We start from the raw sequence: 243,793 nt of genomic DNA, 5'->3' as shown, positions 1-243,793 counted from the left end.
CCTAACTTCTGAAACTGCCTATTTAAATAAAAAAAAACTATATTGAAAACAGTAATTGTGGAATCCTTGGTACCATGGATAGGGATTAAAGTAGTGTAGTTACTAAGGAAGTTCCTTAAAAATAAGTAAAAACAGAATCACCACATGAAGTTGGCCTGATGGAATATGCCTATAACCCCAGTGCTTACGAGATGAGGGCAGGAGGAGGATGAGGTCAGGACCAATTTGGGTTACATGGTGAGTCCCACACCAGTCTGGGGCTACAGAGCTAGACCATATCTCAAAACAACAATAACAATATTAACTATTGGGGCTGGAGGTGTAGCTTGGTAGCAGAGCACTTGCCTAACATGTGTGGGGCTCTGGAGTCCATTTCCACATTGAACAGACAAGCAAGCAGAACCACTGTATGGTCCGGCAGTCCCAGCTCTGGATTTGAGATGAAGAATTAAGTTATGGGCTGGTTTAGAAGGTAAAAGCAGCTGCCACCAAGCAACTCCTGCAGCTTGTCCTCTGACCTCCACATACACGCCATGGCACACTTGTACACACACCCCCACACTATAATAATTTATTTTTATTGTTTTAAAAGAAGTCACAAGCCTACAGAATTGTCTAGTTTTTAAAAGATTCTACTCTGGTTTTCTAGAAAAGGCATACTTTGGGTGCTTGACAGGTTGTGCTAAGAAATGATATTTGTGGATCTGGTGGAATCTTGGAGAAGTCATTTGGATTTGCCCTGACAGGAGACCATGAAGGGAAAATTAGTAATAATCATTTACTTTGTTCCAGGCATATCGCTATCTCAGTGAATCTTTAAAACACCAGTGCATGGTGGGTAGTATTTTTGCTTGATTTAAACATTGGGAAACTAAAACAGAAGCATCCCCTCTCAGATGGCACAGCTAGGATACAAGGGATCAGTTCAATTCTAGAGCACACATCTTCAGCTACAGGATGTTGTCACTTACTGGTGGTGGGAGAAAATTTCCTTGTTTCCACATAGAAGGATACCAGTATATATTAGCACACATATAATTGAACTCACTTTTTAATTTATTTAAATTAATTAATTAATTAATTAATTATTTTTTTTTTTTGAGACATGGTTTCTCTGTATTGCTTTGGAGCCTGTCCTGGAACTCACTCTGTAGACCAGGCTGGCCTCAAACTCACAGAGATCCACCTGTCTCTGCCTCTCAAGTGCTAGGATTAAAGGCATGTGCCACCAATGCCTGGTTAAACTCACATTATTTTGCAATGGGAGAACATGTAATTTCATGGCAATGAATTATAAAGTGTTGTGAGTTTGTTAAATAGCACTACTGTCCTGGTAGCTACAAACATCACCACAAAAGTGTTACCACACAAATAGAATTTAGAGAGATAACATTTACACTGACCTCAGCAACAGGGTATGGCTGAGTCATTGCTAAGCTGGTGTTTGCTTGCTTCTCCTAGAGTCTACTTATTAGAAAATGAAGGGACAGAAAGCTATTGGTGCAAATGTGCCACAGCAGGTTCTGTAAAATATAATAAACTGAAACAAAAAGAGAAGCCAATCCAACAGTAACTAAAAATCAAACAAGAAGAATACTATCAAGTTAAAGTCATAACGAAAGCTGGGCATGTTAGCTCACACAGATCATCTCAACACTCAGAGGCAGAGACAGGAAGGATCTATATAGTGACCAACTGGGCTACATAGTGAGACTCTGTCTCAAAGGAAAAAAAAGTAAAATCACAATAAACCAAGACAATAGTCAGGATTGAGTTTGCTCCCCAACTAAAGCCATCCCTTCTCTGCATCTAAGCAGCAAGAGGTAACTGGGGGTTGCCAGGATTGTCCTGGCCTGGAGGCTTCTTAGTGGAATCACTGAAATTGACATTTATAAACAAAGTCCAGTGATATCTCATTCTTCATTTGTAAATGCCACATTCCAGTAGTGATCACATTCATTATTTGATAGCTAGTGGAAATGAAAGTTTAAAAAATTATGAACTTTCTGATTGGTGTAAGATTGAGACTCTTCCATAGATGTGCATTCATTGAACATAATTTGTTTTTGATAGGGTCTCTCATATATGTCTAGCTGGTCTTGAACTTGCTATGAAGCCAACAATGACCTTCAACACTTAATCTTTCTTCCTAAATCTCTCCAGGTCTAGGGGTATAGACATGCACCATCATGCCCAGTTTATGTTGTGCTGAGGTTTGAACCTAGGGCTTCCTGCATACTAGGTAACTGAGCTACATCCCTAGCCTGCACACTTACTCATAAAGAACTATTTTGCCTTGTGTCTTCATCAATGTTTTATTGCTGTGAAGAGATACCATGACCCGGTAACTTTTATAAAAGAAATCATTTAATTAGGGCTGGCTTACAGTTCAAAGGTTTAGTCCGTTATCATGGCAGGAAGCATGTCACCAGTCAGGCAGATATGGTGATGGAGAAGGAGCTGAGAGTTCTTAATTTAAAAAAATTATGTGACATGGGGTATGCATGTGTATGTACACATAATTGCAGGCACACATAATTGCAGGTACTCCTGAGAGCCAGAAGAGAGTATCAGATCACCTAGAGCTGGAGTTACAGGCAGTTGTGAGCAGCTGGCCCATGGTCCTGGGAACCAAACTCAGGTCCTCTACAAGAGCAGTAGAAAGCCTGCTCTTGATGGTTGAGCCACCTCTTCCGGCCTCATCATAGCACTTTCCATATTTCTTATCACTGCTTATTTCAAGTATGGAATGCTCCTGTCAACAGATGAATGGATAGACAAAACAGGAATAGGCATATAGCAAGTTCCACCCTGAAATGAAAGGGAATTGTATCACATGCTACCACACAAATGATACTTGAACAGAAACAGCACAGTTGCAGAAGCACAGTTGCAGACTACCAAGAGAACCTTAATGCAATTGGAAAGCGCATTTAAAAACAGTTACTGATGTGTGCTGTACCACAGTAACAAGTTGGTAACCCAACCAATAGGGAGACTGAGACAGGAAGGCTGCAAGGAAAACTCTTCTCACAACAACACCAACACCAACACCAACACCAACACCAACAAATCAACCAAACAATACAGTCTAACCCTCTACCCTTGTCAAGTTTTAATAAAGTGTTAAAAGAATATTCACACTTGTCTGCAAAGGCAGTTAAAATACCCCTTCCTTTTCCAGCTATAGACAAAAGGATACATTTTCTTTTTCATTAGACTTGCAACAGGACAAGTGTGGAGGCAGATGTAAGGTTGTAGCTACAAGTTCACAGTCCAGACAGAGAAAAAAATCTCAGAACACAAGCAAGTCTACTGGCTATTTTTCTTTTTGGTTTAGAAAATACAGTAAATACACATACAAGATTAGCTTCATATTATTAATTACAAAGGATATAGTAGATTTTTTTTTTTAGAAAATAACTATGTAAAAGCTTTTTTGGCTTTAACTTTTAATATGGGGACTCTTAAATGCTAGCAGCCACATGAACACTTTGGGATTTGTAGTGTAGAGGAGTTGGGGGGGTCAAAGAGTCTGAGAATTGCTTCCCTGCCTTCTGGATGAATCACCACAGTCCCTTCCAGGACAGAGGGACTCCAGTGTGCACCATGACACTTCTGAGATGGAGTGGTCACTCCTGGAGCAGCTGGGTTATCTTTGGTCCACTATGTCTGCTGAGAAATTCTGGCCAAGGGTCAACAATATGTCTCTTGGACAGTGGTCCCCAGCAATTGGTCTTAGGGCCCACTTTTGGGATTGGAAGACAACATTCATTGCCCTCACTAGTGTCCTTAGAGGGAGTCAATAATCCTCTCTTTCAGTGACTCAGTAGCAAATTCATTCTGAGTCAGCCAGGAATTTGTAGGCAGTATTGCAGAGCCAGAGAAATCACAGCTGCTTCCAGGAACCAGCTAATCCCTGCCTCTCACCAAATCTAAGAAACCTGTGTCATTGTTTTTCCCAGTAAGTTAATGTTTTCTGTTATAAATTGTACAGGCTCATTAAAGAGTTAAAGGACTTTTTTTTTTTTTAAGTGCTTTGAAAAGGAAACTTGGTCATGATTAGTCCTGACTTTCTTATCTTGGCAGCTCTCCCTTTTAAAGTGGCCCTGCATACCCTCTTTCCAGAAAGTTCCAGCAAGCACTCTGCTCTGGTCTTAGGGATCAGAGCAAGGCAGCTGTTGGTCAGTCTAAAGGCATGTTAGGGAAGCCAAGGAGGGACACTGGGAAGAAACAGGAGGATATATGGTTCGGCTCTCAGAATATGTGTGAAGCCTCTCCCAGCTGCTGTCCAAAGGGTCAGAGAAGAAACGCAGGCTTCTGAGGTATGGGTGATACATTTCTTACTGTATTTTCTTAATGGTAAAATCTTAATGGTAAAATGGTAAAAAAAAAAAAATCCAATTAACGGCCCTAAGGAAATGATGAGATGTTTAGACAGCATGATGTGTCTACTATTATTCATGAGCCTTGGAAACAAACTAAGTGTTCATGATAAAAGGTTCATTTCAAAACTCTGTGGTTGTATATTCTATGCCGGCTAAGAAGAATAGGCACTCCCTTTAATGGCCCAGGGAAATTCTTGATGTAGAGTATTGGTAATAACCTATAAACTTGGCATAAATATTTGTTGGTTGAAATCTAAAAACATAAGGATAAGAATTTGTACCTACATATACCACATTCTCTATTAGGTAAATATTTTGTGACAAAGCAAAGAAAACTTAATCTTTAAAATGTTTTTCATTTATTCTTATTTTATGTGTATGTGTGTTTTACTTGCATATATGTCTATGTACTTGGTTCTTGGTTTGTACCCTCAGAGGACAGAAGAGAGGGCACTGTATCCTCAGGAACTGGAGTTAGGGATAGTTGTGAGCCATCATGTGGGCACTGGGAATTGAACCCAGGTCGTCTGAAAGAGCAGCCAGCACTCTTAACCACTGAACCATCTCTGCATCCCTGAAAACTTTATCTTAGATGTTGCCACTAATGTATGTCACCAGGAGAATGCTGTTTTTGTGAAGACACTGAGAAATGACCAGACAGCTATACACCCAAAGGGCTGGAAACTGCTTTGTGTGAAGCAAAGACAGGAATTTGGTTTAGTGCTTCTGAAAGGAGTGTGTGTGTGTGTGTGTGTGTGTGTGTGTGTGTGTGTGTGTGTGTGTGTGTGTGTACCTCGTGACTCTAGGCTCTCTCAAAATTGTCAGTTTCAAAGAAGTTTAATCCAATCTGGAAAACCAAAGAAGAGCTAGGTATCTTGTTAGACATACTTGGATCCAAATACATTGGCATCTGTATTTGAACTCTGCCCTTCTCTTCCCTCCCCCTTTTGTCTCTTCTCTCTTTCTCTCTTCTTTTTAAGATAGGGTCTTCTCACTTAACAGTGTGGCAAAAGAACAATTAATTTTTAAAACTTTATTTAGCTTTTTTTGTGTGAATGTGTGTGCAAGCATTCTTGAATGTCATGGTGCGAGTTTGGAGGTTAGAGGACAACTTTTAGTAGGGTGTTCTCTCTTAGCATGTGGGTCCTGGGGATCAAACTCAGGTTGAACTTGGGAGCAGGCACCTTTATCCACTGAGCTGTATTGATGGTCCAGGGCATGTTGGAAACCTGCTCTACCACTGAGCTCTGTTTCCAGATGTCCAGGATGGCATTGAACTCCTGGACTCAGGTGAACCCCAGTCTCTGCTCCAGCAGCTGAAGTTCTGGGTCTACAGAGCACAGGACAGTGCTGGTTCTCTTCCCATTTCTTGACTTCTTTTTCCTTTATTGTACTTCATTTAAAAAAATCTGCCAATCTGACTAGTGGTAGTGGTGCACACCTTTAATACTAGCACTTGGGAGGAAGAGGCAGGCAGATCTCAGCGAGTTCAAGGCCAGCCTGGCCTATAAATCAAGTTCCAAGATAGCCAAGACTGTTAAATAGAGAGAAACCCTGTCTCAAAAAACAAAAAATAACAACAAAAAAATCAACCAATCATGGAGCTGGAGTGATGGCTCAGCACTTAAGAGCACTTGACTGCTCTTCCAGGTACCCAAATTCAAATCCCAGAACCCACATGGCATCTCACAACCATTTGTAACTCCAGAGGATCCCACACTCTCATACAGACATACATGCAGGCAAAACAGCAATGCACATGAAATAAAAATAAATGAATCATTTAAAAATTAAAAAAAACTCTCTCAGGGTGTGTGTGTGTGTGTGTGTGTGTGTGTGTGTGTGTGTGTGTGTGTGTGTATGTGTGTGTGTGTGTGTGTGTGTGAGCAACACATGCCAACTCAGTGTTTCAAAGAGCAGTATGGGCCCAGGATTCACAGCAACTAATTGAAACTTGTTCTTGTTCCTGTCACATATGTAAATGTTATTCCTGCTCAAAGACAGCAAGAAAAAAATGAAAGCACTTGACATGGTAACATATCTGTCATCCCAGTACTTGGGAGCTGAGACAGAAACAGCTAGAATTTAAGGCTAGCCTAGGCTACATAGTGAGACTTTGTCTTAAAACCCAACCAGACAAAATACTCTTCTTGGCATTGTGCAGATTTATACTGTGGTGGAGAACCAGAGTACTCATACTATATCAGAAAGTCTAACATAATGTGTGACATCGGACTAACAGGAACCCAGGATGGAGCAAGTGGAGAGTCCTGTTGCTCTCCCAGTACTAATGTACTGATCAGCTTTGCCCTTTATAGTGGACCAGAGCTCACTCCCTATGTACTAATGAGCAGAATTCTTGGCTCCAGCTGCTGAACTGGACACATCACAGGGTAAAAATGCCTCACAAGGTCCCAAAGCCTCTGATCCAGCTGCTATTATCTTCCCAGTTCCTCTCCTAGGCCCAACTGTGGCTGCTGTTGGTAAAAGGCAGTTGGAAGAAGCACTTTAGAGAGTCACCATCTTCCTGGGTCTTGGTGTCCTCAAGTGTTGCCTGGTTCCCTCATAGAACCAGGTGGGAGAGGGAAAGTAGGGCTATATAGACAGCATACGAAGGATCAGTCCCAATTATCATTGTCATTATTGTGCTGTGGGTTGTCTGCTACCTATTTCTGTACCTCTATTCCAGCCCAGATTCAGTTCCATGGGGAGTGAAGACCTGGTACCCACCAGCCTGCCTGGTGAAGAGGCTCCTCAGAGGCTAAAGAATCAGGTTCTGGGTTCAAAGGACCCATATCAGTGTTTATTTTTAATTTTAGAGTGTATGTTAAACTTAAAATTAATGTTTTTACTTTCCAAGGGGTTTCTCTGTGGCTTTGGAGGCTGTCCTGGAACTAGCTCTTGTAGACCAGGCTGGTCTCAAACTCACAGAGATCCGCCTGCCTCTGCCTCCTGAGTGCTGGCATTAAAGGTGTGCGCCACCATTGCTATTTTCCATTCTTGCAAAAGCCATCTAGCTTGTTTATTTAGCATGTGATATGTGCATGTGGGCACATATATGTGCAGATGCATACACCTGTATGTGTACATATGGAGATGTACCTAAGGTATTCCCTTCAAGTGATTCACTGGCCAACAAGCCCACCAGGATCTCTTGTTCCATCTCACTAACTCTAAGGTTACAAATGTGCTAGGGCTGGAAAATGACTCATAGGTTAAAAGTGCACACTGCTCTTGCAGAGGACCTGAGTTTGGTTCCCAGAACCCATGTCAGGCAGCTCATTAACAGCTTGTAACTCCAGCTCCAGGAGATGTCAACATGTCTGGCTTTAATAAACACCCGCATTCATGTGCATTGTGATGGTTTGAGTGAGAATGGCCCTCCATAGGCTCCTATGTTTGAATACTTGGTTCCTAGTTGGTGGACTGTATAGTGAGCCGACCCATAGTCCATTAGTTTAAGATATCTTTATTCAGATAAACACCAGCCAAATGCAAGCCAGAGTGTGCCAGTGGCAGCACGGCAGACAGGTCAGAGAGAAGGGGCCCCCATGTGCCTTGCAGCTCCTTAAAAACCTATCGCTCATCATTCTGACCTCCCCTTGACCATGCCCTGACAGGTGTGGTCGGGCACACCTGTAGCCAGCCCTTAGGAGGCGTGGTTACGGTGTCTCCCTACAGGACTGTTTGGGAAGGATTAGGAGGTGTGGCCTTGTTGGAGGAGATGTGTCACTGGGGGTGCCTTTGAGGTTTCAAAGCCTAGACCATTCCCAGTGTTCTCTCTCTACCTTGTACTTGTTTACTGAGATGTGAGCTTTCATTTATTTCTGCCCCCATGAACTGTGACCTTCTGAAACAGTAAGCTCAGGCCAACACTTTCTTTAATGAGTTGAGTTGGTTGTGGTGCTTTGTCACAGCAATAGAAAAGTCACTGAGACACGCAATACCCCTCATACACACAATTTTAAATAAATAAATAAATAAATAGTAAAACACATGAATGTATACTACTACCCTTCACTTTTATGTGGATGCTGGAGATTTGAACCCAGACCTTCATGCTTATGCAGCAAGCCATTTTATTGAGCCATTGCCCCAGCCCCAGTCTAGTGTATTTTAACCACTCTTTTTATCAAAATTATTTCTAGTTCAAAAATAGATATTAACTTTTAAAAAAGTTTAAGGACTTGAAAGATGGCTCAGAGGTTAAGACTAAGTGTTGCTCTTGCAGGGGACCCGAATTCAGTTGCCAGTATCCACAGTGGCTCACAGCCCTCTGTAACTTCAGCTGCAGGGGACCCCACACCTTCTTCTAGATGCTGCAGGCACTTGTACTCACATTTGCATATTCACACATAGACAAACACAAGCATAGATAACTTTAAAATATAAAATACTTTTTGAAGTTTAAAAGACACAAATACTATCTGGGCCTGGTAGTCCATGCCTTTACATTCTAGTACTCAGTAGGATCTCTGTGAGTTTGAGGCTAGCCTGGTGTACATAGAGAGTTTCAGGACAGCAGGGCCACATAGAGAGGCCCTTTCTCACAAAACACAAAACAAAACAAGAAAATAAACAAACAAAAAATAAAAAGAAAGAAAAAAGAGAAAGAAAGAAAGAAAGGAAGAAAGAAAGAAAGGAAGGAAGGAAGGAAGGAAGGAAGGAGAAAAAACAACAAAAACCAAGATGTTGGCTGGGCAGTAGTGGCGTACACTTTTAATCCTAGCACTGGAGAGGCAGAGGCAGAGGGAGGTGGATCTCTGTGAGTTCGAGGCCAGCCTGGTCTATAGAGTGAGTTCCAGAACAGCCAAGGCTACACAGAGAAACTCTGTCTTGAAAAACAAAACCAACCAACCAACCAAACACCCCCAAGATGTTGGGCTAGGAAGATGGCTCAGTGTAAGAGTGCTTGCTTAGCATGAAGCTGTGGTTTTGGTTCTCAGCAATGAAAAAAAAAAAAAAGCAATAGACACTTCGACCCACCCTTATTTGTCCCTGGGACCTGTTTCCCAGCTGTTGAGGTTCCAGGACTGCCTGAGAGGGATATCATGTATGGGCCAGGTGCCTCAGCTCCTGCGCTGACTTTACTTCTTTTCCAGTCTGCTGCCCTGGCAGGAGGATAGTACCTTGGTGCAGTCACTTATCCTGCCTTCTCTAAAAACCCTGTTCTCAGAAAAGACTTATAGACTCATTCACTCTCAAAATAGACAGCAACAACAACTGGAGTAAAACACAAGGAGCCCTCAGCTCTGTAATACCAAGTACATCCATATTGAAACAGTCACACTACTTACCTGTGGAGGTTATATTACCTTCAACATTGAAACTGCGTGTCCATTAAGGCTCCCTATCTCCTTCCTCATGGCAACCACCATTCTCCTGTCTGTCTCTAGGAATCTGACTACTTTCCCTTGCATCAGTGAAATCATACAGAATTTATCTTTTTTGGCTGTCTTATTTCACATAATATAGTATTGCCAAGGTCCATCCATACTGTAGCATATGTCAGGATTTCCTTCCTTTAAAAACTATTAATTTTTTATTACATTTATTTATTTGTTTTGCTTGTATGTGTGTATGGGTGGGCACTGCGCATGCCGCAGCACACATGTAGAAGTCATAGGACAACTTTTGGAAGTCAAGATTTTCTGTTTCTACCATGTGGGTTCTGGGGCTCAAACTCAGTTTGCCCAGCCTGATGACAAGCACTTTTACCCACAAAGCTATCTTGCCACCCTTCCTTTTTAAGGCCGAGAAACAAATATTCTAGAGTGTGTCTATGGTGCACAATGCTTCTCCCGTCATCCTTTGATAGATACTTTGAATAGATATTTTGGATGAATACTGTCTTAGTTACTGTTCTACTGCTGTGAAGAGACACCATAACCAAGGCAACTTATAAAAGAAAGCATTTAATTGGGAGGGGGGCTTGCTTATAGTTTCAGAGGGTGAGTCTATTACCATACAGTGGGTAGGATGGCAGCAGGCAAGCAGGCATGGTGCTGGAGCTTACATCTTATCCACAAGTTAGAGGCAGAAAGAGAGACTGGAACTGGCCTGGGTTTGGAGTTTTCAAAGTGACACACCTCCCAAACAGTTCTACTAATTGGGGACCACCAATTCAAACAGAAGCCTATGGGAGCCATTCTTATTCAAGCCACTATAGATATCTTTGAGTTACTGTGAGTGGAGCTGCTATGAACATGAATATACAGATGTTGCCCTGAGATTCTGCTTGCAGCTCCCAGAAGTAGAATGCCTGGGTCATGTGGTAATCTTATTTAAAAATTTTGTTTAAAGACAGTGTCTAATATTGTAGCCAACACTAGCCTAGAACATGCTATTTAAAAGCTCAGACTGACCTCAAACTCAAATTGATCCTGCTGCCCCAGTCTCCTAATTAATAGGATTTAAAGTAGAGGGCCACCACATTCCATAATTTTAAGTTTTTTTGGTATGCATGTATGTGTGGTGTATTTGTGTGTGTGTGTGTGTGTGTGTGTGTGTGTGTGTGTGTGTGTGTGTTTGTGTTTGTGTTTGTGTGTACATGTTTATGTGGAAGCCTGGGGTTGACACTAGGTATCTTTGAGTATTGTTCTTTACCTTATATTTTGAGGCAGAGTCTCTTGCTGACTCCAGAGCATGAGGTTTTGGCTTTAGTGTCGCTAACCTGCTTACTCCGAGGATTCCCTGGACTCCAGTCCTCTTGTAAGAGCAGCATGTGCTGTTTACTACCCCTGAGCCATCTCTCCAACACTAATCCAGCCTCATTAAAACAAATTGTTTTTTAAAGACAGGGTTTCTCTGTGTAGCCCTAGCTGACCTGGAACTACCTCTGTAAACCAGGCTGGCCTCACAGAAACCGAACTCACAGAAATCCACCTGCCTCTGCTTCCTGAGTGCTGGGATTAAAGGTGTGTGCCACCACTGTTCAACTTCATTTTTAATTTTTGAAGAAAACATTTCTGTAGTTTTCCACAGTGGTGACACCATGTCGTAGTTCTGTGACTTTTCTGGGGGAGAAGTAAAAGAAACAACCATCTACCCTAAATAGGGAATGAGCCAAGAGACCAAAACAAGTCCAGCCTGGCAAACAATTGAGCTGCTTGGGGTTGGATGAAGCCTTAGTGCCTCTCAGGCAAGCCCTGCTCAGTTTTCTCCCCCATATACTCTAGCAAGTCTAAGAATAAGTGCAGCTGGGGCCAGAGGGTGTGGTGATTGGAATCCTGGGGGAGGGGCATGTGAATTTCTTGTGATCATCTTACTCCATCTCCTAGAGTGAATATTAACAATCCCATGACGGTAGATGTAGCATAGTGCTGGCCACATTCAAGGAGCAGCAGTGAACAAAGCTGTCAAAATGGAACAAAGTGAAGCCCACATTGGAAACTCCCGGAACACACTGTACCTCTGAAGAACAGCACCTGACTACAAGTTAAAGGGTCCCGAGAAAACACAGCTCACAAACACCAAAAGCAAACCAACCTGCTTCTCTTTCCCTTCACAGGACAGCTGGAGACAGGAGGTGCTGGCCTAGGGTTGATGACTCAAAAGCATTCAGTTGAAGATCTTTGTGATTTTCTTGGCCCTTTCCTCATAGTTTCAGGATGGTGGCGTCAGCTCCAGATCCCACATCTGCCTCTATGGAAAGAGGAAGAAGGAAGAAAAGACTCTATTAGGAAGCAGAATTTATTCCCAGAGTTCTTCCCTCCCTGCTGTCCTGTGTAGCTTCTATTTATTAGTTACAAACACAGCTTGAGACCGGTTTGTTTATTCGTATGGTTTCTGTGGGTCAGGTCTTGGGTGATGGCTTCAATAGATTCCTTTGCATGAGTCTGGCAAGTGGCACTGTCTTCAAAGGTTTCCAAGCTCCCTTAGGTTGTTGCAGAGATCATTTCCTTAAGCCTCAGAACTCACAGACGCATGCATCTTTTTTTGTTGTTGTTGTTTTGTTTTTTCCAGACAGGGTTTCTCTGTGGCTTTGGAGGCTGTCCTGGAACTAGCTCCTGTAGACCAGGCTGATCTCGAACTCACAGAGATTGGCTTGCCTGTGCCTCCCAAGTGCTGGGATTAAAGGTGTGTGCCACCAACGCCGGCGCATGCATCTTAAAGGCCTGAGTAATGGAGGTCAGGGAACAACTTTCAGGAGTTGAGTCTCTCCTTTTCCCAGGTGGGTTTGAGAATTGAACTCAGGTTGTCATGCTTACCAGCTGAGCCATCCAGCTGGACCATGTGTGTTCCACAGAGAAGATCCAGGAGCAGCTATATCCTTTATAATGAACTCACCTAGGATTTGATAAGTAAGTGCCATTCTTCACTGAAAGGTATCCAAGCCTTTTTGAGAAATGGCAATTTAAGTACTGGGTCAAAGAAAGTAGATGAGAGCCTAGGACGTCTCAGACCAGAAAGCAAGGAAGTGCTCAAAGAATAACAGGCATCTACCAAAAGCACACTAAATTCTACAACTATTTTGAAAAATAGTGTGGCTTATGAAGTTAAGTAGGTGCTTATCCTACAACACATCTATACTATTTTTTAGGTGTTTGTCCAATAAAATATAAGACATATGTACTTGAAGAATAATTATAGCTTTTATGTAGCTAAATATTTGAAATGTCTATTGATAGTTAAGTGGATAAACAGATTGTGATAAATATGTAGAACAGAAATACTATTCAGCAGTATAAATGGAAGCATAACTGGCAAGACGTGAATAATCTCAAAACATGAAGGCTAGTCATGTAGTTCATGGTAGAGTGCTTGCCTATAAAGCACAAGGTCCTGTGTTCAAGCCCCAACGTGGCAAAAATATTATGAAAGAACTGGTCACAAAGAAGTATTTACAGAATAAAATTTTAGAGCAAGCACAACTAACTCATAGTAACAGTAAACAGGTCATTGATTGCAGGGATGGGGATAGGGGGTTAGGAGATTGACTGCAAAGGGGCAAAGGGAGCTTTCTGGATCAGATGGGCTTTGTTGGTGTTTATGAAGATAAACATTTGTCACTTATGAGGCAAATATTTAAAATGCATGCCCTTTGTTTTACACAAGTTCTATCTCAATATTGATAGTTTAAAAAACCTGAACAAAAGATTCTTTCCTAAGGAGTGTACCCAAGCTGGACACAGTGGAAGCAGGAATATTAGTTCAATGTTGGCTTCAACTACATAGTAAGTCTGAGGACAGCCTGGGCTTCATGAAACTCAGTTTGAAAAAACAGTCAGGTATGGTAGTGCACATCTTTGATTCTGGCACTTGAGATGCAGAGGCAGGTGGATCTCTGTGAGTTCAAGGCCAGCTGATCTAGACAGCCAATTCCAGGCCAGCCAGATCTGTATAGTCAGACCCTATCTCAAATCGAATCGGCCAAACAATCAATCAAGCAACCCAAAAAGCTATAAACATATGCACAGGTGTTCAGCTACCTTAGCAATCAAAAGAATGTAAATTAAAGCAAGAACACACTATCACACAATGAACTGCCTGTAATAAATAAAGACTGCTAATCCCGAATTGTTGAGGTTGTGGAGTAATTAAAAGTCACACACCTTCCAGATAGGATCGTAAACAAGGTAGGTATTATCTACTAAACTTGGCTTATAAAATGAACCTCTAAATGAAACCTAAGAAGTCTGAGACAGACTCTGATTTCAGCCGAAGCCTTGGAGAGTTCCAACTCTCTGTACACTGTGACATTGACCTAATGTCCACCACAAACCTTCCTCACTCTCCTGCAGGGACTTCTCTGATATCAGATTGTAAGATGAACTTGCAAAGAAAGCCATTAAGTCTAGGGGCACCAACAGCCTAGGGGACAGCCCTCAGGTGATGAGGAATTCCTGCAGTAGATTTCAGGTTGTCTCTTCCAGGAAGCCCTCTTCATGTTTCTCTAAGGTTCCCACATAGTCCCCATTGGCTTTCCCTCTTTTCTACACCTCTTCTGTTTTCTGGAATCACCTCCTAAGTGAATGAAATATTTCCAAGTATTTATTGAAGGCTCTGATTTTTTTTTTTTGGTACCCAAAATGACTCTACTTTTAGATGAAGTCCTGGAACTTAGTAGTCACTGATCAGATGGCAAAAAGGGTCCCATTGTTGACAGCTGAGTAGTGATAAAGCCCCTGGCACACCTTATCAACCTAAAGGCTAAGGCTCTTTGCCTGATGCCAGTACTGGAAGCACAAGTGGAAGGAAGACATTAAATCATGTCATAGGTATTGACAAGATGGTATGATGGGTAAACATGCTTGCCACCAAGCCTGGAGATCTGAATTAATGTATGGAACCCCACATGATAGAAGGAGAGAAATGACTCCTGAAAGTTGTCCTTTGTCCTCCACACACTCACTATGACATGCTCCCCCACACATACACAACAAATAAATAAGTAAACGTTAAAAAGAATTAAGTCCTCTCATAGCCCTAGCCTAGCACAGGATTCTCAATCTTTTATTCATTTGTTCTTATAAGAAGAAGGAAGAATTAAAGTTGTCCTAGTTAGGATTTCTATTGCTGTGATGAAATACAAGGGGTAAAAGCAAGTTGGAGAGGAAAGAGTTTATTTGGCTTACACTTCCACATCATAGTCCATCACTGAAGGAAGTCAGGGCAGGAATTCACAGGTCAGGAACCTGGAGGCAAGAGCTGACGCAGAGGCCATAGAGGAACTCTGCTTTCTGGCTTGCTCTCCATGTCTTGCTCAGCCTGATTTTTTACAGAACTCAGGACCACCTGCCCAAGGGTGACCCAATCCTCGATGGGCTTATCCACCCCCACAATGGATCACTAATTAAGAAAATGCTCTACTGATAGCCAGATCTTCTGGAGGCAGTCTCTTAATTGATGTTCCCTCCTCTTAGATGATTCCAGCCACAAAAGCCTTCCTATTCAGATAAATTAAATATTAAATAATAGAATTTTTATCAAACAGTACCGAGCCACACCATTATAATATCTAAAATTTTCTGCCTGTGTGTGTACTAGATGGCCATAGAGAAATTTCAGCCCTGCTAAGAGAGTGCTCTAGCACTTGAGTGATATAGGGGCAGTGTCACAATCTCATGTAGTTGGTTGTGTTTTGCTAGCAATCTTGAGCGTCTTGAAGAAAATTCAGGCTCAGGTTGCTCACTCACCTATCAAATCAGGACATAATGTGAAATCCAGAAAATCTCCATGGAAGACTGAAAAATAACAAACTCCTCTTCTTTGGAAGCTGGGAGAACAGATGATGATGATGATGAAAGTGATGTCCTGAATGAGGAGCTGTGTGTGAAGTGCCATGTCTCTGTAGTCCCAGCACTCAGGGTGCTGAGGCAGGAGGATTTTGACTTTGGGGCTAGCTTTGACTGGGCTATATAGCAAGACCCTGCCTCAAAAACAAAGAAACATGATGTAATAGGGTGCTAGAGATGTCTTGATTATTTGCTTTGGCAGGGTTTTAGGGATTGCATAGCAAGCGGTATCTAACCACCGGGGTAGACACATTAGAGTGTGTCTACCTCTAGCAAGCACTCCTTCCACTTTATTAACATTAGTCCTGCTTTTGATTGGAGATTAATTTTTTTTTGACTGGGGTACAAGTTAGTACATGTGTAGTGGCCTAAAACAATATACTTTTGCTATTTTACAGTGATGTAGTTCAGAAGTGCAAAATGGATGTGTGTGGGTTGAAATCAAGGTGCCAGGAGGGCCGAGTTCCTTTCTGGAGGATGCAAAGGAGGACTTGTTTTCTTGCATCTTTTGAAATCTGGTCTGAGAAGCAGAGCAGTTCCTATCTCAAAATCCTTATTTAATCTTATCTACCAAGTGCTTTGTCATCGGGGGGAACCATACTTACTGTTCCCAGTGGTCAGAATATTAATAGTTTGGAAGAGCTCCTATTTGCCTGCTGTGGAGACAGTGCAAAGATAGTGTAGATTAAGGTAAATATCCTGAGTTCTGATTCTAGGATAAATTATGCTCTATGTGTATGCCTCAGTTTCCCCATCAAAGGGCAAGAGGAACAGTATGAAACCTCAAAGGGTTGTGAGAGGTTTGTTTAGGGAGATAGTTTTAATGAGGTGCCCAGAACAGTAGCACACAGTAAGCATTTATTAAATACATTTTTTGGATACACAGGCTCTGGATCTCAGCGATTTGCCTGACCCTGCCTCTTGAATGCTAGGATTAAAGTCCATGCCACCCCCAGGCTATGAAATATATTTTTAGTAGATCAATTGATGCTATGTAACAAGTACCAATCCGACTTTGGGAGTTACAGATAGGAATATGACTTGTGGGACTGATGGAGTCAGGTGTACAGTCACAGTTACTACACCTTGTACTGCTTGGTATAAAGGGTCAGGCGAGGTGGTGCACTTGGGAGGTTGAGGCAGGTGGACTGTTCCAAGTTCTAGGCCAGCTAGGCAAGAATCCTGAAAGAGAAAGAGATGGGGTGGGGAGGATATTGTTAAGTTCAGGGGACCTTAGAAATATTAGTCAAATTCTTAAATGAATGCAATATTAGCATTTCACTTTGTAGGATGAATAGCTGTCCTCCAGTCAGATAAGGAAGGACAGACTCCCTGATAGGAAGACAAGTGTTAAAAAATGTATGTCAGGTAGTGTTCTGATACAGTCGGAGCAAAGGTAGAATGTAAGATGAAGCCAGGAAGGCTGGTATAAGCAGCCGGCCTGTTCCTGCTGTGTTAAAGTTTGGACTTTATCCTAAAACAATAAAGTCTCTCAGACTGTTTAAACAGAAGAAGGAGATCATTAGTTTCGTAGCTTTATAAAAACTCCTCTGGAGATCAGAGAGCATACTTGGGTTAGATTTTGAGAGACTAAAGGTTGCTTCTGTTGCCCAGGTGATGGTGGTGAATAGAGACAAGGGCAAGGGCTTGACAACATTTTTGCTGCATTTACAAGCCAGAAGCCCAATTTGAAATGAATGCTGAGAATGAGGATGTGACTTAGAGGGCTGCTGGATGGTGGTTCATTAGCTGAGAACAGGAAGGGAAAAGGACACCAGAAATACCCATTATTTTCAATCACACTTCATGCTGAACTGCAGCTATTATTATTACTATTACTGTTAATTATTATTATTAATTGTTGTAAAGCTGAAGCTTAGAGAGGCCAAGTTAGAATAGCCAGGTGTTGTTTACTGTGAATAAATTATGGATTAGGAATTCGAAGGCTTAACTTGAACATCTGTGTGTGTGAAATAAGGCTCTGAGTTCCAGCTCAGTTACTGTCTCGGTTTTGGACTCACCGAAACTGAAGTACAGCAGGGCGTGCAAGTAACGAATGCTGTTTTACAAGTATTGAGAAATACAGAATCTGAGCTCAGGAGAGAAGTTTGCGTCAAAAGTGGGAGAAAAGCTGGGAAAAGAGCCTATTTCCTCCTCCCCACGTGAATTCAGTATAGTTTAAACGTCTCCGCTATTTCTTCCCGCACCCTTACCTTACCCAACCTATCTCTGCTCAGACTACCAACCCCAAGACAGACCTAAGAGTAGATGTCTGTGGCTCGGTGATATCCCGAGTTTTTACACATTCAGCTCTTGGACAGCTAGGGGATGCAGAGGTGCTTTGTAACCAAGGGGCTACCTGCGTTCTACTCTGACCACACTCTAACCATCTTACGTAGCACCCAAACTTTCAAGGAAAACCGCTGGTTCCAAGGGGGAGGCTGTTTGGGCTCACAGCAGAAACCCGGCCCCAATGACGTCACGTGGCAGCCAGGTGATCCTCGGCCTTTAGCGTCAAGCGCTGATGACGTCATCCCGGCGCTGGGCCTCTCCCTCTGGCCTTGTTGTCCTGGTTTGCCTGGGTCTGTCCGGCGCTCCCGCCCCCTCCCACCTGCGGGGGGCGGAGGCCCGACGGAGGGGGCGGGCCCGAGCCGAAGGAGGCGGGGCCGGGGCGGGGCTGCTGGGCGCGGCGGCAGCCAGCCCGGCTGCATACAATAGCAAGGTTGCGGCTGGGGCCGAAGGTGCGGCCGCACGGTGGGCGCCTCTCACCGCTTCCCCACACTTTCCCGTCCCATTTCACCCTTAGGCTGCACCGGGTCCCCTCCGCGATCACCAGCTCTTCGCAGTCGCTTCTGCCCCGTCGGAGCCCGCGCTCTCCACAGTCCCCTCAGAGAACGCTCCCCTCAGCGAGCGCACCCCGCCCCCTCGCAGTCCCAGCGCGCCTCCTGCTCCCCGCGGCCCGCAGCGGCCCGCCCTCCAGACCCCGGGCCTGAGGGAACCGGACGGGAGCTGTGTGAGGAGAACGCGGGGCGGCCCCCCGCGCACACTCCCGCGCTCTCTCCGGGCTCGGCCGCCGCCAGGAGGAGGAGGAGGAGGAGGAGGAGCGGAGCGAGCACCGAAGGTGAGAGCCGCCCCCCTCCCCGCTCGGTGCTCCCCGCATCGCGGCGTCCGGGCGAAGGCGCGGGGCTGGGGAAGGAGCTGGGGGGGGGGGGTGGCGGGCAGGGGCGCCAGGTGAGCTGAGGCAGGCGCCGCCCCGCGAGGCCGACCTCTCCCTTCGGGCCAACAAAGGCCCCCTGTGCCAGTTCCCGATGCGCAGCCGGGACACTGGGGGACCCCGAGGGCGGGCTCTGGCGTGGGAGGCCCACAGGTTTGTGTCCCGGACTGACTCCCTCCGGAACTTCGGGGTCCTGGGACGCTAAAACTGGTTCGCGACGCAGACGTTTAGGAAAGCAGTGCGGTTTTATTCACCGTGGTCCGTCTGGGTTTGGGAACCACTTTTCGGGTTCATCGTCTTGAAAAATAAAGACTGGTAGTAAATGACTTGTCCCTCCCCTCCTCCACTCCAGGAGTACCCAGTAACTTGGGAAGTTCCGCACAGACTTGGAAAGGAGAAGGAGAATCATAGTTTTTTCACTTCCATTATCATCCCATTTCAAAAAGGCAGAATTATTCCCAACTATCACTAGCTATCTTGGCTCTTTTAACGGTAAACAACAATACTGTGAGTGTTTTGGAAGAATACTGGACAATTATTGGGTGATCTTGTAACCTAAGTTCCTTATGTTAAACCCCTTGGATAATTATCTTACCCTTTACAATATTTCCAGAAAAGGTTAATAATCAAGTTACCACTTTTAAGAATCGTTCTTGAAAAAAACTTTTGTCCCTATGTTTAAGGGTGTCTCCTTCCTGTCAGGAAGAAAACAGCAGTATGGAGATGCCTCATTAGGCATCACCCCCTTCCTGTGTGACCTTGAACGGGTCACCTCCAGCCTTAAAGTTCCTGGAGTTTGCTATTGATCTTCAGAAATAAGCAACTAGCTAGCAATCATCTACTCATCTTTCAAGATTCCACTGAAGAATACTCCCCACTGTGAAGTCTTTGCTGGCATCCATTCTGTCTCCTTCCTGGTGAAACACACTTCTCTCTATTGGGGCTCCCAGAAGCCCACACAGATTTCTTCTGACTGCACTGGCCTAAACCATGCATGCTCGAACACACAACACACCTCATCTAGAAGCCACCTCTCAAAAGAGTTTTGGCAACTCGGACTCCTCAACACTTCCTGAAGCTTATTCATATTCTTACCTACTACATGAACTCATGGCTTGGCCTGATGAATTTGCTTATTTATTCACCTGTTTATCCAACATTAATACTAAAATCTGGAGTGCTGTAATGGGTCAAGCTGCCTGCTGAGGTCTATGTGGATTTGAAGTGTATCAATACAGTCAGTCTTTGCTCACAAGACCAAGAGCTCAAAGTTTAGTGGGTGAGGTAGACATGTAAACAATGAAAGCCCTCTGGGGGACTCCAGTTGTACAGGGAATAGTGTGCAGTAATTGAGGTTGCTGGACCTGTCTTACAAGTCTTGTCCTGGCCAAAGCAAGTCCTTAGGGAAAGTGACTGGCCCCTCATCTATAAGAGTGCATTTGATACAAAGCTTATCCAGTTCAATTCAGTATGTATTTTCTGAATACCTGTTTTGAGGCCTTGTGCTAGGTTTGCAGGAAGCTATGCACCTTGAGAGGGTCTTTGTAAAACAAAACTGGTCATATCAGTGCTTCCTACTCCCCACCCCTCTCTTTTCACAGTTGGAAGGATCATACTTTTTAGGACAAAATAAACTGGAGCCCAGACCATTACCTGCTTTTGTAGCCTTTAAGGTTATCCTCCACCTGCCTTTTCTCATCTCTTTTTTGTGTGCTGCTTTGCCTGGAGTGCTGCTTTCTACCTCTTGCTTGCCTGTGGAGAGTTCTTTGTTGGATCTCTGAGAAATAGTCCCTCTTTTCTCCTTTCTTCTCTAGGAATGAGCTGATCTTTAAAGTCCTCTTTTGGTAATCTAAGTTGCAGTTAGAGTTTGCACCTTCCTTTTCCCTTTAGCCTTTGCGTGCATCTTCCCTCTCTTCCTCCCTGCCTCCCTGTCTCCCTCCCTCCTTCCCTCCCTCCTCTTGTGACACTAGGGATCAAGTGTCCTACTGCTCAGCTCTGTCCCCAACCCCTTTCACACTGAACATTTTTAAATTCTGAGACAGGACCAACCTTAAACTCATTCTGTAGCTCAGGAAATGAACTTGTGTTTCTCCTTCATTAGCTTTCTAACTGGGAAGACCACTAGGTTCAGCTGCTTGTGAATCTTTTTTTTTTTTTTTTTTTGAGGATTGAACCTAGGGCTCCCCCTCTTTACATATTTATTTATTTATTTGTTGTGTTATGAGTGCATGCATGCAAGGTATAGTAGCTTGTATGAAGATCAGAGGACATGTTTTGGGATTTGTTTCTCTTCTTCCTGGGGATCAAACTCAAGTTATCAGGCTTGGAGGCAAGCACCCTTTCATGATGAATTGTCTTGCTGGCCCTCTATATTTTAAAATTTTATTTATTGTTATTGTGTGAGTGTTTGGGAGTTTTGTGGAGGTCAGAGGACAACTTTCATGAGTTGGTTCAGTCTCTTTTCACAGTGTTTCAGGGGTAGAACTTAAAACATCAGGCATAAAGCAAAGACTTCTTTGCCAGTTGACCTATCTCATTGTCTATTTTTTATTTTGAGGCAGGACCTACCTAAGTTGCTCAGGCTGGCCTTCAAACTTCATGTATAGCTCAGGCAGTCCTTGAACTTGGAATCTTTCTGCTTGTAACTTCTGAGTAGCTGGGGTTACAGGCCTGTACCACTAGGCCTGTCTGTCTGTGAATTATTTGAGGTCAGGATATATTTAGATTTAGTGTCTAGAAATATTCCTGTACTTTGAATAAGTGCTTGAATGATTAAATAATGTAAATAGATGAAAGAAACAAGTCCTGTAAGGCTTATGAGCTAGGTTACCTAATCTTTTAGATAGAACAATTAGTTGTCAAAAGTATAATCTTTGGACCAGTAGTAGTGTTAGCATAATCTGGGAATTTGTCAGTATATTAATGACTCTCATCCCAAGCCTACAAAATAAAAACCTGCAAATATTAAGGGCCTCCAAATGATCCTGATGTGTTAATAAGTTTGAGAATTCTCACTATAAAGTTTAAAGATCTGTTTTTTTTTTGTTGTTTTTTTTTTTTTTGGCAAAACTAACAGTGTCCTCATTTTCCCTTCTTTCCTCCCTCTCTCCTTCTCTTTCTTCCTTATAGTACTTAGACTCTGACATTCTGTTCTATGTATTCCTCCTCCTTCCAATCTATCTCTTTCCATTAGAATGAAAGCTTCTTGAGGGCTGGAAGTTTTTCTGTTCAAGTTCATTGCTTTAGCTCAGTGCCTGGAAGAGTGACTAACCACAACTAGCATAGACACTCAAATATTTGTTGGATGAATAATATGATTTAGTTGTATTTACTACCAGCTGCTACATTGGGGTTTTGTTGAAAAATAGTTTGAGTGAAGAGTAATCACATTCCAATTTGCAAATGGAGAAGAATCTTAGCATTTTGGGGCACTCATTTTAGCTTTAGCCATTCTTCTCTCCCTGTGTTTTGTTATTTTTAAATAACAAATATTTTTAAATAACAAACATTTCTTAGTATTATGTGAAACTAGGGTCTTGCTATGTAGCCTATGCTGGCTTGAAACTTGTGCCAACCTTCCTGTCTTAGCTTCTTGAGTGCTGAGATTATAGATGGGCATATTCTTGGCTTTTCTGTCTTTCTGCAGTAGAAAAAATCTACAGGGTTTTCCAACTTAGAATATTGTTTTAGCCACGACCTGAAAATTGCTGAAATATCCTAGGTCAGGATTCTTTCTTGAGAATTTTCAACTTGGTTTTGCAGGTCTAACATGAGTACTCCAACTTTTGAGTCTGAACTTGAAAATGTCTCTTCTAGATTGCCTGTGATTTTTGTCTTTTCTAATGATGTTTAAAATTGTATGAAAGTCTTACTTGATTTCACATAACAATTTCTCTTCTTATGAAGCACTAGAAGTGTTTTATTTGTTTCACTTTCTTTTTTTGTGTGTGTGTATGTATGCATTTTTTCTTGTGTGTTTGTAGGTTTGTGTGTGTATTTGTGGAGCCATAAGTCTGGTGAGTGTCTTTAATTGCTTCTCCATTGTATTTTTTGAGACTTGGATCTCTCACTGACGTGAAGCTTAAGAGTTCAGTTAGACTGGCTGGCCAGTAAACTCTAAGCATCCTCTTGACTGCCTCCCCAGTGCTGGGATTATAGGTATACTACTGCTCCCATTTGTTATATAGGTACTGGGGAACCGAATTCAAGTACTCCTGCTTGTGTGGAAAGCACTTCACTGAGTCATCTCTTCAGCCCAGTGTTTTTGTCACCTTTCTTATTAGCCTAACACAACATGCCCAGTTTTCCTCTTCCCCTCTGGGAAAAGTGGCTTCATTTATTCATTTGATACCTTATAAACAGTAATTGGGTTCATCTCTACCAAGTACCAGACCTTTTCTGGAATAGATATTCAGCTATATATAGGGTATAGCCCAAGCTCTTAAGGAAATTTTGAAATGGATAGATAAAAGAGGGATTTTGTTTTGTTTTGGGTTTTCAAGACAGGGTTTCACTGTATTGCTTTGGAGCCCGTCCTGGCTCTCTCTCTGTAGACCAGGCTGTCCTCAAACTCACAGAGATTCACCTGCCTCTGCCTCCCGAGTATTAAAGGCGTGCACCACCAACGCCCAATGCCCAGCTTTTTTTTGGGGGGGGGGAGAGGGATTTGATTGTAAAGGTGAGAGAAAGCTGCCTTTGTGTCTTCCCCTCCCAATTTATGGATAGGTTTTAAGCAAGTATTTTGATAAACATACTTCAAAAATCATTTTGAAGCTGGGAGTGGTGGCCAGTATTTTTAAATTACAGCAAGTGAGAGGTGGGTTTTTTTTCCTCAACCCTCAGAATAATTGCTGGTATCTCAGAGATAAAGAAGCAGAGGCTTGTAGTGGTAAATGGCAATGCCAATCCATATCCACCTGACCCCAGCAGCCATGGGCTATTTCCAGTTTCCAGGCTGCTTGAATTTTTATGCATGGGGGAATAGGAATATTTTACAAATAAATATACTGTTGTTGGAGTTAAAATAAAACAGTTTTCATTTAGCCTGTCCTTTTTTGTGCATTAGGAAGATTGATAAAGATAGATTTATTTCATGTACTGTTTGTCATTCATGTAGGGAAGAGATTTTCTTCAGTTTTCATAGTAGCCCTGTGAAGATGGAGGTTTCTGTCCCTCCTGGTCCCACAGCTGCTTTGCCCCAAATAAACATATAAACACTCTATTAATTATAAAACTGTTGGCCAATGGCTAGGGCTTCTTACTGGCTAGCTCTCTCTTAATTATCAACTCATAACTACTAATTTGTGTATTTCTGCATAGCCTTATCATACTGGAGAACATGCCTGGAGCATCCTATATATTCTCAGCCTCTGTCCCCAGCATTCTCCTTACCCCCTAGCCCCGCCTATCTTCCTGCCTCTACTGGCCAATCAATGTTTTATTTATCAACTAATAAGAGAAATGTATATACAGAAGAACATTTTCCATCAGCTCTGTATTCCCATTTTATGAGTTAGGAGACTGAGAATCATAGAAATGTTGGTTTGCTTAAAAAGCACATCAGCAAATGTCTGGATACTGATTGAAGCACATTCTGAAATTCTAGGCCTAGTACCCGACTTTTGCCACTAGCATATTGACTTAGAACTTTATCCATGTAGACTCTGTGACACTAGAAAGATCCTTTTAGATTGCTCCTAATCAAAGAACACAATTTGAGCTAGAGAAAAAATTTTATTATAGCATACATGTTATGAAATAGAAAAAAATTATAATAGCTTGAATATAGGATTTCTTGCCCCTGCCTCATGTTTATTAATGTTATATACTGCCCTCATCTTAAGCCTTTTCTCAGAAATAACTTTCTCTTCTTTCTTAGAACTCCTCTTTTTTTAAAATAATTTTTCATGTTTCTGGTTTTTGATGTCATACATGTTTTATGACCCTCTAGATTATCCTTTGTGGCTGGCACGGAGCTCAGTTGCTAGAGTGCTTGCCTAGCATATATGAAAAATCTGGGTTTGATCCCCAGAACCACATAAAGCCAGGTATGCTGGTGTATTCCTGTAATTCCAGTATTCCAGACTGGTAGAGGATCAGAAGTTCAGGGTCATCTTTAGCTACATATTGAGTTTGAGGTCAGCCTGGTGACCAGAGACCCTATTACAACCAACCAACCAACCAACCAACCAACCAAATTATTCCTTGTCAAGGATCTTGAAGTACTAAGTTTAGGAAGAACTAGAGGTTCTTTAGTTCCTCACTACTATGATTTATTATTTTTTAAAGGCAAATCATAGTGTTTTAAAATAGTTTTTCTTTGTTTTAAAAATATTTAGTTTTGGCTGGGCAGTGGTGACACACGTCTTTAATCCCAGCACTCAGGAGGCAGAGGTAGGTGGACCAGCCTGGTCTACAAGAGCTAGTTCCAGAACAGCCTCCAAAGCCACAGAGAAACCATGTTTCAAAAAACCAAATAAATAAATAAAAAAAAATTATTTTTATTTTACAGCTATAAATGTTCAGCCTGCGTGTGCACCACAGGTGTGTCTGGTGCCTGAAGAGGGATTTTGACTGATTCCTTAGAGGTAGAGTTATAGCTTACTGTGAGTTCCTGTGTGGGTGCTAGGAACCTTATCCAGGTTAAATTCTTCTACAAGTGCTCTTAACCTCTGATTTTATGTGGTATTGATTAATTCTCTAAAATTAATCCAAGTCTTAAGTTATAAAAGTCCATTATTTCTTGGCTCTTATTCAAGAGTCAGGGCTAAGTAATTTGCATATAGCCTTGGGAAACCATTCTTAATTATGGAGCTTTCTTCATTCTTTCCCTTTCTGGTTCCAGCTCTCTCAAGTTTCTCTTTCTCTTTCAGGCTGGGTAAATTCCAAGTAGGGGTGGCAAGAATGTTTGTTCTCTTTATAGAATCTGCCTTTTGAGTCTTTTGTTATGATAAATGGTAATGCCAATGTCTGTGTCGATTCCATGATGATCTTCTGTCTGTGCACACAGGGACTTCAGGCTCAACTTTCCTTACTCCCACCCTGGTTTCCACAAAGCTGATGTTTATAAGTTCCTGATTTAAACCTTTGTCTCCACAGTTCTTTGTGTGTTGCTGCAATATTTTATAGGAAGGAATTGGGTATAAAAAGGAGAGCACCAAATTTAAAGTTACACAAAAAGCAACTTAGATACTTCCTTAAATCTCTAGTTCTTCATTTAGAAAAGAGAAGAAACTCTTTTTTTAAAAAATTATTTATTTATTTATATTTTATTTACATTGATGCTTTGCCTGCATGTATGTCTGTGTTAGGGTGTCACATCCCCTAGAACAGGGGTTATAGACAGTTGTGAGCTGCCATGTGGGTCCTGGGAATTGAACCTGGGTCCTCTGGAAGAGAAGCCAGCTCTTAACCACTGGGCCATTTCTCCATCCCCAAGAAGAAACTCTTAACGAACATAGTTGTTGTGAAAGTTAAAATAATGTTTGTGTAAATGAATTGTAAGATTTTAATCTATAAGATGGTAAGATGTTAGAATAATGTAATTTATGTGTATGTCAAGGTTTTTAGTTTTGATAATATTTGAATTCTCAAGATTAATAAAAACAAGCTGTCTTAAGTTTAGTTTAACTCTCTTAGTGTGTGTTTGAAAGATAGGGTCTAATGTGGCCCCTGGTGGCCTTTAGCAATGTAGCAGAGATGGCTTTGAATTTCTGATCCTTTTGCCTCTACCTACTGATTGTGCTAATATACCTTATTTAGTTAGCTCTAATTTAAATGTTTATAGATGATTCTAATATGCAAACATGGTTGCAAATACAATATATGCTATAAATGTCTTATATACTTGTTACATAAAAATGAGTGATTTATTGCTATTTGAATTCACTCATTTGCTAATCACATTATATATTAGGCATATTGTCTAGGGGGAAACAGACACATTAAGATATGTGCAGGTACTATATGTCAGGGGAAGGGAATCAACTCCACTTGAAATGGTGAGGTGTGGCAAGCTGTGTTAAAGGAAGTATGCCATTGAGGATGAGGTCTGAAATATGAGAAAAGAGTAGTAGTATGGGAATTGTGGAAAGGGGAGAAGGACCTTTTTGGTAATTGAACCCAGGCTTTCAAGCACTTGCTGTACCACTGAGCTATAATCCCAGCTCTTCAGAATAGACTTTACTTAAATAACTGAAGATGTTACCTATACGGTGGTAACATAAAAGTAAATAAAAAGTCAGATAGACACAGTGGAAAAATCCATAATAATATACTTTTGAAAGTCCAAGTTTCTTCAGCAGTGCAGAGATTTTACTCACCACATGGACCTGTCAAGGCATACATATGTGTATATTCATGTATTATTATGTTCATGAGCTCCTGTTGTGTGACACAAATCTTTTTCTGGGAAACACAACATATGTCTCCTCACCCCAGATAGGGATCCCACAGACAGAACAAAGTATAGATACCACCAAAGTCCAACTTGATGAACCATTGAATTTCATTGGTGTTACTACTGTAGGGTAAAGGGCCAAGGAACACCCTGCCCCTGACTTGACCTCAAACACCTTGGCCAAGGAAAGAACACCTTCCTCCTAACTTGATCCCAAACACTATTCCCTTGCTTGACCCAGAGCTTCCTATTGTTCAATACTTCCCATCAAACTCAAGGCAAATGTTCCCAAAACCCTATAAAAGCTTTCCCCTCCATTCAGCCCTCAGCTGTCTCTGTTCCCAGTCAGAGGCAGCAGCCATTCTGGGGTTCTCCTCAATAAATCCCTTGTGTGAGGTTTGTTTCTTGTGATATGACTGTCATACTCCTTGGCTCTTGGCTTGACAAGATGCCCTTGTGTTGGAAAAACCCTTATAGTTTCTTAGGCGACTATGGGTGAGGGGTTATTTACAGGAGCAGAAAATGACTCAAAGACAGCAGCATTACCAAGGCCCACCCCAGCATGCGTGACAGCTCACAAAAGCTGGGAAACTTGGAGCACCCTGTACAGTCTGCAGGCAGCTCAACAAGTTGGAGAGTGTCCTTTTTCTAAGAGTCTCTGGTCTGAAACTCTTCCAGGCAGCTTGGCTGGTTTCTCCTTCTTACAGGCAGGTAGGTGGCCTGATCTCAGAGTCTTCTTTGCAGCTCAGCTTCCTTTTGCTGCTCAGCTTCCTTCTGTCTGAGGGGTCTCTCAGCTTTTATTGCTGACTCTGGCAGGGAGGGACCTAATGAATCTGGTCAATTTCAGGGACTTCCTGAATCCATTTTGAGTAGTTTACCCTCTGGTTTAAGGAGCTTCTTGCAGGATGGAATGTTTCAGTCTTAGAGGAAACTGTTACACACAGCTCCCATATACCTAACCTATTAAATTCTATGGTATTTCACTGTATTTGCTTATTGCATGCCTGTCCAGCTCTCAAACAATTCATATCCGTATTATTTTGAAGCTTTTCAAAGTAAGTTGTAAAAATTAGTATTTTACCAGTAGACACTTTTAGTATTCATATCGTTTGTTTTCACAGAACTGTACTCATTTGCTATTCTGTGGTTTTATTTGATTAATGGTCCTCTACCCTGCTGGAACCTAAGCTCCACAGAATTAGTTCCTTTAAAGTATGGCTACTTAAAAGAGAATGGGGTAGTTTGTTTTGTTTTTGTTTTTTTTTTTTGAGACAATCTTTTGTAGATTGGGCTATCTTGAACTAGCTGTGTTGCCAAAGATGACCTTGAACTCCTTGATCCTTCAGTCTCAACCTCTTAAATGCTGGAATTATTGCAGGTGCTTGACATTTCTTGAAAAAAAAAAAAAAGTAGGATTCCTTTCTGTTAATTGTTGTTGTACTTGAGCCTGACATATAGTAGGTATTTGATAACATTTTGTGTACTGAGTAAATGAAAGTGAAACCAGCATACACTGTAGTCCATGTGACTTCTTGAGTAAGAACATTAGTTTAATTTTTCTCCAGCTCACCAAACATAAAATAATTCTTATGTGTTTCTCCCTTGAAGCCCCTTCCATGCTTTCGAGTTCTTTCTTATTTCTGCATAATCTATGTTCACACTACTTAAAAAAAAGGTTATTTTAATATTTGTCTAAAAGATGATAGGGATTACTAAATAGATGACTCTTTAGTACAAATACCTGTGCCGTGAGTAAAAGTTGAAGACTTTCCTGATAACATCTAAGAGTAAAAATATTTCAAGGCCACCTCCAGCTATTTTGCTATTCTGGATGTTTCTTTACTTCATTTGAGTTGAGGAATTAACATATTATTGAGGCCTTTGTAGGCTTGATGACCTTCTAGTGGCAGTTTGTTTTGTTTTTGTTTGGTTGCACATGTGCTAGATAGGAACCTTACAGCTGCATTTATAGTTCTATTCTGAGGGCCCGGCTTTTATCCCAAGGCAGGGCTTCAAAATTGGAAGTTCTTTTATATTAGTTTTATATTAGTTTCTTTTAAAGGACTTTTTTTTTTCTTCTTCTTTTGGCAAGTTATCTGTGTATTTCAGTCTGGCCTTATAATCTAGATCCTCCTGCCTTAGCTTCCAGAATGCTGGGATTACAGCCAGGTACTACCACACCTGGCTTAATGTTACTAACTTTCTTCTGTTAAAAATAACAGATGGCTCAGCAGTTAAGAGCATTGGCTGGTCTTGCAGAGGATCAAGGTTCAATCCCTAGCATCTACATGGCAGCTCACAACTGTTTGTAATTCAAGCTCTGGTGGATCTAACTTCCTTATACAGACACACATGCACACCCAACACCAATGTTCATACAAAACAAAGCAAAATATTTGGGACTGGGGGCCTAGCATAAATAGAACACCAAGTTCAGTCCCCATCACCACAAAAAACAAACAAACAAAAAAAAACAAAACAAAAAAAACAAACCAAAACCAAACCAAAAGTCCCAAACAGAATACTATAAGCAGCACTATCAAAACAAAAACAAAAACCAGAGCTCTGTTTTCCAAACTATGTCTTGTTACTACTAGGATTTTAAATAGTTTGAATCAAAATCTAGAAAAGGAGATGGGTATGGCAATGGATGCCATTAACCCCAGCACTGGAGAGACAGAGGTCTGGCCTGTTTTACATAGTGGGACCCTGTCTTGACCTCCCCAATTCAGGTAAGATTTGCACAATGTTGTTTTTATTTTCTTGATGTATCATCATCATTTCTAAGTTTCCCTTTGTGTCAGTTACTTTTCTGTTGCTGTGATGAAATACCATGAATAGATAAATTATAGAAGAAAGTTTATTTGGGTTTATGGTTCCAGAGGGTTAGAGTCCACAAGTGGTGGGGTGGAGGTAGCAAGCATGGTAGCAGGAACAAGAAGCTGAGAACTCATATCTAGAACTGCAAGCTTGAAGCAGATAAAGTAAACTAGAAACCACAAGACTCTTTACTCTCAAAGCCGGCTTCAGTAACACACTTCCTCCAAAAAGGCCATGTTCCCAAACAGTAACACCCAGAGGGACCAAGCATTCAAATGGAGGGCATTTTTTATTCAAATCATCATATCTCTCAACCTCTTTAACCATCCTTTCAATTTATTTGTTGAAGAAACCACATTATTCTGTAAGGTTATTCACTTCAGATTTTTGTATCCTATTATTAAAACAACTTCCTTGGTCCTATATATTTATTTTAAAAGTATTTTAATTTAATTTTATGTATGTAGTTTTCTTGTATGTTTATGTCTATATACCCCCTGTGTGTCTGGTACCAGAGGTATCAGATCTCCTGGGACTGGAACTTTAGTTGATTATGAGCCTCCATGTGGTTGCTGGGAATTGAACCCAGGTCTTCTGGAAGAGTAAGAATAGCCAGTGCTCATAATTGTTGAGCCATCACTCTAGCACCTTCTTTTTATTTTTTACAAATCCATAGCTGGGTCTAGAAGCTCCAATTTGCCCTTTCCTCCCATTCCTTTTCCTTCTTACCCTGTTCCTCTTCTACCCTCTATTTTTTTCTCCCTTTTCCTTCTCCATCCCTCTTCTCTAACCAGGACCTCTCATATGTTAGACTAGAGCTGTAACACCAAGTCACATCCCCAGAAACTTGGTCTGATTCAAGTTTGTTTTGAATTAGTGCTACTTCATTGTTATTGGTGTGTTCTTTCATCAAGAGGCTCATGATTCCTGGATGTCTTTCTTTTCTGTGATGCTGATAGCTGTAGAATTCCCTTTTCATTCTTAGATTACTTACTGGACCTCTCAACCTTTGCCATTCTTGTTAAGCTACTTCTTTAAAAAAGTTTCCTGACTGCCAAATGACTCAGTACTTAAAGGTGCTTCTACCAAGCCTGAATACACACACATACACAAGTAAATAAAATATTTTAAATAGCCTTCCTTTGCTGGGTGTTATGGCATATATGCACTTAATAGTCCCACTTGAAAGAGGCAGGAGGATTTCTTGAGCCCAAAAGTTGGAGGTCTGTTTAGCATTATTGTTAGATATATAGAATAATTGTTTATTCTATTTAATTATAAATCGATTGTTTTAAAAAAAGATCAGCATCCATGCATTCCTTTCTGCTCACCATTAGGTCTTTTCTCACTCCTTTTGTCAGTAAGTGCTTTTTTTATGACAAAATATTAATATCTAACAACATGGCAGATTCTAAATAGAAATTGAAGAATTTTGAGAAGTTGAAATGTAGTAATTCTGGAAAATGACTTGAGCCACACACAGAAACAGGTGAGAATTAGGTAAGGTTAGACCACTTTAAAGTTGAAATACAACTAGAAGGCAGATTAATGTGGGTAATAAAACAACAGGAGATTCAGAAGATATCTATTTAAGTAACAGGACTAAGAGGAACCTTCAGGGGAAATGGTGAAGCTCTTGAATATTTTTACAAAATTGATCTTATCCACATATTTTGGAAACTAAATGTGAAATGACAGATGATCTTTAAGATTTTTGTTGGTGGTAATTGTAGCGTAAATTTTAGTAATGATGATGAAAAAGATTTTGATAGTTTACTAAAAGCCCTTTTCTTCCAGTTTCTTTTTCCTTTCTTTGACTTTTCTTTTTTTGTGGGGGGGGATGGGGAGGGAGGTTTACTAGAAATTCTGGTTAACTTTAAGTGATAATTTGGATACTAGTTATCCTTGGATAACAAGAATCCCTCTAGTGTTTGATGGTTCTGTTAGATATAGTTCTCTGAGACTGGATATTCTTTATTGGTTGCCTAATATGTGCATAATGATTAAGGAAGAAGTGAGAAATAAATGAAGGGATTTGGTACTATATGATCTAAGGCGTGTATGGCAGGAGTATGGTAGACTTTGTCTGTTAAACATTGTCAGGTCCAAATGGAAAACTTCTTATTCTTCCTTTTGTTCCTGCCTAGTATGTGCTTTAATATTCAGAATCTGTTCTCTGCCTCAGTAGCTCTTGGTCTCATTGTAATTCTTCCTGGAGATTGAGATGGAAATGAGAAAGTCTTTGGGCTGCTGCCTGGATATACACATTCATGAGAATTTAGAAATGCAAAGGGACCAAATGCCTTGACTGACCTAGCCAGTACCAGGTCAGCCAATCATTGCTTTCCTGCTCTCCCTTTGTTCTCTGTGCCTTTGGCCTTTTATCTGCTGGAGGATTGTGCTACAGCTGTTTCTAACAATTAATGTAATGCTAATATGCCCCTTAATGAAGCCGTGGACACACATGGTCCCAGTCTTCGGGTAAGAGCTCCATAGTAGCAGCCTTCACAATATTTTTCATTAATAGTTGGACTAGACACCTGAAAACCTTTGCATATTGTTTTTAAAACCATAAGTTGAACATGCTGTTTAGATCTGGGAATCTTAACTCTTCATTTTATTTAAGAAGAAAGACAAGAAAAAACAAAACAAAAAAACAAGAGGCTCATGCCAAATTTATTCCATTATCTCATACTTCAACAAAGATGTCTGATTTAAATTTTATCCTCTCTGTATTGTAAATCAGTTAAACTTCTGCCTCTTACCCAACTCTGAAGGCTGTGATGCTGCCATTTCCTGACTACATGTTAACTAGATAGTTTCAATTTCTTTACCCTTAAAATTGTACTGATAAAATAACCTGCTTATAGGTTTGCATTAGGATTACATGAAGTAGTAATTATATAACAATTAGCAGGTTTTGAGACATAAAAAATGTTCAACAAATGCTGGCCATCATTCCAGGTTAAAGAAACAGCTGTAATGATCTTAAACAGCACTTTAATTTATAACTATGTGTTTGAAACCTTTCTTTTTTAATTCTTCAGTTAGGATCCACGCCTTGTGAAATTCAGGACCTTGTCTGCCACCCTGAAGTATCCTTAGCAACTAGACAATTATATATATATATATTATATATATTATATATATATATATAATATATATATATATATATTCGAGACAATAGTTTTATATAGCCTGGCTGTCCTTGCACTCATTGTGTAGCATTTAACTTCAAGTGTTGAGATTACAGGAAAGTAACACCATGCTTAGGTGAACAATTGGTTATAAAAATCATTTGGATTCAACTTTAATTTTTTGAAGAACTAGTATATTCTATGGAATCATTCCAAACTCTAGGAAGTAAATTGTAGATGTAATCCTCAGTGGCATGTAGTGCCTTATTGCCTTTATGAAGGTTGTTCTTTATACCTGAGCTAACCCTTCCTGCCTCTCCTCTGCTCAATGATACTGGTCATTTCTTCAGTGCTGTCACTTTTGCCAAGTCTCTTTTCTTCTTTTCCTCTGTGATCAGTTCCAGCTTGGCTGATTATGAGGGAGGCCACTACACTAAAGAGTTGATGCAAAGATGGGCCAGATGTTATGGGAATTTGATACTAATTGTATGTTATTTTTGCTGTGGAGTTGTTTATCAGATCCTTACGAATTAATAGAGAGCAGTAACAGAGTCAATTTTTAGCAACTTCAAGCAGCGTGGATTCATTACAGGTTATGAAAGGAGGGTCTACAGATTCCTTGTGATGGCTAAGGATGCAGCTCAATGATAGAGCATGTTCCTGTTATATTCAAGGTCCTGGGTTTAATTGTCAGCACCAAAAAAAAAAAAAAAAAATCTGAAGAAAAGCGTCCAGGTTGAATTTATTTAAACAAACTCTTCAGATTGCATTAAAGAACTGAGCTTCCAAGGATGGCAGTTTTTGCTGGAAGCTTTTGCTATGACAGCTAGATCTAGAATTGTATTGTCTCTGCTTATAGTTTGTTCCCACAAAAGGATGTTGTGTCCAGTCTTACCCTTTATTTAATCTAGTTCCAAATTGGTATCTAGTTTGAGAGTATACACTTGGCAAAACCTAAATCATACTTATATGAGACTATAGAAAAATCTAATTTTATTTTCCGAACTATGTAGTACCTAGAAGAAGATTGAAATAGGTTTGAGAAAACTAGTTTACAGATTGGTTATAGAGATTATTCAGGTGCTAGTACATCTTTCTTATTTAAATTTTTTATAAATCATGTTAAAGTTTGTATCATGCTTATGTTACCTTTGTCCCTATGTTGGCGTAGTAAACTGGCTGATAGGAGCTATTGGGAAGATAACTTGTTTTGTTCACTAATGGGTGTGTGTGTGTGTGTGTGTGTGTGTATGTGTGTGAGAGAGGGGAGGGGAGACACAACTCCCCCCCCCCCAAACAGTAGAAATTATGAATACTTGCAATCTAGCCACCAATTTGGTCTGGTGCTGGGAATTCAAACAGGAGCCTCCATAAGAACAAGTGCTCTTAACTACTGAGCCATCTCTTCAACCTCATAAAGTGCCCCTCCCCTAATCTTCTACAGAGTCAAATTGTACTTGTCTATCTCTGAATTATAAATTTCCCGAGACATAGCACATGTCACTATTCAGGAACTAAGCCCTGGCAAGGAGAATGGGATTAATAAGCCTGGTTTAGTATATAACCAGCACCTATCTCTTAGTTGGAGATCAGATCACCTTCCCCTGAGGATAGTGTGGTTTTCAAAATGTGGTCACTTGGTTAATTTTTTTTTTTTTTGCTTGCTTTTGGTATTTTTGAGACATGGTCTCACATTGCTCGGTCTGGCCTTGAATTCTTGCTATGTAGCCAAGGATGACTCCACGTAATCCTGCTTCTAATTCCTTCTACCTCTGCCTCTGGAGTTTTAGATTATAAGTGTGAGCCATCATACCTGGCAAAATATAAATTTTGAACCACATCTGAAATGTTAAGTAATAAACTCCTAATGTGGGGCCTAAATTTGTTTTCATAAATTTTCCAAGTGATTCAGATTATATGCTCACTACCAATGAGGGATGATAAAACATGAGAACCCATTTAAGAAGGAGGAAGACAAGCTGGGCGTTGGTGGTACATGCCTTTAATCCCAGCACTCGGGAGGCAGAGGCAGGTGGATCTCTGTGAGTTAGAGGCCAGCCTGGTCTGCAGAGTGAGTGCCAGGATAGGTTCCAAAGCTACACAGAGAAACCCTGTCTCAAAAAACCAAACAAACAAAAAAAAGAAAGAAAGAAAGAAAGAAAGAAAGAAAGAAAGAAAAAGAAGGAGGAAAACAAGAGTAGATGCTAGGTAGTTTCAGTTCTGAAGGGACCAATTCATGAAGGATCATGAATGTGTTTTTTATGAAGTTGTAAAATACAAAGGGGATAGTGTATATCTGTGGACTTGTATGATGGAGACAGAATATAATAGGGGTAAGGTTAAACTAATGATTTTGGAGGTATGAGATTAGATTTTTCATCCTGGGTTCTTTCTATAAACAGAATATGGCCATTAGGATGTTGGGAGAATTGAATGAATAGCACACACTTCCTCCAGGGATCAAACTCACCTCATTAGGCTCATCAGTAATCATATTTCCCCACTGAGCCATCTTCATGGCCCCTTTCTTCTACTTCTTTTCCTTTTTTTTTCTTTTCTTTTTTTTTTTTTTTTTGAGGTAGGGTCTCACTCACTACATTGCCCAGTGTGACCTCAAACATGCCATCCTCTTGTCTTAGCCTTTTGGTGGTTAGGATCAAGCATCTTTCCTTTCAAGATCATTTCCTGATTTTCAGTGATTATTTCAGGACTTGGGTGCTTGATCCCATTCTCTAGTCAGCTCTGGTTTAGCTGTATGAATATGTGTTCTGCCTCTGCAATCGTATCCTTTGGTGTTATGTGAATTATTTAATTTAGTTGTCATAGGGATATATTTCTTTCTGCTCTTACAACTAATATGTGTTAGGGGTAATGTGACCATACATATTTTATGTTTCTGCCTTGGCATTGTATCTCTTTCCTTTTTAATTTGTACCACTACACCTTTTCCTCCAAATTCTTATCACTTACACATTTTGTAAGATAGAATATTTTCTAGGTTGCAAATGGGAAAGGTGTTTAGAATTGAATTCTTCCATACCTATATTTAATGAAACCTAAATAGAAGGAATTTACCCAAAATTTTAAGTATCTTGCTACTTTTCCTTCGAGTGTCTGTGATGATGAGAAAACACAGTGCTGAGATGCTGTCTCTTCCCTTCTACCTTCCCAAGATAGTCTCACATAAGCCATCAATTGAATAAATATGTATGTACTCTATATTATGGATCAGACTTTTGGGGGGTTATGTGTATGTGGTGGGAGATCAAGCATGGGGTCTTATACTTATTAGTTAGATCTCCAGCCTTTGGAGTTGACATCCTCATGGGTGATTTAAATATATTACTCCACGGTACTTACAAGTAACATTTTAAGTTAGATTGATGATACTGTCTTCAGTTTCACAGATGAGGAATCTGGAATTTAGATAAAAGCAATTATTTACTTTAGCTGGTAAAGGGTAGATCCTGGATTTGAATCTACTTTTTTTGTTGTTGTTTTGTTTGGTTTTTCGGGACAGGGTTTCTCTGTGTAGCTTTGGAGCCTTTCCTGGAATTCACTCTATAGACCAGGTTGGCCTCGTGCTCACAGAGATCCGCCTGCCTCTGCTTCCTGAGTGCTGGGGTTAAAGGCGCCCCATCACCACCTGGCTTGAATCTACTTTTTATAAGACTACTTTTTAAAAATTTGTGTATTTGCCTGTATGAATACATGCCTTGTGTGTATGGGTGCCAGAGATGGCCAGAAGAGGGCTATTGGATCCCCTGGACCTAGAATTACAGGCAGTTATGAGCCATTCCACGTGGACTTTTAACTACTGAGACTTCTTTCCATTTCCCGATTTCACTTTGTTATGACTGCTTGCCTATGAATGGTACCAGAATGGGCACTTGTGAAGTCAGGGATTTTGTCTGGTTCAAATCTGTGTTCCTTCTTCTCAGGATAGAGGTTGACACATAGTATTTTTTAATTGGATGATTGATACATTGAAGAGTCAAAGACTCAAAAGATGATGAGATGGATGAGAATATTGACAGTTGCCTAATTGTTCTAGTTTGATTTTTATTGCTGTGTAAACACCATGGCCAAAAACTACTTGGGAGAAAATGGTTTATTTCATTTTACAGTTTATAGTCCATCATGAAGGGGAAGTAAAAGCAGGAACTAAGGCAGGAGCTGAAGCAAAGGCCATCAAGGAATGCTTCTTACTGGCTTGCTCACAGTTTGCTTAGCTTCCTCTCCCCTCCTCTCCCCTCCCCTCCTCTCACCTCCTCTCCCCTCCCCTCCCTTTCCCCTCTTGGCATATGTACACACACACACACACACACACACACTTAATTAAGAAAAAAAATCTTATCTGGGAAAGGTGATGCATACTTATAGTCCCTAGTCAGGAGGCTGAGGCAAGAGGTTTGCTGGACCTCAGAACTTTCAAGCCAGTTTGAGCAGTTTAGTAAGATCAGTCTCAAGCTTCAGGGTTGTTTCCTTGGGTAGTAAGGCAAGTGCTTTATAGCTAGCACTACCACCATCACCACTACTCACAGAAAAAGTTTCATTAGAAAAAATACTTCCTTCATTGAGTAACCTTTCAAAAATTCAAGATGAAAAAGCCTACCTGAACTGTAAAGTGTCCTATTGTTTCAGGTCCAGCATCCCCGGCTCAGTGCCCTCTCTGGTTTTCATTCTTCTTATGTATATAAATGATGAACTGGTTGTTCTGTTTGGCCTTGAGAACTCAGATAATTAAATAATGCTCTTGCATACTTCCTCCATTACCATGGTAACAGAGATGTTCTACAGCTCCTTTACCTCTTTTTAGTTCACTGCTTAGTTTCTTTTCAAGTTCATTGCCTACTTTGTCTTTTTTTTTTTTAAGATTTTATTTATTATGTATACAACATTCTGCTTCCATGTATATCTGCGCACCAGAAGAGGGCACCAGATCTCATAATGCATGGTTGTGAGCCACCATGTGGTTGCTGGGAATTGAACTTCAGGACCCCTGGAAGAGCAGTCGGTGCTCTTAACCTCTGAGCCATCTCTCCAGCCCCATACTTTGTCTTTTTATGTACTTATTTTATTTACTTTTTAACTGTTTCTGTGTAGACGTGTGTTCCCTTTTTTTAGGTTGAGTTTTGTAAGGCCTCAGGAAGTGGTGGAAGCACCTTCCTCAAACCTGGTTGCACCAAAGCACATCAAGTCAAGTCTTGTCCCCAAAGAGGAAGAGAAAGCTGAAGTTCCTTATCATAGATAAGAGCTTCTCTTTTGAGCTCCCTGGGCTAATTTTTCCACTAACAGAAGGGACAGCATTTATTGTACTGTATGTTTTATACTCCATTCTCTTGTAATCATTCTCACATCCTGTCTGTCCCTAGACATTTTCTTTCAACCCTAAGTTCTTCTAAGTTAGAGTTACTACTGTGTACCAGGTGATCAATAATGAGGAAATACCATGTGCTGAGAGCCTTATTGCTGGTAAGATCCCAATAAATAATAAATGAATGTAATCTTCACAGTGGTCTCTGACATGGATATTATATCCATTTTACATATGATGTCATTGAATCCCAGAGAGATAAAGTGGCTTACAGTATCATAACTGTTAAGCTTGGTTTGCTTTACTCCGTGCTTGAACTGTAATTAGAACTCTCCTTGTGATTCTCAATCCAGCATTCTTCCCATGGATACCACAAATTCAGAAATTGAATGTATAGTTTTATTTAATGCAGTGATAGACAAGATTTCAAATGGTAGCAAGTTGGAATGGAGGGGCAAATAGGCATAGCACACACTTCATAGTTGATTAAGAAATTGCCCTGGAATCTTTTTAATGTCCTAATTGGAATTGTGGGCAAACCTATAATTTGGCATTTTAAAATGATTGTTTAGCTGATTGGCAGATGTAACACCAACAACCTTTGGGCATGTTCTGTTCTAAAAAGAGATGAAAAGCTGCTTCTTATTACCAAGGGTAAGGTAGATGAGCTCAATTTTGACTTGAAACAGTTTGTACTTCTATTTTGCCCTCAAGCCTTTTCATTTCCTTCCTTCCTTCCTTCCTTCCTTCCTTCCTTCCTTCCTTCCTTCCTTCCTTCCTTCCTTCTTTCTTTCTTTCTTTCTTTCTTTCTTTCTTTCTTTCTTTTAAAAGTCAATTGTCAGTAACCTACATTTTCAGTGCTGTAGAATCAGACAATTGGACCATGGGGCTCTTATCCCAGCAGCTTGAGTTCTCACCAAAGAGCTAGATATTAAGCAGCTTTGTGAAATTGGTTGCTAAAAGGTAGACCTTAGACACAGCTCTGCCTCCTTGTTTTGTGGCAGGGGTTATTGATGCAGTCTGCGGTTTCCTAAGAGGACTAAGTGATGTTGTGTAGAAAGGTAATAAAAATAACACCTGGGCTCAAGCTCTTGTTAACTCTATGAAGGTTTGAGCAAATGTTTTGTACTTTCTAGGCCTTTTCCTTCTGTTTTCTAGGCCTTTTTCTTCATGTATTTTAACATAGTGATTCTAGATGACACATTCTGTTATCTGTGCAGGAAGAGACTCTGCAGCACAGAGACCTGATAATATTCTAGACTATAGCTTCAGTTCTTGATTTGTAACTCCTCCACTTATTTTCTGTATTAAGTATACAGAAGTCTCTTACTGTCAGATGTCTTTATCACTGAAGTTTATACCTTATGTATATCTTTAACTGTCATTGTTTTTAGCCGGGCAGTGGTGGCACAGCCTTTAATCCCAGCACTCGGGAGGCAGAGGCAGGTGGATCTCTGTGAGTTTGAGACCAGCCTGGTCTACAAGAGCTAGTTCCAGTTCAGCCTCTAAAGCCACAGAGAAACCCTGTTTCAAAAAAACAAACAAACAAAAAACAAAACAAACCAAAACCCAAACTGTCATTTTAGCATGACTTGGGAGGGAACATGGATAAATTTTTTTAATCTGCCAACTTGAATTAGAAGCAAACTTCAAAAGAAGTTAAAGGAAAGATAAAATTGGATTTGTATTCAGAGTTGCAAAAGCTTCACCATGAGAATGAATGAGATGATAGTAAATGAAACTGGTTTCCCTAAAGAAGTGTTCTGAAAGAGAACAACCAAGACAGATGTCTTGTGCCTGTTATCACCTAGCTTTGGAAGTAACATGCCATTACTTCTGTTGTATTATTGTAGTTACCCAGGCCAGCCCTTCTGTGAGTGAATATTACTTTTGACTTTGAGACTCAGACTGTCTACATTTATAAAGTGAGTGAACCTTAATAAGCAAGCTCTGATTCTGTTCCATTTTCCAGGCTTGGTAGATATGGGGAAAATTCCCATATGTCTTCAAGCGATGGTTTCTGGGGATGCAAGGAGAAGGGTCTCCTTCAGAAGCCTCTTGGGTCTCATTTCTCTACTAAGGATCTTTCTTAGTTAATAAAACAGTTGTTCCTGTTTCTACAAACAACAGGACACTAGTGAGATTGGAGCACCAAGGATTTCTTTGCTGTTTGTTACTATCTGGTGAAATCATCCTCACTAGTCTGAGCACTTTAACTTTTTTTTTGACTGTAGAGAAAATTAGCTGTGGGAACTGTACTTTTCTTCAGTACTTGGTATTTTTAAACTGGTTTTATTCATCTTCTTCTGATCATCATAAATGAGAAGTGTGAGGAGATAGAGAGTGACTGGCCTTGAAATCAGTGTGGGTTTCATTGCAGTTTGGCGTTGATTCACAGTGTGATTCTAAGTCTAAACCATCAGGGCTTTGAAGTAGACTTTCACAGGTCATTGGGTAAATTTGGGAAGTGGTAAGAAGCGTAGGAAGTGGACTTACCCATCTCCATTTCAGACACAATAGTTCTACTTTTGTTTGTTTAAATGGTGAGGTTATTGTAAGATCCGATTGGAAAGAAACTTTGAGCCTTTTTAAAAAGCTTGGAAACAAATTGCTGTAGTGATTAAAAGTCTTGTTAAAGTTCTCAGAAGAAAGGGGTTGACTTTTTGATGCCACAGGAAGGAGCCTAAGGAATGTATTTCTGAAGATAACAGCAACAGAACAGTGCACCTAGATGACTCCCAAGAAACCTAGACTTTTTTTCCTGTCTTCTCTTGGAGAATTTTTATTTATTTATTTAAACAGTGTTTGCAGATATAGGTATTAGTTGCTAATGGATATATCTCCTGTCCCAAAAGTGGTATAAGTTTTTCAGGGAATCTAGGACTGGAGGAAGAAAGACCTTTCTTGGAAAGGCAGAGGGCATGGAACAGGCCTTACAGGTGGAGTAGGGAAGGCGAAGTCAAAAGAGGGAGGAATTCACTTGACACTTACTTTTAACTGTTTAGGAGATCTCTCTCTCTCTCTCTCTCTCTCTCTCTCTCTCTCTCTTTTAGGGGGGCAGGGATTTTGAGATAGGGTTTCTCTGTGAAGCCCTGACTGTCCTGGAATTCGATCTGTAGACCAGGCTAGCCTGGAATTCAGTCTCGCCAGTGCTGGGATTAATGGGATTAAAGGCATGCATACCACGCCTTACATTTTTATGGCTCCAATGCTTACTGTTTTTTCCCCCTACTGTATAGCAAACAGCTGAGTGAAATTTGGCTGTCATCCCTCCCCCTTTATGTTTTCTTACTTTCCAGGTAAACATTGTTTTGGAGTAGAAACCTAGAAAATAATGGTTCAGTGGAAGGATTGGAGCTAGGAGAAACTCATGTCTTCTGTTTATCTGCGTGACTTTGGGAAGGCTATACCTGTCTCAGTTTGTTCGGTTTGTAACCTAGGTATTGCTGTGAAGATTAAAGGTGAAAATGAGGTACTACACTGCACTTGCTCCCATATTAAGTGCTTACTAGGTGTAAAATATTTGCTATTTTCATTCATATGTCTTTGAGACTTTTAGATAGGTGCTAATTAAAAATTTAAAAGTAGTTTATGCTGTAGTAGCAAAATTAGTACTTGATAAAATTTAGTCTTGTCAGATACATTTATTTATAGTTTGAATTGGCAGTTTGTCTTTGGAATTTTTCAGGCTCTGAATGAAGCAATGAGTGGCTCATGGCCATCTAGTAGAGGCACATGGCAGCTCAGCTTATAATACGACATTCTCCAATGACTAGGGTAGTTTCTAGTAGTATAGGTGTATGGAGCTAGTAAATACCCTTACTAGGTTCCCAACTTCTGTTTTGAGGGTCATTCATCTATGTAGCTTGAGAAGCCAGTGGCTACCTACTGTTGGGTAGAGCAGTATCTTATATATTCTTATTCCCTTTAGATATTTTCTCTGGTGTGGATCTAGGTACTTAGCTGCAGATGTACCTGGTTCTTTTCCTTGACGATTTAACCCTCTTTTCCTATAATTTAAGAAAAAGAGCCCTGAAAAGAGTAAGACAAGTATAACCATGATGCCATGGGAGTACAAAGGACAGAGGAATGCAAAGGACCAGAAAACTCTGGGTCTTTCCCTATCCCCAGCATAGTCTATTAAAGGCTAGTACTTCAGTTATTGTGTGGAGAATTTTAAAACTCCCAAATAGGCATTTGGCACAACCTTTACTTTATTTTGGGATTCACACTGGAGGGTTCTTACCACATAGTTCTCAGCATCTGCTTACATTCTCCATAGTAGAGAACTGTATTATTATTGGTGGTCATCTTCATGATTGGGAATTTTGTCTCTGAAAATGAAAATTCATACCACTGTGGCTTCTAATTACTGGCCTCTCATATGAGAAAGCAGGTTCAGACAGATGAAACGATGCTTGGTAAACAGGCCATTGCTTGAGATTTTCCTATTCTGCCTCCAGCTGAAAGTATCATGCAATGTAGGGACTGAGTTTAGTTCTAGAACCTCAGATCATCCTTATCTTTGCACAGATTGTTTTATCTAAATTTATTTTTGCATGTTTTTTCTCAACTTAGTAATAAAGACACCTACTGATTATGTAGTCTTACAACTGTTTTGTAGTTGAATAAGCCAAGGCCAAAAAGAAATTCTCTGATATAACTGGTTTCAGTAGCAACTCTTGGATCTCTTTCCATGGACAGTTCTTCTAGAGAAGCTGTTAGTAATCTCTGAAACTATTTTTCAGCACCATGTGGCCTGTGAAACTTGAGACTTCTATTAGGAATAAATGGCACGTCCTATTAAAACACAGCAACAGGACCGGAAATATAGCTCAGAGCACTTATTTAGCATGTATAGGGTCCTGGGTTCAATTCCCAGTACTGCAAAACAGCAGAACAAAGCAAAACAATAAACACCACACCAAAACAAAACACCATTTAGGGTAGATTCGTCCTAAAAATATCACGCTGTTTTTCAACTTTAGAAGAGAAGGTTAAGAATTTCACCCACAAGCATTTATGGCTCACAATAGAGTTTATAGAGTGTTTTAGACGTAAACAAAATACTGTATTTTTTTTTTTCAAGACAGGGTTTCTCTGTATTGTTTTGGAGACTGTCCTGCAAAATACTGTATTCTAACTTCTACAAAAACATGGGAAATTCCAACTTCTAGACATGTGTCAGAAAGCTTTACTTTTCTCAGTCACTTGACTTCTTTCTCCCTTTGTTTCCTTACTTCCCCCATCTCCAATACAGGGTTTCTCCTTGTAGACCTGACTGTCCTGAAACCCATTTTGTAGACCAGGGTGTCCTCAAACTCAGAGATACACCTGCTTCTGCCTCCCATGTGCTGGTAGTAAAGGTGTATGCCACCACTGCCCGGCTTACCTTTTTCTCTTTTATGGAAGTGTGCCTCATTATGCATTGGCACTGTGCTGTGCTGAAAGAATTTTGACATTTGATCTGGGCAGCAGACCTGGGTTGCATCTTGGATTGGAGAAGAATACTAGACATACAGTTCTTGAAATGCTAGCTCCTGTCTTAATTATTTTTATTGTTGTTCATGCCTTTTCATCTCTTTTAATCTGAGTTTTTCAAGGTCAGTGTTGTTTCAAACTATTGTTATAACTATTAAATTTTAGATTTAAAATGCTATGTTGGTTTTAAGAACCATCAGGAAAAAAAGGTGTGTGTGTGTGTGTGTGTGTGTGTGTGTGTGTGTGCGCGCGCGCGCCTTAGTGCTGTAGTTTTAACACTCAAGAACCAGGAGCTTTACAGCTAGAGCTACAGACATCCTGTATGGATCCCCTACCCACAATGAGCAAAACTTGTTTTATGAAGCTCTGTTGCAGTTTTACATTTAGATTTGTGTGTGTTCATGTGCATACATAGGTGTGTACTAAGGATCAATATAAAATGTGTTCTTGCCGGGCAGTGGTGGTGCATGCGTTTAATTCCAGCACTCAGGAGGCAGAGGCAGGCGGATCTCTGTAAGTTCAAGACCAGCCTGGTCTACAAGAGCTAGTTCCAAGACAGCCTCGAAAGCCACAGAGAAACCCTATCTTGAAAGACCAAAAAAAAAAAAAAAAAAAAAAAAAGTGTTCTTACTGTAGGTTAGTGTCAAAACAGTTTAGGAAACTGGGAAAAGATTACCTAATTCCTTTGTTTTTCTCTTCTTCCCTCCATCCTTCCTTCCCCCTTTTTCTCTCTCTTGATTTTTTTTTTTCAGAGTTTCACTGTGTAGTCAGCCTATAACCTAGGTTGGCTTTTCTCTGTCCTCAGGTGCTGGGAAAACAAAATTGAGCCACTGTACTCAGTTTTGGTTCTTTTTTTTTTTTTGACCTGTCACAGAGTCTGGAACAAATCTTTGGATTTACACATTGCTAAGACAAGGCTTCCAGAATTTCTTGTTATGTAATACAGACAGCAAGCAGAATAAATGTTCAAAGAAGGCAGAAACAGTCTTTAAAAAGTTAAGTATTAGGCTATAAGATGGCTCAGCAGGTCAAGTTGCTTGTTGCCAAGCCTGATGACTTGAGTTGTCCTCTGACCTCCACATGCAGGCTGTATTTCCCTTCCCCCACTGTACTGATATCCTATCATCTTTATAAACACTAAAATTTCCCACACCAAGTTTACCCTGATGATCCCCAGGAGAAAGTGCTTTTTCCTTTTTCTCCAAGATGTTACAGATTCTCATTAAAAGTGGGAAGAGCTGGGGCCAGTAGCTCTTATATCTGTAACCTTGATCACATGGCAGACCTAAGTGAGTCAATGCGTAAGTAAGGTTAAGATTTTTGGTAACGAGCAAAAACAATTAAGAATTATATGTTAGATAGCCTTATATGAGAAAATATTAGAATGAAGCCTCAACATAAGCCTATGTAAGGCTAAATTGTTGCTTAAAACTATGCATTAAAAAGTAGTAGAAGTCAGGAGTGGTGGCACACACCTTTTTGTCTCAGTACCTGGGAAGAAGAGATAGGCAGATTTCTGAGTTTGAGGCCAGTCTGGTCTACATAGTGAGTTCCAGGACAGCCAGGACTACACAAAGAAACCCTGTTTCCAGAAACAATAACAAAAACTTCCCAGAGAAACCAAAATTTTTTTATTATAAGCAAATAAAAAACACTCCATTAGGTATGTATGCCTGTGGTCCCAAGCACTTAGGAAGTTGAGACAGGAGGATTTATTTTAGTGAGTTTGAGGTCGGCCTGAGCTACATAGTAAACTCCAGACCATCCTGGGTACAGAGTGAGACCTGCCTTAGAAAAAACAAAATACCCCTTTCAATAGTTCAGAAAAGTAGTTGAGAGCTATATTAGTGGAAGTTCTCTCTCAAATCTTTGTTATGAGGCTTTGTCTCTTACAGTTAGGGGGAGAATGTTACTTTCAAGCTAGAAACCTGGGAAAACCAGACATTTATCAGTCTGAGTCTAAAGGCCTATGAATTAAGGCAGCTGATGATGTAAATCCTTTTCTAAGGGCTGGAAGAAGAGAGGACACATCTTTCAGGCTGGCAGGCAGGAAACAAAAGGGGTGAATTCCCCCTTCATTCACCTTTTGTTCCATTCAGGTCCTAAAGGACTGGACAATGCCAGTCCACAGTGCAGAAGGCGCTCTGCTGAGTCCACTGATTGAAATGTTAATGTCATCTTGAAACACCCACATACACACCAACAATATAATGTTTAATCTGGCCAAACTGTGGCCAGTCAGGTTGGCACATGATATTAATCATCATAGCAGTTTACCTTTTTGGTGGCTAAAAAGTACAAAAAAAATTTCAGCAGTAGCTTATTGTATGAGTGACCTAAGGCAAGTTAACTACCTCTTTAACCTCGGCTTTCTTCATCTCTTAAATTAGGGTAAATAATACCTCAGAAACTGCTTGTAAATATTGAGTGAAGTAAGCTTATGACAGTGGCTGGCACATAATAAGCACTTGCTTCATATCTATTCCCCACCCCCACCCCTGTAGTGAAGCATTGTCCTTGAAATACTGGTAAGAACTAGATGTGAGAAATACCTGTATGTGTTGTTTGGTTACTCTCTAAAGCCCATTTTCCATGTTTCTCTCACTAAGATACCCATAGTCTTTTTTCTCTTTAAAGCCACTTCCTGGGGAGAAAGTCCAAAGTAAGCTGTTAGAACTTGCCTTTGGCCCCTCCCTGAGCCCAGTTCATTCCTGTAAGCTGGGAAAAGGAAATGAGTTCACATTGTCCAACCCAAGCTAAACTTTTCAAGCAAATATCTTGGAAGGAGTAGCAGTAGGTATAGCTCTGCATGAAAGGGACCCCTGGGCAAGGTAAGTAGGAAGCTTTTCTGGTCCAGTGCCCAGACTGGAGCTCAGAGGCGACTCTGAATATGTGGAAGAGAGGCCACCAGTGCCTGTCCTTTGATGAAGAAACTAGATACTGATTCTAAACCTGTGAAGTGGTGGAGAGAGGAAGAGGGGGAAGAGAAGAGAGAATAGTTGCAAGGTATCTGAGACATATTTTTGTGTTAGCTCCTGGAAAAAGCAATAGCCTGGGCACAGGAGAAAAGAATAGCTGTTCTCCCACTGATCTTTGTTCTTTTGTAAATTTCTTGCCCATTCTGAGTTTTAGTAAAGGCAGCTCTAAAATGTTTATCCCCATTTAATAAGGTGTAGAAGATAGACTTATGTTAAAACAGTTCAGAGATGTTTAGAAGTAGAACTTCTGTTTGACCTGTTGGACTTGTTTTATATATAGACCTTGAACTCATGATCCTTCTGTCTTCTGAGTTCTGGGTTTTACAGTTGTGTTTAATCTGTATTCATTTCTCAACCTCAGGATTTGTTATTTCAGGTAGTAGAATTCCCTGTTGGGTGGATGTGGAGTAGTCCTAATAGTAGAATGTTTATATAAAAGTTGTGTGTGTGTATGTATGTGTATGTCTCTGTATGTGTATGTGGTAGATTCATGTGTGTGCATAGATGTCTTTACTTGTGTGTGTAAATGTACATGGAGGTCAGTGGTCAATTTTGTGTGTCTTCCTCCATTGTTCTCCACTCTTTTTATTAAAACAAAACAACAAAAAATTTTACAGTGTTTTATCTGCTTGCATGTATGTTTACCAGGTGTGTGTGCCCCTGTTGGATCCCCTGGGTTGGGGTTATGAATGGTTGTAAGCCACCATGTGGATATTAGGAATTGAACCGGGATCCTCTGTAAGAGCAAAGAGTACTCATAATGGTTGAGCCGTCTCTCCAGCCTCACACATATTTTTGAGACAAGGTCTTTCACTGAACCTAGTGCTAGCCAGTAAACTACAGGGGTTTCTCTGTCTTGAATTACCCAGTTCTGGGGTTAATAAGTTTGTGTGGCTATATCTGGCCTTTACCTGGGTGCTAGGGATCTGAACTTAGGTCCTTGTACTTGTGTAGAAAGCTCTTTTCACAATGAGCCATCTCCCCAGCTCCATTATAAGATGTTTAGCAGTGCCCTTGTTATCTATCTAATAGAAGCTAATATAGCCCTTACCCCACAAAGTTGTGGTAATCAAAAATGTCTAGATGTCATTGTGGGGAAAAAAAAACCAACTATAATTGAGACTCAGTATTATTCATGTATATAAGTTATGGGTATAGATAGATGATAAAGCTAATATTAATATGATCTCCTATAGTATTCACTATGGGCCAGCCACTGTTCTAAGACATAAGTATAATTGCTTGTTTAATCCACTTAATGATTTTAAGTAGTATTATTGAAGTTTTATAGATCAGAAAGTAGAGGGAAAGAAGGGTTAAATGAATTAATACATGCTAATATTGTTACAATTATATGTTGTTAGGAACTGCCCTAAGTCCCTTACCTGCATATTATTTGATTTAATCCTTACACTCAATCTGTCAGGTGGTTCTGATATTGCTATGAGTTTATAACTCATAGCTATTAGTTATATAACTATTGCTAAGAATTGATAGCACACTGGGGTAAAGGCTTGATTTCTTTTTTTGTGTGTGTGTGTTTCTTTTTTTGTTGTTTTTGTTTTTGCTTTTTCGAGACAGGGTTTCTTTGTGTAGCTTTGGAGCCTATCCTGGCACTCTCTCTGGAGAACTGGCTGGCCTCGAACTCATAGAGATCTACCTGCCTCTGTCTCCCGAGTGCTGGGATTAAAGGCGTGCGTCACCAATGCCCGGCGAGGCTTGATTTCTTTCTTTTTAAGACTTTAGTCTGGTTTTCCTAATAAAACATTTTAGTTTTCAGAGTACTTTTCTCCATTTTTTTCTTACTCCAAACAATACCAGGAAGTACCAATATTATCTCCGTTTTTGTGGTTAGGAAACTGAGAAAGAAGTAGGAGGTGATGGCATATAGCTTTCAATTCCAGCACTCGGGATTAAAGTACTAATCACTGAGTTTGAGGCCAGCCTGGTGTATAGATTGAGTTCCAGGACAGCCAGGATTCTATAGAGAAACCCTGTCACAGAAAAACCAAACAGAAACAGAGAAAAGAGGCTTGTGTAGATACATGGTAACTACTCAAGCTGGCTTGCATTTGTTGTATGTCTTGACTATTAAGGATTGACCATAATGCTTTCAGCTGAACTGGGTAGTAAGGTAACAGAAATACCGAGCCCCTGTTTGTGTTAGAAGTGAGCTCAGAGAAGCTACTTCTGGTTTGTACTCTTGGATTTGTTGGTAAAATTTCTACATCTTACTGATTTGCATTGGCTGTGTGTTACACATACTCTTTCCCACCAGCCGCCTGGGTCCCGCTGCCACTTCAGCTCCCAAATAACACATGAGGTACTTTATTAATTACAAATCTGTTGGCTAGGGCTTCTTATTGGCTAGTTCTGTCTTAAGTATTAACCCATAATTACTAATACATGTATTTCTACATGGTCTTATCTTACCGAGAACTTCCAGACTCATGTGTCCTCTCCTCCCAGGATCACATGTCAAATTCTCTCCTACTGCACTTCCCAGAATCTTCCTTATCTCCTAGTCCCACCTGTCTTGCTTCCCTATTGGCCAACAGTGTTTTATTCATCAACCAATAAGAGAAACATATGTACAGAAGACTTCCCCCATCATCTCCTCTTTTTTGTCTAAATAAAAAGAAAGGTTTAACTTTAACATAGTCAAATTATATATAACAAAAAGTTATTAAGCAAGAACTGTAATTACAGTATTTAGTCCAATAACATTTAGCAATATTTAAATAAAATATCTATCCTATCTTTGTGAGTCTAAAGTCTTATTTGTAACTTATCTTTTATCATAACTAAGGAAAACTATATAACCATGACTGTGTGTCTTCAACTCCATCAAAGACCACAGAAGGATAATATATATAATATATAAAGAGACATCTTACTACCTGGTCAGTCACCCAAGGTTCTTCTGTAATGTTCCATCTTTGGCCCATAGGCCATAGTGTGTCTGGCAGACTCCTTAGCAAAGTAAGAAACTTTAAACTGTCCACCTGTATTGGCAGTTTGTCAGTCACTTTTCTCTCTATCCTGTAGGATGTTTGGCAGACTCTTTTATGACTCAGGAACCCTGTAGCAATGTCCATCTTGTTTCAGCAGTCACTTTCCTGTGGGTCCTTCATATCCAGTTCATACAGCAACAGTCAGACAGTCCAGAAAAGAGCAGTTTCTTGCCCAAATGGCTAGTCTTGCCATATTGGAAGTAAACTTCATAACGATTTTCTTCGATGCCCATCTTCCTCTCTGAAGTAACTGCCAGGAGCAGTTGTACCTCACTGTCAAGAAAAACCCCAAACCATTTTAAATGCCATATTCTGTAAGTCTTTGAAAGGTTTGAAGAATATCTATCCAATTGAAATATATCTCTATATATCTAGAAAACCTAACTAACCTAACTGTAAGTTTTGACTATTATAGGTAGCTATATATAATCTGTACTTAATTATACATTATATTTTTAAATGAGCTATACAAACACAATACCTAAACAAGAGGAGAAATATACATATCACAAAATTGGCCTTAAATTTGTATCACTAAATGAAAATCCATTCTAAAACAAAGTATTCATTTTTATACCACAATCCTCCTTTTACCTTTTAAAAGAGATTGGTTGTGATCATTAACCATTTATAACCAACCCCATTTAAATGAAAACAAAAATTTATAAACAATATTTGGGAATTTGGGCATTGTTCATTCCAAACTATTTTCTGTTGTTAGGGTATGCTGTCATGGGGATCATGAGAAAACAGAAACCTGGCCAAATCTTGGCTGTTGTAGTCTATAAAGCTGCATCATGTCAGCTGTTTTGGATGCTGGATCAGGTGGGCCACTGTTTCAGAGGGTCTTGCTTCATCAAACAATATTAGTCTGTAAGGAATCCACACCTTTTTATTTTCTGTGGAAACAAAAGAAGAAACTCTTTTCTCAAGTAACCTGTCCTTAAACTTAAATTTTGAAGTCAAAGCATTTTTAAAATAAATAAGTTGGATTAATTTAGCAGCATTTATAATTAAATGTCTTTTAGCAGTTGTTCCTTCCTCAGCAATTAAAAAAATTAAAGATAACATAATAACAAACAGTATCCAGACTCCCTGTGTATTTTCATCTTTATGTGGCTTATTTATTTGTTCATTATGTATCTATTTCTTCACTATTACTTTTTTCCTTTTATGAGACAGGGTTACTCTGTTTATTTTTGCCTGTCTTGAAATTTACTCTGTACACCAGGCTGGCCTTAAATTAAATCCACCTGCCTTTGCCTTTGGAGTGCTGGGATTAAAGGCATATGCCACCATTGCCCAGCCATTCTATTTCCATTTTTTCCCAAGCCTATGTATATTCTAACACATTGTAAACCCTTTAGAGGTTTACTTTGTCTGAATCTGTCTTTATTGTAAACCTCTATCATTTTCTGGCCACTTGAGTTTTAATCTGCTAAACAACATTGCTAAAAAGGGCTGTGTGCAAGTTTTTCCGTCACTTATGTAAGTTAGGAAACTGCTCTTAAAGGAGCCACATGAGTCTTTTCTTTTCTCCTGCAAAACAAAAGCCCACCCAAGAGAAATGATACTACCAAGAAGCCTTGCTTGACTCTGTTGTTTTGTATCTAAAATCCATTTTTTAAGGGGAAGTTCATGCCCCAAGTTCGGGTGCCGTTTCCATTATCAACTGTGGAACACAAGTTGCAATTATGTTAAAATTGAAGTTTTTTTTTTTAATACTCAGCTTGAGTATTCTGTGTTGTAAACTCCATGAGTGTAGAGATAGTTGTGTTAAACATAGACTTCTGCATGCAGTAGTTGTCTTATTTGTGGAAATACTGAATCATCAGTAAGCACATGGGAAGGAAAGAGATTGACAGAGGTTGATTTAGTCAAGATTATGTAGAATTTTGATAGTAACTTGGGACAAGTTCTGATTTTTCCTGTCCTCAAGCCCTGAATTCTTTATAAACAACATGGTGCTTGCTTTTTGTATGCTTGTCATGACTAGGGCTAAATGATTATGTGCTGTTGGCTTACCAAGTTCTTTAGTTTTTCTTTAACAAAAGTGATCAACAGCTGTTCTGTTCTCTTTCCCATTTTTGTTTGCTTATAAATAATGTCCTCCATTATAGTCTCTGACCCCTGAATACATGTCTCTGAAGGACCAGGGAGGCTGTGCTTTCTCTGCCAAACCAGAACTGGAAGTCATGTTTCAGCTACTATTCTTGACAACTGCTTCCTATTTCAGTGATGACATGGTCAAAGCATACCAGCTAAAATAGAAAGTTAGTTTATAGGGAAGAAGGCTTTTTAGAAAAAGATTTACTTTGTACCCTTGGCTGGTCTGGAACTTGCCATGTTGACCAGACTGGCCTATAACTCACAATGATCTGCCTGCCTCTACCTTCTGAATGCTGGGATTAAAGACACTCACCACTACACCTGGGTAACCTTTTTCGTTGGCAAGGGGATACACTTTAAAGCTTTCTTACCTTTCATAGTAAATTTGGAGAGCTGCTTATTTTTTCTAGCTTATGGGGAAAAGCAACAAAGCTACTTGAATAAAATAAGGAAAATGGAGCCAGGCATTGGAGGTGCACACCTTTAATCCCAGCACTCGGGAGACAGAGGCAGGCGGATCTCTGTGAGTTCGAGGCCAGCCTGGTCTTCAGAGTGAATGCCAGGATAGGCTCCAAAGCTACACAGAGAAACCCTGTCTCGAACCCCCTCCCCGCCCAAAAAAGGAAAATTATTTTTGTCTGTCAGTTTTAGTGGCTTTGGTTATTAATACTAGTGGCAAAGGATGCCTATCAAGAAAAATAAGTGTCTCAGATAATTTAGTTGTATGTAAAGTATTTTCTTTCTTTTTTTATCACACTTGTCTAGCTATTTTATAAAGCAGGGGTTCCTCTTGTATCCTTATTTTAAGATAAAGAAGCTAAGGTCCAATGAGAAATAATGATTATATAGGCAGTGGATGGTAGAGTCAGGATTTTAACTGAGGCCTACCTCTTAAGTCCAGTAGATGGTTTTTTGTTGTTGTTTGTTTGCTTCTTTACCATAGCTATGTCTGTGTTATGTTAAACAATTTTATTTTTGCTTATATTAGGTTTAAAGCTGCTTGGCCAATGACTAGCATTCTCATCTGTTAGCTCAGTCTTAATTATCATAAATCTATATATTTTATAAGACTTATCTTATCGGACGCCTTATTGGCGTCCCTCCTTGCCAGTGGCTCACATCCTGCTGCTGGAGGAGGAAGGGGAAAAGAGGGCCCTTCCTGTTTCTCTTTTGCTTAAATATGAGTCTCCTTGCTATGTCACTTCCTGCCTGGATCAGCACTTTTCTACTACATTTCCCAGAATCCTCTTTGACTCCTAGTCCCGTCTAACTGCTGTCTCATTGGCCAAACAGTATTTTATTTAACAATCAAAAAAGATAAACACACACAGTACATTCCCCATCAGAAGAAGATATCAGAAAATGGAAAAAAAAAAAAAAAACTCCCATGCTCTTGGATACGTAGGATCAACATAATAATAATGCATAATAACCAAAAGCAATCTACAGATTCAGTTCAATCCTCATCAGAATCCCAACACAATCCTTCACAGACCTGGAAAGAGTAATACTCACCCTCATATGGAAAAACAAAAAAACCCAGGATAGCTAAAACAATCCTGTACCATTTAGGAACTTCTGGAGCATCACCCTGACTTCAAGCTCTACTATAGAGCCGTAGTCAAAAAACAGCTTGGTTTTGCCATAAAAACAGACACATGGACCAATGAAGTCGAATTAAAGACCCTGACATTAGCCCACACACCTACGAATACCCGATTTTTGACAAAGAAGCCAAAACTGTTCAATGGAAAAAAGAAAGCATCTTCAGCAAATGGTGCTCTGATCTGGATGTCAACATGTAGAAGATTGCAAATAGATCCATATCTATCGCTAAACACAAAATTCGAGTCCAAATGTATCAAAGACTTCAACATAAAGCCAGATACACTGAACCTGATAGAAGTGAAAGTGGGAGGTAGCCTTGAACACATTGGCACAGGAGACCACTTCCTAAATATAACACCAACAGCACAGACACTGAGAGCAACAATCAACAAATGGGACCTCCTGAAACTGAAAAGTTTCTGTGACACAGTAAATAAGACAAAATGGCAGCCTGCATAATGGGAAAAGATCTGAAATAACTTCTAAAGAGAAAAGTTCATCTTGGCTTAGAGTTTTGAAGTTTTGTCCCTTTTGGGCCTGTGATGAGGTAGAAGAACATCATGTCAGGGAGTGCATTGTAGAGCAAAAGCTGTAGCACAAATAATAAAAACCTAGAAACAGATATTGGGGTTCAAGCTAAAGATCAGAAAAGCAAAGCAGCCAACCACTAGAGAGTTCTTACTTCTACAAAGGCTCAGACCAGAAGAATCCATCCTGTTCTCAATGTGATTGCAGACTGACTGACTCCTGTCTCCTTCTGCCTTACATTCCTCTCTAGTGCTGGTATTAAAGGCTTGCACTACTACCCCTGGGTCCCTATGGCTAACTAGGGTGGCTGCTGGGATTAAAGGTGTGTGCCACCACTGCCTGGCCTGTATGGTTCACTAGTATGGCTAGCTCTGCACTCTGATCTTCAGGCAAGCTTTATTTGTTAGATCATAAACAAAATATCACCACTTGAAGCCATTCAATTTATGGCTAAGAAGCATAAGTAAGGAAGAAGAGTAGGCTGGGGTCCTTCATGCACATTTCTCATGCCATTAAGAGCCCCCACTAGGTCCTACCTTTTCAGGGTCCCACCACTTCCTTACAGCACCAAACTGGGGACCAGGCCTCTTAACAAACTAACCTTTGGGTAAATTATAGATTCAAACTGATAAACAATCAGCTGAAACACTGCCTTTTCCAGGAGGCTTTCCCTCATTCTCCAGTTGTATTTTGTGTTTCCCCTCTCTTTTCTTCTTGGCTTTGTTGCAAGTATATTTTAATTTATGTGGCTTTGTGACTGGCTGTTGCCAATAGATTTTACTTTTTTGTTTCTTTTTCCTTGTTTTATTGATACAGTTTCTTGAACCTGAGGCTGATCCCAAACTTACTGTATAGCCAAGGCTGTCCTTGATGGTCCTCCTGTCTCCACTTTCCATGTGTTGGGGTGATGGTTGTGTGCCACAACCAGCCTCCTATTGCTGGCATTACAGGCATGTGCCACCATACACAGTTTTATAACACCATTTTAAAGCTGGATAGCATGATGCTTCCAGCTTGTTTGTTTTTTGGTCTTGTGCTTCCATACTACTTAAAGTATTTTGAAAGCTTTATTTATTTTATATTCTACCTCATTTCACAAAGTGTCCTTAGTAAGCTTGGCATCTAATTACTTCAGGAAAGAATGGCACATTGCTTGGTTATTTTATTCCCTAATTACCATTGTTGACTAACTTTCTAGTGCATTTAATTGTGCTACCAGCAGATTATAATTTCCATTCATCAAATATTTAAAATTGTTTGTGTTTGCAAAAGAAAACCAGTTCAGCCGGGCAGTGGTGGCACACGCCTTTAATCCCAGCACTTGGAAGGCAGAGGCAGGCAGATATCTGTGAGTTTGAAGCCAGCCTGGTCTACAAGAGCTAGTTCCAGGACAGCTTCCAAAGCCACAGAGAAACCCAGACTAGAAAAACCAAAAAAAAAAAAAAAAGAAAAGAAAAGAAAGAAAGAAAGAAAGAAAACCAATTCAAACCAAATAGCTAGGGTTAGTAGGGTCCAGTCATAGTAGGCACTAGTTAAATACATAAACAGGTAAATTGAAAGCTTTAGTTTTTAGACCAATTTTTTTCTAATTAATAATTGTCATTAGTTTTTATAATAGAGTTAGCAGGTGGTACATGCTCATGTGCCTACATAGGCCAGACCTAAAAGGGCCCAGTTATGTCTAAGAAGACTTCAGAGACAAAACATTGTTGTCCAAGGTCCACAGCTTATAACCTGTCAAATATTTACTTTGTAAATCAAAAGGTTGTATAATAAATACAAGGAAGTTACTACACAGAATTGCTAACTCATGTAGATTTCAATAAATCATATCTTATTTTGCTGATTTAATTTCTTTTTTCAAATATATAGTCTCATCTCTAAAGTCTCTTCTCAATCAGTTCTGCCTTTCTCCCTTCCTTTCTTATTGTTTTAGAGACAAGATGTCACTCTGTATCACTGACTGGCTTCAGTCTTGTAGTGATTTCCCTATCTGTGCATCCTGAGTGCTAGAATTGTAGCTGTGCACCACCACACCTGGCATTGCTTTTCATCTTTGATTATAAGCTGTTGTTAGTTTTCAATAATAAATAAAACTGCTGGATTCTCATCAGCATGCCTCAATTATACAAGTCTGTATGCCATCAGAGAGAGCCCAGTTTTTTTTTAAGGGTCAATAAATATTTTTTCTTAGTTTTAAAAATTAAAATGTACTTACATAATTTACCCTTTCCTCCTATCTTTTATGGAAAGGGAGCCAAATTTCTTATATCAGTACTGAAAATGAGAGGGGGCAAAGTGAAGGGGGGCAGTGATGACATTTGATTGCCTGTGTAGATATCTATAAAATAGTGTTTTTAATAGATAATTTTTCAGAATTGAAGGTTAAATAGAAGGTACCTGAATTTGATCTTTCTATACTACTCGATAGTTTTTTGTTTCTTCTACTTCATTCTACATATTTAGTTCTCTAGTATATCACTTTTTAGTTTGTTTATATGTTTGTAGGTGTTTTTGTTTTTGTAAGATCTCACTATGTAGCTGTATAGTCCTGACTGGCCTGAAGCTCACTATGTAGACCCAGAGATCCTCTTATTCTGCCTCCTGAGTGCTGGGATTAAAGTTGTATTTTACCACGCCTGACCATCTTGTATCTTTTTTTTTTTTTTTTTTTTTTTTTTTTTTTTAGATAGGATCTCATATAGCTCAGACTAGCCTAACTTGCTTTGTAGCTGAGGATAACTTGGAATTACAGATCCTCCTGTCTCTACTTCCAAAATGCAGGGATAACAGATGTGTTACTTTTAGGATATATAGGATAATTTTTAGTTATCCTATATATGTTGACCTCTGTTGGTGATTTCATATATATATATATGTAATTTCTTCATCATTTTTAATCTCTAAAATCTAGAACATGCAAAGCACTTGATGTACTTGGTGATGGTGCAGGCATGTAATCCTAGCTACTGGGGAGGTTGAGTAAGGAAAAACACAAGTTCAAGGCTTGCCTGGGCTACAGAGTGAGTTCAGAGATATCCTGGACAACTTAGTGTCATCCTGTTTCAAAAAGTAAGAAGACAAGAAAAAGGAAGAGAAGTAAAAAGAAAGGGATAGGGGTGTTTTTCGTTGGTAAAAGGCTTGTCTGGCATTGGGTCTGAAAGCCCTGAATTAATTTCTCAGTACTGCAGAGAGACAAAAAAAGTTTATGATAAATGTTTAATATTTAAAAAACTGCTTAATTAATATTTTTGTAGATTTGCAGATGGTAATGACTAGAAGGGAAAGCCAGTGTGCTATATTACAGACTGAATAGATGTCCTGAAGTTGACAAGATGAAGTTTAAGAGGAGGACTGTTAAATTCTGCATGTTAAGTCTCAAAAAAATGGCAATGTATGGACTGAAGGAGACTTAGCATGATGCTATTCTTATGAAAATGATAGTTTGGGCTGCCCAAGTTTACTGTCACCCAAAGGCACTGCAGAGGTTAACACTTTAGTTTTTGAATTATTAGAAGTATTAAGTATAGTTAAAGGAGATAATAGTAACACTATGAAGAGACAGATTGTATTTAAGAGTAATTCCTTGGGGTCATTGCAACCAGCTCTGTGTTTAGTGGAGGTTGCCCTAGAATACCACCAAAGTATAGTTTGTACTGTTCACAGTCTGTAGTGAGAAAGGCATAGAAATTGAGAGGTATTTAGATATCTACAGCAATTTGACAGTCATTTTATGTTTAATGAGTTTTGTTTAAAAGAAAGCACATCTTATTCTTGTCTGTGAGTTTTTTCTTTTTCATTCTTATTATTTATTTATTTAGGTAGTTAGTTTTTTCAAGACAGGGTTTCTCTGTGTAGCTTTAGAGCTTGTCCTGAAACTTGCTCTGTAGACCAGGCGGCCTCAAAATCACAGACATCCACCTGCCTCTGCCTCCTGAGTGCTGGGATTAAAGGTGTACACCACCACTACCTAGCTAAGTTTTTTTTCTTAATACTTTCTCTTTTATAATCATTTTCAGAACAGTAATAGATTTATGTGAAAATTGAGCAGAATATACATTGAGCCCTCTCCAGCTTTTAGTTTCCTCTGTTATCAGAATTGTAAGTACAATTGGTTGAACCAGTATTGAACACATTATTATTGACTGAAGTCTGTAGTTTGAATTAGTTTATTCTTTCTGTTGTGTGTGTAGTTTTGTAGGTGTAGAAAAATGTGTAATACCATGTATTTATTATTATAGTATTATAAGACTCTCTACTCTAAATGTCCCATGCTTTACCTGTTTATTTGTTAAGCTTTCTCTTCTTACGCTTTTACTGTTTTTGTAGTTTGCATTTTCTAGGGTATCATGTAGTTGGAATCATGTAGTGCTTTTTCCGAATGGCTTCTTTCACTAGCATCCTACATTTAAGGTTTTGCCATGACCCTTTCTTTGTAGTTTGATAGTTTCTTTTTTGCATATGCTACTGTATGAACTTATCATAGTTTATTCATTTACTAATTAAAGAATGTCTTGATTGCTTCCAGTTTGGAGCTGTTGTGTATACAAGGGAGACTTTTTTTGGGGTGGGCTATAATCAATTTTCATTTGGGTAAGCTTAGCTGTTCAATTGCTGAATTTCTTACTAAGCCTATTTTTAGCTTTGTAAGAAATTGCCAAGTTGTCTTCTAAAATGATTACCATTTTGTATTTCATCAGCAATGAGAGTTCCTGCTGTTTCACATCATCTTCAGCATTGTTGTTAATCAGTATTTGGGACTTTAGCATTTTCTTAGGTTAATTAGGAATTAATAGTAGTGTCACATCATTGTTTAAATTTGCAGTTCTCCAATGGCTTACTATGTTGAGTATCTTTTTGTATGATTATTGTCTTTGGCAAGTCTTTTGCCTCTACCTGCTTTTTTTTTCTTTTGATTTATTTAATGTGTATGAGTGCTCTATCTGCATGTATACCTTTATGGCAGAAGAGGTCATCAGATTTATTATAGATGGCTGTGAACCACCACGTGGTTGGTGTGAATTGAACTCAGGACCTCTGGAAGAGCAGCCAGTGTTCTTAACCACTGAGCTATCTCTACCTGCTTTTAAAGATAGGGTCTTATCATGTAGCCTAAGTTATGCTGGAACTCATGGTCTACCTGCTTCAGCTTTCTAAGTACTCTACCAGTATGCTAATAACCCCAGCCATTTTGTTCTTGTTTATTATTTATTTATTCATCTTCCTACCTGCCTGCCTGTTTGTTTGTTTTATTGGTGTGGTATGCACATGTAATGGCATGCATGTAAAAGTCAGAGGACAGTTTTGTGGAGTCAGTTCTCTTTTCCTTGTCAGATTTATGCAGCCCATGTTTTTACCCACTGAGCTATCTCATTGGTCCTAAAATATTGCCAGTGCAACTGCAGCTCTATAGTTGGTGGATCTCCACCTAACTCATCCCCCCCCCCCCCCCCCCCCCCCCCCCCCGAGATCGAACCTAGGACCTAGGATCTTGTGCATTTCAGTCAAGTGTTCTACTATGGAGCTACAGTCCCCAGCTGCTTCCCCCATTTTTAAAAAAACTGGGTTGTTCTCTCTCTCTCTCTCTCTCTCTCTCTCTCTCTCTCTCTCTCTCTCTTTTCTTTTTTCCTGAGACAGGGTTTCTTTGTATTGTTTTGGAGCCTGTCCTGGAATTCGATCTGTAGACCAGGTTGGCCTCGAATTCACAGAGATCCGCCTGCCTCTGCCTCCCGAGTGCTGGGATTAAAGGCGTGCACCATCAACTCCTGGCTGGGTTGTTTTCTTATTGCTAAATTTTAAGAATTCTTTGTGTATTTGGGGTACAAATCCTTTATGTACTTCACATATGTACATAAAGCACATTATGTACATACACTGTGTAAATATATGTATCTGCATCTTGTCTTTTCATTTTTTTTTTGTCTCTTGAAGAACAGTTTTATGTTTTAATCAAGTTCAGCTTACCTAGTTTTTCTTAAATGGATTGTGTCTTTAATAATGCATCTAAAAAGAACCATTGCTAAATCAAGATCATCAAGTGTTGTGGAATATTATTTTAAGATATGTTCCATTGTTTATGCTGTGAAATATTTGTTTAATGATACAAAGATGTGTTACATTCTTTTATGTTATATTTGTAACTTTATAAAACTGTGTTACTTTGTCTGCCTAAACCACCTGATTGGTCTAATAAAGAGTTTAATGGTCAATAGCTAGGCATTAGACAAATAGGTAGGGCTGGCAGGCAGAGAGAATAATAAATAGGAGGAGAAATCTAGGGAGGAGAGGAGGTCAGCCATCCAGACACACAACCAGCCACGGAGTAAGAAGGAAAGAAAGATATATAGAATATAGAAAGATAAAAAGCCCAGAGGCAAAATATAATTAAAGAGAAACAGAATAATTTAAGTTAGAAAAGCTGTCTAGAAACAAGCCAAGCTAAGACCAGGCATTCATAAATAAGAATAAGTCTCTGTGTATTTTATTTTGGGTGGTGGGCCCCCAAAGAGTTAAAAAACAACAACAAAACTACAATCAAGATTTTCTCCTGTATTATACTATAGACATTTTATAGTCTTGAATTTAGATCTATGACCCATTTTGAATTGTGTGTGAAAACTATAAAGACTGTGTCTAGATTCTTTCCTTCTTTTTCTCTCCTTTTCTGTCATTCATTTTGTAATTAGAATGGACAGAGTATGAAGGTAAATGACCATCTTAAAACCACTTTAAGCTTAAGTAGTGGTTACATTAATGTAATTCCAGCACTTAGGAGGCTGAGACAGAGTTATCAGTTCAGGGTCCTCCTAGGGTCCATAAATGAGTTCCAAACCAGCCTGGTTGATACATTATTTCACAAAAGTAAACCAAATTAAACAAACAAACAAAAAATGTAACAACAACAAAGAGATCATAAGTGGGGGTGGGGGTCAGATCTCCTGGAACTGGAGTTACAGATGATTGTGGGCCACCTTGTAGGTGCCAAGGACTGATCTCTATCAGAGCAACAAGTGCTCAACACTACTGAACCATTTCTACAGTACCTAAAAAGTTTTATTGCATTTATTTATTTGTGTATGTAGTGTATCATATGTCATGATATACATGTGGAGATCAGAGGAAAACATGGGAAAGAGATACTTGTGTTTAACCTGTGTCCCAAGGATTGAACTCTGTGAAAAGTTTCTGCACCCTGATAAGCCTCTCCACCAGTATAGCAATCCAGATTAGACCAAATCAAACCAAACTAGAAAAAGCCCAGATTTAATGGATACAATTCTCCTGGTTGGTTTTCCAGTCCCCCAGGGAGGAGACAGAAAAGAGAGACCGGGAAACAATGTTTTCTGGTGTACAGTGTAAATACCCTGTGGGAGTGGTCTTGAACATCTCTGGGGGAGGGGTCATCATTTGATGGGTTTTCTGAGATGGGGCAGTTTGGAGAGGTGGGGGAGGGGGTTTTCCACCAAAACATTCCAGATCCTTTGGGTATATGGATGCCAGGGACTGGGGTGAAGCTTCCATCAGAACACGCAGGTCATCAGTCTTGGCAGCAAGTGCCTTTACCCACTGATCCACTTTACTGGTCCCAATTGTTTATTTTATTTTAGGTTTTTGAGACAGGATTTCTTTGTAGCTTTGGAGCCTGTTCTGGAATCACTCTGTAGATCAGTCTGGCCTCGAACTTACAGAGATCTGCCTGTCTTTGTCTCCTGAGTGCTGGGATTAGAGGTATGCACCACCACTGCCCAGCCCCATTTTTTTTTTTTTTTTAATGTAGAAATTCCTATCTCCTCAAATACTGCACATACTCAAGATTTGGAAAGGGTGAATAATGGAAGAGCTGAATTTTTTCTGTTTACAGTTCTTTCTCTGCAATTAGATGAATTTGGGCACACTGAATGGAAGTGCAAACATTTGTCAGGGAAGATGGCTGAATATTTAGTGAGTTGGGTTTCATGCTGGTCTAGTGGATACTCTATGCTAGTCAGTAAAGACTGGGCTACTGGAGTTAGTATGAAGATGACCAACAATGATCTGTTATAAACAAAACAGATAAATGAGAGGACTAAAAAGAAACAGGCTTAGGAACCAGACCGTGGTATATAGATGATTGTGTTGTTTACTGGATGTGTGATGCTGGGGAAGTCACCGTATTTTCTTATCCATTGCTTCCTGTCTTATACCTGGTCTGCTGTGTTACTTTCAAGCAGTATCTTCAGAATGTGTTACTTCTTTTCATCTTAGATATTATAATAAATTAGTACTATCTTCTTCTTTCTGTTGCCTATAGCTCTAAGAGATTCTGTTAATGTGCTCTTGCCCTCACTCTCTCCCACTGACCAGGGGTCTTTTAAAAATGTCAGCTTTTGTCATTTTGTTTTTTCAGAGCACTTCCATTGCTGAAACTTGGAGCAAAATCTAAAGTTATGAGCAGGTGAGATGGCTCAGTGAGTAAAGGCACTTGCCACCAAGCCTGACAACCCAAGATTGATCCCTGGGACCCATATGGTAGAGGAGAAAACTGATTCCCATGAGTTATCCTCCAATCTTATTACAAGAGATGTAAATAATTTAAAACATCCAAACTCATTAATTGTGACCTGGAAGAGATAATCTGCATAACTTGACTCCAGTCATAAACCTCAAAGGCAAGGGATGAGTTGGATGAGTGGAGCCAGTGGTGAGAGATACTGTCTCCTGTGGAGCACTTGGAAATATGTGAAGGTACTTTTTTTTTTTTTTTTAAATCATTGTAGTCCTTTAGGGGTACCTTTTATTGGGAGGGGACAGTCCAGAGTTGGTTCTTTAATATGTTGTCCAGGTCTAGTTCTGTCATAGTGACTAGTATCTAGCAGGTCCTTAAGAAATTCGGAGATCATATTCTTCTAGGACCTCAATTCTGACACCTGTGAATTGATGTAGTGCTTACTCCATAAGGCTTGTAAAGTACTGGGACACATACAATAAATAGCTCTTAACAAATGGTAGCTATTGCTGAGCTTTGTTCAAAGGAGAGGATGGTATAAGGGAAACTTTTTGAGAGTCAATATTAAGAGATCTCCCCCTCTCCATCCTAGTGTGAAAGAACCTTCAATCTGATTTGAGGAGGTCTAGGAAAGACTCCTCAATACCAGGCTGCAGAACTAAGGCACAGAGGATCTCCGGTTTTCTTCTTGATCCTGGGGCTCAAGGGGACTTTGGTAGCTCTAGACAGCCTGCCTAGCACCTCTTGTTGGAGCCTGAGTTGGTAGAACAGCAGAGACAACCAGAATGGTGGGGATGTAGCTGCTTCCCGCCCCTCAGCGCCTCTTCAGAAAGGAGAGGGCGGGGAGAGCGCTCCCCGCCCCCTTCCCCTCCCTTTCTCTGTTCCTCCCTCCCTCCCCGCCCCTTCACTGAACCACTCTGTCTTTGCTGCCGCCCTGAGAGGGCCAGAGTGTGCTGCTCCTCTGGAGCTGTGTGGCTGTTCTGCTGTACCCAGCCGAATCCAGCCTGTCAGGCTGGTTCAGCCCTGGCTTTGTCGCAACTGCTGAGCAGGGAGAGGTGCGGCGCTGCGACAGATACACAAGATCATCAGAGATGCTGGGCCCCGCACTCCCTGCCAGGTAATGCCGGCCTTTCCTGGGCCTGGCACAGCTAGGCTGAGCTAGGGTAGGACGAGGGGGAGTCTTGCTGCTTTGTGGGGTAGAATGGAAGAGCATTACATTCCACTTACCTTAAGGGACTCTTAATGAGGGAAGGGCCTCAGGGTGGAACCTTGAAATAAGCCCACTCAGGGCTAGGCCTTTGCTGGAATTAGAGATCTGGCTAGAAAAGGTTAGAAGGGGAAGCTGGATTTTTGGGGAACTATGAGGCCCCCCCCCCTGCCCTCCTTTGTAAGCATGCTTCTGCTTAGTGGCCTGGGTGATGCCTTTCTGTGCCTTGGTTTAGCTGAAGGTTTACTAGGATCAAAGGTACTGCTCCCTGGTAGGAGATGCAGTGAAGAAGGAGACCCCTGGTGCTGTTCCTGTTTAGGCAGCCTCTGTGAGCCTCAGTTTCCTTATTTGTAGAGAAGGGTATACAATGTTTGTAACTGGGTTTCCTAGGCTGTCAGGTTACCTTGGAAAGGTGAGCTAGATACAGACTAGAGGAGCCAGCCTTCTGTGTGTATTTTGCTGGTCTGATTAGAACCAGTGACTTCAGGGCAAGACAGGTTGAAAATGCTGATTCTCTCTTAGGGGCCAGTGTAGGTATGTTGCTGTAGGGCAGTGGGGGTTGAGAAGAAACAGGTGAAAGTATGTTAATATTTTTCCCTGAACTGGCCAATTCTTTGATACTTAGGCCACTGCTATAAACTAGGCTGTCTTCTGAGGAGCACTGTTATTGATCTACTAAGTAAATTGCAGACCTTGAGATTGTATAATGCCTTAATCACTGTAATTCCTTCCTTTATTATTTGGCACCAAGAAATACAAATATTAATGTACCTTGATTATTTTGGGCTTGCTTTCTAATCTCAGTTTCAAAAAAGCTGTGTATTTCTTCTGACAAGCCTTCCTTTCCTTCCTCCTCCTCCTGGTCATTTTTTCCTTGCCTGCCCCCTCACCTGTTCTCCTACCTCACCATTTTTCTTCCTTCCTTTCCTTGTATTCATGCTTTCCACTTCTTGTCTCTTCCCCTCTATAACCAGTTGTTTTTGTTTTCTGTTTTTTCTTTTCTCCCCTGCATCCTCTCCCTCTTGGTTAGGCTTTCTTTTCTTTTTCTTTTAGAATTTTTGATTGTACTTTCTCAGTGGTAGTAGGTTGCTGGTTTGTAGGGACCTTTGTTGTGATGTTTGTAAGGTCCAAACATTCTAGCTCTCTTGTTTTCACTTAAACTCTATTTTCTTTAAATGCCAGGCTCTCTCCTGATTGCCCTCGGACTGTGTTTTGGTGCCTCCCAGTAAGCAATCATTCTTCCTGGTTTAATTCTCCATCTTTTTCCTTGCGCCAAGGCATAACATGGGCAGTAGGGAAAAGGCACAATAGAAAGTCAATAGTTTGAAGGCTGGAGCTGGAGAACAAGTACAAATACAGCTAGGTAAGAGAGTCTGTCATTTAGATGAGGAGCTGGGAGATAGCCAGTTATCAGTTGGCACCCCCGAGGTACTGCTGACTTGAAGGAAAGGTTGACCTGTGTGTGTGTGTGTGTGTGTGTGTGTGTGTGTGTGTGTGTGTGTGTGTGTGTAGGGGGGAGGCACAGAGACAGGATAGCAGAGTAGGAGGAAGAGGAGAAGGTGGAATCTTGGGGCAAGAGAGTGTTCTTTTGAAGGGGCTTTGAAATGGAGATAGGTATCATTTGGGGTTAAGGGTGATTGTGGAGGGAAGCATAGGATGTGTAACGGGACCATATAGGTTAATTCCTCTTCTGACTTAGGGCTCTTTGGAGTGGCTTATTTTGCTCTGTAATTGTTTTTCCTTGGGCAGTATCCTAAAGTACTAAAGTAAGAGGGGAAACAGAAATGAGAATGACAGGGTTATTGTTTCATTGACACCATCTAGAATATGCAGTGTGTGTGTGTGTGTGTGTGTGTGTACATATACAAAAGATTTCAGTGGGGCATCCATCCATTATTAATTGTTCTTTCTGGCTGGTGAGATGGTTCAGCAGGTAAGGGCACTTGCCACCAAGCATGATGACCTGAGTTCTATTCCCAGGTCTGGTATGGTGGAAGAAAAGACCAACTCCTACAAGTTACCTAGATACATGAACCATGGCATGCACTCGCCACTACCCTAGTACATACATGCATAAATAAATAGATGTAATTTAAAAAGAAATTTTTTTCAGTCATCAACATCATGTTAGTTATGGTGCTCATTGCTAGGTAAAAAAGTAGGAGTCAGATTCATTTGCTGCCTTCAGTTGCAGGTTAAAGGTGTGGGTGGATCCTCATGTGAGCAGTGTAGAGGGAAGCACAGGGAGCTATGATGATGCAGTGTCAGAGACTAAGGTTCAACAAATCAGTGGCAGGGCTGGATTATAAACTCGTCTTCTTTAATGGTGCTATGAGTTTGCTTTGACCATGTTATCCCCTGACAACATGTCCATGTTGTGAATAAAGAATTTTCTTGTTTTTTCTGTCTTTGGGACTAGAGTATAGATAGTACTGAGACAGAAACAAATTAACATGTGGAAGGAAACAGACTTTGTCCCTGTTCATTTCTGGCTCCAGGCCTTTAAGTGACTCACTGCTGTGCACCCTTTTTGAGTTATTTGATCCCGTTCTCCCCCTTTTCTTCCCTGCTTTCTTAAATTCAATTTCTGGCACAAGATAGAGTTCAAAGACCAGATAGGCTAGGTGTTTACGTCACTGACTTCTGTAAAAACAGAAGTATAACACCCTGTAGAGTTGATGAGGATCTAGTGAAGCAATGAATGTATGAAAACACTTTGTATAGTGATGTCCCCGTATTATTTTTATTGTTCTTAGATGCATTCTTAAAACACTGAGAAAATGCTCAGATGCTGTAGCCCAGAAGCCTAAGGATGACACTGAGTAATCTAAAGTTTGAGTCTTATTCTTGGTGAATACAAGAAAAGAAGGAATAGATAGAAAAGGTTTTCAGGATTGATAGTTGAACTCCATGCTCAAAGTGGAGGCCAACTTTTGTAATCAAGTGCTTTATTCAGGTCAGAGAGATGGTAGGAAGCCAGTATGAAAGATTATATTTTTAGTGACTCTTTATGATAAACAAAGTCTTTACTTTAGTAATTACTGGTTACTTGCTTGTTAATCTAAGTTTCATATATAAAATGAAAAAATAATTTATATTAACACTGAAGAGTTTATTATAAAGCTCAAAAGTAATTTTATAAAAAAATAAAAAATACAAGGCTGGAGAGATGGCTCAGTGTGATTAAGCACCTTAGCTGATCTTCCAGAGAATCAATTCCCAGCTCTCACATGGCAGCTCACAACTGTCTGTAACTCCAGTTCCAGGGGATCTGGCATCTTCATGCAGACATACATGCAGGCAAAACCATCAACGCACATAAAAATAAATAAAATTTTAAAAATAAAAATTACAGTTGGTAAGAGTTATTCTTACTCTGCAAAAATAAACTCTAAAGCCACCTCTTAAAGTCTTCCTTGACTGTTAGGGCCTCTCTTCTGGATTTATGCAGCACCTCTTTGCACTTGGTACTTGCTGTTATATGTGGATTTTGTATCCTCTCCTCCCACTAGGCTGTGCATTCTTTTGAGGGTAGAGTCAGAGTCTAGTGCATCTAAAATCAGCTAAGTGCCTGTGTAGTTACTGTGTATATGTTAGTTAGCATAACATATTTGTTACTACTGTTTATTAAGGAGGTACAATAAATGAATAATTAAAATTTGTGATAACTGTGATAACCAGAGTAACTTTTGGTCATGTTAAGTTTAATAGTCTGTGAGACAATTGTATCTGTAACTCTTAGCAGTACCTGCAACTTAACAGAAGTGTAGGTAGAATTGATTGCCAGATAAAGTTATTAATCTGAAAGAGAGCTGTTTGGTTAAATGCAAAACTTGGGTGTCATGAACAATAAAGGTGTTATGTAAGGCCTTTGGGCTGGGTGAGTTCATCTTTGGGAGAGTGTTTTGTAGTAAGGGTCTGAGTCTTGGATGTGTGTAAGATTAGAGGGGAGAAGAGAAGGCAGAAAGATAGAAGGGAAAGAGAATCTAAGAAATAGGGTATTTAAAAGAGAAGTGAGGTTAATATATTGATTGCTGATGAGGAATTCAACAAGGTAAGGACAGAAAAATGACCATTTGATTTTTCAAGATGGGAATGATTGGCAATCCTGACAAGAATACTTTTGGTGAAATAGGAAGAATGCCACTTGGCATAGAAGGGAAGGTAGTCCTTTACATATTAATAGATAATTCTCTTGAGAAGCTCTGCTTCTGAGGGCAAGCAAAGACATAAGTGGTATTTGGAAGAGGATGTTGGTGTCAGAAGAGAGTGTGTGCCCACATGTAGGATACTGTATAGTGTTTGTATATTATTCCAATATTTCTTGGATCAGATAAAAAGAATCATTTAGATGTGTTTTTTGAATTTCCTTCTTCTTTGCTATTTATTCTACACCCTTTGGCTCTACCTTTAAGATAAATTTACCTGGGCTGGAGAGATGCTCAGCAGTTAAGAGCATTGGCTGCTCTTCTAGAGGTCGAGGACCTGAATTCAATTCCCAGCAACCAAGTGGTGGCTCACAACCATCTGTAATGAGATCTGGTGCCCTCTTCTGGCCTGCAGGGATACATGCAGATAGAACACTGTATATATGATAAGTAAATAAATCTTAAAAACATAAAGATACATTTACCCATGAAATTCTGTCTACATGCTGCTAGTCTTCTATGTAGCTGTGAGTTCTTAACCTTGATTTTTGTAACTTCTTAAAGGTTTCTTCTTTATTTTCCCTTGTAGCCTGTTCTACTCTGGCTGGAGTGGTCTGTCTAAATTCTAAATCAGATCACCAGTGCTTTCCTCCAGGTGCTGTACAATCCAGAGTCTGATTGTGGCTTATAAGGTCCTGCACAATTTGACTATATTGCTAATTTCTGTCTCTGTTTCTCTGCCTCTGTCTCCTCCCTCTTTCTATCTGGTATTGAGGCTCAAGCCCAGGGCTGTGAACAAACCATCATTCTATCACAGAATTTGTAGCCTTAGTCACTTAATCTGAGTGTCTTGACATATTTTTCCTTGATTAATTAAACTTTAATCTTGTTGGTCTTTTTGCTGTTCTGGTGTCCTGTTTCATATCCTGTATTTTTATTTATGGTTCTATCTGCTTAGAATGGTCATCTTCTGGATGTTACTAAAATTTGTCATCTCATTTCTTTTTTTCTTTTCCTGTCTTCCCTCCCTCTCTGGGTAGCCCTGGTTGTCCTGGAACTACCCTATAGAACCACCTGCCTCTGCCTCCTGAGTGCTGGGTCATTTTAGGGAAGAAGTCAGGCAAATAAAAAAGTATATGGAAAAGAAAGACATTTTTGAGGGAAGGAATGACATCATGACTTCATCATAACTGGAAGCAAGAAGAATATAGTTGCATGCCTAAGGAGGCATGTAGTTTGGGGGGTGGAAAATAAAATTTTCCTAGAGATATTTCTGTTTTATTAAAAATAAGCTCTTCTACTTAGAGAGGAGTGGGGAATCATATAGTATCATACAGGGAAATAATTATAAATTTGAAATGAAAGCAGCTAACTAGATTTTTTTCATTTTTTTATTTGAATTAGAAACAAGATTGTTTTACATGTCAATCCCAGTTCCCTCTCCCTCCCCTCCTCTCCTACCACCCCCTCCCAACTAAAACCCTACCTATCTCATACTCTTTCTGCTCCCCAGGGAGGGTGAGGCCTTCCATAGGGGGTCTTTAGAGTCTGTCATATCCTTTGGGATAGGGTCTAGGCCCACCCTTGTGTGTCTTGGCTCAGGGAGTATCCCTCTATGTGGAATGGGCTCCCAAAGTCCACACCTATGCTAGGGATAAGTACTGATCTACTACAGGAGGCCCCATGGATTTCTGAGGTCTCCTCACTGACACCCACATTCCTGGGGTCTGGATTAGTCCCATGCTGGTTTCCCAGCTATCAGTCTGGGGACCAAGAGCTCCTGTTGTTCAGGTCAGCTGTTTATGTGGGTTTCACCAGCCTGGTCTGGACCCCTTTGTTCATCACTAGTCCTTCTCTGCAACTGGATTCCAGTTCAGTTCAGTGATTAGATGTGGGTGTCTGCTTCTACTTCCACCAGCAGCTAGATGATGGTTATAGGATGGCATATAAATTCAGTCTTCAATCTCATTATCAGGGGAGGGCATTTAAGGTAGCCTCTCCTCTGTTGCTTAGATTGTTAGTTGGTGTCATCTTTGTCGATCTCTAGACATTTCCCTAGTATCTGATTCTAACTAGATTTTTACAGTGTTCTCAGACATTGCAACTTCAGTCTAGAAACATTTGGGACAGAGTTGAATTCAACTCTCTGATCAATTATCTGAACTGGAATTTTGCTGGTTAAATTTTGGAAAGGGAGGGAAAAACAGGTAGGTGTATGTATGGTTGTGTGTGTGAATGAATGATATGTTATGTGGGTTGCAGGGATCAAACTCAGGAAATTAGGCTTGTGGCAGCAAGTATCTTTACCCTCTAAGCCATCTCTGGGTTGGGTAATTTTGAGAGACTGACTAGTCAAGGTGAGGACTGTAGGTACTGGTAAGTAATTTATTGGAATTAAGAGTGAAGTTTCAGAGTTTAGTGGAAATTTCTGAGCTAGTTAGCTACTGTGTTTTTAGAGGTTGTATGATTCACTTACAACATTGGAGTTGATCAGACCCTGGGTGTGATCATATGGGTATTGGCTAATTGGACTTGAGGTAAGAAAATGGAGTGGTGTTGACAGGGTCATCATTGTGGCTGTTGAAGTCATTCAGTTACAATGATAACTTAAGATAGGAGTGAAGAAGCAAACAATCAGGAACTGAGTGAGAGTGATTAGGAAATGAGTAGTAAGTGCAAAGCAGTGTGATAGCAGCCAATAGAGGTGACTCACAGAAAAACAGTCTTTTCACCAGACGGAGGTAAAGAAATGGTTTGCAAATAGCACTGAAAATTATGGATAAAGTCTGTAGGAAGAGTATGAGAGAAGAGACAGCCTCCATTTTTTGGGGTGTGTGTGGGGGGAGTGGGAGCTGCAACAGCAGCTAGAGGAGTCTCTTCAGGTTTCTTTTAAGGCTAGCATGAAAGGAGAGCTAGCCAACAGCAAATGAAAGTCCAACAGAAATAGTAGCAGGGTTTAAATCAAGAGAGGGGTGCTAGGAACGAGGATGGTGTATGTGTTTTAAGTACAGAGCAAGAGACTGAGTTTTAAGTCTTTCACTTCAAATCTCTTCATTTCCACATCTTCATTCCCTTTCATATTCCTCTTAACTTTGAGAACCCTTTCAGCATAACACTCTGTCTCAAATTATAATTAGTGTCTAAAGAATACTTTTAAAAGAGTCAAAATAATTAAGAAATTAGTCATGCCCTTGTCAATATTTAATTTAGTAAGCTTAGGTAAATTATACCCTGATAGGTTTCAGATTCCTTTAAAATAAAGGTTTGGATTTGGCTGACTCTTTGGAAGTCTTCTAGTTTCTGTATATTTTCCACCAAGCCAGATTGCCATAGAAATTGGGCTGTTGCTCATTACCTGGGGTACTTTATGTCTGTGCTGGGTAGAGACCATGGAGACATAGAGATTAATTATAGTTTTGTCCCTTGAGTTATTCCTTGCTTAGTGACAAGAGGTGAAGATGAAATTTTGACATTGCTTCATAGAAGTATTATAAAATGTAATTAAATTTTGAGGGAAGAGGCTTTTTCTAAAGTTTCTTAGAGGAAGTAAGTTCAGTTGGACCTTGAGGAAAGAACAGGAGTTTGCTAGGCAGACTCACTGAGACATCTTAGGCAGATAGAACAGTGTGGGTAAAGGTGAGAACATGAAAGTGTATTGATGGAATGATGGGTTTGGTGAATGATCTAGGTAAAACTAGAAAAATAGATGGGGAAGAAACAAATATTTGTTGGACATCTTTTTGTGCCAAGCAGCATGCTAGATACTGTCTCTTTAAAAAAGCTTTTATGTTTAAAATTTTAAACTCTAAATTCAAAAATATGTAGTCTTGTATTTTACTTAAGAGTCAACAGAAGATCAGAAATTAAAGTAGCTTTCATAACAGCTCAAAAATCACCTACAGTTTTCTTCCCTGCTGCCCTAGCAGTTGCTTTCTTGTTGCTGTACTAGAGCAAGTTGCTGGCTGAAGGCTGCATAGTGGGAGTGCCTTTGACCAATTAGAAGGACATCCCTCAGCACATTCAAGGCTGCAGCATTCCAGGTTCCTGCCAAAGCAAACCTCTTGGCACGATTTAATTAAAGATCAGATTCCAATAACCAGACACCAAGGGCATACAGTATTCCTCAGGCCTGTGAGTTGGCCATGCCACTTTGTAGCTGCTCTGAGTTGTTCAAAGTTAGAAATGTAGTTAGTATGTGGGGTAGGCTTTATTTTCTTCCTGTCCCTCCTTCATTTTGTTGACTAATTTACTCTAAACTCCTATCTTCCTTCCTCCCCCCTCCCCTCCCTCCCTCCCTCCCTCCCTTCCTCCCTCCCTCCCTCTGCTGGGAATTGAACTCAGCACTTTCTTGCTATTATGCCACTGAGCAATATCCCGCCACCTCCTTTTATTTTAAATAATGATCTGAGGGATTCTATAGAAAGTACATTAGCGGACAGGTGAGATGGCTCAGTGGTAAAAGGCACTTATCTGTAATATGAAAAATAAAAGACCTAGAGTCTGATATTGGGGTAAGTTTCAATCTGAAGATCAGAGTAACAAAGCAGCCATGCCAGTAGATCTTACCTTTACTCAGCTGAAATGACAATCCTGTTTCTAGTATGCTCGGAGGCAAAAGCTTCAGTTCCTATCTCCTCCTTTTATTCCTTTCCTCTCCCAGCCATATCCTCCTGTCTCCACCTCCCTAGTGCTGGGATTAAAGGCATGTGATCCCAGGTGCTGAGATCACCTTTATGTAAGCTGCTTCTTTTAGGACTGGATCAATTTTGTGTAGTCAGTGTGGTCTTGAACTAACAGAGATCCATCTTCCTCTTAATCCTGAGTCCTGGGATTAAAGGTGTGTACCACCACTGCCTGACCTCTATAGCTTGAGGCTGGCTTTGTTTTCTGTACCCTCAGGCGAGCTTTAATAATCATAAATAATATATCAAGCCTGATGATGTTCTGAGTTTAAATCCCAGGACCCACAAGGTGAAAGAGATCACTGACTCCTACATATTCCCCTCTGACATTCCCATGCATGAACATGCCAACACATAAATAAATGTAATAAGGGTTTTTTTTTTTTTTTTTAAGTTAAAGAAAGCAAATTAGACGTTGTGTAGTTTCTTTGCTTCTAGAGGTAACAGTGTGGTGCAGTGATCACGTAAGCATTTTTTTCAGGTCCCTGCCTTTTGTGTCTATCATGTGTGTGTTGTAGGGTGACTGGCAATCTCTCTGAAACTATGCTTCTTTAGATTTATTCACTGTTCTATTCCCAGCACCTAGCAGAGCCTAGAATGAGAAAAGTGATACCTAGCAAGTAGGTTTCCAAGATCTTTATAAATTCTGAAGTGTGATTTGATGTTAGTGATTATTAAAATACTTGTTCCAAATAATGGCTGAAATCTTCTATGCAAAAGTAATTAAACCAGCTAGTTCTTTAGGGAAACTGTTTCTTAGGATTTCAGCAACTCTGTTGGGAAATGTCAAGGACTGTCCTAAACCCCAAGTCCCATGTTGTGAATTCAAGACATTCCAGATTTCTCAGTGCAGATGGATAAGGCTGTTCTCTTCATTTAGGAAATACCTCTTATTGTAGTTTCTCTTTAGTCTTGTTCTTTAATCAATAATGTTTGTTTTTATTTTTTATTTTAACATGGGGAATTTACCGCCCAGATCCAAAACTGCTTAGAAAAGGCCATTTTTCTGGCTCTATATGAGGCAGAACATAGCAGGCCTATAGTGTTCTGCTATGTCCCACTTTAGTTCTTTAGAAAAAAAGATTATATTTAAAATTAATATTCCCTCCCTTCCTCTCTTCCTCCCTTTCTTTGTCATAGGGTCTTGCTATGTAACATGGTCTAGCCTCAAATTTTCAGTTCTCCTGTTTCTGTGCTGGGATTATAGTTGTATGCATGTGTGTATACATGTTCTTGTGCATGGGTATACATGTATGCAGTACATATACATGTGGAAGCCAGAGGTTAACCTGGCCATGTTCTACTTTATTATTGAGGTCTCTCCATGAGCCTGGAGTCACATTCCAGCCAGTCTAGTTAGCAGGTTTCCCTTGGGATCTCATCCTCACTTCCCACGTTCTGGAAGTGACTATAAAGACAGACAAGACTTATGGAGAAATAGTTAGGAAAAGGCTGATTGGAGGACTGCAAGGAAACTGGAAAGTATTGCCAAAACCTAAGCCCATGTAATCTCAGAGGCAGTGGTCAAGAAAGCACAGTTTTTGTGAATATAGTTTGAAGGTACTGGGAATGTTTAGCTTTGAGAAGATATATTTCAAATTCTGTCTGGGGGAGATGGTTTTCTGAATCTCTAAGAGACTGTATTCAAGTTTGGAATGGAATAATTATTCTTGTTTATTTTACTTGTGCTCATATTTGTTCATTCATATGTTCAGTATTCCATTTTTATTACCCATTCTTTGCCAAGAATGGATTAAGGGATTAACAAATATGTAGGATAAGAACTTTGTTCTTAAGGGTCCATAGTCTCAAGTCTAGCTGAGAGTGGTGAAAGGGGAGGCAAGTGTGCAAACAATAATTGCAGGGCAAGAATGACAGAGACAGAACTTACCTGAGAACTCTTTAAATGATATGAACAAAGGTAGACTAGGCTGCCTTTTTAGATTATAGATATCCTACTGCTGAAGGTTTCAAGTATAGGTAGGATGACCCAAACTGGCATCATGTGGCACAAGTTTTCAAACATTAGATTCCTAGAGTTTTGGTTAATCTACCTGTTCAGATCTCTCCCCCCTCTCTCCTGGAACTAGCTCTTGTAGACCACGCTGGCCTCGAACTCACAGAAAGCTGCCTGCCTCTACCTCCTGAGTGCTGGGATTAAAGGCATGTGCCACCAACACCCGGCAAGACTTCTCTGAAACATGATTAAAATGACTAAGAATGAAGGAAAATATATATTAAGATGGTGTGAAGCTTTCCAGACATTATCATGGCCTATGGCCGAAATGTGAGTTACATTAAATGAAGCTGCTTGTTGAAGGCTTGGGAGGCCAGGGAGAACCTGTTTTTTAGTAGGTAGCTGTGGGAGTTTAATTTTGGAACTGGCAGCCTAGAGTAGGAGGGCATTGCCAGCTATGGCACTGGATGCTTTCTTGGAAGAGCTAAGGAACCTGAGTTAGAGCTAGAAGAGAAGGCAAATATAGTCGTATCTGGGAAGTGAAACTAGAAGAAATAAATGAAAAAGCAACTACCCAGAGAGACAGTTTGGATTAACAGAAGTATCCATACATGTTTTGATATTGTTTGCTCAAAAAGGAAAGGAGCTATTAGTTTGCCATAGGTTGGTCAAGATGAATTTTTAAAACTCCAATTAAGTTTGACTTTAAGATTTTAATTAATGAAGAGAGAAATCATTGACACAGAACTTGACATCTCCCTGTTCCTTGCTCCTCCCTCTCTTTCCAGTGTGTATAAGAATATTTGGTGAGGGCCAGGTGTGATGGTACACACTTTTAACCCCAGCACTTGGGAGACAGATCTTTGTGAGTTTGAGGTCGGTCTGGTCTGCATAGTGAGTTCCAGGACACCCAGAGCTACAAAGTGAGACCCAGTCTCAAAAACCAAAACAAAATAAGAATATTTGATGAGCTAGCAGGCACTGTAACTTAGTGATAATGCCCAGAATTATGTCCCTAGCACTAGAAAGAAAGGAAGAGAGGAAGAAAGCTTGGCAAGTTCAGAGATTTCTGAGGTATAAATTTAGTTTATAAGGCCAGTTGATAGCCTACTGTAAAGGACTTTGAATTTCATCTGTACTAATAAATTCTTTTTAAGGAAGTACATATGTCTATCTTTCTGTAAACTGTATTAATTAACATGTATCTACTATAAGTTAAAAGGTAAGGCACTGTTGGCCTGCAAAGATGGGAAAGTGGTTCCTGGGAAAGATATCTATAAGTAATTATAACAATACAAAAATATGTTAACCTGGAAATAAACACATTGCCTTGGAGCATAGAGAAAGAGTACCTAACATTTTGGAGGTCAAAACATTTTCTAAAGGTGCCATAGAAGTAACAGAACTAATCCTCAAAGGATGGGTGAATTCACTGTTTGATTGGGAAAATAGGCAGATGAAACATCACGTGTAAAGGGACAGAGGTGTGAAAATTATGGCATTTTTAAAGAAAGAAGATGATATAGCTAGACTGTAAGAGGAATTAGAAGGAATGGTAGTGTGACTGATGAATGTCCCTGGTCAAATAAGAGAAGGCCTCTTGAAGTCACTAAGGAGCATTAGCTTTTATTCTGGCATGTCAGTGAAGGAGTTTAAAATAAGAAATATGTTTCTTTGGATGGCCCCTGGAGAAACCTCTGAGGAAAAAGAATCAGGGTGGAAGAAATCAAAGGTTTTCCATTTACTAGAGAATATTAAAAAGATTATTACAGAATTTTACAAATTTATAAAAGCCATTTTATTGAATATAGTATTCTGTCAAGAGTTCTCTCTGTGTCTAATCTTATTAATAGAATGGTAAATTTATTGCATTTTAAATAATTGATTTCTGAAGCAGTGTTATTCAAATCTGACTACATTGAGGTTATTTATTTTCAAATTATAGAATTGTAGACTTCACCCAGGCATACTAAATCAAGGTTATGGGGTGGTAGGCCCTGGCAATCAATTTCTAAAAGTGACTGGTGATTGTTATGTAGTTTTTTGGAAGCTTTTCTGTTTCTGTCTTTTTTTTTTTTTTTTTTCTGAGACAGGATTTCTCTGTATTGTTTTGGAGGCTGTCCTGGAACTCACACTGTAGACCAGGCTGGCCTTGAACTCACAGAGATCCACCTGCATCTGCCTCCCGAGTGCTGGGATTAAAGGTGTGTGCCACCAACACCCCAGTTTTTTTTGGAAGCTTTTAATTTCTAAAGCACTATTATGTCTAGCTCCAAGGAGACTATATTCTAAGTAGTTGTAACTAAAGATACAATTTCTACCATTACATGCATTAATAAGTAGACAATATAAATTCTGGACACATTCATATCTAACTCGAGCATATTTTAAGGTAGTAATACTTGTTTTCAGTAAAACCCCTTGTTAGCATATCATGGGTATTTTCTTCTTTTAAATTTTACTCTATTTTCCAAAAGCATGGGAAAATGTTAATAAATTAAGCAGGATGATTGCTGCCTTGAACATTGTATATTTAGAATTGGATATAATTTTGGAAGAGGGAATATCCAGAAGAACTGATACAAGGGCAGACCCTTTCTTGTGAAGGACCGAGAGGTATAAGTACTATAGGTTTTTGGGCATATGATCACGGCTTTGATAGGGTAACCTGAAAAAGGGTATGGGTTAATATGTAAATGAAGGAATATTGTTTTGTTCTGTAAAGCTAGCTACAAGAACACAAGTTTTTCTGACAGTTGGTAATAGTCTCATCTTTACAGGGAAAGAGCAACTTGTCTAAAGTTATAAAATTAGATGTCAGCAAACTCAATACATGGAATGCTGCTGGAGGTTTTAGTTCAGTGGTTCTCAACCTGTCAGTTGTATATCAGATATTTACATTATGAGTCATATCAGTAGCAAAATTACATTCATGAAGTAGCAACAAAATAATTTTATGATTGGGTGTCACCACAACATGAAGAACTGTGTTAAAGGGTCACAGCATTAGGAAGGTTGAGAATTACTGTTTTAGTTCATGTAAGAGGAATGAATGGAACCAAAGAAGCTATGGAATTTCACTATATGTAGTGTTACTGTATTTCCCACTGAGTTTTGCCTGGTCCATGTTTGCTTTTCAACTACAACATAGTTTATATCTTTTTTCCTATAGACTCTGAGGTAAGAGAATGCAGAGCAAAGCAAAATCTTGGTGAATTTTTAGCTGTGTTTGGCACACAGTGTAGATTTACATCTGGGTTACTGACTAAAAAGGCTAGCAGTATTCATGGCTAGCAGCAGAAGGGTTATAAAATTTGAATTTTAAAACATTTTAAATATGTATTTCCTTGTGCTAAAAAAACGAGTGTTATTATGTTCTTTCCTTTGATTCTAGTAGCTGCTGCTGGTGGTGGTGACAATGTCAAATAACGGCTTAGACATCCAGGACAAACCCCCGGCCCCTCCCATGAGAAACACCAGCACTATGATTGGAGCTGGCAGCAAAGACACTGGGACCCTAAACCACGGCTCCAAACCTCTGCCTCCAAACCCAGAGGAGAAGAAAAAGAAGGACCGATTTTACCGATCCATCTTACCTGGAGATAAAAGTATAGTATTTAATTTATTTTCATAATTTTTGTGCTTTAAGAAGAAAAAAACAAAGCAGACTATCGTTTCCCCTTCTAATACTCTAAATGAAAAATCTGGCCTCCCCCCTGACTTAATTCTCCTTCAGTACCTTTAATTTTCTATGTCTTGCCTTCCTAAAGTGGCTAAAGCCAAATGAAAATTAGACTTATTGTTCAGAATTATACTTGTACAGAATTCTAAGAATCATTTTGTTCTTGCTAGCTATCAGACAAATTGAAGGCATTGGTATGTATGTATTTCTTTTCTTTTTTAACTTTTTTTTTTTTCCCCAGACAGGGTTTTTCTGTGTAATAGCTCTGGCTGTCCTGGAACTAACATAGATCCACCTGTCTCTGCCTCCCAAGTGCTGGGATTAAATGTGTGCACCACCACTACTGGCATCTTTTTTTTTTTTTTTAACTTTTTTAAATGTTTAGGAAATCACAAAACCTAAGGACTTTTGAAATGTCTTTGGAATTTTCTTTTTCCCAGATTGTTTTTACTTGGAATGCCCTCTTTGAAAATTTTGATCCCCTTATTTTTTGTCTAGATCTCTGGTTCCACTCTTAGATTTGGGAACTTAGTATCCATAAGGAAGGAATGGCTGAGCAAAGGAAGCAGAGATAAATAGGAATCACTGTGAGTAAGACTTACTAGGCAACCTCATTTCCTTTGTTTTATTTTGTTTTTTAAAGACTAGACCTCACTCTGTAGCTCTGGTTGGCTGTAAATGCTTGCTATCCTCCTGCCTTAGCCCCCAAGTGGTGAGATTACTGACATAAGCTACCATGCCCACCTTTTATTACCTTCTTAATAAAACTTGGAAGAATATTCAAAATCTTAACCATGAATCTGAAAAAGTCACTGACGTCATTTCAGACAAAGTAGTGGACACATAAAAGTTTGAGTGACCCCATGGATTTTGCTTGACACACAAAAAATGCTAACTTAGGTAACTGTTGGCCTTAAGTAAAGTTCTTAGATATCCATGTAGGGGGCTCTTGTTGTGGCATGGCTTTCCATCTGTGAATAGTACAAGCTTCAGATGCACCTGATTTACTACCATCAAGAAAATCAAAGGGTAACTGCAAAACAAGAGACAGCTTTCTGAAATTCTATATCTTGTAAGGAACTTGACTCACAAATACAGAAAGAACTACTAAAACTTAACTAAAAATCAGATAACTCAGTTTAAAAAATGGCCAAATAATCTGAATTAGACATCTCTCTAAAGAAGATAGACAAGCAACAAATTAACATATGAATAAATATTCAGTTACCATTAGTTGCCAGGGTGTTGTGTGATGTTTTTGCTCTTACTCTTTGGCTTTTTTGGGAGGCCTGCCACCCAGCTCACAAATAAAACACACGGACCTTATTCTTATAAATGCCTGGACTTAGCTTGGCTTGTTTCTTGCCAGTTTTTCTTAAATTATCCCATTAACTTTTTCCCTTTGGGCTGTTATCTTGTCTTAACTCCTGTGTACCTTACTTTCACTCTTACTCTGTGGCTGGCTGGGTGGCTGGCCCCTGATGTCCTCTCCTTGTTCTCTTGCTCCTTTCCACATCCTCGTTTCTCCTATTTATACTCTATGCCTGCCAACCCCACCAATCCTTGCTCCTGCCTTGCTATTGGCAATCAGCTCTTTATTAGGACCATCAGGTGTTTTAGACTGGCAAAGTATCACAGCTTCACAGAGTTAAACAAATGCAGCATAAACAAAAGTAACACATCTTAAAGTAATATTGTACCACATTTCCTCCTTATCTAAAAAAAAAGAGAAGGGTTTCAACTTTAACATAGTAAAACTATATACAACAAAACAGTTATTAAATAAGAATTAATTTATAATATTCTGTCCATTTGTAGTTAGCATATTCAGAGAAAATAATGCATTATCTATTCTTAGTGAATCTGAAGTTTTATATCTAAGAAAAATTGCAACTATAACTATCTAGTATTCAACTCCATTAAAGGCACCAGAAGGATATATTACTTAAATAAGCAAAAAGTGCATTGCAAATGAATTCCATAAACTCTAGAAATGACAGAGACATCTGACTGCCTGGACACCATGGAAATACAAATTCAAACTACCACGAAATGCCACTCCACACATTAGGATGGCTATAAAAAATATGGATGATATCAAGTGTTGGTGAGAATACGGAGGTATTTGACCCTTATAATTGCTGGTAGGAATGTAAAATGTTACAGCCTCAGGGAAAAGATTCTGGCAGTTCTTTAGAAGCTTAAATATAGAAATATGTTACTACCCAGCCTCATTTTTCATTATACCCCAATGTGGGAGCAACCTAATATTAAAGGTAAAATATAACCTCCATATAATGAAGAAAATGTCCTGAGCCATACTGCACCTATGGGTGAACCTTAAAAAGTGTACTGTGTTAAGGAAAAGACCCAGTCACAATGGTCACATAGTGTGTGGTTCCATTCATGTGAAATGTCTAGAAATGTAAAAGCCATGTTAGTGGTTGTCTAAGGATGTAGAATGAGTAAACAGATGGGATTAAGGGAGTGATGGCTAAGAGATAATGGAATTGCTTTTTGGAGTGATGAAAATGCCTTAGATTGTGGTTGTGTTTGTCCAGCTCTGTGAAAATACTAAAAGCCAATGATTTTGTACTTTATAGGTGAATTATAGTAGTATGTAAATTATGCAGCAGTAGAGCTGGTGCATGTGTGTGGTGTACACGGTGTGTATGTGGTGTATATGTGTCTGTGGATAGTATGCTCATGCACCTGTCTCATCAGAGGAGGACATTCTAATATATCACATTCCACTTTATTCCCTTTGAGAAAGGTTCTCTCACCAAACTTGGAGCTAGGCTAGCAGTCAGCAAAACCCAGCAATCATCATCCTGTTTCTGTCTCTCCAACCCCACCTTCCACAATGATGGGGTTACAGATGCACATGGGCATACTTTGTTTTTGACATGGCTGCTGGGGATTTTAACTCAGATTCTCATTCTTTTGTAGCCAGCACTCTTACCCACTGAATTGTCACCCCAGCCCCTTTGTTTGTTTTTAAAGAAAATTCCCATATAAAACAACAGGATAGAAGCAATACCTTCATACATCTTCACAACTGAAGTAGTTTTATGTGTCAAAAATCTAGATATCTGTGTTGTAATCTTGCTTTTTCCACAAGATGGCTGTCAGGTTTGTGTCAGTGTCTTCTCTGTAGACGTCAGTGCTTCCATCTAAAAAATGAGAGAGCCAGAGATAGTTTCTTTTAGTTCTTCAACTCTATATTTATATAGATGAGATATTGCAAAATGCCATTGGATCAAGCTTTTCTATTTAGGTAGAATGAAACCAGGCCATTGTGAGCTATTTTTATTGGTGATAGAGCTATAGACATGGAGGTTCTTGTGGAAATTTGACTGAGTATCCCCTAGGCCAAATTTGGTCTGAAAAATAAATCTTATCCTCAAGATCAAGTCTGCATCCTTGTTGGCTATTATTGATATGTACATCAAGATGGAAAAAATGCCTGAGTTTCTTCAGTTTAGTTTGGAATCTAGCTAGCAATCTATTACTCAACTGCAGGATACATGACAGTGCTAGAAGGCTTTGCCATGCTCTACTTCATATAGTATTTGAGGATTGATTCAAGCTGCTTAGAGAACTAGTCTAGAAATGAACTCCCAATAAACTATATTGAGGTCTGCCCCCACTTTAACTGTCATTTATTATTTTCAAATATCTTAATTAGAGAGTCATCTATAAAGTGGAAGTAACATAATTTATGCCCATGTTATATCAGTAGTAAGCACTTGTATACTACTCTATGTCATGAATGTAAAAGTATTTTCTAAACTATAAGACCATATAGATGTTGCTGGAGGTTCTTTCCAGCCTGGTCCCATAGTCAGTTGACCCTAAATAAACACACAGATGCTATATTAATTATAAAATTTTTGGTCGATGGCTATGGCTTCTTACTGGCTATCTCTCTCGTATTTCTACATGGCCTTAACTTACCAGATAATGTTTGGTGTGTCCTATCTTCCCCGTCTCTCTATGGCGTTTCTCCTCGGCCTTCCTCTCTTTCATCACTCCTTCCTCTTAGAGCCCCGCCTATCCTTCTTGCCTGGCTATTGGTCAAACAGTGTTTTATTCATCAACCAATAAGAGAAACAAATATACAGAAGGACATTCCCCATCATACAGATATGAGGTTAACTGATTTTTATAAAATCTCATTCATTCTTTTGGTTGATACCCATATCCAATACCCACAACTTATTTCCAATAAGAAGGCTGAAGCTTGGAGAATATTAAACAATGACCAAGATCTTATTGGTGGAAAGTGAGAGTACTGAGTATAGAACTAAGTCTTCCTAAAGTGTCTGTTGTATCATACTACTGTTAGTTGTTCTCAACACTTGATTGTATATTGGACCCATACATGGTGCTTCTAAGAAATATATGTCTGCTCCTACTCAGATGTTGGAGGCAGAATTTCTAGTGTTGTATCTCTAAGGGAAATAAGAATGAAAAGTTCTTTACATTACAGTAGTGGTTTAGATTGGAGCTGGTGGTGGTGGTGTCTGTGGGCATTACCTAATGCTGACCTTTAGGATGGCCTCAGTTTGTGCTTGATGAAATGCATAAATGATTGGAAGGAGAAGCTATAATTGAAGGCTTATAGTAGGTGGTGCTGAGTTGCAGAATTCCATGTGGGAAAGCCTGGTTCCTGTGGTTAGGATTTGGAGCCTTTGGTTTATTCTAAGAAGTCTTATGGCATTTAGTTTGAAATCTCTTTCTGGCTGCATTTTTTATGAACAAAGTAAAATTCTCTGAGCTTGGGAAGAGTTAGTGAAGTTAATTTTAACACTGAACTACATCGGTGTTTATCTCAAGTTTGGAATGTTTTACTGCCTTTTGCTCAGATTAGTTCGATTGAGCCAATGAGAGGTACTGTTTAAAATTAATTTTAAAAATAGGGTTATTGGCTCTTGCCAAAACTTTAATGTCTGTGATAAAACATGGCATTTTGTAGTCAGCTGCTTTTCTCAAGCTAAGCCCAGGCTGGATTAAACCAGAGATAGAAGGATGGGTGAGGTTGCAAGCTTTTTTTCCTATGTTATTTCCTCAAACATAAGATCTTGTTTACATGAAAACAAGGTAGGTCTTTCTTTCTGTCTTCACTCATACTTGAATTCTCTGTCTTAATCAGCTTATTGAAAAATCTTACTTGAGTAGTTGCTAATATTAATGATAGCTCGTGTTTTTAAGGTTCTTTAGTTTATAAAGCTATATATTTTAATTGATTCACACAATAGTAAGAAAAGTTAATTGTCCTGGGTTTCTTTTTAATTATTATTCTTTTCACTCTGTTTTCTTACCAAATCATACTGTCTGATAACTTCATCACTGTGTTGAGTACTATAAGTGGTGATGAGAACCACCCTTATTTTGTTTTTAATTCCAGAAGAGAGGCATCCAATATTTTATAGCTGTCTTAAGTAGCTACTAGCTAGGCAGAGACAGGGAAGGACATTTCAGAAACACAGAATAAACAAAGGCCTAGGGAAGTCAACAGTGTGCTCAGGATTTTCCCTGCTTTCCACATACCAGAAAGCCAACCATCTCTGATAATCTTTTACTAGACATATACCATGATTTAGGGATTGAGAAACAAAGCAGATAAAGAAAATCTATGCTCCTGGGGGTTCAATAGCCCAAGGCTACAAACTCCACCTCTCTAGCCACTGTAGAAGAAAAGGTGAGCAACAAGTAGGAGGTGGGAGCTTGTGAGATGTATTCAGAGGCTATAGGTACAGAGAAGAGTGGCTGGTAGAGATAGAGCTAACTTCAGAATTAAGTTACATGGTTTCATTTCTCTGGTTCTCTTTTCTATAAACTACTTGTTCTCTGAGGTTCCCTTTCTCTTGAACTTTACTACCATAGTTCCTTCTGGACTTAACATCCATATCTGATATTATACATTTTATTTACATACAATGGAGATAATTTATAAATCATAGTAAGATGTATAAATATGTTCAAATCTAAATAAAACAATATACTTTTATTTCTCCAAAACCTTTCAAGGGATTAGCTTAGAAGGAATTTAGAAACAAAAAGCCATGTGACACAAAAAGCATTTCCATATCCCTGCCACATGTCCTATACATTCTAGCTTTGAGTAGACAGATGCAGTTATGTCATAAGTGACTACTCATCTGGGGCCATGGTATGGCCCTTAGCCTTCTCCTTCTCAAAGCAGCTGCTCTAGAAGGGAAATTGCCACGTATATAAATAGTGTAACCCTTAGCAACTGGCATATAGACAAGAAGTTCTTAATGAAGCTACTAAAGAAAACATTCTTTGGGACCAAACCTGGGTTCAAACCCCAGCACTTGCTAGTTATATTGATAAATTACTCAGTGTTCTGATCTATAAGCAGGTAGTAGTAGTATTTAGCTTGTAAAATTGTAACAATAAAGGAAAACTATGTCTGGTATATACACATGGTAAGTTCTTGATGTTATTTATCATTATATCTGAGCACATTTTCTTAAATCAACTTGCAGTTCTTCAGCAGTGAGAGAGTAGAAGAATGTAAGGGCCTTGGCTTTTATTTCACTGGCATAGGCAGATCTGTGTCACAATCTCCTAGTCTACAAATGAAAGTTGACTCTCAAGCTGGTGGTGATTATGTGAGATAATATATATGAAATGCCTTTTAAAAGCTATGGGATGTCATTTCAGGAAATAGTCTAGTTACAGCGTTTTGACAGTGCTTCTCTTCTGATAATAGACTATTGTGAAATGTAGAAGCTATATTATGGTGAGGAAGAGGTAAAAATGACATGGACTCTAGATCTTTCCTCCCTCCCAACTTTATAGCCTTCTGGGCTCTGTAACTATATATGTGTACTAGATATAACTTGCTATTCACAGGAGCTTACTGAAAAACTAAATTAAGTCTAGAAACTGAAAAATATCCCTCTTATTTTATTTTATAGCAAATAAAAAGAAGGAGAAGGAGCGGCCAGAGATTTCTCTCCCTTCAGATTTTGAGCATACAATTCATGTTGGTTTTGATGCTGTCACGGGGGAGTTTACGGTAAGTCCTTGTGTCAGTCTTAGAGTTTGGGCTGTATGCTATTAGATTCAGTCCTTTCTTGTCCCCCTAAAACTTCTTTTTCTGCCAGAGGTGTTTCAAGAACACTTTCCTAATCTCACATTTCTCTTTTAATTGTCTTGCTTTGTTTGCAGTATTTGGGATTGAAAACTAGCCCCTGCGCATGCTGTCTAAAAGCTTTACCATTGAGCTACATCATCAACCCAAACAAATCTTCCTTTTTTTTTTAAGATTTTATTTATTTATTATGTATACAACATTCTGTTTCCATGTATATCTGCACACCAGAACAGGGCACCAGATCTCATTACAGATGGTTGTGAGCCACCATGTGGTTGCTGGGAATTGAACTCAGGACCTCTGGAAGAGCAGTCAGTGCTCTTAACCCCTGAGCCATCTCTCCAGCCCCCAAACAAATCTTTCTTAAGAGGCTCCATGACAGCAAGCTCTAGGTGGGGCACTGATGCAGGAGTAAATCAGACTTGGTCCCTATTCTGAAGGAGGTAAAGCCTGGTGATGGAGCAGACCTTTTAAGGAAGATACATAAAAGGAGCTTGTGTAAATTTTGAGGAACCAGGGAAAGGGATAACAGGCTCATTTTTATCTGCTAGCAGACATCAAAGTTTGATCTGATACTTTTTCAGGGTCTCTTGTATCCATGTCTTCCTGAAAACCTTTCATTTCTTTCTTTTAGGGGATGCCAGAACAGTGGGCCCGATTGCTTCAAACATCAAATATTACAAAGTCAGAGCAGAAGAAAAACCCACAGGCTGTTCTGGATGTGTTGGAATTTTATAACTCTAAGAAGACCTCCAATAGTCAGAAGTACATGAGTTTTACAGGTACGAAAATTGTGTCCATGGTAATCACAGCAGGAGAAGCTCCTGCATGCCTGTTGATTAGCAAGAAAAAAGAAAGTGCCAAGAGTGCAATGGCACTCTCTAAAATGTGATTGGAAATGACAATTGAGATGAAGACTTCTGTCTTGGTTATTGTTTTGTTGCTATGAAGGGATTCCATGATCACAGCAACTCTTATAAAGGAAAAACATTTAATTGGGAATGCCTTACAGTTTCAGAGTTTTAGTCCATTATCATCATGGTGCCACATGGTGGAGTGCAGACAGGCATGGTGCTGGAAAAGGAGCTGAAAGTTCTACATTTTGATCCACAGGTAGCAGAAGGAGACTGTGTCACACTGGGCATAGCTTGAGCATAGGAGACCACAAAGCCCAATCGCCCTCCTAATAGTGTCACTCCCTATGGGCCAAGCATTCAAACACATGAATCTATAGGGGCCATACCTAAGCAAACCACCATAGCTTGTTTGTTTTTATTCTGAAGCTGCATATGTTATTTTTTACAGTATGTATTTTGTGTGGGGTGTGGGCATGCATGCCATGGTGAGCACATGGAGATCAAAAGACAACTTCCAGGAGTAGGCTCTTTCTTTCCACTGTGTGAGTTCTTGAGTTTGAACTCAAGTAGTTAGACTGGGTGGCAAGTGCCTTTACCCACTAAGTTATCTCACTGCTCCTGCATATGTTAATTTCAAAAAAGTGGGAATTGTATAAAAGGAACATAGACTTCTATATAGTTATTAAGCATAGGTATCTAGTTAATGTTATTATTTCTGATATCATTACTTAATAATGAGTATCTTTTAAGTTGCAAGCCCAGTTTCTCTTTTAAGAGACTCTTTTTGAGCTATCTCTGTCTGGTTTAGGCTTAGAACTCATGGTAATCCTTTAACATCAGCCTTCAGAATCCTAGGATTACAGATATGAGCCATCATATCCTACTTAAGGGACTACATTTTATCACTTGAATGGAAATCAGGTCAGTAGTAATTATAAATGTTCTTTACATGAACTTTCTGTGTAAGGGATTATGTTTTTGGTGGTGGAATTGGGATTAGAACTCAGGTCTTTTTACTCTTAGCCCCATGTCTTTTGAATTACTAGTTGCCTTTAGTAATTTTATTTGGAGCATGTTCTTCCATAGCAGAGGTATTTTTCTTTTCATAGGCTAACTTATCAAAAGTCTATATTTCTGGAAACTTGTCTTTTTTTTAAGATTTATTTACTCATATTTCTGTGTGCTCTGTCTTCATGCACACAAGAAGACAGCAGATCCTATTATAGATAGTTGCTAACCACCATATGGGTGCTGGGAATTGAACTCAGAACCTTTGGAAGGAGAGTCAAGTGCTCTCAACCACTGAGCCATCTCTCTAGCCCCCAAAACTTGTCTTCTTTATAGCATCTTGAGAGTTAAAGCAAAGCTGGGCATTCTTGTAATTCCAGATAGATGTGATAAGGGAGGATTAGGAATTAAATGTCATTCTTTTCTTTTTTTTAATTTTTATTTTATTTTATTAGTTCAAACAAGCTTGCTTCAGATGTCAATCCCTTCTTCCTCTCCCTACCCTCCCTCCCCCACCATCCCACCTGCCCCTAGCCATCCCCCCTCCACTCCCCAGGCAGGGTAAGGCCCTCAAAAGGGGCTCCCCAAAGTCTACCACATCATCCTGGGCCAGGCCTAGTATGTCATTCCTTTCTACCTAACAAGTTCAAGGCCAACCTTGGCTATGTGAGACTTTGTTTTAAAAACAAATAAAAAAAACCAGAAAAACACAACACAACAAAACCAAGGAGAAAAATAGAACATTTGACTAAGAAACATATATACCAATTCCTCACTGCAGATAAGAAACACAGAAGTGGTCTTTGTAGTGTGCCTAAATTAGTGTCAGTCCTGGCTTCTTACTTCTTAGTCTGGTGCTCTTTGTTTCAAAAGCAGAATTGTTGGAGAAGGTGAGAGTCATGATGAACTAGCTGACTTTGAAAGACGATTTCCCCAGCTAGTATCTGGCTCATATCAAAGGGTACAGATGGTCGGATGATGGACTGCAGCTTCACTCACGCTGCCACAGTAGTACTCAGGAGAGGCCATGCGTCTTCCCAGCAGCATTTCCTTCCTCTCATCTGTCCCTACTGAGTCTGTCTGTCTTCTTCCATTGAAGGATTAGATCATTCCGAGGAGAAACTGGGGTGAGAGGTGGCTATGATCAGGAAAGTGGAACTTATGTTTAAGGAGTTTATTACAGAGACATCGTAATGGAAGCTGTTTTCTATGTCCATGTATATAGATGTAAGGAAGTTGCATGTATGCATATGGATCATTGTCCCTGAGGACTTGTATATGGTTGAAATTATAGTCCCTTTACGTATTTATGAGTGAATAAGTGTATATATAGCTATACACATATGGTCATCTATGTATGCATATTTAAACTATAGTTATTGTATTTCCACAGATACATGTGCATACTTGTACTTTTGTGTATTAATATAGACACATGTGTATGTGCATCCATGTAGGATTTAAAATTTTCTGGTTTTTAAAGACAAGGGCCAACTCTAGGCAAAATTTTTATATTTGACAAGTTTATTTTTAATGTGGTCTATCCCTTTTTCCTGTTTCCTCTTCTTCTATATATTGTTAATTAAGCTAATACCATATCAGTGTGTGTATACTCACCTGTGACTTATCTCTTATGATTCTTATGTGGCATATAGGAATTGTCTGAGCAAAGATTTACTAATCCCATTTTATAGGCTCAAAGAAGTTTAATAGTTTTATAACTTGCTCATTATGGTGCAAGTATTATATTTCTTATTTCTGTTTTTTTTTTGTTTTGTTTTTCAAGACAGGGTTTTTCTGTGTAGCTTTGGAGCCTGACTGGCCTTGAACTCAAAGAGATCCACCTACCTCTGCCTCCTGAGTGCTGGGATTAAAGGTATATGCTACCACACTGGCTTTGGAAGTGTGTTTTAAGTCAGGCCTCTAAACATTGTTCTTTATAATTCGCACCACTCTATAGTCCCTTTTATTATTTTGGTTAAGTTTTCTGTGGCATTTGATTTTTCTGTACCAGTTAATGTTAGAGAGAAAGACTAAATTGATGCCCCACTCAATGTTTAGCTCTACTTTGACACAAACTGATAGGACCTTTTACCAGTATCTTTGTATTTTTGAACTACAGTTCCCTCAGTTTTGTTGTAAAGTAAAGGATTTGGAAGTATTTTCTATTCTTTTCATTCTGTGCTTTAAAAATCAATTTTGATCAATAGAAATTACATAACAGTTTTTATAAGAAGAAATGTTTACTTACAATATTATTCATTCATATATGTACATGTATGTGATCAGAGGATAACTTGCAGTTCATTCTCTCCTACTATGAGGGTCCTATGAATTGAACTCAGGTCATCAGATCTGAGTGACAAGTGTCTTTACCTGCTGAACCATCAGACCAACCTCAGTTACCTGTTTTTATGTGGTATCAGAGACATTTTATAACCATAATGACTAGTACTTAAAAGAGCTAGGAGTATTAAGGTTAGAAGCAGTGCGGTAAGGTATAGTTTTGCTCTGCTAAGCTTATACCATTTTGTTTTTTTGGAAGAGCAAAGAAAATTAATTATGTTTAAATTATGTTTTGAATTGATTTCTTCAGAGCTTAGCCATCTATGTTTTTTGTTACTGTTTTTGTTTTGTTTATAGATAAATTTTTGTGTGTGTAAGTTTTGTTAAGTTTGTGTACCATATTCATGAATTGTGCCTGGGGAAGCTAGAAGAGAGGGTCAGATCCCCTGAAACTGGAGTTAAAGTTGGTTGTTGCTGGGCGGTGGTGACTCACGCCTTTATTCCCAGCACTCAGAAGGCAGAGGCAGGCGGATCTCTGTGAATTCCAGACCAGCCTGGTCTACAAGAGCTAGTTCCAGGACAGCCTCCAAAGCCACAGAGAAACCCTGCCTCGAAAAGTCAAAAACAAAACCAAAACCAAAAACCAAAAAAAAAGAGGTTGGTTGTGAATCACCTTGGGGTGCTGAGAAACAAACCTGGGTCATTTGCAAGAGCAGAAATACTTTTAACTGCTGAGCAATCTCCAGTGAACAGGGTTTGCTTTAAGAACATAATGTCATAGATTGCTTTACTTCATACTTTGTGGATTCTTTATTTGCTGTAGAGCCAAAGAGCCTTACTAGGTTTTGTTTTGTTTTGTTTTGTTTTGTGATAAAATTGGAACCTTGAATGTTCTTTGGTCTGGGTTCTTGATGACAAATATGTTAGATTTGGTAGAATGTTTTCCTATTCCCATTGGTGATGAACTGGCAAGTAAATTCTTAGGATTTAAAGAAACAAATCAAAGAAGACAACTTGTCTTTAAATTTCTTTTCTTTTTTGCTAAAATCTTTTATGGGTCTCTATTTCATCAAGTGTGAGATATCACTGACTGTGAGATGACAGTTATTTTATATACTACTCAAAGTCGGTCCATCAGATTGTGAAATGCCTTGAATGAATGATGATCCTATGTTGCACATATGTACTTGTGCAGAAGACAAGCTTGGGTATCATTCCTGTGTTTTCGAGACAAGGTCTCTCACTGACCTGGAACTCATCTGGTAGTTTGGCCAGGGACCTATCAATCAGTATTTGCTTCTCAAGTACTGGGATTGTAATCATGTATCACCACACTCAGTTTTGTTTGTTTACATCCTTGCATTTATTTGCACAGCAAGCACCTTACTGACTGAACTAGTTCCCGGACTCTGAAAGATCCTTTCTGAAAGCTGAAGCTATAGAATGGTCATGATTTTATGTAAGTGACTTGGGAACATAGAGCATGGATTCCTTGCCTTTATCTTAGAATGTAGGACATTTTTTTGACCATTGAAAACTCATGATGTGGGTACTGTTATAGCATGGTATTTAGAATTAGATCAGAATTCAGGTTTGAATCATCTGTTTAACCTGTATGTACACTGGGCAAATTATTTAACTTCTCTCAATTATAAAGTCTATTAAAGTGAATATAATAATAATACTCAGAGCCATAGTGAAGGTTAAAGGAGACCTGATAGGTATAATGTGCTTCTGCTCGTTGGACCAGTTATACCATTACCATTCTCTGGATCTGGCAAGTGCTTGGCCAGATAGATTTCCTTAGCAATCAGAAAAGGGTTAATTATACTTGTTTACTAAATATTTTGTCTCTCTTCTTTTTACAGATAAGTCAGCTGAAGATTATAATTCTTCTAACACTTTGGTAAGTCTGTATTTCCTCCATTCTGACATAAGTGGATATGGAAGTAAGGTTCAATATAGTGTGGTAGAGACAGAGCCTGGCCTTGAAGATGCTCACCTTGGTCACTGCTATGCCTTAGATTCTCTTTCTACAGTAAAGGAACTAGCGTGATGAACAGTATTATCCCTATTTGACAGTATATCTCTTCCAGCTTTACAAAGTTGTAGAAATTCTAACCTTAAAACTAGAAGTTGTAGCTTTTAGACTGTTTAATTTGTAGGTTTGAACATTGGGAAACCCAGTTTGCCTTTCTGTGGTACAGATTTCTCAACAGTAAAATGAGAATGATACATTTTTCCTTAACTGTATGTGTTTCCAGACCCTTTGCATTAGAAAGGAATCCCTTCTTCTTGATCAGTAAGGCCTACATATCTGAAGGGAACAGATTCTACTTATTTAAGAGTATCATCCTCCCCTCTGCGGCTGTGTTCTGTAACTTAAAGGATTGTGAAAGGAATCACTGAAGAATGGATGGTCTTAAAAAGTCCCTTTATGACCCACATTTTAAAAGTTGCATTTTTTCATGGCAGTTATGATTAAAAAATGAGATGCTGATATCTTTGTCATATAAAGAATAATAATATTTGGTCATATAAATAATAAGCTGTGAGACATATAAGAGAATACTATCCTTTATATGGGGTGTTAACTCTTATAGAAAATTGTTTATAGCCAGATTTGGTAGCCAAGCCTTTTAATCCCAGCTACTTGACAGACTGAGGCAAGAAGAATTGAAAGTTTTAAGTCCAACTTGGGCTATAGAAGGAGTTCAAGGCCTGCCTGAGCTACTTACAGAAATTCTGTCTCAAACAAAAAGTTAAAAGATGGCTTGGGATATAGATGAATGGTAGAGTATTTGCTTATCATGGAGAGGCTGTAGATTCAACCCCCAGAACTGCAGAAAATAAAAGAAAGGTGCTTATACCATATTGTTTTACTAAACATTATTCTCTGCCAGGCCGTGTGTGGAGCAGTCAGACATTGTCCTAGACTTGCACTTCCTAGTCTTATAGAGGCTATAAAGGCACATGCAATTACAGTTCAATATGCTATAAACCTCATGATGTCAGGAACTATGTCCGTATTATTAATTGCTTTGTTCTGACATTTGCTGAACATTTATTGAATGAAAGATTTGATGTGTCAGTGAAAACATCTCAATGTCTATGCTGAATGAGTTATTTAGAGTAGTAAGAATTAGAGAGAGGAAGATATTTCAGATAGAAAATTATATGCATGGGGAAAGAAGTTCACAAGGTATGTGTATTCTGGGAACTGCTAATAGTTTGATATGCCTGGAATGTAAAAATGTGCCGGAAGAGAGGTTGGCGGTAAGGAGGCATAGTAAAATAGGCCAAGTCATGTAGGAGTTTGGCTTTGTGTAAAAGGAAATGAAAAGCTTAAAGAATTTTAAAGAGGAGAATAGTAATATATCATGAAATGATCCGTAGTCTGTAAGGTTAAGATATCTTTATTTAGATAAACACCAGCCAAACGTAAGCCAGAGTATGCCAGGGGCAGCAAGGCAGGGAGGCCAGAGAGAAGAGGCTCCCCTGTGCCTTGCAGCCCCTTAAAAACCCTATCACGTATCATCCTGACCTTATGTTGACCACACCCTGACAGGCGTGGTCAGGTACACCTGTAGCCAGCTTCTAGCAGGCATGGCTTACACTATCCCCTACAGTAATATATAACACAGTACTGAGCCACTGTCAAACCTTGCTGCCAGCAGTCAGAGTCATTTATACTATTGGCAATTATGAAAATAAAAATTTGCCAGTCTGGTACTTTGCAATGTATTGGTCCTTTCTTACTCATTAGCTCTTATTTTTCACAACATTGTAAAGGATTGAAATCCTTGCTTTATAAATGATAAAACTGAAATAGACAAAGGTTAATTGTAACACACATTTGATTCCTACTCTGCCCTGCTTTCCTACCATTCATGCTGCTTTGCATCAATTGGAAGAGATGCGATTAAAAGACAGAGAAAGTATTTTGCAAATGCGCTGTCTTTGAACAATGAATTATTGATCAGTAAATTATGGAAGAAAGGGCCTAAACAAAGTGGAGTTGTGACCTGTGGGTGAAATGTCTTTATGCTTTTGTAAGAAGAGTACCTGTTATCTATTATTGAATTGTTACTCTGTGCTAGACACTATGTTAAGATCTTCATCTTTAGCATAATTAATCCTTACAATTACCTTGGGAAGGAGATACTGTTGTCCTCATTTCCTGGGCAGAAAAACAAACCTTCCTAAAGACTTAACAATAAGACCCACACTGCAAACCAATTATGGTATAAGCATATAATGCCAGCTCTTGGAAGGTGGAGGCAGGAGGACCAGAAGTTCAGGGTCATCCTTGGCTACATAGTAATTAGACTGGCCTAGGTGACATGAAGACCCTGTCTCAAAAAGCAAACGTAAAGCTATATAAAAACTAGAATCCAAGGTAGTGGTGCACTTTAATCCCAGAAGTTGGGAGGCAGATCTCTGTGGGTTCCAGGACAGCCTGGATTCAGAGTGAGTTTCAGAGAAACCCTGAGGGAGGGAGGGAGGGAGGGAGGGAGGGAGGAGGGAGGAGGGAGGAGGGAGGGAGGGAGGGAGAGGGGGGGGGAAGGACTAGAATCCTCTGACTCACGAACTCTAGGATTTTTCACTGTGTCAGGGAGCAGAGAAAGACATAAGAAGGTCTTATAAAGGTGACTGCAGTAAAGCAACAGCCATGTTGTTAGTGTGAGAGAAGAGCCCTGTGGCTCATGCCATATGGCTTAGAGGATAACACCTGCTTGATTTAGTATCTACAATTAGAACCATTCAGACTGCCAAGGACATTTCCCTGTAATTGAAAGCATTTCTCCTATAACTCACTGTTCTGTATTTCCTTATTAGTGTCACATTGAGGATATGATTTGATCATAGTAACATATCATTGATTTCTGTTTTGGTTTTATATACATTGTTTCATTTCATTTATGAAACACTCTAGAAGAGTTACTATCTTTCTGGTTATAGATTAAGAAAATGTGGCACAGAAAGATTGTGAATTGCTCCTTACTGTTGAGTTGATAGTATAAATCAGTTTAAAAAAATCTATTCTCTTGAATATTGTGTATTTACTCATTACGTAAGTATTTCCTCAGCATTTTCTTTGTGCCAAAGAAACAGGCAACACAAAAATGAATGTGCACTATCCTAGACTTTGAGAAAAATCTTAATGTCAAACTAAGGAGATAGGAGCCAAAAGAGAGTAATGTGAATTGGGGTCATATTTGATTTGTGATTTGTTCTTTTTCATAGTTGAGGGAAGTTTACATCCTAGGTCCTAAAGGTTTGCTCATTTAACAGATATGACCTTGAAACATTCTTATTTGTGTCTAGGATCTGACTTAAGTTTCTATGATATTTTTATGGCTGATTCTCATTTAAAGATTTTGTGCCAGCCAGGTGTGGTGATATCTAATCGATATATCTATATATGTATATATATGTATATATATAATCGTATTCAGGAGGCTGAAATAGGGGAGTCATAAGTTCCAAGCTAATGTGGTCTACATAGCCTGGCCCCATCTTAAACAAGAGAATATGTATTGTGTGATAGGTTCTTGGGGTCCTGAGAAGTTAAGGGCTGGTAGAGCTTTGCTCTTAGTCTCACAAGTTAGTGATAAATCAGAACATATAAAAAAGGTTTATAACTAATGCTAGCTAAAGAAATGGTCATTGCTTTCCTGTCTGAGGGATAGTGTAATAAAAACCTGTTTATTAAGGGTTTATCAAGAGCCCAGTACATAAAGCAAGAGAAATTGGAGTTTATGCTAGAATTAGTAACTATTTTAAATAAAAGATTTATATAGTTGGATATACATTTTAGTCTAAGCTCATGCCTTAGAACAATAAGGTCTAAGGTCTAAAAATAAGGTCAGGGGAAAAAATGAACTGAATTTATAAAAAAAAAAAAGGAACTGAATTCAGGTGCTCACTTCTGGTTAGCCCAAAGATACATTTAAAAAGGAACAGTATTTTAAAACAAAAAACAGGTTATAACTTAACCATTATGAAACAGTTATAAAAGATGCAAAGCCTGTTAGGAGAAGATGAGAAGCATCCATAGCTTCAAGTAATAGGAAGCCAGGTACATTATATATGCCTGAAATCCCAGTACAGAAGGCTGAAGCAGGAATAACAAAAGCTCAAGCCAGCCTTGGTTAAACAGACCTTTTTATAGAGTAGGACCAAAAACCCCTAGGAAGAGAAAAAGTAGCTCCAGGAAAAAAGCAAGGAGGGGAGCTTGCAGTCCTGGGTCATTTTTAAAAGTAAACAAGGGAAGCTTCCCTCTTACTTTGTGTCTAGGTTAAAATCAGGTATTTTCAAAAGAAAGCAGACATTTACGTTAAAAACTGCGGTGGCTCGGGAGCCTGAGAGAGAACACAAAACCCTGTCAGAGTATTGCTACCACAGATTTGAAGAGGAGCATAGCTCTACAGCTGAAGAAAATACTTATTACTTTATAAAATATGTTTTATTTATTTATTTATTGACAATTTCATTTTGTATAAAATGTATCATAATTGTACTCATCCTCAATTCCTCCTTTCCAGTATCCTCCCACCCCCCAATTCCTCCCCACAGGTCCATTTCCCACTTTTATGTCTTTTCCTTTTTTTTTTTTAACCCACTAAGACAAATTAGTGCTGCTTGATGGGATACTTGATGGATCTTGTTGGCTTTATCTTCTGTAGATCTTGTGTTAGTAACTACAGCTGCAGTGAGCTCATGAATACCAGTGACATGTCTTAATCAGAGGACAGCATTTCACAGCATTCCTCCCCATCCTCTGGCTCTTACGTTCTTACCACCTCCTCTCTTCTGCTATGTTCCTTGAGCCTTGGACAGTATAGGAGGTTGTTGTAGATGTTCCATTTAGGACTGAGCACACAACAGTAACTTATTTCAGCACTCTGACTGATTATTAACTGCATTAACTGTTGCCCACTGCAGAGAAAAGCAGCTCTGGTCATGGCTGAGAGTAGCACTAATCCGTGAGTATACACATAAATATTTAGGAGGCAGTTTGACAACATGTCCATTTAGCAAAACAGTAGTAATAGGTTCCTCACTATGGCGTTTGACCTCCTGAGCCAGGGAACTTTTGATTAGGCTTACAGTATGGTGAATTCCTTCCTGTGAAGAAAATACTTTTAAACTCCTGCATCCCAAGATTTGGGTTTCTCATTTTAATACCCAGGAGAAGAACTTCTGCCTTATATGCTTTACACACACACACACACACACACACACACACACACACACACACACACACACACACGCACACACGCACACACGCACGCTTGTACACTCTCACACACTCACGCATGCATGTACACTCTCACACACTCCTACACACCTGCATATCCTAAAGAAAAACTTTCCAGTGAAACCATTTCTCTATATTGAACATATTAAATCAGACCTGCTGTAAATATATTGTTGTTGGAGTAATTAAAGGGTAAAAGAATTCTTAGAATTTAAAAACATAATAAATCAACAAAGATTAGACAACAATTACATATAAATTTCATGCCTGTGATTTTAACAGAATCCATCACAGTATTCTAGGGACTCTGAAAATATCTGAAATTATTTATGTCAGTATATCTGAAAAATCTCTGTTGCCTTTCTGGTTCTAATATTAAAACCATCAATAACAACAAAACAGCAACATGTGTTTTAGATCCACTTATCTTGAACCTGATATTTTTGTCCAGCTCTATTTCAGTTTGCATGAGAAAATCAAGTTGCTACAGATCATTAGCAAATCTAATTAGTAGTACTAGTGAAGTTCGTTCTGGAGCAGGACAGAAGCTTGGTGATAGAGAGAGCAACCAACCTGGTGAGAAACTCATTGTCCGTCTTAGAGTAAAAGATCCTGATGTGCTGTACCTTATTGAGGCAGGGCCTCCCACATTCACACCCTGTGACATAATAGGGTCAGGAGTTTGGAAGAAGGAAAGTGGGAGGGGGTGGCTATTTAGTCTTCTGGTTACTATATTAGGAAGAACAGGTAATTCCAGTGATAAAGCACAGAAAATTCAAAACTTTTTTTCTACATTTATTTTCTGCTCATTATAAAGAGTATAAAATTCATAGACTAAGAAGAAACTGAACTTTGTCTAAGTATTTGATTGTAGGTGCAGTCAGGGAAGCTGTAAACTGGCATACTGTTCCACAGTTAAGCTTTAGGCGGGCAAAGGAAGCACCCCAAGTGAGTGGATAGTGATGGCTAGAAGAGGAAGCTTGCTGTCTGCACAGAAGTGGAGAATCTTGAAGCTAATGAATTAGGCTTTTATAAGGGGTGTCAAAATTGAGTTCCTCTGGAGAACTAGCAGACCTGGGTTCTGAAGTTCTATGTCCACTAGACCAGATAAAGTTGTCTTTTCTACATAGAATGTGAAGACTGTGTCTGAGACCCCAGCAGTGCCACCAGTGTCAGAAGATGAAGATGATGATGATGATGCCACCCCACCTCCAGTGATTGCTCCACGCCCGGAACACACAAAATCTGTGAGTCTTGTATATGATTTCATTCAAATAAGGGGTAGCAGAGAGTGGGGAGATGGTGGTACTGAGGCTAGGAGTACAATATAAGGATCCATAGACTTTAGAGCTGGTACAGTCGTTGAACTACTTTTTGTTTCTTCTCATGTTTTGAGATGGGGTCTCACTGCATTGTCCAGGCTGGCCTTGACTCATAGTGTTCTTCTTACCTCACTCACTCAAGTACTAAGATTACAGGCTTGTGCTATTGTGCCCAACTGGACCTCCTGTTTTGAAGCTATTTTCTACATGATTAGAGAGAAGTTTATTTGTTAATTCAGCTGTTCCTAAAGTTCCCTAGGTAATTGGTGTTTATACCAGTCTAAACTTGGTTTACTTATCTTATTCTTTACAGATATGATAGGAAGGTATATAGAATTGACGCATTTTACTTCTAGAATTACATAGATTATTCCAGTCTCTTAGGGAGCAGGAAATTACCTTGCTAAAGATCTTTTTCTTTTGTGTTAAATATGCAGTCTTCAGCCTCTCCAGCATCTTTGATGATGCTGAAAGACCCAAGAGAGTTTATAAATACATTAGTGCTATTAATATGCTGGACATTAGGCATGCATCTTGATGCCGGATGTTGGTGGTGATTTCTCTTTTAACTTTCTTTGAGGTTCCTGCATTTCAGAATAGCTACAGTCTCTCCTCCTGCACTTTGCAGAGTCTGTACCTTTGCCTTTTTATTTGATTTAGCATCATTGAGCAGTGATGATCTCCTGTCAGATGATACTCTGAAACACTCTTCAGCTTTTTTATTATGAAGAGAACTCCATAATTAAAGAACCATCTAGGACTTAAGCTCTGTGTTGATTGAATGACTAATGGAAGATGCTGTGGAGGAAATTCAGTTAGATGACCTCCTATTAGCCTAAGAACTTACAAATAGAATCTGTTGGATTTCCCTGTCTGTACATCACAAATTTGCCTTAAGGAAAATAGCCTTCAGTGAGCTGTCAATATTTTCCATTGATGTGTTCTGTTTGTGGTTTGCAGGCATATTTATTTAAAACCGTTTTCTCTCTAAACCTTTAACTCCTCTAAAGTAGAGGCAATCTATCTACCTATGTGTTATCTTTTTAGTATCTAATAAAGTTTTTGGCACAGGGATCATAGAGAAGGTAGTAAATATTGAATAAAAGAGTAGATTGATAAATTTGCATTTCTTAGCATTCTTTGAGAAATATATCGCTAATTTATAGAAGAAGCAGGTGAGATATAGAGAGGTCTGTCCAAGCCACTTGGTAAGCAAAAGCCAGGGTTTGAAAGCAGATAATTAAATCCAAGTTCAGATTACATTCCACAGTAGCACACATACTACACTTTTGTGTGTATAGACCTACACTGGAAGCCAGTTAAGGATAATGTTATAGAGAAAGCAGACAGGATAGCTTTCCTCAAGGAACCATAGATAGAGAAGAACAAGGTTTAACTACCTGGGATGTAATTTTTCTACAGGTACAAGAATAAAAGTTGAGAAATTATTTTACTAGAGTAGTCAGAAAGCCAGTCTAGTTGATCTGTTGCTTTGTTTCTTGATTCTCTATAAACACTTTCTGAATGCTTGCCTTTTACAGGGTAAGTGGGTTAGTTAGAGGACTCAAGGAGGAATAATGTATGTTCTATGCCTTGATAGACTATAGATAATACAAAAAATAATTATGATTTCCTTAGTGATAAAAATCTGATAAGTACTGAAAGCATCATCTAGGAAAGGAAGTATAACCTGGGGGTACTTTTTTCTTAGCCTTAGTAGTATTTAGTGGCTCCTTTCTTGATGACATTTCTCTCATTTGCCTTTGTAGTAATTACTTTCTCACTTCCTCAGAATGAGTAGGGCAGTGAGCTAGGCTTACCAGAGATTCTCAGCAAACATTTGTTAAATGAACAAGTGTATAGAAAATACAGTGTCTTTTAAAGCTAAAGTTTGAATGCTTAATATCTGCTGTGCATGGCTCTGATCATTCACACATGTTGATTTATTGTTGAATAAGGTAGGTATTATCACCATTTTATAGACAAGGAAACTGAAGCACAGAGAAGCGAAGTAACCTGGCTGAAGCCATTCGGATAGTAATGAGAGCTGAGATTTAAACCCAGGCTGTCAAGTTCCCAAGTTACTATACCCTTGAAGCATAAGAGTAGTCAGTTCTTGGTAAGAGCTCAACAGCTCGAGAAGGAATAACTCCACAGAAAATAAGTGTTGGAAAGTGTTCAGGGGTTGCACATGATTATCATTTCATCTTGGAAAAACAGAGTATCATGGGCGAGGGAGGTTTACATCTAATGATAAAATCTCCTCCAGTTTTTTTACTAAGAGTTAGTTTTATGTAGCCCTTTTGGACTGATTTTGGTGCTAAGGCCATCACCAACCCATCTTGTTACTGTGAGAGCAAGGAAGATCATTTTACCCAGGGCAAATTGGCTGGGGCTCAAAGGAGGAATAATACAGATTTGACATACAAGAGAAAAGCTGAATTGGAAAGGGGAGGTTCCTGGGGATGTTCAAACTATAATATCCAGAAGAAGTTCCCTTATACTAACAAAAAGCTGGCTTTGCCAAAATTTCCCACTGATTATGCAGGTATATACACGATCTGTGATTGAACCACTTCCTGTTACTCCAACTCGGGATGTGGCTACGTCTCCCATTTCACCTACCGAGAATAACACTGCTCCACCAGATGCTTTGACCCGGAATACTGAAAAGCAGAAGAAGAAGCCTAAAATGTCTGATGAGGAGATCTTGGAGAAATTACGTAAGCACTTTATAGCTTTTTTGAACCTTCCTTTGGTCTGTGACTGGTCAGTCATTGAAGTGGAATGCTGCTATAAAGATCTGGATCCTAGGTGTAGGCCATGTGCCTGGTTGGCTCTTCGTAGTACCAGAACTATGGGCTGTACTTCTCGTCATCTGAACTTTGACCCCCTTCTGTGTTTCACCAGCTTTGAGTGTACACTACCTTAAGGATAGGGACATAATAGGAGAGAATGTGGACAGCTCACTTTGAGGGTTATAGATATGACAAATAGCTGTTATTTAGTGAGTAGTCTAGAATATTGCATGGAGAAAGATTGCGGTATTGATTATACCTGGAAAAGAGTGCTGTTGTTGATGCTTGCTATTAACTTAGGAGAAGACAGCTCTGCCATTGTGGATGTAGAAAAAGAAGACAAGAGAAACCAATGTTTTATGAGCTTGCACTGTGTAACAAGTGATAAGCAAGAAAGATAATTTATTATAGTAACTCTGTGAAGATACTGATGATAATCTTCATTTCTTTAGTTAAGGTTTTTAAGACCCAAAGATTCTAAATACCCTGCCCCAGATCATAGAGCTGCAAAGTGGTGCAACTGAGGTTAGATCAAGCTTTAATTTAGTAAGTAGAACATACTGCCTCTTGCAATCAGGTATAGGCTGATTTTATTTCGGTGGGGGAAGGCTTGGGTAAATCAAACCTGTAGGTTCACATTGCTTTCTAAAGCTGAGGTTTCTGGTTCTTTAGCAGCTTCCAATTTCTTTCTAATAATTCTTGTTTGACCTTTTTTTATTTGTTTGTCCTTGCTAGGGCCCTCCTATGATGAAGTAAAAGCTACTCCCTTGCATCTGTTTAATCATACGTACTCAAGTTCCCTAAACCAGACTATTCCCTCATGGTAATGCAATGTGTTATAGAAAGCATACTGGCCTGGATAATTTCCTGCTGTTCTTTGAGCCCCCTTCCCCCCCTCACATCTTTTAAATAGTGATGATGATACTTGATTTGTTTTAAATTAAAGGACTCAGTAATATATGTGAGAAGTATCATCCTGGTGATTGAGATATCAATGGAAAATTTAATTGGAATGAGAGACTAAATACCAAACTCTGAATCTTAGCTCCAGCACCAATTTACTATATGACTTTGAGGAAGCATCTTTCTACTGAGGGGCCGCAGTTCCCTGCCTCTTGAATACTGCTGTGAGACCCATGGGCTCTCTCATGCTTCTCTGTTTTTGAACTACAGAACTCTCTTGGCTTTCTTACACAGCTGAGTTGTACTTATAATAAAAAAAGATAGCACTTTCTGAAGCCTTTCTAGTCTGTTTCCCTGTCTCTTTCTCTATTCCCTATCCTTTCCACATTCATTACATTGATGCTTCTTGAGAGTAGTGACTGTCTTAAGTGTACCTCATCTTCCTCTTTATTTCTATCACTTAGCATATAGTTTGTTATGTAACAAATGAGTAAATGTTTAGTGAATTAAGTTTAGAAATGGAATAAATTACTATGAAGAAATAAAATCAAGGATATAAAACTTTTGGTTGTAGTCATGTGGTGTTGGCACCTGCCTTTAATCCCAGTACTCAGGAGGCAGAGACAAGCAGATCTTTGTGAGTTCAAGGCCAGCCTGGTCTACAAAGGGAGTTCCAGGACAGCCAGAACTGTTACATTGAGAAACCCTGTCTTGGGAAAAAAAAAAAAAAGGCAGGGGTTGGGGGAGTAAATAAAACTTTTGGTTGGGATTTATTGGGGGAAAGTTACTGGCCTGGTTAGTATGCTTTTGGGGAACTGAACACAGTTCTTTAAAACTTGTCAACTTTGGGGTTTAATAGAATCATGGGATCTCTTGTATGTCTTGATCTGGAACAAAATGATTCATGTCTCCTTTTCTTTCAAAGGGAGCATAGTGAGTGTGGGTGATCCTAAGAAGAAGTATACACGGTTTGAGAAGATTGGACAAGGGTTAGTAGGGGCGTTCTGTTTCCTTGGAGAAATGACTTAAAATTGTATGTACGGGTATATATGAATTTATTTGTTCTTTTTTTCTTTACTTTGCCTCACCTATCTGTTATATTAGAATGACTTCCAAGTTTTGTAGAATTATGCTTTATATGAAAGATGTGCTATTATCTGGCCATACCCCAGCAGCAAGAGTAAACAAATCACCTATTTTCTTAGCATAAAACCAGCTTCCCAAACTATAACTGATTTTCCATATTAACCCTGTTTGCCTTGAACTGAGACCTATCATCACTAATACGAAATTTATGACTCATATCTACAGACTTTCTAATAATGGGACCTGTTTTTCTAGGTGGATGACAGAATTTGTGACTTTTACTCTCTAGTTTCATCTCTACAACCCGCATGTTATCCTCTCAGTGTATTGAACTCAGCAAATCTTAACTGAGTTCTTGTTGTGTGTTGCAGAGTGTGAATATGGCTGTGAGTCAGGCACAGTCTCTGCCTTCAAGGATCTCAAGTCAGCTGGAGATATAAAGGCACAAAAGAATTATAATATAGAAGTCACCTTTCCTCTGGGAGGAGATCAAGTAGGACAAAGAAAGAGGGAATGTTGAGGCTGGAGAGATGGCTAAGTGATTAAGAGCACATGATACTCTTCCAGAGGACCTGGGTTCACTTCCCAGCAACCACATGACAGCTCACAACTGTCTGGAGCTCCAGTTCCAGGAGACCCAGCACCCATGGCAAAACATCAAAAAACAAACAAAACAAAAACAACAACAACAAAAAAAATCCAGGATCTTTGAAAGGAAATGCTGCTAGAGGCTTAGTGGTGGTCATAGGTTACATACATATGTAAAAATCAAATTGTACACCTATAACTTAATGCAGAAAAATTTAGGCAAATTATATCTTCTATATGAAAAAAATGAAATTTAAAAGAAACTGAAAAGATTAAGTTCGGTTCATAGTAGGCTCTCAGTGGAACAAAGCATTGTTACTAATTAATTGAAATTTTTTTCTTAATTTTCTTAGGCTAACAGAAATTATGTGTTAGAGAATTGTAAAATATGGGTATGGGGTGATATTTTGCATATCATTTTGTAGTTTATATCTGTTATTTACATTGAGTTTTAGTTTATCCTCAAAGCAACTTTTGGCTAAGCAAATGTCACTTTTCCTGATTAAAGTGGCTTTCCCACTAGATATAATGCTTTTTGAGTCCAAATAGAAGATAGATTACATATTGAGAAGAAATTATTTTGCTTATCTCAATAATGTAGATGACATTTTTGTTTTTAGGTAATTAAATTGAGTTATTAAGAATGTAGAAAAAGGGGTACATGGGCAAATTTCAGCCAGTCGGATTCCTTCTCTGGGTTTGAGCTTTATCTATAAAGTTGGAGGATTGTAGATTAAGGGCATTTCTCCTCTGAAACATGCCTTAAAAAAATAGATGTGCAACATTTGTAGATGTTCTCTGCTTTATATCACAGGTGTTCTCTGCTTTATTTCACAGGTCTGTTAATGTTCTATAATTAAAAAAAAAAAAAATGCCACACCAGTTTGATGCTTTGGTTTAGTATTCTTGTAATTTAGGCTAGCTTTGTTTTTAAGACCTAAAGACTGTTAAGCTGTCTGATCTTACATCTCTGATAGAAATAATGAAGTACTTACTACCTAGTCTGCTCATGTAACTTTCTAAAACTTTGTAAACATGGAAGATGTAGTCCCAAATATTTAGTCTCTGAGACTTGAATATATTTGCCCTTTAATGATGGTGTGTATATATATGGTAGCTGGAGAGAGGACTTGGTGGTTAAGAGTACTTTTTGTTCTTGCAGAAGACCTGGATTTGGTTCCTATCACCTACATGGTAGCTTACAACCATTCACAATTCCAGCTGCATGGAATCTCATTTCCACTTCTGACTTACCCAGGCACACACATGGTGCACATATGTAGGCAAAATACTTATACAGTTAAATTCTAAAAAATATTTTTTAAAAAGAATGGTGCAAATTGGCAGGAATACAGAGGGTCAGGAAGATAGACACACATTCTAATAAAGATCTCTAGGCAAGGATGGTTAGGCAGTGAAGAACTAGCTACCAGTGAATATCCAGTCTCATTTGATAGCCAATATCTTTTATTTTTTGTTTTAGAAACAATCTTATTTTACATATCAGTCCTCCCATTCTCTTGCCCTCCCATCTTCCCATGTCCCCCAACCTATCCCCCACCCACTCCCCAAGGACAGTGAGGCCCTCCACGGTGGGGGGGGGCAAAGTCCACCACATCATTTGGGGGAGGGCCTAGGCCCTCTTTTGTGTATCTGGGTTGCAATAGTATCCCTCCATAGGGAATGGGCTCCCAAAGTCCATGTGTGCTCTAAAGATAAACACTGGCTCCACTGTTAGAGGTTCCATAGCCTGTCTTGGCCTCCTAGCTGGCACCCACATTCAGAGGGCTTGGTTCAGTCCAATGCTGGTTCCCCAGGTTTACGACTAGGGTCTCCGTGCCCTCACTAGGTCAAGTCAACTGTTATTTCGAGTTTCTCTAGCATGGTCTTGGCTCCTTTGCTCATGCCTCCTCCCTCTCCACAACTGGATTCCAGATAGCCAGTATCTTATAATTACACTTTACATGCATGTAGCTAAGCTGTTAAGGAGTGGTGGTTAGTGAACTGGTGACCATAGTTTCTAGCTGAAGGCATATGTCCAGTAGTCTTTTCCTCTTGAATTAACATGACTTTTGTGGCAAGTATAATTTCAGGATTTGCTGGAAACATCTATATACATGCCATATGGTGTGTGTAATGTTATGTATAGCTACAAATATGTGTTGCAAATTACCTAGACATATACAGGATTTGTGATTTTAGGCATAAGATGGGGGTTTGGGTTATTTCATATAGATAGCATTATGTAGCATTATTCCCAGCATCTCTTTCCCTTACACCATCTCTTTGTTTGACTGTGTGTATAAATACCTACATGTTCATGTCTTTTGTTGAGCTGTTCTTACTTTGAGGATGAGGTAGAAATAATCTCAGATTTTCTGGAAGTACATATATTTGGAAACGTATGTGCAGTATCATATTTTTGAAAAAAAAAAACCTAAAAATGCATTTCATTTAACGAAACCCTTTTGATTAGTTGTGATTGAAAAGTATGATTTTAAAGTGTCAAGGTATCCTATAATTAGGAAGGTAAGGATATTTCAGTGTGGGTTGACCAAGTTTTCGTAGTTTATTAAAATTAGTTATACTTTTTAGGGATTAACTGTGGAATAGAATCTTTTTTTCTTTTTTTTTTTTTTTTTTTTTTTTTGATGTTGAACCATTCTTGCATCCCTGGGATGAAGCCTACTTGATCATAGTGGATGATTTTTCTGATGTGTTCTTGAATTCAATTCGCCAATAATTTTTTTATCATTTTTTATTTGAATTACAAACAAGATTGAATTACATGACAATCCCAGTTCCCTTCTTCCTCCCTTCCTCCCCTACCACCCCCCAACTAAAACTCTACTTATCACATATCCTTTCTTCTAATCTACACCTGACTCAACCTTTCTGCTCCCTCATGACCTCTGCATCCTTCTTCTTCTTCCCTTCTCATTCTTGTAGCTCCCTACCCCCCTCTTCCCATGTTCTCAATTTGCTTAGGGGATCGTGACCCTTTCCCCTTCTCCAGGGGACGTAGTTTGTCTCTTTTAGGGTCCTCTTTGTTTACTAGTTTCTCTGGAAGTGTGGATTGTAGGTTGGTAATCCTTTACGCTATGTCTAAAATCCACATATGAGTGAGTACATATCATGTTTGTCTTTTTGTGATTGGGTTACCTCACTCAGAATGGTTTCTTTGAGTTCCATCCATTTTCCTGCAAATTTCAAGATTCCATTGTTTTTTTCTGCTGAGTAGTACTCCATTGTGTAAATGTACCACATTTTCTCTATCCATTCTTTGGTTGAGGGGCATCTAGGCTGCTTCCAGTTTCTGGCTATTACAAATAGTACTGCTGTGAACATCGTTGAACAGATGTCTTTGTTGTGTGAATGTGCTATGAAATAGAATCTTAAAAGCTGAATGTCAATCCTTGCAGCCCTTTGCTACCACTTTCTTTTAGGGTCTTGCCCATCCTCCTCCCTTGACTTACTTAGTTACAATATTATAGGAAGATGCCACCAAAACAGGCTCTAGTTGTAGCTTTTAATGAAAATTTTAATTAAAAATAACACACATAAGTATATTGATGAATGAATTTTCAAAAAGTAAATACATGAATGTAAGCTGCATCTATGTCAATAAAGAGAACATTACTCTAAAAGTCCATATTTTAATAAATATATATGAGCCATCTCTCCCACCTCATTCTGCAATTCTCCTTGGTCTCCCTTTCCCATCTCCTCACTCCCAGTTGAAAGTACAAGAAATGAAAGCAAGTTCTCAAAGGTAGCAGAGAAGAGGAGGACAAGCAGGTGTCAGAAACGAATGTCTTTGAACACGTTTGCATTTTATGGACTTGGTCTAGTGCTTCACAAGAACTAAACTCTTGAAATATATGTATAAGTAAAGCTCAGCGTCATAAGTTGCTTAAGATCAGACAGAGTAGAAGTTCTAGATTGGTTAAGGCCTTCATTCTTTACTACCACACACTGCCAATCAAAAGTGAAAGTGGGAGTGTTGCAGAGGGAGGATTTGTCTTTGCTGTTTTTGTTAACGTATTTCCAGGTTGTGTGTAAAGCTGCATAGACAAATACTATATCACTTAACACCTGTGTTTATTTTCCTCTCTTATCTTTTTTTCAGTGCTTCAGGCACAGTGTATACTGCAATGGATGTAGCCACAGGACAGGAGGTAAGTATTCATCACCAACTCTTGTACTTCTATTCCTACAGTATTTGTTTTTAATTTAATTTGGAGTTAATTTTATCCTCCCTCCCTCCCTCTCCCCCCCCTCTTTCTCTCTCTTTCTGGCTCAGTGGGACATTTCTAGTTTCTTTATGTACCAGGCTAGGCTCAAGTAGGAGACTAATATGAGACTTAAAACTTTTGCTAAAGCTATGAAAGATTGAGAGCAGGTCAGAGGAGGAAGAATGGGCCATGTAACTCCAGGTGAGAGATGATGTTGTAGAAGTAAGTAGATTTAAGAAATAGCAGGTAACTTGATAGTACTTAGTGATAATCGAATGTGAGGATAACTTCCAGGTGGGTAATACTGTTCAAGGAGAAAGAATAAAGTCAGAGGTATAAGTATAAAGAAAGTGGATTTTGCCTGAGAGAGCTTGCTGAACTGCCTACCCATAGGAGATTTAAACCCATGCTGTCAGCTTCTAATCTAGTAACGCCCAACTTTATGCTTCAGATCCCACTGGACATTGGAGTCCTTGCTTATTTGGAGGTACCTCTTTGTCCTTATTTTATTAAGCCATGAGAGTGCTGACCTTATTGATAAAGCCCACTGACCCAAGATCAGCAAAAGGAATCCATGAAGGGAATATCAAGTAATTGGAGGTTCCTTGTAGACTCCCCTTGGTTGGCTACAAAACAGAAATGCTGACAGGTGGGTTGTGGTTAGTAGCTGCCTGGGAGAAATTCTTAGTTAAAAGAGCATTGGAACCCAGAAACTGAGAGAGGAACCTCTTTTTTGAATGAAAATAAAGTTTGTTTTGTGAGAGAGAGAGAGAGAGAGAGAGAGAGAGAGAGGTTTGTGTGAATCTACTTGTATATTTTTGATTATCAAAATCTGGTATCCTGGAGGGACAACTGTGTGAGAATAAGTTAATTTTTTAAAATCACCAGTATAGGGACTGAAGAGATGGCTTAGTAGTTAAAAGCACTTGCTGTTTTTGTAAAAGACTTAAGTTCAGTTCCCAACAACCTAGGTTAGATGGCTTAAAACAGCCTATACTTCTATCTCTAGGGGATCCAACACCCTCCTCCAGCCTCAGCAAGCAGTACACTCATGTGCACAAACCCACATGCAAACACAAACATAATACACATAAGTAAAAATCTCAAAAAATAAATAAAATCATTATTATAGGTAAGAATTAATTGAGAATGTAAAGACATGAATGCTTGCCTGAAGTTACTGCTGTTACCTTGGGTGAACCATTTTACCTTTTTCTGTCCAAATGATCAGAGTTAGAATTAAATCCTGTGTATTTTGGGCTGCAGAGTCATAGCAGAGCCTCTTACCATGTTTCTGGTCTCTTAGGCCTTGTAACCCTTGATGGGAGACAGATGGGTGATGATTGGTTCCTGGAAGTTCTGGAGATGTCTGTATGAGAAGCAGGCCACAGGAAAGAGAAACTTGATATTGCTGTGTGCTTGTCTTGTGGTTAAAAAACTATGAATGGAAACAAATCCATTAGATTGGCTAATGCAGTGTGGTCAGGAAGGCCTCATTTCCTGTCCAAGGGAGTATAAATCTGTAGCATGACTAGAGTGATACTCTTAGTCTTTGTGAATGATTATGGGGGTATTATCCAGCTTGATGAGGGAAGCTTTTGTCTGTCACATATAGATAGGTTAGTGTTAGTGCTGGGCAATATTCCCATTACAAATCAGTCATTTTTCAAGCTTGTGTATAATAGAAAGAACATACTAGAAGAGCTTTGATTATAATTGTAGGTGGTTTTCTTACATGTCTTAGCTTCCGTGTCTGTACCTAAAAATGCACATTACTGTGCATTACTGTGAAGGGTTGTTAGGATTGGCTTGGATAAGGTAAGAACAGGAAGCACAGTAATGATTCTTGCTGTTCTGTGCTGGGTAGTTATCAGATGTGTGACTACTATGATTTCATGTTCATTGCTGGCTTCCTTTATTACTTAAATCTTTTATTTACATGTGAGTGACATGTCAATTTTTAATACTCAAAATATATTTTGAGTAGGTCAATCATGGTTAGGTTATTATTTTCAATATATTTATAAAGAGATTTAGGTTCATAAAACTGATGATTAGTCAAGTTCATAAATTGTCATTCAAATCTAAAGCTTAGATCTTTAGGTTCAAGTCCAGTTTTTTTTTTTCTTTAATAGGAGTGGTATTGCTGTCCTGGATGGACAGACATTTAGCCAGAACTCTAAAGCCCGTCAGTAGTGACTAAAGGGGACTCTTAGTGTCTTACCCTAGCTTCTGCTTGCCTTCTCCCTTGCTGCTGCTTCTGATGTCCCCTGGGAGGTTCGCAGGCACTAGCTCATCCTCCAGGCTGGCCTCAGGAGCTCCAAAGGGACTCTTAAGGCCCCAGTCCAACTTGTAAAGGCTTACTTAATATCTACAGTAGATTAATGTGGCACTATTCAAGTATTAGGAAAAGGTACTCCTCATCTATTATAGAAAGATGCATTGAGGCCTAAGGCCTGACCCGCTATGAACCCCATTTCCAAACAATTCATTTAGAGTTAGAGATGGAATGGTTGATTTTTTTTTTAATTATACTTACCTATGTGTAGGAGAGAAAGAATGTGAGTGGTGGGAAGAATGCATGCACATGACCATGCTGACCATGCCCATCATGGCACATGTGAGGGAGTTCTTTCCTTCTGTCATGTGGGTCCCAGGAAATCAAACTTAGGATGCTGGGTTTGGCTGCAAGAACCTTCATCCACTGACCCATCTTGATGGCCAATAAGAATAATTTTTATTCTTAGTAATTAACTGAGCTTCTTCAGAAGACTGTATTGACTTGAGGTAATATTTGACTTCGAAATGCTTGCATCGCCCGGCGGTGGTGACGCACACCTTTAATCCCAGCACTCAGGAGGCAGAGGCAGGTGAATCTCTGTGAGTTCGAGACCAGCCTGGTCTACAAGAGCTAGTTCCAGGACAGCCTCCAAAGCCACAGAGAAATCCTGTCTCGAAAAAACCAAAAAAACAAAAACAACAACAACAAAAACATGCTTGCATCATTTAAAAAAATTTTACTTATTTTTATGTGTATAGGTGCATGTATGTCCTTGTGTATGCCAAAGGAAGTCAGAAGAAGGTACTGCATCCTTTGAAACTGGGGCTAGACTAGCTGCCATGTGGCTGCTGGGAACTGAATTGGATATTCAGTGCTTAACCCCTGAGCCAATACTCCAGCCTGCATCTTTCATTCTTATTGCTGCTTGTAGAGAGAAGTCCTATTAGATGTCCACATTCTTGTCCACTAAGCAAGAAAAAGAGAGACTGTCTTTAGGGAATAAATATTTAGCAAATAGTGTAACCATATGGGATGTAGTAGTGGTGTGAATGTGCGTGCGTGCGTGCGTGCGTGCGTGCGTGCGTGCGTGCGTGCGTGCGTGCGTGCGTGCGTGTGTGTGTGTGTGTGTTTTCAAAACAAACAACTTATCAACTTACTGGTTCTCTTTCTCTTTAAGCACCAGCTATATTTGTTGAGCTTGACATTGGGGTTTTGAGGCTTTTAGTAAAGCTCTGAAATGTCTAGATGCATTCATGCACACACATACATAACTGATTCTTCATATAAAGTAGCAGGAATAGCATGATCTTACAGGGCTTTCCAAAAAGGGGGAAACACAAACAAACATAAGTTTGAGAATGAAGTTTCTTTTGCCATGATACAAAGCTTTTAAATGTGTAAAAGTGATACAGTCTATTCCAGACAGAGGTGATATTAAACAAAGACACGGAGAACATGGAACATGTAGTAGAGTACATGGGAAGTAACACTGAGAAACTTGACTGTCAAGCTGAGGAATAAGAGAGTTATCCAGTGTGTATGGGTTTGGGGAACTAGTCTATATTAGGATAAATTAAAATAGGGGTGTGTGTGTGTGTGTGTGTGTGTGTGTGTGTGTGTGTGTGAACATGCCTTAGTACATGTGTATGAGTGAGTCAGAGGAAAACTTGGTAGAGTTGTTTCTTTCCATCTACTAAATGGATCCCATTACCTGCTGACCTGTGTCACTGACCCAAATGAAATAGCTTTTGAAGGTACTATTTCTGATTTTACTACTGAACTGCCGTGCATGCAAGTCACATATCCTCTCTGAATCACAATTTCCTCATTTGTTGAAAAGTTATATACAAGATACCTCAGAGAATTAAATGAGATAGCAAATTGGGCTAGGTGTGGTGGCACAGGCGTTTAAGTCCAGCAGTTGGGAGAGTTTGAGGCCAGCCTGGTATGCATAGTAAGTTCTAGGCAAGGCAGAGTCAGGTCAGGACAATATAGTGAGACCCTGTCTCAAAAAAAAAAAAAAAAAAAGAAAAGAAAAGAAAAAAGGAAGGAAGGAAAGAAAACGAATTTGTGAACAATTTAGAAGAGTACCTAATACCTAAAAATCTAATGTATACTTTATTATTTGTATTAAGTGATTAAGTGGGATTTTTGTCTTATTTATTTAAACAAAGAGCCCATGAAACCCCTTTTCACATATAAACATTAGGAATCTTTCTTAATTTGGTAGTCTTCTGAGATAGGACATCAGACCCCTGGAGCTGGAATTTCAGGTTGTTGTGAGCTGCCCAATATGAGTGTTTGGAGAACTCTGCAAGAGCAGTGAATGCTCTTAACCACTAAGCCATCTCTCCAGCCCCATACTCAGAACTTACTATTACTCTATTTTTTAAATTAACTTCTTTGAACTTCTCATAGCTGTTTTTGATTTTTATTAACATTTTTGAAAAGACAGAAGAGCCAGGCTGGTAACTAGTGTACAATTCTATCTCAGCCTCGTGGGTGCTGGGATAATAGGCAGTACCAGCTCTCTATCTAATGATTTTTTTTTAAGTATTTTTTTTTTTTGTAGATGGAAGTTTCAGTCCCACCCAGTCCCACAGCTGCTTAGTCCCAAATAAACACACAGAGGCTTATATTAATTATAAATTGTTTGGCCGACCTGGAACTCCCTCTGTAGACCAGGCTGGCCTTGAACTCACAGAGATCCGCCTGCGTCTGCCTCCCGAGTGCTGGGATTAAAGGTGTGTGCGACCAACACCCGGGTTCTCTCTTAATCTGTGTAACTCCACATGGTCTTGGCTTACTGGTGATTCCTGAGCCTCTTGCTTTCTCGGCAGCTACATGGCATCTCCCTGACTCTGCCTACTAACTTTCTCTATCCCTGTTTGGATTTCTACTTGGCTAAATCCCTACCCATCCATGGCCAAAACAGCTTTATTCATCAACCAGTAAGAGAAACATATTCACAGCATAGAGAAGGACATCCCCCATCATTTTTTTATATAGAGGATTTAATTTTGATGTATGTCAGAATAGCACAGGGGCTTACTAAAACAGTTTTTTATTTCAATAAGTTTGTAGTGGCATCTGAAAACATTTTTTCCAACAGTCTTTGAGATGATGTTAAATGCTGAGTTTAATATTGATGAGTTATGAATTACTTTAAGGCTAAGGCCATGTCTTACTCTTCATTGTTTCCTTAGTACTTAAGGTGTAGTGCTAAATATATGCTCAGTAAATGTTGTGTGTCCCTTGTTGTACATTGAATGTACTGTTATTTCAGGTGGCCATTAAACAGATGAATCTTCAGCAGCAGCCGAAGAAAGAGCTGATTATTAATGAGATCCTGGTCATGAGGGAAAACAAAAACCCAAATATTGTGAACTATCTGGACAGGTATGGAGTGGGTGGGTCCTGTCAGAATTTTCAGACCAATGTGTTAGAGGAGAAAATGAAGCCAGCATTTGGAACTGCTTCCATTTAAGTATTTTCTGTGCTGAGGTCTTTGATTGCTGGAAAATCCTTCTGGGTGATGATTAACCCCACCACCCCACAGTTTCGAACAACTGATTCTTTTACTGTGCTTTCTGCTTTAGGGAAGTTTGCCTTTTCAGTCCATCTGCCTGATGTTTTTATTTCATTCTATATTACAAGCATTTCTTCATCCTGCTCACCTTCCTGAATAACTCCTTGTTGCCTATATACTCTTAAATCATGATGCTCACCCCAGTCTGGGTGTTGTTTTGAAATCAGACCACCATGAAAAGAATTGGACTCATTTGTTTTTCTAAACTCAAGAAAAGTGCACCTAGTTGTTGCCCCCCATCCCCCTTGCCTGTTTCATTGTAAACTACTGGTAAGTTTGTGGTCAACTGAAATGTATTACCATCCCCCTATATAAACTTGCATTAAACAACTTGCATTCAGAACATTTTAGCTTACCAGCCTCTACCTCCTGACTGCTAGTATTAAGGCATGTACCACCATTTTTAACTTGTCCTATTTATTCTTCATCACCTTAAAAAAATTACTGTTGGGTTGGGATGTAGCTCAATGATAGAATGCTTGGCTAGCATGTATGAGGCTCTGAGTTTGGTTCCCAGCATCACCAGAAAAAATTATAAAAGAACAGGATTAAAATCTTATTTGAGATGTATTAAAATCTTTAAAGTTTCTCCATCTACCAAGTAAGAGACCCATTACCAGAATGAAGAAAAGATGACAGATCTCATACCTTAAGCCAGCATAGCTTCTTTGCAAAAGGTTAACATAAGTCAATTAGCCTCTTTTCATTTGTCTACAGTGAGATAATGTTGACCAGATGGGTTAAGTTACCTTTTATTAACGTAATAGGTCTGAGAGATCTAATCTCTGAGTCAAATTCAGTTCTAATTCAGGTCAGTTTATAACATCCCAGGCTTCCAAACCACAGCATTGGCTTATTAGAAGAGGCTAAAATCCTAGAAACTCAAAATAAAAGTCATTGTCAGCATAGTAGTAACCTTGTGTACATTTTACAGCTTTTAAAGACTTATCGACACACTTTCACTTAATATATATTATAGTAATATATATTTAACATACATATTATTTTACTCATGGATTTATTCAGTAAGTGTTGGTATCTATTGTGTTGGACCCTGGGTCTAGGGTCTTGAACTAGACCTTGTAGATCTCAGATCTAGTAGAACTCTCAAGGAGGTCCTATGATCCTCCCTTTTGATGGTAATATGGCTTCCAGATCCCATCCCTATAACATGTACTGCCTGTATGCTTTTACAGGTATGAGAACAATGCTAGTCTTTCTAGTTTTAGGAGGTATCCCTTGCTATTTCAATAAAATGTAATTTTATATTTCAACCTAGTATTCTAATTTTAGTGTTTGGGACTTCACAGACCATGTATGTTTTGTTTTTTCCAGGTCTATCCCTAAGTGATTTAAAATTACTGATTATGTCCTCCAAATTTTGTACTTTTCTCAGAGTAAAGAACCCTAGACTCTTCAAAAGCTGACTGAGATATTTTCCTTTCTATCCTAGTCCCTTGGTTTTGAAATCCACTGCAATGCCTTAATGTGTTCTAACTATTCCTTCTTGCCCTATACTTGTTTTCCTGTAGTTACCTTGTGGGAGATGAGTTATGGGTTGTCATGGAATACTTGGCTGGAGGCTCTTTGACAGATGTGGTGACAGAAACCTGTATGGATGAAGGCCAGATAGCAGCTGTGTGCCGAGAGGTAAGGCCAAGGGTAAAACAGGAAGTGACCTCTATATTACCGTCCATGAATGTTCACACCCAAAAGAGGCTTCAGTCTGGGTTCTGTGGAACTGGGAGAAGTTAGTTCTGGCACTTACCATTCATACTATATTATTGTATTTTATAATTTCTATAATCATGATATTTTTCTCTAAAGCTAACATTCCAACCATGATAGAAAAATTAAAAGGTACCCAGAAGTATATACTAAAGCAGTCATTTATTCTTTAAATCTGTAATTACAGCTATTCTAACACATAATATTTCTCTTAATCTCTTTTACATACATTTGGACATACATTTGAACCATTTTTTCCTGCCTCCCTGCTTTGTGTACTGTGAAAGAAATAACGCTGGTAAGAAGGTAGTGTCATACTTCAGATAGGTAGTCAGAGAAAGTTCCACCCTTGATTTGAATATGCTTCTGAATGACATGTAGAGGCAAGCCAGCAAAATTCTAGGAAAAATTGACTCCAGGCGAAAACCGATATGGTGGCATATGCCTTTAATTCCAGCACTTGGGAGGCAGAGGCTGGCAGATTTCTATGAGTTCAGCCCAACCTATAAAGTGAGTTCCAGTACAGCCAGAGCTGTTACACAGAGAAACCTTGTCTCAAAAACAAACAAATAAATAAATGATGATTCCCCAGAAGCCCCCCCATAACATTCTTCCTATGAAATTTTAATACTACAGATACAATGGATAATTGTGTACATATAGCTGCCCTTTGGAGGTTCAAAAATCATTACATTATTTAACTTGTTTTCACCTCTACCCTTGAGATGAAAGCCTGGTGACCTGAGTTCAATCCTTGGAACCCATATGAAGGAGGGAGAGATACAACTTCTCAACATTGTACTTTGACCTCCAGATGTGCTCTGTGGCACACATACACCTCACTCCAAGTAAAAATAAATAAAATAAATAACATCTTGACACAAGCCCTGAGTTTGCTCCCCAGAACTGTACCAACAAAAAACTTGGCAAGAAAGTATAAATGTTATTTAAATAAGTACTATTGTTATTCTTAAACTATGATGGATATCGTTACCACTTTTGAAACAGCTTATTGAGATACATTCATATGCCATATACTTCATCCCCATGAAGCATATAATTCACCATTTTCAGTGTATTTGTGAAGTGACTATTAAAGGGTATGGATTTTTTTCTTTTAAACAATTGGTTTCTTGAGAGTATAGATCAGAGAAACCCTATCTCGAAAAAAACAAACAAAAAAAAAAAAGAAAGAAAAAAGAAAAAGAAAAGAGAAGAAAGAAAACAATTTCTTTGCACTTTGCATTTGTGTATATGTGTATGTGTGCATGCATGTATGTGGATGTGTACATGCCATAGTGTACATGTGGAGGTCAAAGGACAACTCCAGCTTGTAGATTCCAGGAATCTAGTTTAGGTTATAAAGCTTGGTGGCACACTCCTTTACCCTCTAAGCCATCTTACTTGCCCAGAACCAGACATTTTCATTGTACCATTTGTCACTCATTCTGTTGGGTAAATAAGTGTTTAAGCTCGTGTGTATGTGTTGGGGAATCATCACAATAGGTGCTTTGTCTTGTTCCTTTTCTTTCTTCCTTTTTTTTTTTTAAGATTTTTCTCATAACCTTTACTTGTTATAATCATTTCTAAACCTTAAAAAAAATCTATTTGTAGCCCGGCAGCCCGGCAGTGGTAGTGCATGTCTTTAATCCCAGCACTTAGGAGGCAGAGACAGGTGGATCTCCGTGAGTTCAAGGCCAGCCCTGTCTACTGAGCAAGTTACAGGACAGCTTCCAAAGCTTTGGAAACCCTGTCTTGAAAAACCAAAAAGAAATAAAAGTCTATTTGAGCTGGTAGTGTGGGTCAGTGAGAGAGTGTATGCTTGGTATTTATGAGGCCATATTTCACTTCTCAGTGCTGAAAAAAAATCTGTCTCTGTAAATTATTTGTAAATATCAGTCTCTGTATAGAACTTAAGATAAATTCAGGTGCCCACTGAACATTTGTCTTCATGTTTCATAGGGTTGTCAAATTCATTGTGTCCAAAATAATACAGACTTCCTTTCCCCAAACTGTCTACAAACATCACTTCCATGTGTCTCCTTTCCTAGACATGCAAATATAATGATAGAAAAGACGAAGCCAGCATGCAGTTTTAAATTAAAATTTAAGTTGTGTGTGTTGTGTGTTGGGTGGAGGGTTAAGTGCACATGTATGTGAATGCCCAAGGAGGCCAAAGGCATAGGATACCCTCAGGTTGGAGTGACAGACAGTTGTAAGCTGCCTAGTGTAGTCACTGAGCCATCTCTTCAACCTTCTCCACCCACACCCTGCCCCATAATGTTTTAAAAGAATATTTTGTTGGGAGAGAGAAGATTTGGTTATATAGCTGGCTCTGCCTCTTTATGTGGGGCAGGTCTGACTCTTCCTGGGAGCCTTACTTCCTTTATCTTAAAATGAGAAGGTTAGATTATTGTTAGTCTTCTGATTATATGTTTCTTCTTCTTGCACACTACTTCAACAGTGTCTACAAGCTTTGGAATTCCTACATTCGAACCAAGTCATTCACAGAGATATCAAGAGTGACAACATTCTGCTGGGAATGGATGGCTCTGTCAAGTTAAGTAAGTATGAGTCTTAGGAATGATAACGCTCCTATATGTGGGTCTGTGTCTTTGGTGAGATGGTAATTAAATAATAGTAACTGTAACATTCACCAAAGAGACCTTGTTATTTCATAAGGTATTATGGGATATTTATATTTGTCTTTATTATCTTACAGCATTTTTTTCACTATTTTTCAATTCTTTTACACATTAAAACACTGAATGCCTACTTCTGTTGTTCTCTCATAGACTCTGAGGGTACATTTTACCAGCCTTCAAATATCTTTTAGCTTCATATGAGAGACCTGTAATAAATTAGAAAAAAAAGTTTTATGTAACTTCATTCATTCAGTGCTTTATTCAGCAACCATTTGTTGAATATTATATGCCAGTCCTTTTAGAAATACTATTCAAGGCACTGCCAATTTAAATCAATATGTAGTTTCAGTATAATGTGAAAGAACTGCATTTTGCACAAAGGTGTGAAACCAGTTATCTAGATAAACTGTGTCATAGTGGGTAGACAGTTTATAGAAGACTTCGTTAGCATAGAGTGAGAAGCTGATAAAAGTAGGGCAGATATTTCAGTGTTGGTGATTGGGGTTTAATTCAGCAACTTATGTCCAGAAGATAATGGAATGAGTTACTTACAAGATTCTGAGGTATGGAAATGTTTTTTATGTATAAGTGCCAAGCAGTTAAGACCAAATGGCCTGCTGGACTTTAACACTTTGACCATTTGGTTTGAGGAGAAGGCCAGAGACTAGAGATGTTGTTCTTATGTTCCTCCTACTTCTCTTCATGGTTGAGTGAGGAGTGGACTGATAGCAGTCAAGTTATTCCTGCTTTGCTGAGACAGATTGCAGAGCAAAGCTTGATGACCATCTGCAGATACATAGCACTTACTGATGTACTATCCTTTGTGTCTTTCCTCTCCCCATTTCTAGCTGACTTTGGATTCTGTGCACAGATAACTCCAGAGCAGAGCAAAAGGAGCACTATGGTGGGAACTCCATATTGGATGGCACCTGAAGTTGTGACAAGGAAGGCCTATGGACCCAAGGTTGACATCTGGTCCCTGGGTATCATGGCAATTGAAATGATTGAGGGAGAGCCCCCATACCTCAATGAAAACCCTTTGAGAGTAAGTGTTCCCATCTTCTTTCAAATTATTTGAGCTGCTGTCTCAAATCCCAGGAAATTGGATTCAGGCTCTTCTCTCTGTATACATGGGCATAGTAACATATTCTTACAGTCCTAGGCTCGAAAGACTGAGAGTAGAAGATTGCCGGTTTGAGGCCAAGGGATCTGGTGAGATGACTCATTGAATTAAGGCTCTAACTGCTAAGCCAGATGACTTGAGTTTAATCCCTGGGACCTACATGGTGAAAACAGAGAACCAGTTATTACAATTTGTCCTCTGATCCCCACATACGTGCTGTGTGCCCACATACATGCTGTGTGCCCACATACACATGTACAGTCACTAAATGATTGTAACACATAACCCAGCGCCTAGATACTGTTGAATTTAAAATATAAAATATAACAGGGTCTGGGGATATAGCTTAGTTTTAGAGCTCAGTCCTAGCATTGCATAGGCTGAGGAAGGGCTGAGTTCCTACTATATACAAGATATTGTTCTGATAATAATACCAAATTATTATATGCTTTTTTCAACTGCTGTTGAAAAAATGTAGAGTAAGAACAATTGAAACAATAATGGAGAAGTTTTTATTGGTTATTTCAGAAGAAATTAAGGAGATTTAGTCTTATGCAAGAGTTTCCAAGCATTATGAATTTGATTTAATTTTTTGCTCATTGAGCCCCAAGGAAAATCAAGGAGGCTATTTCCCTGAAAGGACTGAAGAGAAAGTAGACTGGTAGCCAGTCAGGGATAAGGAAGGACCTGACACTAAGACCTGTGGGACAGTATGAGAGCTTGGATTTTATTTTGCAGCATTAGAAAGGATTTTCAGCTAGATAATAGTAATAGGACACTGTTTGTGGATGAAATGAATCATGTTGGTTGCTTCTTTAGGAAATACAGTGAGAGACTGATAAAATAGTTCAGACAAGAGTAGTAGCTTGGATGACACTGGTAGGAATGCAGGTGATAAGTAGACTTGGAAAGTATCTTGACAAGATAAAGTGGAATCAACAGTCCCTATAGCCTGAATTTTGAGAAATTCAATTGCCCTTTGCATTAGTTACTTTTTCTGTTGCTATGATTAAAGTACTGTGACCAAGGCAACTTACAGAAGAATAAATTTTATTTGTGCTTGTGGTTCCTGGAGGATAAGACTTCATGATAGTAGGGAAGTAGCATGAATGACAGCAGGAACAGGATGCTGAGAGCTTCTATCTGGAACCACACATGAACCACAAACTGCAAGTAAGAAAACCTTAAGCTCCACCTCCAGTGACATACTTCCTTCAGCAAGGCCTTAATGAGCAGTTAGTATAGTGATAGGGACAAATACCTAACTTGAATAAACCCATAAGAACAGAAAAGGAGGAAATTGAGATGGCATTTATAAATATTTTTCTCTTCCTATATGAATTTTGTTATGAAGGGTGACAGAGAAATGGAACAATGTCTTGTAGAGTTGGGAAGGGGTAGGCTAAAAGTTGTATGTTTGCTACTGGAAATGAATTAGTGAAGAGAACAAAATGGTCATTTGCAAGAGAGAAATAGCGACAGCAAGAACGATACATAAAATAAAGGGCATTCGAGTGTGGACATGTTTCTATTCTGTAATGGGAGAGGAAAGCAGAGTATGCAACAAAGATGCAAGGAAGGTGGTGATTTTGATTGTGGACAACTGTGAGGTTCTTTTGATTGCTTTTGTTTTCTCATTTAATCCATCCTCCAATCTAGTGCAGGAATTCCCCTGCAAGGGATATCTACCCTTAACTACATGTTCATATTGCCACCCTTGGATAGCTTTAGTTCCTGGAAAGTGCTTCATTATCTCAAAGTGAAGCTTTGTTTAGTTTCTACCCTTTGGCCCCAGCTTTGTTCTCTGACTTTGTTCTCTGACTCCACATGTACCACATCCTCTTCTGCCTGGGATATGAAAGTGATCAGTGTGATGTGATAGAAATAAGACTGGGATTACAGTGAGTACAGGCAAACAGTGAGTGCAACAGGTATATAGTCTTATGTGTGAAATTGGGATAGTCATTTTTGCCCTGTCTCTTACTCAGAGTTATTGTGGTCATTAAAAATGAGACCGTGCAGCTGGGTGTGGTAGCACATGCCTTTAATCCCAGCACTCAGGAGGTATAGACTGGTTGATCTCTGTGATTTTGAGGCTGGCCTGGTCTACAGAGTGAGTTCTAGGTCAGCCAGGGCTACACAGAGAAACCCTGTCTCAGAGAGAGAGAGAGAGAGCCTTGTAATTGAAGAGCTTGGTGTATAAAAACTTCTCGTTACTATGTTTTACTTCATTTCTCAAGAGTTGCTTCAAGTTAAGGGTAGGGAAGCAGCAAAAAAACAATTGCTGCCTAACAAAACATGCCTTTTTGTAATCCTATTGGGTGACTGAGTTCAGTGAAGGTGTCAGCAGCGTTTGGTGCCAGCAACTAAAGAGATGTTTAACTTACCATGCTAAGTGAGTAATAAACCCCTTGTATCTGTAATCAAGAAAAAGATTAAACCCTTAGATTTGTAACACCTTAGAAGTGTACAAAGTGCTTTCCAAATGCACTCTTTATTTTTGTGGATATATGAAGCATTGTTTTATTAGCAAAGAAGTTATATATTAGGTGTAGATACATGGCCATATGGCCTTGACATGTTAACCTTGATCCTTAGGTTAGTATATTCTCTGTGGAACATCAAAGCTGCCTCATTGTGTCCTAGAGCATACTGCAGCTGACCATATTTTTAGAGGACTTATCCCTCAGTGACAACAACATGGCTCTTCCTTTGTATTGCCAGGCCTTGTACCTCATTGCCACCAATGGGACCCCAGAGCTTCAAAACCCAGAGAAACTGTCGGCTATTTTTCGGGACTTTTTGAACCGCTGTCTTGAGATGGATGTGGAGAAGAGAGGTTCAGCTAAAGAACTACTGCAGGTAACTATCCTTCTGCAGCGAGGTGCCAAATCTTTGTACCTCATTTTTGCCTTTGAGGTTTCTTATTATAGGCTTCTCTCCTACTATCTCACTTTGTATTTATAGCTCCCTGGCCTTCCGTCTTGGGCCGGTGCTTAAATTTGTCCCTTAGTTTCTTCCTCAGTCTATTTAAATTTGTACACATTTTCCTTGGCTCAACTCAAAGTCTACTTTCTGAACTTCTCTTGAAGTTTTTTCTTTGTCTTTCAGGCATGTTTTATTTTGTCTGAATTTGCCTGTCAAAGTTGGGTCTTGAAAAGTGGCTCTCTGAGAAGTTTAATTTTGTATAAGTTATATTTTACTGGGATACATGTAAACAATGTAAAACCCAGCAGTCTGGGGTAGTGGTTCTCAACCTTCCTAATGCTTCATCCCTTTCATACAGTTCCTCATGTTGTGGTGACTCCCAGCCATAAAATTGTCTTGTTACTACTTCATAACTATAATTTTACTACTGTTATTAATTGTAATATAAATACCTGATATGTGGCCCCCAAGGGGTTCATGTCCCACAGGTTACAGAATTGGTTATTCCCATGTTTGCAGGTAAGGAAATTTACATGTAATAACTTTTGTATGATTATACAATTGACAAATAGAGGATACAGGGTTTCAGCATGTCTGTTTGCTTGCCAAGTATATATGCTTTTTGATCACTGCTTCTGAAGACTCAGAAAATGTCAGAGCTAGAAGGTTTATAGGACTTACTTAGTTTACTTTGTTGAGAGAAGTAAATGGAGGCTTCCTAGTTGAGTATTGGATGATACTGCTTTCTTACTTCAGAAGAGTTAGAAAAATAGGACCTCAACCCTAGCTTAACTTGTCAGTGTTATCTGGTAAATATTCAAAACCTAAACTTTTCAGAATCTTAAATCACGAAGTTTCACATCTGTTTCTTCTGTGAGAATACACATATGGACAGAAATACATAGGATGAGACAGAAGTAGATAGAATCCCAATATGGGATTCATAGCTTCAAGCTTTAACCAAGATCATTCATCGTTCTCAGTTCCTCTATATATCCTGTATCTGTCCCAATAAGAGTTGAATCAACTTTCAGCAAAGAATATATGTGTATATGTCTCTATGTATGTGTCTGTACACATATAAAATAATACTAATTAAAGTTATTATAAGCATGGTAGAAGAACCAGATATGTTAAATAATTATAAATATTTGATCAGAAAAAGAAATATAGCTCTGATATTTATATCAAATGGAAGAAACAGTCTATATCCTCAAGACAATTGCAAAACAAAAACCAAACAACCTACCGTTTCAGGTAAGAGGCTCTGTGTTACATAAAGAATTGTTTTCTATAACATTTTCATATTGTATTTTCTCTTATATGATTTATGTTTTTTTTAACTGGAAGTATGGCTCAAAGTCTATTTCTGTGAAAGTAGTTTTGGAAAGGACCAACTATTGAAATCTTTACTGGAACACTTAGCTTTGCTGGAGTCAAGGATTTAACAAAAGATTCTTAGCCAGGTATGTTTCATACTTATAGTCCTGGTTAATAGGCTGAGGCTGTAGTTTTATGACTAAATACTAGTGTTTTCTCCAGAAATAATAGTTACTCTGTTATTGAAATAGTTTAATTTTACCTAGGAACAAATATAATCATACAAAATGAACTCTTTGTCTTACTTGTTTCACTCAAAATGTCTATGGATTAGAGCTGGGTGTGGTGGTTTATGCCTTTAATCCCAGCAGAGGCAGGCAGATCTCTGTGAGTTTGAGGCCAGCGTGGTCTATAGAGTACATTCCAGGATAGCCAGGGCTGTTACATAGAGAAACCCTATCCCCCCCCCCAAAAAAAAAAACACAAAAAGTCTATGGATTCATCTTGCTTTCAGTGTGTCAATTACTGTGTTAAATTCTGTATAATGTCATATGAACATAAATCTATTAACCCTTCCTTTGGGTTTTTTTACAGGTATTAACTATTATAAGTAAAACTTATATACTTTGTCAGTGAGATAGCTTACTGAGTATGAGTAACTGCTGCCAAGACTGACAACCTGAGGTCAATTCCCCTGTACCTATATGGTGAAGGGAATTGATTTTTGCAAGTTGTTCTTGTGTGCGCGTGCGCGCACACACACACACGCACACACAGAGTAATATATATACATTTTTCCTTTAGTTTGAGAATGACCTGACATGGATGCCCTTATTGTCTTAAAATAGTTATAAGTGCCAAACCGTGGTGGCGCATGCCTTTGATCCCAGCACTCAGGAGGCAGAGGCAGGAGGATCAGTTCGAGGCCAGCCTGGTCTACAGATCGAGTGCCAGGACAGGCTCCAAAGCTACACAGAGAAACCCTGTCTTGAAAAAAAACAAGAACAAGAACAACAAAAAACCCAGCCAAAAAGGTTGTGAGAATGATAAATAATATTTGTTTTGCTTTTTCTTCTTCTAGCATCAGTTCCTAAAGATTGCCAAGCCCCTCTCCAGTCTCACTCCACTGATTGCTGCAGCAAAGGAAGCAACCAAGAACAGTCACTGAAACCACATCCACCCCAGATCATCGTGCCAAGCCTTCTATGAAAGAAACTACTCAATTCGGGAACTCCGATTCCTCATGTCCTCTTCCCCTTGCCTTGTTTCTCCCATTTCCTGATTTAGTGCTCTCAAGACTTTGATCCTTGGAAACCGTTTGTCTAGCACTGAAGAGAACTGCAACTGGATGACTGATCCAGCAATAGCCATTTCTAAATAGGAATTCCCTTCTAATCCATGGGCATGGGGGAGGTGACTTAATGAGCAAGGGTTTACCTGAATAAACCTGTTTCTACGAAACAGAAATCTCAACCATCCCATTCCTTACCCCTTACAATCAGTTCTTGACTACATAAATTTATGGTTTGATAGCATTATCAATTTGCAATCAGTTGAAATTTCTTTAGTGCTTTCTTTCTGTGACCAAATTGCCCAAACACCTCATTGTATTTGAAAACCATAACAGTTTAGAATGCCATGGGGCCTGATAATCTGCCAGGGACATGAAGTGGCTCTGTTGCCTGAACCATGACCTTGGTGCAGCTGATCCTGACATGGGAGAACTACCATGTTTTTCTTTGTGTGTGCTTCTAGCAGCTGTTTGGGAGAACCATGACCCAGTAGTGTTCCCTGTGCTATTTCTAGTGAAATGGTCTTAGCTATGTAGCAGCTTTTGATTCCCTGCATCCCCTAGGCTGCTGCCTGCATTCTGTTATAAATCTTATTTATAGCACTGAGAGATTTCCTAGAGCACATGCTGAGTAAGAGCAGTGTGAGAAGTCAGAGGAAAAGTGCAGCTACTTTTAGCATATGGCTGGGCTTCAGCACCTGGCCAGCTATACTTAGGTTATATTTCAAGACCTCAGCCTGTTTCTACCTGGAACAGGAGCTGAAAGATGAACTCATTTGGTAGCTTAACTATTTCAGTCAAAAGAAAAGGTCTCCAAATCTGAGATGATGTGCTACTAGTGATAAGGGTACCCTCTTTTTAAATGCATGACCAAGCTCTCTGCAAATGGACATGCTTCCTCTGGGTGTTGGGGATATTTGCTACCTCCTGCTTTCTTTGTGGTTTTGGTTCTTCCACTGTGGTAGGATGCTTGGCCAGCATTGTGGCTTGTCATGTCAGTGCCACTGACTACTTTGTCATGCTCAGAGGTACTGTTGCCTCAGCAGCACAAGTTTCTATTTCCTTCAATAAAAGGAAATGAAAATACGCCACATGGAGTGTCTTTTTTCCCCTCTCTTTTCTGTTTTTCCCCCTTTCTCATGAAATAATAATGATTCTTCATGAACCATTTGAAAGTAAGTTGTGGATAGGATACCCCTTTACCATTATTGACTTCCATTTGTTGTCTTTTCTTTCTAAAAATAGTTTTAGTTTAAATTTATACCAAAAAACTTAACAAAACCAAAACAAATAGCAACAACAACATGTGCGTTGTTTAAAGAATTATTGTAAACACACATGTATTTGGTGCCCATATAAAAAAGGGAACACTTCTAGTACCCTAGAACTGTCTCCATCTTGCAGTTCCCTTATTCCAGCCCCAACTCTGGGTGGTAACCACTGACATGCTTGGGTGAAATCATATGTGTTTATACTTTCACAATATACAAGTGTATTCCACAGTAGCTCATTCTGCCAGGTTGGTTTCCTCCTTCCCCCTCAAGACTTTTTAAGAACTATGTAGTTACATAAAGGTCTAGCCTAAGAACTGGGAGTGCTGAGGCTAGGCGGATCAATATTGTAGCATAGACTCAACTTTCAGTTGAAAGAGATAACTCTGAGACGGCCAAATGCAACAACAGTTGCTGTTGGTCTAAAGTTTAGGCATACCCTGGCTTGACTTTTCTGCTCAGGCTATCTGTCATCAGGGTACAGTCAGAATGTCTTGGAGCTGTGTTTCACACAATTATTGGAGTACTCTCCCAGGCTCACTGGTAGTTGGTAGAATTCATTTCCATCCTAGAGGGCAAACATCTAGAGCAGTGGTTCTCAGCCTTTCTAATGTTTCAACCCCTTAACACAGTTCCTTGTGTTGTGATGACCCCCAACCATAAAATTATTTTTATTGCTACTTCATAACTATAATTTGCTACAATTGCATATTATAAGTATCTTTGTTTTCAATGGTCTTAGGCAACCCTTGTGAAAGGGTTGTTTGACCCCCCAAGGGGTCAAAACAAGTTGAAAACAACTGTTCTAGAAGAAACAAGTAGCATATTGTAGCTGAAATCAATTGTATATGTTTCATTTTGGCTCACCCACAATATGTATGTCCTTGGATAAACTACTTAAATTATCAAAAATTCAACTTTTGGATCTGTAAAGTAGATATTATAATAGTATCTACCTCTAAGTTTCTGAGGATATAAAATAATGTATGCAATGGGTACAATCCCTGGAACATAGCAAATGCAGTCCTATGTTGTAATGCTTGAAGTGACCTGGTTTGTCAGAAGACTGTGTGCTAATTCTGACTCTAACTGGCACTAAAATAGGAGCCTTACATAAGAATCTATATCTGGGAGTCTAAGTTATACTTTAACATTTTGGTCAATACTGGTTTCTAATCATAAAATCAGCAATCACTTAAACACTGGTAAAACAACAACAAACTTGTGTCTGGCTGGGCATGGTGATAGAGGCCTGTAATTTAGGCTGCACTGTGATACGTTTTCTCAAAAACCAAACCAAAATAATAAATTGTGTATGGTCAAGGCTGCTTGACAAGACCATTAAAAAAAAAAAAAAAAAAAAAAAAAAAAAAAAAAGCAGAACAACTATGCCTCTTCCTGGTGAGTTGCTAAGTGATGAAGCACCTAATATTAGCATTTCGTGTCTCTTTTATACTTGGAGTTCAAGTTTCTTTATTTCGGGTTGTGTTAAAAGCAAAGGATTACAGGGCATTTGTTGTGCACACACCTTTAATCCCAGCAGTCAGAAGGCAGAGGCAGGTGGATCTCCGTGAGAGTGAGTTCAAGGACAGTCAGCCAGGGCTGTTACATAGAAAAACTGTCTGGAAAAACAAAATCAAATAATTGATTTTAATATGCTTGCATTTAAAAGGAAATTGAGGGGGCTGGGAAGATGGCTGAGCAGTTAAGAGCTCTTACAGAGGACCTACTTTTGGTTCCCAGCACCAGGATTTGACTCCCTCTTTTGGCCTCTAAGCACACACACGTGGCGTACACTCATACAGTCATACACATAAAAAATAAAAGAAAATTCTGGGGTCAGTAAGATGTTCCGCAGGTAAAGACAGGCAGCCTGCTGACATGAGTTCCAAATTACACACACAATAAAATAAATTAAAAAGGAATAAAAGATTTAACAAAAGGGTGACTTGCCAAGCAGGAACACTATGAATGCTTAACAGGCTTTGTCCACGTTTTGGGTGTGATGGATTGCTGCTGGATGGTTGAGTAGAGTCTGGCACCAAGCCTCAGCATGCTGCCAAGAAAAAGAAATCAGTAGCTGGCACAAGACAGGTGGCAGATGTATTCTTAAGTATACCCCTTTCTTCATGTCACCTTTCTCATTCTGTTGATTTAGATAAATGCCACTTAAAACAACCTTTGACTATTTACTCATTCTTCAGTCCAAGACCTATGAAGTAAAACTGCTCTTATAATAATGAAGTTATAACTGGTTTAGAAAACGATTGCATTCAACTTCAAACCACAGGGAATTTAGAGAACTTGCTGCAGTTTAAAAATTACCAACATATATTTGGCTGAAAAAAAAAAATCCCTAAGCCAAGGGGAATGTCCATTATTGCAGATGTTTAAATGTGTGTAGTTGTTTGCATGTTTGTGACTATGTCTCCCGACTGTTTGAAATAGATAGGCTTTAGAGTCGACAGGAAACTAAAAATATTCTTGTGTTTTCTTCAGCAAAATTTGTCAAAAGAGTATAGTATATAGGCAGCAGTAAAGTACTTGCTTAGCATGTGCAAGGTACCCTGAGTTAAACCTCCAGCATTGCCAAAATAAATCCACAAACAAATGAGTGAAAGATGAAAAGATAATGTAATAGCCATCAGTAGAAAGGGTTTTATCTGGAGTTTTCTTACAAAAAATCATTGAAAAAGAAGCTAAAAGCCAGGCGTTGGTGGTGCACGCCTTTAGTCCCAGCACTTGGGAGGCAGAGGCACATGGATCTCTGAGTTCAAGGCCAGCCTGGTCTCCAAAGCCAGGATAGGCTCCAAAGCTACACAGAGAAACCCTGTCTTCAAAAACAAAAACAAAAACAACAACAAAAAAAAGAAGCTAAAGAAGCTGGAGTTTTAAGGAAACTAATGACAGATTTTCAATTTTTAATTTTAATTTTGAAAGAATTAAAAGAAACACAATTTCTCCAAAGCCAGTGAGGTGGCTTAGTGAGTAGATGTACTTGCCACCAAACTTGAGAACTTGAGTTCAGTCCCTGAAACTCCAAATGTGTGTCCAAGTGCCTGCACTCGTACATACTAAATGTAAGAACAAAAATTATATATAAACAAAAGCAATACATACAAGAAAAACATATATTCAAAAGAATATATATACATGGATATATAAATGCAATATATATATAAATAAAACCATATAAATATATCTTATATATATATATATATATATATATATATATATATATGTCTTTTATATATCACAGATATCAGTGGGAGCCTGTGGTTTTAAGAAACCTCAAGCCCCCAAGTCAGCTTTCATTACTGATTTTTAAAAAATTTATTTATTTATTATGTATATACATGCCAGAAGAGGGCACCAGATCTCATTACAGATGGTTGTGAGCCCACCATGTGGGTTGCTGGAAATTGAACTCAGGACCTCTGGAAGAGCAGCCATTTCTCTTAATCTCTGAGTCCTCTCTCTAGCCCTCATTCTAACAGCCGATGTTAACCCTCTCATGGAAACTTGTTAAATACATTTATTCTTTGAAAAAAAATGATGTCATAACTTCATTAATTTGGTCAGTTCTTTGATATTATTTTAATCTGTTTTGAATGTTTTAATTTTTGTTTGTCTTACTTGACCATAGATCTTCAAAATTAGGACTAATAAGATTAGGCTTGCTCACACCCAAGACACCCAGAGCTTCAGCTCATTTCATTGTCTCCTGAAGAGAGGAAAGCCTCCCAAGAAGCAGTCAGAATGGAATTTTTAAAGTCTGCATATCATAAAAGACTGTTTAACCCTTTGACAGCCACCCAGTCTCAGGGGGTGCCAAGAGCTTAGACCTGCAGGGTCAAGGTTAATCGGGGGTGGGGAGGTTCAGAATCAAATTGAGTGGGGAAAGGGGTAAGTATTTCAAGGCTTAAACTTCTTTTCTTCATCTACACAATCATCACTCCATCCACCTGACACCTTGCATCTAGAAGGCATACTCAAGGAAGTTTGGTGGAGTCAGAAAAGATGCAGCCACTGCATGCATTCTAAGGGTTGGGAGGTCTATAGATTCCAGATACTTACTTAAACAACAATTAACTGACACTTGCCAAGAATTTCAGTTGGCACTGCTAATAAAGAGGTGAGTAGATGTCTCAGTTACTTTTCTGTTGCCATGACAAAACACCATGGCCAAAGCAATTTATAGAAGAAAGAGGGCTGTTTTAGAGAGTGAGTCCATGACTATCATGGCTTATGTGGGGGATGGTGACAGCAGGCATGGCACTGGAGCAATAGCTGAGAGCTTACATTTTGACTCAGATAGCTAACCGGGAATTGGTAGGCTTTTGAAACCTCAGAGCCTACTCCCAGTGACACAACTCCTCCAACAAGGCTACACATCTTACACAACTCCTCCCCAAACAGTCCCACCAACTGGAAACCAAGTACTCAAACATGAGCCTATGAGAATCATTCTCATTCAAACTCACAGTGGTCTATACAGCTAGTAGCAAGTAGATTACAAAACCTCAGCAAACAAAATAAGTAATTACCACTAATGTGGCTAATACAGGAATGAAAGGTTTATTTGGAGGGAGATACAGGATATTTAGGACAAAGTCCATAACTGAGCCTCACCTCAAATTAAGACTTATCCAAAGGGGCTGGAGAGATGGCTCACTGGTTTAGAGCACTGGTTGCTCTTTAGAGGATCCAGGTTCAATTCCTAGCACCCACATGGTAGCTCACAATCATCAGTAACTACAGTCCCAGGAAATCTGACATCCTCTTCTGGCCTTCAGGGGCATTGTACACACATGGTACACTTACATACATGGTGGAGGAATACCCGTGTGTGTGTGTGTGTGTGTGTGTGTGTGTGTGTGTGTGTGTGTGTGTGTGTGTGTGTAAAATAAAAATAGGAAAATTAAGAGCTGGGTAAAAGTTGGGAGCTGGAAGAAAGTCTGTCAGAAGGTACACCATTCATAAAGACACGTGACAGCATAAGAGATCAGATCAAGGTTTTGCAGATGCCACTGTCCCCTGTTTGCTGCTGCTGCAGCCATGGTGAGTCCCACTGTATTTTTCAATATCATGGCTAATGGTGATCCCTTGGGCTGTATCTGCTTTAAGCTGTCTGCACACTCTGAGCACTGGGCAGAAAGGATTTGGATATAAGGTTCTTCCTTTTACAGAATTATTCCAGGACTCATGTGCCAAAGTGGTGTTTTTACAGGCCATAAATACACTGATGGCAAGGAGAAATTTGAGGATAAGAACTTCATACTGAAGCATACAGGTCCTGGACATATTGTCCATAGTAAACCCTGGACCAAACACAAATGGTTCCCAGCTTTTCATCTGCACTGCAAGGACTGAGTGGCTGGATAACAAACGTGGACTTTGGGAAGGCGAAAGAAGGCATGAACATTATGGAATCCATGGAGCATTTTGGGTCCAGGAACAAGACCACCAAGAAGATCACCATTGCTGACTGTACATAACTCTAATTTTTCTGACTTGCAGATCATTTTTTTTTCCTGTAGCTCAGGAGGATATCCCCTGGCCCATCTGCTCACAGTACCCTATAACTCTGCTCTCACTGGAGCTCTTTCGGTTCCATATTTTCCTCATTCCTGTCCCAGTCTAGCTGGATTGTAGAGTTAAGTTTATGATTATGAATAAAAACTAAATGAGAAAAAAAGGAGATTAGTTCAAGAAGTTTGGTGCTGCTGGAAGTCAATGGAAGTGGGAACAGAGAAAGAGGGACACTCAGGATGGAGGAAGGGACAGAATCTAAGTTAAGAAGACTAAACTTTAACTTCAGGCATGCATTTAAAGGGTAGTCAGCAATGTTAGATCAGCATGGCCTGCTATTTGGAGGGCTTTGGGGGAGTGTAAGTAGTATGATTAACTATCTCTTTTAACTGGTTGATGAACACCAAGAAATTTAGGGGCCTAGTGGGCTTTGAAATACAAGAAAGTGAGTAGAAGAAACGGATAAAAGTGTAGCACAAGTTCTAATTGGTCTTAATAATGAAGGGACCAGCTCCCCATTTCGGCAGCCATAACAGCCCAACACGTGCTTGTCTGACCTTGCCTTAGTCACTAGGAGGTCAGATGCCTGACTGGTGGCAAGGAACCAATCAGAAGTTAGCTGGTGCTATGCTTTACGGCTCTGAATGTGCTTTATGGACAAGCACACAGCAATGACGCAAAGAGCATAGCAACCACCCTGGGAGGGCCTATGGGCCATAACAACCAGTTGACCAATCAACACAGGGCAAACCCTCCAAGCCTAGAGCCACACCAATCCTGAGCCTGTGTGTACCCCTAGATACTCCCCTTATGCTGCCCTATATGATCTCTATGCAAACGCTTAGAGCGGTCTTTCCTAGCCATCCACTATGGTGGGTGGATGAAAGAACCGAGCTAACATGGGGTTAGCTCGTTAAACAACAATAAAGCCTCATGCTGTTTGCATCAAGCTTTCGACTCTGCCTGGTGATTGGGGTGACCGAGGTCCTGGGCTGAGATCCTGGAGGCCTGAGCTTCCTGGGGTCTTACAAATAATAAAAACCAGAGTCAGATATAGGGGTAAATGCTGAAAGATCAGTGAGACAAAGGAGCAAGCCACAGCCACTACTTACCTCGTTAACTTCTCATCCAAAAAGGTTCGAGTTCCTGTCTCTTCCAGCCTTGTAGTCCTCTCTCCACTCAGTTATATCACTTCCTGTCTTGTCTGTACAGACCTCCAGACCTCTATGGTTAACAAGTGGCATACCCTGCCCTCTGATCTTCAGGCAAGTGCTATTTGTTAGATATTTGTTCACCACAGAGAAGTGAACAAAAAGTAACTAAGTAATATGCTAACTAATAACTAGTAACATGCTAAGTAATATTTTGTCACTGTGCCAGACTGCAAAGGAAAGGGAGCTATCAAGAATGAGACACTGGTTTCAAATCCTGTCATTTAAAGCCAAAGGAGATGGCACAATTTTGAAAGGAAAGAGAAAGAATTTAATCTCCAATTTACAGAGTTTGAAGTCTATCCATTGAGAAGGGCCAAGGTGCAGTCCAGTATTTCTGATTCAGTGAGAGACCTTATCTCAAAGGAATAAAGTCGGAGTAACAGAGGAAGACTCCAGAATTCCGTTTTTTGGCCTCTGAATGTGCAAGTGTGTCTGCCCATTCCAGTGCATGTAGACACACACACACACACACACACACACACACACACACACACACACACGTACTCACGCACGCACACCAAAAAATACTTAAATAGCTACCATGAATTAAGTAAGCAATAAGAAGTAAGCTTATTTTTATACAAATCATAAGAAATCAGAGAACGTTTTCCTTGGAAGGCACAATTAAAACATGTTGCTCTGAGGAAATAAATTCTAACCCCAGGCGTCACCCAACAACAACACACCAATCAAAGTGCTTGGTCCTAAGGTTGGGGATCTGGCCTCACTGGGTTTTCCCAGACATGAGCCCTGTGAGCGTGACCACACCCTCACAGCGAGTGGCCACGCCCACCGGTGCATGTGACCCTCTGGTCAGCGGCTTCTCTCTGTTGGTCCTCCATCTTGAGAGACGCTGGTCTTCATAGGTGTGAAATCCAGATTTGCGTTGGGGGCTGTAAAGTCACCGTAAGTAGCGTGCCCATTACTGTGGAACTCCCAAACATCACCCAAAACAGGAAGTTACCTTAGGTTTACAGCCCACAGCCAAACCTGAGGGGCTCTGACCCACGTTGCCCATCTCTTGAGGTGAGCCTACCGACCACGTTTCCATAACTCTAGGGAAAAAGGGTTTTCCTCTCCACAGCTGTCAGGGGACAGGCGGCAAGCTCTGTCGCCCAGAGGTGCTCATGCTGGCCACCCAGAATGTCACCTTGAAGTCCTTATAGGCTTGTCTGTGGATGACAGTCCTATGCTGTCTGTCAATGCTTCGTTCATCTCTCTAGTTTCTGTGGCAAGAGAAATGTCTCGCTCAGTCCCTGGAATCACTGATTTTTTTTTTCCTTCAGTCAAGCTGGTGAATGGTTATGTCCTTTAGATTGAGATTGGACAGACTTCAGAAGGAATAGATTTGGGAGGGTGATTGATGGTTTAGTTTTACACATATTTATTTTGAAGTACCTGTAAGAAATTTAAGTGGCGATTTCTTCAGGCTGTTGGAATGAATGAGTGAAAAGGTCTGGAAGGGAAACAACTTAATTGATCTCCTGCTAAGTAGTCGCAGTTTGTGTGAATTCAGCTACCCTGGCCAGCGCAAAAACTCAAAGGCTCCGTGGGTACATTGAAATGCTAGTTAGGTAATATTCAGTGTTCGGTTTACCCTTCTATCACAAAACCGTTGTTCACATCTGCCAGTAGATTTCCCAGTACTTGCAACTAGTCACACCAAGATATAAACACACACACATACACACACACAGTGATTTACTCAACTTGTTTCTCATATCCTTTGTGATTATTTTGTGTTGACGTATGATTTTTTTAATGTATTTAATTCCCAAATGTAAAATATTCTAGTTATCTGTTTCTTACTGATTCATGGATACATTTCTTTGTTGTTAAAAAACCAAAGCCAAAACATTTTTATTTCTGAAACAGCAATTCTGGGATACAGGCTGTATATGGATCAACATGGTGTCAAAGCGAAAAAAGTGGAGCCGCACAAAAAAATCAAAGGACGAAAAGGAACATCAAATGGTTTGTAAATCGTGCGCACCCTTTGCAGAATGAAGGGGAGGGGACAAAACAATCCTTTTAGTCATTGAAAGGCTTAGCCTTCATCTGTGGCCTCTGTGTGCTCTCTTAACTGACTCCTACACTGGTTGTTTTTTATTGTTTGTTTGTTTGCTTGTTTGGTTTTTTGGTTTTTCGAGACAGGGTTTCTCTGTGTAGCTTTGGAGCCTATCCTATCCTGCACTCTCTATGTAGACCAGGCTGGCCTCGAACTCATAGAGATCCACCTGCCTCTGCCTCCTGAGTGCTGGGATTAAAGGCGTGCGCCACCAACGCCTAGCTCTGGTTGTTTATATCATCTATGTTAGCATGGAGTGTTTGCATTTGTTTTTTATTGTTGCAAAATATACTAAATATGGCTTTTAGAAAAATACATTCTTTTTTTTGAGATAGGGTTTCTCTGCTTTGTAAACCAGGCTAGCCTCGAACTCAAAGAGATCCTCCTGCCTCTGCTTCCCAATTGCTGGAATTAAAAGCGTGGGACACCACAGTCCAGCCAAAATATACATTCTTTAAGACATTAATTCTTGCCAGGTGGTAGTGCATGCCTTTAATCCCAACACTTGGGAGGCAGAGCCAGGAGGATCTCTTTGAGTGCAAGGCTAGCCTGGTCAACAAAGTGAGTTCAAGGACAGACTCCAAAGCTACACAGAGAAACCCTGTCTCAAAAAACAAGAAACAAAAAAAGATTTGCTGTGGTCATGGTGTCTTTTGAGTAGGAAATTGAGGCCATTAATACTCAGTGTTACTGTTGAAACATGTATTAATTTCTGTTACTTCATTCATCTTCTAGTGTTTGATGTTTTCCTGTTCCTCATTTGCTTAACTATGCTAATGTTATTTCTGTGTCCTCCTGGGTATGTTTATCTTTCTTTTCAGCCTATTGGATTCCTTTAAGTATCTTTTTGTAGAGCTGGCTTAATGGTCATGAATTGCTTTAGCCTATCTCCCACCCCCCATGGAAAGTTTTTTTTTCCCCCTCAGATACTACAGTTTGGCTGGGTATAGTGGTCTGAATTCGCAGTTGATATCTCTTAGAACTTGAAATACATCCTTCTGAGACCTCCTGACTTTTAAAAGTTACTGTTGACAAGCTTGCTGTTGTTATGATGAATATACCTTTAAATGTGGCTTGGTGTTTCTCTATTGCAGCTTTCAGATGCTCTTTGTTCTGTTTATTTATTATTTTAACTGTAATTTGAGGAGGTTCTTCTCTGATCTTGTCTGTTTGTTGTTCTAAATTCTTCTTGTACCAAGATGAATGTCTCTTGCCTTAGATTTGGGATATTTTCTACTGCTTCATTGGCTTTTAGCATGAAAGTTTCCTTCTTTATGTCTGTGATTCATAGATTTGTTTTTTCCATAGTGCTTCATAGATATTGAATGTTCTATTTGTAGTTTCTTTATCTTTGTCTGAATGCTCCAATTGTTCTACATTGTCTTCAATTTCCGATAGTTTGCCTTCCCCTTGATCCAGTATATTGGTGAGACTTTCCATGGAGTGTGTGCATGCTGCATGCATGTGAATGCAGGGTGTGCATGCATGCATACACATAGGCCAGAGCAAGACACTAGATGTCTTCTAACACTATCGGACTTACTGCTTTAAGACAGGATCTCTTACTGAACTTGAAACTCAGTTTTTTGTTTTTTTGGTAGGTACCCACCAATGCTGAAGTTACAAGCATACACAGCCATGCCCAGCTTTTTACATAGTGCTAAATATTCAAACTCAGATCCTTAAGTCATGCTTGCAGAGCACTGCTCTCCTCACTGTGCCATCTCCTCAGACCCATATGGAATTTTTTTCCCAACTATTGGATTTCTCATTTCCATTACTTCAGGTTTTTTTTTCTTCAATATTTCTGTCTTTGCTGGATTCCACTTTCATATCCTAGATTGAATTTCTTATTTCATTCACTTGTTTGTGTTCTCTAGGAATTCATTCAGGAATTTGTGTCTTCTTTGTTTTCGTCGAATACAATCATTCTTTTGAATTATTTGGGATTTTGTTTAATTCACTCTCATTGGAGGCCATTAATTTGTGAATTGTTCATTTTTGGAGGAGTTGCATTTGTAAGGTGAAAAGGGCCAAGGAAAAAACAGCCTGCTTCTGACTACACCTGAGACCTGGGCCAAGGAAAAACAACCTGATCCTGCCTTGACCCCAGGACCAGGGTTTGAAATGACACTAATTCCTGAGCTTGTCCCAGAGTCAGGCTTCAAAATCCCACTAATCCCTGAGATCCAAGAGCACGAAATCCCACTAATCGATAAGCATGAAATCCCACCAATTCCTGAGTTTGTCCCAGAGTCAGACCACAAAAATCCATCATTCCCAAGCCACCTTGGAAAGCTCTGCCCCCAAGAAACCCTACATAAGCTCTGTACCCTGTTCAGTTTGGTGCTGCTCCTTACCCTAGAGGCAACCACCCTCCTGGATCCTTCCCAATAAATCTCGAGTGAGGTTTGTTGTGTGGTGTGACATTTTTGCCGGAGAGGAGTCCAGCTGTAACAGTGACTTTGTGGTATTCCTTGGCTCCCAACTGCCAGGATACCTTTCCATCTGTGCTGCAATGCTTACAGAATTGTTTTTGGTTTTTCATATTTCTTTGCTTTTTCATTGGGACTTATGCATCTAGGGTAAGGTGGTTGGTTGGATTACTTTTAATCATCCATGTTCTTTCAGGGAAGTTACTAGCATTCAACTGTAGACTCAAGTGTTGAACATGTTCTCCCTATTTCTCTTTCTCTCTTCAAATTCATTTTTTAAGACATAATCTGACTATGCAGTCAACATCAACTTCGAACTTGCAGTCCTTCTTTCTCCTCAACCTAAATAGATGCTGGGTTACAGGTGTGTACCACCGTGCCCAGCTTATACTTTATTCCATTTGTATAATACATTGCTGTTGACAAAAAGGAAAAATAAATGTGTATTTTTTCAGCTAGGCAGTGGTGGCACATACCTTTAGTCCCAGAATTTGGGAGGCAGAGGCAGGTGAATCTCTGAGTTCAAGGCCAGTCTGGTCCACAGATTGAGAACAGCCAGGGTTACACAGAGAAATCCTGTCTCAATAAAACAAAATAAAAAACTAAAGTGCAGTTTTTCAACTGTTGCTGATATTCTACCATGCATAGTTGAAGCTAACTTTGACTGATCTCACATAGAAAGTGTGCTATATAGTTTTATGTCAACTTGACACGAGTTAAAGTCATATGAGAAGAATCTCAATTAAAATACCTCCATAAGATGGGGCTATAGGCAAGCCTGTAAGGCATTTTCTTAATTGGTGATTGATGGGGCATTGCCCAGACCATTATGGGTGATGCCATCCCTGGGCTAGTGGTCCTGGGTTCTATAAGAAAGCAGCAGGCTTGACAAGCTATGAGGAGCAAGCCAGCAAGCAGCACCCCTCCATGGCCTCTGTATCAGCTCCTACCTCCAGGTTTCTGTCCTGCTTAAATTCCTGCCTGCACTACTTTTGGTGATAAATTGTTATATAGAACTGTGATAAACCCCTTCCTCCCCAGTTGCTTTTGGTCATGGTGTTTCATCACAGCAATAGTAACCCTGACTAAGACAAAGAATAAGAAAGGAAAGGGGCAGGAGGCTGGGTTTGAATCACACATTAGTTGAGGGTGGCATTTTTTTATGTATTCACCCATGCCTTTAACATCCTGGGTTATTTCATTTTTTTGTTTGTTTTTGTTTTTTGTTTGTTTTGAGACAGGGTTTCTCTGTGTAGTGTTGTAGACCAGGCTGACCTCAAACTCACAGAGATCCGCCTGCCTCTGCCTCCCTCACTCTGGGATTAAAAGTGTGCACCACCACTGCCCAGCCCTGGGTTATTTCAAGAGAATATGGCAGTTTAATACTGTGTAATTTGCTGCTTTGAGCACCTTTTCTTTGATTAGGATAGAAATATGGTCTCACTTCAGAAGTGAGAGAAGTATATCTAGGATGGTGCAATGGCTGCAAAAAGTGTTCAACAAGTTAGTCAGAGAGCTTGGATGCAGCTTTTATTCCTCTGCCCTGAATCCTGAATTTTGTCCTTGATTGTAAATGAATTTTCTTATCTATCTGTTGCTTATAGAATTGTCTGTAGTGGCAGGCTAGAGTAAATGAACAGGAGCTACACTGGGTTCTGATTATTTCATTTGTCCTTCCAGCAAAAGAGCAAATCATGCATAAGGACATCCTAACTGAGAATAAGATGGACATCCTAACTGAGAATAAGATGACAGAACTATCACATGAGAATCCCGATCTGTGGACAGAACGCTTCTTCAACCGCAAATGTTGCATCACATTCCTGACTGGTTGCTACAGTTGCCACTGGCAATACAGAGAGTGGGAAAGAACTGAACTTGGATCTTGTTGCTGCTCTTGGGTATAGAGATGGAAAAGAGTTAGACTACATTTTCTTAGATATGGGTGTGGATGGGTCCCTAATGGTGGAATTTCCAAGGTCAGGTACACTAAGCTCCAGTTTTTCTATCAAAGTACTGTCACAAGTCTAGAGCTAGAGTTAAACATACTTGCTGTGTTCCTTTTCCTCCCTTCCTCCTCTTCTTCCCTTTTTCTTCTTCCTTCTTTCGTTTTACAGGAGATCAAACTTAGGGTATTTTGCATGCTAGGCAAGACCTGTACCAGTGAGCTCCAGCCAAAGACCCTTTTGTTTGTTTGCTTCTTGCTTGCTTGCTTTTGTCCATGCTCCCATGTATCTTAAAGCAGGGTCTCTTGTTGCCCAGACTGACCTTGAACTTGCTATATAAATGAGCCAAACCTTGAACTCCTGATCCTTCTGACTCCACCTCTGAAGTTTTGGGATTACAGCCATATACCAATACACCTGGCCATCCCCTCAATTTTATTTTCTTTCTTCTTTCCTTTTTCATGCTGTCTCTTTTATGTCATTCTGTCATTCATTTTTCATTCACTTTTACATTTATTCATTGAATTCTGAAGACTTGGATGCAATTAGATGTTTATAGAAGATTACAAGAATGTTCAAATCCTTAATTTTCATTTTAAAAATTTTATCAGTGGCAATCCTTGTCTGAATCTTTACATTTTTTTACATTTATTTATCTTGTGTGTGTGCACGCACGCGTGCACATATGTGCATGCATGCATGCCACAGCAAATTTATGGTGTTCAGAAGACAACTTATAGGAGTCAATCTTGTCCTTCCACCATGTAGGTAGGCTCCAGGGATTGAACTCAGACATCCTTACTCACTAAGTCATCTCATAATTTCCCTAAGTATTTAATTTTCTATTCTTTGTCAGTTTCCAAGGAGAAAGTGTATTCCTTAGTAGTGGGTAGGGAGGGAATAGGGAACCTAATAAGTAGAAAACAAGATGTTCTTTACTCCTGGCTTAGCACGTGCTTGATTTTCACTAACATAGGACTCTAGTGAAACTGAGTGGGAGCATGAAGCGTAAAATAATGAAAAGTCTCTTTTTTTCTCTAAGCAGTATGTAGTGGAACCCTCTGGTGAGCTATATGATATAATAGATCAAATGATGAGCGCACTTCAATGAAAAGAGGAACAAATCATGCACCTTCACTTGACTGTAAACATAGTTCAATTGAGATCTAAGAATCTCATTAATTTCTTGTTCTCGTATTTTATTTTATAAGTATGTATTTATCTGCCTGTCTATCTTTGGGATTTTGATGATTGTGAATCTAAGGCCTTTCACATCTAGGCAAGTACTCTACCACTGAGCTACATACATCTCCAGGATTTCTCATTTCTTATGTCTGGTTTGAGTAGCTATACAGGAAAAAATGTAAGTAATGGGAGGCTTCCCTGGAGTAATCAAGAATGTTCTTCTGTCCCCTATATTTTTTGTGCCCAGATATTTGGCTTTATATGAGTCACAAATGTGCTTGAGGCATGCTACGCTCAAAGAACTCATGTTCTTCTTGGCGGGGAGGTTAAATACATTCATGTTCTAGCTTAGCAACAAGTTTATATGTATACACACAGACATATATTAAGGGAGAGGCCAAAAGTAACTAGCTATTTAAAAGAATGTGAAAGGTGATTAAGAATTGGCTAGGTAAAGAACTGGATGTGGTATGAGAAATGATATTAGAGAAGTCAATGCACACATAGAGGATGGGGATTGGTAAATTTATTTTAGGTGGAGCAGAAATGAATAGAGAAATGCTGAGAAATTAAGTGGAAACATAAATGGGTGAGATAGTGTGGTTTTAAGAACTTACTCCTGTTATATAGGAGATAAAGAATACCTAAAGAGGGCTGGGGATGTGACTTAGTGGTAGAGCATATGCTTAGCATATATGGAGCCCTGGATTTGATCTCCCATCACCAGATGGGGAATACTTTAATTTGATGATATGGCCTGGGCTATGTTTTGGAATGGTTATTTGAGTGTATGGAGAATGTATCAGAAGGACCAATGCAGGAAAGCCTCTGCTTTCAAAGGGAAAACAATGGCAGTGCTCCAGATAAGAGATGTGGGTGGCATGGACTAGAGCAGTGAAGGCAGATATGGAGAAAGATGGGTAGATTTGACAGATTATTACCTGGGGATGAGGTATACAATCACTTGAGACCTACAAAGGATATGAAGTAAAATATAAAGGGAAGCTGTATTGAAAAGGGTAGCATTTAGGGCAGTCTAGTATAATGGCAAAAACACTGGATCAGAACTTTGGAGTGTGTATTGGCAATAATTATAACTTGAGCTGGTTATATAATATATGAGTCTCTCTGTACCTAGAGATTTTAATTAGATAAAGTCCCTAGATAATTTTCAAGTCCTCTCTCTACTCAGATGGAGTATAACATAAAGAGGAAGACCACAAGATTCAATTTATGGCTTTGCTACTGACCATCCCTAAATTAGTGACTCATTCTTATAAGAGCTTAGGAAAGTCACTTAACATCTCTGTGTGTCAGAATCCTTATTAGAATAAGGGAGACATTAACAGCAAAACCCACTACAGGAGCTGCTATGAGAATAAAAGAGCTGTTATGTAGAATATGCTTTGAATTGGACATGCATGATACACAGTTATTACTTGATGGGTGTTATTACTGTAGTGTTCTTAGGGTCACTAACTTGGGAAAGTGATAAACAGGAATATATACAAGAAGATTCTGAGTATGTGTGTGGAGGGGGAATTAACCAAAAAAAAAATTAAAGATAGGAAAGAACAGTAGTGTGTTTAAGGAGAATTCGATTTCTAGTGCTGAATTTGGGGGTATTTGAAGGAATAAATAATAATTAGGATGAGAAAATAAAATTTAGATGAAATTATAACATCTTTACTTTACGCTTAAAAAAACTGACCTTTATTCTACAAGCAGAGAGGAACGCTTGAAAAATTTCAAGACAAAATAGAAACAGATTTATTTAGTAGAAAGTTATTAAGCTTATCAGTTACGTGTGCCATAGTAGCCAAGACAGCTGAAGCCTTTCTCTGGCCTCCAGCAGCTTAAATTCCAGTGAGATACATTATGCAATAAATAATAGATGAAAAATGTTTTCAAATAGTAATAAGATCTTTGAAGATAAAGTAGAAAATATATTAGAATTCAGACAGGGGAGTGGTTAGAGACCTATGAAAACAAATCCTTTGATCCATCTCCAAATGGAGTGAGAGCCAGCCTTGTGTTGGGACAAATGCACTTCAGGCAGACCTGCTAAGTACCTGCCTTGGAGTAGAGATGACATTTGATGTGTTACAGAAAGCAGCTAGAGTGACTGACGTCTAGAAAGAGAGTCAGGGTGAAGACATGAGGTGGGGGATGGCTAAGGGCTAATCCTATACAATTTATGGACTATGGAAGGTTCTTTGGATGGTGATGGTAAAATAGCATAGGAAGCTCTGGGAGGATTTGAACAGACATTGTTTAGTAACATGCTTTTTAAAGGACCACTCAGCTTTTGTAGGAGTGTGTATAAGACTGTGTCAACTCCTTTGCTCATCACCCAGCTACACTCCTGATAGTGCCCATAAGGTCTCTTCAGCTTGTCAGGATACCCTTTCTATGTATGCTTACAGTCTTGTTTTTATTCCTCTCCTTATAAAACCTCAGATTATCCTAGCCTAGAGAGGGTAATGTCCAACACCAGAACTATATACACTGACACATTTTTATCTTTCCAGAAAGAGCAGATTTTTTATGTATGCCTGGTGATTTCATTCATCTTGTCTGCAATTTTTCTGTTCGTGTGGGCAGAAACCTCCAATGAATACAATAGCTTTGACTGGTGAGTTGAGTTCACTTTCTGTACTTTTATTAGTACATGGGTTGCTTCTTTGGATACCCATTTGGGTTCTCCCCGGTTGAAAAGACCTGGTGGTTTAGTAGGGTGGACAAAAGTGGATTTTGCACAGCTTGAAGGTAAAAGGTGTAACTCTAGGGCAGTAGTCAAATATTCAGGACCAAACTTTTACTTCCTTTCCACCTATGCTAAGTCACACACTGCAGACCAAATGATGTTCACAGCTTTCTCTGTACTCCCAACATCCCCAGCCTTCAGATAAGGATTCTCTCTCATCTTTGTTTTATTACTGATGCCCATACTTCTTTTTCTTCACGATTTATGTCCCCCCAACCCTGATTTCTCTGTTTTTTCTATGGCCTTTGTGTCCTTCTTTTGTCTTTAGGGGTCCCTTGGAACTCTGAACAGAGGGACACATATTTCTTCTCAGCTCCCTTTCATGATTAAACTACTTCTGGACCACTCTCAGACTTCTCAGCTTTTCTGGCCTGATGCCTTCTAACATTGTTGAAAACCTTACCTGTTACTTGGTGTGAAAGACCCCCAGACCCCTAAGGGCCTCAGGATCCCAAGGAGCCCCCAAGACCCAGAAACCAGACCAAGAGCTGCAAAAGCAAGAGGGTTTATTGAACGAATGCACATTCGGGTGTCAGCAATATTGGGAAAGCTGCACACCCCAGCAAGGGTTCCAGGCTCCTTATATAGGAAAAAAAAACACAGATCAGCATACAGGCAAGGGGCACAAAGTGATTGATTACAAAGTATGATCTCATGTTAGAGTGGTCACCCAGGTATGACCTGCTTTTTTATAAAGGAAAAACCATAGAACGTACCCTGAAAAGTCCTTTATTGTCTGTTGGTCAGCCAGGTGTGACCCAAAAAGGATTGTTTGTCTGCCCTCGGGTTGGGGCCAACTTCCTTGTCCTGGGCCAAGGCCTGTCGGAAACTTTTTCTCTCTGTGAACTAAAATCTTTCAAAACTTTTTCTCTCAGCAAACTAAAATCTTTCAGTGATGCTATTTTTGTTCTGTAGATCCAAGTCTTTACTTCTCCAAAATCATTTTTAAAAACTTTTTAAAAAATATTTATTTATGCAGGCCAATGGACAGAACTAGAAAAAACAGTTCTGATGTGGTAACCCAGAACCAGAAAGATAAATATAGTATGTACTCACTCATAAGTGGATACCAGACATAAAGCAAAAGATACCCAGCCTACAATCCACAACCCCAGAGAAACTAGAACTGTCTTCCATAAACAGATGGAAGCAGATGCAGAAATACACAACTAACCAATGAGCCAAACTCCTGGAGTACAATTGAGTGAGGGAGGATCGATAATATGAACAAAGGAGTCAAGACCATGATGGGGAAACCTACAGAATCAGCTGACCCGAGCTAATGGGAGATCACTTACTCAGGTCTAACAAATGGGGAACCTGCATAACCGAACTAGACTCCCTTAATATAGGGGACAATGGTGCAGCTGTGACAATATATGAGGCTACTAGCAGTGGGTTCAAGATCTAACTGTAATGCACAAAGTGACTTATTAGAACCCATTCTATATGGAGAGATACCTTGCCCAGCCTAGACACAGAGGTGTAGGGGGTGGAGAGGTGCCTTGGTCCTGCCTCAAGGAGATGATGGGGCAGACTTAGTAGACTTCCTAGAGGAGGCCTTACCCTCTCTGAGGGACAGATAGGAGGTGAGGGGGAGTAGAGAAGGGGGGAACGGGAGAAGAGGAGGGAGGGGGAACTGGGATTGGGATGTAAACATAAATTAATAAAAACTAAATAGAAATATTTATTTATTTGTGTGTGTGTGTGTGTGTGTGTGTGTGTGTGTGTGTGTGTGTGTGTGTGTACATGTATCCCAATGGACAGAACTAGAACTAGAACAGTGTGGAACAGAACTGTTCCACACAGAACAGTGCATGTGTGGAAATGAGAGGACAACTTACTCGAGTCAGTTCTCTCCTTCTGCCACATGGGTTCTGGGAATCAAACTCATGTCTGGTAGCCAGCACTTTTACCCACTGAGTCATCTTACCAGTGATGGATCTTAGATATATTTTTTAATCTTTTCTGATTGTTCTATTATTATTATTATTATTATTATTATTGTTGTTATTATTATTATTAATTCAAGTTAGGGAACAGGCTTGTTTCACATGTACTTCCCCTCTCCCTCTCCCTCCCCTCACCCCCATTCCTTCTCCCCCCTGATTGTTCTATTAATTGTGTTTTGTTGGGCACAATTTCATCTATTTTGAAAGCTTCATTGGGTCTATTTCTTTTTACTCTCTACCCAACCTCTGAGATTATATATCAGACCTGGGGCCTCATATGCTAGACACATAGTTAACCTGAGCTACATCCCTAGCCCTCCTTACATGAGCTTCCTTTTACAGAGTGTCCTTCCCTTGAAATATTATTTTTAATATGATTATATGCTTACTCTATACATTTTATTTCTTTAAAGTATTGCTCTAGGTTCTGAGTGGGAATGAGGTCATTTCTGTTTTCTTGAAATGAAAAGTAGTCTTTGACATAGAAAACATACACAAATACAACATTGTCTCCCCTAACAAGTCACAAATAGTTTTCCCACAGTTAGTACTTTAGGAGCAGAATGCTTAGGACATAGCTCTCATACAGTTGAGAGCAATTAATACGGTGGTTATGAGTGCAATTATGTAAGAAAGTGTATGTGTACTCGGACAAGGAGCTTGAAAGATAGAAATGACTGGTCATATTGATGTAATGAATCTAGGGGGTGATTTCCTTTCTTTTGATAGTGTGGAATTTCCACATCACATGGTTTATTGAAGATGATGTAAATTTGGATATATATTATAAATAACTTTTTAACATCTCTCCACTTACAGAGTCTACATTAATATCGCTGGTTGCTTATAGTACAAAACTAAAATAAAAACCTATCTCCAAAGCACTCACAGATCTACTCACAAAGTGCTTCTTTCCTGGTCCCCTCTATTTTTTAATACTTCATTTAGTCTGTTCTCGTGTCTACCCTTAATGTAGATGCTATTACTAATTCCCACTATATTTTTAAGATTGAATCTTTTTTTTTTCAGGGTTGTTCATCTAGGGACAAAACAATGGTTCTTGTGGTCCATTGTAATATTGAGTACCGCCGGGATCATGGCTGTCTACACTTTGTTGCTTTTGGTGAGTGATGCTTCTCATTTTTTATTTCTTGAACAGCCTCATGGGTTGCTCCTTCCTGTGCTATTGTATCTATCCAGAGTCAGGGTTTACATCAGCTTCTTCCATTTTATGCACAAAGGAAGGCTTAAAGAGATTTATGCTATTTAGAGGATGTGTCTAATTAAGCTGGCCCTTTGAGAGTGACAGAGCACCCTTTTTTAATTCTCCCATTTCATACTTTATCCATTGGTTTACTAAATATTATCATTTAAACTCCCAGTGCATTACACCCACAATTTGGGACTTATACATCAAACCAGTTCTACTATGCAAATGCTAGTCACCTAGCTCAGTTGCAAATTATTTGCATATGACCGTGTCTATGTTGCATGACATGATAGAGTCACATTGCATGAAAAATACACACCATGGGGCTAGAGAGATGGCTCAGAAGTTAAGAAAACTGGCTGCTCTTCCAGAGGTCCTGAGTTCAATTCCCAGCAACCACATGGTGGCTCACAACCATCTGTAATGAGGTCTGGTGCCCTCTTCTGGTGTACAGGAATGCATGCAGGCAAAACACTGTATACATAATAAATAAATAAATCTTTTTGAAAAAAGAAAAAAGAAAAATACACACCATGAAAGAGAAAGAGACATTGTAATGGAGAACCTAACAAAAAGATAACTTTGGCTGAAAACTGTGTGCTTACTTTGATTTCATAATTCCATGTTTCCACTGATTTCCTCTTTGACACACCAGTCCAACCCTTGAATATGAATTGCAATTTTTTCTTCTAAAAATGTATTATTTATTGTAAAAATGTTGTAATGAGTACTGATTATGTAGAAATCAATAAAACTAAAATGTAGTTTCTGTCTTCACATATAGTTCTCAGCAGAGATAATATGTTCATTCCATTTCTCATAGCTGGAACAATGAAACTGAAGGATGACAAATGCAACTTGAGGGAAGGTTTATTTGACTTACAGTTTGAGAGGATGTATTCTTTTGTGGTAGAGAAGGAATGGCGCAAGGGGCAGATATATGAGGCATCTGGTCACATTAAATCAGTCAGGAAGCCAAGAGAGATGGCTCACCCCCAGCTCATTTTGTCCTTTTTATTCAGTCTGGGGCCTCAGCCCATGGAATGTTGCTGTAGTGATATGTTTGTAGTCCACTAAATAAAGCTCGCCTGAAGATCAAAATGCAGAGCTAACCCACTAGTTAACCACATACCTATGTTAAGAGCTAAGCCACTAGTTAGCCATAGAGGACAGGCAGTGGTGGCCACACCTTTAATCCCAGAGGCTGATGGATCTCTGTGAGTTCAAGGCCACCCTGGGCTACATGAGAGTGAATCAGTCTAAAAGAGAAACAAAGCTCATGCTTTTAATCCCAGCACTAGATAGAATATAAGGCAGGAGCTCAGTGCAGTCTCAGGGAGCAATCTGAGGTTTTTGGTGGACAGCATTGCAATCTAGGCAGTCTGAGGAGCAGTGCAGTTTGTAGTTAAAATCAGAGGACATGATGGCCTCTCTGATCTGAGCATTGGTAGAGGTGAGAACTCTTTATGGCTGGCCACTTTGCTTCTCTGGTTTTCAGCTTTAACCCCAATATCTGACTCCAGGTTTTCATTATTCATGCTACATGTTGCTGCTCATATTCAGAGTGAGTCTTCCCTCCTAAATTACACCTTTCTGTAAAAGCTCCTATAGACACATGCAGAAGTGTTTCCATGGTGATTCTAAATCTAATCAAACTGACCATGAAAAGTGTGGTGACTCGGCATGTCTCAGCTTTAACCCACGACAGCCATAAGGTTCTACCTGAGTGGGGGTGTGTGGACCTGGAAGCTCCTAGCAACCCAGCAACCATAAAGACCAAACACAGGCATCTTGTCATCTTCAGAGAGCTCTCAGTTCCATGTTGTAGAACTAGAGTCATTTCTTTATTAGCCATCTTTTCTGCTGTTTCTTAACCATCCTTTCCTCACCACGAGGAAACCATTTCTCTCCTTGTTCTCCTCTCTCCTCTGCTGGCTCGCCCCTAACTCCTAACCTTCTGTCCTCACAAGTTACTCACACACCTATCCCTCTGCCCAGGTGAGGGCCTATTCAGATGCTTAGGAGCACAGAGATGCAAATTAGGAGGCATATTACCCTGAGGCCATGGTAAACAATAATAGCCCTACTGGCAATACAATGGTGGACCGAGCTTTCCGGTGCTCCATGTTTACAGGAGCTAGAGACTGGGCCCCAAAATATTCCATAACAGAATTATTTGGTCCCCCACAGAAAAGAAATTATCACAGATTGGTATGAGATACAGTTATGATTGTTTCTCCTTTCATTATTTAGAATCACAGACAAAACTCACTACTACACATGTAACTTTGTAATTATCATTATAGATGCCTAAATGAAACTTGTTGTAGAGCTCTAAGAGGGAAGAGCTAACTGCCAGCAAAGAACATCAAATAAAACTTCTTAGAAGGGGTAGCATTGGAGGGCTGGGGAGACAGCTTAGTTAGCAAAGTGTCTGCTATGTAAGGATATGGACCTAAGATCAGATCTCAGAATCAAACCTAGTGCAGCAGTGGGGGCTGTGCAGAGAGAGGTAAGTCCCTGTAGCTTGTTGACCAGTAGCTTAGCTGAAACAATCAGCTTCAAGTTCAGTGAAAGACCTTTTATCCAAAGATAAAAGTGGTCCATGAACATATGTATGGTATGCATATACATGAGCACAAATCACCATCCACAATGACAAGTACACACACACACACACACACACACAGAGAGAGAGAGAGAGAGAGAGAGACAGAGAGACAGAGACAGAGACAGAGACAGAGAGGGGGAGAGAGAGAGAAGCAACATTGAAGTGGATCCTTGAGTAGATGATGGATTTGGATACAGGGGGACTGAAATGTGAAGGAACACTGTAGGCTGAGAAAGCATATTGTGAGAGAGTAGTAACAGAGAAATAGATTTGATATTTTGTTAAGAAGGGAGTAATGTAGAATAAAAGGGAGACACAACTTGTGACAGATTTTGAAAGGCTTTGAAAGTAAAAAGTAAGATAACTTGGTAAACATGGGTTCCCATTTTAGGAAAATCATTCTGGAAGTTGTGATGTGAAGGTAGAGAGGCCAACTAAGAATCTTTCCTTTCAGTGAGGAAGATGCAGATGTAGTATATGCTCTAGGCTAAATTCTGGGTCTCTGAATTGTACCCTGGTTATACACAATTAGTGGGAAATGGGGTTGTTAGCTTCCAATGTGAGAATATTCGTGTCAAGCAGAGTCATGGTTTTAATAGACTCTATTTTAGCCTACCTCTTTGAGAACATTAAAAAAAGGGGATAGGCCTGGCTTTAATTTTTGAGTACTTTACTTTGAAAGGTCAGTGTGAAACTCAGTAGTGAGAATGCTTGTGCAAGACCCCGAGTTTGATTCCCAGCAGTGAAAAAAAAAGATTACTTACAAGCCACATAACTTTTCTAAGCCTTGGTTGCTTTTTGATTTTCAAACGAAAATGATAATATTTAATAAAATGGTACTTTTAGAGAGCTAAATAAAAATAAATAAAATCACATACATAAAATTATTGTGGTAAGAGGTAAGTGCTTTGTACATTAATATGTTAACATCTGAGGACTCAAGTTTTATGTTTCTATGTTCATACTGACTTGATGACTGGCTAGATTTAGACTTAAAGTGTATTGAGCATATACCAATGTTAATGGCCATCACAACATCAGTACCAGTTCTGGAAAGAGCTTTTAAATGACCCTTGGGAGATTGGCTCTTAAACTCTATTCTCTTCTAAGTGAATCTAAGTAATACCAAGCATGAAGTCGATCATAGGGAAAAATAAATGTGCAGGAGCTCAAGAAGCATCAGTGGTAATGGCTGTGAGATCCCAGAGGAAAGAATAATGAATTCTTCCTAGGGTGCTGGTGGAAGCTACTGATAGGAAATTACATTTGGACTGGCTTCAAGTGTCAGTGGCATGGGGAAAAGAAACCTTAAAAGGAGGAGAAGTACCATGGCAAGAGAGAATAAAAAGAAGTGAGAGTGGTGCCCATTGTGAAAGGCACTGGAGCTACTAACTGCTATGGGCAGGATTAGTCATTTCAAAGTAACCATCTCTTCTTCTTTGCTTTGCAGATAGTTAGTTGTTTTTTGCTCTGGGAAAGGATTGAATTATATCTGCATACGTGTCATAAGGTAAGTGTTCAGTCCTCACAGGAGGCCTTACGTAGGATGGCAGGAGCTCCCCAGCGTTCAGTGCTAGACATGCAGCTGGCCCTCTTTCATGGTTCCCTGGACAGACCTGCTTGTGCAGTTTTAACTGAAATAAGTAACCCCCCCCCCCACCTCTGTTTCATGTCATATTCACTAGCTTTGTTCTTCCTGTCCCAATGAAACCTTGGGCAAATTTCTTACTTTTGAAATTCTTTTCTATCACAATAGCATTCTCATTTCAGTCATTAAAATTGTAGCTCACTATAGTAACCCAATTCAGCCTTATAGATCTAAACATTCTACTTCCTCTATTTGGGCTTGACTTGCCTATGCCTATTATGGTGGAGAGGGCAGTGGCTCTTTCCCTGATGACATTTTTCTTGGGTCAGTGCCTGCTTTTTCATGATCCCCTGAAACTTCTCCTTTAAGATTTGATTGATCTTTCCTCATTTTGAATCCCTTTGAAATGATACCACCATAGCTTCTCTCAAATAGTTCATACCTTGTCCCCAAGAACAAGCAAACTTATTCCACTCCATGTGGACCAACAGCATACTTACAACATGGAGTTTGTGAATTTGTCCTACTATGGGCTGGACTAGCTCCAGTAGCATACACCTCCTTTTTTTATAGACCTTCTCAAATATGGTTGTAACAGCATGCTAATGTTTATCCAAGACTGGGAACATGTCAAGTCTTTTGAGTGGCATCCTTAAATCTTCTCTTACTCAAATGAGGAATTCAAATTGGAAGTGTAAACTTAAGTATTATTGAAGAAAATGGGAATTGATATCATGTGCTCTTCCATGGGAAGAATGTATATAAAAAAGGAAAGAAAAGGCCTTATTGCTAATACCATCCATTTCAGATTTTGGACGCTATTATAAATTAATCACCAGAAGATGGAAGAAACTTATTATTCCATCGTCCCTTCTCACTATATCAAGAAATTGTCAGCATTCCACTTTCATTAAGCACAACTAACATCTTCCGTCAGAGAGAGAGGAGCCTTAAGCTCTCTGCTAAATCCTAGCCACGGATCTAACCCTTTCCATATACAATCAGCAAAACATTATTTTGTTAGCTTCTAAAGTGAGAATACTAGTGTCCAATTAAGCCTTATGTTTTAATGGGCTTTTTATTCTACCCTACCTCTTTTGGATACATGTAATGATTATTGAATCAGTTTCAGACACCAAAAAATGTTGTTTAATATTAGATTCTGGTATTCTGAAATGAAAATCTCTGATATATGTGCCTACCAGTAAAGTTAGACTGGTTTAGAATTATGCTTTCTTCTTGTCTAGCATCATCCTTAGAATTAATTCTATACATCTTCACTGGAATTTTCGTTCATTCAAGTTTATAAAGTCTTGCCATTATTTTGTCAACCTTATTGTCCTGAATTATTTTGGGATCTAATTGCAGTGATGAATCTGTGGGCAATGAAAAGAGATGGGGGCATTATGTGAGGAAGTGACCCTCTCTTAGAAAGTAATAACTTGGTTAGGCTTTCAAACCAGCAAGAACAAGGCCTATGGAGTCAGCTTCCGTTGGCAAGGGGGGATACTCTTTTTTTTATATTTATTATGTATACAACATTCTGCTTCCATGTATATCTGCACACCAGAAGAGGGCACCAGATCTCATAACGGATGGTTGTGAGCCACCATGTTGTTGCTGGGAATTGAACTCAGGACCTCTGGAAGAGCAGTCGGTGCTCTTAACCTCTGAGCCATCTCTCCAGCCCCAATGGGGGAATACTCTTATCCTTTTTCAGAATAACACAGAAGGGATAGGATTAGCACCAGGTCTAGACTTTCTATCACCCAGGGATACCCAGAGAGCACTTCAGATTGCAGTGATCAGTCAAAACTCCTTATAACTTGCTAATAACTTGATATATATATATATATATATATATATATATATATATATATATATATATATATATACCCACCCTAAGGTATCAGTTAGCTAGCAATAATGGGGTGTCTCTGTGAATTTTCTAACAAGATAGACCTAATGTATCTCAATTGCTTTTACTTTAAATAAGCTTAGAATATATAGGTTTTATGGTGGCAAAAGGACTTGCTGGAATTGTGTAATTAATAGAGTGACAGATAAGGAAGCACCATACACAAAATGGCTCCTTCTGTGAAGTAGTATGTCTGTATACTTTGCTGAAAATAGACCTCACAGTCTAAGCTCAAAATCAGAATGCCTTCCTAATGTAGGAGAATAAAACCTGTCATGAGTAGCTGTATTTCACATGACCAGATTTCCCCAAGGGAATATAGTTTAATGTGCATTATGATTGCTTATATCATTTAAATCATTTGTAAAGTTTGGGATTGGATAAGAGATAAATTCAGCAGTTCAACTGTTGTGATGCAATTGGTTTTCTAATAGGCTAGTAATATTGCGTTTATGTATTTGAGATCTTGGGATGTATTTCCTTTTAAAAAAAAAAAGTCAAAGAGGAGATAAAGGTTTGTAATGAAATGAGGTGGCTGGCTAAAGATAAAAATAATTGAAAAAGGCCTAGCTGAGAATGGAGATTCTAGATCGGTAGTAGCATCAAGCCACACAATTATGTAATTCCTTCCAGCCATGCTGCAAACAAATACTTAGGAACAATGAAGATGAGTTATTGGAGCCACTCATCACTGAGGACTTGCAAGGTTGTTAGATTGAAAAGACAGGGTCTATGGTAGTATAAATAATCACATGCAATTCACAAGGACAGTTCTGATCCAAATCGGGTGCCTAGAAGTTAAGAAGCCCTTTCTGTTTCCCCAGGTCCTCATTTTTCTAGTAATGCTGCTGTGCTCCTTCTTACTAGCTGTTTTAAACAAATACTGGAAAGACAAGTGGCTGATAGCTGGGCTGTCACTGCAGGTAAGCATCAGCCTGTAGTGCTCACCACTGTGTCCAGATGAATCTAGTCTGACTTTTGGCTTTTCCCTAGATCTTTGCTCCCTTTGTGCACCTGAGCCTCCTAACTGTGATGATTATCCTTTCCTGGCCTCTAGCCATCGGTATGGCCCACTTGGAATCAGAAGGTATGTCATATGAAGTGGAATCTTGCCAGATCTCCCCAGCTTGTATACTCCACTCAGAGAAACCAATGGTAGCTAGCCACCCATGTGCCCCTTTGACAGTTCTTTAGTTTGTTATGTAGGCAGGTTTTTATGGTCTGATTGACCCCTGTGGCCTACCATAGTATTTCTTATGACTAAGACATCCTTCAAAGGATTCTTTTAGGAAAGCATCATTTTCCCTTTGTTAATGTACATCATTTATCTGGGGCAGATAGGGACAGCAGAGGGCATCTCAATTTTGCTTTGACCTGAGTGCTACTATAAGATTTAGCCTATTCATACACAAACATCACTGGTTTCAATTAATACTATGTCCAGTGATCTTGGTTACATCAGGTAACTCAGAGAAGTCACCTGTGACCCCTGCCATCCCTAGGAACTCAAAGAAGCAGGAATGGCTGCCTCTGAAGCTGGCTTCCTTTCCATTCTTATGCAATATTGGTGGAAACAAGACAGTGAGCGCTGTATGCTGAACTGCTTTGCAAGTGAAAAGTTGTAGGGTCTTATTTCTACATCTCTCTTTTCACTGTTGGTTAAATAAAAGGCTCTTGCTTGCTTCCTGGGTTCTGGGAGGATACAGGCTAGTGAAGGGATGGTGTGTGCATGTGCTCATGTGCATGTGTGCCTCTGTGTGTGTGTGTGTGTGTGTGTGTGTGTGTGTGTGTGTAGTAAATTTTAGAAAATAGTTCTTGGATAGGAGCTTAAATGGAACAATAATAAACTGTTTTCTTTATTTTAGTTAGAATAAGAAGATACAGGATGTCAGGTTACGAGAATGAAATCCTGGAGGGATGTCATATATTCACAAGGTTAAAAGGTTAGAACTGGAGACCTCAATTTGAAAGTCGCTGAAGCAAATAGGTAGTAACTTAAAAATGTACAAGTGGGTAGGATCCCCAGAGGTCTAAAACAGAGGTGTTGAGAAGCAGTTGATAATAGGAGGTAAGGATGGGCTGTGATGTGGGAGATGGATGTGGGTGGAGGTATGTAGGGTGAAGAAGAGAAAGAAGAGGTAAAAAACAAGCCGGGCATTGGTGGCACATGCCTTTAATCCCAGCACTCGGGAGGCAGAAGCAGGCGGATCTCTGTGAGTTCGAAACCACTCTGGTCTACAAGAGCTAGTTCCAGGACAGCCTCCAAAGCCACAAAGAAACCCTGTCTCAAAAACAAACAAACAAAACAAAACAAAACAAAACTAATATTTATCAGCTATTGTGAGCCAGCACTGTTATAATAGCTATGTGAGATTGTTAGCTGCTAGATAGACCTAATTTACAGATAAAGGATGAAGACTCCAAGAGGTTATATCACATGTCCTTGGTTACAGTAAGAAGTGATAGAGCTTAGCCTTGAACTCACATTTCTGTGAGTACCTTTTCCACTGTACTGCTCTGACTTAAGCTAGAGGGTCACTTAGGATGACCTTTACAGTCCTCAGGGCTCTCTCAGAGCCAGCCAAGCTCCTTCTCTGAGAAGCTGTTTCTTGTATTTTCTTCCCTTCTTCCCCTTCCCTCCCTCCCTCATCTAGCCTTCCCTTCCTTCCTCCCACCCACCTTCTGTACAGTTTTTCCATTTTTACTTTCAAGTTCCAGCAATATTGCCTTGATAATGTCTTTGTCTGAAATGTAGGTTAGTGGTAGAGCCTTCCATACATAGGGCCTGGATTCAATACCCAGCACTGAAAAAAATTTTATATCTAAACAATCCTGTGTATTTATATCTAAGCTCATGAAAGGAAGGATGTTAGAGAAATAGAAAGTAAACTAGCTGCTACTTTGGGGGTAGTTAGGTGTCTGAAATGGTTTTCTATCCCTCCTTTCCTTTTTACCCACTTTTCTCCCCTTCCGACCTTTTCAGCTCTACAAATAGCTGTTGGATTGCCCTTCCTTATTATTCTTTTATGTCTTTATTTGATGCCAATGGGGATTTATTCTCCCTGCGTTCTGAAGAAGAAGGATTTAGGGCCTAAGCCTGCCTTCTTTGGACACAGAGGTGCACCCATGGTAGGTCTGAGCATGATGAGCATGGATGAATGCAGGTATGTACGGGGCATGTGGAACAGAGCAGGGAACCTCAGAAACATCAGAGATACTGGAGAGGAAAGGGAATCTTGGCATGACAAGAATGAGGAGTTATTTGTGTACATTGCATTTGAACTCAGGCCATCTAACTCCCATCAGCTTCTCTTTACTATATCCAGTGTTTGACTGGGTAGAGGAGAATAGTCAGCCTCTTTGAAAAGACAGCTCCAGGAGTCAAGCCCTGCTTCTCAAAGCCCTTTCATCCCCAAGCTCTGTGCCTACCTTAAAGGAAATGTTGGGAGGAGAGACTCCAAGGCATAAGGCTTGATGTTTCTTTCTTCCATAGTTGGGGCCAGAGAATACCATCATGTCCTTTGAGAAGGCCGTTGAACATGGTGCCTATGGCCTGGAAACTGATATATACGTAAGGTAGGAAAGTAGGGACTAGGGTGAAATGTAACGATAACTCTTTCTGCCAGCTGCCTGGGTTCTGCCGCCACTTTAGGGCCCCCAAAATAACACACAGAGACTTACATTAGTTACAATGCTGCTGGTCAATTACTAAGATTTCTTATTTGCTAGCTCAGTCTTAATTATCAACCATAACTACTAATCTATATATTTTTATAAGGACTTATCCTTCCTGGGATCACATGGTGACTCTCTTCCTTTCCTACATTTCCCAGAATCTCCTTCTCTCCTAGTCCTGCCTAACTTGCTTTCCTATTGGCCAACAGTGCTTTATTTATCAACCAATAAGATAAACATATACACAGAAGGACCTCCCCCATCAGTAAAGGGCAAGAGGGGATTTGTCCAATGTCAAGGGAAAGGACCAGCTTGACACAAGGAGTAAAAAAGAATAAGCCTTGAAGAGTTTCTTCTTTTTATATAGCATATTTGTACATGCCACATATATGAACCACCTCTCCCTTTCAAAATATCCCCCTTTACCTCCATGTTCTTCACTATAGGCTCACAAATGAATGTGAGTCAAATTTGTTTCCAGTGTAAACCATGCTTGCACCCTAACCCTGTGTACTACTTATTAACATTCCCTAGATATCCACTATATTCTAGGCTGCCTTCTAGTGTTCAGGAGATGCATTCGAGTGAGATACAGTCCTGTTTACCTTCCCAGTTAGTCAAGGAGACAGGGCATAGTTACAGGTGACCACAGAATAAAGCTATTTGTGATAAAAAAAAAAATCCTTCAGAGAAGAATAAATCAAGTGCAGAGGAGCCTCAGTGGAGGAGAAGGATAACTCATATTCTGTGAAAGAAATAATCTATATATATACTAAAAGTTATGTTTGGGTTAGACTTAAAGAGAGGGAGTGAGGGAGAGAGAGGGGAGAGGAGAGAAGCATTGCTGTAGAATTTATGTATCTAGACATCTTTGAAAGTAGAAAGGCTTCATTTTTACTGTGAATGTGTTAGTATATATGCCAAGCACATATATTATAGTCCTGTCACACTCATTCAGTGAGGCAAATAGAAAAATGAGCATTCGATTTAACAGAGGAGTAACCGGAGTTTAAAGAAGGGATATGTAGTTCTGTTCATAAGGCTTAGAAACGCTTGCTTGCCAGACCTCAAACTTGGATTTTTGGCATAATTCATTAAAAATGAGTATTTTGCTTCATTTCTGGAAGCACCCAATGGCTGTGGGCTTAATGTGGCAAAGGTTCTGGTCCAGTGAACCTTTAAAACATGGTCTTTAATTCTCTGCTATGATTTTTAACTCTGATACAGATTGTGCTTCCAACTTCTTATTACTCCTCTTATTGACATCTCTTCCCAAAGATCGTCTCTTCCAAATGCCTTTACCACTTTCATAGTCATACCCAAAGCTTCATTACTACCACAGATCACATGTCATCCAGGACTATTTAGGGCATGAAATCCATACCAGGAATTTTAACAGAGAAAATGCAGTATAAAGAACTGCTAGGTATTAAAAGAGGACTCAAAAGAGTATAAGAACAGAGTGCTTTACAGCATAATTTTAGATTTTACATAAAATAGCATAAAATAGGTTTACAGAACCTAATATTTCCCTGTTAACATGTTATTTGAATAATTTGCGACTCCTCTTTCTTTTGATTAGTTTGTCTAAGGGTCTATCAATCGTGTATATATTTAAAACACCCAACTCTTAAATTCATTGTTTTTTTTCTATTTTATTTTTTTCTTCCCTGGTTTTTATTATTTCTTCCTGTCTACTGGATTTGGATTTGATTTGCTCTTGTTTTGCCAAACTCTTGAGTTGCAACATTGAATGGTTTATTTGTGCTCTTTTTGATTTTTTAATGTAGACCCTAGGAACTATAAATTTCCCTCATAGGAAATTTTGGTTTGTATTTTCATTTTTTTTCAAGAAAATTTTTTATTTCCTTCTTGATTTTTTTACCCATTCACCATTCAGTAGTGTGTTGTTTAATGCCTGTGAGTTTGTGTAATTCTAGAGATCCTTTTGCTATTGATTTTAAGCTTTATTACATTGTGGTCAGATAGGATACATGTAGTTATTTCAAATTTTCCATATTTGTTGAAATGTGTTTTGTATCCCAATATGTGGTCTATTTTTAGAACAAGTTCTATGGGCTGCTGAGTAGAAGGTATAGTCTTTGGTGTTTTGGTGGACTACTCTGTAGACATCTGCTAGGTCCATTTTGATGCCACTCAATTCCTATGTTTCCCTGTTTATTTCTTGTCCTGATGACCAGTTTATTGGAGAAAGTAGTGTACTGAAATCACCTCCTGTTACTGATTTGGGGTTAATCTGTATCTTGAAATCTAGTAGTATGCCTTTAAAGAGATTGGGTGTGCTAGGGTTTGGTGCATATATGTTTAGGATTATAATATCTTCTTGGCTAATTGTTCCCCTGACCAGAATGAAGTGTTCTTCTTGAATTCTTTGGATTTATTTTGGCTAAAAGTCTATTTTGTCACACATTGGGATAGTAATGTTTGTTTCCTGGTTACACCAACCCCAGCCTTTCACTCTAAGGTGATACCTATCCTTGAAGGCAAAAGAAATTTCCTGTAGATAACAAAAATATAGAGTTTGTTTTTCATTCTTTTCATCTAACCTTTTATCTTTTGATTAGAGAATTAAGGCCATTAATATTTAAACGTTATTGTTGAAAAGTGTGTGTTGATAACTATTATTTTGTTGCCTTTTTGCTGTTTGTCTTCTTGGTTGTAGTTCATATTTCAGTAATTATAGCTTTATTTGTTTTCTTTCTGTAGCTTTCTGTAGCTTTTTCTGTACCCACCCTTAGATGCAGATCTACAGGAAATCAATGGTTACTGAGAGTAGGAGAATCAGTTTTCTCCAGGGACAAGCCTCTTGATAGGCTATCCCATCCCAAGTGGCCCCTAAATACATGTACATATGAGCAACACCAAATAGACTCAGTATATTTATTTACATAAATATCAATAATAATTATAGAATAAGATGTCATGAATTCAAGAGGAAGGGCACATAGAAAGATTTGGGGAGGGGAGAGAAAGTAGTGAAAACGATATAAACATAGTACTCATGTATAAAATTCTAAAAAATTAAATTAAAAGGATAAAAAACATACAAGAGTACAAGGTATTATTGAAAAATAAATGAACCAATTAGAAAATGAGCAAAAGGCAAGTATAGGTATTTCATATAAGAAGATATACAGGTAACAATTCATATGTGGGAAGATTTTCAACTTCATTAGACATAGGAACATACAGATGGTACTAACATTACTCCTCTACCTAAATGTCATAGAACCTAGAGCAAGATAGAAGCTGAGTTGAATCCTCTAATGATAATATTACCATAGACATACCCTTTTGAATAACTATTCATTTACAAGAGCTAAGACAGGTAAGAGACCATACCTGATGTTAGTAACATAATAAGGAAGGATGCATTGAGGAAGCAGGAAGAACAGAGTTGACACATCAGCTCCCTTTCAACTCAAGAAGCATGAAGAGAGAAGAGGAAGCAATGGGAGGAGAAAAATCAAGTAAGGACTTAGTCTTCAAATCTAGTATCAGGCCTGCCAGGGGGGAATCCAATGCCAAGCGGAACCCCATCAGCCTTGTCCCCAGGCCAGCATTCATGACTGAGCCACTAGAACTGTGTTAACTGGCTAAAGGATTACCTCTACCATCTCTCTCCCAATGTTGGGTAGCAAAGAAGAAAGCAAGATTCTACTTTCTGTGAGCAGAACACAAAAGCCACTACAGAACTCTGCCTACTTTGGAGAAGACTTGTGTCAGATAGAAACTAAACCCCTACACAGCCCAAATTTTAGATGGAGCTTCTAGGCATGCTTGAGCATCAAGAAAGAGACCTGAGAGTTTGTAGGACAGATTCAATTTTTGGCTTAGTGTGGGGGACTAAAATATTTCTGCTATGGAATATTTTGAGATCCAGCCTTGGGTTTCACTAAACAGGAACACTGGAAAGCTCCGGCCCACTATTGTATTGTTAATGCCAGTAAGGCTACTATTGTTTACCATGGCCTCAGGCTAATATGCCTCCTATTTGCATCTCTGTGGGCCTAAGCATCTGAATAGGCCTGCACCTGGGCAGAGGGGCCAGAGGTGTGAGTAACTAGAGAGGACAGGAGTGAGGGGCGAGCCACCAGAGGAGAGAGGAGAACAAGAAGAGAAAAGGTTCCCTCACGGTGAGGAAATGATGGTTAAGAAACAGCAGAGAAGATGGCTAGTAAAGAAATGACTCTAGTTCTACAACATGGAACTGAGAGCTCTCTAAAGATGACAAGATGCCTGTGTTTGGTCTTTATCGCCGCTGTGTTGCTAGGAGTTTCAAGGTCCACACACCCCCCCCCACTCAGGCCAAACCTCATGGATTAAAACTGAGACTTCGTGGGACACGACAGCTTAGACCATCATCAGCCTTGGGTTGGGCTTGTTCACTACCACCCAACACCCAGACTGTGCGGGTCCCTGTGGCTATGAGATTCCAGCACATCAGCCTTGGCAGCCAAGAGACTTCCTGTAATACACATTCCCAAAGCTTGGGCAGCACAGGTATAGGTAGGCTAATGCTCCAGATGGAGACTTTAGAATTTCCTGTGCAGATGTATCTTTTGGCTTGATTCACCAGCAGCTGTAATGTGGACCATGATAAACCCCTGAAACTTTGCAGGTCCTTATAGAAAACTCAGCTATGACTTAGATCAGCATTAGAGTACACTGCACTGGTGGCAGGGCAGATGCAGAGGGACCATCTGCAAGTACTTGAACTGTTAGACCCCCGGAAAACTCAGGTATCTGGGGTCCCAGGCCATGACCTCGGTCACTCCAATCACCAGGCAGATTCGAGAGCTTGATGCAAACTGCATGAGGCTTTATTGTAATTTAACGAGCTAACCCCATGTTAGCTCAGGTCTTTTGTCCACCCACCATGGTGGTTGGCTACAAAAGACAGTTTGAACGGCTGCTGAGAGACCTTGTAGGGCAGCATAAGGGGAGTGTCTAGGGGTATGCACAGGCTCAGGATTGGTGTGCCTCCAGGCTTGGAGGGCTTGCCCTGTGTTGATTGGTCAACAGGTTTTTATGGCCCATAGGCCCTCCCAGGGTGGTTGCTATGCTCTGTGCGTCATTTCTGTGTGCTTGTCCGTAAAGTACACCCAGGGTCATAAAGCATAGCACCACCAGCTAACTTCTGATTGGTTCCTTGTCATGAGGCAGGCACCTAACCTCTGGTGACTAAGACAAGGTCATAGCGAGCACGTGTTACTGTCATGGCTGCCGAAATGGGGGGTTGGTCCCTTCAGAACTGAGACAGCTGTACTACCAGAGGTGAGCCACCAATGTTGGATCATAGGTTGGGATGGAGTACATTAACACTATCCTAATCTTGGGTAGATAATAAGTATAGGACTTTGCCTTGGAGGTCAATCCTAGCTGTATGAAACCTAACACTGAGCAGAACCTAACAGCCCTGCCCTCAGACCTGCCTGTGGAAAGCCCCTCTAAAACAGTCCTGGTTTATTGGTTTTCTACCCAGTTTCACCTGTGGCTGATTGCAGCAGTCTTCAGCCATTAGTTAGCAGTAGGCAGCCAGCAACAGTGTGGGCCTCAGTTTTTGGCTGTCTTTCAGCTGCCAAGTGTGACAGTATTGGAGTTTTGGCGACTCTACATAGGAGTGGCACAGAAGCCTGGGACTTGTCCCTCCACGGTGCTGCTATCCAGAGTGGGCAAAGTCCTACAATGTTTGAATATTTGCTGGTGACTGTGGGTGAGGTTTGGGGACTAATATAGCTCTATGCAGAGGTTTGGGAGGATGGACTAGCCTCTTTAGCTACTTCTCTAGCTCATGCTGTGAGCAAATTACCATCTGCGGATTTGAGGTGAGTAAGTCTGGGCTTGGATCACCCTCTAGTGCTGAAATGGTGGCAGTACTCTAGCAGTGATCCCAGCACACATGGTTGCAGAAATTACTAGAGACTCAGAAAATAATAGCCTACTTAGAAAAGAAAAGCAAGTACAAAGCCAGACTACAAAACCTGAAGTAACTACATCACATGCTAATAAGCAATCAAGAACGTCCATGAAACTGTATCCTCACCCGAAAGTTGAAATAAGGTATAAGGGGAAGAACAATTGGTAACTAGTGTAGTCTTTGATGGCAAATTTAAGATATTTTAAAGAAACTTAGAGAGATTCAAAAGAAAACAATGATTCAGTACTCAGAGAAACTTGACAAAGATGGAGGCTTTTTTATTATTTAAATAAAGCTTAGTTGAACTGCAAAAAAAAATACAGTGAGTCAAGTATAGAAGGTAAAGGGATTTAGTAATTCCAAAGGGATGTGAAATTTAACAGTCAGTGAATAAAACAAAACAAAACAAAAACTTCCACAGGAGGAAACAAATATCCAAGAACAGGAATGTCAAAATTCACCAATACTCAATGAACTCTACCCCAAGGCATGCCATTATTAAACTCTCAAAAGTTAAAGGCAAAAAGAATACCCTCAAGGTAACAAGAGTTCCCAGTGAAGAACAGCATGTGAGTTCTAAGTGATAAAGGGAAAAACCTACAACCAAGGTGAACACATTAGTTACTTTTCTCATCAGTGAGACCCGTACCTGGCCCAAACAGACTGGAGAAGGAAAGATTTGGTTTTGGGCTCACTGTTCTGGGGGATTCAGACAATGATGGCAAGGAGGAGCACAGTGGAGCTGGCTACTTTATCCTGGGCCACAAAGCAGAGAAAAAGGGAATGCCAGTATGTGTCTGTGTGCCAGTTGATTTTTTGGTAAACTTGATACAAATCTAGACATATCTGGGAAGATGGAATCTTAATTGAGAAAATGTTTCCATAGGATTGGCCTGGAGACAAGTCTGTAGGGCATTTTCTTAACTAATGATTGATATAGGAGGGCCCAACCCATTGTGAATGGTTCTGTTCCTGGGCAGGTAGTCCTTGAGTGCATAAAAAAAACAAACTAAACAAACTAGGAGAAACAAATCAGTAAACAGCACTCCAATATGGTCATAAACATAAGTGGATTAATTGTCCAGTTCAAAGACATAGAATAACTGTACTAAAAGTACATGTTGCTTAAATTAAGAACTCACTTTACCTCTGAGGACACACATAGACTGAAATCAGTAAAGGAATGGAATTAGATTCTATGCAAATAGAATCCAGAAGAAATCAAAGTATCCATACTCAGATCAGATACTATTGACTTTTAAATCAGAATCAGTAAAGAAGAGACAGGAAAGTCATTATATAATTATAGGTCAGTCAATTCAGCAAGGTGAAATAATTTTAAATATATATGTATTAATATCTCAATACTCAAATAGTAAGACAACAGCTGTGGTGAGATATGGTTTATGATTTATCAAAGCTTGCCTGAGGATTCAAAAAAACAATGCAACCTGCCACTAGCTCTCACCTTTAGCTCAGGCTGAAAGGGCTGATCCAGGAATGAGTTCTTCACCAAGTCTTAAACTGCTGCCTCTTCTCAGTGTAGCTGGAGAATGAATGCCTATCTGAGACCTTGTTTCTGTCTTATATACTTCCCTAATGTTGGGATTAAAGCTGTAAGCTATAATTCTCTTTTTGACTGATTCATTCTTGTGTAGATCTGGTTGACCTTGGACCCACTGAGATCCATCTACCTCTTAATCCTGAGTCCTAGTTTCTGGCTTCTAGGATTAAAGAAGGTGTGTGCCTGGCTTCTACGACTTGTGGCTGATTTTGCTTTTCTTTGCACATCAGAATCAGATGTGTCCATCAAGATGTCTGTGACTAAAAGGTGCTTGGCAGACATACAGGGAGGAGTAAGAATGCTAGTGGCCAAAAAAGATGAGAGCTCTACAACTGCTGTAGGAAACAAAGGATATGAGAATATGTCCACAAAGAAACCACAGATGAATGTCCACAGTGGTATGAATCACAACTGCCCAAAGGTAGAAATGGCACGAGATCCAGATGAATGAATGCATCCAAACAGTATTTTAGATCATCCATTCACATGCTGAAACATTCAGCCATGAAAAAGGAGGATTTGACACATGCTACAATGTGATGGACTTTGAGGATATTATACTCAGTGCGAGAACCAGATGTAAAATGTTGCGGTTTGCTAAGTGTCAAAAACTGGTAAGCCCAGAGATAGAATGTAAGAATGATGGTTTATGCAGAACTGGGTTGACACACAGTTTACAGATAATAAAACACATTCTACTCTTAAAAAAAAAAACTTAATGTGATTGGAAACCATGGAAGAAAACTTAGGGAAAGTTGTTTCAGGACATCAGAATTGAAAAAAAAATGTTTTGGACAAGATCTCCGAAGTATAGAAAACAAAAGTAAAAACAAATTGTATATAGAACTAGAAACCCTTCACACAGCAAGGGAAACAATCATTGGAGTAAAGAGATGACCTACAGAATGGCAGAAGATATTTGCAAATTATCCATCTAACAAGGAGTTTAATGTCCAGAATATATAAGGAACACAAATAGTTCAACAGTGAGCTGGCAAGATGGCTCATCAGGTAAAGGAAGAGTAAGCCTGACAACCCAAGTTTGATTCCTAGAAGCTACAGTGGAGGGAAAGAACTCATTCTCAAAAGTTGTCCTATGACCTCCAAACACTGTGACAAATACATACAGCAAATTAGTAGGAAGAACCTTTCACCTGCTCATGGTTTGAGTGGTGTCAGCACACAGTTGTTTAGCTCTCTTACCCCTGCACTTGTAGTGAGGCAGACCTTCATGGCAGAGAGCATATGGAGGCTTAGCTGCCTGCCTCATGGCAGGTGGGAAGAGAGAAGAGGAACTGGGGTTCTCATAACATCTTCAAGGCCACACTTTCAATGCCCTATTCCTGTTACTGGTGTATCAAATAATGCAGTAGGTCTGCTTCTGAGCCCAAGTTCTTGCCCACATTAAGGGAAAATGAGTTCATTTACAGTTTTCCCCACAGCTGGGCTGAGAGCCAGTCTCATTCAGACTTCGCCTTTTACATTACACCATTAATTGTACATACATATAGGCAATCATGTGATGTTTGCATAAAATATATACACACTATACCATTTAAATCAAGTTAAGCGTACCTATCACAAAAATTTATTTCTTTATAATGAAAACATTCAGAGGTCTACAGAGCAAGTTCCAGGACAGCCAGGGCTACACAGAAAGACCCTGTCTTAAAAAAATAAAACAACAGCAACAAAAAACTACAAGAGCCAGAAAATACACTAATATAGAGTTAGCTCTGAGTCCCATTTACTAGAGCTGAAAGATAAAGCATTCTCCTGGCTTGGGGATCAGAGCTTCTGGGTTCTATGATTCATTGTATTGATAGTCACAGCTTCAAACTCACTGCTCTTTGAAAGATCTGGTCTACATTTGTATGTGGTAGTAGTAGAAGTGTTCACTTGTGTGGAGAGCAGAAGTTGACATTGGCATGACTTCCTCCATCACTTTCTACACTCCTGCCTCATACTGAATGTCTTGCTGAACCTGGAATTCATTATCTAGATTAGATTGGATGGCCAGGGAGCCTTCTAAATCTACCGGTCTCCACTTCCTGGTGCTAGAGTTTCACATGTGTGCTATGCCAGGGTTTTTATGTGGGTGCTAGGGATCTTAACTTAGGATCTCATGCTTGCACAGCAAGTACTTTACCAACTTAGTCACACCCCGCCCCCCAGCCTCAGTGGTAAATTTTATCCAGCAGAAGTTTCCTTTCAGTTATTATAGCTTTCATCACCAGTATTTCCATTGCTTTCTTATATCCTACACAAACAGACATATACACACAAAAATGCCATTGCCTGCAGGCAAGGTTGGCCTTAAACTTGACATCCCCTACTCCCACCTACTTACCTTCCTGATTGTTATGCCACCAGAGTTGGCTCTGCATGCATGTTTTATATTCAAGTTTCCTTTGCATGTTAATATTCTATATTATTTAACAACTTTGTCTAATTCTTTCACCTTTCATTGGGTTATTTTCCTCTGTCTAAGGATCTCACGGGCATATATTCCCATTTTCCTGCATCTTTACATCTCTAGTAAGTTTTTAATATATGCTAGACATTGTAATTTTACAGGTATGGGGACTATGGTTTTTTTTTTTTTGTATTCCTTTAAAGAATGTTGGACTTTTTTCTAGCAGGTAGATGAACTATTTCTAACTAGTTTGATCGTTTGGAGCCTTCATAAGCTCTCTTATGGAGGCACCTAAGTGGATGTACATTGTTCTAGTTCTAAGTCATCTTCATTTCTAAGGTATGGCCTTCTGGAGTCTCTAAAGAATACCAATATAATTATTAAGGTCTCTCCTCTCTTGCTGGATGGAATTGATTGAGTCACACCTCATGTGAGTTCTGCAATTTGGAAGATTCTGATAATTTTTCTTTCCTTGAAAGTTTTTGTTTAAAAATTTTTATTACATTTATTTATTTGTATGTTTATATATATATGTACATAGACACACACATGCCACAGCACATGTGTGGAGGTCAGAGGAAAGCTAGCGGGAATCGGTTTTCTCCTTCCACCAAGTGGATTGTGGGGATTGAATTCAGGTTGTCAGGCTGGGCAGTAAAATGCCTTTACCACCGAGCTGTGTCACCAGCTCAAAAGTTGTTCTTGCTAAGCTCCATAGAGTTTCATGTGTATAGACTGACACTCAGTCACAGACTTGAGATCTCTGCATACATTGCTCAGGAACTGTTTTGGTTTGTTTTGCATAGCTCCATCCTCCATTGGACTCTGTTCAATAAATTGAAAATTTCTTTACCTATTCTGATCTCTTCCTACTCATTGCAGCAAGATAGCTAGGTCCCTTTGGGCTCTCCCTTCTTGTACAAAACTGTACTACTCACTTACATGAAGGAAGCCTGTGTAATGGTATATCTGAATTAATGTGCTTTCATTTTCTCAGAGTTGTAATACTGTAATCCCACATGTCCTTTGACTGAACAGTTACTCCCTTTATTTTGTCCAGTTCTATAGTTATGACAAGTTAAATAGCCCTTATACCTCATGACCATTATAGATTTTCTCTTGATGGTTATTTTAATGAGAAAGGAAGAGAGAGTCAGTCATAAAGCTGGGGCTTCTACAAAGCAACCAGGAGGAATCAGGAATTTGTTTTATGATAATATCCATCATAGAGTGTCTAGAGAAGTTGGTGCCATCCTGGAAAAAGTTCAGAAAAACACAGGACGCCTGTGTGGAAGCATATTTAATGGCCCTAGATACCCTGTCTTATACACACTCCCATTCATCTTATTCTTAGGCCATTACTGTACCTTCTAATTTCCTGGTATTGGGAGATCTTCTGAATAAGGAAGCTACTCTTTCAGCACCACCAATAAAAATGCATATTTGAAAGATTCATTCTGGGCCAGAAAATGCTGACATCTGTATAAATGATTGGCATTTAGTCCTTTGCTGAGATTTGAGAGAGTATGACAAGGCCTTGAAAGCTTGCAACCCTGAAGGGTTTGGGGAAATCATTTATGCTATGATGGCTAGGTTTATCCTTTGTACCCTTCCCCTTTTCCCTCCTTCTGTTTGCAGTTTTGATGAGGTGCCTTTCCTCATGCATGACTATGACTTGATTAGAACAACCAATATCAGAGAAGTTCTACCATCATCTGCTTTTAATCACACTGCCACCTTCAATTGGACTTTCCTGTCAACTCTGAATGCCGGCAAATGGTTCCTAAAGGTAGGACTCATAATCCTTTGGTTCTGTGAACTTGTGTGGGAACCCTCCTCCGTTCAGGTTCATGTGCTTCTCTTGGAGATAAAGCTGAAAGGTGAAGGCATATAAGAGCACACACTGCCCCTCCTAGTTTAGTAGCAGGGCTCACATTTTCTGGTGGCACAGTGGGTCAGACCACTGTTGTCAGCATTTACTGGAAAGTCTGATGATAAACTTGTAAACTTAACCTTTATTGTTTAATTTATTTTATCCAAGCACTTCATAGTCTTTGATAGTGTGTTTGCAATGCACATGGAATTTTCCTGGCTATTTTTAATATCTCACAGTCTTCATGAAGCAGACTCAGAAATATATTTATTTCTGAATTCTTGCTGGTCAACAAATATGTGTTAAGTATGTACTGGGTACAAGGCACATGGAATATAATGATGAATAATCCAAATGGAGTATAAGAAATATACTGACAGCCCAAAGAGAACAGTATTAGAAATAGGGGATTACCATACATTATAATAGTGCCAACTAGAGTAATTTCTTGTTCCTGAAGCATGTAAGAGCAACTTCTGACTTAGTCTAAATAATGAGGATGGAGGTTCTGGAAGAAGACAGGCTAATTAAGGAAATAGTAAACCATAAAGCATATATTATGTATGGTATAATTTTGGGTCACCTTTTTTCTTGAGGAAGTTGGAAAATTCATATTTTACACTAAGATACTATTTATGCTACAGGAGATTGTTACCAAGGAGTATAATGGGTGATGTATTTCAGAGATTCAATACATTGAAGCCAATGTGTATATAAAGAGGCAGGAAGAAGGATGGGGGAAAGGATAGAAAAATAAGCACAAGGGAGGGGATAGCTGGGAGAAGAATCAATGAGGCATGCAGAGGGGAGATTTGGCAATGTTTAAATAACAAGTTAGAGTGATTATAATTTCCCCTTTGACGATTTAAAAGAGGTAAAGAGTTTGATGAAAGGTCAAGACTACATTCTTAAGGTAAAGAAAATAACATATTTTCTAGCTTGTCTTATGACTTGGGAAAACTCATGAAGCCTACATTCTACTCAACCAGATATAGACATCAAAGGCTTTCATTTTGAAAATAACCACCTTACTAGGATAAACAGCAAATGCTCATTCTAAGGGCTGGATGATCATGTTTCATGAAAAAACAGTGAAGAATTATGTAAAGATGGACTTATCTTTACAGACTCCAGATTCACACTCTAATTGCTGTTTATGTAAGAGATAGCTGGAAGTAGATTTGTAAAAACCGTGTCTCTCCTCAGAATGTTTGTCCCTATAGGAGGATGTAACCTGCGCTATTTCCTAATGTGAAAATAATGAGATGACCCAGATGTGGTAGAGCACACCATTAATCCCAGATCTCTGTAAGCCAGGGCTATAGAGTGAGACTCTGTGTCAAATCTCAAATAATCATAATAGTAATGATGAAATTATAACATATATATATATATTTTATATATATGTTTATATATATATATTTATATAGGCTATGTGATGTGTCTCATGATTCATAAATCCATGAGCACACAAAACTATAAATGCGCCGGGCGTTGGTGGCACATGCCTTTAATCCCAGCACTCGGGAGGCAGAGGCAGGTAGATCTCTGTGAGTTCGAGACCAGCCTGGTCTACAAGAACTAGTTCCAGGACAGCCTCCAAAGCCACAGAGGAACCCTGTCTTGGGGAAAAACAAACAAACAAAAAAAACTATAAATGCTCCATTTCATGAATATTGGATTTGTTAGCCATAATTAGTATTTTTATCAGTTCTTTTTTACATTTTATTTATTGCATATGTGTGTGCTGATCTCAGAGAACAACTTGCAGGAGTTGGTTCTCTTATTCTACCATGTAGGTCTCAGAGATCAAACTCAAGTCATGAGGCTTGATAGCAGGGTCCTTATGTTCTAGGTGCCTTTACCAGTTAGGCCACCTTACTGGCCCAGTTAATGTTTTAACAATATGCCTTCTATATGAAAAGTCTATTACATATCAGATGCATGCAATACATATCAGGAATACTTTTAGTACTCCTAAAAGTCTTTATTACGATTAAACATAGTCCTAAAGATGAGCCATAGTTTTTATCAAACAGAGATGTGTGATGGAATTGTAGGACTGATGAATTGAGTGGGTGGTATTTTAATTCATTAATGGGTAATTTTTCTGGGTTGTTCTTATTGGAACCAGCCTTTAACACATGTGTCTTTATAGACATTCTAGATCCAAGCTACAGCAGTCCAACTGATAATGAAATAAGAACAGATATGAGAATTCTAGGATTTGTTCCTAGAAACTAAGTGAATTATTGTTTCTCTTGCCTAACCAACATTTCTGTGGATCTTTCTTATATTTCTTGTGAAAGCATAAATTCTCAAAATAATAAAAACCTAATTTTCATGTGCATAGATAGTGAACAGGGTACATTTTATTTAGCAATTAATTTAAAAACAAGAAGGATGACAAAAGTCATTCAAAAGAAATGTGAGAAACTAATCTGTAGCCAACCGGATTGCTGAGTTAATACAAGCTTAGTTAACCTACTAAATGACAAAGCTGAGATCTTTTGAGTTATTGTCTCTTCCACAAAAAGCACCATTGTCTTTATTGGACAAATTATTTTTTGGTTTTTATAAATTAACATATTTTTTATAGTCCGGGCCCTAATCAAAAGTGATGAGTAGCTGGTTGTGATACACATCTATAACCCTCACATTCAGGACTCTGTTGTATAGGGATGTTTTGGCTATCCTGGGTCTTTTGTTTCTCCATATAAAGTTGAGAATTGTTCTTTCAAGGTCTGTGAAGAATTGCGTTGGGATTATGATGGGGATTGCATTGAATCTGTAGATTGCTTTTGGCAAGATTGCCATTTTTATTATGTTGATCTTACCTATCCAAGAGCATGGGAGATCTTTCCATTTTCTGGTATCTTCTTTAATTTCTTTCTTTAGAAACTCAAAATTCTTACGGTACAGGTCTTTCACTTTTTTTGGTTAGTGTTACTCCAAGGTATTTTATGTTGTTTGTGGCAATTGTAAAGGGTGATGCTTCTCTGATTTCATTCTCCACCAATGTGTCATCCGTATATAGTAGGGCTACAGATTTTTTTGAGTTAATCTTGTATCCTGCCACTTTGCTGAAGGTGTTTATCAGCTGTAGGAGTTCCCTGGTTGAGTTTTTCGGGTCACTTATGTAGACTATCATATCATCTGCAAATAGTGAGAGTTTGACTTCTTCCTTTCCGATTTGTATTCCCTTGATCTCCTTTTGTTGTCTTATTGCTCTAGCTAGAACTTCAAGGACAATATTGAAGAGGTATGGAGAGAGTGGACAGCCTTGTCTTGTACCTGATTTTAGAGGAATTGCATTGAGTTTCTCTCCATTTAATTTGATGTTGGCTGTTGGCTTGCTGTATATTGCTTTTATTATGTTGAGGTATGTTCCTGTTAACACTGATTTCTCCAAGACCTTTATCATGAAGGGGTGTTGGATTTTGTCAAAGACTTTTTCGGTATCTAGTGAGATGATCATGTGGGTTTTTTTCCTCAGTCTGTTTATATGGTGGATTAAATTGATGGATTTTCATATGTTGAACCATCTTTGCATCCCTGGGATGAAGCCTACTTGATCATGGTGGATGATTTCTCCGATGTGTTCTTGGATTCGATTTGCCAGTATTTTATTGAGAATTTTTGCATCAATGTTCATGAGGGACATTGGTCTGTAGTTCTCTTTCTTAGTTATGTCTTTCTGTGGCTTGGGTATCAAGGTTATTGAAGCATATAAAAAGAGTTTGGCAATGACCCTTCTGCTTCTATCGTGTGGAATGCTTTGAGGAGAATTGGTATTAGCTGTACCTTGAATTTCTGGTAGAAATCTGCACTGAAGCCATCTGGCCCTGGGCTTTTTTTGGGTGGGAAACTTCTGATGACTGCTTCTATTTCATTAGGGGTTATAGGTCTATTTAAGTTGTTTATCTGTTCTTGATTTAATTTTGGTAAGTAAGTGAAATCTGTCCAGAAAATTGTCCATTTCCTTTAGATTTTTGAATTTTGAGGAATATAGGTTTTCGAAGTATGACCTGATGATTCTCTGAATTTCCTCTGTGTCTGTTGTTATGTCCCCCTTTTCATTCCTGATTTTATTAATTTGCATGTTCACTCTCTGCCGTTTAGTAAGTTTGGATAAAAGTTTGTCTATCTTGTTGATTTTCTCAAAGAAACAACTCTTTGTTATATTGATTCTTTGTATTGTTCTCCTAGTTTCCATTTTATTGATTTCAGCCCTCAATTTGATTATTTCCTGGCATCTGCTCCTCTGGGGTGTATTGGCTTCTTTGTGTTCTAAAGTTTTTAGTTGTGCTGTTAATTCTCTGGTGTGATTATTCTCCTGTTTCTTCATGTGGGCACTTAGAGCTATGAACTTTCCTCTTAGCACTGCTTTCAAAGTGTCCTATAGGTTTGGGTATGTTGTGTTCGCATTCTCATTGAATTCTAGGAAATCTTTAATTTCTTTTTTTATTTCTTCCTTGACCCAGGAATTGTGCAATTGGGTGTTACTGAATTTCCATGAGTTCGTAGGTTTTCTGTAATTCATGTTGTTGTTAAATTCTAGCTTTAAAGCATGGTGGTCTGATAAGATACAGGGGTTATTTTGATTTTTTGTACCTGTTTAGGTTTGCTATGTTGCCAAGTATGTGGTCGATTTTAGAGAAGGTTTCATGTGGCACTGAGAAGAAGGTAAATTGTTTTGTATTTGGATGGAATGTTCTATAGATATCTGTTAAGTCCAATTGCACTGTAACTTCTATTAGTTCCTTTGTTTCTTTGTTAAGTTTCTGTCTGGTGTTCCTGTCCTGTGGTGGGAGTGGGGTGTTGAAGTCTCCCACTATAAGTGTATGCAGTTTTATGTGTGATTTGGGTTTTAGTAATGTTTCTTTTACAAACGTGGATACCTTTGTATTTGGGGCAAAATGTTCAGAAATGAGACTTTATCCTGATGGATTTCTCCTGTGATGAGTAGGAAGTGACCTCCTTCATCTCTTTTGGCTGATTTTAGTTTAAAGTCCAATTTGTTGGATATTAGGATTGCTACCCCACTTGTTTCTTGGGTCCATTCGATTGGAAAATCTTTTCCCAACCTTTAATTCTTAGGTACTGTCTGTCTTTGAAATTGAGGTGTGTTTCTTGTATGCAGCAGAAGGATAGATTCTGTCTTCTTATCTATTCTGTTAATCTGTGTCTTTTTATATGCAAGTTAAGACCATTAATGTTGAGGGGTATTAATGACCATTGATTGTTCATTCTTTTTTGTTTTTGATTTGGTGATGGTGGCGAAATTTTCCTTTTGGCTGTTGGTAAAGTAGGATTATCTATTCCCTATATTTTTCTGGTTGTAGTTAATTTCCTTGGGTTGCAGTTTTCCTTCCAGAACTTTCTGTAGGGCTGGATTGGTGGATATGTATTGTTTGAATCTGGTTTTGTCATGGATTATCTTGTTTTCTCCATCTATATTGATTGAAAGCTTTGCTGGGTATAGTAGTCTGAGCTGGCATCCATGGTCTTTTAGTGTAGGCAGAATATCTATCCAGGACTTTCTGGCTTTCAGAGTTTCCATGGAAAAGTCAGGTGTAATTCTGATAAGTTTGCCTTTATATGTTACTGTCCTTTTTCCTTTGCTACTCTTAATATTTTCTCTTTATTCTGTATGTTTGGTGTTTTGATTATTATGTGGTGAGGAGACCTGTTTTTTGTTCAGTCTATTTGGTGTTCCGTAGGCTTCTTGTATTTTCATTAGCATGTCTTTCTTTAGGTTGGGAAAATTTTCTTCTATAATTTTGTTGAATATGTTTTCTGCACCCTTGAGTTGGGTTTCTTCACCTTCTTCTATACCTATTATTCTTAGGTTTGGTCTTTTCATGGTATCCCATATTTCCTGGATATTTTGTGTTAGGGATTTGTTGAACTTAAGATTTTCTTTGGTTGATGAGTCTATTTCTCCTAGTGTGTCTTCCACTCCTGAGATTCTCTCTTCCATCTCTTGTATTTATTCTAATGGTTATGCTTGCGTCTGTAGTTCCTGATCGTTTACCCAGCTTTTCTATTTCCAGCATTCCCTCAGATTGTGCTTTCTTTATTGTCTCTATTTCAGTTTTTAGGTTTTGAACTGTTTCCTTGAGAGATTTTTTGCTATCTTGTATTTTTTTTTTTGGTTTGTTTTTTCTTCCATTTTAAAAGGGATTTTCTCATGTCCTCTTTGAGGTCCTCTATCATTTTCATGAAGACGTTTTTAAGTCATTCTCTTCTTCATCTGGATTGTGATGTTCAGGTCTTGCTGGTGTGTGGTTCCTAGTCTCCGGTGGTGTCATATTGGTTTTTCTGTTGTTGAATGTGCTTTTAAATTGTCCTCTTCTCATCCTTTCTTCTGGTGTTTGTAGCAGGAGTCTCTTCCTCTCCTGGTGGGTATGGGACCAGGGTTCCCCCTGGTAGATGCAAATAGTTCCAATAATCTGATGTCTGTCCTCTTGTCATGGATGGAGGTGGCACTATTACCAGGGCCTTGGCAGTGTACAGGTATGCTCCATCTTGAAGCCGAGTTCGGATCCGGTGAGTGGGACCATGGCGTCAGATCCAGAAGTTCTTTTCTTAATCAGGACTATTATAGCTATCTTGTTGTTGTTGTTGTTGTTGTTTGTTTTGTATTTCCATATGAAGACAAAAAATGACTTTTTAAGATCTGTTAAGAATTAATTGCATTGGAATTTCAATGGGGATTGCATTGAATCTGTAGATTGTTTTGGTAGGATGACCATTTTTACTATGCTAATCCTGTCAGTCCATGAACATGGGATATCTTTCAACTTTCTGATTTATTCTTCAATTTATTTCTTCAATGGCTTGAAGTTTTTACTATACAAGTATTTTACTTGCTTTGTTAGAGTTATGCCAGGATATTTTATATTATTTGTGGCTGTTGTGAAGGATGTTTTTTCCCTGATTTGTTTCTCAGGCCATTTGTCATTTGTATATAGAAGGATTACTTATTTTTGTGAGTTAATTTTGTATTCAGATACTTTGCTGTGAGTGTTTATTAGCTGTAGGAGTTCCCCAGTAGAATTTTTCAGGGCACTTATATATGCTATCATATAATCTGCAAATAAAGATACTTTGACCTCTTCCTTTCCAATTTGTATCCCTTTGATCTTCTTCAGTTGTCTTGTTGCTCTAGCTAAGACTTCGAGTACCATAGGTATGGAGAGAGTGAACAAAATTTTTTTGTTCCTGATTTTAGTTGAATTGCTTTAAGTTTCTTTCCAATTAAATTGATGTTGGCTATGAACTTGCCATGAACTTCCTCTATTATGTTGAGGTATGTCCCTGTAATACTAATCTCTCCAGAACTTTTATAATGAAGGAGTGTTGGATTTGTCAAAGGCCTTTCTGCATTTAATGAGATAATCAGATGGTTTTTGTCTTTTTGTTTGTTTATATGGTAGATTATGTTTATCAGTTTACATATTTTGGGCCATCTCTGCTTCTGGGATGAAGCCTACCTGAACATGGTGGATGATCTTTTTAATGTATTCTTGAATTATACAAGTGTTTTATTGAATATTTTTTATCTATGTTCATAAGGAAAATTGGTTTGTAATTCTCTTCCTTTGTTGAGTCTTTGTGAGGTTTGGATATCAGGGTAACTGTGACCTCATAAAATGAGTTGGGTAATGTAGCAGGCTTTCTACTCCCCAGCTCCCAAATCACCACACAGAGATTTATTATTAGTTTTGAATGCCTGACCTTAGCTTATGCTTGTCCCACTAGCTCTTGTAACTTAACCTGTTTCTCTACATTTTGCCTCGGGGCTTTTTAACTTTTTTTCCTTCTGTACATCTTACTTTTACTGCTTCTTGCATCTGGCTGGCTGGTGGTTGGCTGGCTTCTTGCTCCAGGAATGTCTTTTTTTTCTCCTTCATTCTCTCCTCCTTCTCTATTTATTCTCTATTTATTTATTCTCTATTTATTCTCTCTGCCCACTAGTCCCTACTTATCCCTGTTCTGCCTAGCTACTGGCTATTCAGCTTTTTATTAGACTGATCAGGTACCTTAGGCAGGCAAGATGAAACAAATGCAACAAATCTTTACATAATTAAGCAAATACAGCACAAACAACTGTGACACATCTTTACACAGTTAAAGCAATATTCTACAGCACACATTTTGCCCAGTTAAAGTACCATTCCACAACAGGGTAATGTTCCTTCTGTTTCTATTTTGTGGAATAATTTGAGGAATATTGGCATTAACTCTTCTTTGAAAGTCTGGTAGAATTTTGCACTAAAACTTACCTGGTCCTGAGCTCTTTTTGGTTTGGAGACTTTTCACTAAGGTTTATAAGTCTGTTTAAATTCATTACCTGATCTTTATTTAACTTTGGTAAGTGGTATGTATTAAGAAAATTATCCATTTATTTTAAATTTTCCAATTTGCTAGTATACAGGTTTTCAAACTATACCCTTATGATTCTCTGAATTTCCTTGGTGTGTCTGTTGTTATGTCCCCCTTTTCATTTATAATTTTGTTAATTTAGATATTCTCTCTCTGCCTTTTAGTTAATTTGGATAAGGTTTTGTAAATCATATTGATTTCTTCAAAGAACCAACTCTTTCACTGATTCTGTGTTTTTGTTGTTTGTTTGTTTCTATTTTATTGATTTCAGTCCTGAGTTTTATTATTTCTTGCCCTCTACTCCTTTTGTGTGTGATTTCTTCTTTTTTGTTCTAGATCTTTCAGGTATACTGTTAAGTTGCTTATATACTTGTATGAGGTCTCTCCATTTTTTAATATAGGTACTTAATGCTATTAACTTGCCTCTTATAATTGCCTTCATTGTTTTCCATAAGTATGGATAGTCTGTTTATTCATTTTCATTCAATTCTAGAAATTCTTTGACTTCTTTCTTAATTTCTGTCTTGACCCAGTTTTCACTTAGTAGAGAGTTGTTCAGTTTCCATGAGTTTGTAAGCTTTCTATTGTTTCTGTTGTTTTTACCCAGCTTTAATCTGTGGGGGTCAGATAGTATACAGAGTGTTATTTCAGTTTTCTTGCATCTGTGGAGACTTGCTTTGTGTCCAAGTATGTGGTCAGTTTTGGAGACAGTTTGATGAGGGGCTGAGAAGAAGGTATATTCTTTTGTGTTTGGGTGAAATATTTTGTAAATATCAATTAGGTCCATTTGGTTTATGGCCTCAGTTAGCTCTAGCATTTCTCTGTTTAGTTTTTGTCTGGATAACATGTCCATTTGTGAGAGTGGGGTGTTGAAGTCTCCCACTATCAATGTGTGAGGGTCAATATTTGATTTAAATTGTAGTAGTATTTCTTTTATAAATTTGGGTGTCCTTGTGTTTAGGGCATAAATGTTAAGAATTTAACTGTCCTCTTGGTGGATTTTTCTTTTGATGAGTATGTTAAATTATAGATGAAAATTTCCCTAACCTATAATTTTGTTGAAAATATTATCTGTGCCTTGGATCCGAGTTTTGTTTCCTTCCTCTACTTGTATTATCCTTAGATTTTGTCTTTTCATAATGTTCCAGATTTTCCTGGATGTTTTATACCAGAACTTTTATTTGACAGATATATTTATTTCTTCTATTGTGTTTTCAATGCCTGAGATTCTCTCTTCTATAGTTTGTATTCTGTTGGTGAAGCTTGGCTCTGTGGTTCCTGTTCAAAGTTTCTAAATTTTTCATTTCCAGATTTCCCTTAGTTTGGGCTTTATTTATTGATTCTATTTTCACTTTCGGATCATGAATGATTTGTTCATTTCCTTCCACTGTTTATTTGTGGCTTTATAGATTTTCTTTAAGAGATTTATTCATTTTCATTTTAAGTGCCTATCTCATATTCATAAAAGTTGCTTAAGATCTTTTACTTGTGCTTCAGCTATGATGGAATACTCAGGGCCTGGAGTTTTCTGGAAGTTTGTGTGTGTGTGTGTGTGTGTGTGTGTGTGTGTGTGTGTGTGTGTGTATACATTTGCACATGTAGAGAATAGAAGAGGATGTCAGGTGTCCTTCTCAATGACAGTCTTCCCTATTCCCTTGAGATAAAGTCTCTCACTGAACCTAGAGCATGCCAATTTTGTCTATGACTCCAGTACTCTGGAAGCTGAGGGAAGAGAGAGAGATAGGGTGCATAGCAAGATCCTGTCTCAAAATTTTTAAAGTAGATTTAAATTTTTTAAATTTATTTGTGAACATTGGTGTTTTGCCTGCGCGTATATGTGTGTAAAGATGCCGGCTCCTCTGATACTGAAGTTACAGACAGTTGTGAGCTGCCATGTGGGTGCTTGGAATTGAACCCAGGTCCTGTAGAAGAGCAGCCAGTGCTCTTAACCACTGAGCCATCTCTCTAGGCCCCCAAATTTTAAAAAAATCAATGAAAAGTAGTATCTCTGAGGTAGAGTGATTGTTTACCATGTGCAAAGCCCTGGATTCGATTCCTGAAATGAAACAAAAACTGAAACCAAAACAAAATAGAAAGAGAATGTGTCTTCTGTAACTATTGGGTAGAATGCTATATAAATGTCATTAGAACCGGTTGGTAGCAGCACATGCCTTTAATCCCAGCACTCAGGAAGCAGAGGCAGGTAGATTTCTGAGTTTGAGGTTAGTCTGGTCTACAGAGTGAGTTCCAGGACAACCAGGGCTACACAGAGAAGCCCTGTCTTAATAAAACAAAACAAAAAATGTCATTGGATCCAGTTGAGTATGGTGGTTAAATTGTCTCTGTTCTTATGGATTTCCTACCTGTTCATCCTCAGTTACTGACTAAGGCATGATGAAGTCTTCAACTGTAGTTGTTGCTTTATTTTTCTTTTCAGATCTGTTAGGTTTTATATCATGAATTTTGAAACTCTGTTGTTAAAAACATGTACATCTAAGATTGGTATTTCTCTTCAAAGAACCTTACCCCTTTTTGATGGGAAACCATCATAGGACTGTTCTAGACCCCCTGAACATGGATGCCAGTTTGGAGATCTGGGCAATCCATGGGGACTCTGGTAGTGGATCAGTATTTATTCCTACTAGACGAATGGACTTTGGGAGCCCATTCCACATAAAGGGACACTCTCTCAGCCTAGACACACAGGGAGGGTCTAGGCCCTGCTCCAAATGATATGACAGACTTTGAAGATCCCCCATGGAAGGCCTCACCCTCCCTGGGGAGCAGAAAGGGGATGAGATAGGGGGCCAGTGTGGGCAGGGGAGGAGGAGAAGGAACTGGGATTGACATGGAAAACAAGCTTATTTTTAACTTAAATAAAAAGATCATAAAAAGAGAATTAAAAGTGGAAAAAGAATATTACCCCTTTTCATGATGCATGGTAGGCAGAATGATGACTTTCCAAAGGTGTGCATGCCCTAATTCCTGGAATTTATTAATATGTTACCTGGAATGGTAAAAGGCCTCTCTGAGGTTATGGACCTTTAGGGGAGGAGATTATGCTGATTTTCTAGAAGACTCCCATCTGGTCAGGCAACTACTTAAAGAAGGCTTTCTTAGATGTGACCAGAAAGATTTTACCAATGGAGAAGAGAGAGATGAGATGTTTTGAAGTGTGACAGGGACGCAACGATCAACTACAAGCTTTGAAGATAGAGGAAAGAGCCTCTGAACCAAGGAATGCAGATGATCACTAAAAGATGGGAAAGGCCCTCACTTACAGAAGTTCCCCAAATCACAGGGAATTTAACAATGTGACTGGAATTTTGTGGAACTTGGTTGACACCTTGATTTAAGCCATATGAGACCCATAAAGAACTTCTAATCTATAAAACAAACGAGAAACAACAGAAAAATGATCTGTGTTCTTTTAAGCCACTAAGTGTGTGGTAGTTTGTTATTGTAATAATACAAACTTGATCATGGTTGGGTGTGGCAGTGCATGCTCTAGTCCCAGCATTCAGGAGATGGAGGAAAGAGGATCACAAGTGTGAGGCCAGCCTGACCCTCCCCGTCAGTGCCTCTCCTAAACGCCAGGATAAAAGCATGCATTGATATACCTGGCTCTTTACAAAGGTCTGAGGTCTGAACTCAGATCCTCATGCTTGTGCAGCAAGCACCCTAATGACTAAGCTATCTCCCCAGCTCCTGTGATGAAAAGCCATTAATGAACTAGGAGTAGAAGATAAAGAACTTCAAAACACTCCCAGACAACAACATTATTTCCCCATAGTGAGAAGATGAATGATGGCCTGCAACTGAGGAATAAGCAAAAGGGTCCCTCTTCACCACTCCCATTAGCAGCACACTGGAAATTCTGTACAACATATTTGATAAATAAAAAGAACTGAAAAGCAAACAGACTAGTGGGCTCTGAAGAGAAGAAAGCAAACTGTCTAATTCACATACAACCTCATTCCCTGTGTAGAGTTCTAAAATAATACATTTAGAAAGTTCCTACAACTAATAAACTTACTAAGGCCATGGGATGTAAAAGCTATAGGCAAGCATCATTTGTATATTTGTATTGCTATAATCCTGTAATGAAGAATTGGAATGTCAAATTAATAAAATAGCAGTATACTGGCACTAAAAATCAATTATTTGTGTATAAATATAAAAAGTCATATGTACATGTGGTATGTATGTGGAAAAGTACAAAAGAAAAAAATCCAAAGATGTAAACCAATGGAAAGACACATTGTGTTCATGTATCTAAAGACTCAATGTTGTTAAGGTGTTGTTTCCAGTTTGATTGATAGTCTCAGTTTAATCCCAGCTTCAAAAGCCAAGCAAACCTGTACCAGGCCTCCTCCTTTCCTTTCTTCCTTTCTTCCTTCTCCCCTCCCTCCCTCCCTTCCTTCCTTTCTTCTTTCATCTACATATGTCTACACACCTAAACATGTCCACAATACACTAAAAGTAATAAAAATGAATTGCATATACTTATGGTTTATAACAGTCAGGGTTTTTTGTTTTTTTGTTTGTTTGCTTGCTTGCTTGCTTGTTTTTGCAGTGCTGAAGACCAAAGCGAGGGCCTTATGTATGCTAGACATATGCTCTACCACTAAACTATATGCCCAGTCCCAAAAGGCTGTTTTTGAAATATGTTTGCATATGTAATGGATAGATCAAACCAATTAACCTATGTTTTACTACACATAATATTTTTGTGTGTGATAAGAATGCTTCAATTGTGCTCTAGCATTATTATTTCAAGAATTAGTGAGTTTTTAAGCTATAGTAAGCACATAGCAAAGCAAAGTTCTGACATTATTATTTATGTCTAGATGAAATTTTATTTTATGCCTTTATCAGTAAAACCTTCTTAGACTCCACACATAAATGAAACTAGCATTTGTCACTCTGTGCCAGGCTTATTTCACTTAGCATGATGTCCTGAAAGATGATCCCATATTATCTCAGATGACAGAATTTCTTTACCTTTTAAGAATAAATAGTATTCCAGCCATTGATGGATATGGGTTGATTTAATATTTGTTTATCACATATAATGCTCCTAATAACATGGGGATGTAGGTATCTTTACCTTTCTTACTTAACAGCCTATTGTCCTTGGATGTTCTGTTTTGATAGGCTTCAGTGTTTGGTGCCTTTTGGTTTGGGTTCTTCTTGGTTGTGGAAGTTTATCTCATTCGACCTTCAAGTTCATAGATTCTTTTTCAGTATATCCAGTCCACTAATAAGCCTATCAGATACATGCTTAATCTTCAAAATAATCCTAAAGGCTGGTTGTGGTAGCACAGATCTATAATCCCAGCAGTCAGGAGGCTGAGGCAGGAGGATTATTAGTTTGAAACCAGGCTAAACTATATAGCAAGATCTTGGCTCAAAAAAAAAATCCTAAGAAATGCATTTATTACTACATCACTTTCCTATTTTATGGTTTGGGCAACTAAAACTAAGAATATTGAACAAGAGTAGTATTGATTGTTAACTGGATAAGATCTATAATTACCTAAGAGAGAAACTTCCTGGAATGTCTATGAAGAATCATCTAGATTAGGTTAACCTATGGGCATGACTATAAGGGATTATCTAGAGTAGGTTAATTGAGTTGGAAATAACTACATTAACCGTGGGTAGCACCATTCCCTGGGCTAGGGAGTCCTGGACTGAATACAAAGGAGGAAGCTAGCTGAGCACTGGCATTCCTTGGTCTCTGCTTCCTGACTACAGACACAGTGTGACCAGCTGTCTCAAGCTCCTGCTGCCATGACTTCCCCACAGTGATGGACTATACCCTCAAACTGTGAGCCAAAATAAACCTTTCTTCCCTTACATTGCTTATTGCTAGATATTTTGTCTAACAATGAGAAAAGTAATACAGAAAATTAGTACTGAGAAGTGGGGTTCATTGCTGTGACCATGTGGTGGTCCTCAAGCCTTTAGAACTGGTTTTGCAGAATTGTAAAGAATTTTGGTCCAGCCTAGAAAAGCCTTTGAATACTGCAAACAGAACTTAATGGGTGATTCTGGTAGAAGCTTGGAAGACAAGAATGCAAAGAGAAACATAGATAGTGGATGCCCAACTCATGAGGTTTCAGGGAGAAACAAGGACTTTGTCCAGAACTTGGCTAGAGGTCATTTATGTGGAATGCTGACTAAGAACTAGCTACATTATGCCAGCATACTAAAAACTTGAGTAAGGTTGAATTTAAAGATAATGAACAGCAACAAAGCATACTGAGTGAGGATTTAAACTGTAGTCTAAGATGTGTATGAATACATCAAGTCAGAACAAGACATAAATTTATAGATGCACAATAATGGGCCACCAGAACTTCTTGCTATCAAACTCCCCTTAGTTCAGGAATATTTAAGAAAATCTTGATGAAGAAGGAAACATGAAGAAGGAACAGGCAGAGAGTAAGATTTTAGCAGGTTGATATGATAAACAAATAGAGTGGTACATCTAGTATTAAAGCAATGAACCCTGAAAACAAAGTATATATTCTTTCCATTACACAAAACTGTGACAGTAAGAGCCTATGTGGTGAGACAATATGATAGAAAGGGGGTGGGTACTGTGAGTTACAGAATAGAAGGCCTAATAAGAAAGTTAAGAACATGGAGATCCTTTGGTCCATGTATTAGAAATCTAGAATATCAAAGAAATCATTCCAAACCCTAGAATCATCAATGGGGATGACATTGTTTTTCCCTTGTATCTCAGAGTTCATATGTCAGAGGACATAGTGGATTGAGTGGCAACAGAGCAGTATGGAGGCAGAACCACAGAGCAGGAAACCTAAGGGTGCTTTTGATGAAAGTCAATGTTTTTCTTTGATACATTTATTTTTAGAATAAGCCGTTTTTTGGCATAAAACCTTTATCAGAGGCTGATAAAAGAAGAGCAAGCAACCAATCAATTCCATCGCTGCATCAGTTTTTGGAACTTGCAAAAAGGGAAAGAAAGTTTGTGATATTTGATCTTTTCGGCCCTCCACCAAAGCATCCTCTCAGAAACACATTTGTACGAAAAGTAGTAAAGGTCATCCTTGACTCCCAAATTGAGCAACATCTGGTATGTTTTTCTTAGTATTTATGGCAGAGGTTGGGAGGTGGGCAGCCTGTCCAGGAGCATAGTAGTTGAATTCAATCTATCATGTAATTCTTCTCTGAGATCTGTGAGTAATTTTGCTTCCTTTGGAAATGGAGATTATTGTCTATACAGCTACAGGTGGCAATCTGAGAATGATCCAGTTAAAGTTATCCCCATGCGGGGGAAACATTGAGACTGTTTGCTATTCTCAACCAAATATAGTATTAGCACATTGTTAAAGAGGGATGTGAGAATTGAGAAGATGACTCAGTGCATGAGACACTTGGCACACAAACATGAAGGTGGAGTTCAGTTCTTCAGAACCCAGGAAAAAGCTGTATAGCCATGGCACCCACCGATAATGCCAGCACTCGGGAGGCAGAAACAGGGTAGGGAAAGCTTGCTAGCCTGACTGGAATTGGCAAACTCAAGGTTCAGTAAGAGACCCTGTCTCAAAAAAATAAATAAATAAAATGGAAAACAATGTAAGAATATACCTACTGTCAACTTTTGGCCTTCACATGTATGGACACACATGTATGTGTACACATGTACACTCACATATTTGTGAACATTCATACATGCAAGCTACACACACATACATGTGCAGGAAGAAAAGAATAATGTATATAAGCCAGGCCTCGCCATACATCACTGTAGTTCTAACTACCCAGGATGCTGGGGCAGGAAAACTTCAAGTTAAAGCTTGCATGGACAATACAATAAGTTTAAAGCCAACTTACACAACTTAGCAAGACCTTGCTTCAAAATTAAAAATGTAAGAAGAGGGCTGGGAATATAGCTTACCAGCAGAACCCTTGCCTAGCATGCTTGAGACCATGTGTTCAATCCCTAGTACCACACCAAAAATAATAGTGTATACAATAACTCTGATGTGACCTGCCCCGTGGTCAACATAGACCTATAAGGCTTCATGACAGTACAGCTTTGAGGACTTTCACTTTAAAGAATAATCTAGAAAGACCAGCAGTTTTTAGTGAAAAGATTCTGTACCCTGATAAGCCACTCCACCAATGCAGCAATCCAAATCAGACCTAATCAAACGGAATTAGAAAAACCTCATGTTTAATGAATAATGCTCCTGGATGGCTTTTCAGCCACCCAGAGAGGAGATGGCCAAGAGAGACTGGAAAACCACAGTCTATTTTCTGGAGGGGAAGGGCAGTTTATATACCTTGTGGGAGTGGTCTTGAGCATCTCTGGGGGAGAGGTCATCATTTGGCGGGCTTTCTGAGATGCAGCAGGGTTTGGAGGGAGATAGAGGATGGAGGCTTGGGTGGCACTTCTACCAGAACATTTCAGACTGGGTATACGGATGCTCGGGGCTGGGGCAAAGTTTCCACCATAACAGTTTAAGTAAAGATTTTCTCTTTGTTTGGTTTTGGTTTTTTTATTTTAGAATCACTCTCTTTATTTGCAAAGTTATTTTTTAAATCATTTGTAAAGTTTTGTTTTGTTTTTCAAGACAGGGTTTCTCTGTGGCTTTGGAGGCTGTCCTGGATCTAGTTCCTGTAGACCAGGCTGGTCTCAAACTTACAGAGATCTACCTGCCTCTGCCTCCCGATTGCTGGGATTAAAGGCGTGCGCCACCACCACCCAGCTGCCTTCCCCATTTTTAAGAGTTCTTTAGACAATATAACTAATTTGACTGCTTTGCCAAGGGCTAGAATCTTTCTCTGCTTCCTGTAGACTACTGCCAGTGCTAGAATGGAGCTTCACCCATTTTTCCTAGGCTGTTTATACCAGGACAGTTGACTGAAGGACTATTTGTTTCTCCTTGCAGATACTTTGGTTGCCGGGTTTTGATAGAGACTATGTCAGGTACAAGGCTCCTGGTTTTCAGCAAGTGGGTCGTTTACTAACTATTGATGAGCTTCAGAAAGATAATATTACTATAATAAATGTTGACTATAAAAGGTTGTTGTATCGTGGTTTGAGGTAAGTGTTTGACCACCACCCCCTCCCCGGCATGCACTATTGCTATAGCATTTACAAAATAACGATTCTACCCAAGTTACTTAACTTCTTTTTGTCTGAAGATTCCTTTATTTGGTTATCAACTTTGAATCCCCTGCTTTCTCATTGCTTCTTCTCCTTCCCTTCTTTTGCCAACAAGCATTTGCCATATGTAGATCATACTCCTTTGTACTCTAATTACTCATCATTCACATATTTTAAAGATTCATTTTATTTTATATGTGTGTTTCCCTGTGTGTATATATGTGCATCACATATGTTCAGTACCCATAGAGACCAGAAGAGGGCATAAGATACCCTAGACCTGGGTTGTAGGTGGTGTTCTCCTCCACGGAGGTGAGGGGCCTGTGGAAGAACAGGCAGTGTTCTTTTCAGGTAACCATCTTTCCAGCCTCTCCACACATGTTTGTTTACACTTGATGTATTCATTTTACTCTGCACTTTTGTAAGGTTGACTAAGATTCCATATTTAAGTGAGATCATACAATATTTGTCTTTTTCTCCCTGGCTTATTTCATGTAATATAGGGTTCATCTATATTGGGGCAGATGACAGAATTTCGTTTTTCAAAAGTTGAGTAGTATCCATTGCATATAAGCACCTTATTTTCTTAATCCATTCATCTATTGGTGGAGTCTTTCCTTATAGTGGCCACTGTGAATAATGCTGCAGTGAAGATGGGAATAAAAACAAGTCCTTGAACAGTCATCACAAGTATTCTTTGATATTATCCTTTAATAGCCACACTCTATGTCCTTTGGTCCTTTCCCCCCTAGCCTAAAATATTAATCCCTGGCAAAATGTCTATAATGTTGTTATTTCAAGAATGAACAAACTCATAGTATGTGCAACCTTTGGGTTTTGGTTTATTTTTCATTCATCATAATTCTCTTAAATTTTATTCAACATGTTACATTTATCCACCGTTTGTTCCTCTTTGTTGCTGAATAGTGTTCAATGCTGTGTATACTAACGTTTGTTTAATCAGTTACTAGCAGAAGGACATCTGATTATTTCCATGTTTGCATATGGAATTTTATGCAAACATAAGTATTTATCAGGGATAAATGCCCAAGATTTCAAATTCTGGGGTATAGTAATTGAATGTTGCATAAGAAGCAGTCAGACTTTTCCAGGAAAACGGAATCATTTTACATTTCTGCCAAAACCATGACCCAGAGTTTCTACATTCTTGATAAATTTTGGTGTTTTCACTTTTTAATCTTACCTACTCTGATAGGCATATAGTCACATCAGTTTGTTTAAGGATACATTCTTCAAAGGCTAATGGTGTTCTGTTTATTTGCTCATGGGTCTCTTCATTTAAATTCTTTTTCTTTATTATTGAATCTTGAGGATTCTTTTCACCCTTTGTCAGATAGGGTTTGAAAGCATTTTCCTAGAACTGGAGAGATGTCTCAGGGGTTAAGAGTATGTATGTACTGGTCTTCCAGAATGCCAAGCTCCCAACACCTATGCTCCACAGGATTTGACACACTCTTTAGGATTCCATGAGCCCCTGCATACATATATCAGGCACAGACATACACAAATAAATAGATGAAAATAAAACTTTATAAAAAGGGAGCATGTTCTCCTACTCTGTGACTTACTTGTAGCATCTTCTTATTAGGGCATGAGGTCTCCACAAAGCAAGAGTGGTGTTTCTATTTTGACAAAGCTGGCTTATGAGTTCTCCCTTTAAGAAAGTGAGCATTCAACTCTGATCTCACTCCTTGCTCAGCTCCACACCTGACAGAGTTCTTTTCTTCTATGTTTTCTATAAGGTTTATATTCTTACATTATATATTCAAGCCTTCAAATCATTCTGAGTTCATTTTTATACATAGTCTGAGGTTTGGTTGATGTTCTTTTGGGAGGGTAACTCTGGCCTTCCAGATCATTAGTGACATTTGTTGAAAATCTACTCTTCCACTCATTTGCTTTGATAGCTTTGGAACAAGTTATTTGAGCAACTTTGTATAGGTCCACTCATTTGCTTTGATAGCTTTGGAACAAGTTATTTGAGCAACTTTGTATAGGTCTGTTTCCAGAGTTTCTGTTTACGTGTCTCTTCTTGCTCTGGTACCATGCTGTCTTGATTACATAGTATAACTATGTATACATATATACATATACATATACATATACACATACATATACATATATGTAGCTTCACTATCCAGTGAAGCTTATCCTTTCATGTACTCTTTTTCCAGATTGAAGTATGTTTTCCTCAGCATATGGGAGACTGAGGAGTGTCAGGGCCAGCCTGGGCTACATAGCCAGCTTGAGACCATCCTTCACTATAGAGCTGTAATTTTCCTAGAGCTGTGCCTTTGCATATGCGTTTTGGATCAGCTAACCTAATTGCACAAACAAACCTTTGCTAGCCTTCCCTAGGACTCACAATGATGTTACAGATCAGCTTGGGAACAGCTGGCAGCTCTGCTCCAGAGAGTCTTCAATCTGAGAATGAATACCACTCTGTTGCCTTGTCTTCTTCATTTACTTCCATTAGTATTTCATCATTTTCAGGGTTACATCCTTAATGCTTCCTTACATTTATCCCTAAGTATTTCATTTTCTTTGAAGTAATTGTTAAGGGTATTATGTTTTAAATTATAGTTTCTACATCTCTTATTCATATCTAGAAACACTGAATTTGAGTCATAGTTTTAAATAGTACAGAGAAGTAATTTTTTTACTACTTTTCCCTTTAAGTTGGTTCTAAAATTAGGTGACCTGTAGAACTTCCTTAGAGGCAGTGCTTAGCTGGGTGTGGGAAACTGGCTGTACCTCCTGTTGAAAGGCATGGTTATTATCTTAAGTCTCTGCTCTGAAGCACAGAATTTGCCAAGCTAGTGCACGGCAGACTTGTACTTTCCAATGTGACTACTGGGTCAGGATTTAAAAAGACTTGGGGACGTGCTTACACTTGATCTTAGCCCACTGGCCAAGCAGCCCAGGGGAAGGTGCTTGGTGTGTTTTCTGAGAACTTGAATCTGAGACAACAACCAGCCTTACTTTGCCAGTCCTTCTTTCACTTATCCCCCTCTTTCTCCTCAGGTCAGGCAGAAGGTCCACTGATACGTAGTGTCTTATGAAAAGCTGGGTTTGATTTCTCCCACAAAATTATTGTGAAGGGGGAAAATAAAGCTCTTTTTGTTGCTGCTGCTGTTTGTTGTTTTTGTTTTTCAAGACAGGGTTTCTCTGTGTAGCTTTGGAGCCTATCCTGGCACTGGCTCTGGAGACCAGGCTGGCCTTGAACTCACAGAGACCTGCCTCTGCCTCCCGAGTGCTGGGATTAAAGGCATGTGCCACCAATGCCCCGCCAAAATAAAGCTCTTTATAGTTAATGTTAAAACATTCACCACACCAGTGTTTACTTTTTTTCTTTCAATTAATATTTATACTTATGCAGCTCGGTGTTGATCTAGGTCTGGATACACAGACAAGGATGGGTTACAGTAGTTTGTATTGTAACTCACTACGATCAAACCAAGAAAATGGTAGATAAGTGGGTCATTAGTCAGGGTGGGAAGTGATACCAGAGGTGACTGCTGTTCCTCCACAAATTGGTTTTCTCAGCTGTAGCTTGAAATTGACTGTAGTGGGAATATTTGCAAATTTGTAAATGCTGTGAAGAAGGGTTTCCTGTTTCCTATTGTTCCCCCAATTCTTCCTCTTTTTCTCTTTCTATTTTCTTTGTTTTACTACATCCCACTCCTACCTCCCTTAGGACATTTTGTTCACCAGCACTCTGCTATAGCCGATGCTACAGGAGCAGGACTAGGCCAACCCACACCTGAGCCCATTCTGTCACAATGAATCCTATGCTGTCCTTGGACTAGCTGTTTGTTCAGTGATTTAGGCAGCAGCTTTTTACAAACATGGTTGTTCCCCTTTACTTATTGAGAGTACAACTGAGCTGAAATCCTCTGTGGGCTGTTTTTGTTCCAGACATTATAAGGCAGCTAAAATCCACATCAATATGTATGTTGTCAATGAACCTTGGCTCTATTCATTGGCCTGGTGTCATAGGATCAACTCTGTGACCACAGACAACATCCAGATCCTGAGTCAGCTTAGTCACCCTCTCTTCTTCATGGTGAGCTGCTTGTCCAGATCGCTCTAAGCCTGGTATGACTGTGCTGTGTTCATCCACCCCCGGGGTAGCCCCATGTGCAGTTCCCTGTTAAGCTACTTCAGAATAGAGGCATCTGTGAGTAATGGAGGTATGTCTTTTCCCTTCTTCACCCATCTCTTCTGGGTTCTTTATTTATTGAATCTTCACAATGCACTTTACATGCTGCATGCAATCTAAGCTCCTGAATTTGAAACTGTTATTATTATACCCATGAAGAAACTGAAGCTCGCAAGTCCATGTTCCCATGATATAAGATTCACAATGAAGTCTCTCTCTTTCTCTTTCTCTTTCTCTTTCTCTTTCTCTTTCTCTTTCTCTTTCTCTTTCTCTTTCTCTCTCCCTCTCTCTTTCTCTCTCTCTCTCTCTCCCTCTCTCTTTCTCTCTCTCTCTCTCTCCCTCTCTCTTTCTCTCTCTCTCTCTCTCTCTCTCTCTCTCTCTCTCTCTCTCTCTCTCTCACACACACACACACACACACACACTAGCGGTATGGCAGCAATAACAGTCACAGGGAATATTATGGGAAGAAAGTTGGATCCCTTTGAAAACTGTTTCTTGAATCCAATGTTAAATAGGTGAGCCAGCATCCAGCCAGCATACTCTAGCACCCTGGTGGGGCTTGGTGACCTGAAGACCTGTTTTGTAGCCACAGCTGAGTCATTTAGTGCCTGTGGAGGGAGCTGTAGCTAGCCAGTTACTGCAACAGAGCCTGGGTTTCTTGTCTGCATAGTCATTTGAGTGGGGCACAACAGCCGCATTCAACGGAGAGCAGGTTGTTGTAAGGGAGTCTTGATGTGCCATTCTGCAATCTTCAAATTCTTGGCCTCAAGCCAATCTCCAGCCTCAGTCTCTCAAGTAGCTAGGACTATAAACACATTCTACCATTCCCCACTAGAAAGCAGTCTAGGGTCTGAAGAGCTGGTTCAGCATTAAGAGTGCTTGGTGCTCTTCTAAAGGACTAAGTTTAGTTCCCAGCACCAATATCAGGCAGTTTGCAACTGCCCAGAAGTCCAGCTCCAGGGCATTAAATGTCCCCTCTGGATTCTGCAGATGCCTATGTGTACACATGTGGCACAAATAAAATAAATATTTTTTAAAGAAAAGTTTAATTTTGCTCTTTTTAAAGTTAAACATTAGGCAGAAAAGCTTAAGAAAAAACTAAAAAGTACCAGCTTTTGGAATATCAAGAAACACTGGAAGGGAGCAATGAGGAGAGGGGGCACTCAAACCAGGGGTTAGGAAATTCATGTGAATCAGTACAGGAGGCAGAGCTCCCAGAGTGCTGGGCCAAAGAGCTGGTCTTGGCAGAGCCTTGAGGGGCAGGCATCTGAGTCAAAGGGGATTACATATAATTCAGCATTTATGTGAAGAGTGCTGTGTCTGAATAGTGGTACCCAGATGCTGGTTCATGGACTAGTTTTCTTTATCACTGGGGTGCTGGACCTGTTGGCTTTGCTCCCTTAGGTCTGTCTGAAAGCTGTGTTGGGGAAGGCTTCCCAGACAGCATGGATGTGAGCTAGATTGCAGAGACCATGTTACAGAAACAGAGCACAAGAAGTCAGATCACACGGGCTGGAGTCCTGGGTCCAGAACAGACTTGGTGTGTGGCTTCTCTGTTATTTTTATAGATGTTTGCCTTGAGAGGCAAGGAAAATGAAGGGCATGGCACATTTTAGTCCTTGCAAATCCCCTGCTTGTGTGCATGTGGCTGTTAGAATAGCTGGAGATAGTCTCATCTGTTCCCCACTTCCTCTAGGCCCTCATCCCGAGCAGATGAGCAAGAGACTTAAAAGCCTTCCAACCATAAAGTCCTTTAACTTCGTTTTGTTCATGTTTTGCAGACACCAGGATACTATACATTCATGTGGCTTTTCCTGGATAGTACTTCTGCAATTATCATTGGCTTTGTATTTTATTATAACTGGTAAGTATATATTTATAATTCTAATGAAAAATTCCTCTCAATAAAAGTAATAAATGGGTTCTTACAGAAAATTGAGAAAAGGGTTATTCTTGTCTGATACCTTCCATGGCAACGTGGGTTTATAACCTGAGCTTCTCATTCCACTCTGCCGCAGCCCCCTCCCTCACCCCCTTTTCAAATAAGGACTCTCACTAGAGTCCAGTCATCATTAGTGTGATCTGTTAAGAAAGAACAGAGACTGAAACTGTTCAGAGCAAGGGCCTCCATTCTCCTCCTGGTAGGAATTGGCAGAGCAGGGCACACAGACCAAGAGCACTAGATAGTAGCTCTGGCTTCACATCTTAGTTGCAGGGTAACCTAGAGAAAAATTGCTTTTTCTTTTCTGGACCATACTCCTTTTTATGTCTGTCCAGAAAATGACATTTGAGAATCTTTGAAGGACAAATGATTCAGGGTTTTGGTTTAGTTTGCTTTTAGTATTTTATTATTTGTGTATGTGTGGTTGTTTTGGTTGCATGTGTGCCTGTTTGCCACACAGCCACAGAAGCTAGAAGATGGTATCAGATTCCTTGGAACTATAGTTACAGATGGGTTGTGAGCCACCAGGTGGGCACTTAGAATCAAACCTGGGTCCTCTGGAAAAGCAGCCAGTGCTAAGAGCTAACCACTGAGTCTTCTCCGAAGCCCAGGATTGGGGTTTTAAGATGAAAGAGAGAACTAACAGCCTGGAAGAAGGATGTAAGTTAGGGCAGACGATGGTTCTTAAGATCCATCATTCTGATTTGGCAATTTACCTTTTAAAGGGGAGGAAGCACAGGCGCTAGCTCGGGTGAGGGTCTGGCTGGGTAATGAGTCTTCTGACCACTGCCTCAATGATGCTGTTAGAAAGAGGCCTGTGAACTGATACATGGTTTGCTTCCTTCTAGGATGAAAGAGCTTAGAAAAGAAAGGTGGCTTCAAGCTGATGCCACTGTATCTGCAGGTAAAGAAAAAAGCCTTACTTGTTCCTTCCTCTTTGTCCCCACAGCCTCAAGAAGACAGGTCCTGCTCTTCATGTCCCTGTCTAGAGATGAGGGGGTGTGGGAACTGAGGGATGGGGACCATAGAGAAGCAGGGAAATTTAGTCAGTCTCCTTGTCCTTGAGTTCCCATCTGCAAACTCAACCAAGCACCAATGGAACAAAAGTTAAGTTGTTGCTGATATGAATTATATAGTTAGTCGTGCTGGTTTTTGAATACACAGCTTGTTCTTGCCATAAGTTCTCATCACTGGAGAATGGGGGTGCTTTCCCAAAAGAACTTGCTTACCTTTTTTTTTAATCATTGTGCAAACATCATAGTGCATTGTGTGTGTGTGTGTGTGTGTTAGAGTATTGCTCCTAGGGCCATGAAACAGTATGATATTAAATGACTCACATGAAAAATGATGTAGGTAGTCTAGAGACTTGACAACATGAGATTTAACTGCCTGGCTTAAGTAGCATGTGAAAATAACAATAAAATACACAAATATTATGATGTAGTCACATGTTATCATGGCCATAAATTATGAACTATACTTACTTGAAAAGGGGGTGATGGAGGGAGCTATAGGCACAGTGAAATGAGAAGCTCGGGTTATAAACCCACCTTGCCATGGAAGGTATCAGAAGAAAAATAACCTTTTTCTCCTTCCCCTATGAGGGTCCCTCGGATCAAACTCTGGTTATCAGGCTTGGCAGCAAATGACTTTACCCTCTGAGCCATCTTGATGGCATGTGTGTATATATAGCTTCCCCTTTTCTCCCTGCTTTCATGTAGTTTCTTTTAAATATCTAAACACAGCCAGCTGTAGTGGTGAACACCTGTAATCCCAGTACTTGGGAGGTAGAGGCAGCAAAATCTGGACTTCAAGGTCATCCTCAGCTACATAGTGATTCAAAGTCAGCCTGGTTATGTGAGAAGCTGTCTTAAAAGAACAACAACAAAAATCTGAACATAATTGTAATGGTTTTATTCTCTTTTTTGCTGGCTGTCTCACCTGCTAGTTCTGTATCCTTTTCCATTAACTGATGCTTCTGAATGCAGACCACGGTTTTTCATTTCTTATTGTATTTAACATCTATTGTTATTTACCATATTGTAAATTTAAAAGTATTTACAGGCTCATTTCAAAATAATTTTTAAAGGTTTTCATGTGATGTATCAGTTTTTGAAAAAGAATGTAGTAAGAAACGTAGCAGTCTTCTACATTTTTCAAAATCTCAGCATCTAAATCTAAAAAATGACAAAAATTCTCATATGTGCTTCTGAATTTTCTGTCTCTTACTGTCTGACCTGTGGTGTGGCCTCTGGAAATGCCACCAGACATGAGACAGATGTTTAAAACAAAAGGCAAATAGCATTAGTAGTATTATGAAAGTTGTTTGATTTAAGAGACCCCCCTTATAAAAGTCTCCAGGGTTTCCAAAGACCCCTAGATGACAACTTGAGAACCATTGACCAAATTTTCACACTTATTGGCATTCTTTATTCTAGATTATTGCAGCAGGTGTCATCTCCTTAACTCGTTTTATATCATGTCTTCACTTATAAACTATTGATGACCTTAAGAATTTAATGTCATTAGCGTTTTTGTGAAATGCATGAATGTAAATATCTCAGAAGCTGAAAAACAAAACCCATGTGTGCTGCTGTTCTTTCTAGATTGAATATGTGCAGGCAGAAATCCCGTCCTAGCCCTGGGATTCCTGCCTCAGAAAACTCATCTTCTGGATGCTGGCGCCATTACTCACCACAGTGTAAACTCCTTGATAATTTGGACATGTTCTCATGTTTTTACAGATCATCTAGTCTCACTGTTTCTCTTTGATAGACTTAGTCTCAATTTCCTTCCTCCAGTATTATAAGTCTCTACTGCCTATGTTTTCCTATCAGTAAAATAATATTTATCTGGCACTTGTTTTGTGGCACACACTTTGAAGCACTGTGCAGGTAATGGAAGTCAAAGCTCTGTCCTTAAAAAGCTTCACTTATAGCCAGGATGGTGGTTCACACGTTTAATACCTGTACTTGAAAGATGGGATAGGAGGATTGCCATAGATAGGGTCAAGACCAGCTTAGGTTACATAATGAGTTCCAAGCCTGCCTGAGCTACAAAGTGAGACTTTGTCTTAAACAACAAACAAAAGACAAACAAATGAGTTGTGATTCTAATAGAGAATGTATTTAGTTTTTATTTAATTTGTAACAAAAGGTTATACACATGAGCTCTGAGCAAAACCTGGACCTCTCCTTCTATGACCTTCTATGGTAAGCTAGAGACTTATAGTAGATCCTTAAGCCTCACCTCCATGCTGAGCTGTGGGATCATAATATGATTTTTACAGTCTAGAGGAAGAGGAGTGCTTAGAGGAAAGAACCCCAGAGGTTGAGGAGATGACACCGAGAGATGACTTGGCTGTCATACATTACAAGCAGAGTTTGGAGAGAAGTGACATTTGAGGGATCTGTATTTGTGTCTTTTCTATCCTGCAGGTAATGAGGGCATAAATGTCCCAAAAGGAGAACCTGAGACTCAAAGAGCTTCAAAGTTACTTGAAAATCTTCCTGCCTGAATAGTAAGAAGTCCGTGGACTCCAGAAGTCCACTATGAAAGCTCAACCAGGAGTGCCAAAGCCCCCAAGAAGAAACCAATGCCATTCAAGAACACAGTTAAAAAACTAATGCTCACTGGGGGCTTTCAGTACACCCAAACACCTGCCAGGGGGCCTTCCTCACAAACCATCATGAAGGATGACAAATTGGCAGGAGTCTTCATAGAGGACTCCCATGCCAAAACCCACCAAAAGACTCCCATGTTGGATTCTTCTGAAGAAAGCTATGAAACACTAGATTCCAGCATTTCCACTATCTCCTATAAGATGCCTTTAAAGAAGAAATAACCTTGTCCCCTTCTTCTTTTCTGTGTATCTAAGTATGGTGGTGGCAGGGCATGGTCAAGCTCACACAGGGGCCATTGAGGCTTTCAGGGGAAGCACCTTGGCCCAACCTCTATAAGGGATGCACCTCAGGAGACAGGCTGGGGCAAACAGTGATGCATGGTCATGGACCTGGAGCCGGCTGTTTTCTGGGTTTGCAGGGTTGTCTCGTCTTTTATTTCTGTTATACTTTCTGCTGAAGGAGTGACTGGTCATGTCAGTTTGTAATAAAAGCACCTCTCAGGAAGTCAGTGTGTTGTTTGCCCCACTCTGTGGTCACCCAGGCTAATGAAGACTGTGGAATGTGTGCAGTAGTGACATTTTCCTCAGTCATGGAAGGAGAGGTGGCATGGACATGAGCCAGGGGCAAAGCTCTCCTCCCACCCTTATTTTCTGATGTGTGTGCAATGGGTTGCTCCTTAATGCCTGGGTTTCACTAATTCCCTAATTGGCCTAAACAGTAGCCCTCAGCCTTAAAATCAAAAACTGGATCCCTGTCAACATAGACAGAAGCTTAAAGAAGGCAGGCCCAGAGTCAGGAAGTACAATGATAGAAAAAATAAACAACTAAAAGATACACTATTAATCAGACTATGGGTAAACTCCAGAGCCTGTCACTAAAATAGAATGTTACCTTTTTCCTCAGATAAGAGTCCCATCTATAACAAGCACCAAAATAAATATAAGTGCAGATAGTTAATTCTTCAGGGTTAAAGGCAGAATATGATGAATCAAATAAACTTACTCAGACATCAATCATTCTTGGGATCCAGGAAAGAAAGTTGTTTGAAAATTAGAAGAAATCTGGAGCCTAGGGCATTCATAAGCATCTGTGCCATGCCCCAGGATCACTCGGTGCACAAGAAGGAGGAGGGGGAAGAATAAATAACAATCTGTGAAAGATAGGTTTGATTTTGTTTGTTTGAAGACAGGGTTTTGCTAAGTTGCCCAGATTGGTCTCACTTGTAATTCTCCTGCCTCAGCTTCCTGGGCATCTGGGGTTATAGGGCTGAAACTGCCATTCCTGGCTATAACAATCTTAAATGTTAGTTTTACTGTGTGTGTGTGTGTGTGTGTGTGTGTGTGTGTGTGTGTGTGTGTGTGTGTGTGTGTGTGTGTGTGTGTGTGTGTGTGTGTGTACACACATACACGAGCCTGTATGGGTCAGAAAATAAGATTGAGTGTCATTCCTCAAGCTGTCTGCCTATTTCTCAATGGGCTCACCAATTAGGCTAGGGCAGCTGACCAGCACACCCAGGAACCTCTCTGCCTTCCCAGGGGAGGGGAGCATGAACCACCACTCACTACACCTGGCTTCTATTCCTTCCTTAAAAAAATACTTATGTTGTTGATATGTGTGGCAGGGTGGGGGTGCAGCAGTGTGAACGTGAGTGCAGGTGGCAGCCAGAGGCATACGGTCCCTCCCTTCCAGCTGCCTGATGTGTGTGCTAGGAAGTGAACGCCTGTCCTCTGCAAAAGCAATTAGAGCTTAACTACTGGGCCATCTTCAGGCCCAGTTGGTTTTTGTTTGGTTGTTTGGTTTTAGTTTTTTTGTTTTTTGTTTTTTGTTTGGTTTGGTTTTTTTTTTTTTTTTAAGTGCATTCTGGGGATAGAACTCAGGTCTGTATGTTTGCCAAAGCCAGTACTTTGCCAGCTGAACCATTTCTCCAACCCTTATGTTGCTGTTAGTTTTTCACTCTTTGCTCTTTTGGAGGACCTGCCATCCAGCTCTCAAATAAATACACATAGTCTTATTCTTTCTTATAAATGCCTGGCCTTAGCTTGACTTGTTTCTAGCCAGCTTTTTGTAACTTAAATTATCTCCTCTATCTTTTACCTCTGAGCTTTTAGCTTTCTGTTTCTTATACCTTTCTTTACTTCTTACTCCATGACTTGCTGTGTTAGCTGGGTGACTGCCTGTAGAGTCTTCCTCCTTCTCTTGATTCTCAGTCTCTTTTTCCCAGATTGCTCCTTCTATTTATTCTCTCTGTCTTCCAGCCCCATCTGTCCTTTCTCTAGCCTAGATATTGATCATTTAAAGACCAATCAGGTGTTTTAGACAGGCAAAGTAACACAGCTCCACAGAGTTAAACAAATGCAACGTAAAATAATGTAACATATTTTGGCATCATTAACCAGATGTTCCACAGCATAAACAAATCTAACACATCTTAAAATAATATTCTATAACACCCTTACATCTACGTATCACTTTTAAAAACTGTTAAATGACCAGACAGAGGATGCACAAATCCCAGCACTGCAGAATCAGAGGCAGGAAGATTGTGGATTGGAAGAGAGCCTGGGCCACATATTGAGTCCCTGTCTCAAAAAGAAAAGAAAGAAAAAAGAAAGTTGTAATAAAATGCACATTGTGACCAGCACATAGCAAAGCATATTATTTTAACCATTTTTAGGTATTAAGTACAATCACATAGTTGTAAACTATCACAGTTCATATCCAAAGCTTTCTAACTTGTACAAAAAAAATGGGATACACATTGAGACCACAAAACAAGGAGAACATGTGGGGAACTGTCTTTTTGAGCTCTGTCTGAGCAATAAATTTTTAACTATGATGCCAAGAACATGACTAACAAAGCCAAGAATAAATAAGTGGTTCTGTGCTGCTGTAGGGCCAGCTTTCAGCAATTCAGAAACTGAAGGGGAGGCATGGAGTCCGCAACTATTCACATAATTGACTTTTTTTATCCAAAGGAGTAAAACTTAATTCCCTGGGGCCAGCAGAGAGAGAGAGAGAGAGAGAGAGAGAGAGAGAGAGAGAGAGACCTTTGACAAGTCAGGATCTCTTTATTTTTTCCCTTATCTCTTTCCTGATGTCTTCCTGATGTCTTTCTTTTAACTCTTTCCTGATGTTTTCCTTCTTACTTTCTTTATTTTTTCCCTTACAGCTTATACTCCAGCAAAATCTTTCAAGCAATATAAGAATTATAATGTGGTTACATTCTATTTTTCAAGTGAAGATTACAATGAATACAAGTAAAAAACAGCATGTTCCCCAATACCCTTACATGATTAAACAATTTACATACTACAGGTAAAAAAAAAACAAATTATTCCCAAAGACCCACATGCGTTCATGTTCAAGCAACTTGTTATAGATTAACAAAGTGTGGGCAAGCAAGGTATTTTTTCTCAGCCAATTTTTTTTTTTTTACTGGCAGCCTGAATTTTGTCCTTTTGACAGTGTCCTTTGCCTTACAAAATCTTTTTGGTTTCATCAGGTCCTATTTGTTAATTGTCAATATGTGCCTGTGTAATTGGTGTTCTGTTCAGGAAGTTGTCTCCTGTAACAAGCCTGTACAATAAGAAAAAAAAAAAATAAACTTCTGGAGCTATCACCATCTCTGATTTCAAGCTGTAATACAGAGCAATAGTAATAAAAACTGCACTGGGCAGTAGTGGCCCATGCCTTTAATCCCAGTATTCAGGAGTCAGAGGCAGATGGATCTCTATGAGTTCGAGGCCAGCTTGGTCTACAAAGTGAGTTCCAGGACAGCCAGGGCTACACAGAGAAATCTTGTCTCAAAAAAAACCCAAAAACCAAACCAAATCAAAACAAACAAAAAGCACATGATATTGGCATAAAAACACAAATTTATCATAAAGCCACACCTATGGATACTTGGTTTTTGACACGAAGCCAAAAGTATACAGTAGAAAAGAAAAAGCATCTTCAACAGATGGTGTTAGCCTAACAGGGTGTTGGCATGTAGAAGAATGTAAATAGATCCATATCTATCACCCTGCACAAAACTCAAGTCCAGGTGGCTCAAAGAACTCAACATAAAGCCAGATGCACTGGCACTGAACTGGACAGAAAGAGAAAGTAGGGAATATCCTTGAATGAATTTGATTACTTTTAAGTGATTCAACGGTGCCAAATAATTAGTATTTTTCCTTTTGAGATTGGCTTGTTTCACTCAGCACAATACCTACAAGTTCATCTATATTGTTGTAGGAAGCCGGTTCCTGCATTATAATGTTGCCTGAAGACACCAAGGTGTGAATTACTTCACAGGCGCTGGGTAATCTCCATTCCTTTGATCTCTGCCTATCCCGTGGCTCATTTTTGCCTGAGGAGCTGAAGCCATTCATTAGGGTAACACGTCCCAGGCGGCTGGTCAGCCTTTATATAGGAATGGTTTTCTTGGTTCAATGTCTCTGCTCAGTCTCTGCTCAGTCTCTGTTCAGTCTCCACTCTGGTAAAATGCATTAAAGCTTGTCTGCAGAAGGATCCGAGTGTCCTGTGTGTATTTCTTGCTGGCGAGGAATACAGAGCGGGCGCGGGACATATTGTGTTGGAACTTGTTTCCACTTTAAGGCTAATATTCTGTTATATTTGTGAGTTACATCACGTTTATCTGATTATCCATACATGGACATGAGGGTTGCTTCAGCCTGTTGACTTAGCAACATCATTATTATTAATGGTACTGTAAGCATGCTGTACCATTAATGCATACAAATATCTTTTCACATCCTTACTTTCTCTTCTTTGGGTATGTTACCAGAAATGAAGCTGATGTGTAATCAGGTAATTTGCTTTTTAAAATTTTAGGACCCTCCGTTTTCCACATTCCGATTCAAAGCACACCCAGTTCTGGTTTCTCACTTTGAGTATGAAGTAGTATCTCATGGTGGTTTTGTTTCCATGTCCTTGATGACTAGTGATGAATGGCTTTGTGTGCTTAATGGACATTTGTGTATCTTTGGAGAAAGTCTACATGAGTCCTCAGCTTATTTCTTAACCCAGTTTTGTGGTTGTTCAATTTCATACCAAAGTTCATCTTTTATTGTCTCTTCAAGAGACATGGCTCATGGGAAAAGTACACACTAGTGCTTAAAAAAATGTGCAGTGGTTTTGCCTGCATGTATGTACGTGCACCACAAGTATATGGTGCCCACAGAAAGCCAGAAGAGAGCATTGGGTTCTCTGGAACTGGAGTTGCAAATGGTTGTGAACCCCCATGTGGGTGCTGGGAACTGAACACAGAACTTACAGGCATCTTCAGTCTTCAGCTACAGCCTGAGTTACACTAAGTCCCTGTCCCCCTAAAACAAAGAACAGTTTCCTCATTTCTTTGTAATCACTTCTTGCCTTTCCAGCGTATGTTATGTCATGCCCAGATACTGACCTGCTTCCATCACATAGCTTGCATTTCCTAGAAATCTATGTAAATGGAACCAATAATGTATAGTAGTTTTCACCTAGCTCCTTTTATTCAGTGTAATCATTTCAGATTTTTTATGCTGTCTGTGTCAATAGTTTCTTCTTTCTTGTACTATGCTGTGGTTTGGATATAGTTTGTTCTCTACAAGTTACCATATTTATTCTCATCATGTTGGAGTTAGGAGACAGTGAAACCTTTAAGAAAGAGGATCCTAGTAGCAGATGGTTGAATCATTGGGGGTGCTCTTTTTTTTTTTAATGAAGTACCAGCAGTATGTATTTTATTATAACAGCGGAAACCAAAATTTAGTTACCTGGTCACACATTAACAGACATTTGAGTTGTTTCCAATTTGGTGCTGTAAACAAAATGTTTGTATAGTGTATATCATTGCCAGACATAAGAACGTCTTAAAGGTCAGAGAACTTGCAGGAATCCATCCTTTCTTTCCACCACGTGAGGCTTGGGGATTGAATTTAAGTTGTCAGGCTTGGCAGCAAGTAGCTTTACACACTTTGCCTTCTTGTTGTCCTATCAACTTCTATTATTATTGTGCATGCACACACACAATAATAATGTTTTAAAGGCATTCTGGGGTCTGTAATTGTGTCAAAATCTGTACATCAACTTAGAGAAGCCTGTATCTTTTTAAATTAATTTTATTTAAATAAAAAACAATCTTATTTTACAAACCAATCCCAGTTCCCTCTCCCTCCCAACCTCCCATCCCCTCACCAACCTCCCATCCCACCCTCTAGCCACTCCTCAGAGACGATGAGTCCTCCCATTGGGGAATCATCAAAGTCTGTCACATGGTTTGGAGCAGGACCATGTATCTAACCTGAGAGAGTAATCCTCCATAGGGAATGGGCTCCCAAAGCCCATTTGTGCACTAGGGATTAATACTTGTTCCATTGCCACTGTTTGCAGATGATATGATAGTCTACATAAGTGACCCAAGAAACTCTACCAGGGAACTCCTACAGCTGATAAACACCTTCAGCAAAGTGGCAGGATACAAGATTAACTCAAAAAAAAAAATCAGTAGCCCTATTATATATGGATGATAAATGTGCTGAGAAAGAAATCAGAGAAACATCACCCCTTACAATTGCCACAAACAACATAAAATACCTTGGGGTAACATTAACCAAAAAAGTGAACGAACTTTTCATAAGAATTTTGAGTCTTTAAAGAAAGAAATTAAAGAAGATACCAGAAAATGGAAGGATCTCCCATGTTCTTGGATAGGTAGGATCAACACAGTAAAAATGGCAATCTTGCCAAAAACAATTTACAGATTCAATGCAATCCCCATTAAAGTCCCAGCATAATTCTTCACAGAACTTGAAAAACCAATTCTCAACTTTATATGGAAAAACAAAAGATCCAGGATAGCCAAAACAACCCTGTACAATAAAAGAACTTCCGGAAGCATCACCATCCCGGATTTCAAGCTCTATTATAGAGCTATAGTCCTGAAAACAGCTTGGTATTGACACAAAAACAGACAGGTAGACCAATGGAATTGAGTTGAAACCCCGATATTAACCCACACACCTATGAATGCCTGATTTTTGACAAAGAAGCCAAAACTATACAATGGAATAAAGAAAGCATCTTCAACAAATAGTGCTGATATAACTGGATGCTGGCATGTAGAAGACTGCAGATAGATACATGTCTATCGCCGTGCACAAAACTTAAGTCCAAATGGATCAAAGACCTCAACATGAACCCAGCCACACTGAACTTATTAGAAGAGGAAGTAGGAAATACCCTTGATTGAATTGGTACAGGAGACCACTTCATGAACATAACACTAATAGCACAGACACTGAGATCCAAAATTAGTAAATGGGACCCCCTGTGTAGGGAGCCGTTTCCTGCATTCTCCATTACAATAATGGTGCCTGAAGACACCAAAATGTAAATTACTTCACAGGCGCTGGGTAATCTCCATTCCTTTGATCTCTGCCTATCCCGTGGCTCATTTGGCCTGAGGAGCTGAAGCCATTCATAGGGTAACACGTCCCAGGCGGCTTGCCAGCCTTTATTAAGGAACGGGATTCTTGGTTCAGAGTCTCCGCTCTGGTAAGCTTATGCTCTCCCAACTCTCAAGATGCATTAAAGCTTGTCTGCAGAAGGATCCGAGTGTCCTGCGTGTATTTCTTGCCGGCGAGAACATACAGCGCGCGGGACATATGGTGCCGAAACCCGGGAACTTTGTTAACATCTCCGGCACTGCGGAGACCCCTCTAACGGGGCGGATTCAGAACTGCAGGGTGGTAAATTCGGAGAGGTATGTTTTTTCTGGACTTTGGCTTGGGAATGTTGCTATTTTGGGAGGTTAATATAGAGGCTTCTATGCTTTTACTAGGAGCTATTTTGACCTTTCTCACTGTTGTAGCAATCTTAAAGAAGTCCAGAATTACATATCAGAAACCGAATGTAGTGAGAGATGGGGCGCGCCCAACAATAAAATATAAGGAAAAAGGACCTCCCGGGATGTCTAGTGACAAGGGAGTGAGTAATTTGTTAAGAAAAACAACAAATAAGGAAAAAGGACCTCCTGGGATGTCTAATGACAAGGGAGTGAATAATTTGTTAGATGATTCTGTAAGTAAGTTTAAAGCTTTAAATCTTGATAGCTCTGATGACTCTGAAAGCTCAAGAGATAAAGTTTTAGAGGAAACAGCTCAGCTAGGTAAAAAAGAAACAAAAAAGGAGGGAGAGAAAATAGGGGATAACCGGTCACACCCCGGTAAATTTAAGAGAAATAAAGACTCAAAACCTAGCCTCTGCCCTACAACGAAACTAGAGGCCTTGGAGCTGAGCAGCTCAGACTCTGAGATTTTAGACTCTAGCAAGGAAGCAGAGCTAGAGGAGGAGGCAGCACGATACCACCCCGATAGATATCGGCTGCCAAAAGTGAAAGCAAATATGAGGCCATCGCCTATTAATCCAGCGGGTGTACTTCCATCAGCACCCCCATTATTTGGTACCCACTCCTTTTTACCATCAGAGGAGCGGAGAAAATTACAGATGGCTTTCCCAGTCTTTGATAGGGGAAAAGGCTGTGCCTGCTATTCAACACTTCTTAAAGGCCTGGAATGCCTGGGGCTTTAAAGCCTCATAAACATTAACGCTGGGGGCCATACCGCGGCCAAGCATCTCACCTCAAAACCTAAAAGGCCAAAAGGAAATGGTAAAATGGAAAGATATCTTAACTGATCTTTGGAGAGGCCCGGATCCTATTCTCATAAGATCCAGGGGAGCTATTGTGTTTTCCCACAGGATGAAGAAAATCTTCTGTGGATCCCAGAAAGACTCAACCCGAAGAGCCCCTTCGGACCTTCAAAAGTCAAAACTCCACCCTCTCCCTGGGAGTTGAGAGCCGCTATTGTTATCCAGATTAACTCCTGTCCTTGACGGAGAGAAAGGGGTGGGGGTGGGATTGTTTGGTGCAGCCGTTTGCGGATTGGTGTTACTTCTGGCTGGTCTGTAAGCTCGAGGGCTCAAACCAAGAGAGATCGCCCAAGCGCTTCCACTGATATTTGGCTAATATGCTTAAGCAATAGGCCGCTGGCCAGACAGCTCTTGCACACCCGGAGCCTAGGCTCATTGCACAGGGTAGAGTGTCTGGTTTGGGCAGCCCATGAGGGTGTTGAGCAAAGGCATCGCACAGAGTTGCCTAGTATGCAGGCTTCTCTGAGAGGTACGTTGTCCTGCATAAGGGTTGCCTGCCCGAGCCTCCCTTTCCCAGAAAAACGGCAGAGGACAGGTCAAGAGCGCTTCGGGTCAAGCTAACAGCCTGATGGCGACTCTTGTACACAGTCTTAATGTTTGATTTGGGAAGGTACAACCTCTGCCTCTATCCCTCAACATATGGGTGACCTATTTGCTTGTAAAAATATAAAGCCTTATCATTAATTAATAAAAAAAGGGGGATATGTAGGGAGCCGTTCCTGCATTCTCCATTACAATAATGGTGCCTGAAGACACCAAAATGTAAATTACTTCACAGGCGCTGGGTAATCTCCATTCCTTTGATCTCTGCCTATCCCGTGGCTCATTTGGCCTGAGGAGCTGAAGCCATTCATAGGGTAACACGTCCCAGGCGGCTTGCCAGCCTTTATTAAGGAATGGGATTCTTGGTTCAGAGTCTCCGCTCTGGTAAGCTTATGCTCTCCCAACTCTCAAGATGCATTAAAGCTTGTCTGCAGAAGGATCCGAGTGTCCTGCGTGTATTTCTTGCTGGCGAGAACATACAGCGCGCGGGACACCCCTGAAACTGAGACGCTTCTGTAAGGCAAAGGACACAGTCAACAAGACAAAACAACAGCTCATGGATTGGGTAAAGACAACCCCACATCCCAACAGAGGGCTGATCTCCAAAATTTACAAAGAACTCAAGAAGCTAGTCTCCAAACACCAAACAATCCAATTAAAAATTGGGGTACAGAACTATAATAGAGAATTCTCAACAGAGGAATCTAAAATGGCTGAAAGACACATAAAGTGTTCAACATCCTTAGCCATCAGGGAAATACAAATCAAAACAACTCTGAGATACCATCTTACACCTGTCAGAATGGCTAAAATAAAAAACACCAATAACAATTTATGCTGGAGAGGTTGTGGAGAAAGGGGAACAGTCCTCCACTGCTGGTGGGAGTGCCAATTTGTTCAGCCACTTTGGATATCTGTATGGCACTTCCTCAGGAAAATGGGAATCAGTCTACCACAAAATCCAGCAGTTCCACTCAGGCATATACCCAAAAGAAGCACATTCCTACAACAAGAGCATCTGTTCAACTATGTTCATAGCAGCATTATTTGTAATAGCCAGAACCTGGAAACAACCTAGATGCCTCTCAACTGAAGAATGGATAGAAAAAATGTAGTACATTTACACAATGGAGTACTACTCAGCAGAAAAAAAAAACGCAATGGAATCTTGAAATTCACAGGCAAATGGATGGAACTAGAAGAAACTATTCTGAGCGAGGTAACCCAGTCACAAAAAAACAGGCATTGTATGTACTTACTCATATGTAGATTTTAGACATAGAGTAAAGGATTGCCAGCCTGCAACCCAGGCTGCCGGCGAGGTTGGTAAACAAGGAGGACCCTAAGAGAGACATACATGGTCCCTTGGAGAAGGGGAAAGGGACAAGATCTCCTGAGAAAATTGGGAGCATGGGGGTGGAGGGAGGGAACTAGGAGAATGAGAAGGGGATAAGAGGAGGGCTGAGGAGGACATGATGGGGCAGGGAGGTTGAGTTGGGGGAAGAACAAAAGAGAGCAGGATAAGAGATAATATAATAGAGGGAAACATAAGTTTAAAGAGAAATCAGGCACTAGGGAAATGTCTGGAGAGCTACAAAGATGACACCAACTAACAGTCTAAGCAACAGAGGAGAGGCTACCTTAAATGCCCTCTCCGGATAATGAGATTGATGACTAATTCATATGCCATCCCATAGCCCTCATCCAGCAGCTGGTGGAAGTAGAAGCAGACACCCACAGCTAAACCTTGAACTGAACTGAAATCCAGATGCAGAGAAGGAGGACTGATGAGCAAAGGGGTCCAGACCCCCTGAATGTGGGTGTCAGTGAGGAGACCTTGGACATCTATGGGGCCTCTTGTAGTGCATCAGTACTTAATGCTACCATAGGAATGGACTTTAGGATCCAATCACACATGGAGGGATATTCCCTGAGTCTAGACACAAGGGGGTTGGCCTAGGCCCTATCCCAAAGACTTTGACAGACTTTGAAGACCCCCCCATGGAAGGTCTCACCCTTCCTGGGGACCAGAAAGGGTATGGGATGGGTATGGTGTTAGCTGGGGGGAGGGGGGTAGAGGAGGAGAAGGGAGGGAGAGGGACCTGGAATTGACATGTAAAATAATTTTCTTGCTAATAAAAAAAAGAAAAAAAGGAAACGGAATTATCTCTTCAGTAGTTTCTATCTTTCAAGGATGTTTTAAAAATCCATTCCAAAAATTCAGATTTATTAGCATAGTATATTTTAATATCTTTTTTAATATTTACATTTTCTGAGTTCTTTTTTTAAAAAAACACAAATTTATTTATTTACTTTTGACTTTTTTTTTACTTTTTTTATTTGAATTACAAACAATATTGAATTACATGACAATCCCAGTTCCCTTCTCCCTCCTTCCCTCCCCTACCACCCCCCCAACTAAAACCCTACCTATCACATATCCTTTCTTCTAATCTACACCTGACTCAACCTTTCTGCTCCCTCATGACCTCTGCATCCTTCCTTTTCTTCCCTTCTCATTCTCGTAGCTCCCTGCCCCCTCTTCCCATGTTCTCAATTTGCTCAAGGGATAGTGACCCTTTCCCCTTTTCCAGGGGACAAAGTTTGTCTCTTTTAGGGTCCTCCTTGTTTACTAGTTTCTCTGGCAGTGTGGATTGTAGGCTGGTAATCCATTGCTCTATGCCTAAAATCCACATATGAGTGAGTACATATCATGTTTGTCTTTTTGTGATTGGGTTACCTCGCTCAGAATGGTTTCTTCGAGTTCCATCCATTTTCCTGCAAATTTCAAGATTCCATTGTTTTTTTCTGAGTTCTTTTATTTTTTTAAGTTTAGTTTAATTTTGACACAAGGACTTGCTGTGTAGCCCAAGATGGGCTCACACTCATCATCCCCCGCCTCTGCCTCCTGAGTGCTGGGAGTATAGTAATTTGCTACTGTGCTCAGTTCTTACTCTCTTTTAATATCTGTCCTATCCTAATTTCTGCCAGCTTATTCTCAATATTGGTATTTTATGCTTTTTTTTTCTTATCAGCTTAGCTAGAGGTTAGCCAGTTTTGGGGTCCTTTCAAAGACTAGCTTTGGTTTTGTTTTGTTTTGTTTTTCTTATCCTCATTATTTTCTTTCTCCTGCTTTAGGTTTGATTGGCTCTTCCCTTTCTAACTTCTTAAGGTGGTGGCTGAAGTTGTTGATTTGAGACTTTTCTTCCTGCAGTCTTTAAATACTGCTTCCATGATTGCCATGACCACAACATGTTGTTGCTATAGTCTGAGTGTGAGCATCCCTCTCACATCCCTTGTTGGAGGTTCACTCAATTCGGTCATATCAGAAGTGAGCACTTGGGAAAGAGATTAAATGCTAGCACTTCACCTCGTGGGAGGCTTTTATGCTCCTAGGAAAGGAGCAGAAAGTAGTGCCCTCTTTTTTTTTTGTTTTGTTTTGTTTTTTTGTTTGTTTGCTTGCTTGCTTGTTTGGTTTTTTTTTTTGTTTTTTTGTTTTTTGTTTTGTTTTTTGTCCTTCTGTTCCTGCAAATACACAGATTTATTTCATTTGGAGAACATAACAGAAGGTATCTTCTTTGAAACAGAGGTCTCTGGCCAGAAGTCAGATGTGCTGCCCAGTTCTGCCACTTTAGCCCCTAAAGCTAAGAAAGGTAAGCTTCTGTTGTTTATAAACGTCCTAGCCTGTGATGCTCTTTTCCAGCCCTGGGGAGAGACAGAGACCACTGTAGTTTCATTTTCATCTTTTCTAATTTACTTTTCTTACAAAAAATCTAAAAACAACTTACATTTTACCATATTTATTGTGTGCATTGGGTATGAGCATGCTCACCCCACAACATGCACGTGGCAGCCAGAAGACAATCCATGGGATCGGTTCTCGTCTTCCATCACGTGTTTCCTGGGGTTGAACTGAAGCCATTGGACTTGGCTAATGTAAGCAGGTGACCCATACAAGTTCTCAGTCATGCTTCAGACACCTAAAGAATTTAGTTCTACAGAGCCCCACATTTTTTTCAGGTCTTGTGCCCACCATGCTTTCCTTCTACTTAAGTTTTGGCTGCACAGGACCACCTTGAGATCCATGGAGCATCCAAACAGCTGTGTCACAGCTCTGCAAACTCAACCCTACAGCCACAGAAGGCATTTGGGCCCCACACAGAAGCCTTCAGCATATAGTCACACAGAACCTTCTGCTGTCCTGAGAGCAACCAGATGGTGCAGGTCTGAAAGGATCTGTCCTCCAAGATCTGAAAGTACCTAAATGGCCCTGTCCACCAGAGGCCCCAGAAGGTAACCAATAAGACCTTCCTGAATGGCATGTCTAATACTCCATCCCCTTATAGTTTTTGAGAAGCAGTTGAACATCCAGTTCTCAACTTAGCCTACTGTTGCCTGAGCAGGTTAGCCTTGAAGAACCTCAAAGTGAACTTGTGTAGCCCTCAGATACCAATACTCTTGCCTAAGGGAGCTGCATCCAAGCTAGTGTTACAGTCCTACAACCTCTTCATCCCAGGCAGAGATACCTGATGTCTTTGCAAATGTGGATTACAGCCAAGGAAGCTATGCTGTGCAAAAGAATCCACAATGGATCAATCAATGAAGCCTATTTTCTACAAAGGCCACTATTATAATTTAGGTGTGGTAGCACACAGCTGGAACCCTAGTACTCAGGAGATAGAAGCAGGATGATTACAAGTTTGAGAGCAGTATGGTCTATATAGCAAATCCTGTGTCAACCAGTGCTATATAATGAAACTCTGCCTCAAAAAAACCGAAAAGCCACTATCCAGTGTTGACAGAGGCAACTACTGACCCATGACATTCTTTCTTATAGAAATATAAGAAGGAAGATAAAACAAGAGGAACAGAGTAACACTTAGCAACAAACCCCAGTGGAAAAGGAAATAAACAGATTACCTAGAAAGAATTCAGAAGAGTGAGCTTAAAGAAACTTAGTGAGATAAGAAAATACAAGAAGACAGTTCATGATATGAATGAAAATGTCATCAGGGATATAACATGAAAGAGAATCAGTAAGAAATTTTGGATTGGAAGAACTCAAAAATAAAATTTAAAGCATAGTAAAGAGTTTCAACATTAATTGATCAGGAAGAAGAAAGAATTTCTGAGCTTAATGTCTTAAAATAATCCACTAATTTCTTTTCTTTCTTTCTTTCTTTCTTTCTTTCTTTCTTTCTTTCTTTCTTTCTTCTTTTTTTTTTGTTTTTTGTTTTTTTGAGACAAGGTTTCTCTGTGGCTCTGGAGGCTGTCCTGGAACTAGCTCTTGTAGACCAGGCTAGTCTCGAACTCAGACATCAGCCTGCTTCTGCCTCCAGAGTGCTGGGATTAAAGGTGTGTGCCATTGCCACCCAGCAATCCAGTAATTTCTAAATAGAGAACACTTTGTGGATTTATGAGACAGCATTATATAAAGAAACATGCATTATAGGTGTTCCAGAAAAGGAGCTAAGGGAAGGCATAGAAAAATCTTTTCATTGGACTGGAGAGATGACTCCACAGTTAAAGAGCACTTGCTACCCTTACATAGGACCTACATGGTGGCTCGTGACATCTATAACTCCAGTTCCAGGGAATTCAGAGCCTTCTTCTGGCCTCTGTCAGCAGCAAGCATGCACAAGGTGTGCATGTATATATTCAGGTAGTCATATGCATAAAATAAAAGCTAAAATATTTTTAAAGAAATAAATGAAAAATCTTTTCAGTAAAAAAATTGCTAGAACCTTTCCAAATCATGGGGGTAACTGTCCATAAGGCCCAAGAAGTTCAAAGGACACCTCAATAAATTTGACAAAAACATCTTTTCTGATTAGTATTATAGTCAAACTGCCAAATGAACAAGACAAAAAACAAACAAACAAACAAAAAACCTCTAAAAGAAATAAAGAAAAGTATTAAATATCTTAGAACATTAACAACAGACTTCTCAACAGGAACATTAAAGGTTGGGGGAGAATGGGATATGTTCAAAGACCCAGAGGGAAAAAATGTCAAGTAAGAATAGCATGGAACTGGGTGGTGGTGGTGTACACTTTTAATCCCAGCACTCAGGAGGCAGAGGCAGGCAGATTTCTGCTTTTTCTAGGCCAGCCTGGTCTACAGAGCGAGTTCCAGGATAGCCAGGGATATACAGAGAAACTATGTCTCAAAAACAAACAAAGGATAGCACGATCAACAAAGCTGCCCTTCAGAAAGAGGAGAGACACAGACTTCCCAAGACAACTAAAACCTGAAAGGCATCCATCATTACTTAGGCCAGCCTTACGTACGAGAAATGCTAAAGGGAGCCTACAACAGAAGCAAAAGGATAATAACCATCACAAAAAAATTATAAAAGAGAAAGGAAACCAAATCCCATGAATACAGGAACCCATCAGTGCATAAAGATGAACAAGAAAGAAACAAAGGATATACAAAACAACCAGAAAAATCAACAGAACAACAGAAATGTGTCTTTAATTATCAATGATGACCTTGAATGCAAATGGATTGAAATCTTCAATTAAAAGATACATGCTGGCTAAATAGATTTGTTAAATTTTTTTTATTTTTGTGTACAGATGTTTGGCTTGCGTGTACTTGAGTGTACAACATACACCACATCCACCAGAAGAGGATGTCAGATCCCCTGGAACTGGAGTCACAGATGGCTGTGAGTCACATGGTGTGAACCACACCATTCCGGGGCTGGGAATCAAACAGATAACTCTGGAAGACCAGCTGGTATTCTTAACCACAGCCCCTGGAAAAACAGATTTTTAAAAAAAACATAGCTAATGATACACTGCCTATGAAAAATTCTCTTTACTAATAAAGAGATAAATAGACTAAGAGTGAAGGAATGGAAAAAGACTTACCATATAAATGAATACAAAAAGATGAGCAGTTATGTTACAGAAAACAGACTACTTAAACAAACTAAAAAGAAAGTCACTAATTTATAAGTGGATCAGTTCAAGAAAAGGGAGTATAATCATAAATGTATATGTGCTGGAGCAAACAATTACAAAAAGCAGACATTAGTTGTAAAAGAGCACAGACTGCAATACAACAATACCCCATGTTCATCTATGAACAGATAGATTGTCCAGACACAAGATCAATAGAAATTAGAAATAAACGCTGTGATAGACCAAACCAGCCTAGGATTTACAGATCATCATATTCAACAGTACTGAATATACCTTCTTCCCATCCACACACAGAACATTTTCAAGTATAGCTCCTAAAATTTAGATCAAAACAAGTCTCAACAAGATTTTAAAATTGAAATCATAATATATATCTTCCTTGACATCAATAGAATAATACCAGTAATTAATAAGAGGAATTTTAGAAATTGTATGACTATAAATCTTGGAAATTAAACAACATGCTACTGAGTCAATGAGTTATAAAAGAAACCAGAAGAGAAAAATTTAAAAATAGAAATAAAAATAAAAACAAAATGAACCCATGGATGTAGCAAAAGCAGTACTAAAAGGAAATTTTATAGAAAGAAATGGCCACATTTTTTTAAAAACCTACTAGTTGAAACTCAAGATATTAGGAAAGCAATAACATAGCAAACCTAAAATTAGTAGAAGACAAGAAATAACAAAGATCAGAGCAGAATTGAGACTAAATACACAAATAATCTCAATTAGCTTCTTGAAAATTAGAGCTCAAATTAGCTTCTTGAAAAGACCCAACTTTTAAATTCAGCAATGAAACTTGAGACATCATAACAGCATTACAAGTGAAAGGAATCACTGGATCAATAATGAACAATTATATGCAACTACTTGGAAAACCTAAAAGAAACAGATTTCTGGCCATAGGCAACCACCAAAATTGTACCATGAGGATATGGAAAACTTAAACCAATAGTGAATAATGAGATTGAATTGGAAATGTATGTCTCCCGTATTAATTTTCTAGTTGCTGCAACCAAATACCTGACCAAACAAAACTTAATAGAGGAAGAGTTTATTTTAACATATGGTTCAAGGTGATACAGCCCATGTGGGCAGGGAAGGTGTGGTGGATGGAGTTAGAGGCAGCTGGTCACATTGCATTTCTAGTACGGAAGAGGAGTGAAGAATCCCAGTGCTCAGCTGGCTTTCTCTTGGATTTGTAGTCCGAGACCTCAGCCCATGGCAGGGCACCACCCACATTCAGGGTAGGCCTTCCTACCTCACTTAACCTAATTTAGAAAACCCTTGACAAAACACTCAGAGGTGTGTTTCCAAGGTGATTCTAAATCCAGTCACGTTGACGGTAGAGATTAGCTGTCACATCTCCAAAAGGAAAGTCTGCTGCTGAATGGCTTTACTCCTGAATTTCACCAATCTTCTGAAGAACTACTACAGCTTCTTCAGAAACTATTCCAAAGAATTAAAAGGGAGGGAGCCTTTCCAAACTCATTCTAAGAGGCCGGCATCGCTCTGAATCCAAAGCTAAACAAGGCTACAACAACAAAAATTCAACATACCAATATCCCTGATTAACATAAATTCATATTGGGGTAACCAGCTGCCCTGTGATTGGATTGGAGGCCAACTCCACAGGAGGGAATACACACCTGAACTATAAACTTGGTCAAAAGCCTATGGCTGAGGAATTCACGGACCCAAATAATACTACCAGTATTTCTCTAGATGGATAGATGCTGTCAAGTGTCCTTCTAAACAGTTAATGCAGGGATGCAAAACTGGTCAAAGTGCTGACAATAAGTGACTGTTAAGTGATTATCCCTAAATGGGACATTTATCTCAACCCTTCAAGACTCAGACACATCACTGAAAAAGGATGAGAAGAATGTAAGAACCAGAGGGTGGGGAGGAGTGCTAATTCAGCACTTCGGTCAAGAACTCACAGTAGCTATGGTTACCTTGTACAAGGCCTATACAAGATCAAGGCGGTCAGAGGAAGGACTTAGGTGGCTCTACCCATAGCTGTGGAGCTAGTGACAACTGACAGCTAAAAGGGAAAGGGGCATGGCTTCAGGGAAGATGCGCTCTAGGGAATGGCCCCACACTTGCTCGTGCAGCTAAGACTAATTGGACTCAATGGACTATTTTTAAAAAATAGAAGGGGACATTAAGTTGAGAGGAAGAAGTATTGGGGAGGGCCTTGGGGGAGTCTTACAGGGAATTTGGGTTGGTATGATTAAGATATTTTATATAGTGAATGGAATTGTCAAAGGATAAATAAAAATATATTTAAAAAGAGAACTATATCTGAGGTACTAGATGGGTACCTTTCCATTACTATGACCTTGTCATTACATACAACAAACATGTATTGAAATGCCATATATACTATTTTGATACATCTAAATCTGAACTTGTTTGTTCCAAATATTAGGGCATTTTCCAGATACAGTTGGGGAATTCTTGGTGGAGACTGGGGTTGGAGCTCAGGTTTTTTCTTGCTAAGCCCACATTCCAGTCCTGAGCTATACCCACAGCTCCACATGTTGCTATTGTTTTCTAACTTAATTTTATATTTCCAAAGAATATAATTGGAATGATTTTAGTCCCTTTCTATTTACTGTGACTATTTCTATGCCCAGACTCCAGTCTATCTTGATAGATTTTTTTGTGTTTATATGAAAATAATGCATTCTGCAATTGGACAGGGTATACTATGAACATAAATAACAAAATGCCCTTCATTATTTTGGGTAATAGTATTATTCTGAAATCTACTTGGTATGATATTAATAGAAACCTTGTCTTTTCATTAGTGTCAGTATGACCTATATTTTAGAAGTATTTACTTAAATACTTCTAGTTGGAAATAAGCTTCCCTCCTTAGGTTATTACATTCTTCTTTATTTAGGTCCCACAATTCCTCAATATACTGTTAACTATTAAATAATTTTAACAAGATTTTCTTTTATATTTAGCCCACTTTTAAAGTTGATTTTCTACATGAAGGTAGATCTGAATTCCCTAGCTCCCCACCACTGGTTTTTCCATCAACAAATTAGTAGAATATATTTGGCCTCTAGTATGTTACACTTCTCTGGGTATTGGGAACATGATGGCAAGCAAGCCAAAGTTCCTCCAAGAAACTCCCATTCTGATGGGGAAGCATGTTCATTTTGGAGGGGTAGGTTGAAACAGGGCCTCATTCTGTAGCCCAGGCTGGCCTCAAACTTGTAATCTTGTACCTTGGCCTCCTACGCGCTAGGAATTTAGGAGTGTGACATCACAGCTGACCGCTGGAAGCCAATGTCAATCCCTGACTTCTGAGCACTTCCTTGGATCACACAATCACTTTTCTGTGTCTGGATGAACTCAGGGCTGTCTGTAAAGTTTTCACAGAACTGTGCAGGGGTTGGAAGTTTAGAATGAGTCAGTGGTAGGGTGGAAGCAGGCCTAACATACAAGCAATGACTGAGCTCACCATAGAGCAAACAAACATCTGGAGCATGACAGTTGGGAAATCTGTTTATCTTTCCTCTCACCCACAGGACTTCAGGAAGCAGGGCATGCAACAAGAAAGTAACAGAAAAACTCTGGCCACCTTCTGGCCATCATGGATCAAAAATCAAACAAAATGAAATATTCACTCTATTTCACAGCAACCCTCAAAGAGAAGGCTCTGAAACCATCAGATTTCCTCCAATGAGAGCATTGATCCATTAGGACTTGACAAGAAAAATTTCAAGCCATCAGTATTTCCCCAAGGAAGATGTTAGTGCCATACCACCAGTAACCGTAAGGGAATACTATACACATCAAGGGCTCCCCAAAGAGGGTATTGATCTATCAGAGCTCCCCAAAAGAACCCTGAACCACCAAAGTCCCCTAAAAGGGACGTGAAATCACTAATGCTCGCCCTCCAAAGGACTGTGTCTTCCAAGGGGAATGTCAAACAACCAGTGTCCCTATGGGGAACATCAAACCTCCAAGTTCCCATCTAGGGGATCACTTAGCAGACTCCTTAACTGAACAGCACTGTGACCCCTGTATAGCTAACTCCTCCTGCCAGGAATCTGTTTATATGGTACATTCCTTCTCTTTGATATCTTCCTTCTCCCACTGGAGAAAATTTAACCTTGCCTTGCCCTCTTCTTCTCTTCCTCTCTTTGTCTAAGTATGGTGATGGCAGGGCATGGTCAAGCTCACACAGGGGCCTTTGAGGCTTTCAGGGGAAGCACCCTGGCCCAACCTCTATAAGGGATGCACCTCAGGAGACAGGCTGGGGCAAACAATGATGCATGGTCATGGACCTGGAGCTGGCTGTTTTCTGGGTTTGCAGGGTTGTCTCGTCTTTTACTTCTGTCATACTTTCTGCCGAAGGAGTGACTGGTCATGTCAGTTTGTAATAAAAGCACCTCTCAGGAAGTCAGTTTGTTGTTTGCCCCACTCTGTGGTCACCCAGGCTAATGAAGACTGTGGAATGTGTGCAGTAGTGACATTTTCCTCAGTCATGGAAGGAGAGGTGGCATGGACATGAGCCAGGGGCAAAGTTCTCCTCCCACCCTTATTTTCTGATGTGTGTGCAGTGGGTTGCTTCCTAATGTCTGAGGTTTACAATTCATGATCCCATGTTCACTCAATAAACAGCCTCAGCCTTATTAGCAAAACAGCTCAGAACAATCATCTGAAGTCCCTTTGTCTGGGAACCCAGTGTTAGCAACTGTGAGTTGAATTCTATGGTGTGACCTTCACCCAGTGTTAGCAACTATGAGTTGAGTTCTATGACGTGACCTTCACTCATTCATGCTCCCCTTAGACCTCACTCTTCCCCTCAGCATGATGATATAAACTATAACCTCAGTTTCTCCCTGGGCCAGATTTATCCTGGTTGACTGTGAAGCCATGTGAATGTTATAGGGAGGGCCGTCTCCCTCCTCCCCAACAGCCACAGCATCACTCCATAAAAGGAGACTGCTTGGTTTGGGGACTCCACTTGTATACACCAGCTGGCCCCTCCTCACATGCAGTGCAGCGATCAGGAGCAGCGCCCCCTGGGGGTGACTGAACACACAGACGTGGCTGGTCTGGATGCTTGATGTCATATCTCTGGGAGATCCTGATGGAAGTCCCAAACATTACCAGCTCAAAGGGATTGTCACTGTCACATCTGTAGCTATTCATTCCACCCACTATCCAGTTTAAAGCCCCTGGCCCAGATCTACCCAGTCCCTCCCAGACTTCACTATCTCATCCTGGTCACAAAGCAGTATCACTGGACCTAAGCATTTCACCCAAGGGAGTGGTATTGTCCTTGATAGACCAAGGAGAAGTTTCTGGCACAAGGTGAGGGGCATTCTGCATCCACTGGCCCTGGCTAAAAGCCAGTAAGTGATCCGTCCCCTAGACTCTATCCCCTACACACACACACACACACACACACACACACACACACACACACACACTTTTATACAGATATATCGGCCTTCCTTTCTCTGACCAGTGTCCATCATTTTCCCCAACCCCACCTGGTCTCAACTGTTCTTTGAAGACTCAAGGGCAAATATAGGGCAGCTTGGTCAGGCAGGTAGAAGCAGAAGCTCTACAGGTCACTCCCCTACAGGTCTGTATCCTGACTCCATATTCTCTCCTGCAGCAAAGATGAACAAGACTGGAGGCTAAGACACATGCTTTATGCCCTTAGGTGGTCATGGGGATCTTAGCAGGGACCCAGCATGGAACTGTCACACATAGAAGTGACCCAGATAGAACCAGGACGCATTGTCCAGACTCAGGAGATAGTCTAGGATGGCTTCTTGGAGCAGATAACACTGAAGAATTGATTCTTGCAGGCATGCCTCAGTGGCAGTGTTCATGGCAGGGGCCATGAGGACTCTGAGCCCAGTGCCCTGGGTTTCAGACATCATTCAATGCAAATATGGTTAGGTTGTTCCCCAGATGGAAAGATCTGGGTTGTCCTTGAGTCCTCTTTCCCATCAATACACAGAAAGTCAAAAGAGCTCAGTTGCTTGGTGAGCTGGTCTCAATCAGGAGAGGTGTCCAGGGAGCATTGTCTCTTACACCAAGAGGCCACAGCAAAGTAGGTGAAGCTAACGCAGGCACCAGAGGTGGGTGCAGGGAAGTTCTGACTCCATGGCAAACAGATCAGAGCCCAGCAGATGTGGTCAGTCAAGCCTCCCTGCCTATATGACCAGGGCCTGAGCCAGCATCTCCTTTACTCTTCACCTGCCGCTCCTGGAGTTCCTCTGTTTGTTCATGGCTGTGAGCATCTGGCTGATGTAGGAAGTCAGGAGATCATCCATTTTGTAGCCCTGGAACCAGGGGTAAGAAAGTAAGCAAGGCACACAAAGGAATGTGCCAGCCCCTCACACAAGACTCTCAGGACACTCTGCAGTGGGCACAGTGCAGGAACAAAGTGAATTCTGTCCCCAACTACACACTTGAGTGGCTGAGTTCATCTTGCCATCTTAAGCCCCAGGCTTGTGGTCTCTAATTCTGGATGCCTCCCTCCAGGAGTGACTGCAAACACTACCAGTTAAGCAGCATCTTGGACCTTCAGGCTTGTCTAGGAGGTCTCATCACTAATGGTTCCTCTGTTACGCTTGGGCTGAAGGCCCACACCCTCCGGCTCAATCTCCAGATACCAAAACAGCAGCTGAGTGAGAGATCTGTACCCTCACCCCTAACTGAGCACTTTCCCCACACTAGGCCTCAAATAGACCCAACCAGGAGAGGCAGAGACCTATGCCAGGTACTAGGAAGTGGTCTCACCAGCGATGTCTCGCAGAGCAGCTTGCTCCCACGGACCAGATTCCCGATGGTGATGTGGAAATAGGTGTTGCCGCTACTCCAGTTGGAGATCTTGGTGAAGGGGTGAGTAGTCAGAATGTCCTGGGAGAGCAGGGAGGTAAGCCAGCTGTACAGCATGTCCCTCCTGCTTCAGTAACCCCAGCTCCAGCCTGCACATACCCTTACAGAAGTCCCGGACCCATCACACCAGGAAAGGAACAAGACGGAGAAACCAGCTCCCCAGGCTGGGGAGCTTCCTCTCCATGCCTTGCCTTGGACACCAAAGAAGCCCTGGAGGCTGGTGGGTGCTTAGGGCCAAATATCAAGATTTAAGAGGCCTGAGAGCACTGACAACTGTTGGTCTGAATGAGACAGCCTGGGTGAGTTTAAGAAGAGAGTGGGACAGAAAAGAAAATAGAAAGGAGCCTTGGAAGGACACAGCATACTTGGAATGTGTAGAGCAGAGGCCCAAAAAAATGTCTGCAAAAGAATTATGAAGACAGAGAGCCCATGCAACCATGCAGCAAGGGGAAGATGACTGTCATTGGTGATTTTCACCAACTATTCAGGAGACAGCTTCTGGGGACACAGTGGGACTGGCCTTTCTGGCCCATAAGCATAGCTATTCCTGAATATGATGCCACCAGGGACTGTCCTGACTGGATGGGCAGAGAACATTTTGGAAAGGGGTGGCAGTCTGTGGCATCCAGTGATACTGAGAAGCTGAATATTAAAAGGACTTTGGAACCTAGCAGCAAGAATTTGATGGTAAATTGAAGGTTACACTTTTTGTGGAGCAAATGAGTAAGTCAATGGAGTAAGCACAGGAAGCCTTTCAAGATGGGTACCCGGGGGCTCTGCAGTGGGGACAGTGGATAAAAGGGCTTAAGTCTGGGACCTTGGTTGGTCATGCTCCAACTTGCTCTTGCCCTGCTTACCTTCGTTCTGGGATCAATGAGGCTGACCCCGTACTTGTTAATGGCAATTAAGAGAATCTCAGGGAAGTTTGGTTCTGTAGTTTGCTAGCAAAGAAAACAAACACCATCAGATGGGGTTTCAGAGAAAGACAAGAGTTTGGAGATAGGCATGAAGCCAGCCTAGCCAGGACAAAATCAACCAGGCCTGCTGTCTACACAGAGCCAGAGGTACAAAGGCTCTGCCAGGCCTTCGGTGGCCTCCTGGTTTCCCCTCTGCCTACAGCCTCCTGGATCCCAAGCAGAGACTCCATCCTTTCCCTCTTGCCTCCCTGGGAGGTTTGCTATGTCCTTTCTCTCAATCCAAAAGTCTCCCAATGTCCAGAGCAGCCTTATGGTGTTCTTGTCCCAGTACCAAACCTCCAGGGCTCACTGTCCCCTGAGGAGACCCTGACCCTCATCTGCTTGACACCCTGCCTCTCACCACTCTCAGCCACACTTAACATTTTCATTTCCTGCCAAGATTTGGGTTCTCAGCCCTATGGGCTCTGTCTACACAGGGCTCTTGACAGAGGATTTCCTGGAAAAACCAACGTCACCTGCTCTAGGAGGCAGACTACTCCCTCACCCCCAGGCACAGCCTCCTCCTTATCCTGGGCACAGTCTCCTCCTCACCCCAGGCAGAGCCTCCTGATCTGCTACCTCCAGAAGGCTATTACAGCACAAGCCACCCTCCACCACTCTGGCCTATGTGAATGGCTATCTCCATTGGCATAGCCAAGCTTCTGGTACTTCTGGTACTTAAGGCAGCTTCTCCTTCCTAAGTCAGAAGATGTTCAAAGTTATCCCTGTCACCTTCATTCCAGTCTCTGTGCCATTTCACCCCAACCCTTTGCCCCTACCTGACCTCTAAGAATCTCCAGAAGACATACCTTCACCTCAAAGAAGGCTGAGCCAAAGGTGGGCCACTTGAAGATGAGCTTCAGGAAGGCCAGCTTGGCCTCCTCCTTGGACTTCCCGGCATGCTTGTTGAAGTAGGCGATGATGGACTGCGGGGGAAGTGAGTCAGGGGGTACCACTCACAGCTCTGCTTCTGCCTGTCTACACTGTCAGACCCAGGGCATGGGACAGACAGTGCTGCCAACTACCACGGTCCCCATTTAACACGGCCAATTGGCTTCTGACCCACCCCAACACATGTGGAAAAGCCAGAGGGTATCAAGTAAAATTAGGTCACCTAGACAACCAGGATGGGATGAACTAATAATACCATAGGGCCACAAAATCCTTTGGGTGGGGACTAGAGAATGAAGCAGATGGAGATGGAAACAGGAGAGGCGTTTCCCTTAGCTACTGGCCAGTATTTGCTGCTCCAACTCCTGGGATGCCCAAGGTCCCACTCCAGGAGGCCCCATTCCCACTGCTCCTCTGTGTTTACCCGCTTCCAGTCATCAGGTGACACCTGCCGGATGAGGTCCTGGGGCACCAGCTCCCTTAGCATCTTGGGGATGCTAGGGAAGTAGGACTTGTCCTCCTCAAACTTGACCCTGTAGATGAGCGCACCCAGCTGCAGCACCTCCTCCCGAGTGCACTTGTGGTAGCCTCTGAGGTACTTGGGCAACTCCTGCCGGAAACAGAGCAGGTTGCAGGCATGGACAAAGCAGAAGAGGGTCTCCTGTGGTCCCCCTACATTTGGGCCCAGCACTTTCTCTGCCTCAGCTGACCCTGCTTCCTTGCAGGGGATGTACAAGACAGGAAAGGTGTGGCAGTCTTAGCACCTGGTAGTTTGAAAGTAAAGCCATGTTGGAGCATTGTCCACTGCTCCTCCTACAGCCAGCGAGGTGGAGTGGTGGGTGGTCCTGAGGCCATTCCACATCCCTCCTCTCCTGGGCCAGACACCCCACAGGTTTGAGTGGGAACAGTCCTTGCTTCCAGGTCATGATGCTCTGGGCCGGCATCCCCTCTCCACCTCCCAGGAAGCCTGGTTTGTTTCTCACTCAAGGCTAAGCAGGATGCAGCCCAGAGCAGAGCACTGAGCAGCAGTCACGAAGACTGGGAGCCCAGGCCCACCAGCTCTGTGACCTGAGCTGCATCACTTGGGCTCTCTGTATCTGTCTGCTACTCCAAAATAGGAACATGCTGACTTCAGAGGGTTAAATGGAAGGACAGAAGGAATCAAAGGCAGACATGGCAGGCTCCTCTGCCTGTGAGCTCGCCTACAGAACCAAAGTGGGCCCAGATGGACTCAGCCACACCAGCAAACACCTGCATCCAGAGGGCTCAGAGCATGGAGCAGCCTGAACCAGCAAGGACAAGGACCTCGGAAGAATGATCAGTCAAGGACTGGAAGATGACGGGACGGGTTGAGTTCATACAACCTTCTGGAGACTCAGTGGTCTCAACAAGAGGCCTTTTGAAGCAGCGGCTACAAGCCTGTCTGTCAAAAGCAGCACACTCTAGCCTCACGATGAAGCCACCCGGCTGGTGGCCAGTGAAGCAGAGGAACAGAGGTCACAGTGGGGCTCACCTGGTAATAGTGGAAGATGGAGTCGGCCATAGGGTCCTTGCCTGGCACTGTGGTGGTCCACAGCTTCTTCATGAAGAACACCTGGTAGGTGAGCGAGGGCATGATTCCTGTAGCACACACAGGGCAGCTGGTCACATGGAGTCTCAGCAGAGAAGGTTCCCTGACTCTGCCAACCTGGCACAAGCCCCACAGGAGTCCCTTACTTGGCTAGACCGTGGGCTTTGCAGCCTGGCCCAGAGCCAGCATGTCTCTGTCTCCATGCCTCTAGCATGCTGGAGCCCAGCCCCTTACCATCCTTGATCGGTCTCGCTTTCTTTATCCAGTCCGTCAGGTGTCGAACAAAGTCAAAGAAGAAGTCATTCTCAGGGACGCTGATGACCTAAGGGATGAAGCCATCGCAACCAGTTTGCTTTAGTTCTGATTTGCCCACTGACATCCCTGTCAGCTTCTTCTGTGGAAAGACTCCACTTCCAGCCAGAGGGGTTCTGTGTGTCAGTACCACCCACACCACCTGTGCCTCATCAGCACCCCTGGAACAACAGCCTCTTGCCTGGAATGACATTATCCCACCCTGTGCCTGGCACACCAAAAATTGCACAGGCCCAAGGCAACACAGCTAAGAACAAGATCTAGTCTCAGCCTCACTGCCTCTGGCATCTGTGTCCAGCTCCTCCCACTGGCTCTGATACAGACATTCTGGACCCAGGACATCATACACATTGTCTTTGGATCCCCATGTTTGACAAAGTGACAATCACCAAGTGAGACAGAATGTACACAGAGCTGTCACTGATGATAAGAGGGAACATCCAGTTCTCCCCTCCAGGATGCTCCAGGAAGCCTTCCTTCCAGGAGACATTACAGTTGACTTTACAGCTACAGAGAGAGCACCCCTGGATCTGGGTGCCTGCTGTGTGACCATGGACACATTACTTAACCTCTCTGATGAAGCAGTAATAAGCATTTTATACTCTGAAAGTTATTTCAAGGGTAAATTTGCTGAGGGGACAAAGTCAACAAGTCCTGTGAGTCCAGAGCACAGGGTACCTGGGCATGTGACTCTTAGCCGTGTGCAGCCTAAGAGGACAGCTTTAGTGGCAGCTGTGCCTTGTAAGGGAAGCCTTCTTGCCATGTGAGTCAGATTCTCCATGCAGGTGCCTACCTCCTCTTCTCCACCCTTGCAGTTTCCCAGCAAGTCTCTAAGAGTCAGGCAGACTCACCTTGTCTGCGATTTTGACAAAAAGGCTGAATCCCTCTGAAGATTTGAGGAGCAGCCGGCTGGAGATGTTCTGGCAGAAGTCCTTGGCCTTGGTGCTGGACTCCACCTCAAAAGCCTAGGGGTAGCACTCACTTGACTTTTGCAGGCCCTCCCCCCACCTCTGTGCTCCTCTTATCCAAGTTCCTCCCTTTCAAGACCCCTGCCCTATTGGGTTGTCCTGGAGGATCCAGAGCTGCAGCATTTGAAGAAAGCAAAGAGCCTCTCCCACGTGGGTCTTCCCAGATCTCATTGTCTCTGGCCCTCCCAGCAGGTTCAGGCCTGAATGGTGAGAACAGAGACAGGGACTCACAGGCAGTATGTGTGTGTGTGGAGGGGAAATGGGGACTTGAAAAAGAAAAGCAAACAAGGGAGTGAACAGGGAAAAGCAGCTCAGACTGTGAGCAGATGTGAGAAGGAGTGGAACTTGAGGGAGAGAGGAGAGATGGGATAGTGTGTGTATAAGTGGGAAGGATTCTGGGAAATTCTACTGTGGCATCTGAGTCTCCAGGATCCAAGTTAAGATGTCACAGAAAGCCTGACTGCAGGGCAGAGGAGTGTCTGTCTTTTGACCAAGTCCTGGCTTTACACAAGGCCAAGAGAATGAGATGTCCGGGTGCTGGGTGGTGTTAGAGACACCCTGTGCAGGCTGAGGGAGCTTGACCCTGTTCGGGTGTCAGACCCATGTTCAGAGGGTGGTGCTTTGGCGGGGGGGAGGGGGTGGGGGGGGGGGGCTCACCTCATCAGTGTCATCTGGGAAGTAGACCTTGTGGAAAATCTGGGTAGTCTTGTGCTGGATGGCTTCTACCTCCACCAGATGTGGAGGGTACTTTCGGGACCCATTTCTGAAATGTGGAAGGAGAAGGCAGGGGAAGCATATATCCTTGGGGAGCTGGGGAGCAGAGGAAACAGGAGACTGGCCCCAGCCTGACCCCCACCTTCATGCCCAACAGTGGGCTCAGCTGTGTGGCCTCCCAGAGCCCTGAGTTCCCATCCCAGTAAGTGGGATGGTGATTGGAAGGAGAGGAGAGAGCGAGAATGAAGGGTGTGAATGAGCTTGGCTGAGTTCACAGTGGGGTCACCTTCCCAGTCTTCCAGAAGGAAGTCCCTCAAGGAGCAGCCAGGCTCCCCAGCTGTGGCTGCATGGGCTGCAGCTTCTGCCACTGTGAAGCTGGGGGCCTCAGGGTTAGGCTCCACACTGTGTGCTCCTGTTCTCACTGCCAAGGGATTGTCCTACAGCTGGGTGTGGCCAGATGCACCCCTGTGCTTGTCCCCTACCCACCCTCCAGTGCTTGCCCCTGCCCCTGAGGCTCTGGTACCTCAGAGCTTTCTGTAGCCGCTGCAGGCAGTCAGTGGCGAGAGGACAGTGCTTTCGGGACTGCAGGAAACGCTGCACGTGGGGCAGGAGGATGTTGCTGGGTGGGAAGAGGCCTGTGCACAGCCATAGTAGCTCCCAGCCCCGCTCTTCACTATACCTGTGGAAGGAGGACCAGAGGGAGTCACAGGAACCTGTGCACCCCGGAGTTATACCTTCTGTCTAAGGAGCAGACGACACACGTCCACGACGGCCAGAACCAAATAGTGCTACTCAATGCGGCCATGCGCCCATGCCAGGTCATACAGTCATTAGTCCACGGGAAACAAGAACGAAAGCCCAAAGTTGCTCTGCACTCTGCCTAGGTCAGCTGAGATTTTACCCTCAAAGCCACACATTCCCAGGGACATGGAAGTGTACCATATACACTAGCTGAGCTCCTAAACTCGTCTATACTGTTAAGCCAGACCCCCCTACACACTCAGGCACCCCTGGATTTGCTTGACGTGATGGAGCAAGGAGGGAGGCCTGTGGGCCCTGTACAAGGTGATATTAATGTAGGCTTTGAAGAGCAAGACAAACTCTGACACACAGAGATGAAAGGTGACCCTGCCCAGGGGAAGAAGGCCTGGCAGTGAAGAGATCTGATGAGTTTGCTTCCAGGGTAGACCTTGCAAAAATTGCGGAGTGCAAAGAGGGGAGAATATGTACACCACTCTGATACAGATGGTTATGTTGGGCTATTCTAGTCCCAGAACTAGGCTGTCACTACCTCGGGGCAGGCTGGACTTAGATCAAGGTCTCTGCTGCCTCCTAGGGGGAGCAAGGACAGTATCTCATGAGAAAGTGGATCACACCAAGCCTCAGCTGCAATCTCTCTTCGTGCCGTCCTGGCCCCACTGCAGAGGATTCTACACTTTAACACACAGGCCAGACCATCTAGAGATGGACCCCCAGTGACGCATGGCGTCTTCTACGGATGGTGAGTCCCAAAACGAAACAGCTCAGCCCTCAGCAAAATGACAAGATGCTCAGCAAACCATCCAGTGTGAGCCAGACACAGATGTCTCATAGAGTAGGGCTGTCTCTGTCTCTCTTTACCCTCTCTCCTGTGCTCGAGTTCTTTGGGAACTTAGCCACCGTCGTGGTGCAGTTTGCTTCTGTAAATCTTCCCTTTGCTTACTCTATCTTGATAAATTCTTTTACCCACCTGCATCACCGGCCTCTTCAGATGCCACCTTGCACAGCATTTTAGTGGCCTATATGGGCGTGGGAGGGAGGAGGAGAAGCTTTGCCTCTCAGCTACTTGACCTGGTGCCTGTGGTGGCTGACTGGGTGGTCCAGAGGCAGTTGATGGCCCCTAGCTGGGCTTTGGGGCACAGAGTAAGGAGATTTTTTAAACCTTACCTCCTGCCTGTGAGTGGTGGACCCTGGCGGAGACTATTTGTTGGTGGAACATGAAGGTAACAGAAAAGGAGGGCTGCCTGCTATAGTCCATAAGGGCAAGAGTCCACTTTGTCTTCCCTCTGGGGACCACCTCATCCTCTATGTGTTGCATAGATGGTGGTGGCAGCTTGGCCAAGGAAACTTTATACACAACTACAAGGATTCCCTTTTTCCCCACCCTTCTTCCCACATTCCAAGATGCACAACTGTGTTTCCATTTGCACTCTCCCCTCCCATCCAGCCTTCTTGATCTGAAGTGCTCATAGATAGCCAGGTTTTCACTACTACTGAACATCAAGTCCCTCTTCCCCCTCAGGACTGACTCCTGACCAGGACCAGTTTGTGAGTTTCCCTGCTGGGACGCTTTGGAGTGAGGCTGGGCTCTACTTCTAGGAGTCAGAGGAATGCCCTGGTTTGTCACAGGACCTGCCCTGTGGGAGGAATGTCACTTACACCTCACTAGACTTACACTGGGATCATCTTCCTTAGATGTAACCCCATCCCTGATCCTTCCTTGGGGCATATCCAAGCCCTCCCTCTGATGAGAACAGCTTACTACAGATGAGGCCTCAATTGCCTCAGCAGGTCCCTGCCGTGTCTGCTCACCTGATGTGATTGTCAGTCAGCTGCTTCAGGATCTGCACGTAGGCCTCATCTTTGAGGGGTTCAGCCTTTAGTGCCCCCTCAAAGATCTGGTCAGTGAGCTCATTGACGGAGCGAGTCCTCTTGGAGGGGTAGTCACCCATGTACTTGAGTACAGGTGGGAGGCTGTTAAGGAAGGTCTTGTGGCTGAAGGGGACACACTGGCCTAGGAAGTAGGGGGCCAGACTCTCTCTACCCTGGAACTCAAGTCTCTGAGTTACAGAGTAGGTGTGGCCGGCTTACCACCTCTCTTCCTTTCCCCATCACGGCCACCCTTCCTCAAGCCCTGACACTAAATCCCAAGTGTTCAAAGCAGCCAGAAAACATTGTCCAGTCACCAATCCAACTGTGCCCTCCCCATGCTCAGAGGCTCCCCTGTTCATAGGACAGAGACTAATCTGGTGCTGTATCCACATGCATGTGAACATGTCTGTGTTCATGCATGTGTGTGTGTGTGTGTCGCTGGAGCCTTGGCCTGCTAGGCAAGCACTGTACTACCCAGTTATATCTCCAGCAGCCATAGCTTTTTAACAGAGCCTGGGAACCTTTCTTTGGCATACATCTGCCCTCCAGATTATTTTGTGCCCTTGAAATAGCCCTGCTGGTTTGCCTCGGGGACTTTGGAAAAACCTTCCCTCTAGGTTGGGTCAGGCCAATTTCTGGGCCAGCACCATGACCGTTGATTCTGGCCAGCATGGCATCCTTATGAGGTCAGGGACTGGCTCTGGCCACAGCTTTGTCTCTGTGCCTGGCCCACCCCAAGACAGAATGCTTATATATCAACAGAATGACAAGGTCAGAGGAGGTGGCAGATGAGCTGTCCCTTGCATACTGTGAGGTGCCATGTACTCAGGCTCTTCCATCTGTCCCCAGGACTCAGCCAGCTCTGTGGAGAAAAGTCTTGCTGTGCTTTGCCCTAAGTGCCCCCCACAAACACCTGCAGCCCCTAGCCCTAGTGGCAGTGGATATCTATGAAGGCCATGCAGGCTTCCTGAGAGAGTTCCTCACTGCCCAGGATCTTCTTGAGCAGGGCCTGCTTGAGTGGCTCTCGTGTGTGGCTCCACAGCCGGTCCTTTCCTCGGGCCTTGGACACCATGACACGGCTCAGTGTGTGCTTGGGTGGGGGTCTGTCAGGTACAGAGATGGTTAGCACCACTCCACCACAGGAAGCTGGTTGGTGAGAGTCCCTCCCCCACTCGCTCGTTCTGATGTGCTTTGCAATGCACACATGCCCCCTGAGAGCCTCTGCACTGCTCCCAGATACCCTCAGCCAGAGCTGAGCACCCCGAGCCACCACATCCATCTTCCTGCCCAGCCCAAGGTCCATGGCACAGGTACCACCCAGAGGAGGGGAGGGTGAGATGAGGCCACACAGGGGGGGTGCTGCCCCTGCACACAGGTGGGGGCATCTCAAAGTGGGCTGTTCTTGTCCTAGACCTGCCACCCAACATCACCTGAAGTAATCATAGGAGAACTCCTCTAGCGTGTAGGGCTTGGTGCGCACCTCTGGCTCTGCTGTGCGCAGCTGCAAGAGCCGGACAACATCCTGCCTCTGGTCTGGTGTCATGGTGACCAGGGCCTAGGAAGCAAGAGACAGGGAGTCCATGTCAACTGTTCGTCTAGTGTCACTGGGATATGGAAAAGCTGGAGCCTTCCAGAAGGGGGCAGAGAGACTTGGTCTCCATGCTGGTAGACACCAAGTCTTTTCTTCCCTGCCTACAGTTCTTACGCCTCGTGCTGGGCTCAGAACAGCCTAGTCTCATGAGACTTGTACAGGAGCTGCCTAGAGAGCTGTGCTGAATCCTTGAGCTATGGTCTAGAAAAAAGACCTCCCCACCCAGTTGTGGCCCCATTTCCCTCCAGGCATTCTGCCAATGATCCCCACCCCTAACTCTAGGCCCCTCCTCAACTGATAAAAGTTTGGTAGATACCCATACATTAAGTCTGTGGTTCCCTAAGACCCCAGGGCCATCTACACAGAAGATGCAAATCATTTGTGTATTATTATCCTTTATTCTAATCGCTAGATGTGAGGAGAGTAAGGGAGGGTCCAGGGGAGGCTCCCAGTGCAGGTCACATACCGCAATCTCCCTTGGCGGCAGGGTGACAGTGGGCATGACGTATACACAGTCAGTGGGGAAGTCTCCGCGTTGTTTGGTCCTCTCATTGATGCCATTGGCCCAGCCTGAGTTCATGACCTGCTCTCCGGTGTCATGGTCGAGAATGATGAGGTCTCCCTTGGCAAAGCTGAGGAAGCCTGACTCCTCGCCAGCTTTGAAACAGGGGCGAGCCAGTCCACATGGGGCAGAAAATGGGGCTGGGTTGGAATGTCTTCATTTGGGCTGATAATCTACTAAGTGGCCACTTCTCACAGAAGAGCTAAGGCTCTATCTCTTCTGCTACTCTGTGTGTTCTTAGAGCAAACCCCACACCCAGATTTAGCCACAAGGGGGTGTCACCCTCCTTCTCAAAGCCCATCTCCTTCCTCCTTGCTCTCAGCCTTCCTCCCTCCCTTGCCCTTTTTAATCAAGCCAATGCAATTGCAGTTTTGGACACACAGGTTTTCTCCCGCCTCTGTGCATGGATCTCGTCTGCCCTCTGCCTCAGACCCCTGATCACTTATGCCTCCTCCCTGGACTAGGCTGCATGGAGAGTCTGACTGCCAAGTTCCCACTGCCTCTGGGCTTCCATTGTCACTGTGCTATCACAGGGCCACCATTTCCCATGTCCCTCCCCAACAGAGTCTAGGCTCTATATTGTTCAGTAGAGGTGCTGTTGTACTATCAGGTATGGAGGACCCCATCTAACTTGGATCAGTTGGTAGGTGGTAAGTTAAAGTCCTAGAAGGAGGGGAGAAGGGAGTGTTCCATGGACTACAGGGAAAGGCAATTCTGTCCCTGGCCTGGTGTCTAGAAAAGATGACAAAAAGGCACCAGCCACCTGCTATATGGTGGGAGTCAGGCAGTTGCACAGTCTGCCTACCACCTCTGAGCACCATGTCAGTGGTCACTCACCAGGGTTGGGGTTGTCCTGCAGTGCCACCACATATTTAGACCTCTTCCGTAGTCCCTCCAGAAAGGTGACCACTAGGTCACGGATGTCCTCGGCATTGCTAGATGTGAAGGTGTACTCATCCCCTTTGATGGTGGCCAGTGTAAAGCTGGGGGCCATCAGTTTCGCTCCCCTACAGGACCAACACGAAGAACAGGGTCCAGGCGGGGTCAGCCCTGCCCAGCCTGAGTGACAAGTAGCACAGCCCAGGTCAGAGCAGCCCAGTGAGAGCAAGATGCGGCACTCCCTGAAGGGGACCAAGGCCAGCCTGTCAGAGTGACTCAGACATTTGATAGTGTCCTCACCGGGCAAGACCTGGTCCACTGGGAGATAAGGGTCATCTCAGACATGTCACCCTCCGAGGCAGACATAGCCATGACTTTAGCCAGGTCTGGTCCGGAAGTGGCTATGTCCTTATTCACCCTTCAAGGTTCAGCCTAGATGCTTCTTCTACCAGGAAGTCCACCCATCCTCATCACATCTGAGATGATTCCCACTGGCCCCAGACAGATGCTCTAGGCTACACTGCACTATGGAAAGTGGCTATTCCAGGACCCCACCACACTCTGGGTGCTTCTCAGCTGACAAAGAGCTCCCCATTGATAACAGTGATTGTGTCCCCAAATCCAGGTACTGCACCCTCTCTCCCATCACTCTGTCTGTGCCCTGGTGGCCATCCCCACCTACTGCTGGACACAGCCATGATCTCTGGGAAGGACAGCTCCAGAAGCACCTGCTCCTGTTCATCCACGAAGTAGACACCCGTCCAGTTGACAGCCACAATGACATCACTCTTGGGGAGGGGAGGGCCTGGGACAGTGACAGAGGCTCTGAAAGGGGGGTCCTGCTGATCTTGGGCCCAGCTCCTCCCTAATCCTTATAACCATAAGGAAGTGGCAGGAGGGCACTGATTCCTGACTTATAAACAGGGAGAAGGAGGGTAGGCTAAGCATGGCTACCTTATAAGGTAAAAACCAAGAAAAGGGGGAAAGAGAATGCTGGCTGGAGAAACAGTCTCAGTCCCCTTCCTACCTCTGGTCCCTGTCCTGCAGCAAAGCGAGACATGGGGAGAGGTCAGACAACTGAATCCCAGGTTGTCTGTGGCTCTGACACCTGGCAATTCTAGGAAGCCTAGAATCAGCTGAGGGCTCAATGACCACAGAGGCAAGCAGGCTGATGGACATGTGGGTTGGCACTAGCCAGTCACTTCCCCTCAGTCACAACTACCCACCCTCTGTTGGAAATAGCCAAACAGAACAGCCCAGCTATTACCTGGCTACCTCTTCTATGCATAGTGGGGGCTTCGATCCAGTGGGCCTTGAGCTCGGCCTACTAGTCAACTGACTGCACACCCCCAACCCCATAGCACCTAGCAGTAGAACCTGAGAAAACCATGAGTCCACGGAAAGATAACTACCCTTCCTCTGCATGGCTGAGGTCACAGCCAGAGCAAGAGATGGGCAGATACCTGAGAATTTGTAGGCTTCATAAAACCTGGAGAAGAGCAAGGGCCACTTGAAACGGGCATAATTGACTACATCTTCTTTGACCTTCTGGGCATCAGTTCTCCTCTGGGCATAAATTCCCTGAAGAGGACAGAGTAGGATAAAAACCAGAGGGCAACTGGCAGGCTCTAGAAACTAGCTAATCCTGTTAGAGGCTTCTGCTCCCAACAGCCCACAGGCACCCCCGCTGCACTGGTTCCTCCCATCGGGCCAACATCGGAGTTCTTGCAAGCCTGTTTCTGTGCAGGTCCCAGGCAAAAGGGGAAAACATAGCTGCTACCCTCAGGGAGTTCCCAATTCTGTGGCCTATCCAATGGCTCTAGTGAGCCACTGGGAGGCCAGGGCCAGGCTCAGTGGGAGGCACATGCTGTATGGGGTGGCATGAAAGCAGAGAAAGGATGTGGCATCGTGGCACAGAAATCTAGGTCCCAAGAGTGGGCTTCTACAAGGTTGGATAGGCATGTCGAGGAGTGAACATGGTCAGCGATTAAGAGGACAGGCCTGGAGAAAGGCATCAACATTCTGTGTCCTGGGGAGAACTCCATGGTCCTGGAATAGTATGGAGGGATCAAAATGAACATGTGACTTTAACAATACATAGACCCAAAGAAGCACATTCATACAACAAGGACATCTGTTCAACCACGTTCATAGCAGCATTATTTGTAATAGCCAGAAACTGGAAGCAACCTAGATGCCCCTCAACTGAAGAATGGATGGAGAAAATATGGTACATTTACACAATGGAGTACTACTCAGCAGAAAAAAAAAAACAAAAAACAAAACAAAACAAAAAAATACAATGGAATCTTGAAATTGGAGGCAAATGGATGGAACTAGAAGAAACCATCCTGAGTGAGGTAATCCAGTCACAAAAAGACAAAAATGGTATATACTCACTCATATATGGATTTTAGACCTAGAGAAAAAAAGTAGCAGCCCCAATCCACACCGCCAGAGAAGCTAGGCAACAAGGAGAACCCTAAGAGAGACATACATGGTCCCCTGGAGAATGGGAAAGGGACAAGATCTCCTAAGCTAATTGGGAGCATGCAGGGAGGGGAGAGGGAGTTAGAAGAAAGAGAAAGGGAGAAGAGGAGGACATGCAGGAGCAGGGAGATGTAGTCAGGGGAAGAATAGAGGAGAACAAGAAAAGAGATACCATAATAAAGGGAGGCATTATAGGTTTAAAGAGAATTCTGGCACTAGGGAAATGTCCGGAGATCTACAAGATTGACCCCAAGTAACAATCTAAGCAATAGTCAACAGGCTACCTTAAATGCCCTTCTCTGATATTGAGATTGATGACTACCTTATATGCCATCCTAGAGCCTTCATCCAGTAGCTGATGGAAGCAGAAGCAGACACCTACAGCTAAACACTGAGCTGAACTCTGGAATCCAGTTGCAGAGACAGAGGAGTGATGAGCAAAGGGGTCAGAACCAGACTGGTCAGAATAAAAACAGCTGACCTAAACAAGGAGTTGTTCATGGACCCCAGACTGATAGCTGGGAAACCAGCATAGGACTGTTCCAGACCCCCTGAACAAGGATGTCAGTTTGGAGGTCTGGACAATCTGGGGGTATTTACCCCTAGTACACAAATGAACTTTGGGAGCTCTCTTCACATAGAGGGATACTCTCTCAGCCTAGACACACTGGGGAGGGTCGAGGCCCTGCTCCAAATGATGTGACAGACTTTAAAAATCCTCCATGGAAGGGGGGCTCTGGGACACACACTCAGAGGTGCTGTGATACAGGGAAAGAGAACTCAGCTGTGGATGCCAGAAGGGCACGTCTGTCCCACTCGTGACTATGTCCCTAAGGCCTGACTATAAAATAAAACGAATAGCACCATGCCACCCAAAGCAGTCACACACACATGCCGTGCTGGAAATAAATCCTGGGGCAGCTGGGGAGGCAGAGAGCTGGGAGCTGATGCTGTCTGGGAGGCAAAGTGGACAGGCTTCAGTGACCTGCTGGATGTCAAGGGGGAGCAAGAAGAGATAGCCAAGGAGAAGAGATTTTTCTCTTGGGTGATGGATGGAAGCAGGAGACACTCTAGAGGAGGGAGGGCCAGGCCTGGAGGAAACCTTGTAGGGACATTCAGGACCAGGTAGGCCTACAGGGAGCTGACCGGAGAAAGTGAGAGGGTGTGTACCATGGGACACCGGGGTGAGGGAGAGGCTTATCTGTAGGGTATGAAAGCCTGCATCCATGGGGACCTTCAGAAACTTAGGCTAAGCCTAGTCTGCTCTGGCTGGCAGGGCCTTGGAGGAGAGAGGTGCTTGGCTACCTCACCACAGCCCATCCTCAGCTTTGCTTCTGCTCTACTTACACAGCCCCTTTAGCTCCAGCAGGAATGTCCCATGTTAGGCCATGGCCTGGGACTTCCAAGGAGTGTGGCAGGAGCTTGTTCCCAAAGTTCCCAAGCAGGAAGGTGCTGTAGCTTTTAGGAAAAAGGAGGGTATAGTTCTAGACAACCCCCATTATCAGTCCTACATGGTCACTCAGAAAACAGCATTGTAAGGAACTGGAGAGGTCACCCTCAGAAACCATGACCCCAAGGTTCCCTCAAGAGGCCACAGGAGCAGCTTTGAGACTTCTGTGTCCCAGGTGCCCAGACCAGAGGAAGTGACAGAAGGTACATAGTGATGATGTCTATGGTGGTGTGTGTGTGTGGCGGGGGGGAGTGAGGACAAGAGATCCTGGCCCCTAGCAATCTCCAAGGCAGAAGACATCAGATGCCAACTGTGATGCCTGGGATGCTCAGTGCTGTTCCTCTCCGAGCCCCTCCCCTTACCTTCTTGTGGGCAGCAATGGCGAGCTGTGCCCACTTCTCAAGAGTCTTCAGGGGCGTGATCTCACGGTCGGGGATGTAAGTGGGTACGAGGCTCAGCAGACGTTCCAGAATCATCTCAGAACCATAGTCCACAAAGTACTGCTGGGAGGCCAGCTCAGCCAGGTCATCCTCCTGAGGAGGGAGCCTCAGTCAGACCCCTGGGGATGCCCTTCCAGTCCCCTCCAGCAGTGCCTCTTGTAGCCTGGGAACCCTGACCCTCAGGGCCCTGTGTTCTCCCTGTCTCACTGTCACACTCTTCTCTACACAGGGCAACTATGAGATACCTATGCCCGCAAGCATATTCCTGGCCCATTCTGGTCCCCTTGGCACCAGCACAGAACTGCCTCCTGTCCAGGGGCACAGAAACTGAGCAAAGGAGAGCAGACAGCATATTGGTGATGGTCAGACACTACAGCTCAGCCCCGCATGAAAGCCACTTGAGCCGAAATTCTAAAAGAAAGAAATGCCTGTCCTGGAGAGTAGGACACTGGAGATGGTCTAATGGAGAGCACATCACTATCACTATCTACATCACGGTCACTACCTCCCTGGGAAGACTCAACATGGTAACAACATGGCTCTACTTCAGAGAGCCGGGTGGGAATGGGGCATGGATTGGGCCCTTCTCTGCCTAGGCTGGTGCCAGCAGCCAGGGTAGTACTTCCCGGGGTTCCTATATAGGAGCAGGAGTGATAGAGGAGGCTCTCAGGGACCTTGTAGGCAAATTCAATTTCCCAATGGGTGCAAAGTTTAGTAGCCAGTATGGTGGCTTTAAAATACTCTGAATATTTGCTTGTCAGCGTGCACACCGTCACCACCACCATTATCATTATCACCAGTGTCACCTCTGCCACCAACACCAATAAACACCATCAGCAGCATCAGCCCTATCATCACCACCACAGTGAGCCCTCTCAACATCAACACTATGTGCATTTTCATCCTGCCCTCATCAACAGAGCCACAAGTACCGGCAGAGCCACCATTATCTTCAAAACCAAGACCTCCAATTCTGTCCCAAGAAGGAGATAAACCGATACACACCCACAAACCCTGGTCTACATGATTGAATCTTCTCCTTCAGAGCAGCTCCTAGACTAAGGACCATACTGCTAGTATGCCCATCAGCAAATACAGGTATCATGACACACACTGCAGAGTGCACGGGCCCCTTCCACTGGGGAATCAGGATAGCTTGCTAAGCCCCCACTCCACAAAGCCCATGTGAGGTTACGTAGCCTTGAATCCAAAAGGAACCCGGGAAATGTCCAATTGCCATCGAACCATTCTCAGTGCCAATAGATAGTAGCCCTTAGCCCACGGACAGCACGCAGGTGGCCGTAGTTTCCTGTGGCTCATGCACCCCACTCACCTTCTCACACCTGTACTCCCCAAACTTGACTCCTCGTACCACCTGCTGGTAGATGAGGTTGGTGGCCACATTGTCCTCTGAGGGGTTGTGCCAGGGTGTGAAGACCTCTTTTCTAAAGAAAAGCCTCCACGGAGCGTTGCGCTCCTGTGCGCCCTGCTCCTTGGCATACTGCTCACACTGGGAGATTGCGTCCATGACGTGGTCACTGCCACTGCCCAGCGAGGACACCTGCGAGCAGAGGAGAGAAAGCACAGTGGGAGGGGGGAAAGACACAGGATCCAAGAAGGACTTCAGAGGGCCATCCTCTGTGTCGACTGCATAAGTGCAGATAGAGGCCTGAGGCCCAGAGGAGGCAGGATTGTGTCCTAGGTCCCCTGGGAGGCTGGTCCCAGGCACTCCAGTTCTCAGCTGGAGTGTGGCATGCATGGTGACTGCCTTTCAAGGCTCAATATCAAGCATGTGTATGTGGAAGTCCTGTTTTTTTTCTCAGAGCAAGGGATGCTGTTAAGTAAACCATTCCTGGAGGAGCTGATTGGTGACTGAAAACCCAGGCAAACCATGTCCAAGGACAAGGTCCTGTCTCTGGATCTGCCCAGGAAGGAAACTCCAAAATCCTAGGCCTAGATCATCAGAAAAGACTGTGCACCTGAGCCAGAGGAACTCACGCAGCTGGGAAATGTGGAAAGAAAGGAGCAGTGGCTGAGTAGAGAGACCTCGTACACATCACAGCAGTGCATGTGATCCTGGGAGGTGGAGTGGTCTACTCCCCAACCCATTGGAGCTCCATCTTTCTCCTTTTTCAGCAGCAAAAGAAGGTGCCTCCCACTGGGCACCTGTGGTTGGAGTGAGTTATGGACCTCTGACCGTGGGGTACCCAGATGCCCAAGAGCTTTACACCATTCCCATCAATCTGGCAAGGCCAGTTCCCCAATGGCTTAAGTGAACCACATGTGAACACTTGAGCCAGCAGGTGGCAGCACTGTACTGTGCTGGACTTGGTCCACCATACCTTATCAAATAGGGCAATGTAGAGAGAGAACCCAAAGCGGTCCTTGAGTGAGATCTTGTCAGCCAGAGCATTGCACAGCTCCTTGGCTGTGGTTGCTGAATCCGTTAGCAGAGTCTTAGTGGTCCCATCCATGAAGGTCACAGGCAACATGATGGGCTTCTTGGACTTGGTGGCCTGAGAATGACCAAGAGGATTTGTGGTCTCTTCACTCTCTCTATGCTCTGGTTGCCTATGGGCTGGAGCTGACCCCTACAGCCCCAGCATCTCACTAGGACACCACCTGGATCTGTCACAGTTATCCACCCTGAGGGGACATTTGGGTGTCTTGAGCCAGGGACTCAACACTAGGAGGAGGGAACTGCAGGAGCATGACCTTGATTAAGTTCCATGGGCATAAGACAGGCAGAAAGTCAGTGTGGCACTTCGGCACGTTCATACTCTGGGGAGACTGAGATTCCAGAACTCAAGGAGCCCTGAAGGGTGCTTCTGGGGCACCAGAGAACAGCTGCCCACGTGCATGTCATATGAGTCTTGCTGACCTGCAGTTCCAGCCAGCTGGGTGGCTGTGTCCGAGTTCCATTGACGAAGGTCCTCCTCAGGCGCTCCTCACAGTATGGGGCATAGCCAGGTGGGCCCCCGTGGATGAAGTTCCGAAGGTACTGCAGACAGGGGACTTAGTGAGGCAGTCTCTACCCTAGCAACTGCAGCAGACTGCAGCCCATCTAGGTACACCTGGGACCAGCTGCTCCAGCAGGGCCACCCAGAACCCTCTTTTCTAGGCCTGCTCCTGTCACCCCTGGAATCAAGTGCATGCCCGGCAACTTGGTGGCAAGGCCATATGGCCAACCTTCTCTCCTGCCTCAGCCCCACATTCTATCTCTGCACTCTCTATGGCAACTTCTGACCTCCTCCCCTACCTCCCTCCACCCTCATGACACCCAACTAGCACCAGAGCCTGGCACAGAGTGATACTGAAATGCCTGTCCCAAGATACATATTCAGGGTACTCAGGACACATTCCTGTCACACTTGACCTCTTCAGAGTGGAACTGAGAGCCAAGTTCTGGCCACCTGGCAAAGGGAAGCTGGGAGGAAGGGGCTGGGGAGGGGGTGTGAGACCATCAAGGACTGGGAGGGGCTCTATTCCCACAGTGGGGATTTCCTATGCTGAGCGGCATGGGATTCCAGAACTGGAGAAGTCCTACAATCCCACATAAGGAATATTTGTAGGGCACTAGACAGCACATTCCACACGTGCTCTGTCTCAGAAGAGTGGCTCTGCACCCTCCCCACCCCAGACTACCCTTTACCTTAACAAACTTCTCGGAGGGGGCAAAGCAGCCCACACAGAGAGACACGAGGATCCAACCACGGGCATAGCTGCTCTTGGATGGGTTGTGCGTGAGCTGTTTGCTGATCTGGCAGTAAATCTCATCCCTGGGTGGGGACAATGCCTCAGAGTGACACCCAGTCACCCCTCCACAGCACAGCTGTTCTGACCATCCAGCCCAAGGCTTGCCAGGAGACAGCGATGGGCCAGGTGAGGAGGCTGAACACAGGCTCTTTAGATCCAGGGGATCATCAGGAATGAGGCATGGCCCAGATCTAGCAAAAGCTCCTGATGGGATCCACCATCCACAAAGTGACCTGTATCCTAATGCAAGTTTGAGGGTCACAGCCCCTAATGTCCACAAATAACAAGTACCAATCTGGTCCTGCCTTGCCCCCAGCCATTGAGATAACATGAGCAGGGGACCACACAGATGGACACAGCAGAAACAAGCCAGGCACTTGGAAGTGTGTCAGGGCCATGGGCAGACTCTGACTCCCTGGACACACCTCTCTAGTAGGTGAATATTAAGTGGTGTGGATCTCATTTGTACTGAGCTGAAAACATTGCCTCTGTCCTGGGAGTGAGCTCCAAAGGGACACACATACACACACATGCACACACACACACATGCACACACACACACATGCACACACACACACATGCACACACACACACACATGCACACACACACACATGCATACACACACACACACACACACACATACACACACACACACACACACGTGATGTGGTGACCACCAGGGGCATTCATTGCTCCTCTTCTATGAGAGCAGTGCCAGGTAGGAGGCAGGATTGTCTAATTCGGTAGCTTCTCAATTTCGAGAGCTCATGAACCAACAAAATTTCAAGTTGCCATCTCTTTATCATGACAAAATAACACATGCAAGTACACACATTCTGTCTATGACCCAAATCATTTCCTAAAACAAGGGCCATTTTAAATATCCAAAGTAGACAGGAAGTCCTTGGATCAACAATCAGGCCTGGACGTGAAACTGGTGTGGCTCATCGAGGTCCCATCTTGCCACTGACCAGTGGGAACCTTGTGCTGGAATCTCTGGCCTGACCCCACTCAACCAGCAGACAGGAGACACGCTTCCCACAGTAACCTCCACCTTGGTCTGGGCCAGCTGCACTGAAGGTGAGCCAGCAGCAGTGGGGTTAAAGCAGAAAGCTCAGATGGGGCTGTGATAACCATAGCTACTAGTTCTGGACTGCAAACTGTCTCACAGTTCTGCTTTCCTTCAAGCCTCAAATGCTGGCACCATTCTTATTCCACAGATAAGGCATAGAAAGATGGCAGAGACAGGTTAGGGTCACATGACTAACCAGCAACAGAGCTAAACAGGCCTTTTTGCTTAATCTGTGGCTAAAGTGATGGAGCCACTACCAGCTACCTTGAGACCCCACCTCCACCCCCAGGCCCTCCGTAGAGGTGCCTGGCCACAGCAGCCCATTGCCCCTGGAGCACTGACCGCAGTGCAGGCCTAAGGATGCCATTGCCGATGATAAAGTGCAGCTTCTCCAGATTTGAAGTGGGCCGGTCCTCCAGCATGCTGTTGCCCTGCACTGTGGATTCCCCATCGTGCAGCCTCTTGGTCACCTAGGCCACAGAGACAGGCTTGAGTAGGATGGGTGAGTGGGGTGCTGCCCCTGCCAGGCACCCCATAGGGGCCAGGCAGATGTACAGATGGGCTGCTGTCCCTGCCAGTCACTGCACAGGAAGCAAGTGGATACGAGGATGACCACTGACTTGTCCTTACTCCATCCCTCAAGACTAAGAGCCAGACCACATGCTCCGAGCACCAGGCTGACGCCACCTGCTTGAAGGGTAAATTCTCCTCTGTGGCCTCCTTGTACCTGCTGAAGCTCAGTTCCCACTCCAGGGAAACAATTTCAGCCAGGATATGTCCCATCCCTGACTCTGAATGGAACCACCAGCTCACAACCATGGCACCAAAGTACATCCTGGTTTACAACCACCTGGTTACCAGGGCCCCTGAGCCTGACATGGCCAGCCTCAGATCTGGCTCTCAGTAGCTGTGTCTCTCTTCTGGCCTCACACAGCCACAGAAGCAGCCCCACATTACACTCAGATGCAGTGACAGAATCGTGGACAGAGAGAGCCAGGCAAGGTCCTCCCATCTATTGAGCCCATGTCTGTCTGTGCCAGCCACCCACCCCCCAGCCTAGACAGTTCTGCAAGGCTTTGGTAACCTCAGAAGGTATGGGATGGACTTATGGATGAAAGCACCAATACTGAGGTCCTGGGATGAAACACATGGTACATGTGCTAGCAAGAAGCGGCCTTCTGTTCATGTGTGTGCTCGGCCCCTCCTCTCCTGTCTTGGGAGGCCCCCACCCCAAGCATTTCCATCATTCCTGTCCGATGACTGCTCCAGTGCTGTGCTGTGCAGAAGAGGGAGGCTCCTACTGTTCCTCCCACTCCCAGGGCCCCAGCCCAGCCACGTTGTAGTCTGGCTGGCTACCCAAGGAACCCCCGAAGGGCCACCAGGCCCTGTGTTCTGTTCTGACCTCTTCTGTGAGTTTGGACTTTTTCTTCAGGGTCAAGTGCACCAACTTGTGTCTCATACTGCTCTTCTTCTGCCCCTCGGGGAGCTGGGCCTGGGTAACAGAAAGCAAGTGTGGCCTTTGGACAATGGGGCTTTGGGATGTGTGTGTATGTGTGTGTGTGTGTGTGTGTGTGTGTGTGTGTGTGTGTGTGTGTGTGTGTGTGTGTGATTTCCACACAGATGCTCACCAGATGCAGGCCATGAGGCCACTCTCTACCTTCACCCCCACTGAGACTCAGGCACTGTGTGAGGCCTCCCAGTGAGTTGTCACTAACATAGCAAAGCCTGTCCGCTCTGCAGTGTGACCCCTCAATGATAACAAGCACTTTACAATTGGCAAATGACCACACATTTTTCCCAAGAATAGACAGAGGAGGGCCAGGGACTGGGGCAGGGATGAGGCAGAAACAGTTAGATCATATAGGATGCCTTCTACTGATTCTGCTGGCATGCTGACATCATCCCCACTATCCCAAGACAGTTGTCAACTAGGGGACCTTGGTCTCACCTCGCCCTCACCCTGCAGGGCCTGCAGCTCCCTCTTATATGTCTTCTTGCCCAAAGTCTCATAGATCTTAGTCATCACAGGAATCTTCTCACTGCCATCACTCATGGCTGTGTGGTATTTGGGCTCTGGGAGGTCCCCCATGAACCGGAGGATGGTGATCCAGACAGCCAGCGCCGCCTGGAGATGGAGTACACATGTAAGAAAGCCAGGGAGAACAGAGGCCCTGGCTCAAACCATAGAAAGGACCTGGGCTTGGAGAAGAAGCTGGAGACATAGATAGCCACCCTACAGTGTGGACTGACCCTAAGCTGGGTGCTGGGCCACCACCAAGGGCAACATCTACCACTCCCATCCAGCCCTGTGAGCAATGACCCAACCATAGGCAGCCTCACCAGCTGGTCACCCTCATCGTCATGGTAGAGCAGTGGCTGCTTGAGGGGCCTCCGAGTATAGGAGTGTGTAGTCGTGCCCTGGAAGTAGGTGGCAGCAAATTTGGCGAACTTGTACTCAGAAAGGTCCTCCTCATCCTCATCAGGCAAGGGCAGGGCTGCATCCACATCTTCTTCCACCATCTCCCTCCGCCCTCGCTCCAGGTCCTGGGGGTTGTATACCAGCTGTTAGGCTGGGCGCTCCAGCCAGCAGGGCAAGCAGAGGCAGCTAGGCTGATGCCCCCACTCCTCTGCAGACCAGCATTAGATACCTCAGGAAATCCTGCTCCAAAGTCCTAGTACCTCAAAGCCACTAGGTGCCTGGCCCTCCTGTCCTGGCAGGCCACTTGAAGTCCCCAGGAAGCCAAACATCTTGTCCACCATATCTGAGTGGTTGATGGGCTCATGGCGGGCTTTCTCCATCTGCTCCAGCAGCTCCTTCTTCCTCCGAGCCTCCTCCTTCTCCTTCAGCTCCCGCTCCGCATCCTCACGGGCTAGCTGGGCCAGACGCTCCTGGTGGGGTGAAGCAGGGGAAGTCAGTCAGCACCCAGCAGCATGACCTCCGAGAACAGCTGTCCTCCGGGAGCCCAAGAGACCAGCGGGAGCAGCCCCGACTCCACTAAGATCCTGACACAGGGGACGACTGACTGTGCTCACAGCCCCCATCTGTGCTCACAGCACCCCTGGAGCATAGGAGGACACCACCGATAGCACTCCCCTTTCCATGCCCACCCCTGCCTCCACATCCACCCCTACCTCCATACCCTCCCCTTTCCACGCCCACCCCTGTCTCCAGGTAACAGAAACCAAGAAGTCCTGGGCCAAAGGGCTGGTACTAGAGCTGAAAAAAAAAATTAATGTGAGCCACGTTTAAAAAGCAAAATAATAATAATAATGATTATGATGTATAAAACTAATATTAATAATATTTTAATGATTTGGGTCATATTTCCCAAATATCAACTTAGCATGTAATCAACATAAAAATAACACGGGCACCTTACATCCTCCTCCTCTTCAGCTAAGTCCTCATAATATTGCGTGTGCCTCCCAATTTCAGCCATGGCTTTTGGATAAGCCACACTTCAGTGTTCAGTTGGCACTTGTGGCCAACAGCCTTGTGTCAGACTACATGACCCTGGTGGCTTCCCTGTCAAGCTTTTGCTCTGGGTGTCACCCAGGAAGGTTCTGTGGGTACAGCCCTCTGACTCCAGCCACAGCCCAAACCCCACGTGAGAGTTCAGCTGCTGTGTGCAGAGGGAACTAGGAAGTATCTCCTAGGAGGGAAGAAGATGGTAGGGACAGGTGAAAAGAAGCCAGTGATAGAGAAGTCATGGAGTCAGACTGCAGAGCAGCCACGCAGGACAACTCAGAGGTCCAGGCTTACCTGATGCTTGCGCTCTGCCTCCTCCTTGGCTTTCTTGGCACTCATCTCCTTCCGGAGCTTCTCCTCCTCCGCCAGCCGCATCTTTTCTGCCTCGAGGCGCCGGCGGTACTAAGGAAAGGGGCAACCAACCACACGGACATAGAAACGTGTGTAGCCCTTGTCATAGCTATGCCTCACCCCTCTCCCATTGCCCCTAAGCTCTGAAATGGAGGGCGGCTTTGCCGGGGAAAAAAAGGGAAAAGGCAGTTGAGCTGGTCCCCAGGTCACACAAGGGTAGGGGCTTTGTGGATCCCAGAGCCAAACCGGATATGCCTTAAATTTCTCCTTAAAATTCACCAGGGACCTGGGCCTCAGTCTCTGGTCCATCCTGATATCAGTAAGTCAAAAGTCTCCCTTCTGGCTTTGACTTCCTCAGCCAGCACCAGGGCAGGGGTGGGAAGACACCTACATGGGGCAGTACACACCTATAAGCCACCCACTCTTGGGGCTCAGGAAACCTCTCACCTCGGCTCGGAGGCGCCTGTGTAGTCGGCGGGCGATCATGCCTCGGGCATAGGCCTGCACAGTGAGCACAGCCCAGAGGCGATGGCGGAAGGCCTTGCGTACCAAGTAGGCTCGGCAGCGGGCCTGGAACTTTATTATGCGCTGTCTGGCCAAGCGATACTGCTGGTGCAGCTTCCGAGAGCGGTGCAGGGCCTGTAGCCGCAGGAAGCCAAGCCGCATCTGCAAGGACAGCAAGCCATGCTCAGATCCGCGCTCTAGCAGAGATGGATGAAGCCAGTAGCAACATCCAGTGTGCAGCCTCCATCAGACTGGACCCACCAAGGTACCTGTGGCACTCAAACGGAGCCCCTGCTTCCTTGCAGGAACTCCAGCCTTAATTAACCAGTGTCCTTTTTTGTCCACCTCCCTAAAACAAGTCCAGGCTTCAGCCAGATGTTCCAGAGCTGCATGCGACCAAGCATCTCCTGGATCTTCCCAAGGTCTCAGTCTTATTATACTTTAACCCAGCAAAATATTCCAAGAGAAAAGATTAAAAAAAAAAAATCCCATGGGGAGAGCCACTAGAGCTAGACCAGGGCTCTGACTGAAGGAAAGGTAATGCTGGCTGGGGCATCCCCGGATTCAGGTTAAGTCCTGTTACCAAGATAACACAGTCTTCCCATGGCTAGGCCAGTGGAAGCCAGGCTTACCAGCTCATAGTTCCTTCTACAGTAGTGACCCCGCCAGTGCCTCTGGATCAGCGTGGCGGCACTCTTCAGTTTCAGGAAGTTGGACCTGAAAGGGAGGCAGTGATGGGTGACTCTATAGCAGACAGCTGGTGGCCAGAGTCAGTCAGGGTCCAGGTGTGCCTGGACAGCACACTGAGCCCCTGTCCTATGATCTCCAAGCTATGAGATCTTGGGCAAAGCATGGAACCTCTCTGTACCTCAGCGCCACCACCTGGAAGAGATGAG

At 41.0% G+C, this 243,793-nt stretch overlaps 3 protein-coding genes and 1 pseudogene across 10 annotated transcripts in view; 3 read left to right on the top strand and 1 right to left on the bottom strand.

The window, feature by feature from the left end:
- The first annotated feature begins 3,897 nt into the window (after window positions 1-3,897).
- On the top strand, window positions 3,898-125,862 carry Pak1 (p21 (RAC1) activated kinase 1). 8 transcript variants are annotated; one of them, XM_027407702.2, is made up of 16 exons: window positions 3,898-3,964; window positions 4,090-4,325; window positions 78,106-78,316; window positions 85,341-85,441; window positions 86,154-86,301; window positions 91,539-91,576; window positions 98,065-98,181; window positions 100,805-100,979; window positions 102,883-102,946; window positions 107,761-107,809; window positions 113,434-113,546; window positions 115,269-115,386; window positions 117,929-118,028; window positions 118,958-119,154; window positions 121,957-122,094; window positions 124,562-125,862. In XM_027407702.2, exons 3-16 carry the CDS (start codon window positions 78,127-78,129, stop codon window positions 124,646-124,648), a joined length of 1,635 nt encoding a protein of 544 aa, XP_027263503.1. In that variant the 5' UTR covers window positions 3,898-3,964; window positions 4,090-4,325; window positions 78,106-78,126; the 3' UTR covers window positions 124,649-125,862. The 8 variants fall into 8 exon arrangements, with proteins under 8 accessions (XP_027263503.1, XP_027263502.1, XP_027263506.1 ...); XM_027407701.2 differs by having other exon boundaries at window positions 78,103-78,316; XM_027407705.2 differs by lacking the exons at window positions 3,898-3,964; window positions 4,090-4,325 and adding an exon at window positions 18,623-18,746 and having other exon boundaries at window positions 78,103-78,316.
- A 5,238-nt stretch (window positions 125,863-131,100) lies between these two features.
- Window positions 131,101-131,540, top strand: LOC118238490 (annotated as a pseudogene).
- A 7,445-nt stretch (window positions 131,541-138,985) lies between these two features.
- On the top strand, window positions 138,986-195,801 carry Gdpd4 (glycerophosphodiester phosphodiesterase domain containing 4). The gene is made up of 16 exons (XM_027407494.2): window positions 138,986-139,192; window positions 142,954-143,057; window positions 146,171-146,264; window positions 150,413-150,472; window positions 153,293-153,391; window positions 153,462-153,555; window positions 154,334-154,411; window positions 155,452-155,597; window positions 155,962-156,044; window positions 167,703-167,853; window positions 183,215-183,436; window positions 185,259-185,413; window positions 189,416-189,563; window positions 191,441-191,523; window positions 192,450-192,505; window positions 195,039-195,801. Exons 1-16 carry the CDS (start codon window positions 138,986-138,988, stop codon window positions 195,116-195,118), a joined length of 1,860 nt encoding a protein of 619 aa, XP_027263295.1. The 3' UTR covers window positions 195,119-195,801.
- A 21,270-nt stretch (window positions 195,802-217,071) lies between these two features.
- Window positions 217,072-243,793, bottom strand: part of Myo7a (myosin VIIA) — a 66,565-nt gene continuing 39,843 nt past the window's right edge. The window contains exons 19-48 of the mRNA XM_027407706.2: window positions 243,530-243,614; window positions 242,841-243,059; window positions 242,337-242,444; window positions 241,253-241,462; window positions 240,914-241,117; window positions 240,522-240,698; window positions 239,976-240,065; window positions 238,916-239,043; window positions 237,397-237,523; window positions 236,626-236,745; window positions 236,087-236,260; window positions 235,078-235,305; window positions 233,667-233,837; window positions 230,828-230,945; window positions 230,043-230,169; window positions 229,323-229,492; window positions 228,390-228,580; window positions 227,763-227,887; window positions 227,278-227,435; window positions 226,273-226,426; window positions 224,225-224,380; window positions 223,645-223,750; window positions 222,871-222,984; window positions 221,942-222,029; window positions 221,651-221,757; window positions 220,562-220,747; window positions 220,056-220,172; window positions 219,148-219,231; window positions 218,192-218,311; window positions 217,072-217,731 (exon numbers count right to left, since the gene is read on the bottom strand). Coding sequence (XP_027263507.1) covers window positions 217,642-217,731; window positions 218,192-218,311; window positions 219,148-219,231; window positions 220,056-220,172; window positions 220,562-220,747; window positions 221,651-221,757; window positions 221,942-222,029; window positions 222,871-222,984; window positions 223,645-223,750; window positions 224,225-224,380; window positions 226,273-226,426; window positions 227,278-227,435; window positions 227,763-227,887; window positions 228,390-228,580; window positions 229,323-229,492; window positions 230,043-230,169; window positions 230,828-230,945; window positions 233,667-233,837; window positions 235,078-235,305; window positions 236,087-236,260; window positions 236,626-236,745; window positions 237,397-237,523; window positions 238,916-239,043; window positions 239,976-240,065; window positions 240,522-240,698; window positions 240,914-241,117; window positions 241,253-241,462; window positions 242,337-242,444; window positions 242,841-243,059; window positions 243,530-243,614 — 4,252 coding nt within the window. The 3' untranslated portion in view covers window positions 217,072-217,641. The remainder of the gene's footprint in view (window positions 217,732-218,191; window positions 218,312-219,147; window positions 219,232-220,055; window positions 220,173-220,561; window positions 220,748-221,650; window positions 221,758-221,941; window positions 222,030-222,870; window positions 222,985-223,644; window positions 223,751-224,224; window positions 224,381-226,272; window positions 226,427-227,277; window positions 227,436-227,762; window positions 227,888-228,389; window positions 228,581-229,322; window positions 229,493-230,042; window positions 230,170-230,827; window positions 230,946-233,666; window positions 233,838-235,077; window positions 235,306-236,086; window positions 236,261-236,625; window positions 236,746-237,396; window positions 237,524-238,915; window positions 239,044-239,975; window positions 240,066-240,521; window positions 240,699-240,913; window positions 241,118-241,252; window positions 241,463-242,336; window positions 242,445-242,840; window positions 243,060-243,529; window positions 243,615-243,793) is intronic.

This window comes from Cricetulus griseus, chromosome 3 (assembly GCF_003668045.3).
Source record: "Cricetulus griseus strain 17A/GY chromosome 3, alternate assembly CriGri-PICRH-1.0, whole genome shotgun sequence".
Classification (NCBI taxonomy): Eukaryota; Metazoa; Chordata; class Mammalia; order Rodentia; family Cricetidae; genus Cricetulus; species Cricetulus griseus.
This window is presented reverse-complemented; position numbering and strand designations above follow the sequence as displayed.

What these genes read in the sequence shown, in the direction of transcription:
- Pak1 (XM_027407698.2), top strand. Translation starts at nt 62,885, where the DNA reads ATGAGTTGGATGAGTGGAGCCAGTGGTGAGAGATACTGTCTCCTGTGG. An exon ending in GGAGATCTTGGAGAAATTAC is followed by an intron (nt 100,980 to 102,882) that starts GTAAGCACTTTA and finishes TTTCTTTCAAAG; the next exon opens with GGAGCATAGTGAGTGTGGGT. An exon ending in TTTGAGAAGATTGGACAAGG is followed by an intron (nt 102,947 to 107,760) that starts GTTAGTAGGGGC and finishes TCTTTTTTTCAG; the next exon opens with TGCTTCAGGCACAGTGTATA.
- Gdpd4 (XM_027407494.2), top strand. Translation starts at nt 138,986, where the DNA reads ATGCATAAGGACATCCTAACTGAGAATAAGATGGACATCCTAACTGAG. An exon ending in CCGGCAAATGGTTCCTAAAG is followed by an intron (nt 167,854 to 183,214) that starts GTAGGACTCATA and finishes ATTTATTTTTAG; the next exon opens with AATAAGCCGTTTTTTGGCAT. An exon ending in TTTGTATTTTATTATAACTG is followed by an intron (nt 191,524 to 192,449) that starts GTAAGTATATAT and finishes GCTTCCTTCTAG; the next exon opens with GATGAAAGAGCTTAGAAAAG.